The 288,358-nt window shown below is 37.3% G+C and overlaps 7 protein-coding genes and 1 long non-coding RNA gene across 8 annotated transcripts; 3 read left to right on the top strand and 5 right to left on the bottom strand.

The window, feature by feature from the left end:
- Positions 1–46,450: 46,450 nt before the first annotated feature.
- On the bottom strand, positions 46,451–47,773 carry LOC122414826 (uncharacterized protein F54H12.2-like). The gene has a single exon (XM_043426419.1). It carries the CDS (start codon positions 47,771–47,773, stop codon positions 46,451–46,453), a length of 1,323 nt encoding a protein of 440 aa, XP_043282354.1.
- A 4,766-nt stretch (positions 47,774–52,539) lies between these two features.
- Positions 52,540–56,973, bottom strand: LOC122414824 (uncharacterized). Its single transcript, XM_043426418.1, has 3 exons — positions 56,730–56,973; positions 53,506–56,474; positions 52,540–53,454 (listed from the first exon to the last, which is right to left on the bottom strand). The coding sequence occupies exons 1-3, from the start codon at positions 56,971–56,973 to the stop codon at positions 52,540–52,542; spliced, it is 4,128 nt and encodes a 1,375-aa protein (XP_043282353.1).
- An 11,731-nt stretch (positions 56,974–68,704) lies between these two features.
- Positions 68,705–158,167, top strand: LOC122414823 (coiled-coil domain-containing protein 142). Its single transcript, XM_043426417.1, has 4 exons — positions 68,705–68,716; positions 68,948–69,101; positions 69,206–69,323; positions 157,945–158,167. Exons 1-4 carry the CDS (start codon positions 68,705–68,707, stop codon positions 158,165–158,167), a joined length of 507 nt encoding a protein of 168 aa, XP_043282352.1.
- Positions 145,310–149,515, top strand: LOC122414965 (uncharacterized). The gene is made up of 2 exons (XM_043426683.1): positions 145,310–145,805; positions 149,240–149,515. Exons 1-2 carry the CDS (start codon positions 145,445–145,447, stop codon positions 149,317–149,319), a joined length of 441 nt encoding a protein of 146 aa, XP_043282618.1. The 5' UTR covers positions 145,310–145,444; the 3' UTR covers positions 149,320–149,515.
- A 15,510-nt stretch (positions 158,168–173,677) lies between the features above and the next one.
- LOC122414822 (sentrin-specific protease 1-like) lies at positions 173,678–175,000 on the bottom strand. The gene is made up of 2 exons (XM_043426416.1): positions 174,564–175,000; positions 173,678–174,413 (listed from the first exon to the last, which is right to left on the bottom strand). The coding sequence occupies exons 1-2, from the start codon at positions 174,998–175,000 to the stop codon at positions 173,678–173,680; spliced, it is 1,173 nt and encodes a 390-aa protein (XP_043282351.1).
- Positions 175,001–197,891: 22,891 nt separating this feature from the next.
- Positions 197,892–199,008, bottom strand: LOC122415002 (uncharacterized). The gene is made up of 3 exons (XR_006261844.1): positions 198,929–199,008; positions 198,392–198,477; positions 197,892–197,959 (listed from the first exon to the last, which is right to left on the bottom strand). It is a non-coding gene; the product is annotated as an uncharacterized lncRNA (long non-coding RNA).
- A 46,572-nt stretch (positions 199,009–245,580) lies between these two features.
- Positions 245,581–246,183, bottom strand: LOC122414821 (PE-PGRS family protein PE_PGRS5-like). The gene has a single exon (XM_043426415.1). It carries the CDS (start codon positions 246,181–246,183, stop codon positions 245,581–245,583), a length of 603 nt encoding a protein of 200 aa, XP_043282350.1.
- Positions 246,184–247,271: 1,088 nt separating this feature from the next.
- On the top strand, positions 247,272–252,722 carry LOC122414820 (uncharacterized). The gene has a single exon (XM_043426413.1). It carries the CDS (start codon positions 247,272–247,274, stop codon positions 252,720–252,722), a length of 5,451 nt encoding a protein of 1,816 aa, XP_043282348.1.
- Positions 252,723–288,358: the final 35,636 nt, after the last annotated feature.

The raw sequence follows: 288,358 nt of genomic DNA, 5'->3' as shown, positions 1-288,358 counted from the left end.
CATAAAAACAGATGATAATCTCTTAATAATTGCAGAATCATTCGAGAAACCTTTGTTGCTCTGTGACGTTTGCTGGAAAATTTTTCTGAATAAGTGAGGGATTAGGGCTAAAAGTGTACACGAATGAATTCCACAAGAACCTTAATTCATTCACTGTACTTGGCTACGTTAAAAAATGATCTCATTTTTTTTTATTTCCAATCTTTAGTACGGCAGTTTTGCGTGGCTCGACTTGACTATCGAATTCACAGTCCATTTGGTCTTCGCGTTAATTAATTAAAGTCTTTTTCATTCAAGTATTTCGAAAATATCGAGTTCAAGTCTGATGTAAGGTAGTATTAAGCGCTGGAACCTTCCACGCAGTAAAGTTGTCTCTCTCTCTCTCTCCCTGCACGCGCTGAGGCTCTCGCCGGCCTGTTCGTTCGCGCCTTTGTTTTCGTTCCGTCTCCCTTGCTCGCGTGGTCGCGCGTCGTTTATACGGCAGTACCTGTTATCTTTTGCGTTGAATATTTCTCGATTCTTTCTTTTGCCTGAGCCTTCACGCTACGATGTCTACTGCGTGTCGTATTTTGATCACTTTCCGATATATTTTTGCGAGCGGCGTTACGCCCTAAATTTCAATCCGTTTTCATACCGTCTCAATGTTAATTCTCCCATTACTCTATTCTCTAACCCCCTCTCGATCGACCGGGTGCCGCTACCTTTTGCCTTGCATTACCTGCGACACCGTTCGTTCTGACGTGGGTTATCTTTTGCCTATTACCTCCAGCCCCGCTTGTCGGGTTACTGGCTACCTGTTACCTGCCATGTCAGAGCATCGGTTGTCGTCTATCTACGGCACCTGTGAGATCGCGGGGCGAATCGCTAATCGTTTTCACCCGGCGGATTCGCGCCCGCCGTACGCGAATTTCCATCGTCGCGGCGCAAGACCTAACCGTTGTACGCTCGGACTCGGGAGCGACTTACTTCCCCCCCGGTTTTGTTTTATATCGCATCCACTCTATTTCTAATATGTCTCTCGCTGTATTCTGATCTATTCATCGAGCTTTCGAATAAATTGTGAAACCTTTTCTGAATTACTTGATTTGTGTCGGCTATATTTTTTTTGTTGCGTTATGAATTGTTACTCTCTCCCAAGGATCCCCCCCTCTACCTTTTTGTACCTCAGCTGAGCTGAGTAGCCGGACCGTCCTCGGTCACTTGTTTCCCTCGTGCTCTCTATATTCTAATTTTGCCTGACGTTACCATCGCGAGATCCGACGAAATTCAAGTCGATTCATTCGACGGTACTTTGTACCTGGCGCCCAGTCCGTTCTCGCAGCCGGAGAGTAGCGCGAGGCGACGTGAGTGAGCCGGGAAGGGACGAATCGTACCTCCCCGGGAAAAATTCGTTACAAATGGCGCCCAACGCGGGGCCCGAAAGTAACAAGTTATTAGAGTTTCGCGAATTTTAATGTCGACCTTCGATTTCCGCTATAACCTTTTCGTTGTGATTTTTTTTTTTCAACGGCTACGCCGAGGATTCGCGTCCATTCGCGTCGAGAAATTTCGATTGTCGTGTATTTGTAAGGTTTTTTTTTTGGGCGTACGAGAGACCTCGACGTGCTTGGAGAGATTGAGGGATTTATATAGTATTTTTCTGTCCAGCTATTGTGAGTATTTCATATATTATTGTGCTTAGCGGACACTCCCGAGAACAGAGGCATGGTTGGTAGAAGGTGCCCGAATAACTTTGTTTTTTTTTCTTTTACCTCTCGTGTGACTACGAGAGATTTTGCTGTTGAAATATTCGTACACCCTGTGTCGGGCCATGATATTGCCCGTAATAATAACTTCTCCGTTTGTTTACATTTTTTTTCTCTCTACTGCTTATCGCTTGTGCTTCCGACCACTCTGTCATGCCGCTTAGACTGAGCTATATTTGCGTCTCCTGTTTCCTAACTATAAGAAATTACTTCGAATTCTTGTGCCTGTTTCGATATCTTGTGTCTTTTCCCTAATCCTTTGTGTCATCGGCGGATAGTATTGTGTGGCCGAACAGCGCAAAGTCGTTGCGTCCCGTACGATTGCCTTGCGCAAGAGGGCATAAGACCAACGGGTCGGGCTCAAACCACGTTGGCAGTTAGCCCCAACATAAACAATTCTCGCGACTGAGGGCATAAGACCACCTCTCGAACTCGCCCCGCTGAAGCGTACGAGGTTGGCCGTGAGCCCCGAACATGTAAACAGAGTCTCTATTGTTCGTACAGAAGACTCGAAATCACTCACGCGTGAGCCATCAACGTTACCGGGAAGATTATCTCGACATTCGTTCGCCTTCCGCGAAGCGCTAATCCGTTGTTTACTTTGACTCGAGCGGTTTCTCGAAAACAATTTTTTTTCGGGAGTCGAGCGTTCGGCAAGTCCCCTCCTCCTACCACCCCGGAAGGGGGAGAGCGGGCGCTCGCCAGTTGACTCGTCCGGCACAGCCATTCTTCGAGTATTCGCGTTAGCGAACGGTTCATCTTTCGACTCACCACTATCGTTAATTCGGCTACTCGTATCACCGTCAGCTTTTCGCATTATTAATTCCTATTTACGTTCGGTACCCAGTTCGCAATACCCTAGTACCAATTTCGCGGACGTGCTACGCCGCGAGGCAAACATCGTTCAGCCATTCCCTGGTACTAAAACTGCGTTGAGCTCGAGTACGCGTCGGCTAGTACGGCATTAATTTTTTTTGGGGTACTTCTTCCATTTTTGACGAACCTGAACATTACGTGAAATTCTTTGACGTAATCAGGCGTCTTTATTTTTTTTTCTCTCCGACGAGTTCGATTCCTTACCTTTTACCTGGCGGAGTTGAATTCTTACCTATTACCTTTCGAATTTGGAGTCATTCAAATTTGAACTACCTTCGGATTCAAACTCTCGCTCACTCTCTTCGGAATCGAATTCTTTCCCAGTACCTATCTGACTAATTCGAATCATTACCTATTACCTTCGGACTCGAGTTCTTACCTACCAAATCGGACTCGAGGCCGTACTTACCGGGTTCGAATTTTTCAGTCCTATCTTGGCGCTTATTCTTTTCTTTCTTTCGTTTACTCCCCGCTTCCTGATTACCTGGTGAATTTGAATTCGTATCTATTCTCTGGAATTCAAATTCCCTCCCTCCCTGACGTTTACATTTTTTTTGGGGGTAATAATTTTGGGTCTCGTGCGCGGCGCTGCCCGAGCTCTCGTAGTTAACCATTCGGAAGTTTTTTTTTTGGGGAACGGCCCCGGAATAATTCGGCATTCGACTCATTCGCCGAAATTCGACACCCGGACCGCGTGCACCAATAACGTCTCGAACTTATACCCGGTTGGTTTCGTGCGTGCGTGGCCCCTATTTCCCGTGACTACACGCCCCGGCGGCCCCGCGTACATTTTCTTCAGTGGCGCTACACGTCGCGGATCGCAATATCTTTTGCCTTAATTGCCGGGATGCCGCAAGAAAACCGTAACGGCCCCCAGAAATCCGGCGAAGGCCCACCGCGTACGTCCTCCCCTCCGCCAGCGGGCGCCGAGGGTGGAGAGAATTTGACGTTCGGCACCGACCCGCGGATATCTGATATTCAATCGGTCCCCGGCCTGGCCGAAATGGACTCCGGCATGGGTCGTACCCTGCCGCCGGAAGACGGATGGAGTGCATCGTACCCGTGGTCCGGCGACTCGACCAGAGTCACGGAAAGCCTTAAAGGACCCATTCCATCGGCTGCGAGGGTGAATGGCGGCCAGCCCGAACCTCAGTTGGGGCCGGAGCGATCCAGCCACCAGGAGATCTGGACTCGGTTGATCCACGCGGGGACCAACCTGGGCCCGGGCCCGCTAAACCACCAGCCGTGGACGGGACTACCCGCGAGTACTCCTCCCACGCATACCGGCGCACGACCACGTACCCAAACGTCGGTGGATGCGAACCATCCGTCCGGGAGCCATCTTAGCGGCGATCCACGCTTTCGAACCGGCGAACACTCCCTCGGCGGACGAGCGCCTCCACATTATACCGCCCCCACCACCGGCGAACCAAGGTCAGTATACGAGCCACCCCCTCGGCATAATTCAGAGTACACCCATGCCCGCGCGCCCGTCTCCGCCGCTTCTGTATTGCATCTAATGAAGAAGTGGAACATTTCGTTCGCGGGACGGCGAGGCGAGGACGTAGACACGTTTCTAGCCCGTATCTCGGAAGGCCGCGCGCTAGTACCTGTCGGCGACGCCGAACTAATTCGTTGTATTCCCTTTTTCCTAACCGGTGTCGCCCTACAGTGGTTTCGTAACGATAGCGACCGTTGGAGCACGTGGGCGGAATTCGCGTCCGCCTGTCGCGTACGATTCGGAGACCCCGATTATCAATACGCCCTGCGGGAGGAGATCATGCGTCGAACGCAAGGTCTAGACGAGCCCGTTGCCGATTTCCTCACCTGTCTCCGGGGACTGTTTAATCGCCTCCAGCCTCCCTGGAGCGAATCGGAGCAAATCCAGTACGCGCACCGAAATCTAATCCCCCGACTGCACATCGCTATTCACCGAGACGACGTATTTGACTTTGATTCGTTCGAACACATCGCCGTGAGGATGGAAAAGAGCTTCGCCGTCTCTCGCACGTACCGCGCCCCACCCGCTCCAAACCAATCTCTTTGCCCAGAATTAGCCTACCGGGGAACGAAAAACCAGTCTAACGGCCCCTCGCGAAAGCTATTCGCCGCGGTAGAGACCTGGCCGGAGGTAGAGGACGAAGACGCCCCTTCCCTCGCGGTAGAATATCGGTCGGACGATCCCGACAAAACCCCGACCTCGGAGAGGGTCAACGCCGTACAGAAGACCGCGAAGAAACCTTCACAACGACGCAGGGAACCCCCTAAAGCGACCGGGTCACCGTCGCCGAAACCGAGCGCGACCGCAGAGCCCCTCCACTCGCTAAACCCGTTCCTGGACCCCCCCCCCCCCCCCCGTCCAGCGAGGGAAACGCCGCGACTAACCCATGACCGGCGAACTGTTGGAATTGCGGGAAACCAGGCCACCGCTTTAATTCGTGTGGAGAGCCCCGAGCCGTATTTTGCTATCGCTGCGGACGCCGGGGTCACAAATCGAACGAGTGTCCGTGTTCGGGAAACCGTTGAGGGCGGGTCCTCTGAAAGCGCGAAAGGTACCCGCCGTTACCGCTGAAATACCTTCTGCCTTACCGTCTTCGAACGACGAATTACCGCGCGACATACCTTCTGCCTTACCGTCTTCGAACGACGAATTACCGCGCGAAATACCTTCTGCCTTACCGTCTTCGAACGACGAATTACCGCGCGAAATACCTTCTGCCTGGTCGTCTTCGAACGACGAATTACCGCGCGAAATACCTTCTGCCTTGTCGTCTTCGAACGAAGAATCACCGCGCGAATTACCTTCTGCCTCCCCGCGGTTGAATGACGAGCTACCCCGAACGCCCCTCAAACGGACGCCGCGTGACGGCGAAACCATCTGGTGCGGAACCGTCCAGACGGGGGAAAGTCCGACAGCCTTCTTTGTAACTTTCACCATCCAAGGGCATCCGATACGAGCATTATTCGATTCCGGCTCCAGCCGTACCTTTTTCGGCCCCCTCGCGATCCAGTGGGTCGACAACCTGGGAATATCAAGGGAACGTTGCCGCCCGCGAGGCGTAGAAATGGCCGGCGGACAGAAAGCCATCGAGAGCGAAGTCGTGAGCCCCACTATTTACCTAAACGGCAGTCCCTTTCGGTTGACTGCGTACCTGTTACCTGTATTAGTATTACCTTGTATCTTGGGGTTGGACTTCATGCGCGCCGCCCATTGGGTTGTCGATTTCGCAAGCGGGAAATGGTTTAGTTGGTTCGAACCGCGTCGCGTCCACTCTTTCGAGGTCCAAATGAGCCAGGCCACGGTCAATTATCTTTGCTGCGGGCTAAGAGTCTTAACACCCGACCAGGACGCCACCTTGAAGGCGCTAGTTAATCGAGAAATACCGCGACCCCCCGAAAAACCCGGTTGCACCTCCCTGACGGAACACCACATCGACGTGGGCGGACACGCCGCGATCAAGCAACGTTATTACGCCGTCTCACCGGCTATCGAGAAAGCTATTCACGACGCGGTCCGAGAAATGCTGGCCGACGAGATAATAGAACCATCTAGCAGCGATTGGTCCAGCCCGATCGTCATGGTCAAAAAGCCTAACGGTAAATTACGATTCTGTCTCGACTTCCGGAAAGTCAACGAGGTAACGAAGAAAGACGCGTATCCCATCCCCTTGATGAATAGTATCTTGGACCGATTACGTCAAGCGAATTATATCACCACCCTCGACCTCAGTCAGGCGTATTTCCAGATCCCATTAGCGGAGAAAAGTCGGGAGATCACCGCCTTTACGGTCCCCGGAATGGGCCTGTTCCAGTTCCGCCGTATGCCGTTCGGTCTGACCAACGCGCCCGCGACCTTTCAACGGTTGCTCGATCGGCTTATCGGTCCCGAAATGCAACCCCACGTCTACGTCTACCTCGACGACATAATAATCGTAACCGCGACGTTCGAAGAACACCTGGGATGGTTACAGCGCGTGTTGGCGAAAATCCGTAATGCCGGGCTAACCATAAACGCGGACAAGAGCGAATTTTGCCGGTCGGAGGTGAGATATCTCGGGTTCCTAGTCAACCGCGACGGGTTACAGATCGACCCCGAGAAGGTCGCGCCGGTCGTGAATTATCCCGCGCCGCACAACATCAAACAACTCCGTCGTTTTCTCGGTATGGCGTCGTGGTACCGCCGTTTCATTCCCTCGTTCGCGACCCTAGCCAACCCACTCACCTCCTTGTTGAAAAAGACGTCAGCTTGGTCCTGGGAAGCCCCTCAACGAGAAGCGTTCAAAGAAATTCGCGCACGGTTGTCCACCTCCCCGACCCTGAGTTGCCCCGATTTCGAATTACCTTTTGTCTTACAAACCGACGCCAGTAGCGTGGGTTTAGGAGCCGTTCTAACTCAGACCGTGGACGACGTAGAACACGTGATCGCGTACGCGAGTCGCGCTCTCATAGCCGCCGAGAGGAATTACACAACCACCGAGCAGGAGTGCCTCGCCGTCATTTGGGCGGTGCGAAAATTCCGATGCTACCTGGAAGGTTACCACTTTACCGTGATAACCGACCACTCGAGCTTACGGTGGCTGCATAATTTAAAAAACCCCTCCGGGCGTCTTGGACGCTGGGCTTTGGAACTCCAGGAATATAATTATCAAATCATTCATCGGAAGGGCGCTCTGCACCATGTGCCCGATGCCCTTTCACGCATTCCGGAAGAGACATGTGCCGCGCTTGGTCCTCCTCTCGAGAGTAAAGATCGGTGGTACAACCGAAAATTTCGTACCGTCCGCCGAGCGCCCGACCGCTACCCAGACTGGCGTTGTCAGGATGACCGCCTGTACCACCACCGCCCCCCTCGATTCCCAGCCCTCGACGCCGGGGACTTAGAAGCCTGGAAACTCGTGCTACCGTTCGAACGCCGACAGCAGGCTCTATTCAATTCTCACGATGTCCCGCAGGCCGGACACTTAGGCGTGGAAAAAACCTTCCACCGCCTTAGTATCCAATATTACTGGCCCAATATGTTTCGCGACGTGGCCAAGTACGTGCGAAGATGCGCCGTTTGCCAGCGGTGTAAAATTGAACAAGCCGCCCCGGTTGGCCTCATGGGCAAACGCGCCCTCGAGCAACCCTGGGACATAGTTGCCGGCGATGTTATGGGACCTCTACCTCCCAGTAAAAGCGGGTTTGCCTACGTGCTCGTCCTCCAGGATCTGTTCACGAAGTGGATCGAAATCGTCCCTCTCCGCAAAGCGACCGGAAAGAAAATCGCGGAAGCCTTCGAGAACGAAATCGCGTGCCGCTGGGGCCATCCTCGCGTCTTCCTCACGGATAATGGTACCGAATTTGTCAATCGCGATGTCAGGGCGCTAACGGAGCGGTTGGGGGTAAAACACCAGACGATCGCCCCGTACCACCCGCAATCTAACCCCGTCGAGCGTGTCAACCGCGTCATAAAAACCATGATCATGTCCTACCTCGGTCCGGACCATCGTGAATGGGACGAACACCTACCCGCGCTGCGTTTCGCGTATAATACCGCCCACCACACGTCGATTCAGGCGACTCCCGCGTATTTGAACTACGGGCGGGAGCCGCAACCTCCGCGCTACCTTTTGCCTCCGGACGGCCAAGGACGGGTGCCCCACACCCCACAGTCCTGGGCCGAACGTATGAAAACATGGAAGAGTTGCGGAGACTCGCGCGGATCGCGATCGACGAAGCCCAAGAGCGTCAGGCCCTATACTATAACCGGAAACACCGCGATCGCGATTATCGAGTCGAAGATCTAGTTCTTAAAAGACAGCACGTACTGTCCTCCGCGACGCAACACATAGCCGCAAAACTAGCGACCAGGTTCCATGGCCCCTTCATCATTCGGAGGAAAGTATCTCCGGTGGTCATGGAGCTCGCGAACCTGGAAGGAACGTGGAGCGGAAAAGTCCACGTACAGGACCTCAAGCCTTACGTGGACTGACCTCCCACCCCTGGACACAACTCCCTTTTCCCTGTTACCTTTCCCGTTGTTTGTGGGTTTGGCACCTAATCGGTGGGTTTTGGTTTATTTTATTTACAGCTATCCTTTGCTTTTGCCTGACACTATCTTGTGTGCTACCTTACCGCTTGAGCTGCCTGCTACCTCTTCCCTTCGTCGTGCCACTACCTGCTACCGGAATCCCTGCCAAAGAACCGCCCAGAGGGCCTAGCGGAATCCGTTCCCTCGGCCGGGATATGAAACGACGCTTCTCGTCCTCCCACGAACATCGCGCGAAACTATCCTCGTCATCGGAGGACGAAAGCGACCAAACCCCCAGTTCTCAGTCGTTCCCCCTGGTGGACCTGGGAAGCGCGTCCGAGGAAGAGCTGCTGCGGGATTCCAATTCGGAGCCGTCACCTCCCTCGACCCCGAGAGCCCGGAGGAACCGGTCGCGCAGAGCCACGCCCCCGAGATCACCACGGGATCGGTCGCCCAGATCTCCGCGTAGGGGACAACCCACCTCACGCGAGCCACCAGCGACGCACCCGGAACCGGCTCCGACACGACCTCGTCGCCCACCTCCCTCGGAACGACTATACGCGGCCGCGATGGAACTGGTGGAGGAGTTAATAGATGCTATGGAGGGCCAGGAGTACAGGGGTATCGATGACAACCCGATATTCGACCCTCTGCGACCGTACGCCAATCTACTAGCGGCCGGGGAGTACGTGAGACCAGGGTTTTTGGAAGCCCTGTCCTCTACGGTCCGGGCACTGACGCACCGTTCGACAGGATTCTGCCCTATCTTTGAGGGTCTACGCCACCCGCGCTCCATGGGTTCGTCGGCCACGATCCGGGAGTTCCCCGCTACGCGGGAGGCCGCCGCGCAGACAACCTCGCGCCAGACCCGTAGCACCGAGTCTCAAACCGAGACCGTGGACCTCCTTCGCGACGCGGTCGAACAACTAATGGTCACCTCCCTGAAACCAACCCTCGAGCAGGCATTGCGGGCCACGACGGCAGCAATCGGAACAGGACAGCCCACACCGTCAAACTCGCCACGGACACCGGAACCACCAGAAGCGGTCGGCACGGCTGCACAGCCCGCCTCATCAACGCAGGAACCCAGCGACGCCCCCGGCACCCGTTTCGGCCGATGTTATAACTGCGGGAGCACATCCCATCGCCGCCAGTCGTGCAATCGGCCACTACAGGTGTTCTGCTTCAAATGCGGCAAGCTGAACGTCACCGTCCGGACCTGCCCGGCGCACGGCGCGCAGTATGCCGAGGAAGGTCGACATCGGCGGGAACGGCAAGGGGCTACGCTTCCCCGGCCACAGAACAACTAGTGCCCGGGCACCCCACCCCCCACTTCCTCCTTGTTTCCTTTTCTCTTATATTACTCATCTAGTGGAATCCGTCAGCGACCCCGGGGTGACGAAAATTTCCTTCTGCCTCGCCTCAGTGCCCCTATCCTTCACGGCTGAACCCCGCTTGTTAACCCCTTTAATTTGGTGCTCTGGACCACCCTTAAGATTTACCTTAGTCCTGGTTATTTAAATTTTGTTTTGCCTTTTGCCTATGACGTGTTTTCAACCTGGAGTCCCCCCCCCCCCCCCCCCCCACCCCAACGTATTGTAACCCGGCTAGGCAGCCCTAGATCCATAATGATATGATTAAACTAAGTAATGTCGTAACTACCGTCTTGTCATTAAGTCGCACCTTAGCTCCTCTGTGACCGTTTCGTGGAGTAGTCCGCTACCGTTCTGAGCGAAGTCAAGCTCGGATCAGTCTGAGCCTCTGAGGACTGTAAATTTCGTGCCTCTCTTTAGAGTTCAGCGTATCGGTTACAGCCTCTATGTCGTGGTGAGTTTTTTTTTCTTGTCGTTTTGTTCTTCTGGACCAAATTGTGATGGAGATGGAACACGCCTACGGCGTGGTGGACTGGTAAAATCTGGGCTCCGAGAAGGGCGAGCCGAGGAACTAGCTCTGTTGCAGATTCATCACACCAGGCCAATTCGGGAGCAGGAAGACACGTTCGTGCGAGTGGGCCTCCAGACGAGTCACCCGAAGGAAGAACAACATCGCCAGCCACCCATCGCCGACATCGTCGAGCGTCGCCCAGCACCAAGCCAAACAAATTCTGGGGTGGGGGTTTGTGACGTGACATTTCTGCCCCGCCACTCGTACGGACGTTGTCGACCAGTGGACCGGGTTTACGGTCCTTTTGACGCCCCTCGACTCGTCGGGCGATGTTCGGAGTGAGACTCAGCACCACGTAGCTCTTAAGTTTAGCTTAGAATGCGCCTATATTACCGACCGAGCGTTAATTACCTTCTGTGACTACCTTTTACCTCTGAGTGCAGGGCGGAGAGAGAATTTTAGTTTGCCTATTTTTGAGTAATCATGACGTTGCGTTTTGACAGTGGAGTTCGATATTGGAACGAGTTGGTGTTGTCGCTGCCACAGGGGCCTAGCCATTAAAACTTGTCGGCTGTCTCTCCGGCTGTTCGAGCCGATCTCGCTCGCAAGAACTCGTCCTCCCACACCGTCTACGAGCACCGAAAAACAATCTCGACCTGCGGGCGGTTGAAATAACACGCTGGCATTGGCCATTTTATGAACGCCGCCCGTGTATTTCCCGCCGTAGCAACCCCGAGTTGCACCGCCCGCACTACCGTAGATTCGGGTGTCAAAGTCCGCGTGAACCGGCGCCTCGTCAGGTGGGATCTGGGGGAGTTTTCCGGAGGTGAGGTGCTGTTTTGCCTGGTGGTTATTTTGTGGGCCCACCACGCATCCTAGACGTCAGGAGTCGTGAGGGAGGCCTCCCCTCAGCCTTTCGGAGCTGCCCGCCGGATCCCCAAGAGGAAGGACACCCGGATCACGGTCATCTTGTAGGGAGGAGTGTTTCGAGTGAGCGGGAGGGGTGAGAGCAGTGCAGGAGTCAGTATTCGATCCGATCGTGCAACAAACGTAACAGCAATTACGACTCTGACGCAATCCCCGTTTAAAAATCCCGCGCGGCAGCGCGAACCCCGAGTTCGCGCTCGGGTTCGCGCCTAACGCGTGAAGCGCTGCAGTACCTGGGCCTCGTGGTGGGGACAACGCCGAATCGCAAGGACCGCTCGCACGCACCAATTAGTCTTTCTTCGAGCATCGTTACGACGAGTCCACAACCGAGCCTTCCCAAAGTCGAGTTTTCATGGTCCTGGTGCGGCGAGCGGGTTCCTCGGTAAGTCCACGTCTCTTTCTCCATCGAGTTCGCTAGTTAAGTCGAGTCCTTTTTGAGTTTCGGAATATAGTTCCGGTTTTTGTAGAGTTTTTCGTTTTGGCCGTTGTAGTCGGACACGGGGCCGAAGTATCGCGCGAGATTGTGGCCGATACTTCCCGTGTTCATTCTTTAGTACGGCAGTTTTGCGTGGCTCGACTTGACTATCGAATTCACAGTCCATTTGGTCTTCGCGTTAATTAATTAAAGTCTTTTTCATTCAAGTATTTCGAAAATATCGAGTTCAAGTCTGATGTAAGGTAGTATTAAGCGCTGGAACCTTCCACGCAGTAAAGTTGTCTCTCTCTCTCTCTCCCTGCACGCGCTGAGGCTCTCGCCGGCCTGTTCGTTCGCGCCTTTGTTTTCGTTCCGTCTCCCTTGCTCGCGTGGTCGCGCGTCGTTTATACGGCAGTACCTGTTATCTTTTGCGTTGAATATTTCTCGATTCTTTCTTTTGCCTGAGCCTTCACGCTACGATGTCTACTGCGTGTCGTATTTTGATCACTTTCCGATATATTTTTGCGAGCGGCGTTACGCCCTAAATTTCAATCCGTTTTCATACCGTCTCAATGTTAATTCTCCCATTACTCTATTCTCTAACCCCCTCTCGATCGACCGGGTGCCGCTACCTTTTGCCTTGCATTACCTGCGACACCGTTCGTTCTGACGTGGGTTATCTTTTGCCTATTACCTCCAGCCCCGCTTGTCGGGTTACTGGCTACCTGTTACCTGCCATGTCAGAGCATCGGTTGTCGTCTATCTACGGCACCTGTGAGATCGCGGGGCGAATCGCTAATCGTTTTCACCCGGCGGATTCGCGCCCGCCGTACGCGAATTTCCATCGTCGCGGCGCAAGACCTAACCGTTGTACGCTCGGACTCGGGAGCGACTTACTTCCCCCCCGGTTTTGTTTTATATCGCATCCACTCTATTTCTAATATGTCTCTCGCTGTATTCTGATCTATTCATCGAGCTTTCGAATAAATTGTGAAACCTTTTCTGAATTACTTGATTTGTGTCGGCTATATTTTTTTTGTTGCGTTATGAATTGTTACTCTCTCCCAAGGATCCCCCCCTCTACCTTTTTGTACCTCAGCTGAGCTGAGTAGCCGGACCGTCCTCGGTCACTTGTTTCCCTCGTGCTCTCTATATTCTAATTTTGCCTGACGTTACCATCGCGAGATCCGACGAAATTCAAGTCGATTCATTCGACGGTACTTTGTACCTGGCGCCCAGTCCGTTCTCGCAGCCGGAGAGTAGCGCGAGGCGAGGTGAGTGAGCCGGGAAGGGACGAATCGTACCTCCCCGGGAAAAATTCGTTACAATATATATATGTATATGGGTCGAATTTATGACTGCTGTTACCAGCTGTGCTGCGCCGTGTGCTACGTTCTGAAGTTAACGTCAGATTTCCAATCATCAACAACTAATTTCAACAACCAATCACAACGTCTAAAAATGGATGTCGTCAGATCCAACGAATCAGAAACTCGAAAGCATCAAAGTGCCTTTGATGGTGTTTATAAATACAGACGCATAAATTCTTGAATGTGTTGGTAACTTCTGCATAGTCTTGAGCCCGTGCAAAGTTTTTTCTCAGCAATCACAACACCGATCATGCTGATTTAGGGCAGAATCGAAAGAGAATTACTCAACTGGCTTAAACTTCAATTTTCAAGTTGCTAAATGGCTCCTAAGCTTCGTAATTCAATAAAATCACATGCCAATTTTACCCCCACCACGGCGAATCATTTTATTCAGAGAAAGTATAGTCTCGGCGAGAGTCTCGGGCCAGCAGACGACAGGGCTGTCAATGTACTTGTCCCGAGACTCTACCGAGTCTCTTGATATAAACCATGTGTCAGTTTTCGATCATCGCATAAACGAACGGAGTTTTGTCATTATGGAATGCGTGTGGAATATATAAAAAAAACTTTCGTCATCTAACGAAGTGCATAGTACTAAAACCTGTGGAATGCTAAACTAAACCGGTATAAAAGCAGTCGCGTAAATGTAGTCTGGTGTGTGAAAAAGAATAAAATAAAAAAATACGCGGTGCATGTCGATGAAACTTTTTAAGATTTCATTAATTCATTTGACTGAAAATAAGTTTATCATTTATATCATTTGTGAATATAGGTTATAAGATATCAATACATCGATACGCACATCCGAAACCACCCGAGACTTGTTTTCATACTGAACGTCATTTTGACAGGTGAGGTTATGATCCCCAAAGTGCTGTTGTGTGCGGACTCTAATTAATAAATGAAAATGGTTAGAGAAAATTGGTTAATGTATATTTTGTTAAAACTTGTGGTATACTAAACCGGTATAAAAGCGGCCGCGTAAATGTAGACTGTGATCTGTGTGTGCAAATAAAACATATAAAAAAATGCGCGATTCATATATATGTCAACGAAACTTTTCAAGATTTCATTCTTTCGTTCGATTGGAAATAAGTGTCAACTGAGATAATCTTTCAATTAAACCAGAGTTCGCGGAATATTGTCCAGTGTAAATATATCATCAGTTGCGTGATTACATATCATGTGTAATAATGTAGGTCATATATACGAGTTCCCTTTGATAGCTGTGTGGTAACGAACCGGCCGGGGTTTGCCGTTACGAAGTGTGGGACAAATGTAGCAAACGTTCGCATAGTTAGTGAATAATACCCTAGGAAAAAAAAGGTTGGGACAAGTACATTGATGGTCCCTCGTTTGCTAATAAATCCATCCATAAAAAAACTTTAAAAAAAATTTTCTTTAAAAATACAGTACAATTCGAAAAAAATTTCACAAATCTAGAAAAAACAGTATGTTTAAAAAAAAAATATTCTGTATCTATTTTTTAAAGTTCAAAAAAATCAAATAACAAGTAAAAAATAAAAAACCGAAAAATCGCGTTTGAAATCATTATGCAAACCGATGTCTCATCCTTCTTATTTGATTCGAACAGCTAAATCAATTGAAAAAAATTCCATCTAATTTACGTGCAGCATTAAAATTTATTATATCAATTCGAGGCCAAGTATTTTCTAATGAATTGAAAAAAGTTACCACTTGAATTACGTGCAGCATTAAAATTTATAATATCAATCGGTGGACAAGTATTTTATTAGTAACTCCAAATTTTGACATTATTAAATTCTTCTAAGAAGCTTTTAAATCCAAATAACTCACATGAAAGCTAGTCATATGTTACTCTATGGTGGCAGAGACTTATAAGAAAATCAATTCTTCTCAGACTTTCAGGATCCTCTGGTATTATTCACAAAATTTGACGTCGATTGGATCGATACAAATTATGTTTACATATGTGTTAAAAGTACTTGTCCGGCCCATCACTTTCCGTTTAAATTGTTCATCCCAATAATAATCAGTGCTTCTCTAGAACTGATGGATCGCAAGTATCCATGCAGAGGGAATTGAGAGAATTATCTTCAAGTAATTTTTACGTAATTGCACTAATTTAATAAAAAAAGCAAAGAAATTGTTCCGAAATATACAAGGGATATTATTGTGCATTGATAAATGAAAATAATTGTACATAATATATATGTACAAGTTTAAAAAATAACTCTCCAGTTTGTATTCAATGACGGCAATTTTTGCTTCTCACTTATTCATCCAGCGAACGAATTCCATTCGGAATAAGAACTAACCTATACTATTATTACGAACATTAAACTAATAATGAATCGCATTTCAATAAATGTTTAACCGGATTCTGCCATACAATTCCATTTTTTCATGAATGATTTTTATTTAAATGAATAGTGATGGGCCGGACAAGTACTTTTAACACATATGTAAACATAATTTGTATCGATCCAATCGACGTCAAATTTTGTGAATAATACCAGAGGATCCTGAAAGTCTGAGAAGAATTGATTTTCTTATAAGTCTCTGCCACCATAGAGTAACATATGACTAGCTTTCATGTGAGTTATTTGGATTTAAAAGCTTCTTAGAAGAATTTAATAATGTCAAAATTTGGAGTTACTAATAAAATACTTGTCCACCGATTGATATTATAAATTTTAATGCTGCACGTAATTCAAGTGGTAACTTTTTTCAATTCATTAGAAAATACTTGGCCTCGAATTGATATAATAAATTTTAATGCTGCACGTAAATTAGATGGAATTTTTTTCAATTGATTTAGCTGTTCGAATCAAATAAGAAGGATGAGACATCGGTTTGCATAATGATTTCAAACGCGATTTTTCGGTTTTTTATTTTTTACTTGTTATTTGATTTTTTTGAACTTTAAAAAATAGATACAGAATATTTTTTTTTTAAACATACTGTTTTTTCTAGATTTGTGAAATTTTTTTCGAATTGTACTGTATTTTTAAAGAAAATTTTTTTTAAAGTTTTTTTATGGATGGATTTATTAGCAAACGAGGGACCATCAATGTACTTGTCCCAACCTTTTTTTTCCTAGGGGAAGTTTATGGTTTGATATCACGTATTTTTTCTCTAAAGTTCCTTATTTATGTTCAGTTGACTATAGGATTTTAGTTTAAATTTCTACGAATTATTTATGATTTTCGGCTTATAACGTTGGTTTTCACGAAAAAAGACCTATTTTTCGTCAAAAATGTACTGCAAATATTTCGTCACAGGTCTGTTCTTGGACTTTGGCAATTTTTTTCCTTTAACTCTAATATGTTTTGTCAATTAGGAACCCAAGAGCACGGTGGAAAGCAGGTTGGAGGTCGAGATATGTTTTTCGGCTTGTAACTTTGGTTTCCACGAAAATAGACCGATTTTTCGTAAAAATTGTATTGGAACTATTTCGATAGAGGTTTGTTCTTGGACTTTGGTGATTTTTCTCCTTGTCTTTTAATATGTTTCGTCCATTGGGAACTCAAGAGCATGGAGCAATGCGTGTTGCGGCCCGAGATGTGATTTTCAGCTTATAACGTTAGAAAAAAGAAAGGAAAAGAGGAAAGATAGATCAAATTCAAGACTCAACAAATCCAACAGAATTGGCCATTTTTAAATGTCGCTTTTGCATTCTGAATCTAGACATTTTCGTGTATTCCAAAACGTACCCCCGACGAAATATATTTCCAAAGTTTGCAAGTGGCCGCTGCGATCCAATTATCTACAGTTTGATAGTTGCCGAAAAAAGGCACCTGAAAACATTTATTATGTTAGAACTCAAAGAAGCAAAAAAAACTGAGCGTACTTAATTCAACAGAGCAACGGAATTCAAAGACGTTTAAGGTACCTGCATTGGTTGTGGAGGTAAACAATTTAATTTCAGGATAATTTAGAAATAAATTTAGAAATTCAGAAATTCAGCATAGAATTTAGAAAAAGGAAAATTAAGTTAATTAGTAAAGCTGAAGACTTTTGGGATGAATTTTTGAGATTATATGTTACGGTTGGAGTAAAAAATTTAAATGATGGGCACACATGCTGCGACACAAACATATGAAAGTTTGCAGGTATTCGCTCCATACCGCAGTATTGGCACACATGCTGCGCCACAAAAATATGAAAGTTTGAAGGTTTTCGCTCCATACCACAGTAATACATTTTCAATACTATTTGAAAAGAAACACCTTAAAACTTGCTGAACAAAGTTCCATTACATATTACCATAATCAAAGATAAGGGCTGATCCGTAGCATATATATTGATCCACAGAAATTTCAGAGTTCGCAGATATCTGCTGCGGTTCAATGTATCTGCGCAATGAGCTTCGAAGACAGCAATTTCAAATCTATCGATAAATGAGCAACTGAAGACTTTTATAATCAATTTTTTACTTCATATATATGTTACGGTTAGAGTCAAAATGTAAAATGAATGGCACAGTATATAAATTGTATAGTTTGCAGATTTTCGCTGTATTTCAATGATCCGAATCTACAGCATTATAATGAAAAGTTGTCAAAAGTCATGATGTTGCATTAAAATGACATAGCGCACATTGCATTCAGAAATTCTGTATATTTCCATAGATGTTGGCAGGCATGATATTTGATCGTATCCAAAACTGAGCAACTGCAGACTTATCATAATGAATCTTTTCACTATTAATTCCACATTTGCAGTTTGCAAAGTGGGAATACTCAACACACATGTCATTTCATAAGTTCTATTGTCAAAATTTGTGTTTACCCACTACATTCCGAAGATACGACTTTTCATATCATCAGAAAAAAAGTCTCCAAAGGCTTTCTGGAACAAGTTTCCAAATTTATCACTCGACAGACCAAGTAGAAAAAGAATAACTATACTTATACCAAGACCAGAAATTTTTTTGAAAATCTGATTTACAAAATGTGCAATTCAAGATTATGGTTAGAAACCTCTCGAATTATGTTACCACAATCATCATGAAGAAGGAGTAGAAAATCATAGGACACATATCAGGGAACGAATTAATAATATGTATCGATCCTCTGCAAACTGATGGGGTGAAAACAAGGATCGGAGAGGGCAGAGCCAAACTGAATATCAAGCAAAATATGGGAATGTTTATATATAATGTTGACACAGGAAATAAATTAGAAAACATTTATTCAAGTAAAGTTTCTAATATCATTCTAACAGTTCCGTGTGTTTTTGTTCTATTTATTCGTATGTATAACCTATTTACACATGATATATAACCACGCCAGTGACGATATATTCGCACTGGGCAATATTTTGTAATTTGGTTTAATTGAAGGATTATTTCAGTCAACACTTATTTCCAATCGAACGAAATAATGAAATCTTGAAAAGTTTCGTTGACATATGCATCGCGCATTTTTTATATTCTTTTTCACACACACATCACAGACTACATTTACGCGGCCGCTTTGATACCGGTTTAATATATCACAAATTTTAACAAAATAAATAGTAATATGGACTTCTTTAGATGACGAAAATTATTTTTCTATTTATCCCGCACGCACTTCGTAATGTCGAAACTCTGTTCATGCGATCAAAAACTGACACATGGTTTGTACATTTATATATGTATATCGATCGAATTTATGACTCCTGTTACCAGCTGTGCTGCGCCGTGTGCTACGTTATGAAGTTGACGTCAGATTTCCAATCATCAACAACTAATTTCAACAACCAATCACAACGTCTAAAAATGGATGTCGTCAGATCAAACGAATCAGAAACTCGAGAGCATCAAAGTGCCTTTGATGGTGTTTATAAATACAGACGCATAAATTCTTGAATGTGTTGGTAACTTTTGCATAATCTTGAGCCCGTGCAAAGTTTTTTCTCAGCAATTACGCCACCAATAATGCTGTTTTTGGGCTCATTCGATAGAGAATTTCTCAATTAGCTGAAAGTTCAATTTTCAAAGTCGTACATAACTCATAGGCTTCGCAATTAAAGAAAATCACATGCCAATTTTACCCCCACCACCGCGAATCGTTTTATTCAGAGAAAGTATAGTCTCGGCGAGAGCCTCGGGCCAGCAGACGACAGGGCTGTCAATGTACTTGTCCCGAGACTCTACCGAGTCTCTTGATAAATAAGGCAAATCAGTTTATCAAAAATAGGTCTGGAAGTTGTAAGAAAAAATGTTCGTCAACCTATAACGTCAAATTTTCTTTTTGTGATCTGAAATATTATGGTTGATAATTAATAAAACAAGAACACACGGAACTATTAGTATATATAATGTAAGAAACTCCAATCGAATAAATGTTTTCTAATTTATTTCTTGTGTCATCGGTATTTTTGAATATTCCCACATTTTGCTTCCTATTGAGTTTGGCTCTGCTCTTTCCGATCCTTGTTTTGACTCCATCGGTTTGCAGCGGATCGATACATAGTATTAAATGGTTGCCTAATATGTGTCCTATAATTTTCTACTATTTCTTCATGCTGATTGTGGTAACATGATTCAAGTGGTTTCCGACTATGATCATCAATCGCACATTTTATATATCAGATTCTTAAAACAGTTTCTGGTGTTGATATAAGTGTTGTTATAGTTTTTCCACCTGGTCTGTCGAGTAATAAATTTTGAAACTTCTTCCAAAAAGTCTTTGGATGCTTATTTTGCTGATGATATGAAAAGTCGTATCTTGGGAATGCTGTATGCAAACACAAATTTTGATAACAAAACTTATAGAATGACATGTATGTTGAGTATTTCCACTTTGCAAACTACAAATATGGAATTATTATAAAAAAAAATTCATTCGAATAAGTCTACTGTTGCTCAGTTTTGGATGCGATCAAATATAATGCCAACCAACATCCCCAGAAACTTACAGAATTGCTGAATGCAATGTGCGCTATGTCATTTTAATGTAACATCATGACTTTTGACAACTTTTCATTATAATGCTGTAAATTCGGATCATTGAAATACTGCAAAAATCTGCAAACTATACAATTTAAATACTGTGCCATTCATTTTACATTTTGACTCTAACTGTAACATATATATGAAGTAAAAAATTGATTATAAAAGTCTTCAGTTGCTCATTTATGGATAGATTTGAAATTGCTGTCTTTGAAGCTCATTGCGCAGATACATTGACTCTGAAATTTCTGTGGATAAATATATATGCGACGGATCACCCCTTATCTTTGATTATGATAATATGTAACCATCCATAAAAAAAACTTCAAAAAATTTTTTTTTTTAATTGTAAAAAAAATTATTTTATAAAAAAAAATACAGAACAATTCGAAAAAAATTTCACAAATCTTGAAAAAACATTATATTAAAACAAAAACTAATCTGTATCTATTTTTCAAAGTGTCAAAAGAATCAAATAAGAAGTAAAAAATAATAAACCGAAAAATCGCCCTTAAAATCATTTTGGAAACCGATGCCTCATTCTTCTTATTAGATTCGAACAGCTAAATCAACTGAAAAAAATTCTATCTAATTTACGTGCGGCATTAAAATTTATTATATTAATTCGAGGCCAAGTATTTTCTAATGAATTGAAAAAAGTTATCACTTGAATTACGTGCAGCATTAAAATTTATGATATCAATCGGTGGACAAGTATTTTATTAGTAACTCCAAATTTTGACATTATTAAATTCTTTTAAGAAGCTTTTAAATCCAAAAAAATCACATGAAAGCTAGTCATATGTTACTCTATGGTGGCAGAGACTTATAAGAAAATCAATTCTTCTCAGACTTTCAGGATCCTCTGGTATTATTCACAAAATTCGACGTCGATTGGATCGATACAAATTATGTTTACATATGTGTTAAAAGTACTTGTCCGGCCCATCACTATTCATTTAAATAAAAATCTATCATGAAAAAATGGAATTGATGGCAGAATCCGGTAAAACTTTTATTGAAATGCGATTCATTATTAGTTTAATGTTCTTAATAATAGTATAGGTTAGTTCTTATTCCGAATGGAATTCGTTCGCTGGAAGAATAAGTGAGAAACAAAAATTGCCGTCATTGAATACAAACTGGACAGTTATTTTTTAAACTTGAACATATATGTTATGTACAATTATTTTCATTTATCAATGGACAATAATATCCCTTGTATATTGCGAAACAATTTCTTTGCTTTTTTTATTAAATTAGTGCAATTACGTAAAAATTACTTGAAGATAATTCTCTCAATTCCCTCTGCATGGATACTTGTGATCCATCAGTTCTAGACAACCACTGATTATTATTGGGATGAACAATTTAAACGGAAAGTGATGGGCCGGACAAGTACTTTTAACACATATGTAAACATAATTTGTATCGATCCAATCGACGTCGAATTTTGTGAATAATACCAGAGGATCCTGAAAGTCTGAGAAGAATTGATTTTCTTATAAGTCTCTGCCACCATAGAGTAACATATGACTAGCTTTCATGTGATTTTTTTGGATTTAAAAGCTTCTTAAAAGAATTTAATAATGTCAAAATTTGGAGTTACTAATAAAATACTTGTCCACCGATTGATATCATAAATTTTAATGCTGCACGTAATTCAAGTGATAACTTTTTTCAATTCATTAGAAAATACTTGGCCTCGAATTAATATAATAAATTTTAATGCCGCACGTAAATTAGATAGAATTTTTTTCAGTTGATTTAGCTGTTCGAATCTAATAAGAAGAATGAGGCATCGGTTTCCAAAATGATTTTAAGGGCGATTTTTCGGTTTATTATTTTTTACTTCTTATTTGATTCTTTTGACACTTTGAAAAATAGATACAGATTAGTTTTTGTTTTAATATAATGTTTTTTCAAGATTTGTGAAATTTTTTTCGAATTGTTCTGTATTTTTTTTTATAAAATAATTTTTTTTACAATTTAAAAAAAAAATTTTTTGAAGTTTTTTTTATGGATGGAATTATCAGCAAACGAGGGACCATCAATGTACTTGTCCCAACCTTTTTTTTCCTAGGGGAAGTTTATGGTTTGATATCACGTCTTTTTTCTCAAAAGTTCCTTATTTATTTTCAGTTGACTATAGGATTTTAGTTTGAATTTCTATGGATTATTCATGATTTTCGTCTTATAACGTTGGTTTCCACGAAAAAAGACCTATTTTTCGTCAAAATAGTACTGAAAATATTTCGTCACAGGTCTGTCCTTGGACTTTGGCAATTTTTTTCTTTGTACTCTGATATGTTTTGTCAATTAGAAACCCAAACGCACGGTCGCAAGCGGGTTGGAGGCCGGGATATGATTTTCGGCTTATAACGCTGGTTTCCACGAAAAAGGACCTATTTTGCGTCAAAATTTTACTGGAAATATTTCGACACAGGTCTGTTCTTGGACTTTGGCGCTTTTTTTCCTTGTACCCTAATATGTTTTGTCAATTAGGAACCAAAGAGCACGGTGAAAAGCGGGTTGGGGGCCGAGATATGATTTTGGGCTTGTAACGTTGGTTTCTACGAAAAAAGACCTAAATTTCGTTAAAATTGTACTGGAAATATTTCGTCACAGGTCTGTTCTTGGACTTTGGCGATTTTTCCCCTTGTCTTCTAATATATTTTGTCCATTGGGAACTCAAGAGCATGTAGCAATGCGTGTTGCGGGCTGTGATGTGATTTCCGGCTTATAACGTTAGAAAAAAGAAAGGAAAAGAGGAAAGACAGATCAAATTCCAGACACAACAAATCCAACAGAATTGGCCATTTTTAAATGTCGCTTTTACATTCTGAATCTAGACGTTTTCGTGTCATCCAAAACATGGCCCCGATGAAATATATTTCCAAAGTTTGCAAGTGGCCGCTGAGATCCAATTATCTACAGTTTGATAGTTGCAGAAAAAAGGCACCCGAAAACATCTATTGTGTCAGAACTCAAAGAAGCAAAAAAAACTGAGCGTACTTAATTCTACAGAGCAACGGAAATCAAAGACGTTTAAGGTACCTGCATTGGTTGTGGAGGAATACAATTTCATTTCAGGATAATTCAGAAAGAAATTTAGAAATTAAGAAATTTAGCATGGAATTTAGAAAAAGGAAAATTAAGTTAAATAGTAAAGCTGAAAACTTTTGTGATGAATTTTTGAAATTACATGTTACGGTTGGAGTAAAAAATTTAAATAATTGGCACACATGCTGCGACACAAAAATATCAAAGAAACACTTTAAAATTTGCTGAACAAAGTTCCATTCCATATTACTATAATCAAAGATAGGGGGTGATAGTAGCACATATACTTATCCACAGAAATTTCAAAGTTTGCAGGTATCTGCTGCGATTCAATGTATCTACGCAATTAGTTTGGAAGACAGCAATTTCAAATCCATCCATAAATGAGCAACTGAAGACTTTTGTAATGAATTTTTCACTTCATATTTATGCTACGGTGCGAGTCAAAAAATAAAATGAATGGCACAGTACATAAATTTTATAGTTTGCAGATTTTTGCTGTATTTCAATGATCCAAATCTATAGTATTAGAGTGGAAAGTTGTTAGAAGTCATGATGTTACATTAAAATGACATAGTGCACATAACATTCAGAAATTCTGTAGGTTTCCATGATGTTGGCAGGTATTATACTTAATCGCATCGAAAACTGAGCAACTGTACACTTATCGTAATGAATCTTTTCACCAATAATTCCACATTTGCAGTTTGCAGAATAGGAATACTCAACATACACGTCATTTCATAAGTATTGTTGTCAATATTTGTGTTTGCCTACCGCATTCCGAAGATTCAACTTTTCATATTATCAGCAAAAAAAGCATGCAAAGACTTTTTGGAACAAGTTTCAAAATTTATTACTCGACAGACCAGGTGGAAAAAGAATAACTACACTTATATCAACACCAGAAACTGTTTTGAGAATCTGTTGTACAAAATGTGCGATTGATGATCATAATTGGAAACCTCTTGAATCACGTTACCACAATCAGCATGAAGAAATAGTAGAAAATCATAGGACACATATTAGGCAACCAATTAATAATATGCATCGATCCACTGCAAACCGATGGAGTCAAAACAAGGATCGGAAAGAGCAGAGCCATAGTTAAAAAGAAAAAAGACAGCGCAATTGAAAGAGAACAGAAATCAAAATTGTTTCATGTATCTGTGCATTAGTTTCTGAAAACAGTAATTTCAGATCTATTCAGAAATAAGTAGGTGAAGACTTTAGTAATGAATATCTTCGTTAATATATTCCAGTCGGAACCAAAAAGTTAAAAGATTGGCATACCTGCTATTTCACAGAAATATCAAAGTTTATAGGTACTTGCTACGTACCAGTTATACAGACTTTGGTGCTATAGGGAAAAACACTTCAAAATTACATGAACCACATTTTTGAAACTTATTATGACACATTCAAAAAAAAAGTGACAGATACGATGCATGTTGAAGCAAGCAAAATGCTGTAATTTTGTATGTCTCCGTGGTTATCCGCAGACAAAATATTTGATCACATCCAAAAATGATCAGGTGTAGACTTACAGACATGAATTTTTCAACCCACAATGCCAATCGCAAACATGGTCTGGAAATATTCAACTGTAAAAAAATTGGAGACAAGTACATTTATGTTTTATGTAACCTCGACTGAGTAAAACCCGACGTGTTACTCGTGTAGTCCAAAAAATAAATGCACGATGATTTATAAGAAGTTGTTCGATCTATTCTCTGGAAACTTGCTTCAATAATGAGCAATTCATTACTAAAGGTTATAAAAAAAACTATTTCAAACGTAATGAATAAAAAAAATGAATCTGTTAAATCTTGGTAATGTATGAAAAACATTTGGTTCAAAGGAACAAAAGGTTGTCAAATAAATGCAAAAGGGACGAGTACATCGGATGACGAATAAACAAAATTTTTAACATAATGGTATGTAAAAAAAATTACGAAACCAACTGTGTTTGAATAAAACAATTAAGAAAAGCTTTCACAAATCGTGAAAAAAACATTATATTTAGAAGAAATACAAATCCATAATTATATTGTAAAGGAAAAAAAAAATTCAAATAGAACGTGAGAAATTCATTCCTACGGGAAGCATCCGGAACTTGAAAAAGTTCTAGTGAATCAAAAAGTTACCAAAAAATCGCATCAAAGGTAAAAGTCATTTGTTACTCTATGGTGACAGATACTTAGAAGAAAATCGATTCTTCTCAGACTTTCAGGATCCCTTGGTATTCACAATATTCGATATCGATTTCGTGTCGGTACAAATTATGTTTAAATATGTGCTAAAAGTACTTGTCCGGCCCATCACTTTTCATTCAAATTGCTCATTCAAATAAAAATCAAACTAGACCTTAATTAATGTATTATTTTTATGGAACTAGTATTAACGCTGCCGTTACACGCCCACTTGAATTCGAACATCATCTCATATATGCTCGGCGGCAACTATTTCTTCGCAACAATTCACTCATGTTTTTATGTTGATTTTAACAAAGTGCAATTGTGTATGTGATAATAAAATAAAACGAGATTATACAGACGAATCCTCTCGAAAATTTCAATATAAACTGGAGAGTTAATTTGGAAGCTTGACAATTTTTATCGTCCGAAGGGTATTTTTTCATCAATACACAATAATATTTCAAATCCAAAAGAATCACATGCAAGCTAGTCATTTCTTACTCTATGGTGGCAGAGACTTATAAGAAAATCGATTCTTCTCAGACTTTCAGGATCCTCTGATATTATTCACAAAATTCGACGTCGATTGGATCGATACAAATTATGTTTAAATATGTGTTAAAAGTACTTGTCCGGCCCATCACTATTCATTCAATAAAGAATCAATCATAAAAAAAACGAAATGGCACGGCAGAATCTTGTTAAAAGTTTGTTGAAATGCGATTCATTATTAATTTAATGTTCTTAATAATAGTATAGATTAGTTCTTATTCCGAATGGAACTCGTTCGCTGGAAGAATAAGTGGGAAGTAAAAATTGCCGTCATCGAATGTAAACTGCAGAGTTATTTTGGAAGCTTGAACATATACATTATGTACAATTTTTTTCATTTATCGATGCACAAGAATATCCCTTCTATATTGCGGAATAATTTGTTTCCGTTCTTTATTAAATTAGTGCAATTAAGTAAAAATTACTTGAAGATAATTCTCTCAATTCTATCTGCATGCATGAATACTTGTGATCCATCAGTTCTAGACAAGCCCTGACTTTTATTTGGATAAACAATTTAATTGGAAAGTGATGGGCCGGACAAGTACTTTTAACACATATTTAAACATAATTTGTATCGATCCAATCGACGTCGAATTTTGTGAATAATACCAGAGGATCCTGAAAGTCTGAGAAGAATCGATTTTCTTATAAGTCTCTGCCACCATAGAGTAAGAAATGACTAGCTTGCATGTGATTCTTTTGGATTTGAAAGCTTCTTAGAACAATTCAATAATGTCAAAATTTGAAGTCACTAATAAAATACTTGTCCACCGATTGATATCATAAATTTTAGTGCTGCACGTAAATTGGATGGAATTTTTTTCAATTGATTTTTCTGTTCGAATCAAATAAGAAGAATGAGGCATCGGTTTCCAAAATGATTTCAAGGGCGATTTTTCGGTTTGTTATTTTTTACTTGTTATTTGATTCTTTTGACATTTTAAAAAATAGATGCAGATTAGTTTTTTTTTAATATAACGTTTTGTCAAGATTTGTAAAGATTTTTTCGAATTGTTCTGTAGTTTTTTTTATGAAATAATTTTTTTTACAATTAAAAAAAAATTTTGTTTAAAGTTTTATTTATGGGTGAAATTATCAGCAAACGGGGGACCATCAATGTACTGAAGCGAAACACCGACTCGAGAACTTTATTTCAACGACATGGCACGCACGAGTGTTTACACCGACGGCCATGTTGAAAAACTGTCACTTCGCGAAGCGGCGCTCGGGAAGCGAGGCGCTCAGTGCTGCCAACTCAATTTCCATTCCACAAAATTCCCTAGATTCGTGAAATTCTTTATTTTATTCAATTTTAATTAAATAAACCTTTTCTTGTTTAGAAAATTAATGCTGATCATTAAAGAAACGTCTTTTGAACAAATGGGTGAAAATTTCAGGATAAAATTATTTAAATTTTTAAGAAAACTTTTCTTTGAAAGATCGAGCGTGCACAATGCGCATGCGCGATGACCTACTTTCACAGGCACGTGCAATAGGCGTAGTCACGAGCAAATAATTAATTAAAATGAAATAAAAATGTTATTGTTTAGAAATTTGTTAGGAATCATAGCAAAACAATTGAAAAAGATACGAATTGCGCATAAAAACAATAAAAATTGAGTTTATTAAATTTCATTAAATTCTCGCACATGCGCAGTGTGACTGCAGCTCGACTCGGCCAATTGGGACCCACGCGGGGGAGTTAGCACACCAATCAGAGAATTTAGAGCGGGAGTCCCTGGTTCGAGATTAAGTCGCGCAGCGAATTGGAGTAAGGGACAAAGTCCAAGCGCGTTATTATTATTATTTCCTTTGTTCGGGAGAGTATAAAAACCCGAGCGCAGAAGCTCCGGTAGCTAGTCTCGTCTCGAATCTCGCCACGCTAAGAGCCAGTCACGTCTCGAATCCCTGAGAGCTCGACTCGCATGCCAAAACAAAAAGCCAGTCTTGCCTCCGGATCTCGCCGCGTGAACTCGCCATAAAATCGAGAATAAAGAAACATAGAATTTTCACTCATTTCAAAAATAGCTCTAAAAACAAAGAGTAAAATAACATCGCTATTATCCCACTCAGAATTCAAACAGAATAACACCTTTCCTCTCTCACGCTAAGAGGGCCGGGTTCATTCGATTTCGTTTGAACTCAAGATTCTTAGGTGAGAGTTTCCGATCTATCCAGGAGGGCCGGGACAGTTCGATTCCGTTCTGTCTCAAGATTCCTGGTAGATTTCCAATCCTTTTTCTATCCAAGAGGGCCGTGGCCGTTCGATTTCGTTCGGTCACAAGATTCTTGGGTAGGACTCCTACCTTTCCACGCCAGAGGGGCCGGGACAGTTCGGTTTCGTTCTGTCTCAAGAACTCTGGGTGGATTCTTTTCCATCAATGAGTCATTGTTTTCTGAGTGGCGATTCAATTAATTCTCTTTTAAATTCATTAAAAATCATTAAAACCAAACAAGTTTTCTTTATTCTCATAACGAGACAATTGCGAGTCATTTAGAGCCAATTAAATTATTTCAAAAAGCGAAATAACTCACTAAAAACAATTTATTTGAATTATATCGAGTCAAAAGAGTGAGATCGATCAGAAAAATCCACTGGAACAATTAATTTGGATTGTATAGAATCAAAAAGTGAGTTTCTAAGAATTATAGCTCAATTATCAAATTATCAAATTATCAAATGATCGAATTATCAAACAAAATTAATTAAAAATTTATCAAGACCAGCGTTGGCGAGAATTATTGAATTATTATTATTGCAAACGAAACTATCAATATTCAAATAAAAGCGAGCTTAAATTCATTGCGAAATTCATTCTGCGAAAATTATTTTCTTTTTGTGTGGAGAAAAATACCGGAAATAAAATTTTACATGTGATTAAAATAAAGCGGAAAAACTCGATTTCAAATAAAAAGCCTTTATTTTTGTAATTTGGTTTAAAACAATTAAAAATTGAATAAAACATTTGTCATTTCAATCTAATTTCATTTTACTTTTGTTTTTCCTTCATGCCCGCTCTTCTTTATTATCGAATTGCTCGAATCTTGGCGTGACGGTGTGCACAAGCACAAACGTACCGTTACAGTACTTGTCCCAACCTTTTTTTTCCCTAGGGGAAGTTTATGGTTTGATATCACGTCTTTTTTCTCAAAAGATCCTTATTTATGTTCAGATGACTATAAGATTTTAGTTTAAATTTCTATGAATTGTTTATAATTTTCGGCGTATAACGTTGGTTTTCACGAAAAAGACCTATTTTTCGTCGAAATTGTACTGAAAATATTTCGATAGAGGTTTATTCTTGGACTTTGGTGATTTTTCTCCTTGTCTTCTAATATGTTTCGTCCATTGGGAACTCAAGAGCATGGAGCAATGCGTGTTGCGGGCTGAGATATGATTTTCGGCTGATAACGTTAGGAAAAAGAAAGGAAAAGAGGAAAGATAGATCAAATTCAAGACACAACAAATCCAACAGAATTGGCCCTTTTTAAATGTTGCTTTGCATTCTGAATCTAGACATTTTCGTGTCATTCAAAACGTGTCCCCGATGAAATATATTTCCAAAGTTTGCAAGTGGCCGCTGAGATCCAATTATCTACAGTTTGATAGTTGCTGAAAAAAAGCACCCGGAAACATTTATTATGTCAGAACTCAAAGAAGCAAAAAAAACTGAGTGTACTTAATTCAACAGAGCAACGGAATTCAAAGACGTTTAAGGTATCTGCATTGGTTTTGGAGAAAAACAATTTCAGGAGAATTCAGGAATGACTTTAAAAGTTTAAAAACTCATAATAAAATAGAAAACGGAAAATTTAGGAATTTAGAAAAGCTGAAGACGTATGTGATGAATTTTTGAGATTACATGTTACGGTTGGAGTATAAAATTTAAATGATTGGCACACATGCTGCGACACAAAAATATGAAAGTTTGGAGGTATTCGCTTCATACCGCAGTAATACAAACTTCAATAGTATTTAAAAAGAAATACTTTAAAACTTGCTAAACCAAGTTCTATTACTCATTCTCATAATCAAATATAAGGGGTGATACTTAACACACATATTTATGCGCAGAAATTTCAGAGTTCGCAGGTATCTGCTGTGATTCAATGTATCTGCGCAATAAATTTTGAAGACAGCAATTTAAAATCTATCCATAAATGAGCAACTGAAGACTTCTGTGATGAGTTTTTTACTTCACATATATGTTACAGTTAGTGTTATAAAGTAAAATGAGTGGCACAGTATATCAATTTTATAATTCGCAGATTTTTGCTGTATTTCAATAATCCAAATCTATAGTATTATAGAGAAAAGTTGGCAAAAGTCATGATGTTACGTTGAAATGACATAGCGAACATTGTATTCAGAAATTCTGTATGTTCCCATGGATGTTAGCAGGCATTATATTTGATCGCATCCAAAACTGAGCAACTGTAGACTTAGCGTAATGAATCTTTTCACTAATAATTCCACATTTGTAATTTGCAAAGTGGGAATACTCAACATACATGTCATTTCATAAGTATTGTTGTCAAAATTTGTGTTTGCCTACTGCATTCCAAAGATTCGACTTTTCATATGATCAGCAAACAAAGCATACAAAGACTTTTTGGAATAAGTTTCAAAATTTGTTACTCGACAGACCAGGTGGAAAAAGAATAACTACACTTATATCAAGACCAGAAACTGTTTTGAGAATCTGATGTACAAATTGTGAGATTGATGATCATAGCTGGAAACCTCTTGAATCACGTTACCACAATCAGCATGAAGAAATAGTAGAAAATCATAGGACACATATTAGGCAATCAATTAATGATATGTATCGATCCGCTGCAAACCAATGGAGTGAAAACAAGGATCGGAGAGGACAGAGCCAAACTGAATATGAAGCAAAATATGGGAAACATGAGAAATAAATTAGAAAACATTTATTCAATTAAAGTTTACAACATCATTCTAACAGTTCTGTGGGTTTCAGTTGTATTTATTCATATATATAACCTGACGCCTTCATATATATAACCTAGCCACTGACGATATATTTACACTGGACAATATTTCTCGCACTGTGATTAAATTGAAAGATTATTTTAGTTAACGCTTATTTCCAGTCGAGCAAAATAATGAAATATCTTGAAAAATTTTCGTTGACATATGCATCGCGCATTTTTTATATCCTTTTTCGCACACATATCACAGACTACATTTACGCGGCCGCTTTGATACTGGTTTAGTATATCACAAAATTTAACGAAATAAATAGTAATATGCACTTCGTTAGCAGATGACGAAAATTATTTTTAGTTATCCCGCACGCACTTGATAACATCATAACCCCAAACGTCAACATGACGCGAAACTTCGGCTGGTGACTTTCGAGCTCTCGGCATGTGACGTCAGTCCGCGACACCGCCGCGAAGTTAGACCGAGGGACATGAGGCCTTTGATGGTATTATATACAGACATGTCAAATTTCTAAATGTGTTAGTAACTTTTGCATAATCTTGAGCCTGTGCAAAGTTTTTTCTCAGCAATTACGCTACTGATCGGGTTGGTTTCGGGCTCATTCGAAAGAGATTTTGAAATTTAGTCTCCAAACTAATTTTCGCCTAACAAAACATCTCTTGAGCTCCGCAATTCTAGAAAATGACATGCCAGTTTTACCCCCACCACCGCGAATCGTTTTATTCAGAGAAAAGATAGTCTCGGCGAGAGCCTCAGGCCAGCAGACGACAGGGCTGTCAATGTACTTGTCCCGAGACTCTACCGAGTCTCTTGATGGAACTTGGTTCGGCAAGGTTTTAAGTGGTCCTTTTCAAATAGTATTGAAGTTTGTATGACTGATACACAGCGAATACTTCCAAACTTTGATATTTCTGTGTTGCAGCATGTGTGCCAATCATTCAAATCATTTACTCCAACCGTATCATGTAATCTAGAAAATTCATCACAAAAGTCTTCCGCTTTTCTAAATACTTCAATTTTCCTTTTTCTACTCCATTGTGAGTTTTCGAATTTCTAAATTCATTTCTGAATTGTCCTGAAATGGTTTTCCTCCAAAACCAATGCAGGTACCTTAAACGTCTTTGAATTCTGTTGCTCTGTTGAATTAAGTTCGCTTAGTTTTTTTTGCTGCTTTGAGTTCTGGCATAATAAATGTTAGAAGTTTTCGGGTACTTTTTTTCAGCAACTATCAAACTGTGGATAATTAGAATAATTAGAATCTAGATTCAGAATGCAAAAGCAACATTCAAAGTGGGCAAATCTGTTGGATTTTTCGTGTCTTGAATTTGATCTATCTTTCATTTGAATTTTGAAGAAAAGGGATAAATGAAATCTGTTCTATTAAGGAAATCTTTACGTCAGTTGTTTCTTGGTATGAAGACTTGGAAAAAATCGGCAAAGGCCAAGGACAGACCGGTGACGAAATATTTCCAGTACAATTTTGACGAAAAATAGATCTTATTTCGTGGAAATCAACGTTATAAGCCGAAAATCATATTACGGCCCACAACACGCATTTCTTCATGCTCTTGGGTTCCCAATAGACAAAACATATTAGAAGACAAGGAGAAAAATCACCAAAGTCCAAGATCAAACCAGTGCCGAAATATTTTCAGTACAATTTTGAAGAAAAATTGGTCTTTTACGTGGAAACCAACATTATAAACCGAAATTCATTTCTCGGGCCTATCATCCCGGATTCCTCCATGCTGTTGAGTTCCTAATAGGCATAACATATTAGAGTATAAGGAAAAAAATCGCCAAAGTTCAAGGGCAGTCTTGTGACGAAATATCTTCACTACAATTTTTACGAAAAATTGGTCTTTTATGGTGGAAACCAACTTTATAAGCCGAACATCATACCGAGGGAAAATAAGATTGGGAAAAGTACATTTAAGGTCCTTTATTTGATGATAATTTCATGAAAAAGATTATCCCATAAAAATTGTTCGTATGAGAATGGAATCTATAAAAATATACTAAGCAAATAATTCATAGAAATTTATACTAAAATCCTATAACCGTGATAACATAAATGAGGAACTTTTGAGAAAAAAGGCGTGATATCAAACCGTAAACTTCCCCTAGGGAAAAAAAGGTTGGGACAAGTACATTGATGGTCTCTTGTTTCTGGATGACATAGAAAAAAGACTCAGAACCAGGAAAAAAATTCTATAGAAATAATAAACGAAAAATTGAAAAGTTCAAAAAAATTCAACAAAAATAAAAAACAATCGAAAAAATTCTGTAAAGAAAAATAAAAAAATTTCAAAAAAATTCATAAATATTGAACAAATTGAAAAATGTACTATCCAAGTTACATGCACTATAAAAATGTATGATATCAATTGGAGGCCAAGTTTTTATTGATAATTTGGAATATTTATCGAACAAATCGGAAACTTTAATTGAAATTCATGATAATTATTTTCAAGAAAAAAGTTAATGAAAAAAAGTCATAACGGAAGTTACGTGCAGTACTAAAATGTATTATATCAATTCGAGGTCAAGTATTTATCAGTTATTCGAAATATAATCTCCGGCGACAAATGAGCGTTGAGAATCCTTGTCGGGCTCACAACGTTTTATCAAAATTACTAAAAAATGAATGAAAATAAAATCATTAAAAATTCACATGAAAATCATTCGTTACTTCAATAAGGTACACACTTTAAAGAATCGATTCCCCTCCGACTTTCACGATCTCCTGGTATTATTCACAACATTCAACTTCGATTGGATCGGTACAAATTATGTTCAAATACGTCTTAAACGTACTTGTCCGGCCCATCACTTTTTATTCAAATTGCTCATTCGAAAACAAATTAATTTACTACACCCTTTCTTAAAAAAAAATTTTCCATATATCGGAATGTAAAGCCTCTATCCGTTGCAATGGTTTCGTTTACGCGATGCCATGAATTGTTGCAAAGAGATAGTTGCCGCCGAGCATATGTGGAATGATGTCCAAATTCAAGTGGGCGTGTAACGCCAGCGTTAATGCTAGTTCCATAAAAATAATGCAGAAATTAACGTCTAGTTTTATTTTTATTTGAATGAGCAATTTAAATGAAAAGTGATGGGCCGGACAAGTACTTTTAGCACATATTTAAACATAATTTGTACCGATACGAAATCGACGTCGAATATTGTGAATACCAGGGGATCCTGAAAGTCTGAGAAGAATCGATTTTCTTCTAAGTAAGTCTCTGCCACCATAGAGTAACAAATGACTTTTACCTTCGATGCGATTTTTTTTTGGATTTGAACGTTTCTCAGAACAATTTCATATTGTGAAAAATTATGTATTATATACTAATAAAATACTTATCCTCCGATTGATGCCATAACTGCACATAACTCAGATGGTAACTTTTTTGATTCACTGGAACTTTCTCAAGTTCCGGGTGCTTCCCGTAAGAATGAATTTCTCACGTCCTATTTGAATTTTTTTTTCCTTTACAATATAATTACAGATTTGTATTTTTTTTAATATAATATTTTTTCATGATTTGTGAAAGCTTTTCTTAATTGTTTTGTTGAAATTATTTACAGTTGGTTTCGTAATTTTTTTTACATACCATTATGTTTTGAATTTTTTTCACTCGTCATCCGATGTACTCGTCACTTTTGCATTTATTTGACCACGTTTTGTTCCTTTGAACCAAACGTTTTTCACGCATTACCATGATTTAACAGATTCATTTTTTTATTCATTGCGTTTGAAATGGTTTTTTTTTTATAACCTTTAGTAATGAATTGCTCATTTGAAGCAAGTTTCGAGAGAACAGATCGAACAACTTCTTATAAATCATCGTGCATTCGTGTTTTGAACTACATGAGTGTCACATAGGGTTTCACTGAGACTACTGTCCAGGTGACATCAAACATGTTTCAGAATCCGGACTACATCTCAAGATATATATAGAAAAAATCTCTAACCTTTCTAAATATTTTTATCATCAATCCGAACGTTGTTGACAATTTTCGGTTTTTTTTTCCGTTACACAACACTCTTGGATTCCTCGGTCTTTATCTCTTTCTTCTTCACTTTTTTCTCTCCACTTTCACTAAAACATTGTACTGCTTTTATTTATTTTCTACAAAACCGAAAAAAATTGGAACAGTTTCGGTGAATTGTAACATTCGCGATCTTTATAACCTCATTTAGTTAGCATTGAAATAACACACCATACGTCATACGACACGAAAATATATAGATATATATTGGTATTATGGCACCAGAAAAAAAATATATCGGTATATAAAATGTATTATGGCACCAGATTTGTCACTAGATATAAAACAAATAAACATCAAAAATGTGTGCGAAAATCCGACCCATTTTTGATGCAATTAAAAAATAAATAATTAATATCTCTTCAACGCGTCAAGCTACAGAGTTCGAAGAGGTCGCAATCGAAAGAAAAAAAATAATAAAAAATATGTCAACGTATAATATTCTCCGAAATGATATAGTTAATTAATTATTGAAGAAACAAATTTTGAAAATTTTCGAAAACAATTGGAAACGCTATCGCTCCGGTAAAGAGTCTCTGGCAGCAACTCGTCATATCTTATAAATGTACTTGTCTCAGAGTCGCTGCCGCGACTCTAGATATAGATATACAGAATGCCCGTTCACTATTTTAGGCCTTCATACTTTTGAGTCCCACCCAATAAAGTTGTAATAGTAAAAAAGTCTTTTTTATTTTGTGTAATTTGCTATTGATGAGCTCACGGACCAAAATTAACAGAGTGAGGAATGCAGAATTTGGTTGATTTATCAAGGAATGCTCTGTCATATATGCTGGAATAAATGAAATTTTCGGAAATAAAGTTTTTTTCATTTCTTATTGAATATCAAATGAGAAGCCGCATGGAGACAAATAATTATAGTCAACAATTTAAACCATGAATGTTTGTTTTGTGTGTCGAATGTTTGAAGTTCTCATCAATAACTCTTATTAACGTGGAAAGTATCGCATAATGGATATATTATCCACTAATGCTATGGGATTGTAATATATTTGATATTTTTTCACGGTTTGAAATCATTTTGGTTGCGAGGTTTGAGAATTTTTGTTTACATTTTTTGAGGTTTAATGCGAAAATGGGCGATCACCAATTTACTAGTCCGAATTTTTTCCGGAGAGGGAATTTTTATGGTTTTATCATAAATTTTTGTGCTGCACGTAACTCCAGTGGGAACATTTTTCAATTTATTAGAAAATACTTGGCCTCAAATTGATATCATTCATTTTAATGCGGTAAGAAACTTAGATGGGATTTTTTTTTTAATTTGATTTAGTTATTAGAATAAGATAAGAAGAATGAAACATCGTTTTTCAAAATGGTTTTCAAGCGCGATATTTTCATTTTTTATTTCTCATATTTTATTTAAATTTTTTTCACTTTACAAACTAGATTCGTATTTTTTTTCAATGTAACGTTTTTTCAGGATTTGTGACACTTTTCGAATTGTTCTGTTAAAATTATTTACACTTGGTTTCATAATTTTTCTTATGGAATTTCTTTTAGATTTTTCGTGATATGGTCAGGAAACAAGGAACCGTCAATGTACTTGTCCCAACTTTTTTTTCCCTAGGTATATTCTGCGATCAGAATATTGAAAATTCGATTAAAGCAATCTTTTAAAAAATATTTACATACGAGACAAAAGTGCTCGTCACATCTATATATTCTTGTACCTTCTTACTCATTTGTTTTGCAAAATCAAGAAAATTAATTGACTATTAGTAGGCAAGAATTTCAATATTTTCAGTATAATCGTAATAGTAAAAAATTCTTTTTTAAATCTCATGTAACTGGCAATTAATGAGCTCAAGAACAAAAATCAATAGAGGGTGGAATGCGAAATTGAAACATTGGTTTATCTATCGAGGAATACTCTGCCATATATGCTGGAATAAATAAAATTTACGTAAATAATGATTTTCTCATGTTTTTAAACCAATCAATCCGAACGCCGTATAATGACAAATAATTATACTCAACAATTTAAACCATGGACGTTTGTTTTATGTGTCCAATGTTTGAAATTCGATTCAAAACTCTCATTAAAGTTGAAAATACCGTATAATAAGTATATTAGTGGATAATTTTATTCACTAATGCTGTAGGATTGTAGTGGATTCGAATATTTTTTCACGGTTTGAAATCATTTTCATTGTGAGATTTAAGAATTATTGTTTACATTTTTTGTGGTATAATGCGAAAACGGGCGATCATCGATGTTCTCTTCCAAATTTTTTTCCCCGAGAGAATTTTTTTCGATTTTATATCAAATCGTTTTTCTGTGCTTGTTCTAAACTATATAAAAAGTTTTTGAATAAGGTGTTTTAAAGTTTTTCAATGTTTTTGTTGGGATGTTTCAAAATAATCTCTCCAATGATTTTAGTCAAGGTCTGTCCATTTCATAATAATTTTTATATTATTCAAATGTTCGTAGTGATCTTCGTAATTTTTCAACGATTTTGATTGTTTCCACCATTTTGTGAGATTTAAATCATTTTTCGTAATATTTACGAATTTTTTCCATTTTCGTGAAGTTTTTTCGCCTTACTTATAAATATTGCTTTCAATTTTTTTGATGAAATCATTTTGAATAAAAAAGATATGAAAGATTTTTAATGAAACAAATGTATTTGTTGATTTTTCTCAAATTTTGATAGAAAGAGAGAAAGAGAGAGAAAAAAAACATATAAAGCTCACCGAGTCGACCAGAATTAGCAATTTAAAAAATATATATGTTTCATTCAGAAGCTAGAAATTTTTATTTTATTCAAAAATGGGCTTGTCACAACCGACATAAATTTTTGTTCAATTATATTATAATTAATATTAGATTAATCAACCACCGAACTTATAAGCGCTCTGGCTTGAGCCTTAGCCATTGTCATATATAGTCAGGTCATTCATCTGTACGCGTCACACGACGACCACACCCATGCATCAATACTCGAAAAACTGTATATACAACAAACCACCGAGCGACCCTTGGACCCAAGACGCTTAGGCCATAAATAAGTTTAGGGGCTGTAACGTAACGCTCTTGCCGACCCAGCCTGAACGCCGCCACGCGTCGGTTCGAGCTACCTTAATTTTAAAAGGAGCAGGTATGAACGAGACGAGAGACGAGGATTGTGTTGATAGGATAACAAAATGGATTTATTAAACAATGCTTTTGTGTTTTTACAAAATGATCCGCGTCTTTTAAACTAATCTGTGTTTGTCCGCGTTGTTTGACCAAGTCAGGCGAGAGAAGACTCGAAAGACCCGGAAAAACGGAGCGTTTTTCTGTATGAAATTTCGATTGAATTTTCAAATTTGTTTTCGTTTTTTGTTTATACAATAAAGAACGCTTTTTGGTTTATCATGCCCCCTGCTTATTCTATTTCCTTTCCTTTCCGCTTGCATGAGATTTTTCAGACAAAAAACAAACTAAAAATAATGAAATTCGCAACACTAATAATTGACAACCGATGTCCTGTAATCCTATACCGCTTGAACCTGGATCTTTACGCTTCCTAGTAATTCAAGAGTGTTGTACGCTTTAGTTTTTACAATTTCTCGCTTTTGACGTTATACAAACTCTAGTCTTACCACTGCCTCTTGAATTAACGCTTTTATTCGCTTGTTATTTGTTTTTATTGATTATAATTTGATCGGATGATTTATTTTGACTTTGAAGTCGTACAATGGTTCAAATGAACTGTAGATTATTGAATTATTGAATTCTAACGCTAATTATTCGTTCGACCCAACCAAATCGGATAAATTGTAAAACAATCTTGAAGTTAATAATAGTTAATCATAAAATCATTTATTTATCGCCTCTATTCTCAATAAACCCAAAAATATGAAATTTAGAGAGTTTGTGCTTGACCACGGGCCTCAAACGTCGCCGAATGGCGCCAATGTTCAAAGACACAAGACAGGTTAGGATGTGAACCCCCAGACCACGGGCTCGATACGTCGCCGAGTCTGGCCAATGTCCTGAGCATTCACTAGGTTAGGTAATTTTGCCCACGGACGACGGGATCGATACGTCACTGAGTCTCACCAATGTCCCGTGCAGCGAAAATTCGGAAATTATAGGTTATGTGGAATGGACCCTGGACTACGGGATCGATACGTCGCCGAGTCTCACCAATACCCCAGGCATCCAAAGGAATAGTAGGAAAAAGGATTTTAGGTTATACCAGAATAGAGTGTATTTTTCTATTTGAGTCTGCTAGTTCTTCTAAGAGATCCGAGTTGGTTCTAGAGGTAGGGTGAACTGCCTCTCGAATGAGCAGTGCCCTGACTCTTATGCCCCGTTCCCCACTCTAAATTCTCTCAAACGCCGAATTTCTCTATTTCGGACGCGTTCTGCGCATTCCTTTGTAACGGGCATCACTATTGGCTCGCTGCCTTAATTCGCGCCTTGTTATTGGCTGATCGCTATTTTGCCCGATGCGCCGAATTCCGCTTTGATTAATTTTCCACTCAGCACGACTTTAAAATAATAAAATTACAATGCCAATTCTTATTGTTTAATTCTTTGAGTGATTTGGCTTCATTGTTTTATTTAATATCATTTAATTTAATTTTATTCGAAAAATCATAAGAAGTCACGTTCGGGTTCCTATAGCCCATTAGCGCTTAGCCCCGCGCATGCGCCGTAAGCACGCGACTTGCTTTAATTGAAATAATACAAATTTGTTACCAGATTTAGTCTTTTTATTATTTTTCTCGGATAGCTGCCATTTTTCCCGTCATTTTGACCCTAATTACGCTCATATTAATTAATAAAATGTTAGAAAACAATTAGAACAAGAAAAATATAATTTAGTTTGAATTGTCGTCAAATGGCGCTGTTCGGAGCGTTGCCCGCCGGCTCTCTCGGGCCTTTGTGCCAGTCGCCAAGATGGTCGCCGGTTGGGACGCACGCCCGTCATCGCTCCGCGATGTTTTTCGTACGCGTAGTATTCCATAGTTTGGGCGGGCTCGGGCCGCTACGCGAGCGTTACGTCTCAGGGCTTTAAGAAGCCCCAACCTGACACTACACGAAAACAACACTACGAAGATGACACATCCAGTTCCCCTAAACTAGATCTGAGAATCCAAAAGGCTTAAGACACTTCCGTTTCCCCCACTGATTTCCGATTTTGGCCCCTATAAAAGGGCGAGATTTTTCATCTTCGAGGCAGTCCGTTCCGTACCTAGAGTCACGATTGTACTGTTAGGAGTAGTTCGGTTGTCATTCGGTTAGTCGTCTTATACTTAAACTCTGACCGAACTCTGGGTCTTCTGTAGAAGAGAGCGAGTCGAGTCTTTCTATTAAAGTTAAAGTCCATTTTTCAAGATTGGGACTTAGAATAATTTCGAACGTCCGCTTCTCGGACTTATAATAATTTCCGATTATTCGCGTAAATTCAACATTGACAAGTAAGCTACAACAAATTAAAGTAATCAGAGACACCTCTCCCGTAAAGTACTTAACAATTTATTCCATCAAGTTTGTATTCTCCAATTGTATTTTACTAACATTTCATTTTAATATCGGAATATATAGAGAATCCCAGATCTCTCTATCTTATTCCACTTTTGTAATTCTACTAACCCTTTTGTTTTCATTAAAGAGTGTATAAAGAATCCTAGATTTCTTTATTCACAACCTTTAATTCCCTTCCTCAGTCGAAATCAAGATAAAGCAAGACTTCTCGAGGCCTATCGGCGTGCGCCCACGACACTCATTACGAGTATATCTATATATAATAACGCTCTGCGTATACATGCTGAATGGAAAAGTCTATGGGACATAACGTTTGTCGCTCGACGTTCAAATACCCGAACCTTTCCTTCACGCCCCTCCGGACGTGACAGGCTTATAATGACTTTTTGAAGTATTCTTTTTCATTTATATCCCTCTATAACCAAGTAACGTCAGATGAACGCCAGAAACGCGTTAGCCTGTGGCGTATGGCATTACGCTGTAACGCGACTAGTGCGCCATCTACTTCGCCATTTTCATATTAGTTTGGCGTTAGCGAGTAACGCTACAGCGTGGCGCGTTTCTAACGCAAACGTGGCGTTGGGATTCCAACAGCATTCTAGCGTTAGGTCATGGCGTCAATCTAGCGTTACAGTTGAACAGTATTATAACGTTACGTTTTGACGGTGTTTTGACGTTAGGTCTCAACAGCATTATAAAGGTACGTTGTAACATCATTCTAGCGTGAGATTTAATCAACATTTAGCGTTTTATTTTAATATTAGATTTCAATAATATGTAGAGTAAAAAAATGTCAAAAGATAAAGTTTCGGTTTTTGCACATACTTTCTAATAAAACAACTTTCTTAATGGTTCACGTTAATTTTCGCATAATTTTCAATAAAATGGAAAAAATTTATTTTTTTTTCATTGAGGACACTTTATAGAAAGCTGGAAAGTTGAGAAACATTTGTTTTCGTTGTCTACAAACCACGAAAAAATTGGCACGATGGCAAATCAATATGTTCACACCGTTTTGTGTGTTTTGGCAGAAAAAAGTTTCTGATGTAATTATGATTTTAATCAGTTCCTTGATCTTATCAGGTTTTTATTCTTAAAATGATGTTCCGGTCATTTGTAATTTTTTTCTACTGTTTTTGAAAAATCTATCGCCGGATCAATTTTGAATTGAAGAAATCTAATGTCGGATTCGTAATAAGTGAACGAAAAATCCCCTACATACAGGATTGAAGAAAAATTGTTGAGTTTTTAGAATTTTATGTCCAACACTTTAAATCCACCATTTTGAATTTTGAAAATCCAGTGCCGGTTACGTAATCCGTAATCGCGAAAACCTCTAGATACTAAGTTTCTTGGAAATTGATGTATTTTTAGCATTTCACGATCGCGTTACTGGATCCGCCATTTTGAAATTTAAAAATCCATTGCTGGATTCGTAATCAGCAATCTCAAAAGTCTCGGATACCAATTCTCACCAGAATCGGCGCAGAGAAAAAATAGATCACAAAATAATAAAAAAAAAAATCCAAAAAGAACAACGCATAAGAGTCTTGCGGGTGTAGATGATATCTTTGTGACAAACTCAACCGTGCAAAACAGAGAGCTATTTTTTTTATCTATCGTGGCTGGATCGAAACATTTTTTTCATTCAACCCAATAAAATATGAAATATATGATGAAAAAAGAATTTGTATAAAAAAGAAAAAATATGGAGAAGAATTTTGCCGCGATAAAACATGTCTCAAAAATATTTAAATTAGTCAAAGATTCTGAGAGGTTTTTTTTTTTAATTGAACAGCCCCTCCTATTGGAATCGACATTTTTTTGCTTCGCGCTGATGAACAGTAAAGAAGGTGGATATCAGCTATTTTTTCATGCTGTTTTCGAAAAGTGCAATAAAAATCGAAGATTTCAAAAAAAAATATATATATATTTCAGTCCATTATTCCCAAAATTACAAGGGTTTAAAAAAAATCAGAAGCTTTTTTCCTCAAAAACACACAAAACAGTATGAACATATTGATTTGCCATTGCGCCAATTTTTTCGTGGTTTGTAGACAACGAAAACAAATACTTCTCAAATTTCTAGCTTTCTAAAAAGTGTCCTTCTCAATGAAAAAAATACATTTTTTTAATTGTGTTGAAAATTGCGCACGAATTAACGTAGACCGTTAAGAAAGTTATATTATTGGAAAGAATGTGCAAAAACCGAAACTTTATCTTTTGACAGTTTTTTTGTGTAACCATTAGTTTTCAATACACAGAGAATTGAAAAAAAAAACGGAAAATCAAAAACTGTAAGTAAAATTCAGCAGTTAAAAATTTGAAATTATTTGTAGATATTTCTGACACTTCAAAAGATACACCAAAAATTTATGAAGTCATTTTGAGATTGTGAAAAATTGGGGTAGCCCACTTGATATGGAATACCCCATATGCGTTTGTTTGTATCCTAGTTATAGAACGTATGGTAGCGCAGTGGATAGCGCTCCAGGCTCGAACTCCAACAGTCCCGGGATCGAGTCTCACTTATGTCAATCAATGTTCTTCGGTTTGTTGAAATTCTGTCTTTTTGTTAAAATCCTTCCTCTCCGTGGTCTACCTTAAATCTTTGCCAAGCGTACTATGAACATATAGTCGAGAGTACAATACCTGATCGTCAATGATTCTATTTATTTTAGAAGGAAAAGTATTACTATTATTTGGTGACATGTACACAATATATGTTTGGCAAGTTCATTGTTGCTGTTAATATATGCGCTTGATGTAAACGACTTATAAAATTTAGTAAATACAATCATATTTTTTTGAATGAGCGTTACCATAAAAGTATTTTTATCACCTCAGAGAAACATGCAAATATGGTACTATGAACCAAAAATGTTTCTCAGTGTATATTTTAAGAAAACTTGAATATCCACTAATGTAATTGTTTTTTAATTTGCCATCCCTTTTCCATTCAACTATTTTATTGAGTAGTTCGACGTGAGATCCCGCGCTGTGTACATAAAGAAAAATATCCATGCTCGACTAGTTCGACTGATAAATTCATTACCTATTCAACGCGTTTTTTTTCTCGAATCAATTTTTACACAGCTTACTTCTTTGTTCATCCATTTCAGTACTTGTGTAATTCATCCAATCATCTGCTCATTTGGTAAAAAAATGAGTGTACGGACAAACGAGTGAAAGTGACGCGTGGATAAATTAGAATGCGTATGGGCATGAAAGAATGGCCGTATCTATCCGTACAAGATTCGAGGAGTTTCGAAATTGTAATATTTTAGAGTAGTCTATTTGATTTTTTTTCACATTTCTTAATAGGTTTCACTAAGATTTAAGATTTTTTTTTCATACAATTTTATGGCTAATTTATGTACTTTGAATACCTGATCCTCTGAACATGGCATCAACGGAGTTGATTGCTTCCTCAGCATCGCTGATAGTAGGATCACTACTTGAACCGTCACTCAAGCGTACGCTGAAGGCTCGAGCTTGTTAATGGGCCTCCGGTGAACTCACGTGGTTGCCGTTTCTTTGGGGAAGAAGGTGTCGCCATTCGATTACTCGTTATTGATATCGGTTCGGCAACAACATCAATAGTAGAGCGTGGTGTGTGGGAAAACGATTTCAGCTTCTTGCTCTGAACGATCGAGGAACGATTTGCGCTGGACAGTATCTTTCAATGAAACAAAGAAGATTATCAGGACTTTTTGAAACATATCGTATCTAGAGTCGCAGCAAGGTCATGACGCCAAGTATTGAAAAGGCTAGTCAAGACGGGTAGCGATCTATACTTGAGATCGGGCGATTTCCTTCGACTTGTGAAGTTGAAGTGATCGCCGTTTGTAGCGAATATGTCAGATTGAAAAATAAATGTCCCGTCAATAAATGTCATTAATTCGCTTCCAATGATGAAATTTTCTTTGGTAATTATGCAGTTTGGCTACTTTTCCAAAAATCAATAGAATTTTATTTTTCATCTCGAAGTTATCGATTAGAATATAGTAATTGATATTTCGTCGAGGGAGGCTAACATTTTCCGTAAAAACCATGAGTTATGGGGTTTTGGAGTTGTTGGAAAATTGCGGGGATTTGGCGTATCAAGAGACTCGGTAGAGTCTCGGGACAAGTAAATTGACAGCCCTGTCGTCTGCTGGCCCGAGGCTCTCGCCGAGACTATACTTTCTCTGAATAAAACGATTCGCTGTGGTGGGGGTAAAATTGGCATGTGATTTTCTTTAATTGCCAAGCCTATGAGTTATGTACGACTTTGAAAATTGAACTTTCAGCTGATTGAGAAATTCTCTATCGAATGAGCCCAAAATCAGCATTATTGGTGGCGTAATTGCTGAGAAAAAACTTTGCACGGGCTCAAGATTATGCAAAAGTTACCAACACATTGAAAAATTTATGTGTCTGTATATTATATTACCATAAAAAAAAACTTGGAAATCGATGCCTCATTCTTCTTATTTGATTCGAACAGCTAAATCAATTGAAAAAAATTCCATCTAATTTACGTGCAGCATTAAAATTTATTATATCAATTCGAGGCCAAGTATTTTCTAATGAATTGAAAAAAGTTACCACTTGAGTTACGTGCAGCACTAAAATTTATGATATCAATCAGTGAACAAGTATTTTATTAGTAACTCCAAATTTTGACATTATTAAATTGTTCTAAGAAGCTTTTAAATCCAAAAAAAATCACATGAAAGCTAGTCATTCGTTACTCTATGGTGGCAAAGACTTATAAGAAAATCGATTTTTCTCAGACTTTCAGGATCCTTGGTATTATTCACAAAATTCAACGTCGATTGGATCGATACAAATAATGTTTAAATAAGTGTTAAAAGTACTTGTCCGGCCCATCACTTTCGGTTTAAATTGTTTATCCAAATAAAAAACAGGGCTTGTCTAGAACTGATGGTTCACAAGTCACAAGTATTCATGCAGAGGGAATTGAGAGAATTATCTTCAAGTAATTTTTACTTAGTTGCACTAATTTAATAAAAAACGGAAACAAATTATTCCGCAATATACAAGGGATATTATTGTGCATTGATAAATGAAAAAAATTGTACATAATGTATATGTTCAAGCTTCTAAAATAACTCTCCAGTTTATATTCAATGATGTCAATTTTTACTTCCTACTTATTCTTCCAGCGAACGAATTCCATACGGAATAAGAACTAACTTACACTATTATTCAGAATATTTAATTAATAATGAATCGCACTTCAACAAATTTTTAACCAAATTCTGCCGTACAATTTCATTTTTTTATGATTGATTTTTATTTGAATGAATAGTGATGGGCCGGACAAGTACTTTTAACTCATATTTAAACATAATTTGTATCGATCCAATCGACGTCGAATATTGTGAATAATATCAGAAGCTCCTGAAAGTCTGAAAAGAATCGATTTTCTTATAAGTCTTTGCCACCATAGAGTAACGAATGACTAGCTTTCATGTGATTTTTTTTGGATTTAAAAGCTTCTTAGAACAATTTAATAATGTCAAAATTTGGAGTTACTAATAAAATACTTGTCCACTGATTGATATCATAAATTTTAGTGCTGCACGTAACTCAAGTGGTAACTTTTTTCAATTCATTAGAAAATACTTGGCCTCGAATTGATATAATAAATTTTAATGCTGCACGTAAATTAGATGGAATTTTTTTCAATTGATTTAGCTGTTCGAATCAAATAAGAAGAATGAGCTATCGATTTCCAAGTTTTTTTTTTATGAATGGAATTATCAGCAAACACGATACCATCAATGTACTTGTCCAAACCTTTTTTTCCCTAGGGTAAACTGGTTATCTCTACCTCTCACGCCCTGCACATCAATAACAATATACATGATGCCGTCTTTTTTATTTGACCGTCACTCTTTGAATGCTCAGTGAAAACTGAGGGTGCTTCTCTCTCTCGCTCATCAACCGCTGAAATCTACGATGACCTGTCTCGATGAGTCAATCTCAAGCACATTATCATATTCAGCGTACACAATACAGTTAACCGTTGTAGGTAAAGACCCCGCGAAGCGTACTTCTATCCTCACGCTGCCATGCCTCACCAGATTCCAGTGGGTGCTGCTATTAGCAGAGAGATCGGGTGTCAGATCAAACGCGAAAAGGCAATGGCCGTATGGGTAGTTCAAACGTGAGATACAATTACCGTCGTTGAGAAAGTGAATACCCGAGCCAGAAAATAACGTGTGATACGCATCCACATACATATTACTATCTGTGAAGTCTGTCTGCAGGGGTTTTGACGGTATCTGTTGGCCGTCTACATATAAAGAAAGATAATTGATCGAGTAGTGGTGAAAATTGAACGGATTTTTGCCATAATCACCGTTGAAAGCCTTATTATCGACAAAACCAATTATTATACGTTTTGGTAGTTGGCCCAGTATGACGTTATCAAGAGTATCGCCGTGTATTCCGGCGTGCATTGATATAGCTTTAACCTCGACACGTGTCAGCGGATATTTTGCTGTGGATTTAGACAGAGCTCTCGCATGAGACAGGAGTATACCGGGCGCTATCTTAACGCGTCGCACGATTAGCGATGCTTCTGTAATGCGGATTTTACAGTTTTTCAAATCAGTCATGAGACAGAAAGTGCTATTGTTCTGCACGAGGCGCAAACGCATCTCAACACCGTTCAGCAAAAACCTTTCCTGATTGAAGATATCGCAAAGCAGATGACCAAGAAGATCGATCGTTCTATCCTTGCCTAACGCATCCCGTCTCTCTACAAGGCCTTTGTTACCATCGCCCTTATCATCCATTGCTCCCTCTGTATCGCTATACCATAAAGCGCTCGTAAGATGCGAGGTCTTCGCGGCGTACGCGTAGTTCAACAGAGTTTCAATATAAGCTCTATAAGCATAAGCATTGTTAGGAGGAGACACAAGTTTTTGATTCAAAAATACATCGATCTGGCTGAACATTGAGTGTAGGAGATTATTGACAGGTCCTACATCGGGTGATACGCCCTCTAACCCCCCTGTCTTTTTATAATCTGGGGCATCTATCTTAACGCGTATACTTAGCATTGTATGCGCGAGATCAATGTACTCATCCCCCTGGCCTGGGACGACAAATTCTATCGGTGAATCATCCGTCAGCGATGAGATTGGTTTGTAGTATACAGAGTGCGTCCCTTCGATCGTTGTCTGGGTTGGTGGTAATGAAAATAATTCAAGCTCCGACTTAAGACACTCGCACGAGTGCGCGTGTAGGAACGCCATTTTTCAGAGCGCAGTTTAAGCAAAAATATCCGTCACTGTTCTTGGTTTCTTGTTACGTCTCGTGACGCGCGGTTTAGCCGATGATCTTCTACCTCTCACACCCTTCTTCCTCTTCTTAACACACTTCGTTCTTGCACCACCGCCGCTTGAACGTTTTCGCGATTTCACCGCCTTTCTTTTCACAGAGTTGCGCCGTGATACGCTCCCCGCAGCAGAATGCACCAGTTTATTAATTTTGCTGCCTTTATAGCCGGAGCCCTTCATGAGCGATGTAATTTTTTCCTCAGCTTTACGCCTCAGGTTTTGTCCTGATTCGCGCAGGCGCGTTTGAAACGCTTCTCTCGGTTGTACACCGGAGTTAACGACATCAGAGGCCATGTTAATCCCCGAGCGAAGCGCCTCTCTACCAACAGTCCGAGCCCCCTGTTTCAAGAGAGGTATGATACGTCGAAAGAGACCCCCTAAAAAACTTCCAATACCATGACCTCGCTGGTTTGGTGAGCCGATATACACATGGCTGATACCGCCATAGCCTGTTCGAGCCCCGCTCCCCGTTTGCATCTCGAAGTACTCGTCATAGTAATCCATTGTAGATACACCCAGGTCAGTCTATACGTTTGAACTGTAGCGTCACCGTCAGCGTCCCGTGCTCGAATGGTATTGGCTCGCCAAACTCATCCCTTATATCAATGGTTATAGTTTGAAAACTAGTATGTAGTAAGGGAATATAACGCGGTGGCGAGAAGCTTTTTATCCTCACAGAGCCGTAATTATGGGCATCGGCGATAGCAACAGGCACAACACGTAGCAATGGTGTGCGAACATCGCCGGTAATATAGGGCTCGCAGATATCGGTATAAACGTACATCATGTTGGGGGTCCCGTTGGCTAAATTGGCAGGCCTCTGAGCAGTGTATCCTCCACGGGGTACTACTACGCCTCCTGTTTCGGTGAACCCTAAAAACTTGCTCAGTACGTCGGAGAAAAAAAAGGTATGCTCCAGGTTCTTACAGGATTCGCAGACGCGCTTCACCGTCACATACCCGTTGCGGGCGTACTTGAATTTCAAATGGCCCGTGACATAAGGTATTTCGTTAATAGCCTCGAGCAATGTCCCTATGCTGTGGTATACACCGGGTGGCACACAGGCGTTATCTTCCTTAAAAGCAAAAGCCGTTGAAACACCGGTCGACAACTCGCGCTCGATAGGCACGTACTTCACCGGGGTACCAGCCGGCTGCCTCGTTGTCACACTCAGGAGGTTTCGCGCGCCCTCGACAGGTACGTACTTCGTTGAGATACCAGCCGCCTGCTCCGTTGTCATATTCAGAAAGTTTCGCTTGCCATCGGTAGGCACGTGTAAAATGGTTGCGGGTATATGGATCTCAGCTAATGAAACAGCCCAACTACCGTGAAGAGACATACGCTGCGGTAGATGTGTGGTATACCGTGTTGTTACATTATCGGGATAATAATCCATGCTACTATTACTAGGCAAAACCATGTAAAACTCGTCTTTCATTTTAATGCCCGCTGTTTAACCTGCTTTGTTTGCACTCTCGATAGCTCGGGCTCATAAAATATACCATCAATATCCTCGTCGTGGAGATCGCGCAGGAAGTATACCGCAGGGCAAATGCCGGACGACCCACGGTGAATCTTGAACAGCTCGCTACTCCAGCCAGCTTCGTAACCTTTTGCAAAGGCCGCCTTCGCGCTACTGATACGCACAATGTCACCCACCTTATATTTAGGGAGACAATGCTCTGGTCTTTTGTATCGCTGTATCAGGTTATTCCGAGCCTTAGCGGCTGTAGCAAACGTCACTGAGACGGGCTTCATTTTTATAGCGCTATGCGTAGAGTTGTTGTATGCTGAAACAATGCTCTGTAGAACGTCGATGTAGCGTTTTTGCCGGGAATACGTGAAATAGCGCCACATTCTCTCCTTCAGCGTTCTATTGAATCTCTCGACAATAGCCGCTTTGATATCGGGGTTTCTCGCAATGCGAAACCGTATGTCTTTTTTCTTTAGGAGATCCTGAAATGCAGCACCTACGAATTCTTTACCTCTATCCGTCTGCAGATAAACGGGTGATCGACCGTTGCTATTTTTCTTAGACAAGATGAGATTAAACGCTTTAGCCACAGATGCGGCAGATTTGTCGCGTAGAGGTTGAACCCATGCGAATTTACTGAGAGTGTCTATCACAACGAGTAGATAAACATAGCCGTCGTTATAATCTTTAATTGAGCGAAGATCTACCAGATCAGCTTCCCAAAAATCATTAATGTTCCGTACGTTATAAAAACGTCGCGGAAAGTGCTGTCGCACGGGTTTGTGTTTCGTGTAAGCATCCTGTCCCTCAAGCCACTGCAGCGCCTTCGTTCTGGATACTTTTTTCTGACGTGCCAGACGTAGCAGTTTAGCAGCGCCTGAAAACGATGCTTCATGGGATGGATTAAAATACACTTTTTCCAACGTTTTCATATTTAGAATTTGAGGTTAGCCCAGGTTACATGTCTTTTCTTATGATATTTATTAGGATAACCGTTGCCGCTCTGCCCTGCGTTATCTGATTTGCTATCGCGGCCGCTGAAGAACGGCGACTGACTCGTCGCACCTGTACTGTCGCTGTTTGTACTGCTGTTGCTGCTCTCCTCGAGCTGCGACGGTCGTAGCGTTGAATTGGCCCTTGTCTCCTGCCACAGCGCGTCATTGCCGATGAACTCCCGCGGTGTCTGTATTGCTCTCAGAAATTTAGCGAAAGCACCACGCCCCGCCGGTTTAGATATTTTTCTAGCTCTCATGGCGTCGTTCACAAGATCAACAATATTCGAGCCCTGAATCGGGCTACCCTCAATCGATACGACTCCTCCGGAATCCCAAGAAAAATTGCTGCGTGGCGCGTCATGTAAACGGCGGAGCAGCAACTTCGCTTTAGTGCGATATTTGGCTGGTATGCTTTCAATTATGACGGAGTCGTTCATGCCGTTACGAGTTTCTCCTTTTTCGCTTTTATCATAATTAGGCGTCGTTGCATGGTCATTCTTCATAAGATCGCTGTGTTGTCGAGCTCTCTCGTCATCAGAAAAATGGAGATAACGCTGTAGCACAACCAGGTACGCTGTCCATTTTTCCCTCTCATTCTTGTAGGTATTAGAGTTCAAAATTTCATTCATCTCCGCGTCCAGTCTGGATAATACGGTATCAGTAGATTGTGGCGGTTGTGCCGAGGCGTTCCAGCCGGCCGTTGGCTGTCTCTGGTTTTGCATGCCCAGCTGTGCCACATGCTCCTCAGGGATAAGAACCATTTTTCTCGCGTGCTCCATCATCCCCGTCCGCCAATCAGGCTCGATAGAACAGTGCCTAGTATCGGTGCTAGTAGGAGCGGTAGAAACCCGCCGCTCTGGATAACAAAACGTTTTTTACTTTTCCAGCAGCCTTTTTTCGCGGCTAAACGACGGAGAGCGGGAGCGTGTCGTCGTAGCTGTTTTCGCTGATCAGCCTTCAAAGGAACGTTACCGCAAAGAACGTTCAAGGCACACTCGCAGATACAGCGGACGATGCTTGGGTCCGCTTTACGCAGGACAGCCTCGCGCTGCTCTTTATTGAGATACTGAAGAGCCCGTAGTATCGTCACGTGCTTTTTACAGAGCGGTGCACCGTTTCGCTCCATTACGCGTGTCAAACTGTCTAACCTCTCGACGTATCGCCCCTTTTAGCCGATTTTTTCGACCTATAGGGATGGGGGGTAGCGGTGCCTTTAAGAATATACCACACGCATAGACCAATACAATAATAAGGGTGGGAGGTGTTTCCACAGGTGTTGGGTCCTTGCGTTATCTTGTTAGCTCGCTGAAGTGCGCTCAAAACGATCATGCATTTATCACAGTGCGATAGCCCTTTGGGCGCCATTACATGCGCTGAACTGGTAATTCACCAGCATTGCATCCGCTTTTAAACTTTTTCCGCGGTACGTAGACAAAATGATGGGGGTCGTCGGGAAATATACAGGTACGGAATCTACAGTTGTCAACCGTCGATTGTTTCAGGTCGAGTAGCAAATAACCGTGCGGCTTGGCTGTTGCGTCGTGGTACGCCTCCTGTAGGAAACGCGGGTTTTCAGGATACACCTGTCGCGCGAGATGCTGAATTTGAGCACGATCACGGGGATTTTTGAAAATCTCTATATAGTTGGCATTCAGCGAGATATCTCGCTGGCCGTGTCCTTGATGGAATAAGTTCTGGGTAATAAAAATAACGCTCAGATTTTTATGATGACTGCCTTTGGTGAAAAGATCCACAACATTGTTGTTAGACGCCTCGCGCATCAAATCATCGATTATGAGAAGTTTTGCGCGAGGGTCGTTAGCATAATCAGCACTCTGAGGTAGACCCTCGTGGAACTCTATTGATTCACCATACTCCGTGTACGCTGACTGCCACTCGGAGTAATAGAAAATGACTCTCTCAAACGGCTCACTGTTCATCCGTGAAATAAACTTTAAAAACTTTTTTACAAAGTACGTTTTACCGCAGCCTGTGGGACCACAGATCATTGAGGTCCAGGGATGCTTCCACCGTACATCCATCTGCGCGAATGACCACGTTTCCTGCGGGGCAGTATAATATAAAGAATTCGAGCAGTTGAAACATGTATAGAGCTTTTATTTTCCGGTAACAGTATAAATATTTTACAGTAATAACATAGATATTTTACAACGCTGCTTAACAATGTTTAAAGCGAGAGTTTTTATAAACGGTTATTTGTAGCCGTAAGGGAGCGAGCCGTATTCGCCATCACGTCTTCGCTTGACGCTCAGAGGCATGCACGATTTCTTTTCGGGTCGTGTGACAACCTGGTGGAACGGTGTACGACGTATTGAATCAAACTGTAGTACAACAGGATTTTCTCTCTCACCTATTATAAATGACCGTATTGATTCGTAATTTATCAGCGAGCTGTTTGCGTAATTCAGGGTTATGCCTTTAACCTTGCAAACCTCGCTTTCCGCGCCGCTCGGCGTATTAACTATGAAAGAATAAAATTTAGGGCCGCCTGAGATGAAAGACTTAATGTTACTGCCCTCGCCGTAAGAGCTTAGCTCGTCGGTTAAATCCCCTAGCAATTGACCCGTTGGCGGTTCATACTCTCCAGGCTCTTTTCTCGTGACATAAATAACGGAATCGGTGTCGCAGTACAGAGCACGCTTACCCAGCGGTTCGAGATAGGTGTAAAGTTTTAAACGGGCTTGGGCTGTGGTGTATGCAGCTATGACAGTATTTGCTATATTAGACGGTATTACAGCATCATTGGTTTTCGTATAATTAACATACAGCACCTGGTTGTTAACAGGTAGCACACCAGTGATCTCGTGCTCGGGGCCATTTAGCAGCTCCATAAGTTTTTCGCGTGTCGACACTATTTCTGTTTGCGGTAAATTTTCGCGTTGTCCAAATTTACCCCAAAAGGAGTTAAGACAAAGTTTGGCTACCGAGCGCAGCCCCGGGTTTTTCGCTACCACACCCCGCTCCAGCTGAACCCCTTCGGCTGTCTTAAAAGCAGTTATATAACGCTCTTGGGCAGCCTCGTCATCTGCATAACCCACGGGCCAACCGCTAGCCTCTTGTTTGATTTTAAGAAAAGTGTTTATGTACCCGGTGAAAAGGCCCCCCTTCTGTGTATCGCGGTTGTACTACGTTATCTTATACTGCCAAATCTCGCTCACGGTTAATATTTTATACCCGCACGCAATAGCTTTTCGCAATTCATCCACTACCCAAGTACCGCTAAACACACGCTCCGCGGGGTCTTCATGAGGACACGCGTCCTGGTTCATTGTTTCGCAGCAGCTACGACATAACCCGAATAACAGGCGCTGATGCATTCGCACCGGCAGCACCGGATGATAAAGATTTTGCGGTGGAAGCACTGTACATTTAACAAGGCCCTCGACGCGGGAAAGACTGATATTATTTTCGGGACCTGTCAGCGCCCTGCACTCGTCGCCGACGTATACCGTTGGATGGCCCACCGGATATTTGCCGTACTTGCAGATGTATGGGTACAAAGAGCAAACGTCAACATATCGTATCTGCTCCCCGTCTTTCACGTCGTACAGAGTGACCATGTTTTCCGTGCGACCACCGAAAAAAGCATCGCGCGGATTGAGAGGCTCCGCTCGAACCAGAGGGTGATCACTCACAAAAGCGCTCATCTCTAAATCTGTTTTTATCATCCGGTCATACGCGCACTCCCAAATCTCGGTTAACGTGTAGCCGCTTGAGCGGATTCTCTGCGATATAGCGTTTGTTCTCTCGAGACGCTCGTTCAGTGTATCACCGTCGCTTTGTACACGGTCTCTGTTTACAGTGAAACAGCTCAAACACCCGTGCCAATAGCAACCGTGAAACTGTAACACGTGGGCTGAATCAGGTGTTTCGTAGTAACCGTCTACTAATAAATTTTGAGGCAATTTAAACTCGCGCGAGCGTCCTGCGTGAATGATACGACGATTTAAAGAATGCTCCATCCACACGAGCCAAGAGACCGCCTTTTTTGACTGATTGTGAGCCCATCTGTAACCACCCGTAGGTATAATACCGATCGTGTTAGGTTTTAAAAAATTTTTTCGAAAGATTTGAAAGCAGGCGGACGCGATTGTTGTGTTTTCGCTAAACGGGCAAACGCGTCCGCTGTCCTTGAACATTTTCCGGAAAACCACACAGGCCTGTCTCAATATCGTAACGTCGTTTTTACAATAGGTTATGAGCTCGTTTGAAAAGTTAAATACATAAGAGGCATTCTTTAACTCGTTATACCATGCAAAAAAACGCTCGCGTTCCTCCGGGCGCATAGTGTCGGGAGAGTAATCGGCTGCGGGCGGCATCGGCCCAATATAATTTTGATTCTCGGGTCTATTGAACAGATGCGGAAAAGATCCTTTGGCGAGAGCAGTTTTTAGACCGAACGATTTAGGCAGTGCACTCAGAGGTATGTGAAAGTAGTTCAAGCTGTCGAGAAACACGAGTTTGCCAACGCGCATTGTGATGATTTTAGTGCCGTTCATTATTAAAGACGGGAGCTGCGTTTTTTTCTCCTCGATGAGGTAGCGCAGGATAAACTGGGCGTCGAAACCACCGGCGTTATGGGCTATTAAAAATATGTGAGAGAAGTTCGGCATACTCTGTATGGCTAACTCCACAAGTTGACACACAGGGTTCGTCCTAAATATAAACTCGTGATCCCCGCAATGCTCGCACGGCTCGTCTATAGAAGCATTATCGCAGCACTTGGTGCAGACACGTTGAGCTACGCAAAGATTCGGTTCGTGAACGCGCGTTGTAGGATCACCTTTTACAGGGGTACACTGCTGCGTTTCAAAATCATAGAATATGAATATGTTCTCTTTTGGCCTCTCATCGACGCGAATAGGCCTCATATAGCACAGGCTATTATAGGGGTGCCGCGATTTACACGTTTTACAGAAACCCTCCCCGCACACATGCGTCTTTTTCTCTAAAGGTCTTATCGCGCGAAAGCAGTTACGGCACCGCTGAAGAGACTCGCAAACAGTGTTTACCCTGTGTTTACGACGGATGGTAATAGCCCTGTGATTTTCTAAACATTGTTCCCCAAAAAAATCGCGGTTACATGTCTCGCATCTGATCGCGGCAGCTGCTCCCAGAGCGCAGGGCGGTGCTTGAAGGCAGCGAGGGCATTTCTTTTTTAAACATCTATGATCCCGACGAGAACGGGCGTTACAGATTGCGCAGTAGTTTAAGCTGCCCACAGCACCACGCAGATTCAAGATAGGCTGGAAATGATGCGACCGCTCATAATACAGAATGTATAACGTGTGCCTGACTGATCCTACTGTATCCATAACCGTCTGTGTACCGTCAAACACCGGTCTTTCGCGTCGCCCCAAAGTCAAAAACTCGAAAACCACGATAGCTAACCCCTCGCGAGCCAAATAATTCTGGTATATAGCAATTTCGCGCATACCACAGCCAGCGGGCTGTATAACAACATTTGCGCTTCTCGTGAGCTCAAGCGCCGCCTCTTTTTGAAGCGACCCGTTAATCTGTCGTATACGCTGCCATCTAGAATGCAGAGCCCCCGAGCGTATCTCACCCCTTTCCGCGTACGCGCGTGCTGTTACTGACGAGCGCGGTAGACACAGATTGTCGGTATTTCGAATCGTTAAAATTGATTTTTTAGCAACGCCCTCGTGTGTCAAACCTTTTCGCCCCCTACCCTCCAAACCTCTAACGATACATACTTTTATATGGAAAGAATCATTAATATCCAGAGACGCTGCACTTTGAGCTATGTTTGTTATTAATTGCCAGATATCTACAAATGTATAGGCGCGGACAGGACGGAATGAAAGCCAGACGGGGCCGTGCGCTAAGCAGCTCGCGGAGAACGAGATCCCCGCGTAGTCACCACCCTCACAGTGACTCGTGAGATGCGTCAGAAGATCGCGGAATGCTCCTTCAAGCCATGTTGTCACGTTTGCGCCAGCGTGAGGCTGGCGGATACGCAATGTTATCTCCCGACCACGTAGTTGAAAACGTTTGAAATAACGGGCTGTATCGTGTGTGATGATGATCCGCCCTCCCGGGGGTTGCACATCCCCGAAAGCCTCGTTCCCCTGTGTATTGCGTGTTCTTCCCCCGCCCGTTTGTATATCTGTAATCAAACAAAGGCGTGAGTTATAGAGTAGAGATCGCCGATAAAAAGGCATATTGTAACTTTAGTGTACCTCGTACTAATCGCGGTACGCCTATAACGAGATAGCTGACGAGTCAGCTGACGAGTACCCTGTGGTAAATATAATAAAGCCTTTTTAAACGTATCCTGTATATACCGCAAGGGCTAGAGATAAAGAGAGAGAAAGCGCGCGAGTGAGGGAGAAAGAGAGAGAAGACGTTATTATTTCTTTACCTGAATCACACTCCATCAGCTCTTGAAACCATAGGCCGAAGCGTCTAGCTTCTAATCGCTCCTCGTTTAGACGCTCCCCCTCCTCCTCCTCCTCCTCCTCCTCCTCCTCCTGTCGAGCATCCATCGGATACACCCCCAGCTGATTCTCGGGCTGTACGAGGTCATCTTCCTGCTGACGATGGTGGTGATACGATGGACCCGCTATCGCTCCGTCGTCATCGTTTGCTCTGGCTTGCCGGTACATAGCTGTTTGGGTTATTTCATAATTTCTGTTTATTAACGCGGTTTATTTTTATTTTATTATCATTGTACGACTATGCTTACCCAGTATATCAGACCGATCGCTAAACATTAAGGAGGGGTTGAGAATAGTCGACGCCTCGTCGTCATCAGACTCGGGTTGCAGCGGTATCGGTTCGGCCGATGCTGCCGAGGTGCTCGCCCTAGGCTCTTCCTCAGCCCTCTCCTCATACTGCGGTTCTGAAAAAAATACCGCCCCAGTAGTTTTTATGTCTAAAAACGAAAATCGCGGATAATAACGTCAAAACAGAGCTGAATACGCACGGTAGAGGGCGGTTTGATGCTCTGCTTCCTCCACAGCTCTCGTCGCCTCAGCGAGAGCCTCTTCTTCGTCACTCCCCGCATCGTAAAACTGCCGAAAGCCTATGGTAAAAATAACTGCTGTATTGCTAACCGTCAACAACAGTGATTTATCGAGCTAATGGTACTTACATCTGATTTCATCGACAAGGCCTCTTACGCGGGGAGCTTCTAAAACACCGCGGTGCTGTAACTCCTCATACACAACACCCAGTACTCGTTGACCACTTAATATGCCTCTGTTATAGGCCACCACTAGAGCTCGTAAAGGGGCCCACCAGATCACGTATTTAAGTCTGTTCACGAGCCGATCACCCGATAAACGCAGCAGCTCGTAACACCATAGATCATTACACCGACGTCTCAGCTGAGCGCTATGCGGTTTTGTTAGACGTAAAAGACCCAAAATACAAGAACGCACTGATTCATCCGACATTGTAAGGGGTAATCGTTAAATACCGCTCTATATGACGGTTGAATCGCTACTGACATATCTCGAGCGAGAAGATAGGTGTGAATCATAATTAAAATGCTAGCGATATTTTTTTTTTCAAGACGGCAAAGGAGCAGTCGCTGAAGTTTTACAGTACTCTGCATGGTCCCCGGTGTTTGCGTGAAAAAGCACGCGCACGAGTGAGACAGCTTTGTTTATGCCTGTGCAAGCATATTTCCGAGCATATTGCTCCATCTCCTGTATAGCATCTTCTCCCGAAGACCGAGCTGTGTCTTTAGCCCCCGGAGATACGCCCTTCATAAGTGAATCGGTTGAATCCGCAAAAATAGCATATAATAAAGAATATATATCGGTGGGGTTTGTTTAGAGGTATCAAGAGGCTGCAGCCGTATGCGTCGTTTTGACAGCTCTGTATAAAGCATCGCGTCTCACGGGAGAGCGAGAGAGAGGTTTGCTCGCTAAAGGATCAGTGTGATGAGAGCGAGCGAGCCGGTATATGGCATCACTGCTGCAGTTTGAAGCACTGTGCCTCTACATCTAGCGAAAGAGCGAGTGAGAGAATGCACGGTGTCGCGAGTGTGAGCGAGAGGGCATATGCTGTTGCTGCTGCTCTCGCGCTCGTGCGCTTCACAAGAGAGAGAGTGAGCGAGAAAATGTATCATGTCTCCAGGTGTGGGCGAGAGGCTGTGCTCTATCCTCGTTACAGCTCTGGAGCGCTCGGCCGATGCACGTGCAATTCTGATGACGCTGCACGACGGCGTCGCGAGAGCGCAGGGCCTCGCATCTCACGAGAGAGCGAGTGAGAGGGCTTATCACGGCACGGGCGCGAGCGAGATAGCATACACTATCATTGCCGCGACTCTCAAATGCTCGAGTATTGGGCCTCACGAGCGAGAGAGAGAGAGAGGATATATCATGACGCTGGAGCGAGCGAGACGGTATATGGTATCACTGCTGCAGCTTTGAAGCACTGTGCCTCTACATCTAGCGAAAGAGCGAGTGAGAGAATGCACGGTGTCGCGAGTGTGAGCGAGAGGGCATATGCTGTTGCTGCTGCTCTCGCGGTCGTGCGCTTCACAAGAGAGAGAGTGAGCGAGAAAATGTATCATGTCTCCAGGTGTGGGCGAGAGGCTGTGCTCTATCCTCGTTACAGCTCTGGAGCGCTCGGCCGATGCACGTGCAATTCTGATGACGCTGCACGACGGCGTCGCGAGAGCGCAGGGCCTCGCATCTCATGAGAGAGCGAGTGAGAGGGCTTATCACGGCACGGGCGCGAGCGAGATAGCATGCGCTATCATTGCGACGACTCTCAAATGTTTGAGTATTGTGCCTCACGAGAGAGAAAGAGGATGTAGCATGACGCTGGAGCGAGGGAGACGGTATACGCCATCGTTGCTGGCTGTTGCTTAAAGAACCAGCGCGATGCTATGACTTAAGGTCAATGCTACGATGACGTACTCCCCCGCCTGCTTAGAGGCTGTGCACTGTGAGCGCGAGGTACCGTATCTCGAGAGAGAGAGCGAGCGAGAGTGTATACGTTGACGCGTATGCTAGCACGAGAGCGAGTAAGAGGGTGTACGCCGTCGAGATTGCCGCCACGTGCAATTTTGATGAAGCAGCGAATACCTCAAGCTCTCGCGAGGCATCGCGCCTCGCGAACGGTCTTATCTAAGCGCGAGAGTGAGCGAGAGGGCATGTGTGATTCCTTTGCCCCGTATACGAGGATGACTGCATCGGGCCGAGGTGTCAGCTGTTTTACACCCCTCCTGTCCTTCTTTTGCCCCTGCAATGATGTGCTCACCATAAGCACGTATTTGCATGAACGTCGAGAGTAACAATTCATAACGCAACAAAAAAAATATAGCCGACACAAATCAAGTAATTCAGAAAAGGTTTCACAATTTATTCGAAAGCTCGATGAATAGATCAGAATACAGCGAGAGATATATTGGAAATAGAGTGGATGCGATATAAAACAAAACCGGGGGGGGAAGTAAGTCGCTAACGAGTCCGAGCGTACAACGGTTAGGCCTGACGCCGCGACGATGGAAATTCGCGTACGGCGGGCGCGAATCCGCCGGGTGAAAACGATTAGCGATTCGCCCCGCGATCTCGCAGGTGCCGTAGATAGACGACAACCGATGCTCTGACATGGCAGGTAACAGGTAGCCAGTAACCCGACAAACGGGGCTGGAGGTAATAGGCAAAAGATAACCCACGTCAGAACGAACGGTGTCGCAGGTAATGCAAGGCAAAAGGTAGCGGCACCCGGTCGATCGAGAGGGGGTTAGGAAATAAAGTAATAGAAAAATTAACGTTGGGACGGTATGAAACGGATTGAAATTTAGGGCGTAACGCCGCTCGCAAAAATATATCGGAAAGTGATCAAAATACGACACGCAGTAGACATCGTAGCGTGAAGGCTCAGGCAAAAGAAAGAATCGAGAAATATTCAACGCAAAAGATAACAGGTACTGCCGTATAAACGACGCGCGACCACGCGAGCAAGAGAGATGAAACGAAAACAAAGGCGCTAACGAACAGGCCGGCGAGAGCCTCAGCGCGTGCAAGGAGAGAGAGAATAACGTTACTGCGTGGAAGGTTCCAGCGCTTAATACTACATTACATCAGACTCGAACTCGATATTTTCGAAATATTTGAACGGAAAAGACTTTAATTAATTAACGCGAAGACCAAATGGGCTGTGAGTTCGATAGTCAAGTCAGGCCACGCAAAACTGCCGTACTAAAGAATGAACACGGGAAGTATCGGCCACAATCTCGCTCGATACTTCGGCCCCGCGCTCGACTACAACGGCCAAAACGAAAAACTCTACAAAAACCGGAACTAGATTCCGAAACTCAAAAAAAGGACTCGACTTAACTAGCGAACTCGATGGAGAAAGAGACGTGGACTTACCGAGGAACACGCTCGCCGCACCAGGACCAAGGAAAACTCGACTTCGGGGAGGCTCGGCTGTTGACTCGTCGTAACGGTGCTCGGAAAAAGACTAATTGGTGCGTGCGAGCGGTCCTCGCGATTCGGCGTTGTCCCCACCACGAGGCCCAGGTACTGCAGCGCTCCCGCGCTGGGCGCGAACCTGAACGCGAACTCGGGGTTCGCGCTGTCGCGCGGGATTTTCAAACGGGGAGTGCGTCAATGCCAAAATTGCTGCTACGTTTGTTGCATGATCGGATCAAATACTGGCCCCTCCGCTGCTCTCACCTTTCCCGCTCACTCGAAACACTCCTCCCTACAAGATGACCGTGATCCGGGTGTCTTTCCTCTTGGGGATCCGGCGGGCAGCTCCGGAAGGCTGAGGGGAGGCCTCCCTCACGATTCCTGACGTCTAGGATGCGTGGTGGGCCCACAAAATAACCACCAGGCAAAACAGCACCTCACCTCCGGAAAACTCCCCCAGATCCCACCTGACGAGGCGCCGGTTCACGCGGACTTTGACACCCGAATCTACGGTAGTGCGGGCGGTGCAACTCGGGGTTGCTACGGCGGGAAATACACGGGCGGCGTTCATAAAATGGCCAATGCCAGCGTGTTCTTTCAACCGCCCGCAGGTCGAGATTGTTTTTCGGTGCTCGTAGACGGTGTGGGAGGACGGGTTCTTGCGAGCGAGATCGGCTCGAACAGCCGGAGAGACAGCCGACAAGTTTTAATGGCTAGGCCCCTGTGGCGGCGACAACACCAACTCGTTCCAATATCGAACTCCACTGTCAAAACGCAACGTCATGATTACTCAAAAATAGGCAAACTAAAATTCTCTCTCCGCCCTGCACTCGGAGGTAAAAGGTAGTCACAGAAGGTAATTAACGCTCGGTCGGTAATATAGGCGCATTCTAAGCTAAACTTAAGAGCTACGTGGTGCTGAGTCTCAGTCCGAACATCGCCCGACGAGTCGAGGGGCGTCAAAAGGGCCGTAAATCCGGTCCACTGGTCGACAACGTCCGTACGAGTGGCGGGGCAGAAATGTCACGTCACAATATATACCTGAAAAAACGATGGTGCACTATGGCGACACGCTCATCCCCCCTCCGCACACCCGCAAACCTCTTGCCCACAACGCCGGCCGCTCGGCCTAGGGGGGGAAAGGAGTGGGGATAGGAGTGGGGATAGGAGTGGGGGTCGCCATAGTGCACCACCTACTACTTACGACATCTATTCAGGTGAAAATTCTTGGAATGCATCTTTGCGAAGGACGGGAAGTGCAGGTGTTCACATTTTTTTTTCAATCCACTGACCCATGAGAAAAAGTCTTCCAATGTGTTTCAAATTGAATTGTAAAAGGGCTATTCGAAGATACCCCGCAACGTACGGTAAACTTCCGCTCAGGACTAGTCTGTCACTTTTTTTTTCGCGCTGACCGGAAAAACTTTCATTCAGGGCTAGTCTATCCCTTTTTTTATTACTACGGTTATTGCAGGTCTTTGGTATCCTGGTGGTCATTTTCATAGTACTTCCACTTTTTGCGGGGGGGAAAGGTGAGAGTTTCCAAATTTTTTCTCAAGGGAAGGATGCTATGCTTGCAAATAGTTTCAAATAGTAGGTGTGACATAACCCATTCCCCCTCTTTTTTCTCCTGTAAACGTTTTAAAAGGGCATTTCCCTTACGGCAAAATAGTCAAACCTTCAAAAACCGTCGAAGACTTTGCCAGTCTCATCGCCCGTCAATTTTTTCTTTTTTCGCAAGAAAATTAACGTACAAGATGTTCGAAAATTTTGAATCGTGTAAAAGTGCAGTGGAGATCGTCGATCTCGTGAGTAATGATGGTAGTGATGAGGAAGAAGTGATGGTGATTGACATTTCAGACAACGAAGGTGATGAAGTTAGTGTGGACAATGATGTGGGTGGTGAAAGAGATAATATGATTATTGATATCTCAGATGACGACGACGACGACGACGACGGAGGTAATATCAATAATCAGGACAATAATGTGCACGATAATGGAGATGATATCGATGAATTAAACGACGAAGAAGTGAATAACATTCTCGATGAAATGGAGCGGGACTTTGCTTACTATGGGCGAGATGTCCAGTTTCATCAAATCGAACCGGCGGAGGCTAATCCGCCGGATGAAGGTTTTGAGTCGGATTCCTCCGTCGATGAGGGGGAATCGACTCAACTGCGGCTGACGCGGCCAACAGCGTTAGCCATGGCACCCTCGACCCGGGTCTGTAGGATAAAATCATATTATACAGACCGTATGGACAATCGTATATGTGTCGATTGTTTCATACGGGACCCGGAAACCTATGGGCGTGCTGTGGCCCATTTTGAGCACCACGTCGGGCCGTACGAGGTTATGGGGGACGCCTGGTGTTACAACTGCGATCGGCCACTCACCCTGTTCATCGCATACAATACTTGTGAAGTATGCAAGAAATAACGGTAAGTAGTTTTATACTTAATTTCATTACCCTTCTTTGTAAGAAAAACAAAAAAAAATAAGAATTTGGGTGGGATTTTTCTGTTGCAGGGGATGAAGCCGCATAAAATTAGAAAAATAAAATCTATATATTTATCGAGTTCAATAAAATTAAATTTTCATTTGTATATATCAAATTAGATTTCAATGTATTTTTATTTGTAAATTTTTATGATGTAACTGAATTTTCATGTTAATTCTATTTTGTAATAAATTTGAAAAGCAATTAAAAGAAAATGTTAAAAAAAAAAATACTTTCAAACCCCCATTTTTCCCATCTCCTTTCTCTCTCACATTCATGTTCCATCTCTCTCCTTGCAATCCCCTCTACAGACCCCCTCTGCAGACCCCGCGCTCCCCCTTCCCCCACTACAGACCCTCCCCACTACAGACTCCCCCGCTGCATACCCTGCCCCGCTGCAGACCCCGCGCTCACCCGTCCCCGTACCCCCCTGAGATCCCTGATCCAGAAACGGCCTAGCCCCTATACTACTGGTTATAAACACTTTTTTCTTACTCAGTTTTTGCATAATGGCGGCTTTTGCAAAACAGCATGATGAAAATCTGTATGATTTTTTTTCCCGAAAGTCTTGACACAACAAAAAAATGCTCCAGAACAAAAAGTATTGAGAATCTTCTAAAGAATACGTGTGATTGTTTTCAAAAATTTTCTAGCTATTTTTGTATTTTTCAATTTCGATAAATTTTTAAAATATTTAAAAGCTTTGAAAAGATTCACATTCTTTGGATGATTCTAAACAATTTTTGTTATATAATTTTTTTTTTTTTAAGTTGAAACTTTTTCAGAAGAAAATTATGAACCTATTTATTATTCGATGGAAAATAATTTTTTTTTCAAAAAGTTTCAACTTTACTAAAAAATTATACAACAAAAATTGTTTAGAATCATCCGAAGAATTCGTGTGAATCTTTTCAGAACTTCAAAAATTTTACAAAATTAATCGAAATTGAAAAATACAAAACTAGCTAGAAAATTTTTGAAAAAAATCAGGCGTATTCTTTAGATGATTCTCAACACTTTTTGTTCTGTGTTACATTTCTTTGTTAAGTTGAGTCTTTCGAGAAAAAAAATCACGCATGCTGTTTTGCAAAAACCGCCATCTTGGAAAAACTGAATGAGAAAAAAGTATTTATACATACTTTTATTATACTGGTTATAACCAATGTTCTGGAAAGGTCAGACATTGAAAACACTTTTGCTGGCCTTAATATGGTTATTTGAGTGCAGCAACAGTAACGGAAATCGATTTGAGGGAAAAAAACGTTCAAAATTTTTGACTTTCCAATTCAAAACGCAAAAATAATGAAGATTTTGATTTAATTTTAAAAAATAAACGCCAGGTTCTGAAAGAGCACCCTCAAAAACCCCCTATATCAGATTTTGGAGAATTTTTCTTTTGTTTTTCAGTCAAAACTGCGTATTTGAAATTGTGTGTCCAAAAATATCGTTTTGCCCATTAATGGGTTAGTATAATGATGCTAAACAACATTTTAAGGATAGGAGCTTCGAAAATTTTTTCCGTGTAGCAACATGCTTGTAAAATAATTTCTGAAAATTTCAAGATTTTCCAAACGTATTGAGACCCACAGTAAAATCGTGACCACAGGCGCAGAAAAATTCCATGTATTTTAAACGGAAAACTTCAACCCGCATGGTCGAGGGTTAAGCATTGTTTTAAAAGACCCCAAATAACGACCACCCTAATACACACATATACACACACGCGGACATATTTTATTTCGAACTTAAATTTTACTTTGTTGGAATTGAAGTGAAAACTCTTCGTGATTATCAATTTAGTCTTTTCGATGAAAAAATTTCCACTAATGCAAAATGAAAAAAATACTGATTGCCTCAGTTTCGATTTGCCAATAGAAATTTTGTAATCAAGTACTTTCGAATAGTCTGTTATGCGTTTACAGACAATGCGATTATACTGCCTTTCTATATTTTTGGCGTCCCTGGCTCTTTTTCGTCATTCCTGTTTTGGGTTATTTTATTACAAGACGATGCCGCGTCTTTAGATATTCTGCAATAACAAACATCGACAAGTTTGATGATACAATCAGAGAGAGCTGATGAGAAAGAGCGGAGGCATGGATTTTTATTTCTAATGTTTCAGAATCCGGACTACATCTCAAGAAATATATAGAAAAAATCTCTAACCTTTCTAAATATTTTTACCATCAATCCGAACGTTGTTGACAATTTTCGTTTTTTTTTCCATTACACAACACTCTTGGATTCCTCGGTCTTTATCTCTTTCTTCTTCACTTTTTTCTCACCACTTTCACTAAAACATTGTACTGCTTTTATTTATTTTCTACAGAACCGGAAAAAATTGGAACAGTTTCGGTGAATTGTAACATTCGCGATCTTTATAACCTCATTTAGTTAGCATTGAAATAACACACCATACGTCATATCATAACGGAAATATATAGGTATATACTTGTACTACCGACCGGGATATCGGTGAACTGTCAAATCGCAATCTTTATAACCTCATCATCTATCAGCATAAACAACACACCATACGTCATACGACACGAAAATATATAGGTATATATTGGTATTATGGCACCAGAAAAAACATATATCGGTATATAAAATGTATTATGGCACCAGATTTGTCACTAGATATAAAACAAATAAAGATCAAAAATGTGTGCGAAAATCCGACCCATTTTTTGATGCAATTAAAAAATAAATAATTAATATCTCTTCAACGCGTCAAGCTACAGAGTTCGAAGAGGTCGCAATCGAAAGAAAAAGAATAACATAAAATATGTCAACGTATAATATTCTCCGAAATGATATAGTTAAGTAATTATTGAAGAAACAAATTTTGAAAATTTTCGAAAACAATTGGAAACGCTATCGCTCCGGTAAAGAGTCTCTGGCAGCAACTCGTCATATCTTATAAATGTACTTGTCTCAGAGTCGCTTCCGCGACTCTAGATTGGGAAAAGTACATTGATGGTTCCTTATTTGCTGATAATTTCATGAAAAAGATTATCCCATAAAAAATGTTCGTATGAGAATGGAATCTATAAAAATGTACTAAGCAAATAATTCATAGAAATTTATATTAAAATCCTATAACCGTCATAACATAAATGAGGAACTTTTGAGCAAAAAGGCGTGATATCAAACCATAAACTTCCCCTAGGGAAAAAAAGGTTGGGACAAGTACATTGATGGTCTCTTGTTTCTGGATGACATAGAAAAAAGATTTAGAACCAGGAAAAAAATTCTATAAAAATAATAAACGAAAAATTGAAAAGTTCAAAAAAATTCAAGAAAAATAAAAAACAATCGAAAAAATTCTGTAGAGAAAAATAAAAAAATTTCAAAAAAATTCATAAATATTGAAGACATTGAAAAATGTACTATCCAAGTTACATGTAGTATAAAAATGTATGATATCAATTGGAGGCCAAGTTTTTATTGATAATTTGGAATATTTATCCAACAAATTGGAAACTTCAATGAAATTCATGATAATTATTTTCACGAAAAAAGTTAATGAAAAAAAAGTCATAACGGAAGTTACGTGCAGTACTAAAGTGTATTATATCAATTCGAGGTCAAGTATTTATCAGTTATTCGAAATATAATCTCCGGCGACAAATGAGCGTTGAGAATCCTTGTCGGGCTCACAACGTTTTATCAAAATTACTAAAAAATTAATGGAAATAAAATCATTAAAAATTCACATGAAAGTCATTCGTTACTTCAACAAGGTACACACTTTAAAGAATCGATTCCCCTCCGACTTTCACGATCTCCTGGTATTATTCACAACATTCAACTTCGATTGGATCGGTACAAATTATGTTCAAATACGTCTTAAACGTACTTGTCCGGCCCATCACTTTTTATTCAAATTGCTCATTCGAAAACAAATCAGGGCTGTTCTATAATGACAAATATAATAAAATCGATAGAAATAAAAATAATATCTCCAAGTAATTTGAACTTGATTGTTCGCAAGTTCGTACAGCAATATCCACTTCTCATTTTCTTCAGTGAACACATACCAATCGGTAAGAACCAATGAAAATGAGAAATAATCAGGCGCATTACTAGAAATTTTCGAACCTACTCAGCCATGCAATGTTTTCTTTTCTATAGTCACGTACACATTTTGATAAATATCACTAGTCGAGTACGACACGTGGATTCCTGGAATTTGGAGAAAAATTATTTTGTTGTGAATTATGACTCCATATAATATAAATAGATTAATCAACTTCATCTTTCATTTTCATTCCATTTTGACAAGAGCGATTCGAAGGAAAATTATTTTCCCGGGAATTACTGTTCCTTAATATTAACACATGCATTAACTTCGTTTTTGATTTGTTTTCGAATGAGCAATTTGAATAAAAAGTGATGGGCCGGACAAGTACGTTTAAGACGTATTTGAACATAATTTGTACCGATCCAATCGAATTTGAATGTTGTGAATAATACCAGGGGATCCTGAAAGTCGGAGGGGAATCGATTCTTTAAAGTGTGTACCTTGTTGAAGTAACGAATGACTTTCATGTGAATTTTTAATGATTTTATTTTCATTCATTTTTTAGTAATTTTGATAAAACGTTGTGAGCCCGACAAGGATTCTCAACGCTCATTTGTCGCCGGAGATTATATTTCGAATAACTGATAAATACTTGACCTCGAATTGATATAATACATTTTAGTACTGCACGTAACTTCCGTTATGACTTTTTTTCATTAACTTTTTTCTTGAAAATAATTATCATGAATTTCAATTAAAGTTTCCGATTTGTTCGATAAATATTCCAAATTATCAATAAAAACTTGGCCTCCAATTGATATCATACATTTTTATAGTGCATGTAACTTGGATAGTACATTTTTCAATTTGTTCAATATTTATGAATTTTTTTGAAATTTTTTTATTTTTCTTTACAGAATTTTTTCGATTGTTTTTTATTTTTGTTGAATTTTTTTGAACTTTTCAATTTTTCGTTTATTATTTCTATAGAATTTTTTTCCTGGTTCTGAGTCTTTTTTCTATGTCATCCAGAAACAAGAGACCATCAATGTACTTGTCCCAACCTTTTTTTCCCTAGTTATGGATAATTCAGACCATCTAGCACAAATTAATTCCATAATTCGTGGAATGACCCGTACGTTGTGAAAAAAGTTTCACTTCATTTGTGTGGTCTAGAGCACACTCACTTTTCAATTTTTATTTCATCACTTGAGGTGATAGAGCAATCGCTTCTCGCCACCGTGAGTGCGAGAAAGATGGCTGCAATTTTCGAAACTGAATATGATCGACACGGTTCGATCAATAAAAAACAGCCCCTGTCAGCGTATTTTTGCCATCTTTCCGCGTCCGCTGACAGAGCCTGTTTTTGCTCTTAATAGGTATGCTGGACAATTATAGATGAGGAAAACTGAAAAATTTCCATAGAACATGGTTGTTCAAGTAAAAAACTGATCCTTAGGTTTCACCATATTTTCACCTATCCAACCTTACAACACACATTAAAAGTGTGTGCGTGCATGCGCGCGCGCGCGTGTGTGTGTGTGTGTGTGTGAAAAAATTCCCCTTGGTTTTTTGGAAAAGCCCCACTTCTAAATATCGACCCCGAAATAAAAGGCTTCTTAGCGTTGATGTCTGATAATTCGGGCTTCTCATGTTTTCAAACAATTTCAGGGCTTACCAAGCAAATGCATTAAAACTTTGGCGAAAATTTGTCGACTCATCAGTTTGGCGAATTTGCATATGTGCTTTCCACCGTCAAGCTATTGGAGTAAAAACATTTCGACATTTCCTCTGGCACCAAGTTCATACGTTGGAGTATATTTTGGTAAGTTTTATACGTGGGCAAATCGTTCTATTACTCGGTAATGATATTGTAATTATAATTACTGATTACCAAAACGCTTAAAAACATTTATGTCTCTATTGCAGAAAAAATATTACTCCCTGTCTTGCAAGTGGTAGAAGATAGCACTATCTCAAACATGATCATAAAAATAATGTGCGAAGCGTGGCTTGACTATATTTATTCACATCGAATCAAATTTAGGTGAGTAGAGATTATTTTTTCAAACTTCCAGAACTATAGCAATGGATCAGACGCTTCAAAATTTAGATCGTAGAACTCGTCCACACCGTTCAACTGATTATGATAAAAAACCATAAACTTCCCCTAGGGGAAAAAAGGTTGGGACAAGTACATTGATGGTGTCGTGTTTGCTGATAATTCCATCCATGAAAAATAACTTGGAAACCGATGCCTCATTCTTCTTATTTGATTCGAACAGCTAAATCAATTGAAAAAACTTCCATCTAGTTTATGTGCAGCATTAAAATTTATTATATCAATTCGAGGCCAAGTAATTTCTAATGAATTGAAAAACGTTACCACTTGAATTACGTGCAGCACTAAAATTTATGATATCAATCGGTGGACACGTATTTTGTTAGTAACTCCAAATTTTGACATGATTAAATTGTTCTGAGAAGCTTTTAAATCCAAAAAATGCTGCAAATTAAAATTTGCAAACTGCTTCCTCAAGATGGTCAAGATGCACGATGCTCAAAGGTTACTCTATGAGGTTCTATATTTTTCATTTTGGCTTCCTCATAGAGGAAGCTTCGAGCATCGTGCATCTTGACCATCTTGAGGAAGCAATTTGCAAATTTTAATTTGCAGCATTTTTCGTATACAAAGAATTAATATATTTTCTCTACCTTCTTTTACAAACTTGAATTTGTCTCTTTGTATAATTTCATTAAAAAAAGCTAAATGACGAGACATCAGAAAAACAGTTTGCAACTTTCAATTTTTATCGTTTTTCTATTTACATTGAAATTAAAGAAAATTCCAACAACTTCGCTGGAAAATATAGAGGAAGTACAGACTCATAGACAATATCTTATAAAATTTCCAAAAATTTAAACGGTTCGACGATTTTTTGAAAAACTCATATTTTCGTAAAATTCGAAATGTCATAAGATTTGAACCGCTCAACCGATATTCCCCAAATTCAATATCAACCTTCCGATTATGATAGTCTATTTATAAAAAAAAAAAATCATCAATAAATCTCTAAATTTTCGAAAGTTAGAGCGTCGACACCCTTTTTATGAAAATTTCAAAACGTCGTCAGATTCGTAATTTTTTACAAATTCTGACAAAATTATCAGAGAATGAAGAGCTTGTATAGATTAACATGTGTATAAGACGGTAGCCCTGTATCTCAAACCGCTTATAAGCGGTTTATAAGCGTTTGAATTTTGAAGTGCCATCGAACACACACACACACACACACACGCACGCACGCACACACACACACACACACACACACACACACACACACACACACACACACACACACACACACACACACACACACACACACACACACACACACACACACACACACACACACACACACACACACACACACACACACACACACACACACATACACACACACACACACACACACACAAACACACACCCATCCGGACATTTTTTTCTAGATATGATTACCCCTAGGAAAAAAAAGGTTGGGACAAGTACATTGATGGTCCCTCGTTTGCTGATAATTCCATCCATGAAAAAAACTTTAAAACAAAATTTTTAAAAAAAATGGGCAAAAAAATTATTTTATAAAAAAAATACAGAACAATTCGAAAAAAATTTCACAAATCTTGAAAAAGCATTATCTTTAAAAAAAACTAAACTGTACCTATTTTTTAAAGTGTTAAAAGAATCAAATAACAAGTAAAAAATAAAAACCAAAAAATCACGCTTGAAATCATTTTGGAAACCGATGCCTCATTCTTCTTATTTGATTCGAAGGGCTAAATCAATTTAAAAAAATTCCATCTAATTTACGTACAGCATTAAAATTTATTATATCAATTCGAGGCCAAGTATTTTCTAATAAATTGAAAAAAGTTACCATTTGAGTTACGTGCAGCACTAAAATTTATGATATCAATCGAAGGACAAGTAATTTATGAGTAACTCCAAATTTCAACATTATGGAATCGTTTTAAGAAGCTTTTAAATCCAAAAAAATCACATGCAAGCTAGCCATTTCTTACTCTATGGTGGCAGAGACAATCGATTTTTTTCAGACTTTCAGGAGCTACTGATATTATTCACAATATTCGACGTCGATTGGATCGATAGAAATTATGTTTAAATATGAGTTAAAAGTACTTGTCCGGCCCATCACTTTTCATTTAAATCAAATAAAAATCAATCATAAAACAACGAAACTGTACGGGAGAATCCGGTTAAAAATTTATTGAAATGCGATTTAGGTTAGTTATGCCGAATGAAATTCGTTCGCTGGAAGAAGTGAGAAGTAAAAATTGTCGTCATTCCAATACAAACTTATTTTTGGAAACTTGAACATATTTAATGTGCAAAATGTTTTTTATTTATCGATGCACAAAAACATCCCTTGTATAGTACAGGACAATTCGTTTCCATTCTTATTAAATTAGTGCACTTGAGGGAAAATTACTTGAAGATAACTCTCTAAATTCCCTCTGCATGAATATTTGTGCTCCAACAATTCTAAAAAAGCCCTGATTTTTATTTAAATATAATAAGTTTAATGGAAAGTGATGGGCCGGACAAGTACTTTTAACTCATATTTAAACATAATTTCTATCGATCCAATCGACGTCGAATATTGTGAATAATATCAGTAGCTCCTGAAAGTCTGAAAAAAATCGATTGTCTCTGCCACCATAGAGTAAGAAATGGCTAGCTTGCATGTGATTTTTTTGGATTTAAAAGCTTCTTAAAACGATTCCATAATGTTGAAATTTGGAGTTACTCATAAATTACTTGTCCTTCGATTGATATCATAAATTTTAGTGCTGCACGTAACTCAAATGGTAACTTTTTTCAATTTATTAGAAAATACTTGGCCTCGAATTGATATAATAAATTTTAATGCTGTACGTAAATTAGATGGAATTTTTTTAAATTGATTTAGCCCTTCGAATCAAATAAGAAGAATGAGGCATCGGTTTCCAAAATGATTTCAAGCGTGATTTTTTGGTTTTTATTTTTTACTTGTTATTTGATTCTTTTAACACTTTAAAAAATAGGTACAGTTTAGTTTTTTTTAAAGATAATGCTTTTTCAAGATTTGTGAAATTTTTTTCGAATTGTTCTGTATTTTTTTTATAAAATAATTTTTTTGCCCATTTTTTTTAAAAATTTTGTTCTAAAGTTTTTTTCATGGATGGAATTATCAGCAAACGAGGGACCATCAATGTACTTGTCCCAACCTTTTTTTTCCTAGGGGAAGTTTATGGTTTGATATCACGTCTTTTTTCTCTAAAGTTCCTTATTTATGTTCAGTTGACTATGGGATTTTAGTTTAAATTTCTATGAATTATTTATGATTTTCGTCTTATAACGTTGGTTTTCACGAAAAAAACCTATTTTTCGTCAAAATTGTACTGGACATATTTCGTTACAGGTCTGTCCTCGGACTTCGGCGATTTTTTCCCTTGTACTCTAATATGTTTTGTCAATTTGGAACCCAAGAGCACGGCCGCAAGCGGGTTGGAGGCCGGGATATGAATTTCGGTTTATAGCGTAGGTTTCCACGAAAAAAGACCTATTTTTCGTAAAAATTGAACTGGAAATATTTCGTCACAGGTCTGTTCTTGGACTTTGGCGATTTTTGTCCTTGTACTCTAATATGCTTTGTCAATTTGGAACCCAAGAGCACGGCCGCAAGCGGGTTGGAGGCCGGGATATGAATTTCGGTTTATAGCGTAGGTTTCCACGAAAAAAGACCTATTTTTCGTAAAAATTGAACTGGAAATATTTCGTCACAGGTCTGTTCTTGGACTTTGGCGATTTTTGTCCTTGTACTCTAATATGCTTTGTCAATTTGGAACCCAAGAGCACGGCCGCAAGCGGGTTGGAGGCCGGGATATGAATTTCGGTTTATAGCGTAGGTTTCCACGAAAAAAGACCTATTTTTCGTAAAAATTGAACTGGAAATATTTCGTCACAGGTCTGTTCTTGGACTTTGGCGATTTTTGTCCTTGTACTCTAATATGCCTTGTCAATCAGGAACACAAGAGCACGGTCGAAATCGGGTTGGAGGCCGGGATCAAGAGACTCGGTAGAGTCTCGGGACAAGTACATTGACAGCCCTGTCGTCTGCTGGCCCGAGGCTCACGCCGAGTATACTTTCTCTGAATAAAACGATTCGCCGTGGTGGGGGTAAAATTGGCAAGTGATTTTTTTGAATTACCGAAGTTATGAGTCATCTAAGGCTTTGAAAATTGAACTTTCAGCTAATTAAGAAATTCTCTTTAGATTGCGCCCAAAATCAACACGATCGGTGGCGTAATTGCTGAGAAAAAACTTTGCACGGGCTCAAGATTATGCAAAAGTTACTGACACATCACGAGTTCGACGTATACGTATACGCGTTTTGACGTAGTTAGTAGTAGTAGAGTTGTTGCCTCTACGCATTCTGATTGGCTCAACGATGTCGGCTCCTCCAGCTGCTAGGCCGACCGCGGGTGAGGCTCAAGTGTTAGAAGGCCTAAAATAGCGAACAGGCATTCTGTATATCTATATATGCGTTATATAGAATGCCTGTTCGCCATTTTAGGCCTTCTAACTATTGAGTCTTACCCCGACCGCGCTCAGACTCCGTGAATATTATATTATATATAAACCATGTGTCAGTTTTCGATCATCGTATAAACAGAGTTTTGACACTATGGAATGCGTGTGGGATAAATAAAAAAAACTTTCGTCATCTAACGAAGTGCATAGTATTAAAACCTGTAGAATGCTAAACTAAACCGGTATAAAAGCAGTCGCGTAAATGTAGTCTGTGATCTGTGTGTGAAAAAGAATAAAATAAAAATGAAATGCATGTCGACGAAACTTTTTAAGATTTCATTAATTCGTTTGACTGAAAATAAGTTTATCATTTATATCATTTGTAAATAGGTTATATGATATCAATACATCGATACGCACATCCGAAACCACCAGAAACTTGTTTTCATACTGAACGTCATTTTGACAGGTGAGGTTATAATCCCCAAAGTGCTGTTGTGTGCAGACTCTAATTAATAAATGAAAATGGTTAGTGAAAAGTGGTTAATATTTATTTTGTTAAAACTTGTGGTATACTAAACCGGTATAAAAGCGGCCGCGTAAATGTAGACTATGATCTGTGTGTGCTAAAAAATATAAAAAAATGCGCGATGCATATGTCAACGAAACTTTTCAAGATTTCATTATTTCGTTCGATTGGAAATAAGTGTCAACTGAGATAATCTTTCAATTAAACCAGAGTTCGCGGAATATTGTCCAGTGTAAATATATCATCAGTTGCGTGATAACATATCATATGTAATAATGTAGGTCATATATACGAGTTCCCTTTGATAGCTGTGTGGTAACGAACCGGCCGGGGTTTCACGTTACGAAGTGCGGGACAAATGTAACAAACGTTCGCATAGTTAGTGAATAATATAAATAAGGCAAATCAGTTCATCAAAAATAGGTCTGGAAGTTGTAAGAAAAGATGTTCGTCAACTTATAACGTCAAATTTTCTTTTTGCGATCTGAAATATTATGGTTGATATTTAATAAAACAAGAACATACAGAACTGTTAGTATATATAATGTGAGAAACTCCAATCGAATAAATGTTTTCTAATTTATTTCTTGTGTCATCATTATTTTTGAATATTCCCATATTTTGCTTCCTATTGAGTTTGGCTCTGCTCTATCCGATCCTTGTTTTGACTCCATCGGTTTGCAGTGGATGGATACCTATTATTAATTGGTTTCCTAATATGTGTCCTATGATTTTCTAATATTTCTTCATGCTGATTGTGGTAACGTAATTCAAGTGGTTTCCGACTATGATCATCAATCGCACATTTTGTATATCTGATTCTCAAAACAGTTTCTAGTGTTGATATAAGTGTAGTTATACTTTTTCCACCTGGTCTGTCGAGTAATAAATTTTGAAACTTGTTCCAAAAAGTCTTTGGATGTTTTTTTTGCTGATAGTATGAAAAGTTGAATCTTCGGAATGCGGTAGGCAAACACAAATTTTGACAACAATACTTATGAAATAACGTGTATGTTGAGTATTCCTACTCCGCAAACTGCAAATGTGGAATTATTGGTGAAAACATTCATTACGATATGTCTACAGTTGCTCAGTTTTGGATGCGATTGAGTATAATGCCTGCCAACATCATGGAAACCTACAGAATTTCTAAATGTTATGTGCGCTATGTCATTTTAATGTAACATCATGACTTTGAACAACTTTTCACTATAATACTATATAGATTTGGATCATTGAAATACAGCAAAAATCTGCAAACTATAAAATTTATATACTTTGCCATTCATTTTACTTTTTGACTCTCACTGCAACATAAATATGAAGTGAAAAATTCATTAGAAAAGTCTTCCGTTGCTCATTTATGCTTTGAAATTTGATTTGAAATTGCTGTTTCCCAAACTCATTGCGCAGATACATTGAATTGCAGCAGATAGCTGCGAACTTTAAAATTTCTGTGGATAAATATATGTGCTAAGTATCACCTCCTATCTTTAATTATGGTAATATTGAGTATTCTCACTTTGCAAACTACAAATGTGGAATTATTAGTGAAAAGATTCATTACACTAAGTCTACAGTTGCTCAGTTTTAGATGCGATCAAATATAATGCCTGCTAACATCCATGGGAACATACAGAATTTCTGAATACAATGTTCGCTATGTAATTTCAACGTAACATCATGACTTTTGCCAACTTTTCTCTATAATACTATAGATTTGGATTATTGAAATACAGCAAAAATCCGCGAATTATAAAATTGATATACTGTGTCACTCATTTTACTTTTTAAAACTAACTGTAACATATATATGAAGTAAACACTCATCACAGAAGTCTTCAGTTGCTCATTTATGGATAGATTTTAAATTGCTGTCTTCAAAATTTATTGCGCAGATACATTGAATCGCAGCAGATACCTGCGAACTTTGAAATTTCTGTGCATAAATATGTGTGTTAAGTATCACCCCCTATCTTTGATTATGAGAATGAGTAATAGAACTTGGTTTAGTAAGTTTTAAAGTGTTTCTTTTTAAATACTATTGAAGTTTGTATTACTGCGGTATGAAGCGAATACCTCCAAACTTTCATATTTTTGTGTCGCAGTATGTGTGCCAATCATTTAAATTCTTTACTCCAACCGTAACATGTAATCTCAAAAATTCATCACAAACGTCTTCAGCTTCTCTAAATTCCTAAATTTTCTGTTTTCTATTTTATTCTGAGATTTTATATTTCTAAATTCATTTTTAAATTCTCCTGAAATTGTTTTTCTCCAAAACCAATGCGCAGGTACCTTAAACGTCTTTGAATTCGGTTGCTCTGTTGAATTAAGTACGCTCAGTTTTTTTTGCTTCTTTGAGTTCTGACATAATAAATGTTTCCGGGTGCCTTTTTTCTGCAACTATCAAACTGGATAATTGGATCTCAGCGGCCACTTGCAAACTTTGGAAATATATTTCATCGGGGACACGTTTTGAATGACACGAAAATGTCTAGATTCAGAATGCAAAAGCAACATTTAAAAAGGGCCAATTCTGTTGGATATGTTGTGTCTTGAATTTGATGTATCTTTCCTCTTTTCCTTTCTTTTTCCTAACGTTATCAGCCGAAAATCATATCTCGGCCCGCAACACGCATTGCTCCATGCTCTTGAGTTCCCAATGGACGAAACATATTAGAAGACAAGGAGAAAAATCACAAAAGTCCAAGACTAAACCTCTATCGAAATATTTTCAGTACAATTTCGACGAAAAATAGTTCTTTTTTCGTGAAAACCAACGTTATACGCCGAAAATTATAAACAATTCATAGAAATTTAAACTAAAATCTTACAGTCATCTGAACATAAATAAGGATCTTTTGAGAAAAAAGACGTGATATCAAACCATAAACTTCCCCTAGGGAAAAAAAAGGTTGGGACAAGTACATTGATGGTCCCTCGTTTGCTGATAATTCCACCCATAAAAAAAACTTAAAAAAAATTTTTTTTTTAATTGTAAAAAAAATTATTTCATAAAAAAAATTATTATTATATATTTTTTAAAGTGTCAAAAGAATCAAATAACAAGTAAAAAATAATAAACCGAAAAATCGCCCTTGAAATCATTTTGGAAACCGATGCCTCATTCTTCTTATTTGATTCGAACAGCTAAATCAACTGAAAAAAACTCCATCTAATTTACGTGCGGCATTAAAATTTATTATATTAATTCGAGGCCAAGTATTTTCTAATGAATTGAAAAAAGTTACCATTTGAATTACGTGCAGCATTAAAATTTATGATATCAATCGGTGGACAAGTATTTTATTAGTAAATCCAAATTTTGACATTATTAAATTCTTCTAAGAAGCTTTTAAATCCAAAAAAATCACATGAAAGCTAGTCATTTCTTACTCTATGGTGGCAGAGACTTATAAGAAAATCGATTCTTCTCAGACTTTCAGGATCCTCTGGTATTATTCACAAAATTCGACGTCGATTGGATCGATACAAATTATCTTTAAATATGTGTTAAAAGTACTTGTCCGGCCCATCACTATTCATTCAATAAAGAATCAATCATAAAAAAACGAAATGGCACGGCAGAATCTCGTTAAAAGTTTGTTGAAATGCGATTCACTATTAATTTAATGTTCTTAATAATAGTATAGGTTAGTTCTTATTCCGAATGGAACTCGTTCGCTGGAAGAATAAGTGGGAAGTAAAAATTGCCGTCATCGAATGTAAACTGCAGAGTTATTTTGGAAGCTTGAACATATACATTATGTACAATTTTTTTCATTTATCGATGCACAATAATATCCCTTCTATATTGCAGAATAATTTGTTTCCGTTTTTTATTAAATTAGTGCAATTAAGTAAAAATTACTTGAAGATAATTCTCTCAATTCCTTCTGCATGAATACTTGTGATCCATCAGTTCTAGACAAGCCCTGACTTTTATTTGGATAAACAATTTAAACGGAAAGTGATGGGCCGGACAAGTACTTTTAACACATATTTAAAGATAATTTGTATCGATCCAATCGACGTCGAATTTTGTGAATAATACCAGAGGATCCTGAAAGTCTGAGAAGAATCGATTTTCTTATAAGTCTCTGCCACCATAGAGTAAGAAATGACTAGCTTTCATGTGATTTTTTTGGATTTAAAAGCTTCTTAGAAGAATTTAATAATGTCAAAATTTGGATTTACTAATAAAATGCTTGTCCACCGATTGATATCATAAATTTTAGTGCTGCACGTAATTCGAATGGTAATTTTTTTCAATTCATTAGAAAATACTTGGCCTCGAATTAATATAATAAATTTTAATGCCGCACGTAAATTAGATGGAGTTTTTTTCAGTTGATTTAGCTGTTCGAATCAAATAAGAAGAATGAGGCATCGGTTTCCAAAATGATTTCAAGGGCGATTTTTCGGTTTATTATTTTTTACTTGTTATTTGATTCTTTTGACACTTTAAAAAATATATAATAATAATTTTTTTTATGAAATAATTTTTTTTACAATTAAAAAAAAAATTTTTTTTAAGTTTTTTTTATGGGTGGAATTATCAGCAAACGAGGGACCATCAATGTACTTGTCCCAACCTTTTTTTTCCCTATATGATTTTCGGCTTATAACGTTGGGTTCCACTAAAAAAGACCTAAATTTCGTCAAAATTGTACTGGAAATATTTCGATAGAGGTTTGTTCTTGGACTTTGGTGATTTTTCTCCTTGTCTTCTAATATGTTTTGTCCATTGGAAACTCAAGAGCATGTAGCAATGCGTGTTGCGGGCTGAGATATGATTTCCGGCTTATAACGTTAGTGAAAAGAAAGGAAAAGAGAAAAGATAGATCAAATTCAAGACACAACGAATACAACAGAATTGGCCATTTTTAAATGTCGTTTTTGCATTCTGAATCTAGACATTTTCGTGTCATCCAAAATATGCCCCCGATGAAATATATTTCCAAAGTTTGCAAGTGGCCGCGGAGATCCAATTATCTACAGTTTGATAGTTGCAGAAAAAAGGCACCCGGAAACATTTATTATGTCAGAATTCAAAGAAGTAAAAAAAACTGAGCGTACTTGATTCAACAGAGCAACGGAATTCAAAGACGTTTAAGGTACCTGCATTGCTTGTGGAGGAAAACAATTTCATTTCAGGATAATTTAAAAATAAATTAGGAAATTCAGAAATTTAGCATAGAATTTAGAAAAAGGAAAATTAAGATAATTATTAAAGCTGAAAACTTTTGTGATGAATTTTTGAAATTACATGTTACGGTTCGAGTAAAAAATTTAAATAATTGGCACACATGCTGCGACACAAAAATATCAAAGTTTGAAGGTATTCGCTTCATACCGCAGTAATACAAACTTTAATACTATTTGAAAAGAAATACTTTAAAACTTGCTGAACAAAGTTCCATTACATATTACCATAAAGATAGGGGGTGATACTTAGCACATATACTTATCCACAGAAATTTCCAAATTCGCAGGTATCTGCTGCAATTCAATGTATCTGCGTAATGAGTTTGGAAGACAGCAATTTCAAATCCATCCATAAATGAGCAACTGAAGACTTTTGTAATGAATTTTTCACTTCATATTTATGTTACGGTGTGAGTCAAAAAATAAAATGAATGGCACAGTATATAAATTTTATAGTTTGCAGATTTTTGCTGTATTTCAATGATCCAAATCTATAGTATTAGAGTGGAAAGTTGTTAGAAGTCATGATGTTACATTGAAATGACATAGCGCACATAACATTCAGAAATTCTGTAGGTTTCCATGATGTTGGCAGGTATTATACTTAATCGCATCGAAAACTGAGCAACTGTACACTTATCGTAATGAATGTTTTCACCAATAATTCCACATTTGCAGTTTGCAGAATAGGAATACTCAACATACACGTTATTTCATAAGTATTGTTGTCAATATTTGTGTTTGCCTACCGCATTCCGAAGATTCAACTTTTCATGTTATCAGCAAAAAAAAGCATCCAAAGACTTTTTGGAACAAGTTTCAAAATTTATTACTCGACAGACCAGGTGGAAAAAGAATAACTACACTTATATCATGACCAGAAACTGTTTTGAGAATCTGTTGTACAAAATGTGCGATTGATGATCATAATTGGAAACCTCTTGAATCACGTTACCACAATCAGCATGAAGAAATAGTAGAAAATCCTAGGACACACATATTAGGCAACCAATTAATAATATGCATCGATCCGCTGCAAACCGATGGAGTCAAAACAAGGATCGGCAAGAGCAGAGCCATAGTTAAAAAGAAAAAAGACAGCGCAATTGAAAGAGAACACAAATCAAAATTGTTTCATGTATCTGTGCATTAGTTTCTGAAGACAGTAATTTCAGATCTATTCAGAAATAAGTAGGTGAAGACTTTAGTAATGAATATTTTTGTTAATATATTCCAGTCGGAACCAAAAAGTTAAAAGATTGGCATACCTGCTATTTCACAGAAATATCAAAGTTCATAGGTACTTGTTACATACCAGTTATACAGACTTTGGTGCTATAGGGAAAAACACTTCAAAATTACATGAACCACATTTTTGAAACTTATTATGACACATTCAAAAAAAAAGTGACAGATACGATGCATGTTGAAGCAAGCAAAATGCTGTAATTTTGTATGTCTCCATGGTTATCCGCGGACAAAATATTTGATCACATCCAAAAATGATCAGGTGTAGACTTACAGACATGAATTTTTCAACCCACAATGCCAATCGCAAACATGGTCTGGAAATATTCAATATACATGTCGCTTCATCACTTTGTCGAACTTTAGAGGTGTTCATTGCATTTCGAAGATACAAATTTGGATATCATGAAAATTAAGCACCCAATGACTTATTGAAATAAATTTCCAAATTTATCATGTAACAACTCAAGTGAATATATCTATACATTTACATGGCCCAAAGATTTTTCAAAACTTGGGTGTATGAACAAGCAATCATGAAGGCTTTTTGTTATAAATATTTCAAATTATCTTGTTGAAATTAATATAAAAAAATAGAAATACGAATATCTATCATATTGTCTGGAGAACAAATAGAAATTGGTATGACAATACACTGTAAGCTAAGGAGGTGGAAAAAAGGGACCGGTGAACACAGCCAAACTAAATGAAAGAAATTATGACAACAATACATTGAATTACTTGACCAAAGTTTTTTAAAATTTATTTGAATTCGTTTACACACAACCATCCACATCTTTCTTTAATGTAATTACACAACATAGAATTTCGGTTTGGAAAGAATGTTTTAGAGGTTATAATGAACGAACGTTTTTTTTCTCATTGTTATTATTATTATTATTCAACACTAATTAGTCACGTCATTAATAATATCGATTCCTTCCACTTTTCAATAACCACTTTTATTTTTCTACACTCTGCACGCAACAGCACTCCGGCGGTCATAACCTCAAACGTCAACATGACGCGAAATCTCGCAAATTTGCTATCTATGTATATATTACGATATCGAAGTAGAACAGATAATTCTTAATTTTCACGACACACATTATTCACCTTTTCACTTCTCAACATTAAATTTTACTCACTCTCAGTACACTGTATGAGATCAATTAATCCACTTTTGAGGTTTTATTTATTATAGATATTATTGTCGTGAATTGGGCTCGAAACTTATTGAAACTTCTTTTATGAAAAAAATAAAATTGATTATATCCACTGCTATTTCCAATAATGTTTTATTTATTTAAACAAAATTTGCAAATCTTGCACCGTTGATCCACGGGGCTACGATCGCAATCACTTTATAATAACATAACAGACGATAACAGACGGTATACAAGAAAACATTGAGGACTATCAGAAACTTTCTCATCTGCGATTGGTCGAGACGGATAGATTCTCACCGGTGATTGGTTATGATGGGCATCAAGAAGCCCTTGTATGTATCGGTCTGATCCCATATACGGATACGTCAGCTGCGTAAATGTGTTGGTACTTTTTGCATAATCTTGAGCCCGTGCAAAGTTTTTTCTCAGCAATTACGCCACCGATCATGCTGATTTTGGGCGCAATCGAAAGAGAATTTCTTAATTAGCTGAAAGTTCAATTTTCAAATTGCGACATAACTCCTGAGCTTTGCAATTCAAGAAAATGACATGTCGATTTTACCCCCACCACCGCGAATCGTTTTATTCAGAGATAATATAGTCTCGGCGAGAGCCTCGAGCCAGCAGACGACAGGGCTGTCAATGTACTTGTCCCGAGACTCTACCGAGTCTCTTGATTAAATGTTTCGGAACATCTTGAACACATTGACATTGAAAACTGGAAAAAAAAATTTTTCATCGTCACAAAGCTTCCTCGATGAGGAAGGAAAAAATCACACGAATTCATTACTCTATGGTGGCAAAGACTTATAAGAAAATCGATTTTTCTGAGACTGTCAGGATCCTTTGGTATTTTTCACAAAATTCAACGTCGATTGGATCGATCAAGAGACTCGGCAGAGTCTCGGGACAAGTACATTGACAGCCCTGTCGTCTGCTGGCCCGAGGCTCTCGCCGAGACTATATTATCTCTGAATAAAACGATTCACGGTGGTGGGGGTAAAATCGACATGACATTTTCTTGAATTGCGAAGCTCAGGAGTTATGTCGCAATTTGAAAATTGAACTTTCAGCTAATTAAGAAATTCTCTTTCGATTGCGCCCAAAATCAGCATGATCGGTGGCGTAATTGCTGAGAAAAAACTTTGCACGGGCTCAAGATTATGCAAAAAGTACCAACACATTTACGCAGCTGACGTATCCGTATATGGGTTCAGACCGATACATACAAGGGCTTCTTGATGCCCATCATAACCAATCACCGGTGAGAATCTATCCGTCTCGACCAATCGCCGATGAGAAAGTTTCTGATAGTCCTCAATGTTTTCTTGTATACCGTCTGTTATCGTCTGTTATGTTATTATAAAGTGATTGCGATCGTAGCCCCGTGGATCAACGGTGCAAGATTTGCAAATTTCGTTTAAATAAATAAAACATTATTGGAAATAGCAGTGGATATAATCAATTTAATTTTTTTCATAAAAGAAGTTTCAATAAGTTTCGAGCCCAATTCACGACAATAATATCTATAATAAGTAAAACCTCAAAAGTGGATTAATTGATATCATACAGTGTACTGAGAGTGAGTAAAATGTTGAGAAGTGAAAACGTGAATAATGTGTGTCGTGAAAATTAAGAATTATCTGTTCTACTTCGATATCGTAATATATACATAGATAGCAAATTTGCGAGATTTCCCGTCATGTTGACGTTTGAGGTTATGACTGCCGGAGTGCTGTTGCGTACAGAGTGTAGAAAAATAAAAGTGGTTATTGAAACGTGGAAGGAATCGATATTATCAATGACGTGACTAATTACTGTTGAATAATAATAATAATAACAATGAGAAAAAAAACGTTCGTTCATTATAACCTCTAAAACGTTCTTTCCAAACAGAAATTCTATGTTGTGTAATTAAATTAAAGAAAGAGTTGGATGGTTGTGTGTAAACGAATTCAAATAAATTTTAAAAAACTTTGGTCAAGTAATTCAATGTGATGTTGTCATAATTTCTTTCATTTAGTTTGGCTGTGTTCACCGGTCCCTTTTTTCCACCTCCTTAGCTTACAGTGTATTGTCATACCAATTTCTATTTGTTCTCCAGACAATACGAGAGATATTCGTATTTCTATTTTATTATATTAATTTCAACAAGATAATTTGAAATATTTATAACAAAAAGCCTTCATGATTGCTTGTTCATACACCCAAGTTTTGAAAAATCTTTGGGCCATGTAAATGCATAGATATATTCACTTGAGTTGTTACATGATAAATTTGGAAATTTATTTCAATAAGTCATTGGGTGCTTAATTTTCATGATATCAAAATTTGTATCTTCGAAATGCAATGAACACCTAAAGTTCGACAAAGTGATGAAGTGACATGTTTATTGAATATTTCCAGACCATGTTTGCGATTGGCATTGTGGGTTGAAAAATTCATGTCTGCAAGTCTACACCTGATCATTTTTGGATGTGATCAAATATTTTGTCTGCGGATAACCATGGAGACATACAAAATTACAGCATTTTGCTTGCTTCAACATGCATCGTATCTGTCACTTTTTTTTTGAATGTGTCATAATAAGTTTCAAAAATGTGGTTCATGTAATTTTGAAGTGTTTTTCCCTATAGCACCAAAGTCTGTATAACTGGTACGTAGCAAGTACCTATGAACTTTGATATTTCTGTGAAATAGCTGGTATGCCAATCTTTTAACTTTTTGGTTCCGACTGGAATATATTAACGAAGATATTTATTACTAAAGTCTTCACCTACTTATTTCTGAATAGATCTGAAATTACTGTCTTCAGAAACTAATGCACAGATACATGAAACAATTTTGATTTCTGTTCTCTTTCAATTGCGCTGTCTTTTTTCTTTTTAACTATGGCTCTGCTCTTTCCGATCCTTGTTTTGACTTCATCGGTTTGCAGCGGATCGATGCATATTATTAATTGGTTGCCTAATATGTGTCCTATGATTTTCTACTATTTCTTCATGCTGAGTGTGGTAACGTGATTCAAGAGGTTTTCAATTATGATCATCAATCGCACATTTTGTACAACAGATTCTCAAAACAGTTTCTGGTCTTGATATAAGTGTAGTTATTCTTTTTCCACCTGGTCTGTCGAGTAATAAATTTTGAAATTTGTTCCAAAAAGTCTTTGGATGCTTTTTTTGCTGATAATATGAAAAGTTGAATCTTCGGAATGCGGTAGGCAAACACAAATATTGACAACAATACTTATGAAATGACGTGTATGTTGAGTATTCCTATTCTGCAAACTACAAATGTGGAATTATTGGTGATAAACATTCATTACGATAAGTGTACAGTTGCTCAGTTTTCGATGCGATTAAGTATAATACCTGCCAACATCATGGAAACCTACAGAATTTCTGAATGTTATGTGCGTTATGTCATTTTAATGTAACATCATGACTTCTAACAACTTTCCACTATAATACTATAGATTTGGATCATTGAAATACAGCAAAAATCTGCGAACTATAAAATTTATATACTGTGCCATTAATTTTATTTTTTGACTCGCACCGTAACATAAATATGAAGTTAAAAATTCATTACAAAAGTCTTCAGTTGCTCATTTATGGATGGATTTGAAATTGCTGTCTTCAGAACTCATTGCGCAGATACATTGAATTGCAGCAGATACCTGCGAATTTGGGAATTTCTGTGGATAGGTATATTTGCAAATAAGTATCACCCCCTATCTTTATGGTAATATGTAATGGAACTTTGTTCAGCAAGTTTTAAAGTATTTCTTTTCAAATAGTATTAAAGTTTGTATTACTGCGGTATGGAGCAAATACCTTCAAACTTTGATATTTTTGTGTCGCAGCATGTGTGCCAATTATTTAAATTTTTTACTCCAACCGTAACATGTAATTTCAAAAATTCATCACAAAAGTTTTCAGCTTTACTAATTATCTTAATTTTCCTTTTTCTAAATTCTATGCTAAATTTCTGAATTTCCTAATTTATTTCTAAATTATCCTGAAATGAAATTGTTTTCCTGCACAAGCAATGCAGGTACCTTAAACGTCTTTGAATTCCGTTGCTCTGTTGAATCAAGTACGCTCAGTTTTTTTTACTTCTTTGAATTCTGACATAATAAATGTTTCCGGGTGCCTTTTTTCTGCAACTATCAAACTGTAGATAATTGGATCTCCGCGGCCACTTGCAAACTTTGGAAATATATTTCATCGGGGGCATGTTTTGGATGACACGAAAATGTCTAGATTCAGAATGCAAAAACGACATTTAAAAATGGCCAATTCTGTTGTATTCGTTGTGTCTTGAATTTGATCTATCTTTTCTCTTTTCCTTTCTTTTCACTAACGTTATAAGCCGGAAATCATATCTCAGCCCGCAACACGCATTGCTACATGTTCTTGAGTTTCCAGTGGACAAAACATATTAGAAGACAAGGAGAAAAATCACCAAAGTCCAAGAACAAACCTCTATCGAAATATTTCCAGTCCAATTTTGACGAAATTTAGGTCTTTTTTCGTGGAAACCAACGTTATAAGCCGAAAATCATATCACGACCTACAACCTGCTTTTCACCGTGCTCTTTGGTTCCTAATTGACAAAACATATTAGAGTACAAGGAAAAAAATCGCTAAAGTCCAAGGAGAGACCTGTGACGAAATATTTTCAGTACAATTTGGATGAAAAATATGTCTTTTTTCGTAGAAACCAACGTTATAAGCCGAAAATCATATCTCGGCCTCCAACCCGCTTTCCATCGTGCTCTTTGGTTCCTAATTGACAAAACATATTAAGGTACAAGGAAAAAAATCGCCAAAGTCCAAGAACAAATCTGTGACGAAATATTTCCAGTTCAATTTTTACGAAAAATAAGTCTTTTTTAGTGGAACCCAACGTTATAAGCCGAAAATCATATCCCGGCCACCAACCCGCTTTCGACCGTGCTCTTGTGTTCGTGATTGACAAAACATATTAGAGTACAAGGAAAAAAATCGCCAAAGTCCAAGAACAGACCTGTGACGAAATATTTCCAGTTCAATTTTTACGAAAAATAGGTCTTTCTTCGTGGAAACCTACGCTATAAGCCGAAAATCATATCCCGGCCTCCAACCCGCTTGCGGCCGTGCTCTTGGGTTCCTAATTGACAAAACATATTAGAGTACAAGGGAAAAAATCGCCGAAGTCCGAGGACAGACCTGTGACGAAATATATCCAGTACAATTTTGACGAAAAATAGGTCTTTTTTCGTGAAAACCTACGCTATAAGCCGAAAATCATATCCCGGCCTCCAACCCGCTTGCGGCCGTGCTCTTTGGTTCCTAATTGACAAAACATATTAGAGTACAAGGAAAAAAATCGCTAAAGTCCAAGGAGAGACCTGTGACGAAATATTTTCAGTACAATTTGGATGAAAAATATGTCTTTTTTCGTAGAAACCAACGTTATAAGCCGAAAATCATATCTCGGCCTCCAACCCGCTTTCCATCGTGCTCTTTGGTTCCTAATTGACAAAACATATTAAGGTACAAGGAAAAAAATCGCCAAAGTCCAAGAACAAACCTGTGACGAAATATTTCCAGTTCAATTTTTACGAAAAATAAGTCTTTTTTAGTGGAACCCAACGTTATAAGCCGAAAATCATATCCCGGCCACCAACCCGCTTTCGACCGTGCTCTTGTGTTCCTGATTGACAAAACATATTAGAGTACAAGGAAAAAAATCGCCAAAGTCCAAGAACAGACCTGTGACGAAATATTTCCAGTTCAATTTGGATGAAAAATATGTCTTTTTTCGTAGAAACCAACGTTATAAGCCGAAAATCATATCTCGGCCTCCAACCCGCTTTCCATCGTGCTCTTTGGTTCCTAATTGACAAAACATATTAAGGTACAAGGAAAAAAATCGCCAAAGTCCAAGAACAAACCTGTGACGAAATATTTCCAGTTCAATTTTTACGAAAAATAAGTCTTTTTTAGTGGAACCCAACGTTATAAGCCGAAAATCATATCCCGGCCACCAACCCGCTTTCGACCGTGCTCTTGTGTTCCTGATTGACAAAACATATTAGAGTACAAGGAAAAAAATCGCCAAAGTCCAAGAACAGACCTGTGACGAAATATTTCCAGTTCAATTTTTACGAAAAATAGGTCTTTTTTCGTGGAAACCTACGCTATAAGCCGAAAATCATATCCCGGCCTCCAACCCGCTTGCGGCCGTGCTCTTGGGTTCCTAATTGACAAAACATATTAGAGTACAAGGAAAAAAATCGCCGAAGTCCGAGGACAGACCTGTGACGAAATATATCCAGTACAATTTTGACGAAAAATAGGTCTTTTTTCGTGAAAACCTACGCTATAAGCCGAAAATCATATCCCGGCCTCCAACCCGCTTGCGGCCGTGCTCTTTGGTTCCTAATTGACAAAACATATTAGAGTACAAGGAAAAAAATCGCTAAAGTCCAAGGAGAGACCTGTGACGAAATATTTTCAGTACAATTTGGATGAAAAATATGTCTTTAATCGTAGAAACCAACGTTATAAGCCGAAAATCATATCTCGGCCTCCAACCCGCTTTCCATCGTGCTCTTTGGTTCCTAATTGACAAAACATATTAAGGTACAAGGAAAAAAATCGCCAAAGTCCAAGAACAAATCTGTGACGAAATATTTCCAGTTCAATTTTTACGAAAAATAAGTCTTTTTTAGTGGAACCCAACGTTATAAGCCGAAAATCATATCCCGGCCACCAACCCGCTTTCGACCGTGCTCTTGTGTTCCTGATTGACAAAACATATTAGAGTACAAGGAAAAAAATCGCCAAAGTCCAAGAACAGACCTGTGACGAAATATTTCCAGTTCAATTTTTACGAAAAATAGGTCTTTCTTCGTGGAAACCTACGCTATAAGCCGAAAATCATATCCCGGCCTCCAACCCGCTTGCGGCCGTGCTCTTGGGTTCCTAATTGACAAAACATATTAGAGTACAAGGGAAAAAATCGCCGAAGTCCGAGGACAGACCTGTGACGAAATATATCCAGTACAATTTTGACGAAAAATAGGTCTTTTTTCGTGAAAACCTACGCTATAAGCCGAAAATCATATCCCGGCCTCCAACCCGCTTGCGGCCGTGCTCTTTGGTTCCTAATTGACAAAACATATTAGAGTACAAGGAAAAAAATCGCTAAAGTCCAAGGAGAGACCTGTGACGAAATATTTTCAGTACAATTTGGATGAAAAATATGTCTTTTTTCGTAGAAACCAACGTTATAAGCCGAAAATCATATCTCGGCCTCCAACGCGCTTTCCATCGTGCTCTTTGGTTCCTAATTGACAAAACATATTAAGGTACAAGGAAAAAAATCGCCAAAGTCCAAGAACAAACCTGTGACGAAATATTTCCAGTTCAATTTTTACGAAAAATAAGTCTTTTTTAGTGGAACCCAACGTTATAAGCCGAAAATCATATCCCGGCCACCAACCCGCTTTCGACCGTGCTCTTGTGTTCCTGATTGACAAAACATATTAGAGTACAAGGAAAAAAATCGCCAAAGTCCAAGAACAGACCTGTGACGAAATATTTCCAGTTCAATTTTTACGAAAAATAGGTCTTTTTTCGTGGAAACCTACGCTATAAGCCGAAAATCATATCCCGGCCTCCAACCCGCTTGCGGCCGTGCTCTTGGGTTCCTAATTGACAAAACATATTAGAGTACAAGGAAAAAAATCGCCGAAGTCCGAGGACAGACCTGTGACGAAATATATCCAGTACAATTTTGACGAAAAATAGGTCTTTTTTCGTGAAAACCAACGTTATAAGACGAAAATCATAAACCCTAGGAAAAAAAAGGTTGGGACAAGTACATTGAAGGTCCCTCGTTTGCTGATAATTCCATCCATAAAAAAAAACTAGAAAAAATTTTTTTTTTTTTAATTGTAAAAAAAATTATTTTACAAAAAAAAATACAGAACAATTCGAAAAAAAATTTTCAAATCTTGAAAAAACATTATCTTTGAAAATAACTAATCTATATCTATTATTTAAAGTGTCAAAAGAATCAAATAACAAGTAAAAAATAAAAAACCGAAAAATCATGCTTGAAATCATTTTGGAAACCGATGCCTCATTCTTCTTATTTGATTCGAACAACTAAATCAATTGAAAAAATTCCGTCTAATTTACGTGCAGCATTAAAATTTATGATATCAATCGGTGGACAAGTATTTTATTAGTAACTCCAAATTTTGACATTATTAAATTGTTTTAAGAACCTTTTAAATCGAAAAAAATGACATGAAAGCTAGTCATTTGTTACTCTATGGTGGCAGAGACTTATAAGAAAATCGATTCTTCTCCGACTTTCAGGATCCTCTGGTATTATTCACAAAATTCGACGTCGATTGGATCGATACAAATTATGTTTAAATATGTGTTAAAAGTACTTGTCCGGCCCATCACTATTCATTCAATAAAAAATCAATCATAAAAAAACGAAATTGTACGGCATAATCTGGTTAAAAATTTGTTGAAGTGCGATTCATTATTAATTTAATGTTCTTAATAATAATATAAGTTAGTTCTTATTCCGAATGGAATGCGTTCGCTGGAAGAATAAGTGGGAAGTAAAAATTGCTGTTATTGAATATAAACTGGAGAGTTATTTTGGAAGCTAAAACATATGTATTATGTACAATTTTTTCATTTATTGATGCACAATAATATCCCTTGTATATTGCGAAACAATTTGTTTCCGTTTTTTTTAAATAAGTGCAATTAAGCAACAATTACTTGAAGATAATTCTCTCAATTCCCTCTGCATGAATACTTGTGACTCATCAGTTCTAGACAAGCACTGATTTTTATTTGGATAAACAATTTGAACGGAAATTGATGGGCCGGACAAGTACTTTTAACACATATTTAAACATAATTTGTATCGATCCAATCGACGTCGAATTTTGTGAATAATACCAGAGGATCCTGAAAGTCGGAGAAGAATCGATTTTTTTATAAGTCTCTGCCACCATAGAGTAACAAATGACTAGCTTTCATGTCATTTTTTTCGATTTAAAAGCTTCTTAGGACAATTTAATAATGTCAAAATTTGGAGTTACTAATAAAATACTTGTCCACCAATTGATATCATAAATTTTAATGCTGCACGTAAATTAGACGGAATTTTTTCAATTGATTTAGTTGTTCGAATCAAATAAGAAGAATGAGGCATCGGTTTCCAAAATGATTTCAAGCATGATTTTTCGGCTTTTTATTTTTTACTTGTTATTTGATTCTTTTGACACTTTAAATAATAGATATAGATTAGTTATTTTCAAAGATAATGTTTTTTCAAGATTTGAAAATTTTTTTTCGAATTGTTCTGTATTTTTTTTTGTAAAATAATTTTTTTTACAATTAAAAAAAAAAAATTTTTTTCTAGTTTTTTTTATGGATGGAATTATCAGCAAACGAGGGACCTTCAATGTACTTGTCCCAACCTTTTTTTTCCTAGGGGAAGTTTATGGTTTGATATCACGTCTTTTTTCTCGAAAGTTCCTTATTTATGTTCAGATGACTATAGGATTTTGGTTTCAATTTCTATAAATTATTTATGATTTTCGGCTTATAACGTTGGTTTTCACGAAAAAAGACCTATTTTTCGTCAAAATTGTACTGGAAATATTTCGTCACAGGTCTATCCTGGGACTTTGGCGATTTCTTTCCTTATACTTTAATATGTTATGCTTATTGGCAACCCAAGAGCATGCCGAAATACGTGTTGCGGGCTGAGATATGATTTTCGGCTTATAACGTTAGAAAGTTAGAAAAAAGAAAGGAAAAGAGGAAAAATTGATCAAATTCAAGACACAACAAATCCAACAGACTTATCCATTTTTAAATGTCGCTTTTGCATTCTGAATCTAGATATTTTCGTGTCATCCAAAACGTGCCCCCGATGAAATATATTTCCAAAGTATGCCAGTGGCCGAACAAAGGCACCCGGAAACATTTATTATGTCAGAACTCAAAGAAGCAAAAAAAATTGAGCGTACTTAATTCAACAGAGCAACAGAATTCAAAAACGTTTAAGGTACCTTCATTGGTTTTGGAGAAAAACAATTTCAGGAGAATTTAGAAATGAATTCAGAAATGTAAAAATTCAGAATAGAATAGAAATATGAAAATTAAGAAATTCAGAAAAATTGAAGACCTTTGTGATGAATTTTCCAGATTACATGCTACGATTGGAGTAAATAATTTGAATGTTTGGCACAAATGCTGCAACACAAAAATATGAAAGTTTGAAGGTATTCGCTCCATATCGCAGTAATACAAACTTCAATACTATTTGAAAAGAAACACTTTAAAACTTGCTCAACCAAGTTCCATTACATATTACCATAATCAAAGATAGGGAGTGATACTTAGCACATATTTATCCACAGAAATTTCAAAGTTCGCAGGTATCTGCTGCGATTCAATGTATCTGTGCAATGAGTTTGGAAGACAGCAATTTCAAATCCATCCATCAATGAGGAACTGAAGACTTTTGTAGTGAATTTTTCACTTTATGTTTATGTTACAGTGAGAGTCAAAAAGTAAAATGAATAGCACAGTATATAAATTTTATAGTTTGCAGATTTTTGCTGTATTTCAATGATCCAAATCCATAGTATTATAGTGAAAAGTTGTTAAAAGTCATGATGTTACATTAAAATGACATAGCGCACATAACATTCAGAAATTCTGTAGCTTTCCATGATGTTGGCAGGTATTATACTTAATCGCATCCAAAACTGAGCAACTGTAGACTTATCGTAATGAATCTTTTCACTAATAATTCCACATTTGCAGTTTGTAAAATAGGAATACTCAACATACACGTCATTTCATAAGTATTGTTGTCAAAATTTGTGTTTGCCTACCGCATTCCGAAGATACGACTTTTCATATTATCAGCAAAAAAAGCATCCAAAGACTTTTTGGAACAAGTTTCAAAATTATTACTCGACAGACCAGGTGGAAAAAGAATAACTACACTTATATCAACACCAGAAACTGTTTTGAGAATCTGATGTACAAAATGTGCGTTTGATGATCATAGCTGGAAACCTCTTGAATCACGTTATCACAATAACCATGAAGAAATAGTAGAAAATCATAGGACACATATTAGGCAACCAATTAATATTATGTATCGATCTGCTGCAAACCGATGGAGTCAAAACAAGGATCGGAAAGAGCAGAGCCAAACTGAATAGGAAGCAAAATATGGGAATATTCAAAAATAATGATCACAGAAGAAATAAATTAGAAAACATTTATTCAATTGAAGTTTCTAACATCATACTAACAGTTCCGTGTGTTTTTGTTTTATTAATTATTTATCAACCATGTCATTTCAGATCAAAAAGAAAATTTGAGGTTATAGGTTGACGCACGTTTTTCCTCACAACTTTGAACTTTTAGAACTCTTTTCGATTAACTGATTTGACTTATCAAGTTTATATTATTTACCAACTATGCGAACGTTCGTTACATTTGTCGCGCCTTCGTAACGTCAAACGCCGGCTGATTCGTTACCACACAACTATCAAAGCGAACTCGTATACATAATCTAATTACACACATGACATATAACCACGCCATAACTGACGATATATTTACACTGGACAATATCCCTCGCACACTGGTTCAATTGAAGGAATTAATACTTATTTCCAATCGAACGAAATAATAAAATCTACATCACCCAAAAAGACACGGATCACAGACTACATTTGCGCGGCCGCTTTTATACCGGTTTAATTCACTAAAAGACCGGTTTTCTTAATATTATGACACCACATCACTATTTTTACTAAAATAATAAATATTATGCACTCTACTAAACAACAAACATTTTTTAAAATTAAATTTAGACCGCACTTTGTTATGTCGAAACTACGTTTGTTCATGATGCTATGAAAAACTGACAGATGGTTGTACATATATACGTTGACGAAGTCTGAGCGTGGTTACGTTCATGGAGTGTGACCGTGGATACGTTTATGGAGTTTAAACGTGGTCTGTCAGATGGAGTGAGCCAATCAGAATGCGTTGAGATACAACTCTACTACCACTAACTCACGTCAAAACGCGTATACGTATACGTCGAACTCGTAATGTGTCAGTAACTTTTGCATAATCTTGAGCCCGTGCAAAGTTTTTTCTCAACAATTACGCCACCGATCATGCTCATTTTGGGCGGAATCGAAAGAGAATTTATTAATTAATCTCCAGTTCAATTTTCGAAGCCTCAGATGACTTATGAGTTTCTTATTTGAACAATATGTAATGCCAATTTTACCCCCACCACGGCGAATCCTTTTATTCAGAGAAAGTATACTCGGCGAGAGCCTCAGGCCAGCAGACGACAGAGCTGTCAATGTACTTGTCCCGAGACTCTACCGAGTCTCTTGATACATATTGAACACTTGATTAGATGAAAAATATTTTTTTTTCACCCCGCACTTCGTAATGTCGGAAATCCGATTATTATAACATCAAAAGCTGACAGCTGACTGATGGGATTGTATATATAGGTATATATTCATAAACTTTATTCCGCTGGAACGGTACAGCGAGTATCCTGACCAATCACAACTCATTATTTCTGTAGCCGGGATCCCGGGACTCGAGCTTCCATAGAAATGGGTTATAGCTGGCATCAAGAGGCCTTTGATGGTGTTCTGTACAGACACGGCAAATCCATAAATGTGTTAGTAACTTTTGCATAATCTTGAGCCTGTGCAAAGTTTTTTCTCAGCATTCACGCTACTGATCGTGTTGGTTTCGTGCTCATTCGAAAGGGATTTTGAAAATTAGCCTCCAAACCAATTTTTGATTTATAAAAAATCTCCTGAGCTCTGCAATTTCAGAAAATTACATGCCAGTTTTACCCCCACCACCGCGAATCGTTTTATTCAGAGAAAGTATACTCGGCGAGCCTCGGGCCAGCAGACGACATGGCTGTCAATGTACTTGTCCCGAGACTCTACCGAGTCTCTTGATTGGAAGAGAAAAATCGTAAAAAAATCATCATCAATTTTCAGATTTTTAACTGCAATGGTTTATCCGTGAGAACAGTTTGAAAAACGTTATGACGTCATAAATCGACATATTCGCGTATATAAGAGTGCGGCAGGGCTCGCGCTTATTTTTCTTTTACACTCTTGTTTTTTTTTTAATACTTGGCGTCGAGCCGCTACCGCGTCTCTTGATACACGAATGCTGTAGGATTGTAATATGCTTGATATTTTCTTACGGTTCGAAATCATTTACGTTGTTTGACATAAGAAGTTTTGTTTACATTTTTTGTGATATAATGCGAAAACGGGCGATCATCAATGTAATTGTCCAAATTTTTTGTCTCCGAGTGAGAATTATTACGGCTTGATATCAAATCTTTTTTCTGTGGCAGTTCTAAACGATAATAAAAAATATTCTTAAATAAGATTTTCTAAAGTTTAACCAATGTTCCTATTGTGATATTTAAAAATAAGTTCTCCACTGATTTTCTTTAAGTTTTGTACAATTTATAACAGTTTGATATTCTTCGAATGTTTGAAGTGATACCCTCAATTTTTCAACCATTTCGAACGTGTCCATAGTTTTGTGGGATTAAAATGATATTCCGCAAGGTTTTTCAATATTTTGTATCATTGTGGAATTTTCCCCCGTCATTTATAAGCTTTGTTTTTAATAGTTTTGATGAAATCATTGTGAATAAAGAAAATATGAAGATTTTTCAATGAAACGAATTTTTCGATTGATTTTCCTTAAAATTTGACAGAAGGAGAAAGAAAAAAATATATATAATGTTCACCAAGTCCACCAGAATTGGCAATTTTCACATATGTCTATTGAATTCTAATGCTAGCAATTTTTATTTCATTAAAAAATGTGCTTCCAAGGACTTTTTGAAGCAATCTTTTCCATTCGTATTATCATAGGCAGAAATAGAAAGTTGACGGACCCACGTCGATGCACAAAATTTTTAAACTCTGCATGTAGCCACCAAGGTTCAACCGGACAAAAGATAAACTATGAAGTGCGTCAAGACCAATAGAATTGCTTATTTATTAATATGTCCATTGCATTTTGAAAACATAACTCCTTATGCCATTCATAAACAGGCCATCGCTGAATTTTTGTAACATTCATCATAATTTTTTATTATTAATTATTACTTATAATCCATATCCAAATCCTATAATTCATGTATAATTTTAATTATTTGTAGATATCCATATTCCATAATCAAAAATAGGAAGTACTAATATCTGGCATGCATGGCAATACACAGAACTTTTCAAGTTTGCAAGTATCCGCTGCGATTTATTCATCTAAATTTTGATACAGACAGAAAAAACTACCACCGATTCATAAAATTTAATATGCCAAAACTAAAAGGAAAAAAGACAGCGCACTTGAAAGTGAACAGAACTCATAATTGTTTCATGTATCTTCGTTCATATATTACAGTTGCAACCAAAAAGTGAAAAGATTGGCATACCTACCGCTTCGCAGGAATAGAAGTTCATAGGTACTCCCTGCGTACCAGTAATACAAACTTTGGTGCTATGGGGCTAAAAACTTCGAAATTACCCGAACCACATTTTTGAAACTTATTATGGCATATTCAAGAAATTAAGTGACAGATACACTGCATGTTGACGTAATCAAATAGTGTACTTTAGTATGTCTCCATGGTAATACACAGACAAAATATTTGATCACATCCAAAAATAATCAGGCTAGACTCACACACATGAATTTTTCAATCCATAATGCCAATCGTAAACATGGTCTGGAAATACTCAATATACATGTCGCTTCATCATGTTGTCAAACTTAAGTGGTGTTCATTGCATTTCAAAGATACAAATTTTGATGTCACGAAAAATAAGCAACCAATGACTAATTGAAATAAATTTCCAAATTCATCATGCAACAATTCAAGTGAATATCTATGTATTTACATGGCCCAAAGATTTTTTAAAACTTGGGTTTATAAACAAGCAATCATGAAAACTTTTTGTTATAAATTTTCCTATTTATTGAACTCAATATGAGGAAATAGAAATACGAATGTCACTCGAATTGTCTAGAGAATGAATAGAAATTGGTATGGATATACTGTAAGATGGGAAAAAGGGCCCGGTGAACACAGCCAAACGAAATGAAAAAAAATATGACAACAATACGTTGAATTAGACACTTTTACTTGACCAAAGTTTTTCAAAATTTATTTGCATTCATTAACATACAACCACGCATATTTTTTCTTTAATGTAATTACACAATATAAAATTCCTGTTCGGAAAGAACGTTTGAGAGGTTATAATGAGCGAAAGTTTTTTTTTTCTCACATAACTCCCGTTGAAAATTTTCAATGAACCAGAACCAGAATTGCAACAACATTATGTCATAAATAAACGTAAAATCAAAGAATTAGTAGAAGGAGAAATTTCCCAATACTAATATATGTCCTATATAATAAATACTCGCGAACCGATTGCGATGAGGGAAACTAACCCACATGGTTTTCACAATACTTACATAACATTTTTTTTTTATAGTCATATAAGAATTTTGAATCGAATTCATACAGCCCGCACTGTTTCTCCGAAATTTTATCATTTAGATCGTTGTTGCCGCTGTTGCTATTAATTTGCTCATGCCATCAAAAACTGACAGATGGTTGGACAATATATCACGCCAAAGTCACTATATGTCTGGTTTTCGTAACCTCACAAAAAGTTGTTAAAAAAATAAAATCTATGAAAAGCATCAAGCTGAATCTTTTTTCTATGTCATCCATAAACAAGAGACCATCAATGTACTTGTCCTAACCTTTTTTTCCCTAGGGGAAGTTTATGGTTTGATATCACGCCTTTTTTCTCAAAAGTTCCTCATATTATATATAACCTATAATCCTATAACCGTCATGTTGTGACGGTTATAGCATTTTAGTATAAATTACTATGAACTATTTGCTTAGTACATTTTTATAGATTCCATTCTCATACGAACATTTTATATGGGATAATCTTTTTCATGAAATTATCAGCAAATAAGGGACCATCAATGTACTTTTCCCAATCTTATTTTCCTTAGGTATGATGTTCGGATTATAAAGTTGGTTTCCACCATAAAAGACCAATTTTTCGTAAAAATTGTAGTGAAAATATTTCGTCACAAGTCTGCCTTTGAACTTTGGCGATTTTTTTCCTTATACTCTAATATGTTAAGTCTATTAGGAACTCAACAGCATGAAGGAAACCGGGATGAGGCCCGAGAAATGAATTTCGGTTTATAATGTTGGTTTCCACGTAAAAGAGCAATTTTTCTTCAAAATTGTACTGAAAATATTTCGGCACTGGTTTGGTCTTGGACTTTGGTGATTTTTCTCCTTGTCTTCTAATATGTTTTGTGTAATAGGAACCCAAGAGAGTGAAGAAATGCGTCTCGTGGGCTGTAATATGATTTTCGGCTTATAACGTTGGTTTCCGCGACAAAAGATCTATTTTTCGTCAAAATTGTACTGGAAATATTTCGTCATCTCTCTGTCCTTGGCCTTTGGCGATTTTTTCCAAATCTTCATACCAAGAAAGAACTGACGTAAAGATTTCCTTAATAGAACAGATTTCATTTATCCCTTTTATTCAAAATTCAAATGAAAGATAGATCAAAATCAAGACACGAAAAATCGAACAGATTAGCCTACTTTAAATGTCGATTTTGCCTTCTGAATCTAGAGATTTCATTTCATCCAAAACGTGCCCCCAATGAAATATATTTCCAAATTTTGCAAGTGGCCGCTGAGGTCCAATTATCCACAGCTTGATAGTTGCTGAAAAAAAGTACCCGAAAACTTCTAACATATATTAAGCCAGAACTCAAAGCAGCAAAAAAAACTAAGCGAACTTAATTCAACAGCGCAACAGAATTCAAAGACGTTTAAGGTACCTGCATTGGTTTTGGAGGAAAACCATTTCAGGACAAATCAGAAATGAATTTAGAAATTCGAAAACTCACAATGGAGTAGAAAAAGGAAAATTGAAGTATCTAGAAAAGCGGAAGACTTTTGTGATGAATTTTCTAGATTACATGATACGGTTGGAGTAAATGATTTGAATGATTGGCACACACGCTGCAACACAGAAATATCAAAGTTTGGAAGTATTCGCTGTATATCAGTCATACAAACTTCAATACTATTTGAAAAGGAACACTTAAAAACTTGCCGAACCAAGTTCCATTTACATATTACCATAATCAAAGATAAGGGGTGATCCGTCGCATATATATTTATCCACAGAAATTTCAGAGTTCGCAGGTATCTGCTGCGGTTCAATGTATCTGCGCAATGAGCTTCGAAGACAGCAATTTTAAATCTACCCATAAATGAGCAACTGAAGACTTTTATAATCAATTTTTTACTTCATAATATAGATGTTACAGTTAGACTCAAAATGTAAAATGAATGGCACAGTATTTAAATTGTATAGTTTGCAGATTTTTGCAGTATTTCAATGATTCGAATCTACAGCATTATAATGAAAAGTTGTCAAAAGTCATGATGTCACATTAAAATGACATAGCGCACATTGCATTCAGCAATTCTGTAAGTTTCTGGGCATGTTGGTAGGCATTATATTTGATCGCATCCAAAACTGAGCAACAGTAGACTTATCGGAATGAATTTTTATTATAATAATTCCATATTTGTAGTTTGCAAAGTGGAAATACTCAACATACATGTCATTCTATAAGTTTTGTTATCAAAATTTGTGTTTGCATACCACATTCCTAAGATACGACTTTTCATATCATCAGCAAAAAAAGCATCCAAAGACTTTTTGGAACAAGTTTCAAACTTTATTACTCGACCGACCAGGTGGAAAAAGAATAACTACACTTATATCAAGACCAGAAACTGTTTTGAGAATCTGATGTAAAAAATGTGCGATTGATGATCATAGTTGGAAACCTCCTGAATCACGTTACCACAATCAGCATGAAGAAGTAGTAGAAAATCAGAGGACACATCTCAAGCAACGAATTAATAATATGTATCGATCCGCTGCAAACAATGGAGTAAAAAACAAGGATTGGAAAGAGCAGAGCCAAACTTAATAGGAAGCAAAATATGGGAATATTCAAAAATAATGATGACACAAGAAATAAATTAGAAAACATTTATTCAATTGGAGTTTCTCACATTATATACTAACAGTTCCGTGTGTTCTTGTTTTATTAATTATCAACCATAATATTTCAGATCGCAAAAAAAAATCTTGACACATTATAGATTGACGAACATTTGTCCTTACAACTTCCAGACCTATTTTTGATAAACTGATTTGCCTTATTTATATTATTATTCACTAACTGTGCGAACGTTTGTTACATTTGTCCCGCACTATTCGTAACGTCAGACTCCGGCCGGTTCGTTACGACACAGCTATCAAAGGGAACTCGCATATATAACCTACATTATTATACATGATATATAATCACGCAAACGACGATATATTTACACTTGAAAATATTCCGCGCACTCTGGTTTAATTGAAAGATTATCTCAGTTGACACTTATTTCCAATCGAACGAAATAATGAAATATTGAAAAGTTTCGTTGACATAAGCATCGCGCATTTTTTTATATTTTTCATTTTCACACACAGATCACAGTCTACATTTACGCGGCCGCTTTTATAACGGTTTAGTATACCATAAATTTTGACAAAATAAATATTAGTATACACTTTGTTAGATGACGCGAAAATTATTTTTATTTTCCCGCACGCACTTCCTAACATCATAACCCCAAACGTCAACACGACGTGAAACTTCGGCTGGTGACTTTCGAGTGATTAGTGATTTCGAGCTCTTGAGCTCCTCAGCTTTCCGCCAAACTTCCTTGCTCTTTTTATTGAATGCCATTGGCTCAAAAATTCTCTCACCCTTCATTGGTTGCAGCAAAATTTCTCTCACCAGGGATTGGTGATCATGGGGGCCAAGGGGCCTATGTTTGTAGCGGTTGGAGTACGCGTATATAGATGCGTCAAATCCTGAATGTGTTAGTAACTTTTGCATAATCTTAAGCCCGTGCAAAGTTTTTTCTCAGAAATTACGACACTGATTATGCTGATTTTGGGTTCATTCGACAGAGAACTTCTTAATTAGCTAAAAGTTCAATTTTCAAAGCCGTACATAACTCATGAGTTTCGTAATTTAAGAAAATCACAAGCGAATTTTACCCCCACCACCGCGAATCGTTTTATTCAGAGAAAGTATAGTCTCGGCGAGAGCCTCAGGCCAGCAGACGACAGGGCTGTCAATGTACTTGTCCCGAGACTCTACCGAGTCTCTTGATAATTCATAGAAATTTTAACTAAAATCCTATAGTCAACTGAACATACATAAGGAAATTTTGAGACAAAAGACGTGATATCAAACCATAAACTTCCCCTAGGAAAAAAAAGGTTGGGACAAGTACATTGATGATCCCTCGTTTGCTGATAATTCCATCCATGAAAAAAACTTTAAAACAAAATTTTTATAAAAAATGGGCAAAATAATTATTTTATAAAAAAAAAACAGAACAATTCGAAAAAAATTTCACAAATCTTGAAAAAGCATTATCTTTAAAAAAAACTGAACAGTATCTATTTTTTAAAGTGTTAAAAGAATCAAATAACAAGTAAAAAATAAAAACCGAAAAATCGCGCTTGTAATCATTTTGGAAACCGATGCCTCATTCTTCTTATTTGATTCGAAGGGCTAAATCAATTAAAAAAAAATCCATCTAATTTACGTGCAGCATTAAAATTTATTATATCAATTCGAAGCCAAGTATTTTCTAATAAATTGAAAAAAGTTACCATTTGAGTTACGTGCAGCACTAAAATTTATGATATCAATCGAAGGACAAGTAATTTATGAGTAACTCCAAATTTCAACATTATGGAACTGTTTTAAGAAGCTTTTAAATCCAAAAAAATCACATGCAAGCTAGTCATTTCTTACTCTATGGTGGCAGAGACAATCGATTTTTGTCAGACTTTCAGGAGCTACTGATATTATTCACAAAATTCGACGTCGATTGGATCGATACAAATTATGTTTACATATGTGTTAAAAGTAATTGTCCGGCCCATCACTATTCATTTAAATAAAAATCAATCATGAAAAAATGGAATTGTATCGCAGAATCCGGTTAAACATTTATTGAAATGCGATTCATTATTAGTTTAATGTTCTTAATAATAGTAAAGGTTAGTTCTTATCCCGAATGGAATTCGTTCGCTGGAAGAATAAGTGAGAAGCAAAAATTGCCGTCATTGAATACAAACTGGACAGTTATTTTTTAAACTTGAACATATATATTATGTACAATTATTTTCATTTATCAATGGACAATAATATCCCTTGTATATTGCGGAACAATTTCTTTGCTCTTTTTATTAAATTAGTGCAATTACGTAAAAATTACTTGAAGATAATTCTCTCAATTCCCTCTGCATGGATACTTGTGATCCATCAGTTCTAGACAACCACTGATTATTATTGGGATGAACAATTTAAACGGAAAGTGATGGGCCGGACAAGTACTTTTAACACATATTTAAACATAATTTGTATCGATCCAATCGACGTCGAATTTTGTGAATAATACCAGAGGATCCTGAAAGTCTGAGAAGAATCGATTTTCTTATAAGTCTCTGCCACCATAGAGTAAGAAATGGCTAGCTTGCATGTGATTTTTTTGGATTTAAAAGCTTCTAAGAACAATTCCATAATGTTGAAATTTGGAGTTACTCATAAATTACTTGTCCTTCGATTGATATCATAAATTTTAATGCTGCACGTAACTCAAATGGTGACTGTTTTCAATTGATTAGATAATACTTGGCCTCGAATTGATATAATAAATTTTAATGCTGAACGTAAATTAGATGGAAGTTTTTATAATTGATTTAGCTGTTCGAATAGAATAAGAAGAATGAGGCATCGGTTTCCAAAATTATTTCAAGCGTGGTGTTTCGGTTTTTCATGTTTTACTTGCTATTTAATGCTTTTGACACTTTAAAAAATAGATACAGATTAGTTTTTTTTCAATAAGGGAGAGCGGTTGGTCTGATGGACAAGGACTCGGGCCCGCAATCTGCGGGTCCCGGGTTCGAATCCCGGCCAAGACACCAATGAAAATTGAAAATATTTTCAAGTGTTTTCTACTGTGATCCCGGGTGGTTCGGACTCCACCTTGATAAATCCACGGCCAAACACCTCTCTGTGATGCATGTGCGGTCGGTGTACGGCTTCGGGGGCCTCCCGTGGACGGTTCTCATCGTGCGGTGATGGCCCTCTAGCCGTGCACTGGCTGGCGCAATGTACCACAGTAGAGGAGGTGCATGTTAGAGCACCTCTGGTGGGAGCGCTTGAGCGTACTCGCACTGCCATCCGAGGGGATCAACCAAGTACCGGCTGTATCGGCAAGGTTTTCTGCAGTTTCCCTTCGCTCACGGCAAATGCGATACAGTGGGGAGTAAGTCGGCTGCAGCCGCAACGGGCGGGGGAAAAAATGTGGAATGGGGACAAGGGGGGGAGAACGTAAAAACCGAGAAGGTATACGAGTGGAAAAAATTAATAATAATAAATAGTTTTTTTTCAATATAATGTTTTTTCAAGATTTGTGAAATTTTTTTCGAATTGTTCTGTATTTCTTTATAAAGTAATTTTTTTACAATTTGAAAAAAGATATATTTATATTTTTTTTATGGATGTAATTAACTACATTAAAAAAATTATAAAACCAACTGTAAATAATTTCAACAGAACAATTCGAAAAAAATAAAATTTATGATATCAATTCGAGGCCAAGTATTTAATGGTAATTCGGAGTATTCATTCTTATGGGGGAACCATCAGGAACTTGAGAGAGTTCTAATGAATCAAAAAAGTTACCATTTGAGTTACGTGCAGCACTAAAATTTATGATATCATTCGAAGGACAAGCGTATAGTAATTCCGAGTTTTAATATTATGAAATTGTTCTATGGGACGTTTGAATCCAAAAAATAAATAACGTCAACGGTATTGTAATTTGTTACTCTATGGTGGCAGAGATTTAGAAGAAAATCAATTCCTCTCAGACTTTCAGGTTCCCCTGGTATTATTAACAATATTCGACGTCAATTTTGGATCGGTACAAATTATGTTTAAATATGTGTTAAAAGTACTTGTCCGGCCCATCACTTTTCATTTTAATTTTTCATTCAAATAAAAATCTATAATAAAATAAGGAAATTGTACGACAGAATCCGGTTGCAAATTTACTGAAATGCGATTTATTATCTGTTTAATGTTTCCCATAAAAGTATGTGTCAGTTATTATACGAAGTAGAATTATTTCGCTGGAAGAAAGGAGAAGTAAAAATTATCATTGTAATATAAACTGGGGGGTCATTCTAGAAGCTTAAACATATTTATTGTGGAAAATGTTTTTCGTTTATTTATCGATGTACAGTAATATTCCCTCCATATTATCGGAGAATTCATTTGCAATTGTTATTAGTTTAACGCAATTAAGTATAATTATTTGGAAATAACTTTCTCAATCCTCTCTGTATGCATACTTATGATCCATCAGCCCTAGAAGGGCCCGGGTTTTATTTGAATGAAAAATTAAAATGAAAAGTGATGGGCCGGACAAGTACTTTTAACACATATTTGAACATAATTTGTACCGATCCAAAATTGACGTCGAATATTGTCAATAATACCAGGGGATCCTGAAAGTCTGAGGGGAATCGATTTTCTTCTAAATCTCTGCCACCATAGAGTAACAAATTACAATACCGTTGATGTAATTTTTTTTGGATTCAAACGTCCCATAGAACAATTTCATAATATTAAAACTCGGAATTACTATACGCTTGTCCTTCGATTGATATCATAAATTTTAGTGCTGCACGTAACTCAAATGGTAACTTTTTTGATTCATCAAGAGACTCGGTAGAGTCTCGGGACAAGTACATTGACAGCCCTGTCGTCTGCTGGCCCGAGGCTCTCGCCGAGACTATACTTTCTCTAAATAAAACGATTCCTCGTGGTGGGGGTAAAATTGGCATGTGATTTTATTGAATTACGAAGCTCAGGAGCCATTTAGCAACTTGAAAATTGAAGTTTAAGCCAATTGAGTAATTCTCTTTCGATTCCGCCCTAAATCAGCATAATCGGTGTTGTAATTGCTGAGAAAAAAATTTGCACGGGCTCAAGATTATGCAAAAGTTACCAACACATTCAAGAATTTATGCGTCTGTATTTATAAACACCATCAAAGGCACTTTGATGCTCTCGAGTTTCTGATTCGTTGGATCTGACGACATCCATTTTTAGACGTTGTGATTGGTTGTTGAAATTAGCTGTTGATGATTGGAAATCCGATGTCAACTTCAGAACGTAGCACACGGCGCAGCACAGCTGGTAAGAGCAGTCATAAATTCGACCGATATACATATATATTGTAACGAAACGCTCTTGCCGACATGGCCTGAACGCCGCCACGCGTCGGTTCGAGCAACCTAAATAATAAGGAGCAGGTATGAAGGAAAACGCGGAAACCAAGAATTCTTGTTGAAAATTAAAATAATCAAATTTATTCAAATAACTGATTGAATTTTGACAAAAATAAAAAGCTTCGCGATTGCTTTTGATGATTAAAACAGTTTGGTTTTTTCTTTTTTTTTATATTGTCTTGCGTTGTTTTACCGGATCAGGCGAGAGAAAGACCCGAAAGACCCGAAAACGTTGCAAATTCTCTGTCTGAGATAATTTTAATTTCTCAATTTTCGAATTTTAATTGTACAAAAATAATAATTAGAAATAAAACAATTTTAAAATTAATGGTCGCGTTCGTTCTAGTCTCTCGACACGCCTCGAGCTTAAAAACCTCTCGATTCAATGCTTCGAGCTATAATTCGTTTGACGCGGTTTTTCCGATGTCCTGTTACGCTTGTTTTCTCTAAAAAAAAATATAAATGAATCCAAGAGGATCTCTCCGCTTTTACAATTTTTCAACTTTGTTTTGACTCGATATAATTTTAACTCGATCTATCGCCTCTTGGATTTTTGTTTAATTTTCCAAATTGCGTTAGGTCTCCATACCCGGCCAACTCGGACAAGATTTTTATCAAATTTGAATTTAAAATTTTAATTAACCCAAAAAAAGAAAAAATTTACAGCTCTGCTTTTATCGATCATAAAATGACAAAATAGAATCTACTATGGAATGTGACAGGATAGCATAGACCACAGGCTCTGGGATTGAAACGTCACCGAATCGCTCGGAGATCCTGTGCATCCACTAGGTTAGGTAATTCACCGTCCACGGGCTCTGGGATTGAAACGTCGCCGAATCGCTCCGAGATCCCGTGCAACGGAAATTTGGAAAAACTAAGAGTGGACCCTGGACTCTGGGATTGAAACGTCACCGAATCGCTCCGAGATTCCAGGCATCCAGGAAAATTTGGAAATTTTAGAGGTTAGGTGCGGACCCTGGACTCTGGGATTGAAACGTCACCGAATCGCTCCGAGATTCCAGGCATCCAGGAAAATTTAGGAAAGGAATTTATGAATTTTAGAGCAGAGTGCTTGGTCAGTGTTGTCAGAGAGGTCCGAGTTGATCCTTGAGGCAGGGAGAACTGAATGCCGAATGAGTCGCGCAGCGCTTCTTATACCCGTGTCCCCACCATAAAATTCTCGAGCGCCGAGAATCTCCGTTTTCGCTCGGTTCTGCGCACCTTTCTATTACGCCTACTCTGATTGGCCCGTTGCCATGATTCACGCTCGCCCGTTGGTCGAGCGGGCTAACATACGATGCGCGGACTACCGCTTTTTATGATTTACAGCTTATTCCGATGTTAAACAATAAAAACTTCAATTTGATCAATTATTACTCAATTTCTTCTTTAATTTGGCATTGTTATTTGTTTTAATATGATTCGTAAAATTATAATCGCTAGAAGTCACGTACGCGTCCTATAGCCCATCAACGCTCTGCCCGCGCATGCGTCGTAGTCGCTTTTTACATTTTTCATTATTACCTTAATTTTGTTACATTGATTTGACTTCAGATCATTTTTCTTAAACTCGTACTATTTTTCTGATGATTTTGATCATATTCACGTGTTCGGTCGACTTAAAATAAAAAAAATACAAAAAGAATTAATCTGGATAAAATATAGCGCGGCGAAGTTCAGAGCGGCGCCGGTAGCCCCGCTCGGGCTCATGCCTACCGGCCTAAGATGGCCGCCACCTGTCAACAACGACGAGCGTGGTCGCCGCGATGTTTTGTCCGCGATCTAAAGATCGCGGAGTTTCGTTCGTTTCGACGGGCTCGGGCCGTCGCGCGTGTGTTTCGCTACAAATGCCCCCCAGAACAAAAAAATCTAAGAATTAGAGATTTTTGTTCTCCAATCTTAGTTTAACAATTTAAAATGCTTAAAAATTTGAACATTCGGAAATCGGAAATGGAGTTTTTGAAAGGAAAAGCTGACGCCTTGACCCTGGGAATGGCTGGATTTGATGATCTCGATGTTCTCGATGTTCTCGACGTTTTTCGATGTTTTCGATGTTTTCGATGGTCTCGACGTTTTTCACTGATTTGGTGGATCGCCGAGGACACGTTCTCGTCGATAGGCATACCAATTACCAGCTGCTTTTTCTTCCTCTATCAGGTCCTGCATCTCCTCTGGAGAAATCATTCCGATGTCATCGTTTAAACAGCACTCGTATGTCCCTTCTCTCGCAAACTCTTCAAGAACGAGTCGATCTCCCAAGTTATCGTTGTGCGGCAGTGTGAATAACCGAACCTCATGTGCCTCCTTGGTAGGGTGTTCAGAAACAATCTGGATCTTGACTCTCTTCTCTTCCAAGGCCCGTTGGTAGTAGAGGCACACAGTTTCCTCCCATCGTTCTCCCAAAAATGGTTTAACTCCCGATAGGTAACCTCTCGATGAAAAAGGTGGAGCCACAAGGAACGCATGCGGAAGGGCACTTAAATCAAAAACTGGATGCATAAGCGTTGTCCCTCGATCGATGAATCTCAATGTGGCTTCACTGTCCTCGTATCCCATCAATTCCACGCGATGGGCTACACTGCCGATTTCCAAAGCGTAGTGATTTCCAACCTGATAACCTGGCCTTTGCATATGACCCATTCGGTTGACGTGCGCCCCAAGCTCGTATTCGAAATCGCACAGGTCCCAATATTTCGTTTTGGTTGTAAATGTGAAGTTCGTTGGATTTTTGAAATCCAAGATGATGCACTCCATGGTCCCTTCCCACGTACCAGGCCACGGAGAAGGCGTTGGTACTCCAGGAATGTTGTGGATCCTCATGTTGATGCTGATAAAGATGTTCGATGTTGCTCAGGATGAAAATAGCCTACTTCTCGATGTTGAAATTTTCTTGTCGCTGATGTTGTTGTTGATGATGGGATAGACCTCTCGATGTTGCTAGTAGCTCGACTGAAGTCCAAGTGATGCTCCGGACCTCGCTGCTCCGACTTTTATATCCATTTTCCATCCCCACTCTTTTTACACTCCCTACCCTTTCCATTTCACCCCCACTTCACTCCACAGTCCCTTTTCGCGGTTTCAAGTCACTTTTTTCACTTTTACAGTCTCTAATTGTCCATCCCCCCTTCACTTTTATTGGTCCATTCCATCATTTCACTCCCTTCCTTTCCTTTCCGATTTTTTTATTTTTATGTTTTTCAGTTTTCTCCTTGTCTTCTAATATGTTTTGTCTATTCGGAACCCAAGCGCATGAAGAAATGCGTGTTGTGGGCCGTAATATGATTTTCGGCCTATAACGGTGATTTCCACGAAAAACAACAAATTTCTCGTCAACATTGTACAGAAAATATTCCGTCACAGGTCTGTCCATGGATTTGGGCGATTTTTTTTCTTCTACTCTAATATGCTATGCTTATTGGGAACCCAAGAGAACGGTAGAAAGCGGGTTGAGGGCCGAGATATGAAAAGGACCTATTTTTCGTCAAAATTTTACTGAAAATATTTCGGCAGAGGTTTGTTCTTGGACTTCGGTGATTTTTTCCCTTGTCTCTTAATATGTTTTGTCTATTAGGAATCCAAGAGCACGGTGGAAAGTGGGTTGGAGGCCGAGATATGATTTTCGGCTTATAACGTTGGTTTCCCCGAAAAAAGGCCGATTTTTCGTCAAAATTATACTGGAAATATTTCGGCACTGGTTTGTTCTTGCACGTCACTGATATTCTCCCTTGTTTTCTAATCTGTTTTGTGTATTAGGAATCCAAGAGTGTGAAGAAATGCGTTTCGTGGACTGTAATATGATTTTCGGCTTATAACGTTGGTTTCCGTGAAAAAAGATCTATTTTTCGTCAAAATTGTACTGGAAATATTTCGTCACCGGTCTGTCCGTGGCCTTTGGCGATTTTTCCAAGTCTTCATACCAAGAAAGAACTGACGTAAAGATTTCCTTAATAGAACAGATTTTATTTATCCATTTTCTTCAAAACTCAAATGAAAGATAGATCAAATTCAAGACAGGAAAAATACAACAGATTTGCCCACTTTAAATGTCGCTTATGCATTCTGAATCTAGAGATTTCGTCTCATGCAAAACGTGCCCCAAATGAAATATATTTCTAAAGTTTGCAAGCGGCCGCTGAGGTTCAATTATCCACAGTTTGATAGTTGCTGAAAAAAAGTACCCGTAAACTTCTAACATTTATTATGCCAGAACTCAAAGCAGCAAAAAAAAGTAAACGAACTTTATTCAACAGAGCAACAGAATTCAAAGACGTTTAACGTACCTGCATTGGTTTTGAAGGAAAACCATTTCAGGACAATTTAGAAATGAATTTAGAAATTCGAAAACTCAGAAAGGAATAGAAAAAGGAACATTGAAGTATTTAGAAAAGCTGAAGACTTTTGTAATGAATTTTCTAGATTACATGATACGGTTGGAGTAAATGATTTGAATGATTGGCACACATGCTGCAACACAGAAATATCAAAGTTTAGAAGTATTCGCTGTATATCAGTCATACAAACTTCAATACTATTTGAAAAGAAACACTTAAAAACTTGCTGAACCAAGTTCCATTACATATTACCATAATCAAAGATAAGGGGTGATCCGTAGCATGTATATTTATCCACAGAAATTTTAGAGTTCGCAGGTATCTGCTGCGGTTCAATGTATCTGCGCAATGAGCTTCGAAGGCAGCAATTTCAAATCTATCCATAAATGAGCAACTGAAGACTTTTATAATTATAATTAAAAAAAGAAAAGTTGTCAAAAGTCATGATGTTGCATTAAAATGACATACCGCACATTGCATTCAGAAATTCTGTAAGTTTCTGGGGATGTTGGTAGGCATTATATTTGATCACATCCAAAACTGAGCAACTGTAGACTTATCGGAATGAATTTTTTTTATAATAATTCCATATCTGTAGTTTGCAAAGTGGAAATACTCAACATACATGTCATTCCATAAGTTTTGTTATGAAAATTTGTGTTTGCACACCGTATTCCGAAGATACAACTTTTCATATCATCAGCAAAAAAAGCATCCAAAGGCTTTCTGGAACAAGTTTCCAAATTTATCACTCGACAGACCTAATGGGAAAAGAATAACCACCCAGTATACCAAGACCAGAAATTTTTTTGAAAATCTGATTTACAAAATGTGCAATTCAAGATTATGGTTACAAACCTCTCGAATCATGTTACCACAATCATCATGAAGAAGGAGTAGAAAATCATAGGACACATATTAGGGAACGAATTAATAATATGTATCGATCCGCTCCAAACTGATGGGGTGAAAACAAGGATCGGAGAGGGCAGAGCCAAACTGAATATCAAGCAAAATATGGGGATGTTTAAAAATAATGATGACACAAGAAATAAATTAGAAAACATTTATTCAAGTAAAGTTTCTAATATCATTCTTACAATTCCGTGTGTTTTTGTTCTATTTATTCGTATGTATAACCTATTTACACATGATATATAACCACGCCAGTGACGATATATTCACACTGGACAATATTTCTCGTAATCTGGTTTAATTGAAGGATTATTTCAGTCAACACTTATTTCCAATCGAACGAAATAATGAAATCTTGAAAAGTTTCGTTGACATATGCATCGCGCATTTTTTATATTCTTTTTCACACACACATCACAGACTACATTTACGCGGCCGCTTTGATACCGGTTTAATATATCACAAATTTTAACAAAATAAATAGTAATATGCACTTCTTTAGATGACGAAAATTATTTTTTTATTTATCGCGCACGCACTTCGTAATGTGGAAACTCTGTTCATGCGATCAAAAACTGACACATGGTTTGTACATATATATATGTATATCGATCGAATTTATGACTGCTCTTACCAGCTGTGCTGCGCCGTGTGCTACGTTATGAAGTTGACGTCAGATTTCCAATCATCAACAACTAATTTCAACAACCAATCACAACGTCTAAAAATGGATGTCGTCAGATCCAACCAATCAGAAACTCGATAGCATCAAAGTGCCTTTGATGGTGTTATAATATAATATACAGACACATAAATTTTTGAATGTGTTGGTAACTTTTGCATAATCTTGAGCCCGTGCAAAGTTTTTTCTCAGCATTTACGCCACCAATAATGCTGATTTTGGGCTCATTCGATAGAGAATTTCTCAATTAGCTGAAAGTTCAATTTTCAAAGTCGTACATAACTCATAGGCTTCGCAATTAAAGAAAATCACATGCCAATTTTACCCCCACCACCGCGAATCGTTTTATTCAGAGAAATTATAGTCTCGGGGAGAGCCTCGGGCCAGCAGATGACGGGGCTGTCAATGTACTTGTCCCGAGACTCTACCGCGTCTCTTGATATGCAACGGATCACCCCTTATCTTTGATTATGGTAATATGTAATGGAACTTGGTTCGGCAAGTTTTTAAGTGCTCCTTTTCAAATAGTATTGAAGTTTGTATGACTGATATACAGCGAATACTTCCAAACTTTGATATTTCTGTGTTGTAGCGTGTGTGCCAATCATTCAAATCATTTACTCCAACCGTATCATGTAATCTAGAAAATTCATCACAAAAGTCTTCCGCTTTTCTAGATACTTCAATTTTCCTTTTTCTACTCCATTGTGAGTTTTCGAATTTCTAAATTAATTTCTGAATTGTCCTGAATAGGTTTTCCTCCAAAACCAATGCAGGTACCTTAAACGTCTTTGAATTCTGTTGCTTTGTTGAATTAAGTTCGCTTAGTTTTTTTTGCTGCTTTGAGTTCTGGCATAATAAATGTTAGAAGTTTTCGGGTACTTTTTTTCAGCAACTATCAAACTGTGGATAATTGGACCTCAGCGGCCTCTTGCAAACTTTGGAAATATATTTCATTGAGGGCACGTTTTGGATGAAATGAAATCTCTAGATTCAGAATGCAAAAGCCACGTTTAAAGTGGGCAAATCTGTTGGATTTTTCGTGTCTTGAATTTGATCTATTTTTCATTTGAATTTTGAAGAAAAGGGATAAATAAAATCTGTTCTATTAAGGAAATCTTTACATCAGTTCTTTCTTGGTATGAAGACTTGGAAAAAATCGCCAAAGGCCAAGGACAGACAGGTGACGAAATATTTTCAGTACAATTTTGACGAAAAATAGATCTTTTGTTGCGGAAACCAACGTTATAAGCCGAAAATCATATTACAGCCCACGAGACGCATTTCTTTACTCTCTTGGGTTCCTTTTACACAAAACATATTAGAAGATAAGGGGGAAAATCACCAACGTGGAAGAACAAACCAATGCCGAAATATTTCTAGTACAATTTTGACGAAAAATAGGTCCTTTTTCGTGGAAACCAACGTTATAAGCCGAAAATCATATTATGGCCCACAACACGCATTTCTTCATGCTCTTGGATTCCCAATAGACAAAACATACTAGAAGACAAGGAGAAGAATCACCAAAGTCCAAGACCAAACCAGTGCCGAAATATTTTCAGTACAATTTTGAAGACAAATTGGTCTTTTACGTGGAAACCAACATTATAAACCGAAATTCATTTCACGGGCCTCATCCCGGATTCCTCCATGCTGTTGAGTTCCTAATAGGTATAACTTATTAGAGTATAAGGAAAAAAATCGCTAAAGTTCAAGGGCAGACTTGTGACGAAATATTTTCACTACAATTTTTACGAAAAATTGGTCTTTTATGGTGGAAACCAACTTTATAAGCCAAACATCATGCCTAGGGAAAATAAGATTGGGAAAAGTACATTGATGGTCCCTTATTTGCTGATAATTTCATGAAAAAGATTATCCCATAAAAAATGTTCGTATGAGAATGGAATCTATAAAAATGTACTAAGCAAATAATTCATAGAAATTTATACTAAAATCCTATAACCGTCATAACATAAATGAGGAACTTTTGAGAAAAAAGGCAAGATATCAAACCATAAACTTCCCCTAGGGAAAAAAAGGTTGGGACAAGTACATTGATGGTTTCTTGTTTCTGGATGACATAGAAAAAAGATTTAGAACCAGGAAAAAAATTCTATAAAAATAATAAACGAAAAATTCAAAAGTTCAAAAAAATTCAACAAAAATAAAAAACAATCGAAAAAATTCTGTAAAGAAAAATAAAAAAATTTCAAAAATATTCATAAATATTGAAGACATTGAAAAATCTACTATCCAAGTTACATGTAGTATAAAAATGTATGATATCAATTGGAGGCCAAGTTTTTATTGATAATTTGGAATATTTATCGAACAAATTGGAAACTTTAATGAAATTCATGATAATTATTTTCAAGAAGAAAGTTATTGAGTTTTTTTACACTTTTCGTGATATGATCAGGAAACAAGGGACCATCAATGTACTTGTCCCAACCTTTTTTTCCCTAGGGGAACTTTTGGGATTTTATATCACGTCTTTTTTCTCAAAAGTTCAGCAATCTTGTTTTTCGGATTAAATTAAGCTGAGTTAACTACAATCACGCTAAGTTCAAAGAATGAAAATGAAAACTCTTTACTCCGCAATCAGAAAATTGAAAATTCGATTGAAGCAATCTTTGAAAAAATTTTGACGTACGAGATAAAAGTGCTCGTCACATCGATATTTTCTTGTACCTTCTTACCTATTTTATTTTTTTTCAAAATTATGAAAAAATATTAGCTATTAGTAAGCAAGAATTTCAACATTTTCAATAACGTCGTAATAGTAAAAAGACGTTTTTATTTTGTGTAATTTGCTATTGATGAGCTCAAGGACCATAATTAACAGAGTATGGAATGCAGAATTTGATTGATTTATCAAGAAATGCTCTGTCACACATGTTGGAATAAATGAAATTTTCGTAAATAAAGTTTTTTTCATTTCTTATTAAATATCAAATGAGAAGCCGCATGGAGACAAATAATTATCATCAACAATTTAAACCATGGATGTTTGTTTTGTGTGTCGAATATTTGAAGTTCTCGTCAATGCTCTTATTAACGTGGAAAATACCGCATAATGGGTATATTGGTGGATAATATTATCCACTAATGCTATGGGATTGGAATATATTTGATATTTTTCCACGGTTTGAAATCATTTTCATTGCGAGGTTTGAGAATTTTTGTTTACATTTTTTGAGTTTTTGCGAAAACGGGCGATCACCAATTTACTTGTCCGAAATTTTTCCGGAGAGGGAATTTTTATGGTTTGATCATAAATTGTAGTGATGCACATAACTCCAGCGGTAACATTTTTCAATTTATCAGAAAATACTTGACCTCGAATTGATATCATTAATTTTAATGTTGTAAGAAACTTAGATAGGATTTTTTTTAAATTTCATTTAGTTATTAGAATAAGATAAGAAGAATGAAGCATCGGTTTTCAAAATGTTTTTCAAGCGCGATATTTTGGTTTTTGATTTCTCATGTATGATTTAAATTTTTTTCACTTTACAAAATAATTACAGATTCGCATATTTTTTCAGGATTTGTGACATTTTTTCGAATTGTTCTGTTAAAATTATTTACACGTGGTTTCATAATTTTTCTTATGGAATTTTTTTAACATTTTTCGTGATATGGTCAGGAAACAAGAAACCATCAATGTACTTGTCCCAACTTTTTTTCCCTTGGTATATTCTGCAATAAGAAAATTGTAAATTCGATTAAAGCAATCTTATAAAAAATATTCACATACGAGACAAAAGTGCTTGTCACATCTATATATTCTTGCACCTCCTTACTTATTTGTTTTGCGAAATCAAGAAAATTAATTGACTATTGTAGGCAAGAATTTGAATATTTTCAGTATAGTCGTAATAGTTAAAAATTCTTTTTTAAATCTCATGTAACTTGCAATTAATGAGCTCAAGAACAAAAATCAATAGAGTGTGGAATGCGAAGTTGAAACATTGGTTGATCTATCGAGGAATACTTTGCCATATATACTGAAATAAATAACTCATTTTTTTAAACCAATAAATCCGAACGCCGTATAATGACAAATAATTATAGTCAACAATTTAAACCATGGACGTTTGTTTTATGTGTCTACTATTTGAAATTCGATTCAAAACTCTCATTAACGTTGAAAATACCGTATAATAGGTTTATTAGTGGATAATATTATTCACTAATGCTGGAGTATTGTAGTGGATTCGAATATTTTTTCACGGTTTGAAATAATTTTCATTGTGAGATTTAAGAATTTTTGTTTACATTTTTTGTGGTATAATGCGAAAACGGGCGATCATCGATGTACTAGTCCAAATTTTTTTCCCCAAGAGAGAATTTTTTCGGTTTTATATCAAATCGTTTTTCTGTGCTAATTCTAACCGATATAAAAAGTTTTTCAATAAGGTGTTTCAAAGTTTTTCAATGTTTTTGTTGGGATGTTTAAGAATATTTTCTCCAATGATTTTAGTCAAGTTCTGTCCATTTCATAATAATTTTTATATTATTCAAATGTTCGTAGTGATCTTCGTAATTTTTCATCGATTTTAAATGTTTCCACCATTTTGTGAGATTTAAATCATTTTTCGTAATGTTTACGAATTTTTTCCATTTTCGTGAAGTTTTTTCGCCTTATTTATAAACATTGCTTTTAATTTTTTTGATGAAATCATTTTGAATAAAAAAGATATGAAGGATTTTTAATGAAACAAATGCATTCGTTGATTTTTCTCAAATTTTGATAGAAAGAGAGAAAGAGAGAGAATAAAAACATATAATGCTCACCAAGTCGACCAGAATTGGCAATTTTTAGAAAAATATATTTCATTCAGAAGCTAGAAATCTATATTTTATTAAAAAATGGGCTTATAATGACTTTTTGAAGTGTTCTTTTTCATTTATATCAGTATACGCAGAGATGCAAAGTGGATGTACACATGTCGATGCAAAAAATTTTCAAATTCTGCATGTAGTCACTGAGGTTCAATCAGAGAAAGAAAAAGTATAATCCGCTTTAAGACCAACAGAATTGTTTATTTTTTAATATATGCATTGCATTCTGAATTCTTATGCTATTCATAAATGAGCCATCGATGACTTTTTGTAGCATTTTGAATTATTTTTATTATCTAACATTCCATAATCAAATAATAGGAAGTGATTATACTTGGTTGTCAATACGAGTTTTCATAGTTTGCAAGTATCCGCTGTGGTTTATTCATCTACATTTTCGTACCACAAATTCATTAAATTAATCATGCTAAAGCTAAAAGTAAAAAGACAGCGTGCTGAAGGGCGAACAGAACTTCAAATTGTTTGATGTATATGTTCATTGGCTTTTGACGACAACAATTTCAGCCCTATTCGCTGAAGTAGTAAGCGGTTGAAGACTTTAGTAATGAAATTCTTTGTTTATATACTAGAGTTGAAACCAAAAAAGGAAATGATTTGAACACCGGCCGCATTACAGAAACATCAAAGTTTACAGGTACTCGCTGCATACCAGTAATACAACCTTTGATACTATGGAGAAAAACATTTCAGAATTTCTTGAACCACATTTTTGAAAGTTATTATGACACATTTAAGAAAAAGTGAGACATGGTGCATATTGATGCAGGAAGCAAAATGGAGCAATTTTTCATGTCTCTATGATTATACGCAGATAAAATATTTGATCGCATCCAAAAATGATCAAGTGTAGACTTGCAAACATGAATTTTTCAACCCATAATGCCAACCGCAAACATGACGTGGAAATACTCAATATATACATGTCGCTTAATAATGTTGACAAACTTGAGGTGCCCATTGCATTTCCAAGATACAAATTTTAATATCACGATCCGAGGAACAAAGCACCCAATGGCTTATTGAAATAAACTTCAAAATTCTTCATGTAACAATTCAAGTAAATATCTATGTAAAAAAATTGGAGACAAGTACATTTATGTTTTATGTAACCTCGACTGAGTGAAACCCGACGTGTTACTCGTGTAGTCCAAAAAATAAATGCACGATGATTTATAAGAAGTTGTTCGATCTATTCTCTGGAAACTTGCTTCAATAATGAGCAATTCATTACTAAAGGTTATAAAAATCATTACTAAAGGTTATAAAAAAAAACTATTCCAACCGTAATGAATAAAAAAAATGAATCTGTTAAATCTTGGTAATGTATGAAAAACATTTGGTTCAAAGGAACAAAAGGTTGTCAAATAAATGCAAAAGGGACGAGTACATCGGATGACGAATAAACAAAATTTTTAACATAATGGTATGTAAAAAAAATTACGAAACCAACTGTGTTTGAATAAAACAATTAAGAAAAGCTTTCACAAATCATGGAAAAACATTATATTAAAAAAAATAAAAATCTGGAATTATTTTGTAAAGGAAAAAAAAATTCAAATAGAACGTGAAAAATTCATTCTTACGGGAAGTATCCGGAACTTGAGAAAGTTCTAAAACTTGCTTCAAATGAGCAATTCATTACTAAAGGTTATAAAAAAACCATTTCAAACGTAATGAATAAAAAAAATGAATCTGCTAAATCCTGGTAATGTATGAAAAACGTTTGGTGTTCAAATGAACAAAACGTTGTCAAATAAATGCAAGTGACGAGTACATCGGATGACCAATGAAAAAAATTAAAAACATAATGGTATGTAAAAAAAATTATGAAACCAACTGTAAATAATTTCAACAACACAATTAAGAAAAGCTTTCACAAATCGTGAAAAAAACATTATATTTAGAAGAAATACAAATCCGTAATTATATTGTAAAGGAAAAAAAAATTCAAATAGAACGTGAGAAATTCAATCCTACGGGAAGCATCCGGAACTTGAAAAAGTTCTAGTGAATCAAAAAGTTACCAAAAAATCGCATCAAAGATAAAAGTCATGTGGTACTCTATGGTGACAGATACTTAGAAGAAAATCGATTCTTCTCAGACTTTCAGGATCCCTTGGTATTCACAATATTCGATGTCGATTTCGTGTCGGTACAAATTCTGTTTAAATATATGCTACTTGTCCGGCCCATCACTTTTCATTCAAATTGCTCATTCAAATAAAAATTAGGGCTCTTTTAGATCTGATGGATCATATGTATGCCTACAGAGGGAATTGAGAAAATTATCTCCAAGGGATTTTAACTTAATTGCATTCAATTTTTCTGTAATATACAAGAGATATTATTGTGTATTGATGAAAAAATACCCTTCGGACGATAAAAATTGTCAAGCTTCCAAATTAACTCTCCAGTTTATATTGAAATGACGGCAATTTTTACTTCACATTTCCTTCTTCAACCGAATTTTATTTGTTATAGCAACTAACCTATTCTATTACTGAAGATATTCAACTGATAATAAATCGCATTTTAATAAATTTTCGAGAGGATTCGTCTGTATAATCTCGTTTTTTTTTATTATCACATACACAATTGCACTTTGTTAAAATCAACATAAAAACATGAGTGAATTGTTGCGAAGAAATAGTTGCCGCCGAGCATATATGAGATGATGTTCGAATTCAAGTGGGCGTGTAACGGCAGCGTTAATACTAGTTCCATAAAAATAATACATTAATTAAGGTCTAGTTTGATTTTTATTTGAATGAGCAATTTGAATGAAAAGTGATGGGCCGGACAAGTACTTTTAGCACATATTTAAACATAATTTGTACCGACACGAAATCGACATCGAATATTGTGAATACCGAGGGATCCTGAAAGTCTGAGAAGAATCGATTTTCTTCTAAGTATCTGTCACCATAGAGTACCAAATGACTTTTATCTTTGATGCGATTTTTTGGTAACTTTTTGATTCATTAGAACTTTTTCAAGTTCCGGATGCTTCCCGTAGGAATGAATTTCTCACGTTCTATTTGAATTTTTTTTTCCTTTACAATATAATTACGGATTTGTATTTCTTCTAAATATAATGTTGTTTTCACGATTTGTGAAAGCTTTTCTTAATTGTGTTGTTGAAATTATTTACAGTTGGTTTCATAATTTTTTTTACATACCATTATGTTTTTAATTTTTTTCATTCGTCATCCGATGTACTCGTCACTTGCATTTATTTGACAATTTATTTGAATTTTTTTTTCCTTTACAAAATAATTCCAGATTTTTATTTTTTTTAATATAATGTTTTTTCATGATTTGTGAAAGCTTTTCTTAATTGTTTTATTCAAACACAGTTGGTTTCGTAATTTTTTTTACATACCATTATGTTAAAAATTTTGTTTATTCGTCATCCGATGTACTCGTCCCTTTTGCATTTATTTGACAACCTTTTGTTCCTTTGAACCAAATGTTTTTCATACATTACCAAGATTTAACAGATTCATTTTTTTTATTCATTACGTTTGAAATAGTTTTTTTTTATAACCTTTAGTAATGAATTGCTCATTATTGAAGCAAGTTTCCAGAGAATAGATCGAACAACTTCTTATAAATCATCGTGCATTTATTTTTTGGACTACACGAGTAACACGTCGGGTTTCACTCAGTCGAGGTTACATAAAACATAAATGTACTTGTCTCCAATTTTTTTACAGCACTCATGCTGTTTTCACGGTTTGATTTGACTACTTTTTGTGCACTGTGAACTTTAAAAAAATTCACAGGACATGTTACGACACAACTATTATCGTTAATTCATTTTTTTGTTCGTTCCAAGAAATACACAAAACTATTCTTGGCATTTCTCGGCCAACTTCTTTTTTCGACCTTAGCATCATCAGCAAAAACCCATGACGTACCAGATCTTAACATGTTCGTATAATGCCCTTCAAATACTGTTCGATCATGATGGAAAATAGCACTATTGACTTTATATTTTTCGCCGCAAACAGTAACTACAGCGGATGGAATACCTTTAATACTAAAATCAATCATTGAAAGTTTCATAGTTTTTATATCTATAGATAATATTAAAAGTTGAAGAATCAAAACGCCTTGAACAGTTGATAGCGAAGTTTTTGTTAAGAGTGTTCCCATTCCGCCACAAGCATTGCACTGATGTCCTTCAATCGGATTCCACTGAGACAAACTATGTTCGATTAATTCCTGTAAAGTAAAAGCTTTTTTAACACGCGGAAAGCTCAAAACTAGTATATTATTTGCTTGTTCATCTGTGGTCGTATATTGACAAGCTTTACATCGAACTTTAATAATCAATTTATGTTCTACAGCATTTCGAAGTAAATCAGATTTTTTGCAGATTCCCATGAAAAATTCAGAAACGTCGTGCTGTTTTTTTTTTGAATATACGATTCTCCTACATATTCTCTTACAACGCATGAACTCACTGATTTATTTCTTTCCACATAAGACCGAAGTAAAAGAGGTATAGGATTTTCTTTCTCCTCCGAAGTTCTGAAAAATTCTTCGCTAAGAGGTTTGCAATTGAAAATACATTGTATAATAGAACCGTTAATAGACCACGAGCTCATATTTTTCCATTCACTTGCCGCTGATTGACACTCCATAACATTTTTGGATATAGCCCAAACAAAATCTGGAATTTTGGGAGCCCATTGTTTGGCAAACTTTATGAGGGCAAGATCTGTACGAAACTTCTGTCTGAGACGATTGTATTCCCTTATAGCTAACTCATCTGCTTTTACAGAATGGGGATCGAAATTGATTAAATGTAGTCCGTCTAAGGTAGTAACACGAGAAAGACCGACATAAGTCTGTCCACAAGTGAATATAGAATTTCCTGCATTATAATTATTACCTATCAGTGTATTCGGAAAAATTTTTAATTAATAAAATAGATTTTTAGTTTCCCTACCTTGGAAATTTTTTAAAAAATTCCCTGCCTCATTGAAAGAGAAAAATATATCAAATTACGGCTAATAAAAATTCCAGATAACGCGATATTGAAAATCCAACTTACGCAGAATTAGTTTTTTTGAAAAATCATTTTATTATACATTAAAGTTGTTTTAAGTACTATACAGCCAAACAAACATGCACGCGCATATTTTATTTCCAACTTAAATTTTACTTTGTTCGATTAAAAATCATCAACACTTTCGAATAGTCTGTTATGCGGTTACAAATTCAGCGGCATTTTCTAAATTATCAAGAATTCCATCAACGCCCTCATAAATTTCTTCTCCAACCCCATTGACTCCTGAATTAACGAGTCAGAGCAAATTTCAAAATGGACCATATTTTTTACCAAAATACATTAAGCAAACTCGTTTCTGAAAAACACGATGAACCAAGCCACAATTCCGTAACTTCTTATCAGCAACAACGAGGAAAACTGCAAAAAACGTAAATATATATAAGTGTTTCAAACCATGATTGCAATAATTTCCATCATCGACTAATTCGTAGCGTTAAACTTGGATACTGACTTACCTTGAGAAACACTTGAATCAATGGTTGTGTCTTGGCAACAGCAACACGAAAAATGACCAAGCAGTTTGGACGGAATTCTCACAGCGAAAATCCAGAAATATATTTTTTTATAACTGAAATAGAATACAATTAATCACATAATCATGACTTCGTTTCTCATTCAATTTGATAGAAAACTACAAAATAATGCATATAAATATACCTGAATCGAAATTTCATTCTCTGTAGTATCGCACCTTCCAGAACTGAAAAGTTCTAACATATTCCCAACGAGTCTGACCCAAGAATCTCATTCCCAGTATCCATTCATTTGAAGCCCTTGGCTCAAGGAATACCTCCATATCAATCACTTGAGATCACGAAATCTGGACAATCAAGACTTTGAGCCATATATTTTCATGGAACGCTTGAGACTGTAAAACCGTGTTGACCAACCAAACTGAGGTCATGGAAAAAAATCACACCGTGTCCATTTGAATCAAAAGAGTTTTATCAGGAAACACCGCTTTCACTGTAATAAAAAAAAAATTTTATTGCAATTTCATCTTCATCTATACTATTAAACTGAACGAGTTTATAGGGCTTGTGGTTTATATTCTGATTGAGGATGAAATTTTGATACCTTTATCTCAGATTTGCTGGTCCGTAACAAGTTCTGACACTTTAGGAACCTGTACGCTTGGACCATTGCGACAATCTTCAAAACCAAAAATGAAAAGGAACAGCAACAGACCGCTTCCACATTTCATTAGCACTGGAGATAAAAGATTCTGTAATCAGAAAATTACTATTATATTGAAAAATTATTCTACTTACTTAAAAGCATTGTCACCGGAGCCTGCAAGTATACTCACCCGCACTCTATCTTTCTTCATTTTCTTTGCAGATCCAAAAATTTTTGTTGATCCAAAAATTCAGAATACGGACCAACTCAAGAAATCTCTAACCGGAAGGAACCAAAATTTAATTTCGGTCTTCTGACTGGCAGTCTTCTGCGTATGAAACTTTAACTGTTGAAAACACAATCTTGGATTTCGACCTCTATTTCGCTTTTTTTCATCTTTACTGTTTTCACCATTTTCACTAAATATTGTCCTGCTTTTAAATAGTCGGTGAAAACTGTTACATTCGCGATGTTTCTTTTACATCACGGAAATATATAGATATATACTTGTACTATAGAGAACTGTCAAACGCGATCTTTATAACCTCGTTCATTTAACAACACACCATACGTCATATCACGAAATATATACTTGTATTATGGCACCAGAAAAAAAATATATAGGTATATAAAATGTATTATGGCACCAGATTTGTCACTAAAAAAAAACAAATAAACATCAAAAATGTGTGCGAAAATCCGACCCATTTTTTGATGCTATTGAAAAATAAATAATTAATATCTCTTCAACGCGTTAAGCTACAAAGTTCGAAGAGTCGCGATCGAAAGAAAAAAAAAATAAAAAATACGTTAACTTATAATATTCTCTGGAATACTATAGTTAATTAATTATTAAAGAAACAAATTTTGAAAATTTTCGAAAACAATTGGAAACGCTATCGCTCCGGTAAAGAGTCTCTGGCAGCAACTCGTCATGTCATGTTGTTGTTATAAATGTACTTGTCTCAGAGTCGCTGCCGCGACTCTAGATGCTTGAAAATTTGTATCGTGCAAAGTATATTTTTTAATTTTATGGATGCACAATGAAATCCCTTGTAAAGTACGGGGAAATTCGATTGGATTCTTTTCACAATTTATTCAATTACCTAAAGATATTTTTGCCAACTCTCTCCGAATTCATACTTGTGGTTCATCAATTTTAGGAGAGCCCTGACTTTTTTATGAATGAGCAATTTGAATAGAAAGTGATGGGCCGGACAAGTACTTTTAACACGTATTTAAAAATAACTTGTACCGATCCAATCGACGTCAAATATGTAGTGAATCATACCAGGGGATCCTGAAAGTCGGAGAAAAATCGATTTTCTTATCAAGAGACTCGGTAGAGTCTCGGGACAAGTACATTGACAGCCCTGTCGTCTGCTGGCCCGAGACTCTCGCCGAGACTATACTTTCTCTGAATAAAACGATTCGCCGTGGTGGGGGTAAAATTGGCATGTGATTTTATTGAATTACGAAGCTCAGGAGCCATTTAGCAACTTGAAAATTGAAGTTTAAGCCAATTGAGTAAATCTCTTTCGATTCCGCCCTAAATCAGCATGATCGGTGTTGTAATTGCTGAGAAAAAACTTTGCACGGGCTCAAGATTATGCAAAAGTTACCAACACATTCAAGAATTTATGCGTCTGTATTTATAAACACCATCAAAGGCACTTTGATGCTCTCGAGTTTCTGATTCGTTGGATCTGACGACATCCATTTTTAGACGTTGTGATTGGTTGTTGAAATTAATTGTTGATGATTGCAAATCTGACGTCAACTTCAGAACGTAGCACACGGCGCAGCACAGCTGGTAACAGCAGTGATAAATTCGACCGATATCAAGAGACTCGGTAGAGTCTCGGGACAAGTACATTGACAGCCCTGTCGTCTGCTGGCCTGAGGCTCTCGCCGAGACTATCTTTTCTCTGAATAAAACGATTCGCGGTGGTGGGGGTAAAACTGGCATGTCATTTTCTAGAAATGCGGAGCTCAAGAGATGTTTTGTTAGGCGAAAATTAGTTTGCAGACTAAATTTCAAAATCTCTTTCGAATGAGCCCGAAACCAACCCGATCAGTAGCGTAATTGCTGAGAAAAAACTTTGCACAGGCTCAAGATTATGCAAAAGTTACTAACACATTTAGAAATTTGACATGTCTGTATATAATACCATCAAAGGCCTCATGTCCCTCGGTCTAACTTCGCGGCGGTGTCGCGGACTGACGTCACATGCCGAGAGCTCGAAAGTCACCAGCCGAAGTTTCACGTCATGTTGACGTTTGGGGTTATGATGTTATCAAGTGCGTGCGGGATAACTAAAAATAATTTTCGTCATCTGCTAACGAAGTGCATATTACTATTTATTTCGTTAAATTTTGTGATATACTAAACCAGCATCAAAGCGGCCGCGTAAATGTAGTCTGTGATATGTGTGCGAAAAAGGATATAAAAAATGCGCGATGCATATGTCAACGAAAATTTTTCAAGATTTCATTATTATGCTCGACTGGAAATAAGCGTTAACTAAAATAATCTTTCAATTTAATCACAGTGCGAGAAATATTGTCCAGTGTAAATATATCGTCAGTGGCTAGGTTATATATATGAAGGCGTCAGGTTATATATATGAATAAATACAACTGAAACCCACAGAACTGTTAGAATGATGTTGTAAACTTTAATTGAATAAATGTTTTCTAATTTATTTCTCATGTTTCCCATATTTTGCTTCATATTCAGTTTGGCTCTGCCCTCTCCGATCCTTGTTTTCACTCCATTGGTTTGCAGCGGATCGATACATATCATTAATTGATTGCCTAATATGTGTCCTATGATTTTCTACTATTTCTTCATGCTGATTGTGGTAACGTGATTCAAGAGGTTTCCAGCTATGATCATCAATCTCACAATTTGTACATCAGATTCTCAAAACAGTTTCTCGTCTTGATATAAGTGTAGTTATTCTTTTTCCACCTGGTCTGTCGAGTAACAAATTTTGAAACTTATTCCAAAAAGTCTTTGTATGCTTCGTTTGCTGATCATATGAAAAGTCGAATCTTTGGAATGCAGTAGGCAAACACAAATTTTGACAACAATACTTATGAAATGACATGTATATTGAGTATTCCCACTTTGCAAATTACAAATGTGGAATTATTAGTGAAAAGATTCATTACGCTAAGTCTACAGTTGCTCAGTTTTGGATGCGATCAAATATACTGCCTGCTAACATCCATGGGAACATACAGAATTTCTGAATACAATGTTCGCTATGTCATTTCAACGTAACATCATGACTTTTGCCAACTTTTCTCTATAATACTATAGATTTGGATTATTGAAATACAGCAAAAATCTGCGAATTATAAAATTGATATACTGTGCCACTCATTTTACTTTATAACACTAACTGTAACATATATGTGAAGCAAAAAACTCATCACAGAAGTCTTCAGTTGCTCATTTATGGATAGATTTTAAATTGCTGTCGTCAAAATTTATTGCGCAGATACATTGAATCACAGCAGATACCTGCGAACTCTGAAATTTCTGCGCATAAATATGTGTGTTAAGTATCACCCCTTATATTTGATTATGAGAATGAGTAATAGAACTTGGTTTAGCAAGTTTTAAAGTATTTCTTTTTAAATACTATTGAAGTTTGTATTACTGCGGTATGAAGCGAATACCTCCAAACTTTCATATTTTTGTGTCGCAGCATGTGTGCCAATCATTTAAATTTTTTACTCCAACCGTAACATGTAATCTCAAAAATTCATCACATACGTCTTCAGCTTTTCTAAATTCCTAAATTTTCCGTTTTCTATTTTATTCTGAGTTTTTAAACTTTTAAAGTCATTCCTGAATTCTCCTGAAATTGTTTTTCTCCAAAACCAATGCAGATACCTTAAACGTCTTTGAATTCCGTTGCTCTGTTGAATTAAGTACACTCAGTTTTTTTGCTTCTTTGAGTTCTGACATAATAAATGTTTCCGGGTGCTTTTTTTCAGCAACTATCAAACTGTAGATAATTGGATCTCAGCGGCCACTTGCAAACTTTGGAAATATATTTCATCGGGGACACGTTTTGAATGACACGAAAATGTCTAGATTCAGAATGCAAAGCAACATTTAAAAAGGGCCAATTCTGTTGGATTTGTTGTGTCTTGAATTTGATCTATCTTTCCTCTTTTCCTTTCTTTTTCCTAACGTTATCAGCCGAAAATCATATCTCAGCCCGCAACACGCATTGCTCCATGCTCTTGAGTTCCCAATGGACGAAACATATTAGAAGACAAGGAAAAAAATCACCAAAGTCCAAGAATAAACCTCTATCGAAATATTTTCAGTACAATTTCGACGAAAAATAGGTCTTTTTCGTGAAAACCAACGTTATACGCCGAAAATTATAAACAATTCATAGAAATTTAAACTAAAATCTTATAGTCATCTGAACATAAATAAGGATCTTTTGAGAAAAAAGACGTGATATCAAACCATAAACTTCCCCTAGGGGAAAAAAGGTTGGGACAAGTACATTGATGGTCCCCCGTTTGCTGATAATTTCACCCATAAATAAAACTTTAAACAAATTTTTTTTTTAATTGTAAAAAAAATTATTTCATAAAAAAAACTACAGAACAATTCGAAAAAATCTTTACAAATCTTGACAAAACGTTATATTAAAAAAAAACTAATCTGCATCTATTTTTTAAAATGTCAAAAGAATCAAATAACAAGTAAAAAATAACAAACCGAAAAATCGCCCTTGAAATCATTTTGGAAACCGATGCCTCATTCTTCTTATTTGATTCGAACAGAAAAATCAATTGAAAAAAATTCCATCCAATTTACGTGCAGCACTAAAATTTATGATATCAATGGGTGGACAAGTATTTTATTAGTGACTTCAAATTTTGACATTATTGAATTGTTCTAAGAAGCTTTCAAATCCAAAAGAATCACATGCAAGCTAGTCATTTCTTACTCTATGGTGGCAGAGACTTATAAGAAAATCGATTCTTCTCAGACTTTCAGGATCCTCTGGTATTATTCACAAAATTCGACGTCGATTGGATCGATACAAATTATGTTTAAATATGTGTTAAAAGTACTTGTCCGGCCCATCACTATTCATTCAATGAAGAATCAATCATAAAAAAACGAAATGGCACGGCAGAATCTTGTTAAAAGTTTGTTGAAATGCGATTCATTATTAATTTAATGTTCTTAATAATAGTATAGATTAGTTCTTATTCCGAATGGAACTCGTTCGCTGGAAGAATAAGTGGGAAGTAAAAATTGCCGTCATCGAATGTAAACTGCAGAGTTATTTTGGAAGCTTGAACATATACATTATGTACAATTTTTTTCATTTATCGATGCACAAGAATATCCCTTCTTTATTGCGGAATAATTTGTTTCCGTTCTTTATTAAATTAGTGCAATTAAGTAAAAATTACTTGAAGATAATTCTCCCAATTCTATCTGCATGCATGAATACTTGTGATCCATCAGTTCTAGACAAGCCCTGACTTTTATTTGGATAAACAATTTAATTGGAAAGTGATGGGCCGGACAAGTACTTTTAACACATATTTAAACATAATTTGTACCGATCCAATCGACGTCGAATTTTGTGAATAATACCAGAGGATCCTGAAAGTCTGAGAAGAATCGATTTTCTTATAAGTCTCTGCCACCATAGAGTAACAAATGACTAGCTTGCATGTGATTCTTTTGGATTTGAAAGCTTCTTAGAACAATTCAATAATGTCAAAATTTGAAGTCACTAATAAAATACTTGTCCACCGATGGATATCATAAATTTTAGTGCTGCACGTAAATTGGATGGAATTTTTTTCAATTGATTTTTCTGTTCGAATCAAATAAGAAGAATGAGGCATCGGTTTCCAAAATGATTTCAAGGGCGATTTTTCGGTTTGTTATTTTTTACTTGTTATTTGATTCTTTTGACATTTTAAAAAATTGATGCAGATTAGTTTTTTTTTAATATAACGTTTTGTCAAGATTTGTAAAGATTTTTTCGAATTGTTCTGTAGTTTTTTTTATGAAATAATTTTTTTTACAATTAAAAAAAAATTTTGTTTAAAGTTTTATTTATGGGTGAAATTATCAGCAAACGGGGGACCATCAATGTACTTGTCGCAACCTTTTTTTTCCCTAGGTACATATATATATGTACAAACCATGTGTCAGTTTTTGATCTTATGAACAGAGTTTCAACATTGCGAAGTGCGTGCGGGATCAATAAAAAAATAATTTTCGACATCTAAAGAAGTGCATATTACTATTTATTTTGTTATTTGTGATAAATTAAACCGGTATCAAAGCGGCCGCGTAAATGTAGTCTGTGATGTGCGTGTGAAAAAGAATACCTAGGAAAAAAAAGGTTGGGACAAGTACATTGAAGGTCCCTCGTTTGCTGATAATTCCATCCATAAAAAAAACTTAAAAAAAATTTTTTTTTTTAATTGTAAAAAAAATTATTTTACAAAAAAAAATACAGAACAATTCGAAAAAAAATTTTCAAATCTTGAAAAAACATTATCTTTTAAAATAACTAATCTATATCTATTATTTAAAGTGTCAAAAGAATCAAAAAACAAGTAAAAAATAAAAAACCGAAAAATCATGCTTGAAATCATTTTGGAAACCGATGCCTCATTCTTCTTATTTGATTCGAACAACTAAATCAATTGAAAAAATTCCATCTAATTTACGTGCAGCATTAAAATTTATGATATCAATCGGTGGACAAGTATTTTATTAGTAACTCCAAATTTTGACATTATTAAATTGTTCTAAGAACCTTTTAAATCGAAAAAAATGACATGAAAGCTAGTCATTTGTTACTCTATGGTGGCAGAGACTTATAAGAAAATCGATTCTTCTCAGACTTTCAGGATCCTCTGGTATTATTCACAAAATTCGTCGTCGATTGGATCGATACAAATTATGTTTAAATATGTGTTAAAAGTACTTGTCCGGCCCATCACTATTCATTTAATAAAAAATCAATCATAAAAAAACGAAATTGTACGGCATAATCTGGTTAAAAATTTGTTGAAGTGCGATTCATTATTAATTTAATGTTCTTAATAATAATATAAGTTAGTTCTTATTCCGCATGGAATTCGTTCGCTGGACGAATAAGTGGGAAGTAAAAATTGCCGTTATTGAATATAAACTGGAGAGTTATTTTGGAAGCTGAAACATGTATTATGTACAATTTTTTTCATTTATCGATTCACAATAATATCCCTTGTATATTGCGAAACAATTTGTTTCCGTTTTTTATTAAATTAGTGCAATTAAGCAACAATTACTTGAAGATAATTCTCTCAATTCCCTCTACATGAATACTTGTGACTCATCAGTTCTAGACAAGCACGGATTTTTATTTGGATAAACAATTTGAACGAAAAGTGATGGGCCGGACAAGTACTTTTAACACATATTTAAACATAATTTGTATCGATCCAATCAACGTCGAATTTTGTGAATAATACCAGAGGATCCTGAAAGTCTGAGAAGAATCGATTTTCTTATCAAGAGACTCGGCAGAGTCTCGGGACAAGTACATTGACAGCCCTGTCGTCTGCTGGCCCGAGGCTCTCGCCGAGACTATATTATCTCTGAATAAAACGATTCGCGGTGGTGGGGGTAAAATCGACATGTCATTTTCTTGAATTGCGAAGCTCAGGAGTTATGTCGCAATTTGAAAATTGAACTTTCAGCTAATTAAGAAATTCTCTTTCGATTGCGCCCAAAATCAGCATGATCGGTGGCGTAATTGCTGAGAAAAAACTTTGCACGAGCTCAAGATTATGCAAAAAGTACCAACACATTTACGCAGCTGACGTATCCGTATATGGGTTCAGACCGATACATACAAGGGCTTCTTGATGCCCATCATAACCAATCACCGGTGAGAATCTATCCGTCTTGACCAATCGCCGATGAGAAAGTTTCTGATAGTCCTCAATGTTTTCTTGTATACCGTCTGTTATCGTCTGTTCTCTTATTATAAAGTAATTGCGATCGTAGCCCCGTGGATCAACGGTGCAAGATTTTCAAATTTCGTTGAAATAAATAAAACATTATTGGAAATAGCAGTGGATATAATCAATTTTATTTTTTTCATAAAAGAAGTTTCAATAAGTTTCGAGCCCAATTCACGACAATAATATCTATAATAAATAAAACCTCAAAAGTGGATTAATTGATCTCATACAGTGTACTGAGAGTGAGTAAAATGTTGAGAAGTGAAAACGTGAATAATGTGTATCGTGGAAATTAAGAATTATCTATTCTACTTCGATATCGTAATATATACATAGATAGCAAATTTGCAAGATTTCGCGTCATGTTGACGTTTGAGGTTATGACCGCCGGAGTGCTGTTGCGTGCGGAGTGTAGAAAAATAAAAGTGGTTATTGAAAAGTGGAAGGAACCGATATTATTAATGACGTGACTAATTAGTGTTGAATAATAATAATAAACCATAAACTTCCCCTAGGAAAAAAAAGGTTGGGACAAGTACATTGATGGTCCCTCGTTTGCTGATAATTCCATCCATGAAAAAAACTTTAAAACAAAATTTTTAAAAAAAATGGGCAAAAAAATTATTTTATAAAAAAAATACAGAACAATTCGAAAAAAATTTCACAAATCTTGAAAAAGCATTATCTTTAAAAAAAACTAAACTGTACCTATTTTTTAAAGTGTTAAAAGAATCAAATAACAAGTAAAAAATAAAAACCAAAAAATCGCGCTTGAAATCATTTTGGAAACCGATGCCTCATTCTTCTTATTTGATTCGAAGGGCTAAATCAATTAAAAAAAATTCCATCTAATTTACGTACAGCATTAAAATTTATTATATCAATTCGAGGCCAAGTATTTTCTAATAAATTGAAAAAAGTTACCATTTGAGTTACGTGCAGCACTAAAATTTATGATATCAATCGAAGGACAAGTAATTTATGAGTAACTCCAAATTTCAACATTATGGAACTTTTTTAAGAAGCTTTTAAATCCAAAAAAATCACATGCAAGCTAGCCATTTCTTACTCTATGGTGGCAGAGACAATCGATTTTTTTCAGACTTTCAGGAGCTACTGATATTATTCACAATATTCGACGTCGATTGGATCGATAGAAATTATGTTTAAATATGAGTTAAAAGTACTTGTCCGGCCCATCACTTTTCATTTAAATCAAATAAAAATCAATCATAAAAAAACGAAACTGTACGGGAGAATCCGGTTAAAAATTTATTGAAATGCGATTTAGGTTAGTTATGCCGAATGAAATTCGTTCGCTGGAAGAAGTGAGAAGTAAAAATTGCCGTCATTCCAATACAAACTTATTTTTGGAAACTTGAACATATTTAATGTGCAAAATGTTTTTTATTTATCGATGCACAAAAACATCCCTTGTATAGTACAGGACAATTCGTTTCCATTCTTATTAAATTAGTGGACTTGAGGGAAAATTACTTGAAGATAACTCTCTAAATTCCCTCTGCATGAATATTTGTGCTCCAACAATTCTAAAAAAGCCCTGATTTTTATTTAAATATAATAAGTTTAATGGAAAGTGATGGGCCGGACAAGTACTTTTAACTGATATTTAAACATAATTTCTATCGATCCAATCGACGTCGAATATTGTGAATAATATCAGTAGCTCCTGAAAGTCTGAAAAAAATCGATTGTCTCTGCCACCATAGAGTAAGAAATGGCTAGCTTGCATGTGATTTTTTTGGATTTAAAAGCTTCTTAAAAAAGTTCCATAATGTTGAAATTTGGAGTTACTCATAAATAACTTGTCCTTCGATTGATATCATAAATTTTAGTGCTGCACGTAACTCAAATGGTAACTTTTTTCAATTTATTAGAAAATACTTGGCCTCGAATTGATATAATAAATTTTAATGCTGTACGTAAATTAGATGGAATTTTTTTAAATTGATTTAGCCCTTCGAATCAAATAAGAAGAATGAGGCATCGGTTTCCAAAATGATTTCAAGCGCGATTTTTTGGTTTTTATTTTTTACTTGTTATTTGATTCTTTTAACACTTTAAAAAATAGGTACAGTTTAGTTTTTTTTAAAGATAATGCTTTTTCAAGATTTATGAAATTTTTTTCGAATTGTTCTGTATTTTTTTTAAAAAATAATTTTTTTGCCCATTTTTTTTTTAAATTTTGTTTTAAAGTTTTTTTCATGGATGGAATTATCAGCAAACGAGGGACCATCAATGTACTTGTCCCAACCTTTTTTTTCCTAGGGGAAGTTTATGGTTTGATATCACGTCTTTTTTCTCTAAAGTTCCTTATTTATGTTCAGTTGACTATGGGATTTTAGTTTAAATTTCTATGAATTATTTATGATTTTCGTCTTATAACGTTGGTTTTCACGAAAAAAACCTATTTTTCGTCAAAATTGTACTGGACATATTTCGTCACAGGTCTGTCCTCGGACTTCGGCGATTTTTTCCCTTGTACTCTAATATGTTTTGTCAATTTGGAACCCAAGAGCACGGCCGCAAGCGGGTTGGAGGCCGGGATATGAATTTCGGTTTATAGCGTAGGTTTCCACGAAAAAAGACCTATTTTTCGTAAAAATTGAACTGGAAATATTTCGTCACAGGTCTGTTCTTGGACTTTGGCGATTTTTGTCCTTGTACTCTAATATGCTTTGTCAATCAGGAACACAAGAGCACGGTCGAAAGCGGGTTGGAGGCCGGGATATGATTTTCGGCTTATAACGTTGGGTTCCACTAAAAAAGACCTAAATTTCGTCAAAATTGTACTGGAAATATTTCGATAGAGGTTTGTTCTTGGACTTTGGTGATTTTTCTCCTTGTCTTCTAATATGTTTTGTCCATTGGAAACTCAAGAGCATGTAGCAATGCGTGTTGCGGGCTGAGATATGATTTCCGGCTTATAACGTTAGTGAAAAGAAAGGAAAAGAGAAAAGATAGATCAAATTCAAGACACAACGAATACAACAGAATTGGCCATTTTTAAATGTCGTTTTTGCATTCTGAATCTAGACATTTTCGTGTCATCCAAAATATGCCCCCGATGAAATATATTTCCAAAGTTTGCAAGTGGCCGCGGAGATCCAATTATCTACAGTTTGATAGTTGCAGAAAAAAGGCACCCGGAAACATTTATTATGTCAGAATTCAAAGAAGTAAAAAAAACTGAGCGTACTTGATTCAACAGAGCAACGGAATTCAAAGACGTTTAAGGTACCTGCATTGCTTGTGGAGGAAAACAATTTCATTTCAGGATAATTTAAAAATAAATCAGGAAATTCAGAAATTTAGCATAGAATTTAGAAAAAGGAAAATTAAGATAATTATTAAAGCTGAAAACTTTTGTGATGAATTTTTGAAATTACATGTTACGGTTCGAGTAAAAAATTTAAATAATTGGCACACATGCTGCGACACAAAAATATCAAAGTTTGAAGGTATTCGCTCCATACCGCAGTAATACAAACTTTAATACTATTTGAAAAGAAATACTTTAAAACTTGCTGAACAAAGTTCCATTACATATTACCATAAAGATAGGGGGTGATACTTAGCACATATACTTATCCACAGAAATTTCCAAATTCGCAGGTATCTGCTGCAATTCAATGTATCTGCGTAATGAGTTTGGAAGACAGCAATTTCAAATCCATCCATAAATGAGCAACTGGAGACTTTTGTAATGAATTTTTCACTTCATATTTATGTTACGGTGCGAGTCAAAAAATAAAATGAATGGCACAGTATATAAATTTTATAGTTTGCAGATTTTTGCTGTATTTCAATGATCCAAATCTATAGTATTAGAGTGGAAAGTTGTTAGAAGTCATGATGTTACATTGAAATGACATAGCGCACATAACATTCAGAAATTCTGTAGGTTTCCATGATGTTGGCAGGTATTATACTTAATCGCATCGAAAACTGAGCAACTGTACACTTATCGTAATGAATGTTTTCACCAATAATTCCACATTTGCAGTTTGCAGAATAGGAATACTCAACATACACGTTATTTCATAAGTATTGTTGTCAATATTTGTGTTTGCCTACCGCATTCCGAAGATTCAACTTTTCATGTTATCAGCAAAAAAAAGCATCCAAAGACTTTTTGGAACAAGTTTCAAAATTTATTACTCGACAGACCAGGTGGAAAAAGAATAACTACACTTATATCAAGACCAGAAACTGTTTTGAGAATCTGTTGTACAAAATGTGCGATTGATGATCATAATTGGAAACCTCTTGAATCACGTTACCACAATCAGCATGAAGAAATAGTAGAAAATCCTAGGACACACATATTAGGCAACCAATTAATAATATGCATCGATCCGCTGCAAACCGATGGAGTCAAAACAAGGATCGGCAAGAGCAGAGCCATAGTTAAAAAGAAAAAAGACAGCGCAATTGAAAGAGAACACAAATCAAAATTGTTTCATGTATCTGTGCATTAGTTTCTGAAGACAGTAATTTCAGATCTATTCAGAAATAAGTAGGTGAAGACTTTAGTAATGAATATTTTTGTTAATATATTCCAGTCGGAACCAAAAAGTTAAAAGATTGGCATACCTGCTATTTCACAGAAATATCAAAGTTCATAGGTACTTGTTACATACCAGTTATACAGACTTTGGTGCTATAGGGAAAAACACTTCAAAATTACATGAACCACATTTTTGAAACTTATTATGACACATTCAAAAAAAAAGTGACAGATACGATGCATGTTGAAGCAAGCAAAATGCTGTAATTTTGTATGTCTCCATGGTTATCCGCGGACAAAATATTTGATCACATCCAAAAATGATCAGGTGTAGACTTACAGACATGAATTTTTCAACCCACAATGCCAATCGCAAACATGGTCTGGAAATATTCAATATACATGTCGCTTCATCACTTTGTCGAACTTTAGAGGTGTTCATTGCATTTCGAAGATACAACTTTTGATATCATGAAAATTAAGCACCCAATGACTTATTGAAATAAATTTCCAAATTTATCATGTAACAACTCAAGTGAATATATCTATACATTTACATGGCCCAAAGATTTTTCAAAACTTGGGTGTATGAACAAGCAATCATGAAGGCTTTTTGTTATAAATATTTCAAATTATCTTGTTGAAATTAATATAAAAAAATAGAAATACGAATATCTCTCGTATTGTCTGGAGAACAAATAGAAATTGGTATGACAATACACTGTAAGCTAAGGAGGTGGAAAAAAGGGACCGGTGAACACAGCCAAACTAAATGAAAGAAATTATGACAACAATACATTGAATTACTTGACCAAAGTTTTTTAAAATTTATTTGAATTCGTTTACACACAACCATCCACATCTTTCTTTAATGTAATTACACAACATAGAATTTCGGTTTGGAAAGAATGTTTTAGAGGTTATAATGAACGAACGTTTTTTTTCTCATTGTTATTATTATTATTATTCAACACTAATTAGTCACGTCATTAATAATATCGATTCCTTCCACTTTTCAATAACCACTTTTATTTTTCTACACTCTGCACGCAACAGCACTCCGGCGGTCATAACCTCAAACGTCAACATGACGCGAAATCTCGCAAATTTGCTATCTATGTATATATTACGATATCGAAGTAGAACAGATAATTCTTAATTTTCACGACACACATTATTCACCTTTTCACTTCTCCACATTAAATTTTACTCACTCTCAGTACACTGTATGAGATCAATTAATCCACTTTTGAGGTTTTATTTATTATAGATATTATTGTCGTGAATTGGGCTCGAAACTTATTGAAACTTCTTTTATGAAAAAAATAAAATTGATTATATCCACTGCTATTTCCAATAATGTTTTATTTATTTAAACGAAATTTGCAAATCTTGCACCGTTGATCCACGGGGCTACGATCGCAATCACTTTATAATAACATAACAGACGATAACAGACGGTATACAAGAAAACATTGAGGACTATCAGAAACTTTCTCATCGGCGATTGGTGGAGACGGATAGATTCTCACCGGTGAATGATTATGTTGGGCATCAAGAAGCCCTTGTATGTATCGGTCTGAACCCATATACGGATACGTCAGCTGCGTAAATGTGTTGGTACTTTTTGCATAATCTTGAGCTCGTGCAAAGTTTTTTCTCAGCAATTACGCCACCGATCATGCTGATTTTGGGCGCAATCGAAAGAGAATTTCTTAATTAGCTGAAAGTTCAATTTTCAAATTGCGACATAACTCCTGAGCTTCGCAATTCAAGAAAATGACATGTCGGTTTTACCCCCACCACCGCGAATCGTTTTATTCAGAGATAATATAGTCTCGGCGAGAGCCTCGGGCCAGCAGACGACAGGGCTGTCAATGTACTTGTCCCGAGACTCTACCGAGTCTCTTGATAACAATGAGAAAAAAAACGTTCGTTCATTATAACCTCTAAAACGTTCTTTCCAAACAGAAATTCTATGTTGTGTAATTACATTAAAGAAAGAGGTGGATGGTTGTGTGTAAACGAATTCAAATAAATTTTAAAAAACTTTGGTCAAGTAATTCAATGTATTGTTGTCATAATTTCTTTCATTTAGTTTGGCTGTGTTCACCGGTCCCTTTTTTCCACCTCCTTAGCTTACAGTGTATTGTCATACCAATTTCTATTCGTTCTCCAGACAATACGAGAGATATTCGTATTTCTATATTTCTTTATATTGATTTCAACAAGATAATTTGAAATATTTATAACAAAAAGCCTTCATGATTGCTTGTTCATACTCCCAAGTTTTGAAAAATCTTTGGGCCATGTAAATGCATAGATATAATCACTTGAGTTGTTACATGATAAATTTGGAAATTTATTTCAATAAGTCATTGGGTGCTTAATTTTCATGATATCAAAATTTGTATCTTCGAAATGCAATAAACACCTCTAAAGTTTGACAAAGTAATGAAGCGACATGTATATTGAATATTTCCAGACCATGTTTGCGATTGGCATTGTGGGTTGAAAAATTCATGTCTGTAAGTCTACACCTGATCATTTTTGGATGTGATCAAATATTTTGTCTGCGGATAACCACGGAGACATACAAAATTACAGCATTTTGCTTGCTTCAACATGCATCGTATCTGTCACTTTTTTTTTGAATGTGTCATAATAAGTTTCAAAAATGTGGTTCATGTAATTTTGAAGTGTTTTTCCCTATAGCACCAAAGTCTGTATAACAGGTACGTAGCAAGTACCTATGAACTTTGATATTTCTGTGAAATAGCAGGTATGCCAATCTTTTAACTTTTTGGTTCCGACTGGAATATATTAACGAAGATATTCATTACTAAAGTCTTCACCTACTTATTTCTGAATAGATCTGAAATTACTGTTTTCAGAAACTAATGCACAGATACATGAAACAATTTTGATTTCTGTTCTCTTTCAATTGCGCTGTCTTTTTTCTTTTTAACTATGGCTCTGCTCTTTCCGATCCTTGTTTTGACTCCATCGGTTTGTAGCAGATCGATGCATATTATTAATTGGTTGCCTAATATGTGTCCTATGATTTTCTACTATTTCTTCATGCTGATTGTGGTAACGTGATTCAAGAGGTTTCCAATTATGATCATCAATCGCACATTTTGTACAACAGATTCTCAAAACAGTTTCTGGTCTTGATATAAGTGCAGTTATTCTTTTTCCACCTGGTCTGTCGAGTAATAAATTTTGAAACTTGTTCCAAAAAGTCTTTGGATGCTATTTTTGCTGATAATATGAAAAGTTGAATCTTCGGAATGCGGTAGGCAAACACAAATATTGACAACAATACTTATGAAATGACGTGTATGTTGAGTATTCCTATTCCGCAAACTGCAAATGTGGAATTATGGGTGAAAACAATCATTACGATAAGTGTACAGTTGCTCAGTTTTCGATGCGATTAAGTATAATACCTGCCAACATCATGGAAACCTACAGAATTTCTGAATGTTATGTGCGCTATGTCATTTTAATGTAACATCATGACTTCTAACAACTTTCCACTCTAATACTATAGATTTGGATCATTGAAATACAGCAAAAATCTGTAAACTATAAAATTTATGTACTGTGCCATTCATTTTATTTTTTGACTCGCACCGTAACATAAATATGAAGTGAAAAATTCATTACAAAAGTCTTCAGTTGCTCATTTATGGATGGATTTGAAATTGCTGTCTTCCAAACTAATTGCGTAGATACATTGAATCGCAGCAAATACCTGCGAACTTTGAAATTTCTGTGGATAAGTATATGTGCTAAGTATCACCCCCTATCTTTATGGTAATATGTAAAGGAACTTTGTTCAGCAAGTTTTAAAGTATTTCTTTTCAAATAGTATTGAAGTTTGTATTACTGCGGTATGGAGCGAATACCTGCAAACTTTGATATTTTTGTGTCGCAGCATGTGTGCCAATCATTTTAATTTTTTACTCCAACCGTAACATGTAATTTCAAAAATTCATCACAAAAGTTTTCAGCTTTACTATTTAACTTAATTTTCCTTTTTCTAAATTCCATGCTAAATTTCTTAATTTCTAAATTTCTTTCTAAATTATCCTGAAATGAAATTGTATTCCTCCACAACCAATGCAGGTACCTTAAACGTCTTTGATTTCCGTTGCTCTGTAGAATTAAGTACGCTCAGTTTTTTTTGCTTCTTTGAGTTCTGACACAATAGATGTTTTCGGGTGCCTTTTTTCTGCAACTTTCAAACTGTAGATAATTGGATCTCAGCGGCCACTTGCAAATTTTGGAAATATATTTCATCGGGGCCATGTTTTGGATGACACGAAAACGTCTAGATTCAGAATGTAAAAGCGACATTTAAAAATGGCCAAATCTGTTGGATTTGTTGTGTCTTGAATTTGATCTGTCTTTCCTCTTTTCCTTTCTTTTTTCTAACGTTATAAGCCGGAAATCACATCACAGCCCGCAACACGCATTGCTACATACTCTTGAGTTCCCAATGGACAAAATATATTAGAAGACAAGGGGAAAAATCGCCAAAGTCCAAGAACAGACCTGTGACGAAATATTTCCAGTACAATTTTAACGAAATTTAGGTCTTTTTTCGTAGAAACCAACGTTACAAGCCGAAAATCATATCTCGGCCTCCAACCCGCTTTTCACCGTGCTCTTTGGTTCCTAATTGACAAAACATATTAGGGTACAAGGAAAAAAGCGCCAAAGTCCAAGAACAGACCTGTGTCGAAATATTTCCAGTAAAATTTTGACGCAAAATAGGTCCTTTTTCGTGGAAACCAGCGTTATAAGCCGAAAATCATATCCCGGCCTCCAACCCGCTTGCGACCGTGCGTTTGGGTTTCTAATTGACAAAACATATCAGAGTACAAAGAAAAAAATTGCCAAAGTCCAAGGACAGACCTGTGACGAAATATTTTCAGTACTATTTTGACGAAAAATAGGTCTTTTTTCGTGGAAACCAACGGTATAAGACGAAAATCATGAATAATCCATAGAAATTCAAACTAAAATCCTATAGTCAACTGAAAATAAATAAGGAACTTTTGAGAAAAAAGACGTGATATCAAACCATAAACTTCCCCTAGGAAAAAAAAGGTTGGGACAAGTACATTGATGGTCCCTCGTTTGCAGATAATTCCATCCATAAAAAAAACTTAAAAAAATTTTTGTTTTTAAATTGTAAAAAAAATTATTTTATAAAACAAAATACAGAACAATACGAAAAAAATTTCACAAATCTTGAAAAAACATTATATTAAAACAAAAACTAATCTGTATATATTTTTCAAAGTGTCAAAAGAATCAAATAACAAGTAAAAAATAATAAACCGAAAAATCGCCCTTGAAATCATTTTGGAAACCGATGCCTCATTCTTCTTATTAGATTCGAACAGCAAAATCAACTGAAAAAAATTCTATCTAATTTACGTGCGGCATTAAAATTTATTATATTAATTCGAGGCCAAGTATTTTCTAATGAATTGAAAAAAGTTACCACTTGAATTACGTGCAGCATTAAAATTTATGATATCAATCGGTGGACAAGTATTTTATTAGTAACTCCAAATTTTGACATTATTAAATTCTTTTAAGAAGCTTTTAAATCCAAAAAAAATCACATGAAAGCTAGTCATATGTTACTGTATGGTGGCAGAGACTTATAAGAAAATCAATTCTTCTCAGACTTTCAGGATCCTCTGGTATTATTCACAAAATTCGACGTCGATTGGATCGATACAAATTATGTTTACATATGTGTTAAAAGTACTTGTCCGGCCCATCACTTTCCGTTTAAATTGTTCATCCCAATAATAATCAGTGGTTGTCTAGAACTGATGGATCACAAGTATCCATGCAGAGGGAATTGAGAGAATTATCTTCAAGTAATTTTTACGTAATTGCACTAATTTAATAAAAAAAGCAAACAAATTGTTTCGCAATATACAAGGGATATTATTGCCCATTGATAAATGAAAATAATTGTACATAACATATATGTTCAAGTTTAAAAAATAACTCTCCAGTTTGTATTCAATGACGGCAGTTTTTGTTTCTCACTTATTCTTCCAGCGAACGAATTCCATTCGGAATAAGAACTAACCAATACTATTATTAAGAACATTAAACTAATAATGAATCGCTTTTCAATAAAAGTTTTACCGGATTCTGCCATCAATTTCATTTTTTCATGATAGATTTTTATTTAAATGAATAGTGATGGGCCGGACAAGTACTTTTAACACATATGTAAACATAATTTGTATCGATCCAATCGACGTCGAATTTTGTGAATAATACCAGAGGATCCTGAAAGTCTGAGAAGAATTGATTTTCTTATAAGTCTCTGCCACCATAGAGTAACATATGACTAGCTTTCATGTGATTTTTTTTGGATTTAAAAGCTTCTTAAAAGAATTTAATAATGTCAAAATTTGGAGTTACTAATAAAATACTTGTCCACCGATTGATATCATAAATTTTAATGCTGCACGTAATTCAAGTGGTAACTTTTTTCAATTCATTAGAAAATACTTGGCCTCGAATTAATATAATAAATTTTAATGCCGCACGTAAATTAGATAGAATTTTTTTCAGTTGATTTTGCTGTTCGAATCTAATAAGAAGAATGAGGCATCGGTTTCCAAAATGATTTCAAGGGCGATTTTTCGGTTTATTATTTTTTACTTGTTATTTGATTCTTTTGACACTTTGAAAAATATATACAGATTAGTTTTTGTTTTAATATAATGTTTTTTCAAGATTTGTGAAATTTTTTTCGTATTGTTCTGTATTTTGTTTTATAAAATAATTTTTTTTACAATTTAAAAACAAAAATTTTTTTAAGTTTTTTTTATGGATGGAATTATCTGCAAACGAGGGACCATCAATGTACTTGTCCCAACCTTTTTTTTCCTAGGGGTAAGTCTCTGCCACCATAGAGTAACAAATGACTAGCTTTCATGTCATTTTTTTCGATTTAAAAGGTTCTTAAAACAATTTAATAATGTCAAAATTTGGAGTTACTAATAAAATACTTGTCCACCGATTGATATCATAAATTTTAATGCTGCACGTAAATTAGATGGAATTTTTTCAATTGATTTAGTTGTTCGAATCAAATAAGAAGAATGAGGCATCGGTTTCCAAAATGATTTCAAGCATGATTTTTCGGTTTTTTATTTTTTACTTGTTTTTTGATTCTTTTGACACTTTAAATAATAGATATAGATTAGTTATTTTCAAAGATAATGTTTTTTCAAGATTTGAAAATTTTTTTTCGAATTGTTCTGTATTTTTTTTTGTAAAATAATTTTTTTTACAAATAAAAAAAAAATTTTTTTTAAGTTTTTTTTATGGATGGAATTATCAGCAAACGAGGGACCTTCAATGTACTTGTCCCAACCTTTTTTTTCCTAGGGGAAGTTTATGGTTTGATATCACGTCTTTTTTCTCGAAAGTTCCTTATTTATTTTCAGATGACTATAGGATTTTAGTTTCAATTTCTATAAATTATTTATGATTTTCGGCTTATAACGTTGGTTTTCACGAAAAAAGACCTATTTTTCGTCAAAATTGTACTGGAAATATTTCGTCACAGGTCTATCCTTGGACTTTGGCGATTTCTTTCCTTATACTTTAATATGTTATGCTTATTGGCAACCCAAGAGCATGCCGAAATACGTGTTGCGGGCTGAGATATGATTTTCGGCTTATAACGTTAGAAAGTTAGAAAAAAGAAAGGAAAAGAGGAAAGATTGATCAAATTCAAGACACAACAAATCCAACAGAATTGTCCATTTTTAAATGTTGCTTTTGCATTCTGAATCTAGATATTTTCGTGTCATCCAAAACGTGCCCCCGATGAAATATATTTCGAAAGTATGCCAGTGGCCGAAAAAAGGCACCCGGAAACATTTATTATGTCAGAACTCAAAAAAGCAAAAAAAATTGAGCGTACTTAATTCAACAGAGCAACAGAATTCAAAAACGTTTAAGGTACCTTCATTGGTTTTGGAGAAAAACAATTTCAGGAGAATTTAGAAATGAATTCAGAAATGTAAAAATTCAGAATAGAATAGAAAAATGAAAATTAAGAAATTCAGAAAAATTGAAGACCTTTGTGATGAATTTTCCAGATTACATGCTACGATTGGAGTAAATAATTTGAATGTTTGGCACAAATGCTGCGACACAAAAAGATGAAAATTTGAAGGTATTCGCTCCATACCGCAATAATACAAACTTCAATACTATTTGAAAAGAAACACTTTAAAACTTGCTCAACCAAGTTCCATTACATATTACCATAATCAAAGATAGGGAGTGATATTTAGCACATATTTATCCACAGAAATTTCAAAGTTCGCAGGTATCTGCTGCGATTCAATGTATCCGTGCAATGAGTTTGGAAGACAGCAATTTCAAATCCACCCATAAATGAGCATCTGAAGACTTTTGTAATGAATTTTTCACTTTATGTTTATGTTACAGTGAGAGTCGAAAAGTAAAATGAATAGCACAGTATATAAATTTTATAGTTTGCAGATTTTTGCTGTATTTCAATGATCCAAATCTATAGTATTATAGTGAAAAGTTGTTAAAAGTCATGATGTTACATTAAAATGACATAGCGCACATTGCATTCAGCAATTCTCTAAGTTTCTGGGGATGTTGGTAGGCATCATATTTGATCGCATCCAAAACTGAGCAATAGTAGACTTATCGGAATGAATTTTTTTTATAATAATTCCATATTTGTAGTTTGCAAAGTGGAAATACTCAACATACATGTCATTCTATAAGTTTTGTTATCAAAATTTGTGTTTGCATACCACATTCCTGAGATACGACTTTTCATATCATTAGCAAAAAAAGCATCCAAAGGCTTTCTGGAAAAGTTTCCAAATTTATCACTCGACAGACCTAATGGGAAAAGAATAACTACACACTATACCAAGACCAGATTTTTTTTTGAAAATCTGATTTACAAAATGTGCAATTCAAGATCATGGTTAGAAAGCTCTCGAATGATGTTACCACAATCATCATGAAGGAGTAGAAAATTATAGAACACATATTAGGGAACGAATTAATAATATGAATCGATCCGCTGCAAACTGAGCGGGTGAAAACAAACGGATCGGAGAGGGCAGAGCCAAACTGAATATCAAGCAAAATATGGGGATGTTTAAAAATAATGACGACACAAGAAATAAATTAGAAAACATTTATTCAATTAAAGTTTCTAATATCGATCTAACAGTTGCGTGTATTTTTGTTCTATTTATTCGTATGTAGAGGAGATGAAGGTCGTTGAGGTTGCTATGGAAACACAACAAGAAAAGAAGAGGAGAGTAGTGGAGAGAAAGGGATAAAACGGAATGTTGAACAAGATGTTTGACAAATTAAAATCATAAAAGGATCTAAAACGATTTATATTCAATAAATAATATCAGTTCATTTATTATTTGAATTAGTGTTTGATTTATTTTATCCTTAGTGTTTAAATCGTTTAAATCATGTCTCGTCGAAAAGCTAATAACATCGGAATATCTCCAACGAATAACCTTGCATCTACATCAGAAGTGGGATCTGCTCAAGCCCAAGCTACAGAAAATAGTGCGGACAGTGCAAATAACGATTTAATTTGGCGCGAAATATTCGAATCACATACGCAAAATATAACCCAACTCATAAATACATTGCGAGCTCCTGTCAGTTCAAAATCAGACATAATTTCTCTCCCAAAATTTAACCCCGATATTAAAGACTGTGATGCAAAAGCCTGGTCATCGACAGTGAACATTTGTCTTGCGGAACGTTCTTTAAGTGGAAGTGAATTACTAATTGCACTAAGTAAAGCTTTGAAAGGATCAGCTTCAGCATGGCTATCTCAAGTAACTTTTCCAAATATGGATTGGCCACAATTTCAAGAAATTTTTCTTTCCCGTTATGCCACCGTAGAGACAAATACTGCGGCTCTAATGCGAATTTTGAACACCAAACCAACAGAAGGAGAATGTCTCGTAGCATACGCAAGCAACCTCATATCCTCATTATTAACAAATTGGCAAAATTTGAGTGTAGAAAATATAGCTGTTGCTACTGTTCTCAGTCACATCGCAAAACTCGAACCAAAACTACAACGCGTAGTTTTTACAGAAGAAATCTCTACAAGGAATAAAATGCAGCAAGAATTGATGGCGTTTGCTTATCGGAAACGACCACTTATCGAAAATGATGATTCGACTAAAACATGGAAGCGCTTAAAAACGTCAAAAAAATGTTATACTTGTGGAAAAATGGGCCATATCACTGCTGAATGCTGGAACAACACAAGCAACTTTAATAAAAACACGTCAAACAAAGAAGACACAAATCAAATATCCAACACAACAACCTCAAAATCAACAATCACCTGCTTTAAGTGTGGAATGATGGGTCATATTGCATCGAAGTGTTCAAATAAAGAGCCACCAAAACAGACTGAACGACGAATCAACTTTTGTAGTATGAGACCTATCACTGGAACTCTAACACAATCCGGTGAGCAATATTCATTTTGTTTTGACTCTGGTGCTGAATGTTCTTTAATCGCAGAAAGTTTAGCGAATAAATTTCAAGGAAAACGAAAAGATGATTTGGTTACTCTGTTGGGTATTGGTCATTCAAGAGTGATTTGCACTTTGCAAATTCTATCACTAGTATCTCTCTCAAATCATTCAGTCGAACTTTTATTTCATGTTCTGCCCGATAAATTATTGAGTAATAACATTTTGATTGGTCGTGATTTAATATCCCAAGGATTTTCAATTGAGCTAACTTCTGACGGCCTTTCAATAAAAAAAATATATTCCATAAATTTGTGCGAAGTAGGACATGCTGTAAGTTCCTTTGAAAATATTAATACAGATATAACAGGCAACGAGAAAACAAATCTAATAGAACTATTAAAAAAATTTACTCCATTCTTTATCGAAGGAACACCAACTAGCAGAGTCAAAAATGGTTCTTTGGAAATAAAATTAAAAGATCCAAACAAAACCGTTCAACGACGACCATATCATCTGAGTCTTGAAGAAAGACAAATTGTTCGAAAAAAATGTGATGAATTATTATCAGCTGGTATAATTCGACCAAGTACTTCACCATTCGCGAGTCCTATTCTATTAGTAAAAAAACAAGATGGATCTGATCGCATGTGTGTAGATTACCGCGAATTGAATTTAAATACCATTCCTGATCACTATCCTTTGCCATTAATTTGTGATCAAATTCAACGATTAACAGGTGCAAAATATTTTTCTTGTCTTGACATGGCCTGTGGATTTCACCAAATACCAATTCACTCAGAGTCTATAGAACGAACAGCCTTCATTACACCAGATGGGCACTTTGAATACCTCGCTGTACCTTTCGGTTTACGTAATGCTCCTGCAGTATTTCAACGATGCATGAATACAGCTTTAGGAGAATTAGCCTTCTCTTTTGGTATTGCATACATGGATGATATCATTATACCATCAGCTACCATAGAAGAAGGACTATTTAGACTCAAAATAATTTTGAAGACTTTGAGTGAAGCAGGTTTTTCCTTTAATGTCAAAAAATGCTCCTTTGTTAAAAATAAAGTAGAGTTTTTGGGATATGAAATATCCAATGGTGAACTAAAACCAAATCCCCGCAAAATAAGTGCATTAAGAAATTTACCTCCCCCAAAAACAATAACCCAATTACGACAATTCATTGGATTGGCTTCATATTTTCGACAATTTATTCACAAGTTTTCCGAAAAGTTGGCACCATTATATAACCTCATCTCTCAACTCTCAAACAAAAGCAAAATAAACTGGAAATCAGAGCATGAAAATATAAGACAAGATATTATCACACAACTTACAAATACACCGATTCTCATGATCTTTGATCCAAATTACCCGATAGAATTACATACAGACGCGAGTTCAGAAGGTTATGGTGCAATTCTAATACAAAAAGTTGACAAAAAACTCCATCCAGTGGAGTACTACAGTAAACGAACAACGAAAGTGGAATCTAAGTATCACTCATATGAGTTAGAGACACTAGCTGTTGTCAATGCAGTAAAACATTTTCGACATTACCTTTACGGACGAAAATTCATTGTTGTTACTGACTGTAACTCATTGAAAGCTTCCAAAACAAAGCTTGATTTAACACCTCGGGTACACAGATGGTGGGCTTTTTTACAAGCTTTTGATTTCGATATTCTTTACAAAGAAGGTAAAAATATGGCTCATGCTGATTTTTTTTCAAGAAATTCTTTGCCAACAGAAAAAGATGAAGCTCTTCCTGTTGAGAAAACCCTTAGAAAAAACGGACAAAAAGAAAAACATGTTCACTTAACGCAAATATCCCCGAATTGGCTTGAAGTAGAACAAAATCGTGATGCAGAATTAAAAAATATTATAGAAAAATTGAAAAATAATGATTCACCAACAGAAATAGATTTTACTTATCAATTAAAATCAAAAATCCTTTACCGCAAAATCCAAAGAAATAATAAAGAAACATGGCTTCCCATAATACCTACAGCATTCCGGTGGTCAGTAATAAATCATATACACGAAGCAATCTTGCACCTGGGATGGAAAAAGACATTAGAAAAAGCATATCAATATTATTGGTTTCCTCACATGTCCAAATATATAAGAAAATTTGTCGAGAATTGTTATACTTGTAAAATATCGAAACTAACCTCAGGAAAACAACAAATAGAACTACATCCTATTCCAAAAATCAGTATACCATGGCATACTATACATATCGATGTCACTGGTAAATTAAGTGGAAAAAATAATACAAAAGAATATGTATTTGTAATAATTGATGCATTCACAAAATTCACTCTATTACATCACGCTATACATATTGATGCAGCTAATGCCGTGAAAGCCTTATACCCTTATATAACAATTTTCGGGCCTCCTACAAGAATCATTGCTGATCAGGGTAGATGTTTCGCAAACAGGGACTTTCGTGATTTTTGTATTAAAAACAAAATAAACTTACATTTAATAGCTACTGGTTCTCCTCGTGCTAATGGACAAGTAGAAAGAATTATGAGTACACTCAAAAATATGCTAACAGCTGTTGAAATAAATCAAGAAGAACCATGGCAAAATAGTATTGGAGAAATTCAATTAGCCATCAATACAACACATAACAGAGTAACCAAAGCAAGTCCCTTGGAATTACTAATTGGTCGAGTAGCCAGGCCACTCAAGCTTATCGTGTCAAACGAAAATGAAACAGAAGTAGATATAGATGAGATTAGAAAACAAGCAATGTATTCAATAGAAAAGAACGCAAAGATAAACAAAAGTCAATTTGACAAAAATAAAGCAAAAGTGACAAAATTCACAACCGGCGATTATGTTTTAATCGAAAACCATGAGCGAAACCAGACTAAATTGAATGCTAAATTCAGAGGACCTTTTATAATCACCAATGTGTTAGAAGGTGATAGGTATGAACTTAAAAGTCTTGATTCGAATTGTACGTATAAGTACGCTCGAGAACGTCTACGTCCTTTTCCTATGCCCCATGTTCCAAATGAACTCGACTTGCATATCACAGATGAAGAAGGTAACGAATATATGAATGAATAAGTGAAAAAAAAAAAAAAAAAAAAAAAAGAGAAAGAAACCTGTGTGGTAAGGTTGCCTGTGTGGCAAGATCGCCTATGTGGCAAGATCGCCTGTGTAGCAAGGTTGCCTGTGTGGTAAGGTTGCCTGTGTGGCAAGATCGCCTGTGTGGCAAAATCGCCTATGTGGCAAGGTCATCTATGTAAAAAAAAAAAAAAAAAAAAAAAAGCCTGTGTGGCAAGACGATTGATATGGTGAAATAAAAAAAAAAATAAATAAATAAATAAATGAATAAATAAATAGTCAGGAGCGGCCGAACGACTTTGATCAAAACACATAATTTTACACTTTCAGACGACGAAGAGGCAGTAGTTTCAGACAGTGAAGAAGCAAAAGAAGGAACTGCCACTTCTTTATCACACGAGGACGTGTGAATTGTCAGGAAGGCCGTGTAGAGGAGATGAAGGTCGTTGAGGTTGCTATGGAAACACAACAAGAAAAGAAGAGGAGAGTAGTGGAGAGAAAGGGATAAAACGGAATGTTGAACAAGATGTTTGACAAATTAAAATCATAAAAGGATCTAAAACGATTTATATTCAATAAATAATATCAGTTCATTTATTATTTGAATTAGTGTTTGATTTATTTTATCCTTAGTGTTTAAATCGTTTAAATCATGTCTCGTCGAAAAGCTAATAACATCGGAATATCTCCAACGAATAACCTTGCATCTACACGTATATATAACCTATGTACACATGATATATAACCAGGCCACTGACAATATATTCGCACTGGACTATATTTTTCTATTTATTCGTATATATAACCTATGTACACATGATATATAACCACACCACTGACAATATATTCGCACTGGACAATATTTCTCGTACTCTGGTTTAATTGAAGGATTATTTCAGTCAACACTTATTTCCAATCGAACGAAATAATGAAATCTTGAAAAGTTTCGTTTACGTATATGCATCACGCATTTTTTATATTCTTTTTCACACACACATCACAGACTACATTTACGCGGCCGCCTTGATACCGGTTTAATATATCACAAATAACAAAATAAATAGTAATGTGCACTTCTTTAGATGACGAAAATTATTTTTTTATTGATCCCGCACGTACTTCGTAATGTCGAAACTCTGTTCATACGATCAACAACTGACACATGATTTGTACATTATTATATGTATATCGATCGAATTTATGACTGCTGTTACCAGCTGTGCTGCGCCGTGTGCTACGTTCTGAAGTTGACGTCAGATTTCCAATCATCAACAATTAATTTCAACAACCAATCACAACGTCTAAAAATGGATGTCGTCAGATCCAACGAATCAGAAACTCGAGAGCATCAAAGTGCCTTTGATGGTGTTTATAAATACAGACGCATAAATTCTTGAATGTGTTGGTAACTTTTGCATAATCTTGAGCCCGTGCAAAGTTTTTTCTCAGCAAATACGCCACCGATCATGCTGATTTAGGGCGGAATCGAAAGAGAATTACTCAACTGGCTTAAACTTCAATTTTCAAGTTGTTAAATGGCTCCTGAGCTTCGTAATTCAATAAAATCACATGCCAATTTTACCCCCACCACGGCGAATCGTTTTATTCAGAGAAAGTATAGTCTCGGCGAGAGTCTCAGGCCAGCAGACGACAGGGCTGTCAATGTACTTGTCCCGAGACTCTACCGAGTCTCTTGATAAAAAATGCGCGATGCATATATGTCAACGAAACTTTTCAAGATTTCATTATTTCGTTCGATTGGAAATAAGTGTTAACTGAAATAATCCTTCAATTAAACCAGAGTACGAGAAATATTGTCCAGTGCGAATAAATTGTCAGTGGCGTGGTTATATATCATGTGTACATAGGTTATATATACGAATAAATAGAACAAAAATACACGCAACTGTTAGAATGACATCAGAAACTTTAATTGAATAAATATTTTCTAATTTATTTCTTGTGTCGTCATTATTTTTAAACATCCCCATATTTTGCTTGATATTCAGTTTGGCTCTGCCCTCTCCGATCCTTGTTTTCACCCGCTCAGTTTGCAGCGGATCGATTCATATTATTAATTCGTTCCCTAATATGTGATCTATGATTTTCTACTCCTTCATGATGATTGTGGTAACATGATTCGAGAGGTTTGTAACCATAATCTTGAATTGCACATTTTGTAAATCAGATTTTCAAAAAAATTTCTGGTCTTGGTATATACTGGGTAGTTATTCTTTTCCCATTAGGTCTGTCGAGTGATAAATTTGAAAACTTTTCCAGAAAGCCTTTGGTTGCTTTTTTTGCTAATGATATGAAAAGTCGTATTTTAGGAATGCGGTATGCAAACACAAATTTTGATAACAAAACTTATAGAATGACATGTATGTTGAGTATTTCCACTTTGCAAACTACAGATATGGAATTATTATAAAAAAAATTCATTCCGATAAGTCTACTGTTGCTCAGTTTTGGATGTGATCAAATATAATGCCTACCAACATCCCCCGAAACTTACAGAATTTCTGAATGCAATGTGCGGTATGTCATTTTAATGTAACATCATGACTTTTGACAACTTTTCATTATAATGCTGTAGATTTGGATCATTGAAATACAGCGAAAATCTGCAACCTATACAATTTATATACTGTGCCATTCATTTTACATTTTGACTCTAACCGTAACATATATTGAAGTAAAAAATTGATTATAAAAGTCTTCAGTTGCTCATTTATGGATAGATTTGAAATTGCTGTCTTCGAAGCTCATTGCGCAGATACATTGAACCGCAGCAGATACCTGCGAACTCTGAAATTTCTGTGGATAAATATATATGCTACGGATCACACCTTATCTTTGATTATGGTAATATGTAATGGAACTTGGTTCAGCAAGTTTTTAAATGTTTCTTTTCAAATAGTATTGAAGTTTGTATGACTGATATACAGCGAATACTTCTAAACTTCGATATTTCTGTGTTGCAGCATGTGTGCCAGTCATTCAAATCATTTACTCCAACCGTATCATGTAATCTAGAAAATTCATTACAAAAGTCTTCAGCTTTTCTAAATACTTCAATGTTCCTTTTTCTATTCCTTTCTGAGTTTTCGAATTTCTAAATTCATTTCTAAATTGTCCGGAAATGGTTTTCCTTCAAAACCAATGCAGGTACGTTAAACGTCTTTGAATTCTGCTGCTCTGTTGAATAAAGTTCGCTTAGTTTTTTTTGCTGCTTTGAGTTCTGGCATAATAAATGTTAGAAGTTTACGGAGACTTTTTTCAGCAACTATCAAACTGTGGCTAATTGAACCTTAGCAGCCGCTTGCAAACTTTGGAAATATATTTCATTGGGGGCACGTTTTGCATGAGACGAAATCTCTAGATTCAGAATGCAAAAGCGACATTTAAAGTGGGCAAATCTGTTGGATTTTTCGTGTCTTGAATTTGATCTATCTTTCATTTGAATTTTGAAGAAAAGGGATAAATAAAATCTGTTCTATTAAGGAAATCTTTACGTTAGTTCTTTCTTGGCATGAAGACTTGGAAAAAATCGCCAAAGGCCACGGACAGACCGGTGACGAAATATTTCCAGTACAATTTTGACGAAAAATAGATCTTTTTTCACGGAAACCAACGTTATAAGCCGAAAATCATATTACAGCCCACGAAACGCATTTCGTCACACTCTTGGGTTCCTAATACACAAAACAGATTAGAAAATAAGGGGGAATATCACCGACGTGCAAGAACAAACCAGTGCCGAAATATTTCCAGTATAATTTTGACGAAAAATCGGTCTTTTTTCGGGGAAACCAACGTTATAAGTTGAAAATCATATCTCGGCCTCCAACCCACTTTCCACCGTGCTCTTGGATTCCTAATAGACAAAATATATGAGGAGACAAGGGGAAAAATCACCGAAGTCCAAGAACAAACCTGTGCCGAAATATTTTCAGTAAAATTTTGACGAAAAATAGGTCCTTTTTCGTGGAAACCAGCGTTATAAGCCGAAAATCATATCTCGGCCCTCAACCCGCTTTCTACCGTTCTCTTGGGTTCCCAATAAGCATAGCATATTAGAGTAGAAGAAAAAAAATCGCCCAAATCCATGGACAGACCTGTGACGGAATATTTTCTGTACAATGTTGACGAGAAATTTGTTGTTTTTCGTGGAATCCAACGTTATAGGCCGAAAATCTTATTACGGCCTACAACACGCATTTCTTCATGCTCTTGGGTTCCCAATAGACAAAACATATTAGAAGACAAGGAGAAAAATCACCAAAGTCCAAGACCAAACCAGTGCCTAAATATTTTCAGTACAATTTTGAAGAAAAATTGGTCTTTTACGTGGAAACCAACATTATAAACCGAAATTAATTTCTCGGGCCTCATCCCCCGGATGCCTCCATGCTGTTGAGTTCCTAATAGGCATAACATACTAGAGTATAAGAGAAAAAATCGCCAAAGTTCAAGGGCAGACTTGTGACGAAATATTTTCACTACAATTGTTACGAAAAATTGGTTTTCTATGGTGGAAACCAACTTTATAAGCCGAACATCATTCCCAGGGAAAATAAGGTTGTGAAAAGTACATTGATGGTCCCTTATTTGCTGATAATTTCATGAAAAATATTATCCCATAAAAAAATGTTCGCATTAGAATGGAATCTATAAAAATGTACTAAGCAAATAATTCATAGAAATTTAAACTAAAATCCTATAACCGTCATAACATAAATGAGGAACTTTTGAGAAAAAAGGCGTGATATCAAACCATAAACTTCCCCTTTGGAAAAAAAGGTTGGGACAAGTACATTGATGGTCCCATGTTTCTGGATGACATAGAAAAGAAGATTCAGAACCAGGAAAAAAATTCTATAGAAATAATAAACGAAAAATTGAAAAGTTAAAAAAAATTCAACAATAAAAAACAATCGAAAAAAATTCTGTAAAGAAAAATAAAAATTTTCAAAAAAATTCATAAATATTGAACAAATTGAAAAATGTACTATCCAAGTTACATGCAGTATAAAAATGTATGTATTTATTGAACAAATCGGAAACTTTAATTGAAACTCATGATAATTATTTTCAAGAAAAAAGTTAATGAAAAAAAAGTCATAACGGAAGTTACGTGCAGTACTAAAATGTATTATATCAATTCGAGGTGAAGTATTATCGGTTATTCGAAATATAATCTCCGGCGACAAATGAGCGTTGAGAATCCTTGTCGGGCTCACAACGTTTTATCAAAATTACTAAAAAATTAATGGAAATGAAATCATTAAAAATTCACATGAAAGTCATTCGTTACTTCAACAAGGTACACACTTCAAAGAATCGATTCCCCTCCGATTTTCAGGATCCCCTGGTATTATTCACAACATTCAACTTCGATTGGATCGGTACAAATTATGTTCAAATACGTCTTAAACGTACTTGTCCGGCCCATCACTTTTTATTCAAATTGCTCATTCGACAACAAATCAGGGCTCTTCTATAATGACAAATATAATAAAATGAATAAAAATAAAAATAATATCTCCAAGTAATTTGAACTTGGTTGTTCGCAAGTTCGTATAGCAATATCCACTTCTCAATTTCTTCAGTGAACACATACCATTCGGTAAGAACCAATGAAAATAAGAAATAATCAGGCGCATTACTAGAAATTTTCGAACCTACTCAGCCATGCAATGTTTTTTTTTCTATAGTCACGTACACATTTTGATAAACATCACTAGTCGAGTACGACACGTGGATTCCTGGAATTTGTAGAAAAATGATTTTGTTGTGAATTATGACTCCATATAATATAAATAGATTAATCAACTTCATCTTTCATTTTCGTTTCATTTTGACAAGAGCGATTCGAAGGAAAATTATTTTCTCGGGAATTACTGTTCCTTAATATTAACACATGCATTAACTTCGTTTTTGATTTGTTTTCGAATGAGCAATTTGACTAAAAAGTGATGGGCCGGACAAGTACGTTTGAGACGTATTTGAACATAATTTGTACCGATCCAATCGAAGTTGAATGTTGTGAATAATACCAGGGGATCCTGAAAGTCGGAGGGGAATCGATTCTTTGAAGTGTATACCTTGATGAAGTAACGAATGACTTTCATGTGAATTTTTAATGATTTTATTTCCATTAATTTTTTAGTAATTTTGATAAAACGTTGTGAGCCCGACAAGGATTCTCAACGCTCATTTGTCGCCGGAGATTATATTTCGAATAACTGATAAATACTTGACCTCGAATTGATATAATACATTTTAGTACTGCACGTAACTTCCGTTATGTCTTTTTTTTCCTTAAGTTTTTTCGTGAAAATAATTATCATGAATTTCATTACAGTTTCCAATTTTTTCGATAAATATTCCAAATTATCAATAAAAACTTGGCCTCCAATTGATATCATACATTTTTATACTGCATGTAACTTGGATAGTACATTTTTCAATTTGTTCAATATTTATGATTTTTTTTTGAAAATTTTTTATTTTTCTTTACAGAATTTTTTCGATTGTTTTTTATTTTTGTTGAATTTTTTTGAACTTTTCAATTTTTCGTTTATTATTTTTATAGAATTTTTTTCCTGGTTCTAAATCTTTTTTCTATGTCATCCAGAAACAAGAGACCATCAATGTACTTGTCCCAACCTTTTTTTCCCTAGGGTAAATCTCTACTATCATAAAGTGAAAAATAACTTCACCTTTGATGTGATATTTTGGATTACCCATTTTCTCAAAAAGTCATGGGCAGGAAGATTTCGGTTTCCTTATAAGTTTCTACTGTCGAATAGTAACTCAGTTAGGACTCCTTGGGCCGCAAGAGTATGCTCAACTCGAAATTAACCACAGTTTTATATGTGCTGGTTATAAAAAAAATGGGTGGCATTGTTCTTCTATATAATTGCTTAAAAGCAAGATTTTTTAACTTTTATGGTTGTCGATCTTTTAGTAATTTAGCTAAAACGTTCTGAGGCAGACAAGTATTCTCAAAGCCCATTAGAACATGATTTCTCAACGTCTAAAATTCAATAATTTAGTTGACTATTCAGTAAGTTAAAATCTTCGTAATTTTTTGTTATTATAACTTTTTGTGTTTGCGATTTTTTTGTATTTTTGTTTTTCTTTTGTTTATCATTTGATTATTTGTATTTTTTAATCTTCTTTTAATATACTTCATTTGTATTTTTTCGGTTCTCAATGCAATGTACTTTTCACTTTTGCACTTATTTGACAACATTCAGTTCCTTTGAGCGGAACGTCTTGAGATTACGTATTTCCATATCACAGGTTCGAGGTTATTCATTAATGCATTTGAGATGGTCAGTTGAGACGTCATTTTTGTGAATTATTTTGTAATAATTATTTGGAAGGAAGCGTGTTTTTACGAGGTTCGATATTCTTTTGAATGATAACGAAGACGGTTTTTCATAAAGTGTATGATGAGTTTGGTTTTTGGATAGTTTTTTTAGAAGCAGACTTTTACTCGGACAATTTTCAATTTCCTTTTTCAATTTCAAGAAACAATGTATGATTTTATTTTTTGAGGGTTCAATCATTTTTTCTTGAGCTGCTATGACGAGCTTGTAGTTTTTTATAGGTGTTGAATTTTTTTTGAGCATACTTTTATGTAATCACGCAACTGATGATATATTTACACTGGACAATATTCCGCGAACTCTGGTTTAATTGAAAGATTATCTCAGTTGACACTTATTTCCAATCGAATGAAATAATGAAATATTGAAAAGTTTCATTGACATAAGCATCGCGCATTTTTTTATATTTTTCATTTTCACACACACACACCACAGTCTACATTTCCGCGGCCACTTTTATACCGGTTTAGTATACCATAAGTTTTAACAAAATAAATATTAGTATACACTTTGTTAGATGACGCGAAAATTATTTTTATTTTCCCGCACGCACTTCCTCACATCATAACCCCAAACGTCAACACGACGTGAAACTTCGGCTGGTGACTTTCGAGTGATTCGTGATTTCGAGCTCTCGAGCTCCTCAGCTTTCCGCCAAACTTCCTTGCTCTTTTTATTGAATGTCATTGGCCCAAAAATTCTCTCACCCTTCATTGGTTGCAACAAAATTTCTCTTACCAGGGATTGGTGATCATGGGGGCCAAGGGGCCTATGTTTGTAGCGGTTGGAGTACGCGTATACAGATGCGTCAAATCCTGAATGTTTTAGTAACTTTTGCATAATCTTAAGCCTATGCAAAGTTTTTTCTCAGAAATTATGACACTGATCATGCTGATTTTGGGTTCATTCGACAGAGAACTTCTTAATTAGCTAAAAGTTCAATTTTCAAAGCCGTACACAACTCATGAGTTTCGTAATTTAAGAAAATCACAAGCGAATCTTACCCCTACCACCGCGAATCGTTTTATTCAGAGAAAGTATAGTCTCGGCGAGAGCCTCAGGCCAGCAGACGACAGGGTTGTCAATGTACTTGTCCCGAGACTCTACCGAGTCTCTTGATAAGAGACTGACTGAGCGATCGGTAAGCGTTGTTTGGTGTCATCGCAAAGGAAAGACGCCTCGGAATTCGATCGTTCAGCATCGTCTGACCGCGAGTTCGAAGGAAAAGAAAATGAAAGGAGTTGTGTACTCGGGAATGACTGAAGTGCGATCGGTGCGAAAAAATCACGCCACGGCGATCGCTTTCGACTCTTTATGAGTCGAGGGGTGGAAATCGTGGTCACGTACCGCGGTTTTCGGTGTACGAACGCTGAACGTGACTGCATTATTCGGAGACAATATGGTCTCGGCAAGAGCCACAGGCCAACCGACATCAGAGTTGTCAATGTACTTGTCCCGGGACTCCGGCGAGTCTCTTGATAATATCGAAAGAAAAATGGACAAAAAAAAATTCCATTGTACGTTCTCCAAATGCCAAATAAATTTAGAAAAAATACGATAGAAATTGTCAATAAAAGGAAACTGATGGTTGAATGAGTAGTGCAACAAAACAATTCTACTTTGAATTATTTTCAGTGAACGTGGTGCCTTCCAGCTGCTAGCAGATTTTTCGTTTGTTGATACATGGATCATGGCGTGCCCTATTTTATCTCCAAATGTCGGAAATCACTTGTTAAAAAATGAGGTCTTACGACGTTGTGAAGGAGTTGGGAGACTGCTTCTTCGCAATCCTGGTGAAGCCATCAATATGAACAAACATTCGCGTAAGTACGATAATAATATTAGTGACCGCAAATAAATGTGATCTTATTAACGCTCCTATCACTTTCCTTAGCACACAGCTCGGTGCGAAATAGTTCATCTAAGGGTTCAATTTTGGAAAGAATGCCTGCTGAAATGTACGTTCCAAATCAAGAGCAATGGCTTGAACTCCGGGCACCGAAAATATGTAATTTGTGTAATACCGAATAATGAAAATGTGTCATTTGGGCCCCCCCTTGAAAGTGTACGACGCTATTGAAACTTAGTTTACGACCGTTTTTTCAAATTTTAATAGCAGGAAATTTCGCTTATTCATCGTATCATCAAGACGCTCGGCGGTGTCGGGACAAGTACTTTAGTAGTAGGGCTATGTCAGTTCAAACCGAGGGGTAACCCCAGCTGTGCAGCAACGGGGTAGCGCGGGGAACGTTCCGGGGGCTGCATGGTGTATAGAGGAAAGATTCTCTGGGTAGCGAGGAAGTGGAGGGGGTAGTAGAGATGCAGCCGTCCAGTTTGTGGCATTGCATAGATTGGTCTCGGGACAAGTACATTGACAGCCCTGTCGTCTGCTGGCCCGAGGCCTTCGCCGAGAGTATACTTTCTCTTAATAAAACGATTCGCGGTGGTGGGGGTAAAACTGGCATGTGATTTTATTGAATTACGAAGCGCAGGAGTCATTTCGCAATTTGAAAATTGAAGTTTAAGCCAAATAATAAATTCTCTTTCGATTCCGCCCAAAATCAGCATGATCGGTGGCTTAATTACTGAGAAATAACTTTGCACGGGTTCAAGATTATGCAAAAGTTATTAACACATCACAGATTTGACGTATATGTATACGCGTTCGACGTCGGTTAGTGGTAGTAAAGTTGTGTCTCAACGCATTCTGATTGGCTCACCGATGTCGGCTCAATTCAGCTCACCGACTATGTTCAGACTCTATGTAAGGCCTGCTACACATGGTCAATAATATTGCGCAATATAGGTGATTGCACAATATTATTGAACGTGTAGATGTAGTATTGAAACGTTGCGTAATCATTGAACAAAAGTTTGAGCTATCTTAAATTTATGGCGCACTACATACCATACAAACTTATTGTGCAATATTACTGTGCAATATTATTGTCCGTGTGTAGCGGGCCCAACGTTTAACACTCCAGCCGACCGTCCACGTTCAGACTCTACGATAAGTTCATCACTCCAGCTGACCGACCACGTTCAGACTCTACGAATGTTCATATATTTATGACAAAAGTCATTTCGGACATAACGAAGTGCGGTATGTAATTAATAAGCAAACGCAGATTCGACATAACGACATTTAACGAAACTCAGTATAAATTTAAAAAATCGTTCGTCGTCTAGTGAAATGCATATAAGATCTATTATTTTATTATTTTTCTTTTAAATGATAGTGTGGTGTCATAATATTACAAAGCTGGAAGTCCTAGTAACTTCGACGTGAAATGTGTCGATGGTATGAACGAAACTCTTCAAGTTCTCAAATATTATTCTTCGAAAATAAAACCGAAACATAACCTACTTTCGAGCCTAATTATCGTTTCAAAGTGTCATTTCGTTATTTTTGAGCTCGCAGTTCTAGATGACTTTCCCTTCCACTTATTTCTCTTTTTCTTTCAATTTATTTTTATTTGAATGAGCAATTTGAATGAAAAGTGATGGGCCGGACAAGTACTTTTAACACGTATTTAAACAAAATCTGTACCGATCGAATCGACGTTGAATGTAGTAAATAATACCATGGGGGTCCTGAAAGTCAAAGAAGAATCGATTTTTTTAGCAGTCTCTACCGTCAAAGAATAATAAATGGCTTTACCAGTAATGTGATTTTTTTGGATTAGCCATTTTACCAAAAAGTCATGGGCAGGAAGGCTTCGGTTTCCTTATAAGTTTCTGCTGTTGGAAACTAACTTTTAACTTCATCGTTGCTTGGGCTGGAAGAGTATTTTCAACTCGCATTCAAACACAATGTTATATGTTCTCTAATGATTTAAAAAATGAGTTGGCAACGTTCTAATTATTAGAAAGCAAAATTTTAAGATTTTGTGTAGTTACGGATTGTTTTTCTAATTTCCATAAAACGAATTGAGCCGGACAAGTATTAAACCATAAACTTCCCCTAGGAAAAAAAAGGTTGGGACAAGTACATTGATGGTCCCTCGTTTGCTGATAATTCCATCCATGAAAAAAACTTTAAAAATATTTTCTTTTTAAATTGTCAAAAAAATGATTTTATAAAAAAAAATATAGAACAATTCGAAAAAATTTTCACAAATCTTGAAAAAACATTATCTGTAAAAAAAACAAATCTGTATCTACTTTTTAAAGTGTCAAAAGAATCAAATAACAAGTAAAAAATAAAAAACCGAAAAATCGCGCTTGAAATCATTTTGGAAACCGATGCCTCATTCTTCTTATTTCATTTCAACAGCTAAATCAATTGAAAAAAATTCCATCTAATTTACGTGCAGCATTAAAATTTATTATATCAATTCGAGGCCAAGTATTTTCTAATGAATTGAAAAAATTACCACTTGAGTTACGTGCAGCACTAAAATTTATGATATCAATCGAAGGACAAGTAATTTATGAGTAACTCCAAATTTCAACATTATGGAATTGTTCTAAGAAGCTTTTAAATGCAAAAAAATCACATGCAAGCTAGTCATTTCTTACTCTATGGTGGCAAAGACTTATAAGAAAATCGATTCTTTTCAGACTTTCAGGAGCTTCTGATATTATTCACAATATTCGACGTCGATTGGATTGATACAAATTATGTTTAAATATGAGTTAAAAGTACTTGTCCGGCCCATCACTATTCATTCAATTAAAAATCAATCATAAAAAAACGAAATTGTACGGCAGAATCCGGTTAAAAATTTATTGACATGCGATTTATTATTAGTTTAATGTTCTTAATAATAGTATAGGTTAGTTATACCGAATGAAATTCGTTCGCTGAAAAAAGTGAGAAGTAAAAATTGCCGTCATTCCAATACCAACTGGGGAGTTATTTTTGGAAGCTTGAACATATTTAATGTGCAAAATGTTTTTTATTTATCGATGCACAATAACATCTCTTGTATAGTACAGGACAATTCGTTTCCATTCTTATTCAATTAGTGCATTTAAGGGAATATTACTTGAAGATAACTCTCTAAATACGCTCTGCATGAATATTTGTGCTCGATCAGTTCTAGAGAAGCCCTGATTTTTATTTGAATAAACAATTTTAATGGAAAGTGATGGGCCGGACAAGTACTTTTAACTCATATTTAAACATAATTTGTATCGATCCAATCGACGTCGAATATTCTGAATAATATCAGAAGCTCCTGAAAGTCTGAAAAGAATCGATTTTCTTATAAGTCTTTGCCACCATAGAGTAAGAAATGACTAGCTTGCATGTGATTTTTTTGCATTTAAAAGCTTCTTAGAACAATTCCATAATGTTGAAATTTGGAGTTACTCATAAATTACTTGTCCTTCGATTGATATCATAAATTTTACTGCTGCACGTAACTCAAGTGGTAATTTTTTCAATTCATTAGAAAATACTTGGCCTCGAATTGATATAATAAATTTTAATGCTGCACGTAAATTAGATGGAATTTTTTTCAATTGATTTAGCTGTTGAAATCAAATAAGAAGAATGAGGCATCGGTTTCCAAAATGATTTCAAGCGCGATTTTTCGGTTTTTTATTTTTTACTTGTTATTTGATTCTTTTGACACTTTAAAAAGTAGATACAGATTAGTTTTTTTTACAGATAATGTTTTTTCAAGATTTGTGAAAATTTTTTCGAATTGTTCTATATTTTTTTTTATAAAATCATTTTTTTAACAATTTAAAAATAAAATATTTTTAAAGTTTTTTTCATGGATGGAATTATCAGCAAACGAGGGACCATCAATGTACTTGTCCCAACCTTTTTTTTCCTAGGGGAAGTTTATGGTTTGATATCACGTCTTTTTTCTCAAAAGTTCTTTATTTATGTTCAGTTGACTATAGGATTTTAGTTTAAATTTCTATGAATTATTTATGATTTTCGTCTTATAACGTTGGTTTTCACGAAAAAAGACCTATTTTTCGTCAAAATTGTACTGGACATATATCGTCACAGGTCTGTCCTCGAACTTTGGCGATTTTTTCCCTTGTACTCTAATATGGTTTGTCAATTAGGAACCCAAGAGCACGGCCGCAAGCGGGTTGGAGGCCGGGATATGATTTTTGGCTTATAGCGTAGGTTTCCACGAAAAAAGACCTATTTTTCGTCAAAATTGAACTGGAAATATTTCGTCACAGGTCTGTCCTCGAACTTTGGCGATTTTTTTCCTTGTACTCTAATATGTTTTGTCAATCAGGAACACAAGAGCACGGTCGAAAGCGGGTTGGAGGCCGGGATATGATTTTCGGCTTATAACGTTGGGTTCCACTAAAAAAGACTTATTTTTCGTAAAAATTGAACTGGAAATATTTCGTCACAGGTTTGTTCTTGGACTTTGGCGATTTTTTTCCTTGTACTCTAATATGTTTTGTCAATTAGGAACCAAAGAGCACGGTGAAAAGCAGGTTGTAGGTCGTGATATGATTTTCGTCTTATAACGTTGGTTTCCACGAAAAAAGACCTAAATTTCGTCGAAATTGTACTGGAAATATTTCGAGAGAGGTTTGTTCTTGGACTTTGGTGATTTTTCTCCTTGTCTTCTAATATGTTTTGTCCATTGGAAACTCAAGAGCATGTAGCAATGTGTGTTGCGGGCTGAGATATGATTTCCGGCTTATAACGTTAGTGAAAAGAAAGGAAAAGAGAAAAGATTGATCAAATTCAAGACACAACGAATACAACAGAATTGGCCATTTTTAAATGTCGTTTTTGCATTCTGAATCTAGACATTTTCGTGTCATCCAAAACATGCCCCCGATGAAATATATTTCCAAAGTTTGCAAGTGGCCGCGGAGATCCAATTATCTACAGTTTGATAGTTGCAGAAAAAAGGCACCTGGAAACATTTATTATGTCAGAATTCAAAGAAGTAAAAAAAACTGAGCGTACTTGATTCAACAGAGCAACGGAAATCAAAGACGTTTAAGGTACCTGCATTGCTTGTGGAGGAAAACAATTTCATTTCAGGATAATTTAGAAATAAATTAGGAAATTCAGAAATTTAGCATAGAATTTAGAAAAAGGAAAATTAAGATAATTAGTAAAGCTGAAAACTTTTGTGATGAATTTTTGAAATTACATGTTACGGTTGGAGTAAAAAATTTAAATAATTGGCACACATGCTGCGGCACAAAAATATCAAAGTTTGAAGGTATTCGCTCCATACCGCAGTAATACAAACTTTAATACTATTTGAAAAGAAATACTTTAAAACTTGCTGAACAAAGTTCCATTACATATTACCATACAGATAGGGGGTGATACTTAGCACATATACTTATCCACAGAAATTTCCAAGTTCGCAGGTATCTGCTGCAATTCAATGTATCTGCGCAATGAGTTTGGAAGACAGCAATTTCAAATCCATCCATAAATGAGCAACTGAAGACTTTTGTAATGAACTTTTCACTTCATATTTATGTTACGGTGCGAGTCAAAAAATAAAATGAATGGCATATCTAAATTTTATAGTTTGCAGATTTTTGCTGTATTTCAATAATCCAAATCTATAGTATTAGAGTGAAAAGTTGTTAGAAGTCTTGATGTTACATTCAAATGACATAGCGCACATAACATTCAGAATTTCTGTAGGTTTCCATGATGTTGGCAGGTATAATACTTAATCGCATCGAAAACTGAGCAACTGTACACTTATCGTAATGAATGTTTTCACCAATAATTCCACATTTGCAGTTTGCAGAATAGGAATACTCAACATACACGTCATTTCATAAGTATTGTTGTCAATATTTGTGTTTGCCTACTGCATTCCGAAGATTCAACTTTTCATGTTATCAGCAAAAAAAGCATCCAAGGACTTTTTGGAACAAGTTTCAAAATTTATTACTCGACAGACAAAAAGAATAACTACACTTATATCAAGACCAGAAACTGTTTTGAGAATCTGTTGTACAAAATGTGCGATTGATAATCATAATTGGAAACCTCTTGAATCACGTTACCACAATCAGCATGGAGAAATAGTAGAAAATCATAGGACACATATTAGGCAACTAATTAATAATATGCATCGATCCGCTGCAAACCGATGGAGTCAAAACAAGGATCGGAATGAGCAGAGCCATAGTTAAAAAGAAAAAAGACAGCGCAATTGAAAGAGAACAGAAATCAAAATTGTTTCATATATCTGTGCATTAGCTTCTGAAGACAGTAATTTCAGATCTATTCAGAAATAAGTAGGTGAAGACTTTAGTAATGAATATCTTAGTTAATATATTCCAGTCGGAACCAAAAAGTTAAAAGATTGGCATACCTGCTATTTCACAGAAATATCGAAGTTCATAGGTACTTGCTACATACCAGTTATACAGACTTTGGTGCTATAGGGAAAAACACTTCAAAATTACATGAACCACATTTTTGAAACTTATTATGACACATTCAAGAAAAAAGTGACAGATACGATGCATGTTGAAGCAAGCAAAATGCTGTAATTTTGTATGTCTCCATGGTTATCCGCAGACAAAATATTTGATCACATCTAAAAATGATCAGGTGTAGACTTACAGACATGAATTTTTCAACCCACAATGCCAATCGCAAACATGGTCTGGAAATATTCAATATACATGTCGCTTCATCACTTTGTCGAACTTTAGAGGTGTTCATTGCATTTCGAAGATACAAATTTTGATATCATGAAAATTAAGCACCCAATGACTTATTGAAATAAATTTCCAAATTTATCATGTAACAACTCAAGTGATTATATCTATGCATTTATATGGCCCAAAGATTTTTCAAAACTTGGGTGTATGAACAAGCAATCATGAAGGCTTTTTGTTATAAATATTTCAAATTATCTTGTTGAAATCAATATAAAGAAATATAGAAATACGAATATCTCTCGTATTGTCTGGAGAACGAATAGAAATTGGTATGACAATACACTGTAAGCTAAGGAGGTGGAAAAAAGGGACCGGTGAACACAGCCAAACTAAATGAAAGAAATTATGACAACAATACATTGAATTACTTGACCAAAGTTTTTTAAAATTTATTTGAATTCGTTTACACACAACCATCCACCTCTTTCTTTAATGTAATTACACAACATAGAATTTCTGTTTGGAAAGAACGTTTTAGAGGTTATAATGAACGAACGTTTTTTTTCTCATTGTTATTATTATTATTATTCAACACTAATTAGTCACGTCATTAATAATATCGATTCCTTCCACTTTTCAATAACCACTTTTATTTTTCTACACTCTGCATGCAACAGCACTCCGGCGGTCATAACCTCAAACGTCAACATGACGCGAAATCTCGCAAATTTGCTATCTATGTATATATTACGATATCGAAGTAGAACAGATAATTCTTAATTTTCACTACACACATTATTCACGTTTTCATTTCTCAACATTTTACTCACTCTCAGTACACTGTATGAGATCAATTAATCCACTTTTGAGGTTTTATTTATTATAGATATTATTTTCGTGAATTGGGCTCGAAACTTATTGAAACTTCTTTTATGAAAAAAATAAAATTGATTATATCCACTGCTATTTCCAATAATGTTTTATTTATTTAAACGAAATTTGTAAATCTTGCACCGTTGATCCACGGGGCTACGATCGCAATCACTTTATAATAACATAACAGACGATAACAGATGGTATACAAGAAAACATTGAGGACTATCAGAAACTTTCTCATCGGCGATTGGTCGAGACGGATAGATTCTCACCGGTGATTGGTTATGATGGGCATCAAGAAGCCCTTGTATGTATCGGTCTGAACCCATATACGGATACGTCAGCTGCGTAAATGTGTTCGTACTTTTTGCATAATCTTGAGCCCGTGCAAAGTTTTTTCTCAGCAATTACGCCACCGATCATGCTGATTTTGGGCGCAATCGAAAGAGAATTTCTTAATTAGCTGAAAGTTCAATTTTCAAATTGCGACATAACTTCTGAGCTTCGCAATTCAAGAAAATGACATGTCGATTTTACCCCCACCACCGCGAATCGTTTTATTCAGAGATAATATAGTCTCGGCGAGAGCCTCGGGCCAGCAGACGACAGGGCTGTCAATGTACTTGTCCCGATACTCTGCCGAGTCTCTTGATCAACGTGATTGAAATTACTTATTCTAATACTATTACTCTACGTTTTTAGTTTAGAATATTCTATTGACCATAATGTTAAATTCCGAATTACGAATAAAACACTTGTCCACTAATTGATATCATAAATTGTACAACTGTATATAACGTAAATGGTAAATTTTTGGATTCACAAAATTTTCCTTAAGTTTCTTTCGTGTTCCGTAGGAATTGCTATTCCGAATTGCCAATAAAAACTTGGCCTCGCATTGATATCATAAATTTTAATGCTGCACATAACTTAGATGGAAACTTATTCAATTCATTCAGTTGTTTCTTCTTTAGAATAAGATAAGAAGAATGTTTCTTCTTTAGAATAAGATAAAAAGAATGTTTCTTCTTTAGAATAAGATAAGAAGAATGTTTCTTCTTTAGAATAAGATAAGAAGAACTAGGGAGAAAGAAGGTTGGGACAAGTACATTGATGGTCCCTTGTTTCTGGATGACATAGAAAAAATATTCAAATCCAGGAAAACAATTCTATGGAAACAAAAACCGAAAAATTGAAAAGTTTAAAAAATTCAACAAAAATTAAAAACAATCGAAAAAAATTCTATAAAGAAAAACTAAAAAATTGTCAAACAAAATCATAAATATTAAACAAATTGAAAAATGTACTATCCAAGTTACATGCAATATAAAAATGTATGATATCAATTGAAGGCCAAGTTTTTATTGATCACTTGGAATATTTACCCAACAAATCGGAAACTTTGATTGAAAAAATGACGTTTTATGCATAGGAGTCACTAATCATTCATAATAATTATTTTCGAGGAAAAACAAGCTCATGAAGCAAAAGTTATAAAGAAAGTTACGTGCAGTACTAAAATTGATTATATCCATTCGAAGCCAAGTATTTATCAGTAATTCTAATAATAATAATTAATAATTTTTTTTAACCAGAACATATGAAAATCGGTAAAAACTCACATGAAAGTCATTCGTTACTTCAAGAAGGTACAGACTTTGAAAAATCGATTCCCCGCCAACTTTCAGGATCGCCTGGTGTTATTCACAACATTCAACTTCGATTGGTTCGGTACAAATTATGTTCAAATACGTCTTAAACGTACTTGTCCAGCCCATCACTTTTTATTCGAATTGCTCATTCGAAAAAAAAATTAGGGCTCTTCTATGATCACAAATATAATAAAAGTTATAGAAATAAAAAGAACATCTCCAAGTAATTTGAACTTGACTGTTCTCAAGTTCGTATTGCAATAATAGCAATTTCCACTTCACATTCCCTTTAGTGAACACATACCATTCGGTAGGAACTAATGAAAATGATAAATAATAAGTCTCATTACAAGAAATTTTTGAATCTACTCAGCATTGTAATGTTTTTTTTTTCGATAGTCACGCACACATTTTGATAAATATCACGAGTCAAGTATGACACGCGCCATTCCTGCAATTCCTGGAGAAAAATGATTCTGTTGTGAATGATAAGTCCATATAATATAAATAGATTGATCAATTTCGTCTTTGATTTTAGTTTCATTTCAACAAGAGCGATTCCTGTAATTCGAAGGAAAATTATTTTTTCGGCAATTATTGTTCCTTAATATTAACATATGGATTAACTTCGTTTTTGATTTTTGAACAAAGACGTATTTGAACATAATTTGTACCGATCCAATCGAAGTTGAATGTTGTGAATAACACCAGGCGATCCTGAAAGTTGGCAGGGAATCGATTTTTCAAAGTCTGTACCTTCTTGAAGTAACGAATGACTTTCATGTGAGTTTTTACCGATTTTCATATGTTCTGGTTAAAAAAAATTATTAATCAAGAGACGCGGCAGCGGCTCGACGCCAAGTATTAAAAGGAAAAACTGCAGCGCAAAAGAAAAGCCAGCGCGAGCCCTGCCGCTACTCTTATATACGCGAATATGCCGGTTTTATGACGTCACAGAATTTTCAAATGGCTCTCACAAATAAACCATTTCATAAAAGAACTTGAAAATTTGTGACGATTTTTTTTCGATAATTCTCTTTCCATTGGTCTTTGTTGCAAGTAAATCCGTCCAGTAGATCCTGAGATATGTAACGTTAGTGATTTAAAATCCATCATTTCGGGATTTTCATTTTCTTAGAGACAGAGGGGCGTAAGTTACGCTTGTTTACATTTGGACTTACGTCCTTTGCACCATTTCTTACTTTTGTCACACTCTACGTCACGTACTACACTGAACGCGGCTACCCCCTCTCCTTCTGCGTCGCCGAGCGAGAGAGACAGAGAATGGGCGCACAGCGGGGGCAATACCAGCTCCTGGTTTGCGCATAAAATATGTATATAATTATATAATATATATTTTATTTATTAATATTAATTAATAATAAAATATTATTATAATAAATATTTTAATATAATTAATATATAATATAATATATATATATAATATTATACAATATATAATATAAAATGATAATAATATAATAAAATAAAAAAATTGAATAATACGAATAACATTAAATAATAAATAATAAAAATAAAAAAATATAAAATTCTGGTCTACGCCGCTGGATTTTTCGAGGATGTCCAGGGCGATAGCTCATGGGTTTTGGAGGACTAGGTTGCCTCTAAAAAATAAGCTAAATTAGAAAAAAAAATAATTGACACAGTAAAAAAAGAACGCCAATTATTAAAAGGTCGCGAACGTAGTTTCCAATAATTTTCTATATTTGCATTATCAATAAAAAACTTCAAATTAAAAAAAAAATGAGATCGTTTTCTGAAGTTGACAAATATAGTGAATGAAATACGATTCCTATATAGTTGTCACGTCTCGCAAAAAGAAGTGAAATCAGTAAATATTAAAACTTCAAAAAGTAAAAAAGGCACGCCAAGTATTAAAAGGTCGTGACCGTCGTTTTAAATGATTTTCTATATTCGCATTGTCAATAAATAAATTTAAAAAAATGTTTAACTGTGAAAAAATATGAGATCTATTGTAACATATTGTAACGATACACGTTACACGCACACGGCAAGCGCCCGTGTGCGTAAGAACAGTCGAGTCCGACGCCCCACCACGGCGAGGGAAACCCCGCGCCGCGTGCCCCGCCGCACCACGGAGTGGACACTATATAAGGCGACACCTCCGTTGCCAATTACCTATCATTTGATCCAAAAACTCCAATCCTATAATACACTCTCGGCGTGTCTCCTGGCATAGCGTCCAGCTATCACGCTTCCTTAGGAAAGCCCATCCTACCTCGAATATCGTGTCTCCTGGCACAACGTCCAGCTATCACGATATTCTCCTCGATCTCGGAAACGAGTGTCTCTCGGCATAGCGTCCGACTATCACTCGGGAACGAAATCACCCTAAGATCTCCGTGACAAGTGTCTCTCGGCAGAGCGTCCGACTATCACTTGCCATAGAAATCTAAACTCCTTGGCACAGCCCAGGCCACTCTTAGATATAAGTTCTCGGCAAAGGCCATGCCACGTAATTTATAAGTCTCGGTACTGTAACGAAACGCTCTTGCCGACCTGGCCTGAACGCCGCCACGCGTCGGTTCGAGCAACCTAAATAATAAGGAGCAGGTATGAAGGAAACGCGGACACCGTTAATTTTGTGAAAATAATAAAATAATCGATTTTATTCAATTTTGATCGATATTTAACAAAAATAAAGAAGATTTAGCACTTTGGCTCGCGGAAAATAAAATTTGTATTTTGATTTTAATATTGTCTTGCTTTGTTTGATCGGATCTGGCGAGAAAAAGACCCGAAAGACCCGAAAACGTTGCAAATTCTCTGTCTGAGATAATTTTTAATTTCTCAATTTTCGAATTTTAATAGTACAAAAATAATAATTAGAAATAAAACAATTTTAAATTTAATGGTTGCGTTCGTTCTAATCTCTCGACACGCCTCGAGCTTAAAAACCTCTCAATTCAATGCTTCGAGCTATAATTCGTTTGACGCGGTTTTTCCGATGTCCTGTCACGCTTGTTTTCTAAAAAAAAATATAAATGAATCCAAGAGGATCTCTTCGCTTTTACAATTTTTCAATTTTGTTTTGACTCGATATAATTTTTAACTCGATCTATTGCCTCTTGGATTTTTGTTAATTCTCTAATTTGCGTTAGGTCTCCATACCCGCCCAACTCGGACAAGATTTTTATCAATTTTGAATCTAAAATTTTAATTAACCCAAAAAAAATAATTTACAGCTCTGCTTTTAACGATCATAAAATGACAAAATAGAATCTACTATGGAATATGACAGGATAGCGTAGACCACAGGCTCTGGGATTGAAACGTCACCGAATCGCTCCGAGATCCTGTGCATCCACTAGGTTAGGTAATTCACCGTCCACGGGCTCTGGGATTGAAACGTCGCCGAATCGCTCCGAGATCCCGTGCAACGGAAATTTGGAAAAACTAAGAGTGGACCCTGGACTCTGGGATTGAAACGTCACCGAATCGCTCCGAGATTCCAGGCATCCAGGAAAATTTGGAAATTTTAGAGGTTAGGTGCGGACCCTGGACTCTGGGATTGAAACGTCACCGAATCGCTCCGAGATTCCAGGCATCCAGGAAAATTTAGGAAAGGAATTTGTGAATTTAAAAGCAGAGTGCTTGGTCAGTGTTGTCAGAGAGGTCCGAGTTGATCCTTGAGGCAGGGAGAACTGAATGCCGAATGAGTCGCGCAGCGCTTCTTATACCCGTGTCCCCACCATAAAATTCTCGAGCGCCGAGAATCTCCGTTTTCGCTCGGTTCTGCGCATCAACTTGTTACGCCCTCTCCGATTGGCCCGTTGCCATGATCCGCGATCGCCTGTTGGTCGAGCAGGCTAGCACACGATGCGCAGACTACCGCTTTTTATGATTTACAGCTTATTACGATGTTAAACAGTAAAAACTTCAATCTGATCAAATATTACTTAATTTCTTCTTCAATTTGGCATTTTTATTTGTTTTAATATGATTCGTAAAATTATAATCGCTAAAAGTCACGTACGCGTCCTATAGCCCATCAACGCTCTGCCCGCGCATGCGTCGTAGTCGCTTTTTACATTTTTCATTATTACGTTAATTCTGTTACATTGATTTGACTTCGGATCATTTTTCTTAAACTCGTACTATTTTTCTGATGATTTTGATCATATTCACGTGCTCGGGCGACTTAAAAAAAAAAACAAAAAGAATTAATCTGGATAAAATATAGCGCGGCGAAGTTCAGAGCGGCGCCGGTAGCCCCGCTCAGGCTCATGCCTACCGGCCTAAGATGGCCGCCACCTGTCAACAGCGACGAGCGTGGTCGCCGCGATGTTTCGTCCGCGATCTAAAGATCGCGGAGTTTCGTTCGTTTCGACGGGCTCGGGCCGTCGCGCGTGTGTTTCGCTACAAATGCCCCCCAGAACAAAAAAATCTAAGAATTAGAGATTTTTGTTCTCCAATCTTAGTTTAACAATTAAAAATGCTTAGAAATTTGAACATTCGGAAATCGGAAATGGAGTTTTTGAAAAGAAAAGCTGACGCCTTGACCCTGGAAATGGCTGGATTTGATGATCTCGATGTTCTCGATGTTCTCGACGTTTTTCACTCATTTGGTGGATCGCCGAGGACACGTTCTCGTCGATAGGCATACCAATTACCAGCTGCTTTTTCTTCCTCTATCAGGTCCTGCATCTCCTCTGGAGAAATCATCCCGATGTCATCGTTTAAACAGCACTCGTATGTCCCTTCTCTCGCAAACTCTTCAAGAACGAGTCGATCCCCCAAGTTATCGTTGCGCGGCAGTGTGAATAACCGAACCTCATGTGCCTCCTTGGTAGGGTGTTCAGAAACAATCTTGATTTTGACTCTTTTCTCTTCCAAGGCCCGTTGGTAGTAAAGGCACACAGTTTCCTCCCATCGTTCTCCCAAAAATGGTTTAATTCCCGATAGGTAACCTCTCGATGAAAAAGGTGGAGCCACAAGGAACGCATGCGGAAGGGCACTCAAATCAAAAACTGGATGCATAAGCGTTGTCCCTCGATCGATGAATCTTAACGTGGCTTCGCTGTCCTCGTATCCCATCAATTCCACGCGATGGGCTGCACTGCCGATTTCCAAAGCGTAGTGATTTCCAATCTGATAACCTGGCCTTTGCATATGACCCATTCGGTTGACGTGCGCCCCAAGCTCGTATTCGAAGTCGCACAGCTCCCAATATTTCGTTTTGGTTGTAAATGTGAAGTTCGTTGGATTTTTGAAATCCAAGATGATGCACTCCATGGTCCCTTCCCACGTACCAGGCCACGGAGAAGGCGTTGGTACTCCAGGGATGTTGTGGATTCTCATGTTGATGCTGATAAAGATGTTCGATGTTGCTCAGGATGAAAATAGCCGACTTCTCGACGTTGAATTCCCTTGAGTTGGCGAAGTCGTTCTGGATAATCAGGTAGACCTCTCGATGTTGCTAGTAGCTTGACTGGAGCTCTAATGATGCTCCGGGGCCCGCTGCTCCGACTCTTATACCCAACTTCAATCCCCACTCTTTTCACATTCCCCACTCTTTTCATTTTCAGTCCATATTACCCCCTCTTCACTTTTACAGTCTCTTATTCGTTCATATTACCCCCACTTCACTGCTTAGTCCTTTTTCACCCTTTTGTCCATCATTTTTCATCCCCACTTCCATTTCTCTTCCCTTATTTCCCTTTCCGATTCGTTTTTCCTTATTTTACAGGTAAGTACTTAATTTCTAATCCTTATTTCTAATTAAATTTTTTTTTTCTTTTTTATCAGGACATCGGATTTAGACGAGTAAGTATTCGCATTTATTGCTAAAATTTTTAAAATTTTTCTCTTTTTTCTTTTCAGGCCAGCGCGTTCCAGGACATTGATTTCTCTACGGTAAGTAATTTTCGCGTTTTCTAACTTAAATTTTAATGCCGTTTTTCAATTTTATTTTTCTTTTTCAGGTGCAGAGTTTCCCGAGTCATCGCAGGTAAGTATTTTTATGTTTTTCAGGTGCAGAGAATCCAGAGGACAACGATAGGATGCTTATTTTCAGGTTAAAGAATAAAAAACACAGGAGATTTGTGGTAAAAAATATGATAACGTCTTTATTTGCGTTTGACTGATCGTGACGTTCTAACATAATAAAATCGAGAAAATGTAACAAACATAAGGATATTTGAGATCCGTTTTCTTAATAAAAAAAAATAACAGTATTAAATTTGTACTTTGGGAAAAAAAAAATTTTCTTGAATTTATTCTTCAAGACATCCCGCCTGCAATTCGCGAGCCATTCTTGCCCTGATCTGTGGCATGTCGTCCTGGGTAAAATCGATATTTTTGTTTGTTGCCTCATATCGGGCGAACTGGCACGTAAAAACACCGCAGTCATACCCATTCGTCTGACAGGGAATGTTTGTTTTATTCCCAAGGGTCCATTCCTCTTTATTGATAGGAACCTCGTTTTTTTCTTTCGCCTCCTGGACTAAATACTCCAGGAGTGTTGCCAAGTAGGCGGGCTGACTGCCCTTGAAACTATCATAATAGCAAATCTCACCAAAGAGCATATCTATTACCGCAAGGCACCAGTGATTGCCCAAGTGAATGGGGACAATCACTTTGTGAAACTTAAAAATATTGATCCTCTTCGTCCACCTTTTAACGGCCACGTGCCCGTTAATGTGGAGCCTCGGAAAGAAAAACGAATTCATCACGTAGACGTCTTCGTTGCTGATCAATTCAAGATAATTATTTATTACCTCGTCGTTCAGCCAGTTTTCGCCCTTAAGGGTCTCGAGGTCTTCCTGTCTAATCCTCATCTCCTTCTTTATCTTTTTTGTCACTTGTTCTTTCTCCTTGTTGTCCGTGCTCTTTCTTTTTCTTCCGTTGCTGTCATTGTTGTCGTTAATGTTGCTGTTTTCAGTGTTTTCTTTATTTGTCTCCTTCTTTATCTTCTTTGTTTGTGTTTCCACATTGTCGTCAAACCTCTTCCTTTTATTTTCTTTGTCATTATTGTTATTGTTGTTCTGTATGTTTTCTTTTTCGTCCCCATTGTCGTGAGTCCTCTCTCTGTTATTCCCATTGTTGTTGTTGCTGTTTTCGTTGGTTATGTTCTCCTTGACGTCCTCAATCCACACAAACTCTCCGGCTCCCCATTCCTTCCATGCTTCCCCCTTGTCCTCAACTTCCCTTATGGGTGAAAGTATATCCGGCACCTTAAACTCGTCCTTTAGCCTAATCAGGAACCACTGGCGCGAGATAAAGCGGAGAAGGAAATCTCGGTTCGGTCTCCTGGATTCCTCGACTTCGATTCTGTGCAATACCCATTCGGTCTGCACCCCCTTCTCTTTCGTTGGAAACGCGGTCTGCGTTTTGACGCTCTGCATGCGTCTTTTTGACGCGTGCGGGCGAACCACGGCGATCACTATGACGTCATCTTCTTCCTCTTTCTTTCTTCTTATTTCCCTCAAGATTTCTACCTCCTTTTCCTCATTCATCCATTCTCCCCTTCCTCCGTCCGTCTGTTGTGCGAAGTCTTTTCGCACGACTTCAGTCTGTGTGCTTGCGTCCATCTTCATGCCTATGCCCGTCCAGAGAAATTTTTCCACTCATTCTTATTTCCTTTTGTTCTTCTATCCTCTACTTACTTTTTCGTTATTTCGTTATTCCTCATGCTGTTCATGCCTAAATCATCATCAAGAGACTCGGTAGAGTCTCGGGACAAGTACATTGACAGCCCTGTCGTCTGCTGGCCCGAGGCTCTTGCCGAGTATACTTTCTCTGAATAAAACGATTCGCCGTGGTGGGGGTAAAATTGGCAAGTGATTTTTTTGAATTACCGAAGTTATGAGTCATCTGAGGCTTTGAAAATTGAACTTTCAGCTAATTAAGAAATTCTCTTTCGATTGCGCCCAAAATCAACACGATCGGTGGCGTAATTGCTGAGAAAAAACTTTGCACGGGCTCAAGATTATGCAAAAGTTACTGACACATCACGAGTTCGACGTATACGTATACGCGTTTTGACGTAGTTAGTGGTAGTAGAGTTGTTGCCTCTACGCATTCTGATTGGCTCAACGATGTCGGCTCCTCCAGCTGCTAGGCCGACCGCGGGTGAGGCTCAAGTGTTAGAAGGCCTAAAATAGCGAACAGGCATTCTGTATATCTATATATGCGTTATACAGAATGCCTGTTCGCCATTTTAGGCCTTCTAACTTTTGAGTCTTACCCCGACCGCGCTCAGACTCCGTAAATATTATATATATATATAAACCATGTGTCAGTTTTCGATCATCGTATAAACAAACGGAGTTTTGTCATTATGGAATGCGTGTGGAATATATAAAAAAAACTTTCGTCATCTAACCAAGTGCATAGTACTAAAACCTGTGGAATGCTAAACTAAACCGGTATAAAAGCAGTCGCGTAAATGTAGTCTGGTGTGTGAAAAAGAATAAAATAAAAAAATACGCGGTGCATGTCGACGAAACTTTTTAAGATTTCATTAATTCGTTTGACTGAAAATAAGTTTATCATTTATATCATTTGTGAATATAGGTTATAAGATATCAATACATCGATACGCACATCCGAAACCACCCGAGACTTGTTTTCATACTGAACGTCATTTTGACAGGTGAGGTTATGATCCCCAATGTGCTGTTGTGTGCGGACTCTAATTAATAAATGAAAATGGTTAGTGAAAATTGGTTAATGTATATTTTGTTAAAACTTGTGGTATACTAAACCGGTATAAAAGCGGCCGCGTAAATGTAGACTGTGATCTGTGTGTGCAAATAAAACATATAAAAAAATGCGCGATTCATATATATGTCAACGAAACTTTTCAAGATTTCATTATTTCGTTCGATTGGAAATAAGTGTCAACTGAGATAATCTTTCAATTAAACCAGAGTTCGCGGAATATTATCCAGTGTAAATATATCATCAGTTGCGTGATTACATATCATGTGTAATAATGTAGGTCATATATACGAGTTCCCTTTGATAGCTGTGTGGTAACGAACCGGCCGGGGTTTGACGTTACGAAGTGTGGGACAAATGTAGCAAACGTTCGCATAGTTAGTGAATAATATAAATAAGGCAAATCAGTTTATCAAAATAGGTCTGGAAGTTGTAAGAAAAAATGTTCGTCAACCTATAACGTCAAATTTTCTTTTTGCGATCTGAAATATTATGGTTGATAATTAATAAAACAAGAACACACAGAACTGTTAGTATATATATAATGTAAGAAACTCCAATCGAATAAATGTTTTCTAATTTATTTCTTGTGTCATCGGTATTTTTGAATATTCCCACATTTTGCTTCCTATTGAGTTTGGCTCTGCTCTTTCCGATCCTTGTTTTGACTCCATCGGTTTGCAGCGGATCGATACATAGTATTAAATGGTTGCCTAATATGTGTCCTATACTTTTCTACTATTTCTTCATGCTGATTGTGGTAACATGATTCAAGTGGTTTCCGACTATGATCATCAATCGCACATTTTATATATCAGATTCTTAAAACAGTTTCTGGTGTTGATATAAGTGTTGTTATACTTTTTCCACCTGGTCTGTCGAGTAATAAATTTTGAAACTTCTTCCAAAAAGTCTTTGGATGCTTATTTTGCTGATGATATGAAAAGTCGTATCTTGGGAATGCTGTATGCAAACACAAATTTTGATAACAAAACTTATGGAATGACATGTATGTTGAGTATTTCCACTTTGCAAACTACAAATATGGAATTATTATAAAAAAAATTCATTCGAATAAGTCTACTGTTGCTCAGTTTTGGATGCGATCAAATATAATGCCAACCAACATCCCCAGAAACTTACAGAATTGCTGAATGCAATGTGCGCTATGTCATTTTAATGTAACATCATGACTTTTGACAACTTTTCATTATAATGCTGTAAATTCGGATCATTGACATACTGCAAAAATCTGCAAACTATACAATTTAAATACTGTGCCATTCATTTTACATTTTGACTCTAACTGTAACATATATATGAAGTAAAAAATTGATTATAAAAGTCTTCAGTTGCTCATTTATGGATAGATTTGAAATTGCTGTCTTCGAAGCTCATCGCGCAGATACATTGACTCTGAAATTTCTGTGGATAAATATATATGCGACGGATCACCCCTTATCTTTGATTATGGTAATATGTAATGGAACTTGGTTCGGCAAGGTTTTAAGTGTTCCTTTTCAAATAGTATTGAAGTTTGTATGACTGATACACAGCGAATACTTCCAAACTTTGATATTTCTGTGTTGCAGCATGTGTGCCAATCATTCAAATCATTTACTCCAACCGTATCATGTAATCTAGAAAATTTATCACAAAAGTCTTCCGCTTTTCTAAATACTTCAATTTTCCTTTTTCTACTCCATTGTGAGTTTTCGAATTTCTAAATTCATTTCTGAATTGTCCTGAAATGGTTTTCCTCCAAAACCAATGCAGGTACCTTAAACGTCTTTGAATTCTGTTGCTCTGTTGAATTAAGTTCGCTTAGTTTTTTTTGCTGCTTTGAGTTCTGGCATAATAAATGTTAGAAGTTTTCAGGTACTTTTTTTCAGCAACTATCAAACTGTGGATAATTGGATCTCAGCGGCCACTTGCAAACTTTGGAAATATATTTCATTGGGGGCACGTTTTGGATGAAATGAAATCTCTAGATTCAGAATGCAAAAGCGACATTCAAAGTGGGCAAATCTGTTGGATTTTTCGTGTTTTGAATGTGATCTATCTTTCATTTGAATTTTGAAGAAAAGTTATAAATAAAGTCTGTTCTATTAAGGAAATCTTTACGTCAGTTGTTTCTTGGTATGAAGACTTGGAAAAAATCGGCAAAGGCCAAGGACAGACCGGTGACGAAATATTTCCAGTACAATTTTGACGAAAAATAGATCTTATTTCGTGGAAACCAACGTTATAAGCCGAAAATCATATTACGGCCCACAACACGCATTTCTTCATGCTCTTGGGTTCCCAATAGACAAAACATATTAGAAGACAAGGAGAAAAATCACCAAAGTCCAAGACCAAACCAGTGCCGAAATATTTTCAGTACAATTTTGAAGAAAAATTGGTCTTTTACGTGGAAACCAACATTATAAACCGAAATTCATTTCTCGGGCCTATCATCCCGGATTCCTCTATGCTGTTGAGTTCCTAATAGGCATAACATATTAGAGTATAAGGAAAAAAATCGCCAAAGTTCAAGGGCAGTCTTGTGACGAAATATCTTCACTACAATTTTTACGAAAAATTGGTCTTTTATGGTGGAAACCAACTTTATAAGCCAAACATCATACCGAGGGAAAATAAGATTGGGAAAAGTACATTTATGGTCCCTTATTTGCTGATAATTTCATGAAAAAGATTATCCCATAAAAATTGTTCGTATGAGAATGGAATCTATAAAAATATACTAAGCAAATAATTCATAGAAATTTATACTAAAATCCTATAACCGTCATAACATAAATGAGGAACTTTTGAGAAAAAAGGCGTGATATCAAACCGTAAACTTCCCCTAGGGAAAAAAAGGTTGGGACAAGTACATTGATGGTCTCTTGTTTCTGGATGACATAGAAAAAAGACTCAGAACCAGGAAAAAAATTCTATAGAAATAATAAACGAAAAATTGAAAAGTTCAAAAAAATTCAACAAAAATAAAAAATAATCGAAAAAAATTCTGTAAAGAAAAATAAAAAATTTTCAAAAAATTCATAAATATTGGACAAATGGAAAAATGTACTATCCAAGTTACATGCAGTATAAAAATGTATGATATCAATTGGAGGCCAAGTTTTTATTGATAATTTGGAATATTTATCCAACAAATCGGAAACTTTAATTGAAATTTATGATAATTATTTTCAAGAAAAAAGTTAATGAAAAAAAGTCATAACGGAAGTTACGTGCAGTACTAAAATGTATTATATCAATTCGAGGTCAAGTATTTATCAGTTATTCGAAATATAATCTCCGGCAACAAATGAGCGTTGAGAATCCTTGTCGGGCTCACAACGTTTTATCAAAATTACTAAAAAATGAATGAAAATAAAATCATTAAAAATTCACATGAAAATCATTCGTTACTTCAATAAGGTACACACTTTAAAGAATCGATTCCCCTCCGACTTTCAGGATCTCCTGGTATTATTCACAACATTCAACTTCGATTGGATCGGTACAAATTATGTTCAAATACGTCTTAAACGTACTTGTCCGGCCCATCACTTTTTATTCAAATTGCTCATTCGAAAACAAATCAAAAACGAAGTTAATGCATGTGTTAATATTAAGGAACAGTAATTCCCGAGAAAATAATTTTCCTTCGAATCACTCTTGTCAAAATGAAACGAAAATGAAAGATGAAGTTGATTAATCTATTTATATTGTATGGAGTCATAATTCACAACAAAATCATTTTTCTCCAAATTCCAGGAATCCACGTGTCGTACTCGACTAGTGATATTTATCAAAATGTGTACGTGACTATAGAAAAAAAAAACATTTCATGGCTGAGTAGGTTCGAAAATTTCTAGTAATGTGCCTGATTATTTCTCATTTTCATTGGTTCTTACCGAATGGTATGTGTTCACTGAAGAAAATGAGAAGTGGATATTGCTATACGAACTTGCGAACAATCAAGTTCAAATTACTTGGAGATATTATTTTTATTTCTATCGATTTTATTATATTTGTCATTATAGAACAGTCCTGATTTGTTTTCGAATGAGCAATTTGAATAAAAAGTGATGGGCCGGACAAGTACGTTTAAGACGTATTTGAACATAATTTGTACCGATCCAATCGAAGTTGAATGTTGTGAATAATACCAGGAGATCCTGAAAGTCGGAGGGGAATCGATTCTTTAAAGTGTGTACCTTATTGAAGTAACGAATGATTTTCATGTGAATTTTTAATGATTTTATTTTCATTCATTTTTTAGTAATTTTGATAAAACGTTGTGAGCCCGACAAGGATTCTCAACGCTCATTTGTTGCCGGAGATTATATTTCGAATAACTGATAAATACTTGACCTCGAATTGATATAATACATTTTAGTACTGCACGTAACTTCCGTTATGACTTTTTTTCATTAACTTTTTTCTTGAAAATAATTATCATAAATTTCAATTAAAGTTTCCGATTTGTTGGATAAATATTCCAAATTATCAATAAAAACTTGGCCTCCAATTGATATCATACATTTTTATACTGCATGTAACTTGGATAGTACATTTTTCCATTTGTCCAATATTTATGAATTTTTTGAAAATTTTTTATTTTTCTTTACAGAATTTTTTTCGATTATTTTTTATTTTTGTTGAATTTTTTTGAACTTTTCAATTTTTCGTTTTTATTCATTACCTGTCTTTGCGCCTAAAGTACTCCTAAATCCTTCCAAATTCCTATGCCTCGAACTACCAGCTACGTCCGTCTCAGCCGAATGTCTGTGGTCGAATGACGACTTGACATGGCGGCCGGACCCCGTCCGCTCGTGAGTTCGGCTGCTAACAGCGCCACTCGCCGATCGTGGATACTTCGGGAACTAATGCCTAATACTTCGTTTTCATGAACTTCCGGTCGTACCAACCGCGAGACACCATCGCAAACTTCTTATATTGTTTTTCGGTTGTTTAAATGGAATTTATTATTAACTAACTTGAACAGTCGAGTAATTATGACTCTCTAATGCAATGTTTACCCTTTTTCGTAATGTCTTTGAAATTTCTAATAAAAATGAGTTTTGTCATTGTTTATTTCTCTTATTGCTAACAAAATGCTTCAATATTGTTTGTCTTTCTTTTCTTTCCATTGTTAATAAATTTTTTCGGGTTTTTATGCGTTTTTCTGATTTTTAAATAGTCCCGTAGAAGAAATACGGATGGAGAATGCGTAACGGTTTTGTATAACACTTGACGTGAAGTTTTGAAATCTTTATTGTAATTTGGCAATTTTTTGCATTGGAATCGTTTGGAAACAATATGAAAAGATTTGTTATATAGTTAATTAAAACACATCCCGGTAATTTTACTCGGAATCAGCAAATTTCATCAATTTTTGTATTTCTTGAGATTCGCGGCATGGTACATCCCTCTTTCTACTTCGGTCTCCGGATTTTCAAGAATAAATGTTGCAGCAGCTATCTGTTTTTTAATTCTGTATGGTCCCTCGTAAATTGCAAAGAATTTCGCCATTTTTTTATTAACTGGATCGCTTACATTACACGCTTTTGCCAGAACTAGGTCGCCCTCATTGAAATTAATTAATTTATGCTTCTGATCAAATTTTTGAGCTCTTTCCCTGCCTTTTCTCACTATTCTATCCCTGGCCAGCATCAATTTAGCTTCAATCCCTTCTTCCTCATCGAATTGTTCGTCTTTTTCTACCTGGATCCAGTTTTTCCAAATTCTCTGTGGTTTTATGTTTCTCTGAATCTCGACTGGCGTCATTTCTGTTATTTCGTGATGAGTTTCATTCATACAATCCTCTATTACTCGAACCCACTTTAACCAATCAGTATGCTTGTCAGTCAAAAACGTTCGGAAAAATCTACCGATCTCTCTATTTACCCTTTCGACTATGTTCCCTTGAGGATGACGAATAGACGAGAAAACTGGCTGAATTCCTTCACTGGCTAATTTCTCTAACCATAATCGTGAAGTGAATTGTGTGCCGTGGTCAAATTGCAATTTTTTTGGTTTGCCGAACTCCGGAATGTAATGGTTAAAAATTTTATTGATTGTTGCCGGCGCTGTCGCCGCTTTGAGAGGGTACAAAACTACAAATTTAGAGAAAGCATCTATTGTTACGAGAATGTGTTTCATTCCACCTTTCGTAACTGGTAAGGGACCGAAAAAATCGATCGACACAATATCTCCCGGTCCCTCCGGAATGATATTTTGCTGTGCCGCATAAGAATGCTGATTAGGAACTTTATTTCTTTGACAAGAATCGCACGAACCAAGAATTTGTCTAATTACGCGGTATAATCTCGGGTAAGTGAAATCTTCTTTTATTATTTTCCAAACTTTTTTCGCGCCTACATGACCGTACATTTTGTGTGTTTCAGATACGAGAAGATGGAGGATCTCTCGTGGCAAAACAATTCTCCAGGAATCGGGATTTATTTTTTTCAATAAAATGTTATTTTGAATTCGATATTTATCGTCTTGTTCATTTTGTATCCTCTCCCTAATTTCCCTGATCTTATCTTCTCTTTCTTGCCAAAGTCCTACCTGCCGAATCATTTGTTCTAGTTCCTGCGACGGTTTGATTGCTAACATTGTGCTAATCACCAATTCTTTTCCTTTCCGCCCCCCAGCATCTGGTGGATTTAATCGACTCAAAACATCCGCGACAACATTTCTATTTCCCGGACAAAACTCGAATTCAATATCGTAATCTTGAATAGCGAGAATCCATCTCGTTAATCTCTCATTTAATAATTGACAATTTTTTAAGAAAGTAATGGCTCGATGATCAGTAATTACTTTAATTTTTGCTCCGAGCAAATAAGTTCTAAATTTTTTCAAGGACCAAACAATCGCGAGCAATTCTTTTTCCGTAGTGGTGTATGCTAGTTCAGGACCCTTGAGCGTACGGCTCGCAAACATTATCACCCCTAAATCACCGTTTTTATCTTTTTGGGCCAAGGTGCCCCCCAAAGCATAGCTACTTGCGTCCGTTTGCAAAATAAATTCCCTTTCTGGATCAGGATGCGTTAGAAGAACGTTATCGACAAATAAATCTTTAATTTTCTGAAAAGCGATTTTTTCATCTTCCCCCCATCGCCATTTTGTTTCTTTTTTAAGCAATTTCAAGAGAGGAATGGTTTCCTCGGCGTGTTTTTTCGTGAATTTAGTATAGTAATTGATTAACCCCAAGAAACCCCTTAACTGCTTTAAATTTCTGGGTGGCGGAAAATCATGAATTGCTTGTATTTTCTCTGGTTGTGGCTTTATGCCCTTAGTCGTCAAAATGTGCCCTAAAAATTCTACCTCTTGCCTGAAAAATTTTGCTTTATTCAATTTTATTGTCATCCCATGTTGCTGTAATCTCTCTAAAAGCTCGTCTAAATGTGCCATGTGTTCATCGAAATTCGAGGAAATACACAAAAGGTCATCAACAAAATTTATTACGTGATCCCCTAGACCATGAAGAATGATATCAAGAGCTCGCAATAATGCGGCGGTACTTGTTTTTAGCCCAAATGGCGTTACTTTGAATTCGTAGACTTTTCCCCTGTATCTGAATGCCGTGTACTTCATCGAATCTGGATGAAGAGGAATCTGCCAAAAACTATTTGTTAAATCTAGAGTGGTCATTACTTTCGCCGAATGGCATTTCTGAAAAATTTCTTCCATGTTTGGAACTGATTCGTGGTCATTAGCCATCACCTGATTTAATTTTCGCGCGTCTAAACAAAGTCTAACTGTACCGTCTTTCTTTATAACAGGAATTATCGGATTTATCCACGGACTATTTGATCTCTGAATTATTCCGTAATCTAACAATTTCTCTATCTCCCTGTCTACTTTTTCCCTATGCATCAAAGGTACCTCATAAGCGTGTGCAACGATCGGCGTATCCGTCGTAATGTCTAATTGATGTTCGTAAACCGAAATTCTTCCTGTGGTTTTACGAAAAACTTCCTTCCTATTCCATATTACTCGTTTGTGAATTTCTTTTTCCTTTTCAGAGAGTTCAGTCTGTCCTACAATTTCATCTATTTCCTCAAAAGTTATTTCCTCACTGTTTATATCGTCAGAAATCAAATTTTGTATTGGCTCAAATTTTTCTTCAATATTTTCTTTTCCAACACCTCTTCCTTGCTCTGGCTCAAAAATATTTTCTTCACTCTGGTAAAATGTCTCCATGAATTCATTATCCTCTACATCTTCATTTTTATTCAAATTCTTACTAACTTTATCTTTAATGTCTTCACTTTCTTCATCACCCTCAAATTCTCCTTTTTCAAAAACTATTTCAACTTCTTCTTCAAATACTCCAACAACTTTTTCTTTTTCAAATGACCCTTTAGTGGGCACAACATCAACAACTTCGTTATACTTAACTCGTAAAGACATCTCCTCCAAATTAATCAAACTTTTGAGCGGTTGCAAGGAATCAATACCGAGCAAAACGTCTCTAATCAGACCAGGAATTATTAAAAATTTAATGTACGTTTTTACTTTTCCAATCTCTATTTTTGCCATAATTTGATTTTTGACTTTTGTCATTTTTCCCTTTATCGCTCCTTTTACCGTCACTCCCGTGACAGGTAAAAGTGGACAATTTTTCAAAATCTCTTTGTTCTCTAAATAAAATTCTTCTGAAATTGTGGTAACTCTCGAACCTGAATCTACTAACGCAGTAACTGTGATACCCTCTATCTTAGCATAAATTTCTGGACATTCTATAATCGGCACGGCTTCTTCACTTGTTTCTTCTTTCATTAAAAATTCTCTTGTGTCCGTAAAAATCGTGTTGATGGCCAGTTTAATCTCCTCTGTTTTGTTTACTTCGCTTATTTGTTGGAGGTCCTCCGATAAACCATCCTGCGAATTGTCTTTCTTGTCTTTTCCTATCGTTGTACCTCGTTCGTTTTTCGTTTTTCGTTGATTTATATTTTCGGGCACGGGTACAACGTTTATTCGTTTCCCGCCGCTGAAGTTGAAGGTTGTGGTTCTTGATGGACCTCTATTGCTTGAATTTCTGGTTGTTGTCGTTCGTTAATTTGACGATGGTCATTTGGATTATTCGGCGGCCTGTATCCTCCATTGTTCTGTTGCGGTCTCCAATTTGGATTCTGATTTTGTCGGTTATATCCGTTTTGTTGATTGTTGTTTCCATTATTGCGATTTTGCTGAGGATATCCGTTGTTTTGCCGCTGGTTGTAATTTTGTTGATAATTGTTATTGGGCCTTTGATTGTAGTTTTGCTGGTAATTGCGGTTCTGTTGATTATTCCAGCCGTTGTTCCAACCGTTACTAAATCCACCGTTGTTTGGTCGATTGTTTTGATTCCAATTCTGATTGCCACGGTTGAAATTATTTTGATAGCCTCCTTGGTTATTCCAATTATTTTGCTGTGGCATACGGAACGGTCTCTGTTCGTTTTTATTTTGATTTTGAGATGTCTGCGTGGCTTCTTTTTCCTTTTTTGAATTGATTGGTCCATGCCGATCCATTTTCCCCAGGAATTCAATCAATTGTTCGAGAGTTTTGAATCCTCGGCTGATTATCGTAGCCTGGATTTCATCCGTGTAGTGTTGCGAAAGTGATGCGATTATATCTTCATCACTGGGAGGAGGAATGAGATCCTTTGCAGCTCCGAAGATATGGATCGTGTACTCCACTTTGGATATTTTACTGTCCTTGTCCGAGTAGTGTCCGAACTCGAGGTCCTTTCTTACTTTTCTCTGCACATCCATACTCCAGAAGCGCTCCACGAATTTCTTCTCTACTTCATCAAAATCTTCAACGCGGTCCTCGATGAGTACCCACCATTCCTTGGCCGCTTTCTCCAGGCATTGCCCCAGCAAATATTTCATCTCCGTGACGGTCGGATTGGTGACCTCACAATACCTCCGAAATTCCTTGATGAATTTCATCGGTCTCCTTTTCTCTGATCCATCATATGTGGGAGGTTTGATTTTGATTTTATTCGGATGCATGTCCATCGGCAGCATCGTCCGAATCCGTTCTCTTCTTTCCTCTTCTTGTTCATCATCGGATTCGTCGTCAGAAACTTCTTTGTTCGGTTTCTGGACAATCCGCGTACTTTCCGTGTTTGGACTCTCAATTTTGTCCTTCTGTTCAAGGTTTTCGACCCTTTTTTTGATCGCGTTCACATTCAGTTGCATTTGAGCAACACTCACCTCGACCACAGCACTCTTCGATTCGTTGTCCTGGACGATTTTTGTCAAGCCCGTGACATGTCGTTTAATCGGTTCGTATATTTGGTGAACGTCACTAGCGATTGTGGCTTGCAAAGTCTTGAATTTTTCAGTAAATTCGGCCCTCAAATCAATGTTTGCCTGATTATTTCGAGCAATCTCGTTGGCCATGCTCTGGACCTGCGTTTTCATTTCTTTCATTGCTTCAATTAAATTCATTAATAGTTCGTGATTTAATTCACTAAACTCTATTTTTCCCCTATTTGATCTGGGAGTGCCAAATTCCTCTAATTTAATATCCCCGGGATTCTCGTCAATTTTCTCTAACTGTAATCCAAAATTACCCCGAGATTCGTTAAAAATATCCCCGGCTCCTGGAGGAGGAATAGAGGTAGTTAAATCGATATTTTGAACACCTGCACCATCGTCCTCGGGATTCTGAAACCCGGAATCTCTCGCTGTTTCGTTTCTTTCGGTCTTTTCCGCCATTTTTGTACAACCGATAATTTTCATTCAAATTTAAAAGTAATTTAAGCAAAGTAGAATATCCGCGTCCCCCTGCAATACCTGCCCCACGTCGGGCGCCAGTTGTAACGAAACGCTCTTGCCGACCTGGCCTGAACGCCGCCACGCGTCGGTTCGAGCAACCTAAATAATAAGGAGCAGGTATGAAGGAAACGCGGACACCGTTAATTTTGTGAAAATAATAAAATAATCGATTTTATTCAATTTTGATCGATATTTAACAAAAATAAAGAAGATTTAGCACTTTGGCTCGCGGAAAATAAAATTTGTATTTTGATTTTAATATTGTCTTGCTTTGTTTGATCGGATCTGGCGAGAAAAAGACCCGAAAGACCCGAAAACGTTGCAAATTCTCTGTCTGAGATAATTTTTAATTTCTCAATTTTCGAATTTTAATAGTACAAAAATAATAATTAGAAATAAAACAATTTTAAATTTAATGGTTGCGTTCGTTCTAATCTCTCGACACGCCTCGAGCTTAAAAACCTCTCAATTCAATGCTTCGAGCTATAATTCGTTTGACGCGGTTTTTCCGATGTCCTGTCACGCTTGTTTTCTAAAAAAAAATATAAATGAATCCAAGAGGATCTCTTCGCTTTTACAATTTTTCAATTTTGTTTTGACTCGATATAATTTTTAACTCGATCTATTGCCTCTTGGATTTTTGTTAATTCTCTAATTTGCGTTAGGTCTCCATACCCGCCCAACTCGGACAAGATTTTTATCAATTTTGAATCTAAAATTTTAATTAACCCAAAAAAAATAATTTACAGCTCTGCTTTTAACGATCATAAAATGACAAAATAGAATCTACTATGGAATATGACAGGATAGCGTAGACCACAGGCTCTGGGATTGAAACGTCACCGAATCGCTCCGAGATCCTGTGCATCCACTAGGTTAGGTAATTCACCGTCCACGGGCTCTGGGATTGAAACGTCGCCGAATCGCTCCGAGATCCCGTGCAACGGAAATTTGGAAAAACTAAGAGTGGACCCTGGACTCTGGGATTGAAACGTCACCGAATCGCTCCGAGATTCCAGGCATCCAGGAAAATTTGGAAATTTTAGAGGTTAGGTGCGGACCCTGGACTCTGGGATTGAAACGTCACCGAATCGCTCCGAGATTCCAGGCATCCAGGAAAATTTAGGAAAGGAATTTGTGAATTTAAAAGCAGAGTGCTTGGTCAGTGTTGTCAGAGAGGTCCGAGTTGATCCTTGAGGCAGGGAGAACTGAATGCCGAATGAGTCGCGCAGCGCTTCTTATACCCGTGTCCCCACCATAAAATTCTCGAGCGCCGAGAATCTCCGTTTTCGCTCGGTTCTGCGCATCAACTTGTTACGCCCTCTCCGATTGGCCCGTTGCCATGATCCGCGATCGCCTGTTGGTCGAGCAGGCTAGCACACGATGCGCAGACTACCGCTTTTTATGATTTACAGCTTATTACGATGTTAAACAGTAAAAACTTCAATCTGATCAAATATTACTTAATTTCTTCTTCAATTTGGCATTTTTATTTGTTTTAATATGATTCGTAAAATTATAATCGCTAAAAGTCACGTACGCGTCCTATAGCCCATCAACGCTCTGCCCGCGCATGCGTCGTAGTCGCTTTTTACATTTTTCATTATTACGTTAATTCTGTTACATTGATTTGACTTCGGATCATTTTTCTTAAACTCGTACTATTTTTCTGATGATTTTGATCATATTCACGTGCTCGGGCGACTTAAAAAAAAAACAAAAAGAATTAATCTGGATAAAATATAGCGCGGCGAAGTTCAGAGCGGCGCCGGTAGCCCCGCTCAGGCTCATGCCTACCGGCCTAAGATGGCCGCCACCTGTCAACAGCGACGAGCGTGGTCGCCGCGATGTTTCGTCCGCGATCTAAAGATCGCGGAGTTTCGTTCGTTTCGACGGGCTCGGGCCGTCGCGCGTGTGTTTCGCTACAGTACAGCCCATACCTCATTAGTATACTAAGTCCTCGGTATAGCCCATACCATTCTAAACGCAGTACCCATTTCATCATTTCGAAACACACTAAATCAAGAATTATCCCATCGCCATTCGTGAGCCACCCGATAGATCAGAAAAACCGAATTATGTGTTAAAAGTCTCTCGACATTGCGTTCGATTATCCTTTGACACATAAATCGTTCGAAGAATTCCTTTGATGTCGTGTCTCTCAGCACAGCGCCTGACTATCACACAATCAAGGGAATTCCCAAGTCCCCACCTCCAGACTACCAAAACATCGAATCCTCATCCTAACCGATGATGAAAAAGTGCGACAGTACGCGCCGTATGTAAACACGGCAGCCGACGCGCTCCTGAGGTTGTATTCCTATCTCTCTCTCTCCTTCTTATCTGCCTGTCCGAAGATCCACACAGCTGAGCCGGTCAATAACCCCAGATCAGACGGCCAGCACAACAAATAAGAATTAAAAGTCGGCATCCCCGAACCCGCGAAGCTGCTGGTAGACATTTGTTTCGCTTCAATATACAGTGAATGAATTACGTTTCCTGTAGGAATTCTGAATTTTGGAAATAAAAAAAAATGAGATCATTTTCTAACGTAGCCAAGTGCAGTGAATGAATTAAGATTCTTGTGGAATTCATTCGTGTACACTTTTAGCCCAAATCCCTCACTTATTCAGAAAAATTTTCCAGCAAACGTCACAGAGCAACAAAGGTTTCTCGAATGATTCTGCAATTATTAAGAGATTATCATCTGTTTTTATGCTAGCTCGGGTTATAAACTTAAAACAGTTTACGCGTACAAGTGCATGCATTGTATCTATACGATGAACTGCACAAATTCATTTTCAACATTACACACAAGCTTGGCGTGCATGGTTTTCAATCGGAAGCTCGGCGAAGAAATGCCTCATTCGTCCATATATTTGAAGAAAACTTGATGATCCTCTCATGTAATTGTTTTTTAATTTGCCATCCCTTTTCCATCCAACTATTTTATTGAGTAGTTCGACGTGCGATCCTGCGCTGTGTGCACAAAGAAAAATATCTATTCTTGACTAGTTCGACTGATAAATTCATTACTCCAAATGTTTCGTATTCAACGCGTTTTCTTTTCTCAAATCAATGTTTACACAGCTTACTTCTTTGTTCATCCATTTCAGTACTTGTGTAATTCATCCAATCATCGGCCCATTTGGTAAAAAAATGAGTGTACGGACAAACGAGTGAAAGTGAAGCGTGGATAAATTAAAATGCGTATGGGCATGAAAGAATGGCCGTATCTATCCGTACAAGATAAAGGCATATAAAGGGATTGATTGATTTCATTTCTTTATCCGTTCGTTTAATTGTTCAATTTTATCCACAAATTTCACCCATCTCTATTGTTTACCAAATCATTATATAACAGGGCCTCTCTTATTTTATTGGGGAATCGCTTTTTTTCACAATCGTTCATACAATTCTAATTAAATATTGTTTTCATAGTAAATTTGAACAATTGTCTCTTCCCGAGCTTCCGATTGAAAACCATACACGCCAAGCTTATGTGTAATGTTGAAAATGAATTTGTGCAGTTCATCGTATAGATACAATGCATGCACTTGTACGCGTAAACTGTTTTAAGTTTATAACCCGAGCTAGCATAAAAACAGATGATAATCTCTTAATAATTGCAGAATCATTCGAGAAACCTTTGTTGCTCTGTGACGTTTGCTGGAAAATTTTTCTGAATAAGTGAGGGATTAGGGCTAAAAGTGTATACGAATCAATTCCACAAGAACCTTAATTCATTCACTGTACTTGGCTACGTTAGAAAATGATCTCATTTTTTTTTATTTCCAAAATTCAGAATTCCTACAGGAAACGTAATTCATTCACTGTATATGTTACAATAGATCTCATATTTTTTCACAGTTGAACATTTTTTTAAATTTATTTATTGACAATGCGAATATAGAAAATCATTTAAAACGACGGTCACGACCTTTTAATACTTGGCGTGCCTTTTTTACTTTTATTATTATTAGAATTACTGATAAATACTTGCCCTCGAATGGATATAATCAATTTTAGTACTGCACGTAACTTTCTTTATCAATTGAAAAAAATTTCATCTTATTTACGTGCAGCATTAAAATATATTATATCAATTCGAGGCCAAGTATTTTCTAATGAATTGAAATAAGTTACCACTTGAATTACGTGCAGCACTAAAATTTGTGATATCAATCGGTGGACAAGTATTTTATTAGTAACTTCAAAGTTGAACATTACGGAATTGTTCTAAGAAGCTTTTAAATCCAAAAATATCATATGCAAGTTAATCATTTCTTGCTCTATGGTGGCAGAGACTTATAAGAAAATCGATTCTTTTCAGACTTTCAGGAGCTTCTGATATTATTCACAATATTCGACGTCGATTGGATCGTTACAAATTATGTTTAAATATGAGTTAAAAGTACTTGTCCGGCCCATCACTATTTATTGAAATAAAAATCAATCATAAAAAAACGAAATTGTACGGCAGAATCCGGTTAAAAATATATTGAAATGCGATTTATTATTAGTTTAATGTTCTTCATAATAGTATAGGTTAGTTATACCGAATGAAATTCGTTCGCTGGAAGAAGTGAGAAGTAAAAATTGCCGTCATTCCAATACAAACTGGGGAGTTATTTTTGTAAACTTGAACATATTTAATGTGCATAATGTTTTTTATTTATCGATGCACAAATACATCCCTTGTATGGTACAGGACAATTCGTTTCCATTCTTATTAAATTAGTGCACTTGAGGGAAAATGACTTGAAGATAACTCTCTAAATTCCCTCTGCATGAATATTTGTGCTCCATCAGTTCTAGAAAAGCCCTGATTTTTATTTGCATAAACAATTTTAATGGAAAGTGATGGGCCGGACAAGTACTTTTAACTCATATTTAAACATAATTTGTAACGATCCAATCGACGTCGAATATTGTGAATAATATCAGAAGCTCCTGAAAGTCTGAAAAGAATCGATTTTCTTATAAGTCTCTGCCACCATAGAGCAAGAAATGATTAACTTGCATATGATATTTATGGATTTGAAAGAATCTTAGAACAATTCCATAATGTTCAACTTTGAAGTTACTAATAAAATTCCCCTAGGAAAAAAAAGGTTGGGACAAGTACATTGATGGTCCCTCGTTTGCTGATAATTCCATCCATGAAAAAAACTAAAAAAAATTTTTTTTTAAATTGTAAAAAAAATTATTTGATAAAAAAAAATACAGAACAATTCGAAAAAAATTTCACAAATTTTGAAAAAACATTATATTAAAACAAAAACTAATCTGTATCTATTTTTTAAAGTGTCAAATGAATCAAATAACAAGTAAAAAATAAAAAACCGAAAAATCGGTCTTGAAATCATTTTGGAAACCGATGCCGCATTCTTCTTATTAGATTCGAACAGCTAAATCAACTGAAAAAAATTCCATCTAATTTACGTGCGGCATTAAAATTTATTAGATTAATTCGAGGCCAAGTATTTTCTAATGAATTGAAAAAAGTTACCACTTGAATTACGTGCAGCATTAAAATTTATGATATCAATCGGTGGACAAGTATTTTATTAGTAACTACAAATTTTGACATTATTAAATTCTTCTAAGAAGCTTTTAAATCCAAAAAAATCACATGAAAGCTAGTCATATGTTACTCTATGGTGGCAGAGACTTATAAGAAAATCAATTCTTCTCAGACTTTCAGGATCCTCTGGTATTATTCACAAAATTCGACGTCGATTGGATCGATACAAATTATGTTTAAATATGTCTTAAAAGTACTTGTCCGGCCCATCACTTTCCGTTTAAATTGTTCATCCCAATAATAATCAGTGCTTGTCTAGAACTGATGGATCACAAGTATCCATGCAGAGGGAATTGAGAGAATTATCTTCAAGTAATTTTTACGTAATTGCACTAATTCAATAAAAAAAGCAAAGAAATTGTTCCGCAATATACAAGGGATATTATTGTCCATTGATAAATGAAAATAATTGTACACAATATATATGTTCAAGTTTGAAAAATAACTCTCCAGTTTGTATTCAATGACGGCAATTTTTGCTTCTCACTTATTCTTCCAGCAAACGAATTCCATTTGGACTAAGAACTAACCTATACTATTATTAAGAACATTAAACTAATAATGAATCGCATTTCAATAAATGTTTAACCGGATTCTGCCATACAATTCCATTTTTTCATGATTGATTTTTATTTAAATGAATAGGGTTGGGCCGGACAAGTACTTTTAACACATATTTTAACATAATTTGTATCGATCTAATCGACGTCGAATTTTGTGAATAATACCAGAGGATCCTGAAAGTCTGAGAAGAATTGATTTTCTTATAAGTCTCTGCCACCATAGAGTAACATATGACTAGCTTTCATGTGATTTTTTTGGATTTAAATGCTTCTTAGAAGAATTTAATAATGTCAAAATTTGTAGTTACTAATAAAATACTTGTCCACCGATTGATATCATAAATTTTAATGCTGCACGTAATTCAAGTGGTAACTTTTTTCAATTCATTAGAAAATACTTGGCCTCGAATTAATCTAATAAATTTTAATGCCGCACGTAAATTAGATGGAATTTTTTTCAGTTGATTTAGCTGTTCGAATCTAATAAGAAGGATGAGGCATCGGTTTCCAAAATGATTTCAAGACCGATTTTTCGGTTTTTTATTTTTTACTTGTTATTTGATTTATTTGACACTTTAAAAAATAGATACAGATTAGTTTTTGATTCAATATAATGTTTTTTCAAGATTTGTGAAATTTTTTTCGAATTGTTCTGTATTTTTTTTTATCAAATAATTTTTTTTACAATTTTAAAGAAAATTTTTTTTAAGTTTTTTTTATGGATGGAATTATCAGCAAACGAGGGACCATCAATGTACTTGTCCCAACCTTTTTTTTCCTAGGGGAAGTTTATGGTTTGATATCACGTCTTTTTTCTCAAAAGTTCCTTATTTATTTTCAGTTGACTATAGGATTTTAGTTTGAATTTCTATGGATTATTTATGAATTTCGTCTTATAACGTTGGTTTTCACGAAAAAAGACCTATTTTTCGTCAAAATAGTACTGAAAATATTTCGTCACAGGTCTGTCCTTGTACTTTGGCAATTTTTTTCCTTGTACCCTAATATGTTTTGTCCATTGGGAACTCAAGAGCATGTAGCAATGCGTGTTGCGGGCTGAGATGTGATTTCCGGTTTATAACATTAGAAAAAAGAAAGGAAAAGAGGAAAGACAGATCAAATTCAAGACACAACAAATCCAACAGAATTGGCTATTTTTAAATGTCGCTTTTGCATTCTGAATCTAGACGTTTTCGTGTCATCCAAAACATGCCCCCGACGAAATATATTTCCAAAGTTTGCAAGTGGCAGCTGAGATCCAATTATCTACAGTTTGATAGTTGCAGAAAAAAGGCACCCGAAAACATTTATTGTGTCAGAACTCAAAGAAGCAAAAAAAACTGAGCGTACTTAATTCTACAGAGAAACGGAAATCAAAGACGTTTAAGGTACCTGCATTGGTTGTGGAGGAAAACAATTTCATTTCAGGATAATTTAGAAATAAATTTAGAAATTAAGAAATTTAGCATGGAATTTAGAAAAAGGAAAATGAAGTTAAATAGTAAAGCTGAAAACTTTTGTGATGAATTTTTGTAATTACATGTTACGGTTTGAGTAAAAAATTAAAATGATTGGCACACATGCTGCGTCACAAAAATATCAAAGTTTGAAGGTATTCGCTCCATACCGCAGTAATAAAAACTTCAATACTATTTGAAAAGAAACACTTTAAAACTTGCTGAACAAAGTTCCATTCCATATTACTATAATCAAAGATAGGGGGTGATACTAGCACATCAAGCGACTCGGTAGAGTCTCGGGACAAGTACACTGACAACCCTGTCGTCTGCTGGCCCGAGGCTCTCGCCGAGTTATACTTTCTCTGAATAAAACGATTCGCGGTGGTGGGGGTAAAATTGGCATGTGATTTTATTGAATTACGAAGCTCAGGAGCCATTTAGCAACTTGAAAATTGAAGTTTAAGCCAATTGAGTAATTCTCTTTCGATTCCGCCCTAAATCAGCATGATCGGTGTTGTAATTGCTGAGAAAAAACTTTGCACGGGCTCAAGATTATGCAAAAGTTACCAACACATTCAAGAATTTATGCGTCTGTATTTATAAACACCATCAAAGGCACTTTGATGCTCTCGAGTTTCTGATTCGTTGGATCTGACGACATCCATTTTTAGACGTTGTGATTGGTAGTTGAAATTAGTTGTTGATGATTGGAAATCTGACGTCAACTTCAGAACGTAGCACACGGCACAGCACAGCTGGTAACAGCAGTCATAAATTCGACCGATATACATATATATGTACAAACCATGTGTCAGTTTTTGATCGCATGAACAGAGTTTCGACATTACGAAGTGCGTGCGGGATCAATAAAAAAATAATTTTCGTCATCTAAAGAAGTGCATATTACTATTTATTTTGTTATTTGTGATATATTAAACCGGTATCAAAGCGGCCGCGTAAATGTAGTCGGTGATGTGTGTGTGAAAAAGAATATAAAAAATGCGCGATGCATGTATGTCAACGAAACTTTTCAAGATTTCATTATTTCGTTCGATTGGAAATAAGTGTTAACTGAAATAATGCTTCAATTAAACCAGAGTACGAGAAATATTGTCCAGTGCGAATATATTGTCAGTGGCGTGGTTATATATCATGTGTACATAGGTTATATATACGAATAAATAGAACAAAAATACACGCAACTGTTAGAATGATATTAGAAACTTTAATTGAATAAATGTTTTCTAATTTATTTCTTGTGTCGTCATTATTTTTAAACATCCCCATATTTTGCTTGATATTCAGTTTGGCTCTGCCCTCTCCGATCCTTGTTTTCACCCGCTCAGTTTGCAGCGGATCGATTCATATTATTAATTCGTTCCCTAATATGTGTTCTATGATTTTCTACTCCTTCATGATGATTGTGGTAACATGATTCGAGAGGTTTTCAACCATGATCTTGAATTGTACATTTTGTAAATCATATTTAAAAAAAAAATCTGGTCTTGGTATAGTGTGTAGTTATTCTTTTCCCATTAGGTCTGTCGAGTGATAAATTTGGAATTTTTTCCAGAAAGCCTTTGGTTGCTTATTTTGCTAATGATATGAGAAGTCGTATCTTAGGAATGCGGTATGCAAACACAAATTTTGATAACAAAACTTATAGAATGACATGTATGTTGAGTATTTCCACTTTGCAAACTACAAATATGGAATTATTATAAAAAAAATTCATTCCGATAAGTCTACAGTTGCTCAGTTTTGGATGTGATCAAATATAATGCCTACCAACATCCCCAGAAACTTACAGAATTGCTGAATGCAATGTGCGCTATGTCATTTTAATGTAACATCATGACTTTTGACAACTTTTCATTATAATGCTGTAGATTCGGATCATTAAAATACTGCCAAAATCTGTAAACTATACAATTCAAATACTGTGCCATTCAATTTACATTTTGACTCTAACTGTAACATCTATATGAAGTAAAAAATTGATTATAAAAGTCTAAAGTTGCTCATTTATGGATAGATTTAAAATTGCTGTCTTCGAAGCTCATTGCGCAGATACATTGAACCGCAGCAGATACCTGCGAATTCTGAAATTTCTGTGGATAAATATATATGCAACGGATCACCCCTTATCTTTGATTATGGTAATATGTAATGAAACTTGGTTCGGCAAGTTTTTAAGTGTTCCTTTTCAAATAGTATTGAAGTTTGTATGACTGATATACAGCGAATACTTCCAAACTTTGAAATTTCTGTGTTGCAGCGTGTGTGCCAATCATTCAAATCATTTCCTCTAACCGTATCATGTAATCTAGAAAATTCATCACAAAAGTCTTCCGTTTTTCTAGATACTTCAATTTTCCTTTTTCTACTCCATTGTGAGTTTTCGAATTTCTAAATTCATTTCTGAATTGTCCTGAATAGGTTTTCCTCCAAAACCAATGCAGGTACCTTAAACGTCTTTGAATTCTGTTGCTTTGTTGAATTAAGTTCGCTTAGTTTTTTTTGCTGCTTTGAGTTCTGGCGTGGATAATTGGACCTCAGCGGCCACTTGCAAACTTTGGAAATATATTTCATTGAGGGCACGTTTTGGATGAAATGAAATCTCTAGATTCAGAATGCAAAAGCGAAATTTAAAGTGGGCAAATCTGTTGGATTATTCGTGGCTTGAATTTGATATATTTTTCATTTGAATTTTGAAGAAAAGGGATAAATAAAATCTGTTCTATTAAGGAAATCTTTACATCAGTTCTTTCTTGGTATGAAGACTTGGAAAAAATCGCCAAAGGCCAAGGACAGACAGGTGACGAAATATTTTCAGTACAATTTTGACGAAAAATAGATCTTTTGTCGCGGAAACCAACTTTATAAGCCGAACATCATACCTAGGGAAAATAAGATTGGGAAAAGTACATTGATGGTCCCTTATTGGCTGATAATTTCATGAAAAAGATTATCCCATAAAAAATGTTCGTATGATAATGGAATCTATAAAAATGTACTAAGCAAATAATTCATAGAAATTTATACTAAAATCCTATAACCGTCATAAAATAAATGATGAACTTTTGAGAAAAAAGGCAAGATATCAAACCATAAACTTCCCCTTGGGAAAAAAAGGTTGGGACAAGTACATTGATGGTCTCTTGTTTCTGGATGACATAGAAAAAAGATTTAGAACCAGGAAAAAAATTCTATAAAAATAATAAACAAATCCATCCATAAATGAGCAACTGAAGACTTTTCTAATGAATTTTCTACTTCATATTTATGTTACGGTGAGAGTCAAAAAGTAAAATGAATCGCACAGTATATAAATTTTATAGTTTGCAGATTTTTGCTGTATTTCAGTGATCCAAATATATTGTAACGGCACACTTATGTGCCGCAGCCCCAGCAGCACCACTGCTGCCATCTGTAGGAGTACCTGCGAACAGAAAATAAATATTAATAATAATAATCATAAGTTAATAAATTATTTAGTTCATTTATATGCTGCCAGAGGGCTAAATTGAACAAATATTGCTCACAAGCAAAGCCGACTCTGGAAGCAGATAAATTCAACAGCGAATTCATGCTCGCTCTCTTTCCTTCTTTCTCTGTACCCGAGCATTAGCTCTGCCAAAATATCTAAGGCATTCCTGGCAAGACACAGCCTCGCTAGAGCCCGACAGTCAAGGAGCAATCTAAGACTGAGCGACAGCTCCTGTGAAGTGGCGAAATCAAACCAGGAGTGGGAAGGATATTTGGCCATTGAAAGATTTCTGGACTTTCCTTAGTGTGAAGTTTTCTTTAGAGAAGATTGGCTTGTCCAGATATCTTTCAACTAATAAAAAATATAGGTGATACTTTGACTTACCCAGATATTTTATAGAGATTCTCTCCGTCACTGGTCCTCCGTCACCAGGAATTCTGCTCCTCCTCTGCACGGTTGCCCAAAGGTATCTGCCAGGGGACATCAAATAAATTAATAAAAAAAAATATATAATAAAAGTATAAGAAAGAAAATCTACTCCACTGTCTCTGGCTCAAAAGAAGGAGACAGGAGGAGAGTTTTCTAACCTCGAAAGACGAGGAAAAGTAATTAAAGGAAAAGAAAGGAATTTTCGTGTAATTCCCCACACGAAAAATTAAAGGAGAGGAATAAAAAGGTGACGAGGAGGACAGAATTGATAAAAGGAATAAAATTTATAGAAGGAAATAACAAAAGTTATATCGGGAGGGAAAAGAGTCAAGGTATCACTTCTTGACTACGTCGATACCACACGTGGTCAAGAAAATTGCGCACGACACACTAAAAACACGATCACTCACAAGGCGAACTATCATTTAATATTTCTGTTCGGGACACTTTATTATTTTTTTTCTTTCTTTGTAAATTAATTGAAACACTCACTCGAGCTGTCACACGCGGGCGCAGCCATATTGACTGTATTCGATCAGCCAAGGCGAAAATCATGTGAACGTAGCGCCACGATACACAGCGGTAAAAATATATACTTTTACACCACACTGAACTTACACTCTCAATGAAAAGTATCGTAATTCACGCATTATATTTAAACTTACGAAATCATTGAATTTATCATTTATACCACCCAAATAAACGATAGCCCGAGCGTAGCCATATCAGGAAGATTTAAATAACGTTTATTTCATATCATTCTGTCAAAAATCCGAGAGTACAGTCATATTCGAAATACTCTCACGGTGTCATATTCGTCGGTAATAACGAGATTTCTTGTGGGGTAAAACCTGGACAAATCAATACAAAACACATATTTCGTTACACATTTTCTTTATTTTACATTTGTATTAGTAAATAAGTTACTGAATAAATTCTTTGTATAATTTTATGTGACAAACAATCAAACAAGGTCTCAAATTAATTCACACCCTCTTTCGTGTCCCGAATCCTTCATAATAAAAGAAACACAAATAATTAAATACGTTTCAATATAATATTATAGTGAAAGGGTGTTAGAAGTCATGATGTTACATTAAAATGACATAGCGCACATAACATTCAGAAATTCTGTAGGTTCCCATGATGTGGGCAGGCATTATACTCAATCGCATCCAAAATTGAGCAACTGTAGACTTATCGTAATGAATGTTTTCACCAATAATTCCACATTTGCAGTTTGCAGAATAGGAATACTCAACATACACGTTATTTCATTCAATACAAGTATTGTTGTCAAAATTTGTGTTTGCCTACCGCATTCTGAAGATTTAACTTTTCATATTATCAGCAAAAAAAGCATCCAAAGACTTTTTGGAACAAATTTCAAAATTTATTACTCGACAGAACAGGTGGAAAAAGAATAACTACACTTATATCAACACCAGAAACTGTTTTAAGAATCTGATATACAAAATGTGCGATTGATGATCATAGTCGGAAACCACTTGAATCATGTTACCACAATCAGCATGAAGAAATGGTAGAAAATTAAAGGACACATATTAGGCAACCAATTAATAATATGTATCGATCCGCTGCAAACCGATGGAGTCAAAACAAGGATCGGAAATAGCAGAGCCAGACTCAATAGGACGCAAAATATGGAAATATTCAAAAATAATGATGACACAAAAAATCAATTAGAAAACATTTATTCGATTGGAGTTTCTCACATTATATATACTAACAGTTCCGTGTGTTCTTGTTTTATTAATTATCAACCATAATATTTCAGATCACAAAAAGAAAATTTGACGTTATAAGTTGACGAACATTTTTTCTTACAACTTCCAGACCTATTTTTGATAAACTGATTTGCCTTATTTATATTATTCATTAACTATGCGAACGTTTGTTACATATGTCCCGCACTTTGTAACGTCAAACCCCGGCCGGTTCGTTACCACACAGCTATCAAAGGGAACTCGTATATATAACCTACATAATCACGCAACTGACGATATATTTACACTGAACAATATTCCGCGCACTCTGGTTTAATTGAAAGATTATCTTAGTTGACATTTATTTCCAATCGAATGAAATAATGAAATCTTGAAAAGTTTCGTTGACATATGCATTGCGCATTTTTTATATTTTATATTTGCACACACAGATCACAGTCTACATTTACGCGGCCGCTTTTATACCAGTTTAGTATACCACAAGTTTTAACAAAATAAATATTAACCACTTTTCACTAACCATTTTCATTTATTAATTAGAGTCCGCACACAACAGCACTTTGGGTAACCTCACCTGTCAAAATGACGTTCAGTATGAAAACAAGTCTCGGGTGGTTTCGGATGTGCGTATCGATGTATTGATATCGTATAACCTATTTACAAATCATATATAAGTTAAACTTATTTTCAGTCAAACGAATTAATGAAATGTTAAAAAGTTTCGTCGACATGCACCGCGTATTTTTTTATTTTATTCTTTTTTACACACGTCGGATCACAGACTACATTTACGCGACTGGCTTTTATACCGGTTTAGTTTAGCATTTCACAGGTTTTAGTACTATGCACTTCGTTAGATGACGAAAGTTTTCTTTATTTATCCCACACGCATTCCATAATGTCAAAACTCCGTTTGTTTATACGATGATCGAAAACTGACACATGATTTATATATATATATAATATTCACGGAGTCTCAGCGCGATCGGGGTAAGACTCAAAAGTTAGAAGGCCTAAAATGGCGAACAGGCATTCTGTATAACGCATATATAGATATACAGAATGCCTGTTCGCTATTTTAGGCCTTCTAACTCTTGAGCCCCACTCGCGGTCGGCCTAGCAGCTGGAGGAGGCGACATCGTTGAGCCAATCAGAATGCGTAGAGGCACAACTCTACTACCACTAACTACGTCAAAACGCGTATACGTATACGTCGAACTCGTAATGTGTCAGTAACTTTTGCATAATCTTGAGCCCGTGCAAAGTTTTTTCTCAGCAAATACGCCACCGAGAATGCTGATTTTGGGCTCATTCGACAGAGAACTTCTTAATTAGCTTAAAGTTCAATTTTCAAAGCCGTACATAACTCATGAGCTTCGCAATTAAAGAAAATCACATGCCAATTTTACCCCCACCACCGCGAATGGTTTTATTCAGAGAAAGTATAGTCTCGGCGAGAGCCTCGGGCCAGCAGACGACAGGGCTGTCAATGTACTTGTCCCGAGACTCTACCGAGTCTCTTGAACTTGTCCACCGATTGATATCACAAATTTTAGTGCTGCACGTAATTCAAGTGGTAACTTATTTCAATTCATTAGAAAATACTTGGCCTCGAATTGATATAATAAATTTTAATGCTGCATGTAAATAAGATGATTTTTTTTCCAATTGATTTAGCTGTTCGAATCAAATAAGACGAAAGAGGCATTGGTTTCTAAGTTTTTTTTATGGATGGAATTATCAGCAAACACGACACCATCAATGTACTTGTCCCAACCTTTTTTTCCCTAAGGGAAGTTTACGGTTTGATATCACGTCTTTTTTCTCGAAAGTTCCTTATTTATGTTTTGACGACTATATAATTTTAATTTTAATTTCTATGAATTATTTACGATTTAATGCTTGTAACATTGGTTTCCACGAAAAAAGACCTATTTTTCAACAAAATTGTACTGGAAATATTTCGTCACAGGTCTATCCTTGGACTTTGGCGATTTTTTTCCTTGTTCTCTAATATGTTTTGTCAATTAGGAACCCAAGAGCATAGTGGAAAGCAGGTTGGAAGCCGAGATATAATTTTGGCTTGTATCATCTGATTCGTCGAAAAAAGACTGATACCGCACAATCAGTATACTAGTGAAGAGTATTATACACGAATGCTGTAGGATTGTAATATATTTGATATTTTCTTACGGTTCGAAATCATTTTCGTTGTGTGACTTAAGAAGTTTTGTTTACATTCTTTGTGGTGTAATAAGAAAAGGGCGATCATCAATGTAATTGTCCAAATTTTTTTTCTCCGAGTGAGGATTTTTACGGCTTGATATCAAATCTTTTTTCTATGGCAGTTCTAAACGACAAAAAATATTCTTAAATAAGATTTTCTAAAGTTAACCAATGTTTCTATTGTGATATTTTAAAATAAGTTCTCCAATGATTTTCTTTAAGTTTTGTACAATTTATAACAGTTTGATATTCTTCGAATGTTTCAAGTGATACCCTCAATTTTTCAACTATTTCTAATGTGTCCATAATTTTATGGGATTAAATTCATATTCCGTAAGGTTTTTCAATATTTTGTATCATTGTGGAATTTTCCCCCGTCATTTATAAATTTTGTATTCAATAGTTTTGATGAAATCATTGTGAATAAAGAAAATATGAAGATTTTTCAATGAAATGAATTTTTTGATTGATTTTCTTTAAAATTAGATAGAAGGAGAAAGAAAAAAATATATACAATGTTCACCAAGTCCACCAGAATTCGCAATTTTCACATATGTTTATTGAATTCTAATGCTACCAATTTTTATTTCATTAAAAAACGTGTTTCCAAGGACTTTGTGAAGCAATCTTTTTCATTCGTATTATCATACCCAGAGATAAAAGTTGACACACCCACGTCGATGCACAAAATTTTTAAACTCTGCATGTAGCCACCAAGGTTCAACCGGACAAAAGATAAACTATGAAGTGCGTCAAGACCAACAGAATTGCTTATTTATTGATATGTCCATTGCATTTTGAAAACATAACTTCTTATGTCATTCATAAATAGCCCATCGCTGACTTCTTGTATCATTTATCATTATTTTGAGTTATTTATTACTAGTAATGGGCCGGACAAGTACTTTTAAGTTATATTTAAACATAATTTCTATCGATCCAATCGACGTCGAATATTGTGAATAATATCAGTAGCTCCTGAAAGTCTGAAAAAAATCGATTGTCTCTGCCATCATAGAGTAAGAAATGACTAGCTTGCATGTGATTTTTTTGGATTTAAAAGCTTCTTAAAACAGTTCCATAATGTTGAAATTTGGAGTTACTCATAAATTACTTGTCCTTCGATTGATATCATAAATTTTAGTGCTGCACGTACCTCAAATGGTAACTTTTTTCAATTTATTAGAAAATACTTGGCCTCGAATTGATATAATAAATTTTAATGCTGCACGTAAATTAGATGGAATTTTTTTTAGTTGATTTAGCCCTTCGAATTAAATAAGAAGAATAAGGCATCGGTTTCCAAAATGATTTCAAGCGCGATTTTTCGGTTTTTATTTTTTATTAATATCGAAGAGGAAATAATTGTTGAACGATACAAGAAATGCCCATCTGAAGGTTGTAGCGGTGAACGACAAACTGATTTGAACATTACAGGTGAGTCATTGAAGCTTACAAATTATTCCAATTTAATAATGGTAAATAAAAAATTATTCACATTCTCTTGTTACAGGTGACTTCGTAATATTCGAAGTTACGGTAGAAGATGACGACCGCAAGATAAAATTAAATGAAATTCCAAATAAATTACATCTTTCGCTCATGGATGAAGAGTTCCAACTTATAGAGGCATCATTCACTTTGATCGACCTCGGATATTGAGAAACAGTGCAGGAATAGAAGGCCTTAACGATCCGATAGGACATTACACGGTATTTTGTTTGCGCAACGGAAAATGGGTTCAGTTAGACAAAAAACTGAAATCCAAAACTGAAACTTTCAGTGTAACACCACAATTGGTGATGTATTCACGATAGGGATAATCCATGGAATATGGAAAACAGATGTATTGATTAACAGGTTTTTAATGAATATGTTAAACATATTAAAGATAAGTGTATACTAATACTTGGCGTCAAGACGCTGCCGCATCTATAGATATTAGAGAACGATGAAAGTTATCATCTAAAGTCATTTCTGAATGTGATACATGAATGTGATACCAAAATGGTTTTTCTTTTTTTTTAAGGACGTCGCATTACAATGATCTCAAATTAAAACTATAGTTTTATATTATGTCGAACGAAGCTATGAGCTGTAAATGACATAATCAACTATTATGAAAATAAAAAAATTGTTGAATCCAAGTGTCAAATGTTTTTTCTCGATGTAGCAAAACGGAGATATATTCTTATGCGAAGGTAGCTTAGAGCTTTCAAAAGTCATTTCCAACACGATCGATGAATAAGGCTTAGAGATTTCTAGGAGCCAAAAAAAGAAACTCCAATGTGTCGTAATTTGAATTAACGGTACTTCAAAAATACTATATTTTCATTCGGGGGTATCAAGGGGCCTACATGGGTCGCGTTTCCAGAAAATATACATTTGGTGGTAAGCTTGTACTATTCTGAGAGAACAGGCCGACCTTTGTCGGCCTGTAAATACCACCTCTGTGGTATTTTCAAAAAATATACGATTCTGGGGTTCAGACTTGCATCATTCTCAGAGCACATAAATAGCACTTAAATTCTTCATTCTCCAAATTGGTGATACCCCAGGAATAGTCATAATTTTATTCGAGGGTAGCTAGAGGCCTACAGGGGTGGTATTTTCAAAAAATATACTATTCGGGGGTTCAGACTTGCATCATTCTCAGAGCTCATAAATTGTACTTAAATTCGTCATTCTCTAAATTGGAGATACCGTAGGAATAGTCAATTTTATTCGAGGGTAGCTAGAGGCCTACAGGGGTAGTATTTTCAAAAAATATACTATTCTGGGATCCAGGCTTGCATCATTCTCAGAGCTCATAAATAGCACTTTAATTCGTCATTCTCCAAATTGGAGATACCGCTAGAATAGTCAATTTGATTCGAGGGTAGCTAGAGGCCTACGATGATTTTTTACCGAAAGAGAAGCGAATTATTTTTTTATTCAGAAACAGCCATTTTTTTCTGGCTGAAAAAATTACAGAGTTTTCCAGTTTGTTTGACTATATCGCAAAACAATCACCAGAGTGGCACGGATCGAAGTTCTAGGGTAAAAAAAATATAATCAGAAATATTAATTTTTTTTATTCATAAGTGCGTACGGATCGAGGTACCGGTATAAAAAAATAAATTTGTGTGATTTAATTTTTCTTACCCTAGAACCTCGATGCGTGCCACGCTGGCAATTGTTTTGCGATATAGTCAAACAAACTGGAAAACTCTGTAATTTTTTCAGCCAGAAAAAAATGGCTGTTTCTGAATAAAAAAATAATTCCCTCCTCTTTCGGTAAAAAATCATCGTTATCAGAACGTAGAAATTATTTCGAGTCGTCCGCTCGAAAGCTAACATGAAACTGCAATTTTTATGTGAAAACATTTTTTCAGTTAAAAATCTGAAAAAATTCCCATGGAGTGATTTTTAGTAGTACTTTGATATAACCAGTTATGAAGTAGATCTGAGATGATTGAAAAAAAATTGGCCGGTTCGACAGAGAATCCCTCGTACATAATATCTGAAAATCGTCAATTCCATTGGACTTGGTGAGTATTATGTTTTTTTTCTCTGTCTCTTTTTCTGTCAAATTTTGAGGAAAATCAACGAAAACATTTGTTTTATTAAAAACCTATTATATCTTTTTTATTCACAATGATTTCATCCAAAAAATTCAAAACAAAATTATTTAAAAATAAGGCGGAAAAATTTTCCAATTATACGAAATATTCATAAACCTTATGGAAAATGATTTTAATCTCACAAAATTGTAAAAACATTCGAATTCGTTGAAAAATTAAGAGAATCATTTCAAACATTCCGAGAATATCAAACCGTTATAAATTGCACAAAATTTGACGAAAATCATTCAAGAAATTTTTTTTCAACATCACATAAAAACATTCAAAAACTTTTAAAAACTTTATTGGGCAACATTTTGTATCGTTTAGAACTACCACAGAAAAAAGATTTGATACCAAACCATAAAAATTCCCTCTCGGGAAAAAATTCGGACACGTAAATTGGTGATCGCCCGTTTTCGCATTAAATCTCAAAAAATGTAAACAAAAATTCTCAAACCTCGAAATGAAAATGATTTCAAACGGTAAAAAAATATCAAATATATTACAGTTTCACAGCATTAGTGGATAATATTATCCACTAATGCTGTTAAGGAGTTTCGGTACAGGCGATACAATGTTGCCATGCTAAACCATGCTAAAAACATAAAAAATCTCAAAGAGTTCAGAATTTTATAAAATTTGGTGAACATATTCTTTAGTGCCAAATTTGACAATACAATATTTTTAAGATTTTTCTTCTACACAGTTATCGAGTCATTGATCACTAAAGTTCACGTGTATAAGCATAGTGTTTCCATATATTGTAGCGAAACACACACGCGACGGCCCGAGCCCGTCGAAACGAACGAAACTCCGCGATCTTTAGATCGCGGACAAAACATCGCGGCGACCACGCTCGTCGCTGTTGACAGGTGGCGGCCATCTTAGGCCGGTAGGCATGAGCCCGAGCGGGGCTACCGGCGCTGCTCTGAACTTCGCCGCGCTATATTTTCAAGGGTTATTTCTTTTTGTATTTTTTTTATTTTAAGTCGCCCGAGCACGTGAATATGATCAAAATCATCAGAAAAATAGTACGAGTTTAAGAAAAATGATCCGAAGTCAAATCAATGTAACAAAATTAACGTAATAATGAAAAATGTAAAAAGCGACTACGACGCATGCGCGGGCAGAGCGTTGAAGGGCTATAGGACGCGTACGTGACTTTTAGCGATTATAATTTTACGAATCATATTAAAACAAATAAAAATGCCAAATTGAAGAAGAAATTAAGTAATATTTGATCAGATTGAAGTTTTTACTGTTTAACATCGTAATAAGCTGTAAATCATAAAAAGCGGTAGTCTGCGCATCGTATGCTAGCTTGCTCGACCAACGGGCGATCGCGAATCATGGCAACGGGCCAATCGGAGAGGGCGTAACAAGTTGATGCGCAGAACCGAGCGAAAACGGAGATTCTCGGCGCTCGAGAATTTTATGGTGGGGACACGGGTATAAGAAGCGCTGCGCGACTCATTCGGCATTCAGTTCTCCCTGCCTCAAGGATCAACTCGGACCTCTCTGACAACACTGACCAAGCACTCTGCTTTTAAATTCACAAATTCCTTTCCTAAATTTTCCTGGATGCCTGGAATCTCGGAGCGATTCGGTGACGTTTCAATCCCAGAGTCCAGGGTCCGCACCTAACCTCTAAAATTTCCAAATATTCCTGGATGACTGGAATCTCGGAGCGATTCGGTGACGTTTCAATCCCAGAGTCCAGGGTCCACTCTTAGTTTTTCCAAATTTCCGTTGCACGGGATCTCAGAGCGATTCGGCGACGTTTCAATCCCAGAGCCCGTGGACGGTGAATTACCTAACCTGGTGGATGCACAGGATCTCGGAGCGATTCGGTGACGTTTCAATCCCAGAGCCTGTGGTCTACGCTATCCTGTCATATTCCATAGTAGATTCTATTTTGTCATTTTATGATCGTTAAAAGCAGAGCTGTAAAATTATTTTTTTGGGTTAATTAAAATTTTAGATTCAAAATTGATAAAAATCTTGTCCGAGTTGGCCGGGTATGGAGACCTAACGCGAATTAGAGAATTAACAAAAATCCAAGAGGCGATAGATCGAGTTAAAATTATATCGAGTCAAAACAAAATTGAAAAATTGTAAAAGCGAAGAGATCCTATTGGATTCATTTATATTTTTTTTTAGAAAACAAGCGTGACAGGACATCGGAAAAACCGCGTCAAACGAATTATAGCTCGAAGCATTGAATTGAGAGGTTTTTAAGCTCGAGGCGTGTCGAGAGACTAGAACGAACGCAACCATTAAATTTAAAATTGTTTTATTTCTAATTATTATTTTTGTACAATTAAAATTCGAAAATTGAGAAATTAAAAATTATCTCAGACAGAGAATTTGCAACGTTTTCGGGTCTTTCGGGTCTTTTTCTCGCCAGATCCGGTAAAACAACGCAAGACAATATAAAAAAAAAAAACCAAACTGTTTTAATCATCAAAAGCAATCGCGAAGCTTTTTATTTTGTCAAAATTCAATCAGTTATTTGAATAAATTTGATTATTTTCAACAAGAATTCTTGGTTTCCGCGTTTTCCTTCATACCTGCTCCTTATTATTTAGGTTGCTCGAACCGACGCGTGGCGGCGTTCAGGCCAGGTCGGCAAGAGCGTTTCGTTACAATATATAGATATACATTCCAGGCATAAGAAATATGCTTTAATGCGTAATTACTCGATAACTAGGTAGAAGAAAATTTTGAAAAAATTTGTGTTTTCGCATTTGATGTTGAAGAACATTATCACCAAATTTGATAAATTTCTTAATATTTAGACTTCTGTACCGAAACTCCTTAATTAGTGGATAATATTATCCACCAATTATAGAGAGCTTGTTGCTTACTGCTATCTTCGCTTCCGTTAGGCAGTTCTGTTCCGTTTCGGCTCGTTGTGTTGTCCAGCTGTTTATTGGTTAAGTAAGGAAAGGTCGGTCATGTAGGACTCGCCATTAGTGGATAATATTATCCACTATCCGAGTATGCGGTATTTTTATCGCTAATAAGAGTATTGAAGAGAACTTCAAACATTCGACACACAAAACAAACATCCATGGTTTAGATTGTTGACTATAATTATTTGTCTCCATGCGGCTTCTCATTTAATATTTAATAAGAAATGAAAAAAAACATTATTTACGAAAATTTTATTTATTCCAGCATGTATGACAGAGCATTCCTTGATAAATCAACCAAATTCTACATTCCACACTTTGTTGATTTTGGTTCTTGAGCTCATCAATAGCAAATTACACGAAATAAATAGTATATTACACACCTAGGGAGGGAAAGTAGACTACTTCAAACCGCGGGCAGAATTGTCACCTGAGCCGAAGGCGAGGGTGATAAGCACGCCGTTTGAGGTGGTCTAATTTCACTCCCGTGGAGTGTATACTATTTTTCACCACGCATGCACCGAAAATTCAACCTTCCGATTTCGGAAAGTTGAACTTTCGGCGCATGTATGGTGAAAAAGACTTTTTTACTATTACGATTTTATTGAAAATCTTGAAGTTCTTGCCTACTAATGGCTAATATTTGTTCTTAATTTTGCGAAAAAAAAAATAGGTAAGTAGCTACAAGAATATATCGATGTGACGAGCACTTTTATCTCGTATGTAAACATTTTTTCAAAGATTGCTTCAATCGAATTTTCAATTTTCTGATCGCAGAGAATAGAGTTGTCATTTTTATTCTTTGAACTTAGCGTGATTGTTGTTAGCTCAGCTTAATTTAACCCGAAAAACAAGATTGCTGAACTTTTGAGAAAAAAGACGTGATATAAAATCCCAAAAGTTCCCCTAGGGAAAAAAAGGTTGGGACAAGTACATTGATGGTCCCTTGTTTCCTGATCATATCACGAAAAGTGTAAAAAAAATTCCATAAAAAAATTATAAAATCAAGTGTAAATAATTTCAACAGAACAATTCGAAAAAAATTTGACACCGATGCCTCATTCTTTTTATCTTATTCTAAAAGCTTAATCAATTGACAAAAAATTCCATCTCAGTTAAGTGTGGCATTAAAAATTATGATATCGATTCAAGGCCAAGTATTTAAGGATAATTTGGAATATTCATTCTTATGGGGGAACCATCAGGAACTTGAGAGAGTTCTAATGAATCAAAAAAGTTATTATTTGAGTTACGTACAGTCTTAAAATTTATGATATCAATCGGAGGACAAACTTTTTATTAGCAATTCCGATTTTAAATGAAATTGTTCTATGGAGCGTTTAAATAAAAAAATAAAAAAAATCACATCAAAGGTATTGCTACTCTATGGTGGCAGAGATTTAGAAGATAATCGATTCCCCTCAGACTTTCAGGATCCCCTGGTATTATTGACAATATTCGACGTAGATTTTGGATCGGTACAAATTATGTTTAAATATGTGTTAAAAGTACTTGTCCGGCCCATCACTTTTCATTTAAATTTTTCATTCAAATAAAAATCTGGGCCCTTCTAAGACTGACGGATCATAAGTACACGCATACAGAGGGGATTGAGAAAGTTATTTTCAAGTAATTTATACTTAATTGCGTTAAATTAATAACAAATGCAAATGAATTCTCCTGTCATACACAGGGGATATTACTGTGCATCGATAAATGAAAAACATTTTGCACAATAAATATGTTTACGCTTCTAGAATGACCCCCCAGTTTATATTACAGGGACGGTAATTTTTACTTCTCATTTCTTCCAACGAAATAATTCTATTCGGTATAAGAACTAACCTATACTTTTATTGAAAACATTAAACGGATAATAAATCGCATTTCAGTAATTTTTCAACCGGATTCTACCGTACAATTTCGTTATTTTATTATAGATTTTTATTTGAATGAAAAATTTAAATGAAAAGTGATGGGCCGGACAAGTATTTTTAACACATATTTAAACATAATTTGTACCGATCCAAAATCGACGTCGAATATTGTCAATAATACCAGGGGATCCTGGAAGTCTGTGGGGAATCGATTATTTTCTAAATCTCTGCCACCATAGAGTAGCAAAACCTTTGATGTGATTTTTTTATTGGTAATTATGCAGAAGTGGGGCTCCACCCCAAAACAACTCCAAATAATTTTCTATGGATTCAGGACTATACTATGGCATGGGAATATGTATTTTATGGTGGCGGAAGGTGGCTAAAATAATTTAAATTCCCATAATTTGCAAATTTATAGAATTATGAGAAATTCTGATAAATTCGTACTTACAATCGCAACACTGATCTGGATATATGTCAACATTCGTATGACGATTATTTCCGTCTTATGTATACAAAAAACGTCAACAATCGTTCAAACGTTCCGGTGTAGCATATAAATATTGTGGTTGTGGAATGACTACAATTTTCCCAGCGTTACTTTTTCTATTCTCAAAGTTGTGTAATATTCTCAACGATAATTAGTTATATGAAAAACATGGCGTGTGACGGATGTAAGATGACGATAAGTAATGCTTGTACAGTATTTGCTAATCGTAAATCGAGTTTAAATTTTTTGCAAAAACATGGTATAATAAAAGAAGAAGTAATGTGCCCTACGTGCAATAGACCGGCAGTTTTTTACGAAACGAAATTTTTGTGGCGATGTCAACGACGGTATATTGAAAAAAAAAATAAAAAAGTTCTAAAAAAAAAATGCAATTTCAAAAAATCAATACGTGCCGATTCTTGGTTAGACAATGAACATTTATCACCGGAAAAAATGTGCAAATTCATATCGATGTACATTATGTTAAATCCACCACATGAACAAGTGTTGATGGATGAACTAAATGTATCGGCTCACACTGTATGTGATTGGTCTTCTTTCATTCGCGAAGTTCTGGAGCATTGGTGTTGTGATAAAACAACAAATATAATAGGCGGTCAAGATCACGTTGTCGAAGTTGATGAAGCCAAGTTCGGGAAACGCAAATACAACCGTGGGCGTATGATAGAAGGCCAATGGATTTTCGGTGGTATTGATAGAGATTCGAAGGAAATATTCATGGAGGTTGTTGCAGACCGTTCATCAACAACTCTTTTAGAAGTTATAAAACGACGGATAAAGCCAGGAACCACAATCATGTCAGATTGCTGGAAAGCATATAATTGTTTGAATGAAGAAGGTACGTACACATATACACGCACACGCGTACGTACATACACGCATAAATACATACACCCATACATTTGTCCAGGCTTTAAGCACCTCACGGTTAACCACTCGTACAACTTTGTTGATCCGGATACTGGCGCGTATACCCAGAACATTGAAAGAGTATGGCGAGATGCTCGGGGAGCAATGCCCAAATATGGTCGTCGAGAGTACCATATGGACGGCTATATTGCGGAATTTTTATTTAGGAGACGCATTCCTCACCACCCGGATCGACTTCATGAATTGGCTCTGGCTATCAAAAATTTTTCTAATTCAGATTAACTTTATTTTCAATGTATAAAGAATAAAATGAAAAATAAAATTTTTCTTGATCCCCAAGGTCATGCGCCACCACAATATTGCGTGTTTTCATGTTTTATATTCATAAAAAACATAAATATAAAAATTCAACCCGATTGCAGGTGGAGCCCCACTTCTGCATAATTACCTTTTTATTTATTTAAACGCTCTATAGAACAATTTCATTCAAACTCGGAATTGCTAATAAAACGCTTGTCCTCCGATTGATATAATAAATTTTAGGGCTGTACATAACTCAAATAGTAATTTTTTTGATTCATTAGAACTCTCTCAAGTTCCTGATTCGGTCCTCACTTCAACAGCGAGTTACTCAGCGATATTGGGGACAGAAAGTACAGTTTATTGTTGGACGAGTCTAACGATATATCGGTAAACAAAATGTTGGGTATCGGCATTATATATTTTAGCACTAAACATGGAAGAACCGTCTCGAGTTTTTTGACACTGGCGAAACTAGAAACGTACGATGCGGATGGTATTGTCAATTCTATGAAGAACGCTCTGTTGGGAATGAATTTAAATTTGCAGAAATTGATGGCTATCGGAACTAATAATGCTTCAGTAATGGTCGGCGTGAATAATGGTGTATACGCAAAACTTAAAGCAGAAATTCCATCATTGATTTTGATCAAGTGCATTTGCCATTCGTTACAACTCGCCGTGTCTCATGCTATGACTGAAACACTCCCGAGGCATCTTGAATTTTTGATTCATGAAACCTATAATTGGTTTTCAAGATCTGCAATACGTCAACTGCAATACTCCCAGCTTTACGAGACGATCAACTGTGGCGATCGACCATTAAAATTATTGCAAGTTTCCGAAATAAGATGGCTGTCTATCGAGGCAGCTGTAAATCGAACGTTAGACCAGTGGCTAGAGCTGAAAACTCATTTTAATATGACGAGGCTTTCGGAGAAATGATATTCTGCCGACACTTTGCACAACATGTATTGTGACGAAAAAAACATGTTGTATCCATTTTTCTTGAAGCCGATTTTATCAGACATACAAGTCTTGAATAAAGCTTTTCAAAGTGAGAAAAACGACCCTGTAAAGCTACTGAATGATCTAACAGTAGTTGTGCAAGGAATCGCAAAAAAACTCGTACTACCGACTCATAAATTAGATCCTCTGGTAGATTCCATCGACGATTATCTCGATCCTAAGCCGTAGTTGGGACATTCCTTCGAATCAAAACTTGAGGACCTCAAAAAAGACAAAAAAATTAATGGTACCAAAGAGGATAGCATCCGTGATAGATGCAAATTATTTTTACTCAAACTTTTTAAGCAGCTTAAACAACGGTTACCCAAGAACGTTGCCATACTGAAGAAAATATCAAGAGACTCGGTAGAGTCTCGGGACAAGTACATTGACAGCCCTGTCGTCTGCTGGCCCGAGGCTCTCGCCGAGTATTACTTTCTCTGAATAAAACGATTCGCCGTGGTGGGGGTAAAATTGGCAAGTGATTTTTTTGAATTACCGAAGTTATGAGTCATCTGAGGCTTTGAAAATTGAACTTTCAGCTAATTAAGAAATTCTCTTTAGATTGCGCCCAAAATCAACACGATCGGTGGCGTAATTGCTGAGAAAAAACTTTGCACGGGCTCAAGATTATGCAAAAGTTACTGACACATCACGAGTTCGACGTATACGCATACGCGTTTTGACGTAGTTAGTGGTAGTAGAGTTGTTGCCTCTACGCATTCTGATTGGCTCAACGATGTCGGCTTCTCCAGCTGCTAGACCGACCGCGGGTGAGGCTCAAGTGTTAGAAGGCCTAAAATAGCGAACAGGCATTCTGTATATCTATATATGTGTTATACAGATTGCCTGTTCGCCATTTTAGGCCTTCTAACTTTTGAGTCTTACCCCGACCGCGCTCAGACTCCGTGAATATTATTTTATATATATATATATATAAACCATGTGTCAGTTTTCGATCATCGTATAAACAAACAGAGTTTTGACATTATGGAATGCATGTGGGATAAATAAAAAAAACTTTCGTCATCTAACGAAGTGCATAGTACTAAAACCTGTGGAATGCTAAACTAAACCGGTATAAAAGCAGTCGCGTAAATGTAGTCTGGTGTGTGAAAAAGAATAAAATAAAAATGAAATGCATGTCGACGAAACTTTTCAAGATTTCATTAATTCGTGTCACTGAAAATAAGTTTATCATTTATATCATTTGTAAATAGGTTATATGATATCAATACATCGATACGCACATCCGAAACCACCTGAAACTTGTTTTCATACTGAGCGTCATTTTGACAGGTGAGGTTATGATCCCCAAAGTGCTGTTGTGTGCAGACTCTAATTAATAAATGAAAATGGTTAGTGAAAAGTGGTTAATATTTATTTTGTTAAAACTTGTGGTATACTAAACCGGTATAAAAGCGGCCGCGTAAATGTAGACTATGATCTGTGTGTGCTAAAAAATATAAAAAAATGCGCGATGCATATGTCAACGAAACTTTTCAAGATTTCATTATTTCGTTCGATTGGAAATAAGTGTCAACTGAGATAATCTTTCAATTAAACCAGAGTTCGCGGAATATTCTCCAGTGTAAATATATCATCAGTTGCGTGATAACATATCATATGTAATAATGTAGGTCATATATACGAGTTCCCTTTGATAGCTGTGTGGTAACGAACCGGCCGGGGTTTGACGTTACGAAGTGCGGGACAAATGTAACAAACGTTCGCATAGTTAGTGAATAATATAAATAAGGCAAATCAGTTTATCAAAAATAGGTCTGGAAGTTGTAAGAAAAAATGTTCGTCAACCTATAACGTCAAATTTTCTTTTTGCGATCTGAAATATCAAGAGACTCGGTAGAGTCTCGGGACAAGTACATTGACAGCCCTGTCGTCTGCTGGCCCGAGGCTCTCGCCGAGACTATACTTTCTCTGAATAAAACGATTCGCGGTGGTGGGGGTAAAATTGGCATGTGATTTTCTTTAATTGCGAAGCCTATGAGTTATGTACGACTTTGAAAATTGAACTTTCAGCTAATTGAGAAATTCTCTATCGAATGAGCCCAAAAACAGCATTATTGGTGGCGTAATTGCTGAGAAAAAACTTTGCACGGGCTCAAGATTATGCAAAAGTTACCAACACATTCAAAAATTTATGTGTCTGTATATTATAGTATAACACCATCAAAGGCACTTTGATGCTATCGAGTTTCTGATTGGTTGGATCTGACGACATCCATTTTTAGACGTTGTGGTTGGTTGTTGAAATTAGTTGTTGATGATTGGAAATCTGACGTCAACTTCATAACGTAGCACACGGCGCAGCACAGCTGGTAACAGCAGTCATAAATTCGATCGATATACATATATATATGTACAAACCATGTGTCAGTTTTTGATCGCATGAACAGAGTTTCGACATTACGAAGTGCGTGCGGGATAAATAGAAAAATAATTTTCGTCATCTAAAGAAGTGCATATTACTATTTATTTTGTTAAAATTTGTGATATATTAAACCGGTATCAAAGCGGCCGCGTAAATGTACTCTGTGATGTGAGTGTGAAAAAGAATATAAAAAATGCGCGATGCATATGTCAACGAAACTTTTCAAGATTTCATTATTTCGTTCGATTGGAAATAAGTGTTGACTGAAATAATCCTTCAATTAAACCAAATTACAAAATATTGCCCAGTGCGAATATATCGTCACTGGCATGGTTATATATCATGTGTAAATAGGTTATACATACGAATAAATAGAACAAAAACACACGGAACTGTTAGAATGATATTAGAAACTTTACTTGAATAAATGTTTTCTAATTTATTTCCTGTGTCAACATTATATATAAACATTCCCATATTTTGCTTGATATTCAGTTTGGCTCTGCCCTCTCCGATCCTTGTTTTCACCCCATCAGTTTGCAGAGGATCGATACATATTATTAATTCGTTCCCTAATATGTGTCCTATGATTTTCTACTCCTTCTTCATGATGATTGTGGTAACATAATTCGAGAGGTTTCTAACCATAATCTTGAATTGCACATTTTGTAAATCAGATTTTCAAAAAAATTTCTGGTCTTGGTATAAGTATAGTTATTCTTTTTCTACTTGGTCTGTCGAGTGATAAATTTGGAAACTTGTTCCAGAAAGCCTTTGGAGACTTTTTTTCTGATGATATGAAAAGTCGTATCTTCGGAATGTAGTGGGTAAACACAAATTTTGACAATAGAACTTATGAAATGACATGTGTGTTGAGTATTCCCACTTTGCAAACTGAAAATGTGGAATTAATAGTGAAAAGATTCATTATGATAAGTCTGCAGTTGCTCAGTTTTGGATACGATCAAATATCATGCCTGCCAACATCTATGGAAATATACAGAATTTCTGAATGCAATGTGCGCTATGTCATTTTAATGCAACATCATGACTTTTGACAACTTTTCATTATAATGCTGTAGATTCGGATCATTGAAATACAGCGAAAATCTGCAAACTATACAATTTATATACTGTGCCATTCATTTTACATTTTGACTCTAACCGTAACATATATATGAAGTAAAAAATTGATTATAAAAGTCTTCAGTTGCTCATTTATCGATAGATTTGAAATTGCTGTCTACGAAGCTCATTGCGTAGATACATTGAACCGCAGCAGATACCTGCGAACTCTGAAATTTCTGTGGATAAATATATATGCCACGGATCAGCCCTTATCTTTGATTATGGTAATATGTAATGGAACTTGGTTCAGCAAGTTTTAAGGTGTTTCTTTTCAAATAGTATTGAAAATGTATTACTGTGGTATGGAGCGAAAACCTTCAAACTTTCATATTTTTGTGGCGCAGCATGTGTGCCAATACTGCGGTATGGAGCGAATACCTGCAAACTTTCATATGTTTGTGTCGCAGCATGTGTGCCCATCATTTAAATTTTTTACTCCAACCGTAACATATAATCTCAAAAATTCATCCCAAAAGTCTTCAGCTTTACTAATTAACTTAATTTTCCTTTTTCTAAATTCTATGCTGAATTTCTGAATTTCTAAATTTATTTCTAAATTATCCTGAAATTAAATTGTTTACCTCCACAACCAATGCAGGTACCTTAAACGTCTTTGAATTCCGTTGCTCTGTTGAATTAAGTACGCTCAGTTTTTTTTGCTTCTTTGAGTTCTAACATAATAAATGTTTTCAGGTGCCTTTTTTCGGCAACTATCAAACTGTAGATAATTGGATCGCAGCGGCCACTTGCAAACTTTGGAAATATATTTCGTCGGGGGTACGTTTTGGAAGACACGAAAATGTCTAGATTCAGAATGCAAAAGCGACATTTAAAAATGGCCAATTCTGTTGGATTTGTTGAGTCTTGAATTTGGTCTATCTTTCCTCTTTTCCTTTCTTTTTTCTAACGTTATAAGCTGAAAATCACATCTCGGGCCGCAACACGCATTGCTCCATGCTCTTGAGTTCCCAATGGACGAAACATATTAAAAGACAAAGAGAAAAATCACCAAAGTCCAAGAACAAACCTCTATCGAAATAGTTCCAATACAATTTTTACGAAAAATAGGTCTATTTTCGTGGAAACCAAAGTTACAAGCCGAAAAACATATCTCGACCTCCAACCTGCTTTCCACCGTGCTCTTGGGTTCCTAATTGACAAAACATATTAGAGTTAAAGGAAAAAAATTGCCAAAGTCCAAGAACAGACCTGTGACGAAATATTTGCAGTACATTTTTGACGAAAAATAGGTTTTTTTTTTGTGGAAACTAACGATGTCCTGAAATGGTTTTCCTCCAAAACCAATGCAGGTACCTTAAACGTCTTTGAATTCTGTTGCTCTGTTGAATTAAGTTCGCTTAGTTTTTTTTGCTGCTTTGAGTTCTGGCATAATAAATGTTAGAAGTTTTCGGGTACTTTTTTTCAGCAACTATCAAACTGTGGATAATTGGATCTCAGCGGCCACTTGCAAACTTTGGAAATATATTTCATTGGGGGCACATTTTGGATGAAATGAAATCTCTAGATTCAGAATGCAAAAGCGACATTCAAAGAGGGCAAATCTGTTGGATTTTTTGTGTCTTGAATTTGATCTATCTTTCATTTGAATTTTGAAGAAAAGGCATAAATGAAATCTGTTCTATTAAGGAAATCTTTACGTCAGTTGTTTCTTGGTATGAAGACTTGGAAAAAATCGCCAAAGGCCAAGGACAGACCGGTGACGAAATATTTCCAGTACAATTTTTACGAAAAATAGATCTTATTTCGTGGAAACCAACGTTATAAGCCGAAAATCATATTACGGCCCACAACACGCATTTCTTCATGCTCTTGGGTTCCCAATAGACAAAACATATTAGAAGACAAGGAGAAAAATCACCAAAGTCCAAGACCAAACCAGTGCCGAAATATTTTCAGTCCAATTTTGAAGAAAAATTGGTCTTTTACGTGGAAACTAACATTATAAACCGAAATTCATTTCCCGGGCCTATCATCCCGGATTCCTCCATGCTGTTGAGTTCCTAATAGGCATAACATATTAGAGTATAAGGAAAAAAATCGCCAAAGTTCAAGGGCAGTCTTGTGACGAAATATTTTCACTACAATTTTTACGAAAAATTAGTCTTTTATGGTGGAAACCAACTTTATAAGCCGAACATCATACCGAGGGAAAATAAGATTGGGAAAAGTACATTTATGGTCCCTTACTTGCTGATAATTTCATGAAAAAGATTATCCCATAAAAATTGTTCGTATGAGAATGAAATCTATAAAAATATACTAAGCAAATAATTCATAGAAATTTATACTAAAATCCTATAACCGTCATAACATAAATGAGGAACTTTTGAGAAAAAAGGCGTGATATCAAACCATAAACTTCCCCTAGGGAAAAAAAGGTTGGGACAAGTACATTGATGGTCTCTTGTTTCTGGATGACATAGAAAAAAGACTCAGAACCAGGAAAAAAATTCTATAGAAATAATAAACGAAAAATTGAAAAGTTCAAAAAAATTCAACAAAAATAAAAAATAATCGAAAAAAATTCTGTAAAGAAAAATAAAAAATTTTCAAAAAAATTCATAAATATTGGACAAATTGAAAAATGTACTATCCAAGTTACATGCAGTATAAAAATGTATGATATCAATTGGAGGCCAAGTTTTTATTGATAATTTGGAATATTTATCGAACAAATCGGAAACTTTAATTGAAATTCATGATAATTATTTTCAAGAAAAAAGTTAATGAAAAAAAGTCATAACGGAAGTTACGTGCAGTTCTAAAATGTATTATATCAATTCGAGGTCAAGTATTTATCAGTTATTCGAAATATAATCTCCGGCGACCAATGAGCGTTGAGAATCCTTGTCGGACTCACAACGTTTTATCAAAATTACTAAAAAAATAATGAAAATAAAATCATTAAAAATTCACATGAAAGTCATTCGTTACTTCAACAAGGTACACACTTTAAAGAATCGATTCCCCTCCGACTTTCACGATCTCCTGGTATTATTCACAACATTCAACTTCGATTGGATCGGTACAAATTATGTTCAAATACGTCTTAAACGTACTTGTCCGGCCCATCACTTTTTATTCAAATTGCTCATTCGAAAACAAATTAGGGCTGTTCTATAATGACAAATATAATAAAATGGATAGAAATAAAAATAATATCTCCAAGTAATTTGAACTTGATTGTTCGCAAGTTCGTATAGCAATATCCACTTCTGATTTTCTTCAGTGAACACATACCATTCGGTAAGAACCAATGAAAATGAGAAATAATCAGGCACATTACTAGAAATTTTCGAACCTACTCAGCCATGAAATGTTTTTTTTTCTATAGTCACGTACACATTTTGATAAATATCACTAGTCGAGTACGACACGTGGATTCCTGGAATTTGGAGAAAAATGATTTTGTTGTGAATTATGACTCCATATAATATAAATAGATTAATCAACTTCATCTTTCATTTTCGTTTCATTTTGACTAGAGTGATTCGAAGAAAAATTATTTTCTCGGGAATTACTGTTCGTTAATATTAACACATGCATTAACTTCGTCTTTGATTTGTTTTCGAATGAGCAATTTGAATAAAAAGTGATGGGCCGGACAAGTACGTTTAAGACGTATTTGAACATAATTTGTACCGATCCAATCGAAGTTGAATGTTGTGAATAATACCAGGAGATCGTGAAAGTCGGAGGGGAATCGATTCTTTAAAGTGTGTACCTTGTTGAAGTAACGAATGACTTTCATGTGAATTTTTAATGATTTTATTTTCATTATTTTTTTAGTAATTTTGATAAAACGTTGTGAGTCCGACAAGGATTCTCAACGCTCATTGGTCGCCGGAGATTATATTTCGAATAACTGATAAATACTTGACCTCGAATTGATATAATACATTTTAGAACTGCACGTAACTTCCGTTATGACTTTTTTTCATTAACTTTTTTCTTGAAAATAATTATCATGAATTTCAATTAAAGTTTCCGATTTGTTCGATAAATATTCCAAATTATCAATAAAAACTTGGCCTCCAATTGATATCATACATTTTTATACTGCATGTAACTTGGATAGTACATTTTTCAATTTGTCCAATATTTATGAATTTTTTTGAAAATTTTTTATTTTTCTTTACAGAATTTTTTTCGATTATTTTTTATTTTTGTTGAATTTTTTTGAACTTTTCAATTTTTCGTTTATTATTTCTATAGAATTTTTTTCCTGGTTCTGAGTCTTTTTTCTATGTCATCCAGAAACAAGAGACCATCAATGTACTTGTCCCAACCTTTTTTTCCCTAGGGGAAGTTTATGGTTTGATATCACGCCTTTTTTCTCAAAAGTTCCTCATTTATGTTATGACGGTTATAGGATTTTAGTATAAATTTCTATGAATTATTTGCTTAGTATATTTTTATAGATTTCATTCTCATACGAACAATTTTTATGGGATAATCTTTTTCATGAAATTATCAGCAAGTAAGGGACCATAAATGTACTTTTCCCAATCTTATTTTCCCTCGGTATGATGTTCGGCTTATAAAGTTGGTTTCCACCATAAAAGACTAATTTTTCGTAAAAATTGTAGTGAAAATATTTCGTCACAAGACTGCCCTTGAACTTTGGCGATTTTTTTCCTTATACTCTAATATGTTATGCCTATTAGGAACTCAACAGCATGGAGGAATCCGGGATGATAGGCCCGGGAAATGAATTTCGGTTTATAATGTTAGTTTCCACGTAAAAGACCAATTTTTCTTCAAAATTGGACTGAAAATATTTCGGCACTGGTTTGGTCTTGGACTTTGGTGATTTTTCTCCTTGTCTTCTAATATGTTTTGTCTATTGGGAACCCAAGAGCATGAAGAAATGCGTGTTGTGGGCCGTAATATGATTTTCGGCTTATAACGTTGGTTTCCACGAAATAAGATCTATTTTTCGTAAAAATTGTACTGGAAATATTTCGTCACCGGTCTGTCCTTGGCCTTTGGCGATTTTTTCCAAGTCTTCATACCAAGAAACAACTGACGTAAAGATTTCCTTAATAGAACAGATTTCATTTATGCCTTTTCTTCAAAATTCAAATGAAAGATAGATCAAATTCAAGACACAAAAAATCCAACAGATTTGCCCTCTTTGAATGTCGCTTTTGCATTCTGAATCTAGAGATTTCATTTCATCCAAAATGTGCCCCCAATGAAATATATTTCCAAAGTTTGCAAGTGGCCGCTGAGATCCAATTATCCACAGTTTGATAGTTGCTGAAAAAAAGTACCCGAAAACTTCTAACATTTATTATGCCAGAACTCAAAGCAGCAAAAAAAACTAAGCGAACTTAATTCAACAGAGCAACAGAATTCAAAGACGTTTAAGGTACCTGCATTGGTTTTGGAGGAAAACCATTTCAGGACAATTCAGAAATGAATTTAGAAATTCGAAAACTCCCAATGGAGTAGAAAAAGGAAAATTGAAGTATTTAGAAAAGCGGAAGACTTTTGTGATAAATTTTCTAGATTACATGATACGGTTGGAGGAAATGATTTGAATGATTGGCACACATGCTGCAACACAGAAATATCAAAGTTTGGAAGTATTCGCTGTATATCAGTCATACAAACTTCAATACTATTTGAAAAGGAACACTTAAAACCTTGCCGAACCAAGTTCCATTACATATTACCATAATCAAAGATAAGGGGTGATCCGTCGCATATATATTTATCCACAGAAATTTCAGAGTCAATGTATTCGCAATGCGCAAAGCGCAATGAGCTTCGAAGACAGCAATTTCAAATCTATCCATAAATGAGCAACTGAAGACTTTTATAATCAATTTTTTACTTCATATATATGTTAGAGTTAGAGTCAAAATGTAAAATGAATGGCACAGTATTTAAATTGTATAGTTTGCAGATTTTTGCAGTATTTCAATGATCCGAATTTACAGCATTATAATGAAAAGTTGTCAAAAGTCATGATGTTACATTAAAATGACATAGCGCACATTGCATTCAGCAATTCTGTAAGTTTCTGGGGATGTTGGTAGGCATTATATTTGATCGCATCCAAAACTGAGCAACAGTAGACTTATTCGAATGAATTTTTTTTATAATAATTCCATATTTGTAGTTTGAAAAGTGGAAATACTCAACATACATGTCATTCCATAAGTTTTGTTATCAAAATTTGTGTTTGCATACAGCATTCCCAAGATACGACTTTTCATATCATCAGCAAAATAAGCATCCAAAGACTTTTTGGAAGAAGTTTCAAAATTTATTACTCGACAGACCAGGTGGAAAAAGTATAACAACACTTATATCAACACCAGAAACTGTTTTAAGAATCTGATATACAAAATGTGCGATTGATGATCATAGTCGGAAACCACTTGAATCAGCATGAAGAAATAGTAGAAAATTATAGGACACATATTAGGCAACCAATTAATACTATGTATCGATCCGCTGCAAACCGATGGAGTCAAAACAAGGATCGGAAAGAGCAGAGCCAAACTCAATAGGAAGCAAAATGTGGGAATATTCAAAAATACCGATGACACAAGAAATAAATTAGAAAACATTTATTCGATTGGAGTTTCTTACATTATATATACTAACAGTTCCGTGTGTTCTTGTTTTATTAATTATCAACCATAATATTTCAGATCGCAAAAAGAAAATTTGACGTTATAGGTTGACGAACATTTTTTCTTACAACTTCCAGACCTATTTTTGATAAACTGATTTGCCTTATTTATATTATTCACTAACTATGCGAACGTTTGCTACATTTGTCCCACACTTCGTAACGTCAAACCCCGGCCGGTTCGTTACCACACAGCTATCAAAGGAAACTCGTATATATGACCTACATTATTACACATGATATGTAATCACGCAACTGATGATATATTTACACTGGACAATATTCCGCGAACTCTGGTTTAATTGAAAGATTATCTCAGTTGACACTTATTTCCAATCGAACGAAATAATGAAATCTTGAAAAGTTTCGTTGACATATATGAATCGCGCATTTTTTTATATGTTTTATTTGCACACACAGATCACAGTCTACATTTACGCGGCCGCTTTTATACCGGTTTAGTATACCACAAGTTTTAACAAAATATACATTAACCAATTTTCACTAACCATTTTCATTTATTAATTAGAGTCCGCACACAACAGCACTTTGGGGATCATAACCTCACCTGTCAAAATGACGTTCAGTACGAAAACAAGTCTCGGGTGGTTTCGGATGTGCGTATCGATGTATTGATATCATATAACCTATTTACAAATGATATATGATAAACTTATTTTCAGTCAAACGAATTAATGAAATCTTAAAAAGTTTCGTCGACATGCACCGCGTATTTTTTTATTTTATTCTTTTTCACACACAGACCACAGACTACATTTACGCGACTGCTTTTATACCGGTTTAGTTTAGCATTCCACAGGTTTTAGTACTATGCACTTCGTTAGATGACGAAAGTTTTTTTTATTTATCCCACACGCATTTCATAATGTCAAAACTCCGTTTTTTTATACGATGATCGAAAACTGACGCGTGGTTTATATATATATATATAATATAATATCCATCTGAGCGCGGTCGGGGTACGACTCAAAAGTTAGAAGGCCTAAAATGGTGAACAGGCATTCTGTATAACGCATATATAGATATACAGAGTGCCTGTTCGCTATTTTAGGCCTTCTAACACTTGAGCCTCACCCGCGGTCGGCCTAGCAGCTGGAGGAGCCGACATCGTTGAGCCAATCAGAATGCGTAGAGGCAACAACTCTACTACCACTAACTACGTCAAAACGCGTATACGTATACGTCGAACTCGTGATGTGTCAGTAACTTTTGCATAATCTTGAGCCCGTGCAAAGTTTTTTCTCAGCCATTACGCCACCGATCGTGTTGATTTTGGGCGCAATCGAAAGAGAATTTCTTAATTAGCTGAAAGTTCAATTTTCAAAGCCTCAGATGACTCATAACTTCGGTAATTCAAAAAAATCACTTGCCAATTTTACCCCCACCACGGCGAATCGTTTTATTCAGAGAAAGTATACTCGGCGAGAGCCTCGGGCCAGCAGACGACAGGGCTGTCAATGTACTTGTCCCGAGACTCTACCGAGTCTCTTGATATAAGCCGAAAATCATATCGCAGCCTCTAACCCGCTTTCGACCGTGCTCTTTGATTCCTAATTGATAAAACACATTAGAGTACATGGAAAAAAATCCTCAAAGTCCAAGGACAGACCTGTGACGAAATATTTTCAGTACTATTGAGACGAAAAATAGGTCTTTTTTCGTGAAAACCAACGTTATAAGCCGAAAATCATAAATAATTCGTAGAAATTTAAACTAAAATCCTATAGTCAACTGAACATAAATAAGGAACTTTAGAGAAAAAATACGTGATATCAAACCATAAACTTCCCCTAGGAAAAAAAAGGTTGGGACAAGTACATTGATGGTCCCTCGTTTGCTAATAAATCCATCCATAAAAAAACTTTAAAAAAAATTTTCTTTAAAAATTGTCAAAAAAATTATTTTATAAAAAAAAAATACAGTACAATTCGAAAAAAATTTCACAAATCTAGAAAAAACAGTATGTTTAAAAAAAAAATATTCTGTATCTATTTTTTAAAGTTCAAAAAAATCAAATAACAAGTAAAAAATAAAAAACCGAAAAATCGCGTTTGAAATCATTATGCAAACCGATGCCTCATCCTTCTTATTTGATTCGAACAGCTAAATCAATTGAAAAAAATTCCATCTAATTTACGTGCAGCATTAAAATTTATTATATCAATTCGAGGCCAAGTATTTTCTAATGAATTGAAAAAAGTTACCACTTGAATTACGTGCAGCATTAAAATTTATGATATCAATCGGTGGACAAGTATTTTATTAGTAACTCCAAATTTTGACATTATTAAATTCTTCTAAGAAGCTTTTAAATCCAAAAAACTCACATGAAAGCTAGTCATATGTTACTCTATGGTGGCAGAGACTTATAAGAAAATCAATTCTTCTCAGACTTTCAGGATCCTCTGGTATTATTCACAAAATTTGACGTCGATTGGATCGATACAAATTATGTTTACATATGTGTTAAAAGTACTTGTCCGGCCCATCACTATTCATTTAAATAAAAATCATTCATGAAAAAATGGAATTGTATGGCAGAATCCGGTTAAACATTTATTGAAATGCGATTCATTATTAGTTTAATGTTCGTAATAATAGTATAGGTTAGTTCTTATTCTGAATGGAATTCGTTCGCTGGAAGAATAAGTGAGAAGCAAAAATTGCCGTCATTGAATACAAACTGGAGAGTTATTTTTTAAACTTGTACATATATATTATGTACAATTATTTTCATTTATCAATGCACAATAATATCCCTTGTATATTTCGGAACAATTTCTTTGCTTTTTTTATTAAATTAGTGCAATTACGTAAAAATTACTTGAAGATAATTCTCTCAATTCCCTCTGCATGGATACTTGTGATCCATCAGTTCTAGAGAAGCACTGATTATTATTGGGATGAACAATTTAAACGGAAAGTGATGGGCCGGACAAGTACTTTTAACACATATGTAAACATAATTTGTATCGATCCAATCGACGTCAAATTTTGTGAATAATACCAGAGGATCCTGAAAGTCTGAGAAGAATTGATTTTCTTATAAGTCTCTGCCACCATAGAGTAACATATGACTAGCTTTCATGTGAGTTTTTTGGATTTAAAAGCTTCTTAGAAGAATTTAATAATGTCAAAATTTGGAGTTACTAATAAAATACTTGTCCACCGATTGATATCATAAATTTTAATGCTGCACGTAATTCAAGTGGTAACTTTTTTCAATTCATTAGAAAATACTTGGCCTCGAATTGATATAATAAATTTTAATGCTGCACGTAAATTAGATGGAATTTTTTTCAATTGATTTAGCTGTTCGAATCAAATAAGAAGGATGAGGTATCGGTTTGCATAATGATTTCAAACGCGATTTTTCGGTTTTTTATTTTTTACTTGTTATTTGATTTTTTTGAACTTTAAAAAATAGATACAGAATATTTTTTTTTTAAACATACTGTTTTTTCTAGATTTGTGAAATTTTTTTCGAATTGTACTGTATTTTTTTTTTATAAAATAATTTTTTTGACAATTTTTAAAGAAAATTTTTTTTAAAGTTTTTTTTATGGATGTTATGGTTGATATCTAATAAAACAAGAACACACAGAACTATTAGTATATATAATGTGAGAAACTCCAATTGAATAAATGTTTTCTAATTTATTTCTTGTGTCATCATTATTTTTGAATATTCCCATATTTTGCTTCCTATTGAGTTTGGCTCTGCTCTATCCGATCCTTGTTTTGACTCCATCGGTTTGCAGCGGATGGATACATATTATTAATTGGTTTCCCAATATGTGTCCTATGATTTTCTAATATTTCTTCATGCTGATTGTGGTAACGTAATTCAAGTGGTTTTCGACTATGATCATCAATCGCACATTTTGTATATCTGATTCTCAAAACAGTTTCTGGTGTTGATATAAGTGTAGTTATACTTTTTCCACCTGGTCTGTCGAGTAATAAATTTTGAAACTTGTTCCAAAAAGTCTTTGGATGTTTTTTTTGCTGATAGTATGAAAAGTTGAATCTTCAGAATGCAGTAGGCAAGCACAAATTTTGACAAAATACTTATGAAATAACGTGTATGTTGAGTATTCCTACTCCGCAAACTGCAAATGTGGAATTATTAGTGAAAAGATTCATTACGCTAAGTCTACAGTTGCTCAGTTTTGAATGCGATCAAATATAGTGCCTGCTAACATCCATGGGAACATACAGAATTTCTGAATAGAATGTTTGCTATGTAATTTCAACGTAACATCATGACTTTTGCCAACTTTTCTCTATAATACTATAGATTTGGATTATTGAAATACAGCAAAAATCTGCGAATTATAAAATTGATATACTGTGTCACTCATTTTACTTTTTAAAACTAACTGTAACATATATATGAAGTAAACACTCATTGGAAGTCTTCAGTTGCTCATTTATGGATAGATTTTAAATTGCTGTCTTCAAAATTTATTGCGCAGATACATTGAATCGCAGCAGATACCTGCGAACTCTGAAATTTCTGTGCATAAATATGTGTGTTAAGTATCACCCCCTATCTTTGATTATGAGAATGAGTAATAGAACTTGGTTTAGTAAGTTTTAAAGTATTTCTTTTTAAATACTATTGAAGTTTGTATTACTGCGGTATGAAGCGAATACCTCCAAACTTTGATATTTCTGTGTTGCAGCGTGTGTGCCAATCATTCAAATCATTTACTCCAACCGTAACATGTAATCTCAAAAATTCATCACAAACGTCTTCAGCTTCTCTAAATTCCTAAATTTTCCGTTTTCTATTTTATTCTGAGTTTTTAAACTTTTAAATTCATTCCTGAATTCTCCTGAAATTGTTTTTCGCCAAAACCAATGCAGATACCTTAAACGTCTTTGAATTCGGTTGCTCTGTTGAATTAAGTACGCTCAGTTTTTTTTGCTTCTTTGAGTTCTGACATAATAAATGTTTCCGGGTGCCTTTTTTCAGCAACTATCAAACTGGATAATTCGATCTCAGCGGCCACTTGCAAACTTTGGAAATATATTTCATCGGGGACACGTTTTGAATGACACGAAAATGTCTAGATTCAGAATGCAAAAGCAACATTTAAAAAGGGACAATTCTGTTGGAATTGTTGTGTCTCGAATTTGATCTATCTTTCCTTTTTTCCTTTCTTTTTCCTAACGTTATCAGCCGAAAATCATATCTCGGCCCGCAACACGCATTGCTCCATGCTCTTGAGTTCCCAATGGACGAAACATATTAGAAGACAAGGAGAAAAATCACAAAAGTCCAAGAATAAACCTCTATCGAAATATTTTCAGTACAATTTCGACGAAAAATAGGTCTTTTTTCGTGAAAACCAACGTTATACGCCGAAAATTATAAACAATTCATAGAAATTTAAACTAAAATCTTACAGTCATCTGATCATAAATAAGGATCTTTTGAGAAAAAAGACGTGATATCAAACCATAAACTTCCCCTAGGGAAAAAAAAGGTTGGGACAAGTACATTGATGGTCCCTCGTTTGCTGATAATTCCACCCATAAAAAAAACTTTAAAAAAATTTTTTTTTTAATTGTAAAAAAAATTATTTCATAAAAAAAAATACAGAACAATTCGAAAAAATCTTTACAAATCTTGAAAAAACGTTATATTAAATAAAAAACTAATCTGCATCTATTTTTTAAAGTGTCAGAAGAATCAAATAACAAGTAAAAAATAATAAACCGAAAAATCGCCCTTGAAATCATTTTGGAAACCGATGCCTCATTCTTCTTATTTGATTCGAACAGCTAAATCAACTGAAAAAAACTCCATCTAATTTACGTGCGGCATTAAAATTTATTATATTAATTCGAGGCCAAGTATTTTCTAATGAATTGAAAAAAGTTACCATTTGAATTACGTGCAGCATTAAAATTTATGATATCAATCGGTGGACAAGTATTTTATTAGTAACTCCAAATTTTGACATTATTAAATTCTTCTAAGATGCTTTTAAATCTAAAAAAATCACATGAAAGCTAGTCATATGTTACTCTATGGTGGCAGAGACTTATAAGAAAATCAATTCTTCTCAGACTTTCAGGATCCTCTGGTATTATTCACAAAATTCGACGTCGATTGGATCGATACAAATTATGTTTAAATATGTGTTAAAAGTACTTGTCCGGCCCATCACTATTCATTTAAATAAAAATCAATCATGAAAAAATGGAATTGTATGGCAGAATCCGGTTAAAAATTTATTGAAATGCGATTCATTATTAGTTTAATGTTCTTAATAATAGTATAGGTTAGTTCTTATTCCGAATGGAATTCGTTTGCTGGAAGACTAAGTGAGAAGCAAAAATTGCCGTCATTGAATACAAACTGGAGAATTATTTTTTAAACTTGAACATATATATTATGTACAATTATTTTCATTTATCAATGGACAATAATATCCCTTGTATATTGCGGAACAATTTCTTTGCTTTTTTTATTAAATTAGTGCAATTACGTAAAAATTACGTGAAGATAATTCTCTCAATTCCCTCTGCATGGATACTTGTGATCCATCAGTTCTAGACAAGCACTGATTATTATTGGGATGAACAATTTAAACGGAAAGTGATGGGCCGGACAAGTACTTTTAACACATATTTAAACATAATTTGTATCGATCCAATCGACGTCGAATTTTGTGAATAATACCAGAGGATCCTGAAAGTCTGAGAAGAATTGATTTTCTTATAAGTCTCTGCCACCATAGAGTAACATATGACTAGCTTTCATGTGATTTTTTTAGATTTAAAAGCATCTTAGAAGAATTTAATAATGTCAAAATTTGGAGTTACTAATAAAATACTTGTCCACCGATTGATATCATAAATTTTAATGCTGCACGTAATTCAAATGGTAACTTTTTTCAATTCATTAGAAAATACTTGGCCTCGAATTAATATAATAAATTTTAATGCCGCACGTAAATTAGATGGAGTTTTTTTCAGTTGATTTAGCTGTTCGAATCAAATAAGAAGAATGAGGCATCGGTTTCCAAAATGATTTCAAGGGCGATTTTTCGGTTTATTATTTTTTACTTGTTATTTGATTCTTCTGACACTTTAAAAAATAGATGCAGATTAGTTTTTTTTTTAATATAACGTTTTTTCAAGATTTGTAAAGATTTTTTCGAATTGTTCTGTATTTTTTCTTATGAAATAATTTTTTTTACAATTAAAAAAAAAATTTTTTTAAAGTTTTTTTTATGGGTGGAATTATCAGCAAACGAGGGACCATCAATGTACTTGTCCCAACCTTTTTTTTCCCTAGGGTCATTGCTGTCCGTGAACAATGTATTGCGAGCTGTTATGGAGCCAATACTGCTCTTACTGGAATACGTGGGTAACCGCAAAGAAATTGATGCCATCGAATTGGGGAGGGTCCTAGTACGACATCAACCAAATGCCCAGAGTTTCAATTGCCCAGCGTAACTTGCCATCGTACGAAGTTTCCGAGTGTAGCAATTGCCATTCGTGTCAAGCGACCAGGTGTATCAGGGTCCCAGTTTGACATCAACCGAATGTACCCAGTGCCTCAGTTTGCAGCGCAACTTGCTATCGTACGAAGTCTCCAAGTGTGGCAAATGCCACTCGTACCAAACGACCAAGTGTATCATTTGCCCACAGTATCTACCGACACACGTCCCAGCTGATTTTTTTCCGGTTATACTTCTTTTCAAGTAGAATCGTCCGTATTCGATTCTCTTCGGAGCGGGTGATTTTTTAAATATAATGACTATTTACTGCATTAGCTTCCTGAGTCACCTTAAACATCTGAGAATTTATTATCAGATGATGAACACAATCCTCCTATGGTTAAAGCTGGTTCACTCTCGAACAACGATCAATCCTATCGTAAACGTAACATTGACACACACATGTATAAATAGTCATAATATAGTCAGTGGATTTATTCAGAGACGCGGTAGTGGTTCGTCGCCGAGTATGAAGGTAACTCCTGTATTGCATGCTAGTCAAATGAGTGCTAAGTTTTCAAAACGCTTTTAGACCAAGTTTAATGTATCGATTAAACGTATTGTTAGTGGATTTGTATTGCAGCATATTATTAACTGGTATTAACATATCAAAAACGATAGTTTTACAAAATCATCAACTAATAAATGCAAATTTCCACGATGACAAATTTTCACTGGTATTTTTTAAAGAATTATCTGTATTTTTTGACAAATTTTATTGCACTACGTGTCTTTTCGTTTCTTAACTGATCCTCTACGAATTCACTACGTAATGAACAAATAGCTGCAATCAGTGAAACGATTTAGTTGAAAAAAAAACTACATGGTGAATTCATAGAGTATCAGCTAAGGAACAAAATGTGACTTCGTGCAATAAAATTTTGCAAATCTGTCGTTTTTAACATCTTTACATATTAATAAGATATGCTGTAATACAAATTCACTAACAATACGTTTAATCGTTATCTATAACTGAAAACCAACGTGTAAAAGAAAAGTCAGCGCGAGGCCTGCCGCACTATTATATACGCGAATATGCCATCTTATGACCCCATAGCAATTTTAATATCGTTCTGACGGATGAACCATTGCAGATAAGAATTTGAAAATTCGCGACGATTGTTTTTCGATATTTTTATTTTAATTGGGTTTTGTTGCAAGTAAATCCGCTCACTCATTCCCGATATATGATAATTTAGGCTTATAAAATTGAGTGTTTCCGGACGTTCTAGCCCCTTCGCGTCAGAAAGACTTGAATCGCGCTTGTTTACGTTTCAACATATGCTCTTTGCGCCAAATGGTCTATTTTTAATTGATAATTAAAATTTAGAAAGATCATTATTCAAAACTAAGGTCGCGGTCTTTGAATACTTGGCGCTCTATTTGTATTTTGTCGAAGTATTAAAATAAATGTAGCCATGAGCATTATAATAATACCAGAATTGTCCAGAAGTAATAAGTTTGGAGGAAAATATTTTGCGTTTGGTTTTTATTTATCAATACAGATGAGTAATCATGAAATGCAACTTTTTTTTATAAATGTTTTCTGACCAATTGTCTAGTAGAAGACTTCCAAGGTGCTTGAATATGACAACCTGCAAACAGGACAAGTTCGTCTTGGTCGAACGTACTCCTCCACGTCTATTATGACATTTTCCGCAAACAAGTCGATATGCGCTTGTGCATTAAGCCTATTCATGATTTCAAAGCATGTTGCACAACAGTCAAGATGTCCACAAGGTACGAAAGCGATGGTAGGACGTGCTAGCATACATGCGCAACAAGATCGGACTTCGTGAAAACCCACTTTCACCATTCAATGAATCCGTTTCCGAATTCCTTGATGACCGGACGACGTTATTACTGATGTCTTGATAGACTGGTAGCTCATTGTAGCCAAGTTGAGCAGGTAACCGCTCAGGTTCCGGTTGGACCTCGAACCTCGGAGGTTCCGGTTGGACTTCGAATCTCGGAGATTCGGCTTCGACCTCGAACCTCTGAGCTTCAGCTTCAACCTCGAATCTCGGAAGTTCGGCTACGACCTCGAACCTCTGAGGTTCAGCTTTAACCTCGAATCTTGGAGGTTCGGCTTCGACCTCGAACGTCTGAGGTTCAGCTTCAACCTCGAATCTCGGAGGTTCCGCTTCGACCTCGAACCTCTGAGGTTCAGCTTCGACCTCGAACCTCTGAGGTTCAGCTTCGATCTCGAACCTCTGAGGTTCAGCTTCGACCTTGAACCTTTGAGGTTCAGCTTCAACCTCGAAGTTACGATGAAGTGGCAATATCTCGGGTAGCAGTTGTACCTGCTCGGCACCTAATGAAGACATTTTGAAACATTATTTCAGTATTAAATTGTATACATTTATTCGACAAGATGTATTCCTGTCAGCACGTACCGCCAACAGCATTACCTTCACCATCATCAACATGGTTTGCATCATCGTCGACTGTAAATTCCATAAAGCGCTCAAATATCTAAGGTTTCATTCGAATATACTACCGGTCAAAAGTTTGGGGACGCTGGTTGAAATTTCTTGACGCACCAAAAGTTAAATTGTTTAATCGAAAAAAGAAATATCAAAATTTCGCGAACGGCATTTTGAAGGGGACACATGTAGCTTCAACTTGCGCCTTAAGAAAACCTTTTTCAATTTTTTTTTCAGTCCGGTAAATACTTTTGAAGTTGGCCGTTTTTCAACCTTTTTTCAGCCCTGAAAAATTGCGCGCACAATTCGTAGAAAATTTTTCCAGTGGTATTTACCATGGAAAACGTAAAGGGAAGAGCACTAGCTTTGATTTCGTTTTTTAAAAAATTTCGTACGATTTTTTTTCACCTATGTATTTGATGATTCTGCACTCGCTAGAATTTTTTTTAGAATTTTTGGTGCAGTTTTTTTGAAAATCAATTTTCGTCGAAATACTGATTTTTCAAATCGCTTCAACTCGGGAATTATCGGGTGCGTGATAAAATGTTGATAGAAAAAATTCTCTTGCTTTTCTCTATAATGATCATTAGAATTTATCACACACCCGATAATTCCCGAGTTGAAGCGATTTGAAAAATCAGCATTTCGACGAAAATTGATTTTCAAAAAATCTGCACCAAAAATTCTAAAAAAAAATCTAGCGAGTACAGAATCATCAAATACATCTTTTTACCCTCTTGACAATTTTTCCAAAACCTCATAGTTTTCTCGCGACGCCGTACGTTTTGAAAACGTTATTTTTTCACCAAAAATGCGATAACGCGGTTAAAAAAAATCATACTTCATTTTTCAAAAAACGAAATCAAAGCTAGTGCTCTTCCCTTCACGTTTTCCATGGTAAATACCACTGGAAAAATTTTCTACGAATTGTGCGCGCAATTTTTCAGGGCTGAAAAAACGTTGAAAAACCGCCAACTTCAAAAGTATTTACCGGACTGAAAAAAAATTGAAAAAGGTTTTGTTAAGGAGCAAATTGAAGCTACATGTGTCCCCTTCAAAATGCCGTTCGCGAAATTTTGATATCTCTTTTTTCAATTAAACAATTTAACTTTTGGTGCGTCGAGAAATTTCAACGAGCGTCCCCAAACTTTTGGCCGGTAGTGTAAAAGTAAAATTCAATATCGCACGCTTACTTCTTGCCATAACTTCACCATGATTGCGGATCATGGCTCGTCGACGATACCGAACCGCTGTCATCATAAAGTCGGTCATACTGTACCTATAAAAAATTAATTAAAAAAAAATAAATAAATACACTGTTTTGCATAATCCATACCACTGACCTCCCCGAAGCGAGTTTGTCTTGAGAGGCAGAAAGCCGCGCATCCTCTTTTATTTGGGTATCCGTTTCTCGTCGCCTCAGGTTCAAACCGTTTCGTGATCGTTGTAAATTCAAATTGACCACATGGATAAACTTTACAAGCTTTTCTGGAATAGTATTTATTTAATTTTTGTTAACGTCAATTGAAAGGATTATGTGATTTTAGTAGAAAAAACTAAAATGGAGGTGTTGTTACCTCCTAAAAGTTGTTATGGAGGAAAGAGGAGAAAATAATTTCTACGAGATAGACAAGCTTCCGAAGACCAAAAATTTGTTGAAAAAGAGCTCTATTATAAAGCACATGCCGGCTTAAAAAAATATTGTAAAAAATATTTTACGACTAATCAAAAGGAAGCTTAATTCTTTCACTTCAACATGAGGTTAATGAAATTAAATTTCATAGATTTTGAACTGAGCTACAAACTTTTACAGTGGGTAGAAATTTTAACAGGTAAACCTAAACTTTTGAGTAGGAGTATACGTAGTTTGGATGCAATACATACCGACCTAGGAAAAAAAAGGTTGGGACAAGTACATTGATGGTCCCTCGTTTGCTAATAAATCCATCCATAAAAAAACTTTAAAAAAAATTTTCTTTAAAAATTGTCAAAAAAATTATTTTATAAAAAAAAAATACAGTACAATTCGAAAAAAAATTCACAAATCTAGAAAAAACATTATGTTTAAAAATATATATTCTGTATCTATTATTTAAAGTTCAAAAAAATCAAATAACAAGTAAAAAATAAAAAACCGAAAAATCGCGTTTGAAATCATTATGCAAACCGATGCCTCATCCTTCTTATTTGATTCGAACAGCTAAATCAATTGAAAAAAATTCCATCTAATTTACGTGCAGCATTAAAATTTATTATATCAATTCGAGGCCAAGTATTTTCTAATGAATTGAAAAAAGTTACCACTTGAGTTACGTACAGCACTAAAATTTATGATATCAATCAGTGGACAAGTATTTTATTAGTAACTCCAAATTTTGACATTATTAAAATGTTCTAAGAAGCTTTTAAATCCAAAAAAAATCACATGAAAGCTTGTTACTCTATGGTGGCAAAGACTTATAAGAAAATCGATTTTTCTCAGACTTTCAGGATCCTTTGGTATTATTCACAAAATTCAACGTCGATTGGATCGATACAAATTATGTTTAAATATGTGTTAAAAGTACTTGTCCGGCCCATCACTTTCCGTTTAAATTGTTTATCCAAATAAAAATCAGGGCTTGTCTAGAACTGATGGTTCACAAGTCACAAGTATTTATGCAGAGGGAATTGAGAGAATTATCTTTACGTAATTTTTACTTAGTTGCACTAATTTAATAAAAAACGGAAACAAATTATTCCGCAATATACAAGGGATTTTATTCTGCATCGATAAATGAAACAAATTGTACATAATATATATGTTGATGCTTCCAAAATAACTCTCCAGTTTATATTCAATGATATCAATTCTTACTTCCTACTTATTCTTCCAGCGAACAAATTCCATACGGACTAAGAACTAACCTCTACTATTATTAAAAGCATTAAACTAATAATGAATCGCATTTCAACAAATTTTTAACCAGATTCTGCCGTACAATTTCATTTTTTTATGATTGATTTTTTATTGAATGAATAGTGATGGGCCGGACAAGTACTTTTAACACATATTTAAACATAATTTGTATCGATCCAATCGACGTTGAATTTTGTGAATAATACCAAAGGATCCTGAAAGTCTGAGAAAAATCGATTTTCTTTGTGACGTTGTAGCCACTCCGTCACTAAGAGTCGTGGGGCCGTCCCACCACAGCGCTCTCACCCCCGACTAGCAGTCAGCCGAGCCCTATTTCCTCGTCAGCCCTCGGGCCAGACTCCCTCTGAGTCTTCGTCGTACCCCTAGCTGTAGTCCTAGCCGTAGTCCTAGCTGTAGTCCTAGCTGTAGTCCTAGCCGTAGTCCTAGTTGTAAGTCCTAGTTGTAAGCTCTAGCTGCAAGCCCCCGTCCTGAGCCTACGCACACCGCCAACGACCAAGACCCGGACCACCGCAGCATCTGAAAAAGCACCACCAGAACTCAGCATCGAATCCAGCCACGCAAGAAGAGTCCCTGCCCCGCTCACTCAACCCTCAGTCCTCACCACTCCTGCCCCGCAACAACACTCCTCCACCCAGCCCTCAAATTGCCCTCGCACTACACCCACCCGATACTCCCTAGTCCCCTCTAAATCCCCTCCGTAGCCCTACTCTAAGCCCCATCGACAAGACGAAGAAAACGAAACAACTCACCTGGGGTGAGAGAATGAATCTCTCACCGACTAAAGTCAGCGCGCAGCCCGAAGAACCGTCCCCGGAACGACGGGAGCCAAGTCGGAGGCCCCTAACCTCAAACGTCACTTCGGACGAGCAGCCACACGACTCCGAACGATTGCTCGTCGGGCCTCCGGCGTCGAGACTCCATCCCGGTGGATATCCCTCGTCGTCATAACACCGACACGGGCCCTCGAGAAAAAGCCACGTACGAGAAACAACACCTCGTCACTTTACACCGTATTTCCGTCGCCGTATTTCCGAGCTGTCAAACGCTTGCAGGAGCGTTTGACAGCTCCGGCTCGTACACCCTCCGGCCACGGTGGCGCCACTCAGCCGTACCTCGACCCGTGGAGCTCCGCGGGGATCCGAGATCGAAGACCGGGTTATGCAATTCGCCACCGTGGCGCCTATAATCAGCCCCGTGACGCGAGGCGCCACACCGAGGATCAAGAATCTATTAAGTGTCGTGACGTCACCACACCACACGCCAATCCAGCCCCGAGTTCAAGCCCTGTTCCTCTCCCCGCCCTGCCCCTTGCCACCGAATACTCCGCGATGCGCGGAATAACTTATCGCCATTGGACCTCCCATCGACGTGCGCATCGATTAATTATCGATCAATATTGCGCAACAAGGAAGAAGATTGCGGAAGCCGGCAAGAGACATCACTTCTTCACGACTCGGCGTGCGTACCGTGGCTCTCCGTACTTCCCCAGCGAGATCAATTATTGCGAGCGAAATTATACGACGACCAGAGCGTTTCCCCGGATTATTGAATTGATTGATTATTGGATTGTCGATACCGGATTGTTTTTCGATTATCGCCGTCGACCTATCAAGTAAGTCGTTTTTGCTCTCTGTAAAGCCGCGACGAGAGAAACACGTGGCCGACGGCCATCTTTCCTCCCGGCTCCGTACGCACTCGCCGAAATCGTTCCACTATTTCTTTCCCCTGACTGTTCTCCGAGCCCGTCGGGCTCGTTTGAACGAATCTATTTCAATTCGCCCCGGTTTTGCCCGATTATCTGCCCTAATAAAAGTGCTGTGGTGGTGTTAGTTTTTAAGGAATTAATTAGTGAAGTGCGCGAGGGCAGCGGCCCTTTCCCCCGACCCCTCGTGATCGCGTACGACAGACCGCGTGGCCTCGTGTGTGAATCCGCCCCCGTGTTTCCCAGTAGATCAGTGCTCAGTGATCCCGAGGCATTTTGAACACTATTCGAATTATTTGCGTTGCTTTCTTTTATTTTTTTTATTATCTCTTTCTGATTATTGTCGTACCGATCCCGAGAGTGTCGCGAGTTCTTCCATTTTTCTGCGAGTGTCGCATTTACCCCCCCCCCCCCCCCCCCCTTCGCCCGTTTCGCACTAGCTCCGCGCCTAGTCCACCGTATTATATCGCCCCTTTCCTTTTTTCTTTCTCTTGCGTATCACCAGTACAATTCACGGATATTATAAGACGCCTGAGCGACAGGTGCCCACCGACCCGGTGATATTGAGTCTCTTGACCGTTTCTTATCTTTGCTAGCCCCCGTTCGATTAGCATTCTATTATTTTGTTTTCTTGATTTCCCCCGCCACTTTTGTTATTAGTCCCTCGACTACGGTTTATTGTTGTAATCTCGATAAAATCGAAGAAATAGTTTTTGTTATTTTTTTATAAAATTTAACTGGCGCCCAAAACAATCATCCACGAAATAAAGCCAAGTTTTGTTACCATTCTTTTTCTTTAATTAAATCTCGGTTTATTATTTATTTAATTTGTCCCTCCCCCCGCTCCTCCTCGTTTCAGCGGTTCGTGGCGGCAAAATCCGTCACAAATTGGCGCCCAACGTGGGGCCCTGTCAACTCCCTTAAAAGCTGCGCTCCGAAGCCGCACCGGCGGTAAAGTACCGTCTCGGTGGAAAGTTCGCACCATTAGTATTTCGCCTTTCTTTTTTTTTTTTTTTTTTTTGAACTTTCGCGTATTTCCGCAACACCTCGATAATAACTCCTAAGATATTTCGGAGGTGTTTGGAAATCAGCCTGATGCTTTTGGTAGCGTATTAAAAATTTTGTAGCCCTCCGTGAAATAGTGCTCACCCGTGAATTTCCCTCGTTTAGTGCACCACAGCACCCCGTCGGGAAAGATAGTCGTGCGAAACCTCTTTCTTGTTTTTCTTTCTTTTTTCTCTCTGCTTAGAAATTAACGCTTTGTTTTATTGGCTCGCTATTGTTTTGTGTGTGCTCTGTAATACCCCCCCCCCGACCCGCGTTGCGAGTTGTCGAACGCTTGTTTCCCCCCCCTGCTTGCACCCCCCTCTACCGCGTTATCGCTTGCCCTCTCTTTTCTTTTTTTTCATTTTTTTCTTTCTTTACGCCCCCCTATAGTCGAAATGGAGTTGAATCCCGCCGCGAACGTCCCGATCTCGACGGTCGTCGCGACCACCCCCGCCTGTACAGCCCCTATCACAACGACCGCGACCGTAACAGGCGCGTCCCACGCCCACGTCCCCCGGCCTTAGGGCCCAGCCGACCCCCGGGCCCGCATCGTCGAAATCCGAGCCCAGATCGAGAGGATCTCGGACCTCCGCCAGCTGATGATCCGCTGCGATCGTGCCGGGGTCACCATCGCCGGCTCAGTGGAGGACATCAAGGACCGCTTACTCCGGTACGAGATCCGCCGGCGATTCCCCCAGGTCCCCGTAACGTGGAACGAGAATCAGGATGAGCGCGTGGGATTCCCGTACACCCTCACCCACGCGATGGAAACGATGGACATCTGGAACCTCTTCTGCTCCAGCCCCCCGCGCGAGGCCACCACCCCGCCCCGGCCATCACCCCGGCCAGTTGGCCCCCAAGAAATACCCCCGCCCCCAGCCCCCGTCTTAAATACCGGCCAGTCTAGCGGCCCGTACCAAGACCCGATAGAGTTCGAGCAAGACTTTAGCCTCGAAGAAGCCCCTGAGAACCTCCACGAGCCCCTGATTGCCGTCCCCGGCCGAGCCGCGGGGCCCACCGTCACATTCGCGCTTCCCCCCTCGCCATCCCAGGCCCGAACACCGCTCCCCCCGCTCTCCCGCTCCCACCGATCGCATTTCTCTCTAATTCCCGGATTCCGAGACCCCAGTCCCCCTCTCGCCTCCGACGAACAGGCACGGACGTACGTCGTCCCGCCGTCAAGGCCCCAACACAGCAGCACGCGGTTGCCCCCCAGCCTCCCCCACACGTCACGAGCCCCCTCTCGCACCCCCTCCCCCGCTTCCAGTCCGACCTCCCGGGAGTTCGCCACGTCCCGCCACACTCGCGACAGCGGCGCGGCGAACCACTGGAAGTAATACGGCCCCAAGTTCGCCGGGAAGAGGGGAGACGACGCGGAAGGATTCCTCCACGAGCTCCACGAATATGCCACGGGCAAAGACCTAACGGAGGAAGAGCTCCTTCGAGCCCTGCCCGAAGCCTTCACCGGCGACGCCCGCATCTGGCACCGCGTCGAACGAGTCCAATGGACCAGCTACGAGGGGTTCATTTTCCACTTCCGGGAGCAATACGGCCACGGGGATCTCCAGGATCGATTGAGGCGCGAGGTCGAACTCCGCACGCAGGGGCCGGGAGAACCAGTGGCCGAGTTCCTGGTGAAAATGCGAGCCCTGTTCGACCAGTTCAACCCCCCCCTCCCTCTCGAGACCCAGTTGGACATTTGTTGCCGGAATTTACACCCCACCCTAGCCCCGTACGTGGACCGAGACGAGATCCAGTCCTACCTCGAGTTGAAGCGGGCCTGTCGGCGCCGCGAGGAGGTCGTCGAGCGGGCCAAACACTACAGGCCACCCCCGTCCCCGCAACAGTCTGCCTTCCCCTCGAGCGCGTACCACGCCCCGGGAAGACACGCTCACGCCGCCGCGGCGGCCCCCGAGAGCGCGAAGGCCCCGAAGAAGCCTCCCAAGAGTCAGCCCCCGGTGCCCCCCGCCTCTAGCCCCCAGGAACCGCCCTCCCCCGCCCCTCGGCCCCCGAGCCCGAGCTACACCGCCGCCGCTAACGCGGCGACCCCTCCCTGGACCTCCCACGGCATCCCGCCGTTGTCAGAGGTAGCGCCCAAGACCGACCCGCGGGGCGAGCCCCCTCAAGTCACGAGGCTGCTCTCCTGCTACAACTGCCACCTCCCTGGACACTTCTATAGAGAGTGCCCGAGGCTGTTGGGGGTTTTCTGTCGCATATGCGGCAAGCCCGGCACTTTGACGAAACAGTGCCCCAAGTGCGCGGCCCGCCTGGCGGGAAACGCCCGCCCGGGGGGACAATAAACCCGTTGCCCCCCCGGAGGCCGCCCCCCCGCCCCGCGCCGCCGGAGAGACCCCGTTCCAGCCCACCCCACAGCCCTACACCCCCCGATGCCCGCACTACCCCTCCCGACCAGGCCCCAGTGCACCGGCGGGACAACATTGGCAACGCTATCAAGTTGAGCTCGCCCCACTTCAGCGACCAGAGTATTCTCCCCGAATACCCTCCTGAGGCCCCCTCCGACCCCGAGCCCCAGCCCGGGTGCTCGACCGACCCCGAGCCGGGCCGAGAGCCCGAGTTCGAACCCCTTGACCCTGCGCCCCCGACCCCAAGGCCCCAGCCAGAACCTCCCACCCGCTTAGAAGCAATCCCCCCCAATGGAGAGACCACCCTGGGTGAAATGCTGGCGTCTATCCATCGGCGAGCCGTCGATGACCGGCATTACCTGTGGGTGCGCATAGAGGACCACCCGTGCCACGCTCTGGTCGATTCTGGCTCTTGCCGGACGTACCTGGGCACGGGGATGGTAGAACCCCTCCGGGAGCACCTCAAGGCGACCACCGATGGCATCGCGCTCCCCGGCAATAACCAACTGCCAGTAGTAGGCGAACTGAACCTCATGTTCGAGATTCAGGGGCGCCTAGCGCCCGTCCGGACCCAACTAGCCCCCCTGGGATACGAGTGCATCCTGGGGATCGATTTCCTCCGCACGTTCGATATCCGGATCGACTACAGCACGGATACTTGGACGATCGGGGACGGGCCCGTCAGGACGTTCGACCCCGAGGACGCCCTCGCAAACCCCATTCCCGCGTACCCTGCGTGCGCCGGCCTAGCCGTCGTCACGTCACCCACCGCCGAACGACTGACCCGCCTGCTCGACGAGCTGATCCCCCAGAAGTCCTCCGCCCTCCTCAATGAAACGACCCTCGCCCACCACACCATAGACACCCAAGGCCACCCTCCCATCCGCCAGAAACCCCGGACCATCTCGCCCTACCTACTGAAGGTCGCCCACGCCGAGGTCGACCGGCTACTTCGGGAGGGAGTGATCGAGCGGTCGATGAGCCCCTGGCTCAGCAACCCAGTCATCGTCCGGAAGAGCGACGGCAAGCCCCGGTTCTGCATCGACTTCCGCGACGTCAACAAAGTCACACGCAAAGACGCGTATCCCCTCCCGAATATGGACCGCATTCTAGACGGACTGCGGCGCGCCCGGTACATTTCCAAGCTGGACTTGAGCCAGGCCTACTTCCAGATCCCCGTCGAGCCCTCCAGCCGCCCCGTCACCGCGTTCTCAGTCCCTGGGCGTGGCCTCTTCCAATTCAAGAGGATGCCCTTCGGCCTGACCAACGCCCCGGCCACGTTCCAGCGTCTAATGGACCGACTCATTGACTCCGCGTGGGAGCCACATGTGTTCGCGTACCTGGACGACGTCATTATCGCCACGGAAACCGAGGAGGAACACCTCGACTTCCTAAAGAGGGTCTTGACCGCCTTCAAGGAGGCGAACATGGAAATTAATCGCGAGAAGAGCGAGTTTTTCTGCGCCGAAGTCGCGTACCTCGGCTACGTAATCGGCAAGGAGGGCCTCAAGGCCGACCCCGACAAGATAGCCCCGATCTTAACGTACCCCCCGCCCCAGACCATCAAGCAAGTCCGCCGTTTCTTAGGAATGGTCGGATGGTACGCCCGGTTCCTCCCAGACCTCTCCAGAGACAAAGTCCCCCTGACCCGCTTGCTGCTGAAGGACGTTCCCTGGACGTGGGGACCGACAGAGCAAGCTGCCTTCGAATCCCTCCGCGATGCCCTCACCCGGACCCCCATCCTCATCCGCCCCGATTTCGACCAGCCCTTCTTCGTGCAGACGGACGCGAGCGACGCGGCAATCGGCGCGGTCCTGACGCAGGTCCGAGACGGAGTAGAACTCCCCATAGTCTTCGCAAGCCGAATACTCTCCGCCCAGGAGCGCAAGTACACCGTGACTGAGCGCGAGTGCCTCGCAGTGTTGTGGGCCGTCAAGAAGTTCCGCCCATACATCGAGGGCGCCCAGTTCACGGTGATAACGGATCACAGCAGCCTCACCTGGCTCCGGAATCTGCGTGACCCCGCCGGCCGCCTCGCCCGCTGGGCCATCGCCATGCAAGCCCTGAATATGACCATCGTCCACCGAAAAGGAGCCCTCAACGTAGTCCCCGATGCCCTCTCGCGAATGTACGAGTCGACCGACTACGCCCTAGGCGCTATCGGCCAGGCCGTGGACCCCTGGTACACCGAGAAAATGGAAAACGTCCGAGAGTTCCCCTGGAAATACCCCAACTGGAAAATCCACGAAGACAAGCTATGCTACCACAGCCCCCACCACCTAATCGAGTCCACCCTAACCGACCTCGATTCCTGGAAACTAGTCCTGCCCCTGGAAGCCCGCCCCCGAGCCCTGCACCAAGCTCACGACTGCCCCCAAGCCGGCCACCTGGGAGTCGAGAAGACTCACCGCAGGCTCTCCCAAGACTTCTACTGGCCCGGCATCTATCAGGACGTGGCCCAGTACGTTACCCGTTGCCCTACCTGCCAGCTTCACAAGGTCCGACAAGGTCCCCCCAGCGGTCTGATGCGAGAGCGCACGACCGAGAGGCCGTGGGACGTCGTGGCCGCCGATGTCATGGGCCCCTTCCCCCCGAGCCGGTCCCAGAACCGCTACATCATCGTCTTTCAGGACTTATTCACCAAGTTCGTCGTGGCTAAAGCCGTGCGGGCCGCCACGGGACGGACCATTATGGACGCCTTTCACGCGCTCGTACAGAACCACTGGGGGAACCCGAAGTACCTGCTGACTGACAACGGGACGGAGTTCGTCAACCACGTCGTCACGCAACACCTGAGCGAGAGTGGGATCCGCCAGACCACCGTTCCCCCGTACCACCCCCAAGCCAACCCAGTGGAAAGAGTCAACCGCACCCTAAAGACCATGATCTGCTCCTACGTCCCCCTGGACCAGCGCGACTGGGACAAGCACCTCGGCGACCTATGTTTCGCCCTCAACACCGCCGTGCACTCCTCCACCACCATGACCCCGTTCTTCCTCAACACAGGCCGGCACCCCCGCCCAATCAACGCCCTCCAGACCGAAGACCCGCACCCTCAGCCCCTAACCCCCGGAGATCCTGCCATGTGGGCCAACCGGATGAACCGGCTGGCCTATCTGCAGGATTTCGTACAGCGGCAACTGGGCATGGCCGCCCGGCGGCAGGCCAAGTATTACAACCGTGGGCGCAAGGACGTCCGGTACCAGGTCGGCGACCTGATTCTCCGGCGACACCGCGTCCTCTCCTCCGGCGCGCAGAACTTCGCCGCGAAGTTAGCCCCCCGTTTCGAAGGCCGCCACAAGATCCTAAAAGTCCTCTCCCCGGTAGTCTACGAAATCGATGACCCAAACAGCCGCAAGAACCCCCGAGTCCACATTAAAGACCTGAAACCCTACAAATCCCCCTGCACCGTTGAAGACGACGGCGAGCCTGTCGTCGACGTAATTATCACCGGCCCGGCTGCGCCGGGCGGCGAGCCCATCATCGACGTCATCTACACCCAGCCGAACTCCACCGACGATCAGCCACCGCCTGCCCCCCCGCGGCGCGCGGGACTACGGTCCCGCAAACCGGCCGCGTAGCCCGGAACGGTCCTCCCCATCGGCCTTACTGCCGCCGGTTCAACTCCATTCGCTCAACAGCTCCGCTTTATTAAACTTTCTTTTACCCCTGCGCACGTACACCCTATCGCAACCCCTGCTTGCCTGCACGCTTTCACCAACGCTTGTTTGCTTTTCTTTTTTTTCTCCTTGCACAGCATGAGCGGCTTGCTTTTGGCCCGTAGGCGCCGCGTCATCCGGCCGCCATATAGGCTGCCGTTCGGGACCGCGACCCCGTACCCCTACGCCATCTGGCGGAACCCCCTCGCTCCCGTCCCCCTTTCCATCCTCCCCTACCCCAGCACCGAGGCCCCTACGTTGTTTTTCCACACGTGGGACGAGGAGTGCCACTGCGTGGCCTGCTCGCCGCGCGCACCACGCCACCCCCCCCCTTTTTCGGTCCACATGACCCTTCGCCCCGAATCCCCTCCTGGTTCCCTCGCCCCGTTGGGGTGCACCATCCCCGAGCCACAATCCTCCTCCTCCGAGTCCGGGACCCTCACCCCCTCGACGGTCGCGCAGTCGCCCTCGCCCCCCGCGATGGAGGTCGACCCGGCCGACACCGCGGAGGTCACGCGACGGCTGACCGCTGTCGCCCGGATGCTGGCCCCGGAGCCCGACCCACCTAAACGACCCCAGCCACCGCCACCCCCGTTCCCTAGTTCCGCCTGGCCACCCCTGCCCCCACCAGCCCCCTTCCTCGCCTCCGAACCCTCATCCCCTCCGCGGCGAACGGTACTCCGCCGTCGCTTCGACCCAGCCACCTTCCCTGACTTCCCCACCTCCCCCGCCGCCCTCCTGGCGACTGCCCAACCCGCTCCCCTCCAGCCCCTCCTCCCCCGACCCCAGATCCCGCATCCCGATACCCCCCGTCCCAGGACCGCCTCGCCAGCCATCCCAGCCCTGATGAGCCTCCGAGTCCCGCCCCCGCCGACCCTATTCCCCCCCGCGCCCCCTCGCCGGGGCCTTCCATCCCTCTTCCCGTCCCCCGCGACCTCAAGCCGCTCCCCTCGCCCGCTCCGAGACCCCGTCCGACCGTTCCCTCAGCCCTCGCCCCCGCCGGCCGTATTCCCCCCCGCGCCCCCTCGCCCCCTCATTCCACCCCTCTTCCCGCCCCCCTCGGCATCAGGCCGCTATCCTCGACCACCCCGAGACCCCGTCCGACCGTTCCCTCGGTCCCTGCCCCCACGGCCACCCGTGAACCCAGCCCCCCTTCCGCCCCCGGCCCCAAGTCCCTTCTGCTGGGGCTGCGACCGGCACGGGCATGACATTTCCGAGTGTCGCTACCGGATCGAGAACCGGCGTCGGCCGTAGACCCCAGCGAGGGCCGCCCCGAGCCCCCAGGCCATCTCGCCCCATCCATCCCCTCCCCACGCCACTCCTAGCCTCCCTTGTCAGCCCCGCGTGAAGCCCTGAGCCCCAACCGGTAGGCCCGAACGGCAAGCCCCCCGAGCCCCCCGGGGCCGTCAGTAATTGCACATTCACTCAGCGATAGTATTGGAGTCCCAGCCGATACGCCAGGGAGCAGTCACCGCTTCACCGGCGAGAACCACGAGACATCAGAGACCCGAAACCAGCGACGTTGCACCGTAGACCCAGCGACAGCGCCAGCCCCGCCAACGAATCTTGTTGTGAGTGAGCAAAGATGCGCGATTTGTAAGCATGAAAGAGCGTGTGAACCCGGCCCGCGATGGTACGCCCCTGCGTGAGGGCGCTTCGGTCGTCTAGTTCTCGCTCGAAAAAAGAAAAGGCGACCAGTAAAAGCTAAGAAGTGTGAGAGAGAGTATGTGGAGCGAGTTTCTTTTCTCTGTAAAAGTTTATATGTTTTAAGCCAAATAAATATTAATTTTGAAACCTAGTTTGATTCGAGTATCTAATATCCATACGTAACATTTGGTCCTTCGAGCCGGATGGCAAGGAAAATCTAGTGAATACAGTCCACAAAAAACGTGCAAGACAAGTGCTTTCGAAGAGGCTAAGCAACATGGCGGCGATGGACATTCGTCGACAACGAGGGACCGTCAAGGGCAAACTAACAAGGCTCAACACAAAAGTTGACAAATTACAAGAAAATGAAGAAGACTTGCGAGAAAAGATCGAAGTTTATTTGACAAAGTTGGACGAAATAAGCGCCGAGTACAAGCAGATACAAGAACAACTCGAGTCAAAACTCAAGGGAGAGCTCGAGGAGCAAGACTACGCCGACGAAGCTGAGTTCGAGGACAATTGCATCAGCATGAAGGTAAAGTTGAAAAAGTTGGGGCGAGTGGTTCCAAAAAATCTTGGCGAGGATAAAGGGCGTGGAGATGACGCAATAGCACGGGTGCTCGAGCAACAGGCGGCGATGATGCAACAATTCGCACAAAGAAGTGGCGCGTCGGAGGTGCCGGCCGGTGTCGGTAATGAAGTGCTCACGAGGTTGATCGAACAACAAAACGAGCTGATGCGTACGATCGCCGCATCAAACAATGGTGGCGCTCGTGGTGGCATCATGAATCAAGAATCACGAGTCAAGTTACCCACGGTCGAGTTGCCAAAGTTTGACGGTCGAATGGAGGACTGGAAACGTTTCTCGGAAACGTATCAATCGCTTATACACAACAACGAGAGTATACCAAATGTACAAAAATTCCAGTACTTGCTTTCATCGCTCACGGAAGCCGCGGCAAAAATCATCGAGGCGATAGAATTGACCGGTGAAAATTACACAGTTGCATGGGAGCTGCTGAAAAAACGATTCGACGACCCTCGGGCAATAAAAAAGAAGCACATTCAGTGTTTATTTACATTGCCTCGAGTAGAAAAAGAGTCGTCGAGTGCGATACGAGGATTGATCGACAATGCGACGAAACACTTGCGAGTTCTCAAATCAATGGGATTACCCACAGACACGTGGGACGAACTTATCGTGCACATTATTGAAACAAAGCTCGATACTGTCACACTGCGTGCCTGGGAACAGGATGAAAAATCGAGGGAGTCCAGTCTAGACGGGTTCACGGATTTTTTGCAACAGCGATGCCAAATATTAGAGAGAATCGAGGCTCGATCAAAAACGAACGATAGCTCTCGCAAGGTCGACAACGACAAGGCGCAGTCAAAAAATCGGAATCACGGTAAGAACAGCTCAAACGAGAAGGTAGCTGCATTGACGGTCACCGAGGAGGGTGGTCGATGCCACTTGTGTCGAGGCAACCATTACATCTACCAGTGCGACAAATTTACGTCATTGGCAATCGAAGATCGAATCAAGGAAGTACAGCGTCTCAAGCTGTGCATGAATTGTTTGAGGAACGATCACTTCGTCAAATCGTGCAAGATGGGATCTTGTCGCGTGTGTTCCAAGAAACACAACACTCTCTGTCATCGTCCAGCTATCAACGAGGAGTCATCAAAGGCGAGTCAGGGGACAGAGGGAGAAGGCAAGGATTCGAGCAACAAAGCCAGCAACGTAGCGGTGCATCACGTTTCGGGCGGTCCCCGAAGGCGCCATGTACTCATGGCTACGGCGATGGTCGACGGCGAACGTCTGAACGGAAGCAGTGTAGCTTTGCGTATCCTTTTTGACAGTGGTAGCGAAGCGAACTTTATTACGAAAGCCGCGTGCAATAAGTTAGGCGTCAAATTAGATCGAGCGCAAGAAACTGTAACCGGGATAAACGAGCGCGAGAGCAAGGTCTTTCAAAGTTGTCACATATCGTTGCAATCGCGACACTCCAAATTTCGGATCGATACCATTCATTGTCTAGTCGTAGCAACTATCACTAAACGATTACCATCGATTGAACTCGATGTACACGCGTTACAAATTCCTCTCAATATCAAGCTAGCTGATATCGAATTTTACAAACCGAGCACGATTGACGTTTTGCTGGGAGCAGAATACTTCTTTGACGTCATGCAGACGGAGAAAATAGAATTAGGCGAAAATCAACCGTCATTGCGAAACACTAAATTTGGATGGGTAATTGCGGGAAAGTTGTTGCTTGAAAATTCAACAAGTATAAGTTGCAATCACGAGAGCGTTGTGGCATTAACGTGTTCTCTCGAGCAAAATGAAACTCTGGACGAAAGTTTGAAACGATTTTGGGAGATTGAAAATGTCGAATCAAAAACGCAAGCGTTATCGGTCAATGAGAAACAATGCGAGCAAATCTTCAATGAAACCGTGACGCGAGACACAAGCGGCCGATTTATAGTTAAACTACCGTTTAAGTCGGATCCCAGTAAGCTAGGGGTATCACGTAACGCCGCGCTCAAAAGATTGGTTCAACTAGAACGGCGGTTCAACAGCAACGAGTTATTGCGAGAACGATATACACAATTCATGAGGGAGTACATTGACCTTGGGCACATGTCTTTGGTAAGCAATACGACGGAAGACGAAATGCGAAAACCCTTGTACTTGCCGCATCACGGAGTCATTAAAGAATCGAGCACGAGCACGAAATTGCGCGTAGTATTCGATGCTTCAAACAAAACAAGTACAGGACTATCGCTCAATGACGTATTGCATGTAGGGCCAACTTTGCAAGCCAATTTGATAAAAATTATTATGAGATTTCGATGTTACAATGTCGCGTTAACAGCTGATCTAAAGAAAATGTACCGACAAGTACTTGTGCACCCAGACGATCGAGATTATCAGCGCATATTGTGGCGATTTTCTCCTGCTGATGGAATAAGCGAGTTTCGCCTCAACACGGTCACGTATGGCCAATCGAGCTCATCATATCTAGCTGTAAAATGCATGCGAATACTAGCAGAGCAGGCATCAGAGAAGTATCGTGAAGCGGCACGAGTGATACTCAATGAGATGTACGTAGACGATATTCTGACAGGAGCCGACGACATCGTCGGTGCCATCGAGGTTCAAGGTCAACTCACCGAGCTACTACAAGCAGGCGGATTCAAGATCCATAAGTGGTGCATGAGTCATCCAGAAAGTTTGAACCACGTAGTTTCGGAGGATCGGAAGGAGTTGTCCAAGCGAGCGATCGACGCAAACGAAACAATTCGTACTCTTGGTCTTGAATGGGACCCGAATAGCGATCTATTCCAATTTGCTGTCGGCAAGGCAGAGGCAGCAAAAACTAAGAGACAGATATTATCAGCCATCAGCAAGATTTTCGACCCGCTAGGGTTGATAGGACCCATTTTGACAGCTGCTAAGGTACTTATGCAAGAAACTTGGAAACTCGAGTACAATTGGGACGACACGCTTCCAGTCGCATTTGTTGAGGAGTGGGAGAATTTCAGGCAAAATCTAGATGCCGTTTCACGTATATCGATCCCAAGACGCGTGATCTCGAGTGAGAGACCCGTTCGTTTATATCTTCAAGGATTTTGCGATGCCTCTGAACGAGCTTATGGCGCTTGCGTATACGTGCAGGTTGAACATGCAGAAGGAGCGCTCTCCGCACGATTGTTTTGCTCAAAGTCACGGGTCGCGCCCATCAAAACAATGTCAATACCTCGATTGGAGTTGAGTAGCGCATTGCTCCTGTCACGGCTCATAATCAACGCAAAAAACGGTCTCAACCGTCAAGTGAACGGGATTCAAGTATGGACCGACTCGAAAGTAGCCTCGTGTTGGATTCAGGGCGATCCCGCGAGATGGAAACCTTTCGTCACTAATAGAGTGATCGAAATCACCGAGTTAGTCCCAGCCAAACATTGGAGTCACGTTGCAGGGGAAGAAAATCCAGCGGACCTTATCTCTCGAGGATCTGGCGCCAATCAACTCGAGAAGTCGGAGTTGTGGTGGACGGGTCCCCGGTGGCTGCAAGAAAAATGTCCAGCTGTTCATCTCGATTCATCGAAGGAGCCTGCGGAGGAAATTTTGGAGACTGTTGCGGTCGAAAGGCGCAGTGAGAAACACGCTTACAAGGCTTGTGTTCAAGAAGAACAGGTCGCACAGGAACTCCTGAACAAATTCTCCTCGTTGACGAAGGTCGAACGAGTCATGGCGTATTGTGGGCGGTTTTCCTCCAATGCTCGGAAAAATATCACCGAACGAAACTTTGATCGATTATCGGCAATTGAGTTGCAAGAAGCACAGCTCAAGCTCATTCAGGGCGAGCAGGCGATACACTTCACCGAAGAAATATCCGCTTTGTCGAAAAATCAGACGTTATCGTCATTCAGCAATCTTATTCGATGGCATCCTTTCTTGGACAAGCGGGGAATCCTCAGGGTGGGCGGTCGCTTACAAAATTCTGGCTTGTCGTTCGAGCAGCGACACCCAATCATCCTTCCGGCAAAGAGCACGTTCTCCCGACTGTTATTCGAACGTGAACACCGTCGCCTACTTCATGCGAGCCAACTCTTGTTGCTATCGACAATCCGAGAAAAGTACTGGCCAATCAACGGGCGAAGCATAGCTCGTCAAGTTTGCCACGCCTGCGTATGGTGTAGTCGTCACAAACCGAGAGAAACTATTCAAATTATGGGAGCCCTTCCCAACGAAAGAGTTAAGCCGAGTCGGCCCTTCACCTTCACTGGCGTCGATTTCGCAGGCCCGATCACAACTCTTGTTAATAAAGGACGCGGTCGAAAAACTAACAAATCTTACGTAGCACTATTCGTTTGTTTCGCGACAAAGGCGATACATCTCGAAGCAACGAGCGAGTTGTCGACAGCTGCATTTTTGGCCACGTTTCGGAGATTCATCGGTCGACGTGGAAAGCCTCACATTATGTACAGCGACAACGGAACTAACTTTGTCGGAGCCCATCGTGAAATTCGAGAAATCTACCAATTTTTGCAAAGGGAAATGGACGGCGAGCTTGGAGACACTCTAGCTAACGAGTGCATCGATTGGAAATTTCTTCCGCCTGGTTCACCTCACATGGGAGGACTATGGGAAGCCGGCGTGAAATCTTGCAAATATCATCTCAAGAGATACATGGGACAAGCGTTGCTTACATTCGAGGAGCTAACAACTGTTCTCGTACAAATTGAAGCTTGCTTAAATTCAAGACCAATTTCGGCCTTGTCAAACGATCCCTGCGACCTGCAGCCTCTTACGCCGGCTCATTTCCTCGTGGGAGAATCGTTGGTGGGGCTTCCGGATCTTGACGTAACAGAGATCCCTCTAAATCGATTACAGCGCTGGCAATTGACGCAGCGTATCACGCAAGATATTTGGAGAAGATGGTCGACAGAGTACATCAGCACTCTGCAAGGTAGATCAAAATGGAACACGAACAAACCGAATTTGCAGCTAGGGGATTTGGTTGTAGTCAAGGATGAAAACCTTCCCCCAATAAGATGGAAGATGGGTCGGATCGTGGAGCTACATCCTGGAAGTGACAAACACGTCCGTGTCGTGACCGTTCGCACTTCTAACGGACGCATAAAACGCTCGATCGCGAAGGTGTGCAAGTTGCCCGTGTCGACTACGATAAAACAGGAAGAATCGTCAAAAAATTAATTGATGTTAATTTTGGTGGGCGGAATGTTGTGAGTGAGCAAAGATGCGCGATTTGTAAGCATGAAAGAGCGTGTGAACCCGGCCCGCGATGGTACGCCCCTGCGTGAGGGCGCTTCGGTCGTCTAGTTCTCGCTCGAAAAAAGAAAAGGCGACCAGTAAAAGCTAAGACGTGTGAGAGAGAGTATGTGGAGCGAGTTTCTTTTCTCTGTAAAAGTTTATATGTTTTAAGCCAAATAAATATTAATTTTGAAACCTAGTTTGATTCGAGTATCTAATATCCATACGTAACAAATCTAGTCCGTAGACCTAAGCTAGTCCTGTAAGCCCCGACTGTGATTATTGTAACGTGAAGTCTGTGATGTGAATCGGCGCGATAGCGCCAAAGAGTCAGTAAAATAAGTGTTGACGGCGTGCAGCGCCATTCCCTTTTTGTTAAAAGCTCGATATTGCCCCTGGCTAACGAGGTACGAGTTGCGACCCCGAAAGGGGCAGAGAGCCAACACGACAGCATACGAATTGTGTGACGTAAAGACCGTCCACCCGGTACTTTAGTCAATCCGGGGGGAGTTGTGACGTTGTAGCCACTCCGTCACTAAGAGTCGTGGGGCCGTCCCACCACAGCGCTCTCACCCCCGACTAGCAGTCAGCCGAGCCCTATTTCCTCGTCAGCCCTCGGGCCAGACTCCCTCTGAGTCTTCGTCGTACCCCTAGCTGTAGTCCTAGCCGTAGTCCTAGCTGTAGTCCTAGCTGTAGTCCTAGCCGTAGTCCTAGCTGTAAGTCCTAGTTGTAAGCTCTAGCTGTAAGCCCCCGTCCTGAGCCTACGCACGCCGCCAACGACCAAGACCCGGACCACCGCAGCATCTGAAAAAGCACCACCAGAACTCAGCATCGAATCCAGCCACGCAAGAAGAGTCCCTGCCCCGCTCACTCAACCCTCAGTCCTCACCACTCCTGCCCCGCAACAACACTCCTCCACCCAGCCCTCAAATTGCCCTCGCACTACACCCACCCGATACTCCCTAGTCCCCTCTAAATCCCCTCCGTAGCCCTACTCTAAGCCCCATCGACAAGGCGAAGAAAAAGAAACAACTCACCTGGGGTGAGAGAATGAATCTCTCACCGACTAAAGTCAGCGCGCAGCCCGAAGAACCGTCCCCGGAACGACAGGAGCCAAGTCGGAGGCCCCTAACCTCAAACGTCACTTCGGACGAGCAGCCACACGACTCCGAACGATTGCTCGTCGGGCCTCCGGCGTCGAGACCCATCCCGGTGGATATCCCTCGTCGTCATAACACCGACACGGGCCCTCGAGAAAAAGCCACGTACGAGAAACAACACCTCGTCACTTTACACCGTATTTCCGTCGCCGTATTTCCGAGCTGTCAAACGCTCGCAGGAGCGAGCCGTTGGTCGTAGTACACCCTCCGGCCACGGTGGCGCCACTCAGCCGTACCTCGACCCGTGGAGCCCCGCGGGGATCCGAGATCGAAGACCGGGTTATGCAATTCGCCACCGTGGCGCCTATAATCAGCCCCGTGACGCGAGGCGCCACACCGAGGATCAAGAATCTATTAAGTGTCGTGACGTCACCACACCACACGCCAATCCAGCCCCGAGTTCAAGCCCTGTTCCTCTCCCCGCCCTGCCCCTTGCCACCGAATACTCCGCGATGCGCGGAATAACTTATCGCCATTGGACCTCCCATCGACGCGCGCATCGATTAATTATCGATCAATATTGCGCAACAAGGAAGAAGATTGCGGAAGCCGGCAAGAGACATCACTTCTTCACGACTCGGCGTGCGTACCGTGGCTCTCCGTACTTCCCCAGCGAGATCAATTATTGCGAGCGAAATTATACGACGACCAGAGCGTTTCCCCGGATTATTGAATTGATTGATTATTGGATTGTCGATACCGGATTGTTTTTCGATTATCGCCGGCGACCTATCAAGTAAGTCGTTTTTGCTCTCTGTAAAGCCGCGACGAGAGAAACACGTGGCCGACGGCCATCTTTCCTCCCGGCTCCGTATGCACTCGCCGAAATCGTTCCACTATTTCTTTCCCCTGACTGTTCTCCGAGCCCGTCGGGCTCGTTTGAACGAATCTATTTCAATTCGCCCCGGTTTTGCCCGATTATCTGCCCTAATAAAAGTGCTGTGGTGGTGTTAGTTTTTAAGGAATTAATTAGTGAAGTGCGCGAGGGCAGCGGCCCTTTCCCCCGACCCCTCGTGATCGCGTACGACAGACCGCGTGGCCTCGTGTGTGAATCCGCCCCCGTGTTTCCCAGTAGATCAGTGCTCAGTGATCCCGAGGCATTTTGAACACTATTCGAATTATTTGCGTTGCTTTCTTTTATTTTTTTTATTATCTCTTTCTGATTATTGTCGTACCGATCCCGAGAGTGTCGCGAGTTCTTCCATTTTTCTGCGAGTGTCGCATTTACCCCCCCCCCCCCCCCCCCCTTCGCCCGTTTCGCACTAGCTCCGCGGATTTGCGGAAAATTCGTCGAAAACAATTCGTCGAAAACAATTCATCGAGAACAATTCGTCGAAAAAACAATTCGTCGAATCACAATTCGTCGAATCACAATTCGTCGAATCACAATTCGTCGAATCACTATTCGTCGAATCACAATTCGTCGAATCACGATGCTTTAAAAATTTGCCGAAAACTCGTTAGAAATACTGTTTTTGATTGTTGGGCGGGTCTGGAATATCATTCAATAGGGTTCGTAAAGTTGAGGCGAATTTTTTTTTTTTAAGAAAAATATTTAAAAATGTTGAAATTTATTTCTCCATTCCAACACACCTTCGATGTGTGTGCGGAATCGTTGGGTGGGTTTGAAGCACCTTCGATGTGTGTGTGGAATCGTTGGGTGGGTTTGAAGCACCTTCGATGTGTGTGCGGAATCGTTGGGTGGGTTTGAAGCACCTTCGATGTGTGTGTGGAATCGTTGGGTGGGTTTGAAGCACCTTCGATGTGTGTGCAGAATCGTTGGGTGGGTTTGAAGCACCTTCGATGTGTGTGTGGAATCGTTGGGTGGGTTTGAAGCACCTTCGATGTGTGTGCGAAATCGTTGGGTGGGTTTGAAGCACCTTCGATGTGTGTGCGGAATCGTTGGGTGGGTTTGAAGCACCTTCGATGTGTGTGCGGAATCGTTGGGTGGGTTTGAAGCACCTTCGATGTGTGTGTGGAATCGTTGGGTGGGTTTGGAAAATTTTTCTTATGTCACATTTCAATGGTTTTCTCCCCCACTAAAATTGATCGTGGCCAAAAAAGTTGAAAAATAAAATTATTGTATGAAATTGAAAATATTGAACAGCTTTTCAATTTATTAGATACATTTTTCTTCCTGACTTCGCTCTATTTAAACTTCCGATGACTCCAAATTGGATGTGGAAATCGGAGTGTGCGATTGTCAGCGAGTATCTTCGAGTATCATAGTATTTTCAAGGTATAGCAGAAGTTTATGGTTTATGGATATAAAATTGAATTGTGATCAACTTACGTCATAGAGAATTTATGATTATGAAAATCAAAAATCATATTTCACCTTCCAACTCAATATAGTTTTCTATGAAAAGAAAACAGCATCTCCGTTAACCCTGAATTTTTCATGAAAGAAACTTCTTGTTTAAATTCCTCCGAAATCACATAAAGCTTCCATTGTTTTCAAAGCAGACTCGGATACAAGGGACTCGTGGTCTCACTGTGGCATTGCGCTATTGGTGTTGTTAATATTTTGTTGATTTGATTCCTTCGTTCTACTTCTACTTTAGGATGGTCATGCATGCATTTAATTCTTTGGTACGCTTGGAAAAAATCATACAAGGGCAAATTACTACTTGTATTAAGAACATAATGATTGTTAATAAAAAATTTTAGATCTGGCAAACGAAGTTGTATACAGTTTTATCTAGGGAATTAGGCGTTTTCGAGATTCCGCAAACCCTGTATTAAGGCGCGAATTAAATATTGCGGATAAATTTCTACAAACTTTTGGTTGTGTGTACAGATAACTGTGTATTTTCTTGAGGTGAAATTCGGTGTGTAGAGATTTTCACTGTTACTGATTTTAATTCTGTTATTGAGCAGTCAATTTTATACATTCTTATAAACTCATTTGTATTACCATTTCTAACATTTCTAAATCATAAACACTGAAGTTTTCAACAACACGCAACAATGGCACAATTTGTTTTGAGTGAGAAAGGGAAGCCACAATTATTATGGGACGGGTTTCTTTTTTACAAGGAGAGTGTTAACGAAAAAACCGGTAATATATATTGGAAATGTGTTGAACACAGTAAAAATAAAAAAGCTTGCACTGCTCGAGTAATTACCAGTAAAAATGAAGAAATTCTCAAAGAGACGAGCCACAATCATAGTGGTGAAGTTGCGAAAGTTAAAGCTATTGAAATTAGAAATGATATAAAAGCGTCTGCACTGGAAACCTCGGAAAGTCCACATGTCATAATCGCTTCTAAATCCGCTCAAGTTCATGACAGTGTAGCTGCTCATCTGCCGTCGATACAGTCTATGAAGCGAACAATTCGCAATATCCGGCACACAGCAACAGAAGATTTAACGAATCCTGTTAACCTAAAAGACATTGAGATTCCTCCACAATTTCGTGTAACCGAAAAAAATCATGACTTTCTGATTTACGATAAAGGGCCTGTTGATGATAGAATGCTCATCTTCGGAACTGTTGAAAATCTAAGAATGTTGGCTGGTGCAAAACATTGGTTTGTTGATGGCACAATAGGAGCATGCTCATCGCTGTTCTCTCAGCTCTATTCGATCCATGCTTTAGTGGACACCAAGATCGTGCCGTTAGTTTTTGCATTATTACCTGGAAAAAGCGCAGTTGTGTATGAGGAAATGTTCAGCACACTAAAAAAAGCTAATCCGGAATTAAATCCAGAATCGGTAATGCTGGATATGGAACAAGCAGCCGTTAAGGCTTTGACGACAGTGTTCCCAAACGTCTTGATACGTTTTTGCAATTTTCATTTCAACCAGGCTCTTTACCGAAAAGTTATAGCCTTTAATTTTAAAACGCTGTATGACACAGACATTGAATTCGCACAAAAAATAAAACTTTTGGGAGCACTCGCGTTTTTGAAGCCTGATGACGTAGTGGCTACTTTCAATCGCATTACCGAAGAAATCCTAGCAGCAGAAGAGTTGGAAGAGTTTATATTTTCTTTCGAATCGGAATTCGTCGCTCGATATGATAGGAGAAGAAACCTGAGAGAGGCACAATTCCCGATCAAGTACTGGAACCAGTACAATGCATGCCGATCTAATTTAGCTCGCACAAATAACGGCGTCGAAGGATGGCATCGGGGATTTAACGAAATAGTGCGGCAAAAACATCCAACATTGTGGAACCTGATTCGATATTTAAAAATTGAACAATCGAAGAACGAATTGGTAATTGCAGAACTGCGTAATGCAGTATCTCAACCACCACCAACGAAAAAATATCGAGACTTGGACGAGAGAATAACAAACATTGTGTCGAAGTATGATGACACATTGTACGGAGACAAAATTGAATATTTGAAAGCCATCGCGAACAATATGTCGTTGTAAAGAGAAAACTCCTGAATACTCATGACTTTAAAAAAAATCTTAGTTCATGCTTCAAAAAAATCATCAAAAAAAAACTCAAAAAAAATATAAAAATAAAAAAAACCAAAAAAATATAAAAATAAAAAAAAAACAAAAAAATATAAAAATAAAAAAAAAACAAAAAAAATAAAAATTAAAAAAAATTAAAAAACAAAAAAAAATTTTAAAAAAAACAAAAAAAAAAACAAAAAAATAAAAATGGAGTCAGATATCCGCTACGTCCTCGTCGTTGACTCTGGGTGCGGCTGAAAGCGGTAAAAATATTTATGTTCTATCTACTTCAACAAGACGAATTGTAAATCGACGAATTGTGATTCGACGAATTGTGATTCGACGAATTGTGATTCGACGAATTGTGGTTCGACGAATTGTGGTTCGACGAATTGTGGTTCGACGAATTGTGATTCGACGAATTGTTTTTTCGACGAATTGTTTTCGACGAATTGTTCTCGACGAATTGTTCTCGACGAATTTTCCGCAGACGAGCTCCGCGCCTAGTCCACCGTATTATATCGCCCCTTTCCTTTTTTCTTTCTCTTGCGTATCACCAGTACAATTCACGGGTATTATAAGACGCCTGAGCGACAGGTGCCCACCGACCCGGTGATATTGAGTCTCTTGACCGTTTCTTATCTTTGCTAGTCCCCGTTCGATTAGCATTCTATTATTTTGTTTTCTTGATTTCCCCCGCCACTTTTGTTATTAGTCCCTCGACTACGGTTTATTGTTGTAATCTCGATAAAATCGAAGAAATAGTTTTTGTTATTTTTTTATAAAATTTAACTGGCGCCCAAAACAATCATCCACGAAATAAAGCCAAGTTTTGTTACCATTCTTTTTCTTTAATTAAATCTCGGTTTATTATTTATTTAATTTGTCCCTCCCCCCGCTCCTCCTCGTTTCAGCGGTTCATGGCGGCAAAATCCGTCACATCTTATAAGTCTTTGCCACCATAGAGTAACGAATGACTAGCTTTCATGTGATTTTTTTTGGATTTAAAAGCTTCTTAGAACATTTTAATAATGTCAAAATTTGGAGTTACTAATAAAATACTTGTCCACTGATTGATATCATAAATTTTAGTGCTGTACGTAACTCAAGTGGTAACTTTTTTCAATTCATTAGAAAATGCTTGGCCTCGAATTGATATAATAAATTTTAATGCTGCACGTAAATTAGATGGAATTTTTTTCAATTGATTTAGCTGTTCGAATCAAATAAGAAGGATGAGGCATCGGTTTGCATAATGATTTCAAACGCGATTTTTCGGTTTTTTATTTTTTACTTGTTATTTGATTTTTTTGAACTTTAAAAAATAGATACAGAATATTTTTTTTTAAACATAATGTTTTTTCTAGATTTGTGAATTTTTTTTCGAATTGTACTGTATTTTTTTTTTATAAAATAATTTTTTTTACAATTTTTAAAGAAAATTTTTTTTAAAGTTTTTTTATGGATGGATTTATTAGCAAACGAGGGACCATCAATGTACTTGTCCCAACCTTTTTTTTCCTAGTTTATTATGTCAGAACTCAAAGAAGCAAAAAAAACTGAGCGTACTTAATTCAACAGAGCAACGGAATTCAAAGACGTTTAAGGTATCTGCATTGGTTTTGGAGAAAAACAGTTTCAGGAGAATTCAGGAATGAATTTAAAAGTTTAAAAACTCAGAATAAAATAGAAAACGGAAAATTTATGAATTTAGAAAAGCTGAAGACGTTTGTGATGAATTTTTGAGATTACATGTTATGGTTGGAGTAAAAAATTTAAATGATTGGCACACATGCTGCGACACAAAAATATGAAAGTTTGGAGGTATTCGCTTCATACCGCAGTAATACAAACTTCAATAGTATTTAAAAAGAAATACTTTAAGACTTGCTAAACCAAGTTCTATTACTCATTCTCATAATCAAAGATAAAGGGTGATCCGTCGCATATGTATTCATCCACAGAAATTTCAGAGTTCGCAGGTATCTGCTGCGGTTCAATGTATCTGCGCAATGAGCTTCGAAGACAGCAATTTAAAATCTATCCATAAATGAGCAGCTGAAGACTTCTGTGATGAGTGTTTACTTCATATATATGTTACAGTTAGTTTTAAAAAATAAAATGAGTGGCACAGTATATCAATTTTATAATTCGCAGATTTTTGCTGTATTTCAATAATCCAAATCTATAGTATTATAGAAAAAAGTTGGCAAAAGTCAAGATGTTACGTTGAAATGACATAGCGAACATTGTATTCAGAAATTCTGTATGTTCCCATGGATGTTAGCAGGCATTATATTTGATCGCATTCAAAACTGAGCAACTGTAGACCTAGCGTAATGAATTTTTTCACTAATAATTCCACATTTGTAGTTTGCAAAGTAGGAATACTCAACATACATGTCATTTCATAAGTATTGTTGTCAAAATTTGTGTTTGCCTACTGCATTCCAAAGATTCGACTTTTCATATGATCAGCAAACAAAGCATCCAAAGACTTTTTGGAATAAGTTTCAAAAGTTGGTACTCGACAGACCAGGTGGAAAAAGAATAACTACACTTATATCAAGACCAGAAACTGTTTTGAGAATCTGATGTTCAAAATGTGAGATTGATGATCATAGCCGGAAACCTCTTGAATCACGTTACCATACAATCAGCATGAAGAAAGAGTAGAAAATCATAGGACACATATTAGGCAATTAATTAATGATATGTATCGATCCGCTGCAAACCGATGGAGTGAAAACAAGGATCGGAGAGGGCAGAGCCAAACTGAATATGAAGCAAAATATGGGAAACATGAGAAATAAATTAGAAAAAATGTATTCAATGAAAGTTTACAACATCATTCTAACAGTTCTGTGTGTTTTTGTTGTATTTATTCATATATATAATCTGACGCCTTCATATATATAACCTAGCCTACTGACGATATATTTACACCGGACAATATTTCTGGCACTCTGATTTAATTGAAAGATTATTTTAGTTAACGCTTATTTCCAGTCGAACAAAATCATGAAATCTTGAAAAGTTTTCGTTGACATATGCATTGCGCATTTTTTATATCCTTTTTCGCACACATATCACAGACTACATTTACGCGGCCGCTTTGATACTGGTTTAGTATATCACAAAATTTAACGAAATAAATAGTAATATGCACTTCGTTAGATGACGAAAATTATTTTTAGTTATCCCGCACGCACTTCATAACATCATAACCCGAAACGTCAACATGACGTGAAACTTCGGCTAGTGACTTTCGAGCTCTCGGCATGTGACGTCAGTCCGCGACACCGCCGCGAAGTTTGACCGAGGGACATGAGGCCTTTGATGGTATTATATACAGACTCGTCAAATTTCTAAATGTGTTAGTAACTTTTGCATAATCTTGAGCCTGTGCAAAGTTTTTTCTCAGCAATTACGCTACTGATCGTGTTGGTTTCGGGCTCATTCGAAAGAGATTTTGAAATTTAGTCTCCAAACTAATTTTCGCTTAACAAAACATCTCTTGAGCTCCGCAATTCTAGAAAATGACATGCCAGTTTTACCCCCACCACCGTGAATCGTTTTATTCAGAGAAAAGATGTACTTGTCCCGAGACTCTACCGAGTCTCTTGATGCGACGGATCACCCCTTATCCTTGATTATGGTAATTAGTAATGGAACTTGGTTCGGCAAGTTTTTAAGTGTTAATTTTCAAATAGTATTGAAGTTTGTATGACTGATATACAGCGAATACTTCCAAACTTTGATATTTCTGTGTTGCAGCATGTGTACCAATCATTCAAATCATTTCCTCCATCCGTATCATGTAATCTAGAAAATTCATCACAAAAGTCTTCCGCATTTCTAGATACTTCAATTTTCCTTTTTCTACTCCATTGTGAGTTTTCGAATTTCTAAATTAATTTCTGAATTGTCCTGAAATGGTTTTTCTCCAAAACTAATGCAGGTACCTCAAACGTCTTTGAATTTTGTTGCTTTGTTGAACTAAGTTCGCTTAGTTTTTTTTGCTGCTTTGAGTTCTGGCATAATAAATGTTAGAAGTTTTCGGGTACTTTTTTTCAGCAACTATCAAACTGTCGTTAATTAGAACTCAGCGGCCACTTACAAACTTTGGAAATATATTTCATTGAGGGCACGTTTTGGATGAAATGAAATCTCTAGATTCAGAATGCAAAAGCGACATTTAAGGAAGTTGAAGCGATATATATAGGACATGATACGAAAAATACATTAGATTTTATTATTCCAAAATAATGAATTGAAAATTTACGTGAATCTTCTTGAATAGCGCTTAATTATGTGTGAAAAATTTGAAGAGGTTTCACCGCCTAGTAATCGAGATATTCATTGTCGAAAATGACAAGGTTAAACATGGGCTCTTATGGAAGCTTTCAAAAAATTGCTAACTTCAACAATAAATATCTCAATTTCACGACAGTGAATCATCGGCATATCCCGCCAGAAGTTTAATACTGTCTTAAACTTTCTGTTTAAAAAATTTTTATGTGCAAAGTTGAAAAATAGTTTTAACATACGATACGCTTCAACCTCCTTAAAGTGGGCAAATCTGTTGGATTTTTCGTGTCTTGAATTTGATCTCTCTTTCATTTGAATTTTGAAGAAAAGGGATAAATAAAATCTGTTCTATTAAGGAAATCTTTACGTCAGTTCATTCTTGGTATGAAGACTTGGAAAAAATCGCCAAAGGCCAAGGACAGACAGGTGACGAAATATTTTCAGTACAATTTTGACGAAAAATAGATCTTTTATGGCGGAAACCAACGTTATAAGCCGAAAATCATATTACAGCCCACGAGACGCATTTCTTCACTCTCTTGGGTTCCTATTACACAAAACATATTAGAAGATAAGGGGGAAAATCACCAACGTGGAAGAAGAAACCAGTGCCGAAATATTTCCAGTACAATTTTGACGAAAAATAGGTCCTTTTTCGTGGAAACCAACGTTATAAGCCGAAAATCATATCTCGGCCCCCAACCCGCTTTCTACCATTCTCTTGGGTTCCCAATAAGCATAGCAAATTAGAGTAGAAGAAAAAAAATAGCCCAACTCCATGGACAGACCTGTGACGGAATATTTTCTGTACGATGTTGACGAGAAATTTGTTGTTTTTCGTGGAAACCAACCTTATAGGCCGAAAATCATATCTCGGCCCGCAACACACTTTTCCCCATGCTCTTGGGTTCCAAATAGACGAACCTAGGAAAAAAAAGGTTGGGACAAGTACATTGATGGTCCCTTGTTTGCTGATAATTCCATCCATAAAAAAAACTTTAAAAAAATTTTCTTTTTAAATTGTCAAAAAAATGATTTTATAAAAAAAAATACAGAACAATTCGAAAAAATTTTCACAAATCTTGAAAAAACATTATCTGTAAAAAAAACTAATCCGTATCTATTTTTTAAAGTGTTATAAGAATCAAATAACAAGTAAAAAATAAAAACCGAAAAATCGCGCTTGAAATCATTTTGGAAACCGATGCCTCATTCTTCTTATTTGATTCGAAGGGCTAAATCAACTAAAAAAAATTCCATCTAATTTACGTGCAGCATTAAAATTTATTATATCAATTCGAGGCCAAGTATTTTCTAATAAGTTGAAAAAAGTTACCATTTTAGTTACGTGCAGCACTAAAATTTATGATATCAATCGAAGGACAAGTAATTTATGAGTAACTCCAAATTTCAACATTATGGAACTGTTTTAAGAAGCTTTTAAATCCAAAAAAATCACATGCAAGCTAGTCATTTCTTACTCTATGATGGCAGAGACAATCGATTTTTTTCAGACTTTCAGGAGCTACTGATATTATTCACAATATTCGACGTCGATTGGATCGATAGAAATTATGTTTAAATATGAGTTAAAAGTACTTGTCCGGCCCATCACTTTCCATTAAACTTATTATATTTAAATACAAATCAGGGCTTTTATAGAACTGTTGGAGCACAAATATTCATGCAGAGGGAATTTAGAGAGTTATCTTCAAGTAATTTTCTCTTAATTGCACTAATTTAATAACAATGGAAACAAATTGTCCTGTAATATACAAAAGATGTTATTGTGCATCGAAAAATAAAAAACATTTTGCACATTAAATATGTTGAAGCTTCCAAAATAACTCCCCAGTTTGTATTGCTATGACGGCAGTGTTTACTTCTCACTTCTTCCAGCGAACGAATTTCATTCGGCATAACTAACCTAAATCGCATTTCAATAAATTTTTAACCGGATTCTCCCGTACAGTTTCGTTTTTTTATGATTTTTATTTGATTTAAATGAAAAGTGATGGGCCGGACAAGTACTTTTAACTCATATTTAAACATAATTTCTATCGATCCAATCGACGTCGAATATTGTGAATAATATCAGTAGCTCCTGAAAGTCTGAAAAAAATCGATTGTCTCTGCCATCATAGAGTAAGAAATGACTAGCTTGCATGTGATTTTTTTGGATTTAAAAGCTTCTTAAAACAGTTCCATAATGTTGAAATTTGGAGTTACTCATAAATTACTTGTCCTTCGATTGATATCATAAATTTTAGTGCTGCACGTAACTAAAATGGTAACTTTTTTCAATTTATTAGAAAATACTTGGCCTCGAATTGATATAATAAATTTTAATGCTGCACGTAAATTAGATGGAATTTTTTTTAGTTGATTTAGCCCTTCGAATCAAATAAGAAGAATGAGGCATCGGTTTCCAAAATGATTTCAAGCGCGATTTTTCGGTTTTTATTTTTTACTTGTTATTTGATTCTTTTAACACTTTAAAAAATAGATACGGATTAGTTTTTTTTACAGATAATGTTTTTTCAAGATTTGTGAAAATTTTTTCGAATTGTTCTGTATTTTTTTTTATAACATAATTTTGTTGACAATTTAAAAAGAAAATTTTTTTAAAGTTTTTTTTATGGATGGAATTATCAGCAAACAAGGGACCATCAATGTACTTGTCCCAACCTTTTTTTTCCTAGGGGAAGTTTATGGTTTGATATCACGTCTTTTTTCTCAAAAGTTCCTTATTCATGTTCAGTTGACTATAGGATATTAGTTTAAATTTCTATGAATTATTTATGATTTTCGTCTTATAACGTTGGTTTTCACGAAAAAACACCTATTTTTCGTCAAAATTGTACTGGACATATTTCGTCACAGGTCTGTCCTCGGACTTCGGCGATTTTTTCCCTTGTACTCTAATATGTTTTGTCAATTAGGAACCCAAGAGCACGGCCGCAAGCGGGTTGGAGGCCGGGATATGATTTTCGGCTTATAGCGTAGGTTTCCACGAAAAAAGACCTAAATTTCGTCAAATTTGAACTGGAAATATTTCGATAGAGGTTTGTTCTTGGACTTTGGTGATTTTTCTCCTTGTCTTCTAATATGTTTTGTCCATTGGAAACTCAAGAGCATGTAGCAATGCGTGTTGCGGGCTGAGATATGATTTCCGGCTTATAACGTTAGTGAAAAGAAAGGAAAAGAGAAAAGATAGATCAAATTCAAGACACAACGAATACAACAGAATTGGCCATTTTTAAATGTCGTTTTTGCATTCTGAATCGAGACATTTTCGTGTCATCCAAAACATGCCCCCGATGAAATATATTTCCAAAGTTTGCAAGTGGCCGCGGAGATCCAATTATCTACAGTTCGATAGTTGCAGAAAAAAGGCACCCGGAAAAATTTATTATGTCAGAATTCAAAGAAATAAAAAAAACTGAGCGTACTTGATTCAACAGAGCAACGGAATTCAAAGACGTTTAAGGTACCTGCATTGGTTGTGGAGGAAAACAATTTCATTTCAGGATAATTTAGAAATAAATTAGGAAATTCAGAAATTTAGCATAGAATTTAGAAAAAGGAAAATTAAGATAATTAGTAAAGCTGAAAACTTTTGTGATGAATTTTTGAAATTACATGTTACGGTTGGAGTAAAAAATTTATATGATTGGCACACATGCTGCGACACAAAAATATCAAAGTTTGAAGGTATTCACTCCATACTGCAGTAATACAAACTTCAATACTATTTGAAAAGAAACACTTCAAAACTTGCTGAACAAAGTTCCATTACATATTACCATAATCAACGATAGGGGGTGATAATTAGTACATATACTTATCCACAGAAATTTCCAAATTCGCAGGTATCGGCTGCAATTCAATGTATCTGCGCAATGAGTTTGGAAAACAGCAATTTCAAATCCATCCATAAATGAGCAACTGAAGACTTTTGTAATGAATTTTTCACTTCATATTCATGTTACGGTGGGAGTCAAAAAATAAAATGAATGGCACAGTATATAAATTTTATAGTTTGCAGATTTTTGCTGTATTTCAATGATCCAAATCTATAGTATTAGAGTGGAAAGTTGTTAGAAGTTATGATGTTACATTAAAATCACATAGCGCACATAACATTCAGAAATTCTGTAGGTTTCCATTATGTTGGCAGGTATTATACTTAATCGCATCGAAAACTGAGCAACTGTACACTTATCGTAATGAATGTTTTCACCAATAATTCCACATTTGCAGTTTGCAGAATAGGAATACTCAACATACACGTCATTTCATAAGTATTGTTGTCAATATTTGTGTTTGCCTACCGCATTCCGAAGATTCAAATTTTCATATTATCAGCAACAAAAGCATCCAAAGACTTTTTGGAACAAGTTTCAAAATTTATTACTCGACAGACCAGGTGGAAAAAGAATAACTACACTTATATCAAGACCAGAAACTGTTTTGAGAATCTGTTGTACAAAATGTGCGATTGATGATCATAATTGGAAACCTCTTGAATCACGTTACCACAATCAGCATGAAGAAATAGTAGAAAATCATAGGACACATATTAGGCAACCAATTAATAATATGCATCGATCCGCTGCAAACCGATGGAGTCAAAACAAGGATCGGAAAGAGCAGAGCCATAGTTAAAAAGAAAAAAGACAGCGCAATTGAAAGAGAACAGAAATCAAAATTGTTTCATGTATCTGTGCATTAGTTTCTGAAGACAGTAATTTCAGATCTATTCAGAAATAAGTAGGTGAAGACTTTAGTAATGAATATCTTCGTTAATATATTCCAGTCGGAACCAAAAAGCTAAAAGATTGGCATACCTGCTATTTCACAGAAATATCAAAGTTCATAGGTACTTGCTACGTACCAGTTATACAGACTTTGGTGCTATAGGGAAAAACACTTCAAAATTACATGAACCACATTTTTGAAACTTATTATGACACATTCAAAAAAAAAGTGACAGATACGATGCATGTTGACGCAAGCAAAATGCTGTAATTTTGTATGTCTCCATGGTTATCCGCAGACAAAATATTTGATCACATCCAAAAATGATCAGGTGTAGACTTACAGACATGAATTTTTCAACCCACAATGCCAATCGCAAACATGGTCTAAAAATATTCCATATACATGTCGCTTCATCACTTTGTCGAACTTTAGAGGTGTTCATTGCATTTCGAAGATACAAATTTTGATATCATGAAAATTAAGCACCCAATGACTTATTGAAATAAATTTCAAAATTTATCATGTAACAACTCAAGTGAATATATCTATGCATTTACATGGCTCAAAGATTTTTCAAAACTTGGGTGTATGAACAAGCAATTATGAAGGCTTTTTGTTATAAATATTTCAAATTATCTTGTTGAAATTAATATAAAAAAAATAGAAATAAGAATATCTCTCGTATTGTCTGGAGAACAAATAGAAATTGGTATGACAATACACTGTAAGCTAAGGAGGTGGAAAAAAGGGACCGGTGAACACAGCCAAACTAAATGAAAGAAATTATGACAACAATACATTGAATTACTTGACCAAAGTTTTTTGAAATTTATTTGAATTCGTTTACACACAACCATCCACCTCTTTCTTTAATGTAATTACCCAACATAGAATTTCTGTTTGGAAAGAACGTTTTAGAGGTTATAATGAACGAACGTTTTTTTTCTCATTGTTATTATTATTATTATTCAACACTAATTAGTCACGTCATTAATAATATCGATTCCTTCCACTTTTCAATAACCACTTTTATTTTTCTACACTCTGCACGCAACAGCACTCCGGCGGTCTAACCTCAAACGTCAACATGACGCGAAATCTCGCAAATTTGCTATCTATGTAACGACACACATTATTCACGTTTTCACTTCTCAATATTTTACTCACTCTCAGTACACTGTATGAGATCAATTAATCCACTTTTGAGGTTTTATTTATTATAGATATTATTGTCGTGAATTGGGCTCGAAACTTATTGAAACTTCTTTTATGAAAAAAATAAAATTGATTATATCCACTGCTATTTCCAATAATGTTTTATTTATTTAAACGAAATTTGCAAATCTTGCACCGTTGATCCACGGGGCTACGATCGCAATCACTTTATAATAACATAACAGACGATAACAGACGGTATACAAGAAAACATTGAGGACTATCAGAAACTCTCTCATCGGCAATTGGCCGAGACGAATAGATTCTCACCGGTGATTGGTTATGATGGGCATCAAGAAGCCCTTGTATGTATCGGTCTGAACCCATATACGGATACGTCAGCTGCGTAAATGTGTTGGTAGTTTTTGCATAATCTTGAGCCCGTGCAAAGTTTTTTCTCAGCAATTACGCCACCGATCATGCTGATTTTGGGCGCAATCGAAACAGAATTTCTTAATTAGCTGAAAGTTCAATTTTCAAATTGCGACATAACTCCTGAGCTTCGCAATTCAAGAAAATGACATGTCGATTTTACCCCCACCACCGCGAATCGTTTTATTCAGAGATAATATAGTCTCGGCGAGAGCCTCGGGCCAGCAGACGACAGGGCTGTCAATGTACTTGTCCCGAGACTCTACCGAGTCTCTTGAACATATTAGAGTACAAGGAAAAAAATCGCAAAGTCCAAAGACAAACCTGTGACGAAATATTTCCAGTACAATTTTAACGAAAAATAGATCTTATTTCGTGGAAACCAACGTTATAAGCCGAAAATCATATTATGGCCCACAACACACATTTCTTCATGCTCTTGGATTCCCAATAGACAAAACATATTAGAAGACAAGGAGAAAAATCACCAAAGTCCAAGACCAAACCAGTGCCGAAATATTTTCAGTACAATTTTGAAGAAAAAATGGTCTTTTACGTGGAAACAAACATTATAAACCGAAATTCATTTCGCAGGCCTCATCCCGGATTCCTCCATGCTGTTAAGTTTCTAATAGGCATAACATTAATATAAGGAAAAAAATCGCCAAAGTTCAAGAGCAGACTTGTGATGAAATATTTTCACTACAATTTTTACGAAAAATTGGTCTTTTATGGTAGAAATCAACTTTATAATCCGAACATCATACCTAAGGAAAATAAGATTGGGAAAAGTACATTGATGGTCCCTTATTTGCTGATAATTTCATGAAAAAGATTATCCCATAAAAAATGTTCGTATGAGAATGGAATCTATAAAAATGTACTAAGCAAATAATTCATAGAAATGTATACTAAAATCCTATAACCGTCATAACATAAATGAGGAACTTTTGAGAAAAAAGGCGTGATATCAAACCATAAACTTCCCCTTGGGAAAAAAAGGTTGGGACAAGTACATTGATGGTCTCTTGTTTCTGGATGACATAGAAAAAAGATTTAGAACCAGGAAAAACATTCTATAGAAACAATAAACGAAAAATTGAAAAGTTCAAAAAAATTCAAGAAAAATAAAAAACAATCGAAAAAATTCTGTAAAGAAAAAAAAAAATTTCAAAAAAATTCATAAATATTGAAGACATTGAAAAATGTTCTATCCAAGATACATGTAGTATAAAAATGTATGATATCAATTGGAGGCCAAGTTTTTATTGATAATTTGGAATATGTATCCAACAAATTGGAAACTTTAATGAAATTCATGATAATTATTTTCACGAAAAAAGTTAATGAAAAAAAAGTCATAACGGAAGTTACGTGCAGTACTAAAATGTATTATATCAATTCGAGGTCAAGTATTTATCAGTTATTCGAAATATAATCTCCGGCGACAAATGAGCGTTGAGAATCCTTGTCGTGCTCACAACGTTTTATCAAAATTACTAAAAAATTAATGGAAATAAAATCATTAAAAATTCACATGAAAGTCATTCGTTACTTCAACAAGGTACACACTTTAAAGAATCGATTCCCCTCCGACTTTCAGGATCCCCTGGTATTATTCACAACATTCAACTTCGATTGGATCGGTACAAATTATGTTCAAATACGTCTTAAACGTACTTGTCCGGCCCATCACTTTTTATTCAAATTGCTCATTCGAAAACAAATCAAAAACGAAGTTAATGCATGTGTTAATATTAAGGAACAGTAATTCCCGAGAAAATAATTTTCCTTCGAATCGCTCTTGTCAAAATGAAACGAAAATGAAAGATGAAGTTGATTAATCTATTTATATTATATGGAGTCATAATTCACAACAAAATCATTTTTCTACAAATTCCAGGAATCCACGTGTCGTACTCGACTAGTGATATTTATCAAAATGTGTACGTGGCTATAGAAAAAAAAACATTGCATGGCTGAGTAGGTTCGAAAATTTCTAGTAATGCGCCTGATTATTTCTCATTTTCATTGGTTCTTACCGAATGGTATGTGTTCACTGAAGAAAATGAGAAGTGGATATTGCTATACGAACTTGCGAACAATCAAGTTCAAATTACTTGGAGATATTATTTTTATTTTTATCCATTTTATTATATTTGTCATTATAGAACAGCCCTGATTTGTTTTCGAACAAATCAGGGCAATTAAACGAACGAACAATTAAACGAACGGATAAAGAAATGAAATCAATCAATCCCTTTATATGCCTTTATCTTGTACGGATACATACGGCCATTCTTTCATGCCCATACGCATTCTAATTTATCCACGCGTCACTTTCACTCGTTTGTCCGTAAACTCATTTTTTTACCAAATGGGCAGATGATTGGATGAATTACACAAGTACTGAAATGGGTGAACAAAGAAGTAAGTTGTGTAAACATTGATTTGAGAAAAGAAAACGCGTTGAATACGAAACATTTGGAGTAATGAATTTATCAGTCAAACTAGTCAAGAATGGATATTTTTCTTTGTGTACACAACGCGGGATCTCACGTCGAACTACTCAATAAAATAGTTGGATGGAAAAGGGATGGCAAATTAAAAAACAATTACATGAGAGGATCATCAAGATATCTTCAAATATATGGATGGATGAGGCATTCCTTCGCCGAGCTTCCGATTGAAAACCATGCACGCCAAGCTTGTGTGTAATATTGAAAATGAACTTGTGCAGTACATCGTATAGACACAATGCATGCACTTGTACGCGTAAACTGTTTTAAGTTTATAACCCGAGCTAGCCTAAAAACAGATGATAATCTCTTAATAATTGCAGAATCATTCGAGAAACCTTTGTTGCTCTGTAACGTTTGCTGGAAAATTTTTCTGAATAAGTGAGGGATTAGGGCTAAAAGTGTACACGAATGAATTCCACAAGAACCTTAATTCATTCACTGTACTTGGCTACGTTAGAAAATGATCTCATTTTTTTTATTTCCAAAATTCAAAATTCCTACAGGAAACGTAATTCATACACTGTATATGTTACAATAGATCTCATATTTTTTCACAGTTAAACATTTTTTTAAATTTATTTATTGAACATGCGAATATAGAAAATCATTTAAAACAACGGTCACGACCTTTTAATACTTGGCGTGCCTTTTTTACTTTTTGAAGTTTTAATATTTACTGATTTCACTTCTTTTTGCGAAGCGTGACAACTATATAGGAATCGTATTTCATTCACTGTATTTGTCAACTTCAGAAAACGATCTCATTTTTTTTTATATTTTGAAGTTTTTTATTGATAATGCAAATATAGAAAATTATTGGAAACTACGGTCGCGACCTTTTAATAATTGGCGTTCTTTTTTTACTTTGTCGATTATTTTTTTTTTCTGATTTCACTTATTTTTTAGAGGCGTGACAATATTTCCTTAAGAAAAAAAATACATTCCTCGTCTTCGTCGAAAATTTTTAAAACGATTTGTTTCAAGTTGAGTACTTTTCTCTATGTGGCAAAAGCAATCGACACAGCCAATTTTTCTATGTAGATGGACGAAAACTGTGCGGTTATGTTCATGTGAGTTGAAACCTTTTACAAGCAATAATGGTGACGATTTTGATTATCCATTCAGCATATCGAATTTTCTAATGAAAGATTGGGAAATTCCTATGCAATGGGATGATATTTTCATTTTCTATTCCTTTTTTTGGAAAGCTCCATTTGTTTATTTGGAAAATTGATTTATGAAACTATCTTCTTCTACTTCTTCTCTTTCAATGGATTCCATGTTGACATGGATACTGTCAATGGTTTGCAATGTCCAAAGAAACGTTTCCATGCTATTTAATATGTAAGACGACAGCTTTATAGTTATTTGTGTCCAGTGATATTTTTTCATGGTCTTCTATAACGTCAGAACATGCTTTCTCAATGCAGACTGTTAAATCGCCGATCTAGATATCGATAACTATGAGGAAATACATTGCAAACCATTGCACCGTCTACCTAAATATCGGAAAATATAAAATTGTCGAATATATATTGAAAAATATGAAGGCATCCACCTAGACGTCGAAAACCCTATAGTCGCCAACCTAGAGATCGAAAACAATAGAGCCATCAACCAAGATATTGAAAACCATGCAGTCGTCAATCTAGACATCGAAAACCATGCGGTCGTCAACATAGTCATCCTTAGAAAAACTGACTGCACCATCGGAAACTATGGAGCCGTTGACCTTCATACCGGAAACCATAGACAAATTCACCTCAACATCGGAAACTATGAAGTTATCGACCGGGATAGTGAAAACTATGAAGTCGTCGATCTAGTCCACGAAAACAATGGGAAAACATACCTCGACATTAAAAACTGCCGAGCCGTTGATCTAGACCTCGAAAAGCATGGAAAAACATAGCGAGACGGCGAAAGCCATGAAGAAATATTCCTAGCCATCGAAAACCATAAAGCTGTCGACGTAGCCATCGAAAACAATGGAGCCGACGACCTAGACCATGAAAACCATGGAGAAACATATCCAGACATCAAAAAGTATGGAATTGTTGACTTAGCATCAAAAACCATGGCGGAATATACCTGGACCACGAAAATCATGAAGGAACATACCTAGACATCGAAAACTATGGAGAAATATACCTGGACATCCGAAACCATGGAGGAATATACCTAGACATTGAAAACTATGTAAACACATACCTAGACATCGAAAGTTATAGAGCCATCGACCTAGATCACGGAAATGATGGAACAATATACCTAGAGAACAAAAACTATGTAAATACAGACCTAGCCATCGAAAACTGTTGAGCCGTCAACCTAGGCCACGAAAAATATCGAGAAACATACCTAGACATCGATAACTATGAAGCCGGCGACCTCGCGCACTAAAACCATGAAAAAAAAACGAAAACCATGGAGGGACATACCTAGACATAAAAAAATGATGGAATAATACACCTGGACATCGAAAACTATGTAGAAACATACTTAGCCGACGAAAGCCAAGGAAAAGCATACCCCGCAAACGAACAGTATGGAGCTGTCCACGTAGACATCGAAAACCATGGAGGAATCTACCTAGACCACGAAAACCATAGAGAAACATATCCAAACATCGAAAACCATGGAGAAATATACCTGAACCACGGAAATCATGATGGAACATGCCTAGATATTGAAAACCATGGAGGAATATACCTAGACATCAAAACCTATAGAGGAATTATCCTAGACCCCGAAAACACGAGAGAAACATACCTGGACATCAAAAACTGTAGAGTCGTCGTCCTCGACTGCGAAAACCATGAAGAAACATACCTAGACCACGAAAACCATGAAGGAATCTACCTAGATCACGAAAACCATGGAGGAATATACCTGGACCACGAAAACCATGGAGGAACATACCTAGACATCGAAACGCATGGAGGAATTATCCTAGCCCACGAAAACCCGACAGAAACATACCTGGACATCAAAAACTGTGGAGCCGTCAACCTCGACTGCGAAAACCATGAAGAAATATACCTAGACCATGAAAACCTTGGAGGAATCTATCTAGATCACCAAAACCATGGAGAAACATATGCATACATTGAAAACCATGGAGGAACATACCTAGACATCGAAAACTATGGAGGAATTATCTTAGACCACGAAAACCCGAGAGAAACATACCTGGACATGGAAAACTGTAGAGCCGTCGACCTCAACTGCGAAAACCATGAAGAAACATACCTAGACCACGAAACCATAGAGAAATCTACCTAGACCACGAAAACCATGGAGGAATCCACCTAGACCACGAAAACCATGGAGAAACATATTCATACATCGAAAACCACGGAGGACTATACCTGGACCACGAAAACCATGAAGAAACATGTCTAGACATTGAAAACCATGGAGGAATATACCTAGACATCGAAACCTATGGAGGAATTATCCTAGACCACGAAAACCCGAGAGAAACATACCTGGACCTCAAAAACTGTGGAGTCGTCGACCTCGACAGCGAAAACCATGAAGAAACATAACTAGACCACGAAAACCATGAAGGAATCTACCTAGACCACGAAAACCATGGAGAAATATATCTTTACATCGAAAATCATGGAGGAATATACCTGGACCACGAAAACCATGGAGAAACATATCTAGACATAGAAAACCATGGAGGAACATACCTAGACATCGAAATCCATGGAGGAATTATCCTAGACCACGAAAACCCGAGAGAAACATACCTGGACACCGAAAACTGTAGAGCCGTCGACCTCGACTGCGAAAACCATGAAGGAATCTACTTAGACCACGAAAACCATGGAAAAACATATCCATACATCGAAAACCACGGAGGAATATACCTGGACCACGAAAACCATGAAGAAACATGACTAGACATTGAAAACCATGGAGGAATATACCTAGACAGCAAAACCCATGGAGGAATTATCCTAGACCACGAAAACCATGGAGAAACATACTCGGACATCGAAAACTGTGGAGTCGTCGCCCTCGACCGCAAAAACCATGAAGAAACATGCCTAGTCCACGAAAACCATGGAGGAATATATCTAGATATCAAGAAATATGGAGAAATTCACGTGGACATTCAAAACCATGGAGGAATATACCTAGGCGTTAAAAACTATGGAGAAATATACCTGGATATCCGAAACTATGGAGAAATACACCTGGACATCAGAAACCATGGAGGAATATACCTAGACATCGAAACCCATGGAGAAATTATCCTAGACCACGAAAACCATGGAGAAACATACATTAGACATCGAAAACTGTGGAGCCGTCGACCTCAACCGCGAAAACCATGAAGAAACATACTTAGACCACGAAAACCATGGAGAAACATACCTGGACATCGAAAACTAAGGAGCCGTCGACCCAGACCTCGAAAACCATGAAAAAACATACCTAGACGACGAAAGCCATGGAGGAATATATCCGGACATAAAATACTATAGGGTCGTCGACCTAGACATACTCGAAAAATCCAGCGGCGTCGACCAGGATTTTATATTTTTTTATTTTTATTATTTATTATTTAATTTTATTTTTATTATTATATTTTTTCATTTTATTATATTATTATTATATTATATTATATATTGTATAATATAATATATATATTGTATTATACATTAATTATAATAAAATATTTATTATAATATATTTTATTATTTATTAATAAATAAAATATATATTATATAATAATACGAGTTATGGGTTAGCCAGGAGCTGGTATTGCCCCCGCTGTCCGCACATTCTCTGTCTCTCTCGCTCGGCGACGCGCAAGAGAGGGGCGCGTTCAGCGTACTGTGTGACAGGAGAGCCGAGAAATGTATACCAGGCCTGCAAAGGCCGTAAGTCCGAACGTAAACATGCTCAACTTACGCCTCTCTGTCTCTAAGAAATGAAATTTATCGTAAAGCGTTCGGTCTCAATTCTTTAAAGAGACATATCTCGGGAATGGCTGAATGGATTTACTTCCAACAAAGACCAATGGAAAGGGAAAAATCGAAACAAAATTCTCACCAATTTTTAGATTTTTTAATAATATGGTTTGTCCGCAATCGCCGTTTGAAAACTCTGTGACGTCAAAAATCGGCATATTCGCGTATATAAGAGTGCGGCAGGGCTCGCGCTGGCTTTTTCTTTACGCGCTGCTGATTTTCCTTTTAATACTTGGCGTCGAGCCGCTACCGCGTCTCTTGATCGGCACAAATCTATCCCTAGACTTAAGCGATTTTTGACGAAAAATAAATAAAATTCAAAACAAATCCTACAGAATTGGCAATTTTAAGGTATTATATCGTAGGAATGAATATGCTGAATTACGTTTAAATACCTGGCCTCGAATTGATATCATAAGCTGGGTGTAACTTAGATGGAAATTTCTTTCAATTGATTTGAAAAAAAAATTTTTTATTTGTCGTTTTTTGATTGCTTATGTTTTATTTGATTTTTTTGACACTAAAAAATAATTACAGATTAGTATTTTTTTGATGTAATGTTTTTTCAGGATTTGTGAATTTTTTTTTATACGTTTTGTTGAAATTGTTTACAGTTGGTTTAATAATTTTTTTATGGAATTGTTTTTCCACATTTTTCGTGATATGATCAGGAAACAAGGGACCATCAATGTACTTGTCCCAACCTTTTTTCCCTAGGAGAATTTTTGATATTCTGTATCAGATCTTTTTTCTCAAAAGTTCGGTAATCTTGTTTTTCGGATTACACTAAGCTGAGCTAACCATGCACAAATATGCTGGTTAAAAAAAAGAAATAAAAACTATATACTCTACGTTCAGAAAATTGAAAATTTTATAGAACGAATCTTTTAATTATTCACTTTGCTTTTAAATGTTCACATACGATACAAAAGTACTCGTCACATCCATATATTCTTGTATGTCCATACCATACTTATTTGTTGTGCAAAATTAAGAAAAACAATTGACCATTAGTAGGCAAGAAAAAGTTGTAATAGTAAAAAATTCTCTTTTATCTCATGTAACTTGCTGTTTATGAACTCAAGAACAAATATCAACAGAGTGTGGAATGCGAAATTGAAACATTGGTCGATTTATCGAGGAATACTATGTCATGTATGCTAGAATAAATTGAATTTTTGAAAATAATCTCTTTCTTATTGTCCCGAGACTCGGTAGAGTGTCGGGACAAGTACATTGACAGCCCTGTCGTCTGCTGGCCGGAGGCTTTCGCCGAGACTATCTTTTCTCTGAATAAAACGATTCGTTGTGGTGGGGGTAAAACTGGCATGTCATTTTCTAGAATTGCGGAGCTCAAGAGATGTTTTGTTAAGCGAAAATTAGTTTGGAGACTAAATTTCAAAATCTCTTTCGAATGAGCCCGAAACCAACACGATCAGTACCGTAATTGCTCAGAAAAAACTTTGCACAGGCTCAAGATTATGCAAAAGTTACTAACACATTTAGAAATTTGACATGTCTGTATATAATGCCATCCATAAAAAAAACTTAAAAAAAATACAGAACAATTCGAAAAAAATTTCACAAATCTTGAAAAAACATTATATTAAAACAAAAACTAATCTGTATCTATTTTTTAAAGTGTCAAAAGAATCAAATAACAAGTAAAAAATAAAAAACCGAAAAATCGGTCTTGAAATCATTTTGGAAATCGATGCCTCATCTAGAGTCGCGGCAGCGACTCTGAGACAAGTACATTTATAACAACAACATGACATGACGAGTTGCTGCCAGAGACTCTTTACCGGAGCGATAGCGTTTCCAATTGTTTTCGAAAATTTTCAAAATTTGTTTCTTTAATAATTAATTAACTATAGTATTCCAGAGAATATTATAAGTTAACGTATTTTTTATTTTTTTTTCTTTCGATCGCGACCTCTTCGAACTCTGTAGCTTAACGCGTTGAAGAGATATTAATTATTTATTTTTTAATAGCATCAAAAAATGGGTCGGATTTTCGCACACATTTTTGATGTTTATTTGTTTTTTTTTTAGTGACAAATCTGGTGCCATAATACATTTTATATACCTATATATTTTTTTTCTGGTGCCATAATACAAGTATATACTTATATAAACCATAAACTTCCCCTAGGGAAAAAAAGGTTGGGACAAGTACATTGATGGTCTCTTGTTTCTGGATGACATAGAAAAAAGATTCAGAACCAGGAAAAAAATTCTATACAAATAATAAACGAAAAATTGAAAACTTCAAAAAAATTCAACAAAAATAAAAAACAATCGAAAAAATTCTGTAAAGAAAAATAAAAAATTTTCAAAAAAATTCATAAATATTGGACAAATTGAAAAATAAACTATCCAAGTTACATGCAGTATAAAAATGTATGATATCAATTGTTGGCCAAGTTTTTATTGATAATTTGAAATATTTATCGAACAAATCGGAAACTTTAATTGAAATTCATGATAATTATTTTCAAGAAAAAAGTTAATGAAAAAAAGTCATAACGGAAGTTACGTGCAGTACTAAAATGAATTATATCAATTCGAGGTCAAGTATTTATCAGTTATTTGAAATATAATCTCCGGCGACAAATGAGCGTTGAGAATCCTTGTCGGGCTCACAACGTTTTATCAAAATTACTAAAAAATTAATGGAAATAAAATCATTCAAAATTCACATGAAAGTCATTCGTTACTTCAACAAGGTACACACTTTAAAGAATCGATTCCCCTCCGACTTTCAGGATCCCCTGGTATTATTCACAACATTCAACTTCGATTGGATCGGTACAAATTATGTTCAAATACGTCTTAAACGTACTTGTCCGGCCCATCACTTTTTATTCAAATTGCTCATTCGAATACAAATCAAAAACAAAGTTAATGCATGTGTTAATATTAAGGAACAGTAATTCCCGAGAAAATAATTTTCCTTCGAATCGCTCTTGTCAAAATGAGACGAAAATGAAAGATGAAGTTGATTAATCTATTTATATTATATGGAGTCATAATTCACAACAAAATCATTTTTCTTCAAATTCCAGGAATCCACGTGTCGTACTCGACTAGTGATATTTATCAAAATGTGTACGTGACTATAGAAAAAAAACATTGCATGGCTGAGTAGGTTCAAAAATTTCTAGTAATGCGCCTGATTATTTCTCATTTTCATTGGTTCTTACCGAATGGTATGTGTTCACTGAAGAAAATGAGAAGTGGATATTGCTATACGAACTTGCGAACATCCAAGTTCAAATTACTTGGAGATATTATTTTTATTTCTATCCATTTTATTATATTTGTCATTAAAGAACAGCCCTGAACTGTTTTCGAATGAGCAATTTGAATAAAAAGTGATGGGCCGGACAAGTACGTTTAAGACGTATTTGAACATAATTTGTACCGATCCAATCGAAGTTGAATGTTGTGAATAATACCAGGGGATCCTGAAAGTCGGAGGGGAATCGATTCTTTAAAGTGTGTACCTTGTTGAAGTAACGAATGACTATCATGTGAATTTTGAATGATTTTATTTCCATTAATTTTTTAGTAATTTTGATAAAACGTTGTGAGCCCGACAAGGATTCTCAACGCTCATTTGTCGCCGGAGATTATATTTCAAATAACTGATAAATACTTGACCTCGAATTGATATAATTCATTTTAGTACTGCACGTAACTTCCGTTATGACTTTTTCTCATTAACTTTTTTCTTGAAAATAATTATCATGAATTTCAATTAAAGTTTCCGATTTGTTCGATAAATATTTCAAATTATCAATAAAAACTTGGCCAACAATTGATATCATACATTTTTATACTGCATGTAACTTGGATAGTTTATTTTTCAATTTGTCCAATATTTATGAATTTTTTTGAAAATTTTTTATTTTGCTTTACAGAATTTTTTCGATTGTTTTTTATTTTTGTTGAATTTTTTTGAAGTTTTCAATTTTTCGTTTATTATTTGTATAGAATTTTTTTCCTGGTTCTGAATCTTTTTTCTATGTCATCCAGAAACAAGAGACCATCAATGTACTTGTCCCAACCTTTTTTTCCCTAGGGGAAGTTTATGGTTTGATATCACGCCTTTTTTCTCAAAAGTTCCTCATTTATGTTATGACGGTTATAGGATTTTAGTATAAATTTCTATGAATTAATTGCTTAGTACATTTTTATAGATTCCATTCTCATACGAACATTTTTTATGGGATAATCTTTTTCATGAAATTATCAGCAAATAAGGGACCATCAATGTACTTTTCCTAATCTTATTTTCCCTGTGTATGATGTTCGGCTTATAAAGTTGGTTTCACCATAAAAAACCAATTTTTCGTAAAAATTGTAGTGAAAATATTTCGTCACAAGTCTGCCCTTGAACTTTGGCGATTTTTTTCCTTATACTCTAATATGTTATGCCTATTAGGAACTCAACAGCATGGAGGAATCCGGGATGAGGCCCGAGAAATGAATTTCGGTTTATAATGTTGGTTTCCACGTAAAAGACCAATTTTTCTTCAAAATTGTACTGAAAATATTTCGGCACTGGTTTGGTCTTGGACTTTGGTGATTTTTCTCCTTGTCTTCTAATATGTTTTGTCTATTGGGAATCCAGGAGCATGAAGAAATACATGTTGTGGGCCATAATATGATTTTCGGCTTATAACGTTGGTTTCCACGAAATAAGATCAATTTTTCGTCAAAATTGTACTGGAAATATTTCGTCACAGGTCTGTCTTTGGACTTTGGCGATTTTTTTCCTTGTACTCTAATATGTTTCGTTTGTTCGGAACCCAAGAGCATGGAGAAAAGTGTGTTGTGGGCCGAGATATGATTTTCGGCTTATAACGTTGGTTTCCACGAAAAACAACAAATTTCTCGTCAACATTGTACAGAAAATATTCTGTCACAGGTCTGTCCATGGAGTTGGGCTATTTTTTTTCTTCTACTCTAATATGCTATGCTTATTGGGAACCCAAGAGAATGGTAGAAAGCGGGTTGGGGGCCGAGATATGATTTTCAGCTTATAACGTTGGTTTCCACGAAAAAGGACCTATTTTTCGTCAAAATTGTACTGGAAATATTTCGGCACTGGTTTGTTTTTCCACGTTGGTGATTTTCCCCCTTATCTTCTAATATGTTTTGTATAATAGGAACCCAAGAGAGTGAAGAAATGCGTCTCGTGGGCTGTAATATGATTTTCGGCTTATAACGTTGGTTTCCGCGACAAAAGATCTATTTTTCGTCAAAATTGTACTGAAAATATTTCGTCACCTGTCTGTCCTTGGCCTTTGGCGATTTTTTCCAAGTCTTCATACCAAGAAAGAACTGATGTAAAGATTTCCTTAATAGAACAAATTTTATTTATCCCTGTTCTTCAAAATTCAAATGAAAGATAGATCAAATTCATAACACGAAAAATCCAACAGATTTGCCCACTTTAAATGTCGCTTTTGCATTCTGAATCTAGAGATTTCATTTCATCCAAAACGTGCCCTCAATGAAATATATTTCCAAAGTTTGCAAGTGGCCGCTGAGGTCCAATTATCCACAGTTTGATAGTTGCTGAAAAAAAGTACCCGAAAACTTCTGACATTTATTATGCCAGAACTCAAAGCAGCAAAAAAAACTAAGCGAACTTAATTCAACAGAGCAACAGAATTCAAAGACGTTTAAGGTACCTGCATTGGTTTTGGAGGAAAACCATTTCAGGACAATTCAGAAATGAATTTAGAAATTCGAAAACTCACAATGGAGTAGAAAAAGGAAAATTGAAGTATTTAGAAAAGCGGAAGACTTTTGTGATGAATTTTCTAGATTACATGATACGGTTGGAGTAAATGATTTGAATGATTGGCACACATGCTGCAACACAGAAATATCAAAGTTTGGAAGTACTCGCTGTATATCAGTCATACAAACTTCAATACTATTTGAAAAGGAACACTTAAAAACTTGCATTTACCTTACATATTACCATAATCAAAGATAAGGGGTGATCCGTCGCATATATATTTATCCACAGAAATTTCAGAGTTCGCAGGTATCTGCTGCGGTTCAATGTATCTGCGCAATGAGCTTCGAAGACAGCAATTTCAAATCTATCCATAAATGAGCAACTGAAGACTTTTATAATCAATTTTTTACTTCATATAGATGTTACAGTTAGAGTCAAAATGTAAAATGAATGGCACAGTATTTAAATTGTATAGTTTGCAGATTTTTGCAGTATTTTAATGATCCGAATCTACAGTATTGTAATGAAAAGTTGTCAAAAGTCATGATGTTACATTAAAATGACATAGCGCACATTGCATTCAGCAATTCTGTAAGTTTCTGGGGATGTTGGTAGGCATCATATTTGATCGCATCCAAAACTGAGCAACAGTAGACTTATCGGAATGAATTTTTTTTAATAATAATTCCATATTTGTAGTTTGCAAAGTGGAAATACTCAACATACATGTCATTCTATAAGTTTTGTTATCAAAATTTGTGTTTGCATACCGCATTCCTAAGATACGACTTTTCATATCATCAGCAAAAAAAGCATCCATAGGCTTTCTGTAAAAGTTTCCAAATTTATCACTCGTCAGACCTAATGGGAAAAGAATAACTACACACTATACCAAGACCAGATGTTTTTTTGAAAATCTGATTTACAAAATGTGTAATTCAAGATCATGGTTAGAAACCTCTCGAATCATGTTACCACAATCATCATGAAGGAGTAGAAAATCATAGGACACATATTAGGGAACGAATTAATAATATGAATCGATCCGCTGCAAACTGATGGGGTGAAAACAAGGATCGGAGAGGGCAGAGCCAAACTGAATATCAAGCAAAATATGGGGATGTTTAAAAATAATGACGACACAAGAAATAAATTAGAAAATATTTATTCAATTAAAGTTTCTAATATCATTCTAACAGTTGCGTGTATTTTTGTTCTATTTATTCGTATATATAACCTATGTACACATGATATATAATCACGCCACTGACAATATATTCGCACTGGACAATATTTCTCGTATTCTGGTTTAATTGAAGGATTATTTCAGTTAACACTTATTTCCAATCGAACGAAATGATGAAATCTTGAAAAGTTTCGTTGACATATGCATCGCGCATTTTTTATATTCTTTTTCACACACACATCACAGACTACATTTACGCGGCCGCTTTGATACCGGTTTAATATATCACAAATAACAAAATAAATAGTATTATGCACTTCTTTAGATGACGAAAATTATTTTTTTATTGATCTCGCACGCACTTCGTAATGTCGAAACTCTGTTCATACGATCAAAAACTGACACATGGTTTGTACATATTATATGTATATCGATCGAATTTATGACTGCTGTTACCAGCTGTGCTGCGCCGTGTGCTACGTTCTGAAGTTGACGTCAGATTTCCAATCATCAACAACTAATTTCAACAACCAATCACAACGTTGAAAAATGGATGTCGTCAGATCCAACCAATCAGAAACTCGAGAGCATCAAAGTGCCTTTGATTGTGTTGTAAATACAGACGCATAAATTCTAGAATGTGTTGGTAACTTTTGCATAATCTTGAGCCTGTGCAAAGTTTTTTCTCAGCAATTACGCCACCGATCATGCTGATTGTGGGTGGAATCGAAAGAGAATTTATTAATTAATCTCCAGTTCAATTTTCAAAGCCTCAGATGACTCAGGAGTTTCGTAATTGAACAAAATGACATGCCAATTTTACCCCCACCACCGCGAATCGTTTTATTCAGAGAAAAGATAGTCTCGGCGAGCTCGGGCCAGCAGACGACAGGGCTGTCAATGTACTTGTCCCGTGACTCTACCGAGTCTCTTGATATTTCGTGATATGACGTATGGTGTGTTGTTAAATGAATGAGGTTATAAAGATCGCGTTTGACAGTTCTCTGTAGTACAAGTATATATCTATATATTTCCGTGATGTAAAAGAAAGATCGCGAATGTAACAGTTTTCACCGACTATTCACCGACTATTTAAAAGCAGGACAATGTTTAGTGAAAATGGTGAAAAAAGTAAAGATGAAAAAAAGCGAAATAGAGGTCGAAATCCAAGATTGTGTTTTCAACAGTTAAAGTTTCATACGCAGAAGACTGCCAGTCAGAAGACCGAAATAAAATTTTGGTTCCTTCCGGATAGAGATTTCTTGAGTTGGTCCGTATTCTGAATTTTTGGATCAACCAAAATTTTTGGATCCGCAAAGAAAATGAAGAAAGATAGAGTGCGGGTGAGTATACTTGCAGGCTCCGGTGACAATGCTTTTAAGTAAGTAGAATAATTTTTCAATATAATAGTAATTTTCTGATTACAAAATCTTTTATCTCCAGTGCTAATGAAATGTGGAAGCGGTCTGTTGCTGTTCCTTTTCATTTTTGGTTGTGAAGACTGTCGCAATGGTCCAAGTCCACGGGTTCCTAAAGTGTCAGAATTTGTTACGGACCAGCAAAAATTTTGTTGTCTGAGATAAAGGTATCAAAATTTGATCCTCAATCAGAATTTAAACCACAAGTTAATAGTAGAGATGAAGATGAAATTGCAATCAACAGCGTTAAAGTTTCATACTAGAAGACTGTCAGTCAGAAGACCGAGATAAAATTTTGGTTCCTTTCGAATAGAGATTTCTTGAGGTTTGGATCAACGTTGATCTGCAAAGAAAATGAAGAAAGATCAAGTGCGGGTGAGTATACTTGCAGGCTCCGGTGACAATGCTTTTGAGTAAGTAGAATAATTTTTCAATATAATAGTAATTTTCTGATTACAGAATCTTTTATCTCCAGTGCTAATGAAATGTGGAAGCGGTCTGTTGCTGTTCCTTTTCATTTTTGGTTTTGAAGATTGTCGCAATGGTCTAAGCGTAGAGGTTCCTAAAGTGTCAGAACTTGTTACGGACCAGCAAATCTGAGATAAAGGTATCAAAATTTGATCCTCAATCAGAATATAAACCACAAGCCCTATAAACTCGTTCAGTTTAATAGTATAGATGAAGATGAAATTGCAATAAAAATTTTTTTTTATTACAGTGGAAGCGGTGTTTCCTGATAAAACTCTTTTGATTCAAATGGACACGGTGTGATTTTTCCATGACCTCAGTTTGGTTGATCAATACGGTTTTACAGTCTCAAGCGTTCCATGAAAATATATGGCTCAAAGTCTTGATTGTCCAGATTTCGTGATCTCAAGTGATTGATATGGAGGTATTCCTTGAGCCAAGGGCTTCAAATGAGTGGATACTGGGAATGAGATTCTTGGGTCAGACTCGTTGGGAATATGTTAGAACTTTTCAGTTCTGGAAGGTGCGATACTACAGAGAATGAAATTTCGATTCAGGTATATTTATATGCATTTTTTTGTAGTTTTCTATCAAATTGAATGAGAAACGAAGTCATCATTATGTGATTAATTGTATTCTATTTCAGTTAAAAAAAAAAAATATTTCTGGATTTTCGCTGTGAGAATTCCGTCCAAATTGCTTGGTCATTTTTCGTGTTGCTCTTGCCAAGACAAAACCATTGATTCAAGTGTTTCTCAAGGTAAGTCAGTATCCAAGTTTAACGCTACGAATTAGTCGATGATGGAAATTATTGCAATCATGGTTTGAAACACCTATATATATATATATGTCGAATTATTTAAATTATCACTTGTCTCGTTTTGATTTTCCGTCATATTTGTCGCGTTAAACAACTTTCGCTTTCTCAATTATGATCGATTACAAAAACTCGGTGATCTTGTCACGAGTGCACACGTCGGATCCCTTTTTCTTACTTACTCCTCTTTTCTTTTCAAACAACCCTTAGCAACGATCCATCTCTTGACATGTGCCTCACTTCAATTTCACCCAAGCACCTATGCCTGACGTCTTTGTAACACCATCAACCAATTTTGTTTTACTTCGACACGGCCATTCTGATTTGTCACATGTCCCCATGTGACTCATCTGTAATAATATACTGTTACGTCCAGAGGGGACAATGAGGAAGGCCAATTGAGAATGAAGGAATTTGTTGTAAGAAAAAAAGGGTAGTTGTGCTGCCACCAACCTGCAGAGAAGCTGCAGGATTTTTCCAATATACTTAATGAGGTTGATAATTAATTGACGACCAGATAAATTTTAGCAGAATCAAAGAAATGTTTAATACGCCTATTTGGTCCCATACGGGCCCCGGAGAAGATTGACGGGATCGCTCGAGGATTGGAATAAAACAGAGACACAATTTTGGAACAAGAATTACATTAATATTGATCGACGAAAGGAGAATGGTTCAAGTTACAATTTTGAGTTACAGAGAAGTTACAATGGTGAAAGTTACAATGATTAATTCGACTTACGATTACTGGCGGAAACAATTCTTCCGCCGACACTCCTAAACACACTCACTCACACTTCGAACAAATATTTTAAGAAACCGAAAGAACTAATCTAAGAAACGTTCGTGAATCAAGGGGCACTGTGTTGTTCACTTCGCGCTTGTTGACGGAACCCAGACTTATGTCCTCTGTGCGGTTCACCTGTACTATTTTACCAGGATTTACTACCCCGCCGCGAGCTTGCTGAATTACGGAGTTATCCCAGTGGACGACCGAGAGTCTGTAGCGAGCAATCGGAACTAGTTTATGAAAATCCTTGCCACGGCGACGATAGCTCGAAAGCGATCGTCGTGACAGGGATTTTCGGCGCATCAGCGGTTTCGCTCGTCCACTCGGGTACGGCCTTCGGACCTCGCGATCAGGCGATGCTGATCGCGCGGATTCCGCAGCCATCCGCTCGCGGCGACACGAGGCAACGCACAGAGGTCACCCAAGGGCGCTCCGTCGCCAAGTCGCGAGTGATCAGAAGAGTACGTCGTCACGACTCGCGTATTAACGTGGCACGCGAGACGTGACAATACAATCAATAATTATCGACTCGGTCAATCCTGACAATCTTCATATTTTATTATTATTATTATTTTAAATCTTTTACATAGTTAGGGCTGATCAGGTCACAACTGCAGTTCATTTAATATCACATTATGGTTCATCACTTACATCCAGTGGAATTCTCTTTCATTTACTCATTACAGAATAAACGATCCATCACTTACATCCAGTGGAATACTTTTCGTTTACCAATGGCAGAATAACCAATACGTCTATCACTTACATCCAGTGATAGGTATACCCTTTTCTCATTTCACACTTATCTCCAGCATTTTTATTATGCGATAGAATTCTTGTAACATTTCTATTGATAGAACATACATTGTAACCTGAATGCCCTCTCAATGTTTCCTTCATAAATTGTACTGAAATTTATTACATTTTTTTTTTTTTTAAATAAAATTTTGATATCATGAGGCTTAACTCACAAAGAGTCTAGATCCCCACTATCAGACTGCATATTACTATCCGGCATTTTCCGCAATCGGTCATGAGCATATTTATACGTCCGTTTAGAATCAAGAGAAGTGAGAACGTATCTATCTCCTTCAAGAATTTCAGTTATTTTAAAGGGTCCTCTATATTTAGGGTCAAGTTTTGCTTGATTACGTTCTTCATTTTGGAGCAAGACAAAGTCTCCCACTGTGAATTTGTTTACTTTTGCTTTGGTTTTATCGAATCTCATTTTATCATATGCACCGTTTTTATTCATGTTTATCACCGCTAATCTTCGTGCTTCTTCAATGTCAACTGAAGATTCATCATCCTCTGCAAACATTAACTTCAAAGGCCTAGCGATTTTTCCAATAAATAATTCAAGTGGACTGCATTTAGTAACTCTATTA

Source organism: Venturia canescens, chromosome 8, assembly GCF_019457755.1.
Source record: "Venturia canescens isolate UGA chromosome 8, ASM1945775v1, whole genome shotgun sequence".
NCBI lineage: Eukaryota > Metazoa > Arthropoda > Insecta > Hymenoptera > Ichneumonidae > Venturia > Venturia canescens.
Note: the sequence above shows the minus strand (reverse complement) of the source record. Positions and strands in the feature narration are given on the sequence as shown.

Bases quoted from the DNA above. Each gene is read 5' to 3' on its own strand.
- LOC122414824 (XM_043426418.1), bottom strand. From the start codon at position 56,973: ATGTACCGGCAAGCCAGAGCAAACGATGACGACGGAGCGATAGCGGGT. The intron at 56,475-56,729 runs GTAAAGAAATAA...GTTTGATTACAG, and splicing joins GCTGATGGAGTGTGATTCAG to ATATACAAACGGGCGGGGGA. The intron at 53,455-53,505 runs GTGAGCGAGATT...CGCGATACACAG, and splicing joins GCGGGTATAAAATATTAACC to AAGGGGGGCCTTTTCACCGG.
- LOC122414965 (XM_043426683.1), top strand. From the start codon at position 145,445: ATGCAGCAAGAATTGATGGCGTTTGCTTATCGGAAACGACCACTTATC. The intron at 145,806-149,239 runs GTGAGCAATATT...TTACACTTTCAG, and splicing joins TGGAACTCTAACACAATCCG to ACGACGAAGAGGCAGTAGTT.
- LOC122414821 (XM_043426415.1), bottom strand. From the start codon at position 246,183: ATGGCTGGCGAGGCGGTCCTGGGACGGGGGGTATCGGGATGCGGGATC.
- LOC122414823 (XM_043426417.1), top strand. The intron at 69,102-69,205 runs GTAAGTTTTATA...TCTCTATTGCAG, and splicing joins ATACGTTGGAGTATATTTTG to AAAAAATATTACTCCCTGTC. The intron at 69,324-157,944 runs GTGAGTAGAGAT...AATTATTTTCAG, and splicing joins TCACATCGAATCAAATTTAG to TGAACGTGGTGCCTTCCAGC.
- LOC122414820 (XM_043426413.1), top strand. From the start codon at position 247,272: ATGGCGGCGATGGACATTCGTCGACAACGAGGGACCGTCAAGGGCAAA.
- LOC122414822 (XM_043426416.1), bottom strand. From the start codon at position 175,000: ATGAAGATGGACGCAAGCACACAGACTGAAGTCGTGCGAAAAGACTTC. The intron at 174,414-174,563 runs GTTTGTGTGGAT...AGAAAATAAAAG, and splicing joins AAGGAATGGGGAGCCGGAGA to GAAGAGGTTTGACGACAATG.
- LOC122414826 (XM_043426419.1), bottom strand. From the start codon at position 47,773: ATGGCGTTCCTACACGCGCACTCGTGCGAGTGTCTTAAGTCGGAGCTT.